Source organism: Pomacea canaliculata, linkage group LG9 (assembly GCF_003073045.1).
Source record: "Pomacea canaliculata isolate SZHN2017 linkage group LG9, ASM307304v1, whole genome shotgun sequence".
NCBI lineage: Eukaryota > Metazoa > Mollusca > Gastropoda > Architaenioglossa > Ampullariidae > Pomacea > Pomacea canaliculata.
Window position 1 is genome coordinate 23461951 of NC_037598.1, and position 246109 is coordinate 23708059.

The 246109-nt window shown below is 41.9% G+C and overlaps 4 protein-coding genes and 1 long non-coding RNA gene across 9 annotated transcripts; 3 read left to right on the top strand and 2 right to left on the bottom strand.

The window, feature by feature from the left end:
• Positions 1–3178: 3178 nt before the first annotated feature.
• Positions 3179–88788, top strand: LOC112572468. Of its 4 annotated transcripts, XM_025252164.1 has the most exons (21): positions 3181–3503; positions 19307–19990; positions 20283–20482; positions 20647–21099; positions 21477–21751; positions 22087–22451; positions 25198–25881; positions 26174–26373; positions 26538–26990; positions 27368–27642; positions 27981–28348; positions 28694–29431; positions 56604–56803; positions 56968–57414; positions 57782–58350; positions 58695–59113; positions 59880–60620; positions 61726–61931; positions 62041–62514; positions 63026–63372; positions 84331–88788. In XM_025252164.1, exons 1-21 carry the CDS (start codon positions 3423–3425, stop codon positions 84840–84842), a joined length of 8691 nt encoding a protein of 2896 aa, XP_025107949.1. In that variant the 5' UTR covers positions 3181–3422; the 3' UTR covers positions 84843–88788. The 4 variants fall into 4 exon arrangements, with proteins under 4 accessions (XP_025107953.1, XP_025107952.1, XP_025107951.1 ...); XM_025252168.1 differs by lacking the exons at positions 56604–56803; positions 56968–57414; positions 57782–58350; ... (3 more) ...; positions 62041–62514; positions 63026–63372 and adding exons at positions 32507–32712; positions 32825–33298; positions 33816–34159 and having other exon boundaries at positions 3179–3503; XM_025252167.1 differs by lacking the exons at positions 56604–56803; positions 56968–57414; positions 57782–58350; ... (3 more) ...; positions 62041–62514; positions 84331–88788 and adding exons at positions 32507–32712; positions 32825–33298; positions 64433–66069 and having other exon boundaries at positions 3179–3503.
• LOC112572471 (pseudouridylate synthase 7 homolog) lies at positions 38348–48301 on the bottom strand. Of its 2 annotated transcripts, none has more exons than XM_025252171.1 (5): positions 48138–48301; positions 47293–47492; positions 46700–46892; positions 46505–46592; positions 38348–38447 (listed from the first exon to the last, which is right to left on the bottom strand). In XM_025252171.1, the coding sequence occupies exons 1-5, from the start codon at positions 48284–48286 to the stop codon at positions 38409–38411; spliced, it is 669 nt and encodes a 222-aa protein (XP_025107956.1). In that variant the 5' UTR covers positions 48287–48301; the 3' UTR covers positions 38348–38408. The 2 variants fall into 2 exon arrangements, with proteins under 2 accessions (XP_025107956.1, XP_025107957.1); XM_025252172.1 differs by having other exon boundaries at positions 38394–38441.
• LOC112572469 lies at positions 70724–78354 on the top strand. The gene is made up of 7 exons (XM_025252169.1): positions 70724–71262; positions 71488–71873; positions 74427–75119; positions 75406–75605; positions 75771–76223; positions 76608–76876; positions 77211–78354. Exons 2-7 carry the CDS (start codon positions 71793–71795, stop codon positions 77666–77668), a joined length of 2154 nt encoding a protein of 717 aa, XP_025107954.1. The 5' UTR covers positions 70724–71262; positions 71488–71792; the 3' UTR covers positions 77669–78354.
• On the bottom strand, positions 88637–167161 carry LOC112572470. Its single transcript, XM_025252170.1, has 6 exons — positions 166304–167161; positions 109890–110040; positions 101651–101799; positions 95760–95889; positions 94533–94677; positions 88637–94004 (listed from the first exon to the last, which is right to left on the bottom strand). Exons 1-6 carry the CDS (start codon positions 166392–166394, stop codon positions 93828–93830), a joined length of 843 nt encoding a protein of 280 aa, XP_025107955.1. The 5' UTR covers positions 166395–167161; the 3' UTR covers positions 88637–93827.
• Positions 167162–167343: 182 nt separating this feature from the next.
• Positions 167344–197137, top strand: LOC112572472. Its single transcript, XR_003101002.1, has 4 exons — positions 167344–167705; positions 175413–175661; positions 189443–189541; positions 190080–197137. It is a non-coding gene; the product is annotated as an uncharacterized LOC112572472 (long non-coding RNA).
• The last annotated feature ends 48972 nt before the right edge of the window (positions 197138–246109 follow it).

A 246109-nucleotide genomic window follows, 5' to 3' on the forward strand; every position in this document is an offset into this window, starting at 1 on the left:
TTTCACTCAACTTTATTAAGATTTACTTCAGAGATCGGCAGTTTCACTTGAAGATGGACGAATGAAGTCCGCGCAAGGTCAAAGCGAAGAACAGGTGTCACCTATACCTTGTACCTCTCACCCTGTACCTTGACTTGTTGCAGCTACACGCGGGGAGGGGGAACAGAGGGAGGGCGGGAAACAGAGATGGGGAGGGGTTCGACACGATCACCTGTCAACGTGCCCGCGCAGTCAAGCGCAGCTGAAGAGAACAAGCTAGATGTATGCAACCTTATCACCGCCCAGATTTCACGACCTCGTCAGTTTAGGATCACGTTACACGTCTCCCACCTGTTCACCTCACTTCCCTATAGGGGCCTATGAAATGCAAACCTCTCTTGCAGGCTGGGATGTTCTTGTTGTTGTGAATATTTTTACGATACTCTTGTTCATTGATGTATGTTATAATTCAAATTTCTGCTAGCTTACTTGTTTAATGATTAGCAGGTACTATTGTTGTTGATGATTTTAATTATTGCTGATTGTGTATGTGCTGATTGTGCATCAGTGCATGAGCACCTGTCCCGAAAAGACAAGACCTGCGAAGGCCCTGCGTGACGACAAACGATTAGGGTCAGGGCCCGAATTTACGCGATACGAATAGGGTTACATCAGCCATCAGGATGTGAAATGTCGCTTGATTCCCCCTATCCGCGCGCTCACCCAACCGGTTCTCTAGCGAGTCGCAACGATGGCAGGGACTCATTGCGAAGCTTTGTTGCTCGCTAGACATGGGTATTTCCGACGCTTTCACATCTCAGCATTATCTACCCTGTCATTATCTCGTGCATTATAAAACAGCCTTTACCGTGTTCCCCCGAAAATAAGACGGGGTTTTATAATACTTTTTGCTCCAAAAAAGGTACAAGGGCTTATTTTTCAAAGATTTCTTATTTTTTTTCATGTACAAATATCTACATTTATTTAAGGACAAAAGTCTATAATATCTGTCGACATTTTCCGTTGTCACGATTTCCTTGTCCGTGTCTGCGTCCTGTCCAGATGCACGTCACAACTGGTGATCGCCACTCACTCTCCGTCTTCTCAAATGTCACGTGTTGATTAAAGTAAAACTCCTGTCCTGAATTCCCTTACCAGTAAATAAATGAGGTGGCTTAGAGATGGTTCATGTGCAGACGGAAAGATCATGAAGTAATATCCCTGGACTGCTTGCAGATGATTTTTTTCAGTCAACTACTATAACGAGGCTACTTAGTCTACAACGCTTCCGGTTAAGCCTACCGTGGTTTAGCGAAAGACTTCGATGGGTAAGTCAGCAAAGTCTGCAAGAGTAACAACAATAAAGAAACTCACAAAAGGTGGTTTGTAATACTGCTTGGTAGAATGCAAATGTGCTTTTTTTTCGGTTCCGTGGGCAGGTGTATCGACAGAGCAGGACAAATGGCGAGCGGCTCTCATTCATGCTAGAGGCCTTCAGAAAAAAGTTTCAATCCATTGAGAGCCAAAATTTCTTTAAGGCACTTCAAAGAAAAGTGCATAGAAGCATTTGCTTACATTTCACTAGAATAATACTTGCTTTGGTGTTTTTCCACCAAAGCAGGAAATGATGAAGTTTATATTTTCTGCAGACTTAAGACCTCATATTTGCTTGTTGTGATATGCTTGTATGCATGATAACTGAAGAGACAAATGTTGCGATAATTGTATATTGTATACTAATAGTGTTGTGACATGTATAAATATGTATACTGGGCATAGAAAGAATGCTTAGGTACTTTAAATAATGGGTTTATTGTTTTGTAAACTTCTGCACTTTAAAATATTAATTAATTAACTCTTCTTAGTATTTTTGTGTGTCTGCTGACAGAACAAAACTAAACTCAATTGACAGAGAGGTGTTATAAGTGACCGATGAGCTGTGATGTTGCCAGGGAGTTGTCAATGTCCAGCTGTGATCAGTGGCCAGACACCTATGATCAGTCTCAAGCAGCTGTGGTCAGGAGACCATGATCTATGACCAGTCGCCAGAGAGCTGTGCTCAGTCTGTGGGAGCTGTAGTCACTCGCCAGAAATGTGTGAGAAGTGGGGAGAGAGCTACGGTCAGTCGCAGACAGCTGTGTCGGTTATCTGCAGGGAGCTGTGATTATCAGTCACCAGGAAGCTAAAGTTGGCCACCAGGGAGCTGTAGTGAGTCGTTTGGGAGATGTTGCTAGGCTTCTTCTTCTCAACAGGAAATGTATTTTATGTTCTTCTGTCCGAAGTAAAGCGTCTTGAGAATGACGAAGATTTCTTAAAAAAAAAAAGTTTAATGTAGTCAGTTGTTTGTTTGTCCTTGTTGTTAGCTATGGTAGTAAGGCATCTGTTAGTAAAGCAAATTACAGTTGTCAGGTACTCAAAGTTTGAAATTTAAATTAGAGGTAATTATTCAATGCAGTATGCAGTGTGCCTGTGCATATGTAACATGGGATGCATAACTTGATTCCACTGTAATGTTTTTACTCTTGAAATGAGCCAAAGTCCTGCTCAATAAACATTTTAAATTTACACTTTCCCATTCATTCTTTTTAACACACACATACACACACGCGCACGTGCTGAAATAAATACACACATTACGTATCCGCTCAAGCACACACAAGTAAGACCAAAAATACCAGCTGTAATGTAAATGTTATCTAAGCTAGAAACGTGATTTACAATTCCTAAATACGTGGTCTGCACAGCTGACAGGAAATTTAAAAAATGAGAAAGTAATAACTCAGAAAAGTATTTTTATCAATTTTAATACAAAATAAAACGATTACTGAATAAAATCTTTTCATTAATCGCAAGAGTTTCTGTGTAATATTTGTTTTCAGTGTGTCAGTTGGCGTTGTAGAGGAGACATCTGATACCGTGACACGTGAGTCATTGCGTGAAAACCCAATGGTAAAGAAGAGCATCAAATAACCAAAGGGTGAACACGGTCGCCATTTTGAAGACTCATTTAACTTGTTGAGACACTAAAGTCCCTGAGTGAGGAAGACATATGGCTTAAACCAGACCTGGGCAAACGCCAGCCCCCGGGCCGGATCCGGCCCGCCTCCTGTCTCTGACCGGCCCGCCCACTGGTCCGGCCGCCAGTATATATACTATATACAGTATTGGGTAAAACTGAGTTAACTATATTAGTCCGGCCCTCTAGAACCATCCCAGTTTCTCATGCGGCCCCTTGGTAAAATTAATTGCCCACCCCTGGCTTAAACTCATATGGTTTCAAGCTCTACGAGAGTTAGTGTTGTGTGATGGAAGCAAAGCTACAAACAAAATAAGAACAGTGGGTAGAAAAAAGCACCAAGTGTACGGACACCACCAGGACAAAAACGTCAAAGGGGTCGTAGCTCCTCAGTTTGTAGAACCTCGTCCATTGTCAGTTCATCGCCATGTCCGATGATCTTCAGACAGCAGGGACCTGTGGTCAGTCGCCAGAGAGTAGTGGGCAGTCGGCGTCTTCTTCACAGCAGGTGAGACGCTGATGACAGTCATCATCGTGACTACAGAATCTTCACTATGTGATTTTAATTAGTGCTGTGACTGTGCAAGACATTAAGAGACTGTGACTGTGTAAGACATTAAGAGACTGTGACTGTGACTGTGACTGTGCAAGACATCAAGAGACTGTGACTGTGGCTGTGCAAGACAATAAGAGACTGTGGCTGTGACTGTGACTGTGCAAGACATCAAGAGACTGTGACTGTGGCTGTGCAAGACAATAAGAGACTGTGGCTGTGACTGTGCAAGACATTTATAATTTTATTCAGTTTTTAGGAGGCCATCTGGCCTACATCAACATCAAATGCTGTTGGTTACATATATATTAACATTGGGTAGCTGTATATAAACATTAATTCTTTGTATTAAGGGTTTATAGCCGCGGTTCTCAACCTGTGGGGCGCGCCCCCTTGGGGGGACGTTACGTGCTTACAAGGGGGGCGCGTAGGTGGTCATTTTTTACAAGTTTCTTATACCGGTATTACTGAAATTAGCTTACATTGCTGGCTAAGGGGGGCAAGTGGACGTACTTTTGGTCGTCAGGAAGGCGTCACAAGTAAAAGGTTGAGAACCGCTGGTTTATAGTCACATAATAATAAGACAAGATTCTGACAGTCATCCCTATGCCTCATGTGATGCACATGGTCATACAGATCTCATTTACAAACATTGTTTTTAAGTAAAGGACAACTCTAATGATTACTCTACTCTATAGGTTCTTACATAAGTAATTTTGAATTTTCAAGATTTCAAGATGCCATTTGGTCCAAATCAACCTCTTATATATCAACATTTCAGTTGTATTTGGGGTTTCAGCTAAACGATAAACAGTATAATGACATTCAATGCTAAGTAATTATGTTGACGCTGTCATGATGTCCTCATTTTCAGACATTCTGTTATATAGTGGGCAACATTAATAGCTACTTTACCCTTGAGGTTCTTACACAAAAATTGAACCTTAATGGGTGAGGGGAATTTATGGTAAAAGAGTGGGATATATCTCTTAAGTAGAATTGTATATTTAGGGCATATTAACAAAAAATGGTATCGGTCTTCCACACTTTGACTATCACACTGCTCGCACTCAGGTTTGTTGCTAGTTTGGTGACGGGTGTTTCCATTACGGGGTAAACAATTACTCCTCAGCAAACACAGGACCCGTCTGTGTTCCCATCATAATACCTGGTTTATATATGTTGCTCTAAGTAAATCTGGCTGGTAATCGCAGTAATCTGAAGAAGAAGAAGAAGATACTGAATCATGCCATTTTGGGGGAGAACAATCCTTGAATCTTTCTTTTATAGTGGTGATGAATAAAGGGAGACTACCAACTGTCTGCCATTCCCACACAAACCCCAAACCATAATTACATAATAACATTCTAACTTGGGAGGCTCAGTTGGATCTGTCTGCCTTATCTTGTAAATATAACATGTTGTAACATTGTTTTGGGTACCTGTGTTCTGGCAACGTTAGTATTCTGCACCAGTATTGGATAACTCTTATATATGAATCAGACACAAGAGGAAGCCTTCCACATTCACTCAAGGCTATATCATTTTTAACATCCCTACCTACATTTAAAATTAATTTACAAAGTTTTATTTGAACTTTCTATATATCATTGTATTGCTTCCATCCCCAAATCTCAGATCCATATAAAAGAATAGGTTTTATTTTTGTGTCAGATATTTTAAAGATTATGTCTGTTGGAAGGCTCTTTAGTCTAATATACCGTTTCTTGACTCCTGCAAAGACTTTTAATGTCTTTCCAGATAAATTAACAGTACATTTGATCCACTTTAGTGTAGATGTGAATGTAACGCCTAAATAATTATAGCTGGGTTCTACAATAATCTTCTTTCCAGCATAGTACCATTTTTCATAATCTTTAATAAATCCACCAGTTTTAAAAACTATTATGTTTGTTTTATCCATATTGACTGTAAGTCCCCATTTATTACAAAATGTTTCTAGATCAACAGGGGAATCAGCAACAATAGCAATGTCATCAGCATACATCAAAAGGGAGATCCCAAGTGGATCTGCCAGGACATCAATACCACGTGCACCACATAATGTTAGGTCTGACCAAAGCTCAGATAGAAATGTAGAAAACAACAAAGGGCTTAATACACATCCTTGTACATATACAATCAAAATAGTCAGTTATTTGAGATCCAACCTTAACAGCAGCTTTCACACTTTTGTACATACTATGTCGTGTTTGAAACATTCTTCTATGGACACCTTTTTTAACAGGATGTATAGCAATTTGGATCTTGCAATACTGTCGAATGCTCTCAAAAAATCTACAAAAAGAGTGTAAAAGCATCCACCTTGTTTCGTCAAATATTTGTGAATCAGTGACTGAAGGCAGAAAATATTATCTGTTGTAGTGTAACCTTTACGGAAACCTGCTTGAGCTTCTGGGATAAGTTAATTTTCTTCACAGAACTGGGTCAGCCTTTTGTTAATAATGCAGCTGTACAGTTTGCTAATAATATTTAAAAGTAAAATCCCTCTAAAGTTATTTACTTTACCTTTATCACCTTTCTTGTGTAGAGGAAAGATTACTGCCTTGGACCAACTTTCAAGATATGTACCACTTGAGAACACTTTATTAATGAGGGGGTGTAGAAATTTTAAGAGGATGGTATCTGCAATCTTAAAGAGGTCAGAAGGTAATCCATCAGGTCCAGGTGCTTTTGCTTTTTTTTGGGCAACGGATAGCTTCAAGTGTTTCCGAGTGAGAAATTTCTTCTTCTAAGTTTGATTAGATTAGATTATTGCCCGTTATGCCGGTCGGCACGTAGGGCAGCGACAAAGGTCCTCCACATTTGCCTGTCCTGGGCTAGAATCCCCACAGTACCCCAGCTGAGGTTTAGGGTCTTCATGTCTGCCTCCACAGTTCGGCGCCAGGTGATCTTGGGCCGGCCTCGCTTGCGTTTTCCTTCTGGAGTTCAATGTAAGGCAGTTTTTGTGATGGAGTTGCTCCCGCCTCGGAGGACGTGACCAATCCAGCGCCATCGCTTCTTCATCAGGGTGGTGGCCATGCTCTCCTGCCCACACTGGGCAAGTAGTTCTTCGTTGGAGATTGTCCTTGGCCAGAAGATGCCCAGGATTCTTTGCAGGCTTTTGGTGTGGAAGACTGACAGTTTGTTGAGGTCGCTGTCAGTCATTCGCCAGCACTCCGAGCCATACAGTAGAGTGGACAGGACCAGACTCTGGTAAAGTCTCAGCTTGGTATTGATGCTGTACTGTGTCGACTTCCAGATGTTGCTTAGGCTACAGAAGATGCCCCTGCCTTTGCTCAGTCTGCTCTGGATGTCACGGCCTGCTCCTCCATCTTGCGTGACCACGCTGCCCAAGTAGGTGAAGCTTTCAACCATCGGCAAGCCTTCTCCCTCTATGCTGATCGGTGTTGTATTGGTGGTGTTCAGGGTCATCACTTCTGTCTTTGTCCGGCTGATGTGCAGTCCGACCTGCTGCGCAAAAGTGTGCAGGCGAGTCGTCTTCTCCTGCATGTGCCGGTGGGTGTGTGACAGCAGGGCCAGGTCGTCGGCAAAGTCTAGGTCTTCTAAGTTCGTGGAGAGTGTCCATCGTATGCCCCTTGGTTCATCTTCCGTTGTATGGCGCGATACCCAGTCAATGACAAGGTTAAAGAGCAGGGAAGACATCACGCAGCCTTGCCTCACTCCGGTCCCGACCTCAAAGTAGATGTCACTGTTTCCAACACAGCATGAAAAGTTCGTATAGAAGCTTTTGATCAATAGTACAATTTCCATTGGTATTCCGTATGCTCTCAGTATGCGCCAAAGGCTCTCTCTATGGATGCTGTCAAAAGCCTTCTGGAAATCTACGAAGTTAATATAGAGCTGCCTCTGCCACTCTGTGCACTGTTCTATGATGTTGCGTAGTGCGAATATCTGGTCGGTGCATCCTCTTCCTCTACGAAAACCAGCCTGTTCTTCTCTAAGTTGTGTGTCCACTGCCTCTGAGATTCGTTGGATGATGATCTTTGTCATGATCTTGCTCGGGATGGACAGGAGAGTTATTCCTCGCCAGTTGTTGCAGTGGCTAAGGGATCCTTTCTTTGGGATTTTGACGATCACTCCTCTGGTCCAGTCATCTGGGACTTGCGTCCCTTCCTATACTGCGGTAAATAGGGGTTGCAGGATATTGGCTGCCAGTTCTGGGTCTGCCTTGAATAATTCAGCATTCAGATTGTCCTGGCCTGGTGACTTTCTGTTCTTCAAGGACTTAATTGCTGTGATGATTTCCTGCTTCTCTGGTGGGGCGATGTTAACGTCTAGGTCCTCAATGGCTTGTATGTCGGCTTCTTCGGAAGGCGGTGGTCTGTTCAGGATCTCTCTGAAATGTTCAGCCCAGCGTGTTTCTTGTTCTCTCTCTGTCGTTAGCAGCTTCCCTCCCTTGTCCTTGACTGGGGCATTGTTGATGCTGTGGAATTTGCCGCTAATCGTCTTGGTGATCTTGTACAGCTTTCCTTGTTCTCCTTTTCTTGCTGCTTCTTCTGCCTCACTTGCTAGGTTGTTCAAGTAGGCACGCTTGTCTGATCTCGCCGAGCACTTCACTTTCCGGTTCATCTCTCTGTACTGTCGTTTGAACTTCTCTTGCAGTCTTTCAGATCTGGTGCTAGCCACCTTCTTTTTAAGGTCTCTTCTTTCCTCTATCGCCTTCCACGTCTCTGGTGTTATCCACTCCTTCTTCTTAGTTCCTCTCAGTCCAAGACTAGTCTCGCTGCTTTTCTGGTACACTGTTCTCACAAGGTCCCATCTCTGGTTTATTCTTTCTGCATCTGCCTCGCAATTGTCTGTCATGTCTGCAAGTGCCTGAAACCTGTTTTTCACATTTCTCACAGTTCCCCTTATTATGATCATGTAATGAACTTTCAACCTGTATTTCAAAATCAGTATCACATGATGTTTGTGTTAAATTTAGGTTTCTAAAGTAGTCATACCATGCCTGAGGGGCTATTTTATTGCGATCATTATAAGCATTTGTTGTAAGAGCTTTCACTTTCTGCCAGAATGTTCTAGTATTAGGGTCATTACATGCAGTGTTCAGATCACTGATTATAGGCTCGTCATATTTTTCTTCTTTTGTTTTACATACGCTTTTGAATGTTTTGTTGAGGTTTAAATATTTTTGTAAGTCAAATTGTGTATTGCTCTTCCTAAATGTTCTTAACTGCTTGAGTTTCACTTTTTTTGGAAGTGCACATTCTGCACCATTGTGGCTGGGTCCAATATTTATGTGCAGTGCGCTTTGATTTCATGTGGGAAGCTTCTTTCTGAAGAAAATCTACAAAACAGGAGGACCTATCTTCAATGCTGTTATCAAGAGCGGCTAAACACGTTGAAAGTTCTATCTCTGCTTTTGTTTTCAGATATTCAGTAAATTGTGCTTCATGTTGGTCTTGCCAATTCTTCGCAGAGCTTTATAAGTTCCTGACCAAATTTATTTACGCTAGGATCTTTGGACGAGCGTGGAGGGGGTGTTACAGATGTTTCAAACAGAATTTCAAAGTCTTGAAATGAAGATTGGGAAAAAACCATTTCTGTATAGAAGTTGGGTAGGCAAAGGGATATATTTAATTAAACACTCACTGGATGAAAGAGGAAATTTCCAATCATGTCAAGATGTTAAAAGGATATATGATGTAAACATTAATTTTGTCTCTTTGAATGGTTACATAAATACCATAAAGGAATACATACATGCAAACAGAGAGAATATAACTAAACCACTATCATGCACTTACCTATGATACAGATAAAACTCTTACTGTAAATCAATCTATACAAAAAGGTGGAAGACTGTATTGTGATAGAATGGTAACCAATATACATGCACCTAACTGCTGTCCAAAATGGGATAAGAGACTAACTAGAAAGGTTGATTGGTACATTATCTTCAGAAAAGTAGCCAATGTTAAAGATATTAGATTGGAATGGCTTCAGAGTCCTGCATAGAATACTGGGACAAAAAGAACTTTATTTAATATCAATCAATCAATCAATCAATCAATCAATCAATTAATTTAACTTTATTATCTCCATGAGGAGAAATTAACAGACGTGGTAAAACAACTGGCTTATAATAAGAACTTATAATAAAAACTTAATTCCACTCAAACTATCATCTCACACAAACACCTACAATCCATGTAAATAATCCAACTAAATAAGACAGAAACATCACTAAAACTATATTCACAAAAACACACACCCACACCCACACACTCACAAATCCTTATAACACTTGTTCAGTAAGACAACAGACTTGCTTATAAAACTATTCCTAGAACGGGCAGTGGAAGCTCTGGGAACAATAAAACGTCTCTTGGACGGAAGAAGGTTATAATATTGAGCTAAAACATGTGTACTATCTTTCACAATCGCTCTCGCTTTCCGTACTACTCGCCTCTCATACAACTCACTCAGACACTCCTGCTTCTCCCCAATCACCTTCCCACTCACACGCACAACTCTATCTAACACATTCCTATTACTAGCTCTCAATCCTCCATACCAACATAAAAATCCAAATGTCAACACAGACTCAAGAAAACATCTATAAAAAGCACTTAAAACCTTTTTGTTGACATTCAGGGAACGGAGTTTTTGTAAACAGTACAATCTAGATTGACATTTCTTGTGAATAACCTCTGTGTTGGTGTTAAAAGTGAGTTTGTCGTCGATCACAGTTCCTAGATATTTGTACTGATCAACACGTTCAACCTTGGCACCATCAATGTATAGGTCAGGGATAACAGTGCTCTTGCGTCTGAAATCAATCACCAGCTCTTTTGTTTTCTTTACATTTAGATCAAGATAGTTTTCTTTGCACCATTTATGAAATTTATCTACTGCATCAACATAGGCAGAGTGTGAGTTGGAGAGGTCTAGGAGAGCAGTATCATCAGAGTATTTTATCAAGAGAGACGAATCAGTGCCACGACAGTCATTGGTATAGAGGGTGAAGATTACAGGCGAGAGACATGTACCCTGAGGGCTCCCAACAGATGTATTTCTGGAAGAGGAGAGTGCATGCTGGAAACAGACTGTCTGGGAACGTTTTACCAGAAAGTTAACAATCCATAGGATGAGTTTGGGGCTTACATCAAGTTTAAGAAGTTTCAGAGCTAACAGATGAGGCTGTATAGTATTAAATGCAGAAGAAAAATCACTAAAAAGAATGTGTACAAAGGAGCCAGACCTGTCTACGTGAGAGTATGCATTGTGCAGAAGAGTGAGTGTGGCATCGTCAGTGGATCTGTGCTGTTTGTATGCAAATTGAAAGGGATCGAGGTGTTGTTGTGTCTGTGAGAGGAGTGTGCGAAGGATGATGCGTTCGAAGCATTTCATAACAATGGAAGTCAATGCCACGGGCCTGTAATCATTTAGTTCAATCGGGTTTCTGGTTTAGGAACAGGACAAATGATGGATTTTTTCCAGATATTTGGTACAGTACTCACTTTTACCGACCAAGAGAACAACTGAGTAAAAAGATCAGACAGCTGAGACGCACAGTTTTTCAACACTCTTCCACAAATACCATCAGGGCCACATGCTTTCCTATCATTCACCCGTCTAAAAAGGGATAAAACAGCGTTTTCCTTAATCACAAAGTCATCCAATTCGCTCCCATGCTGCTCCTTCCCTACTCTCTCCTCCAGTTCAGAAATCACATTAAATAACTCCTCCCCAACATCATCCCTCTCAAAGCGACAATAACATTCATTCAGTTTGTTTGCATAATCTACTCTTTCTTCCAGTGACATGGAGAGGACACTGGTCAGCGGTTGGTTTTGACCCGTCAATATTTTCAGGCCTTTCCATGCATCCCTCATGTTCCCACCCTCAAACTGCTTCTCTACCTTTCCTTTATATTCCAACTTGGCTTTTCTAATATCTTCCCTCAGCTTTTTCTGTACCCGCTTTCTATCTATTCTATCGCCTGTCTGAAATGCAACCTTCTTAGCGTTTATAGTGTTTTTCAGTTGCCTAGTAATCCAGGGTTTGTTGTTTGGGTAAATTTTCACTTCTTTCATTGGGATAATCATGTCTTTACAAAAACCAATATAATCAGAAATAACATCGGTGGCAGTATGGACATCATCAGCAGAATCCAGAAAAACATTCCAGTCGGTGCATTCAAAGCAACCTTGCAACTGCTCAACAGAATCGTGAGACCAGATTTGAACAGTACGCGTAACAATGGGGTTAGTTTGAGCTATCGGTTTGTAGGCAGGAATAAGATGTACAGCGTTGTGATCGGACTGACCGATTTTAGGGAGCTGGATGGATTTGAATGCATTGGGTATGTTGCCGTAGCAACGATCGGGTTTACAATCAAGACGGGTATTCCAAGTTACATATTGTTTGAAAGCAGGCAGAGCAGAACGTAAATCACAGTTATTAAAATCACCAAGTACATAGTTAGGAGCATCTGGACTAAGTGTCTGTAGCGATCGGACAACTTCGGCGATCTCCGTGGCGGCGCGTGACAAGTTCGCTTTCGGGTGCGCATACACAACAGTGATACACACCTGGCCAAACTCACGTGGCAGATACTTGGGCCTAAGTGACAGAGAGATCAATTCCACATCGGGCGAGCAATGTCTCTTTCGTACAGTCACATTAGCCCTGCTACAGTAACGCTCACTGACGAACACAAACACACCGCCGCCATGATGTTTGCCCGTGGCTACAGGGTCTCTGTCGCAGCGATACGGCACACCAAAACCATCAATAAAAACACTATCATCACTGATCTTGTCATCAAACCAGGTCTCAGAAATACACAGCAGACAAGCATCTCTAAACTCTCGCATAAATGAAACATTAGCAGCAAACTCATCAAAGTTGTAGTTAGGTGGCTTAGGCCTGATGGAGCGCGTGTTGGCGAGGACGATGCTCGGGATGGGGAGATTGGTGATGTTACGCCGCAACCTCCGTCGTAGGCCTCCTCTCTGACCACGCTTGCGTCTGATGTGTGCAGATGCTTGAAAGTTGGTAGAAGAATCGGGGATCATTTCCGCAGGGAAGGAGTCGAATCGAGGGGGCGGAAGGTCAACAGAAGGCGAGCGAAGAAGAAGTATGATCTCACGTGAGAAGTATGTCGATTGAGCGTCTTGATACCGGTCGCCATGTTGACCCGGTTTGCCAGCAACAACACCAACTTTGAATGCACAGAAAACAACTGCCACCACCACCAAACCGTCCAGCAGCAACACAGCACGCATCCTAAATCTTTCATAAAACTTCCAAAACGAAAAATAGTCCCTCCAACAAGACTGAAACAGGTGAACAAACGTAAAACTATGCCAGCTGAACACACACGTCTGAGTCGCCCCGTGTGAAGCGCCCCCAAGTCTATGGGTCTAGAGAAGGAATGATGTGTGTGACTACTGTAGTTTTGAAAAAGAAAACATTCAACACATTGTTTGGAAATGTAAATATTCCATGATTTCTGGCAAAACTTGAAAAATTATGTGTCAAACAGCTGTAGAATTATGTCTAGGATGTTTTTAAGTGAACATCTTGTTTTATTTGGGTGCAGTGTTAACTTTAAGACAGATGTTGTGCAGGATTTAATATTACTGCTTGCCAAATCATACACATACTCTGGCAGATTAAAAAAAAACACACCCGAGTTGCAACCATTCATTCTGATACTATATACAGCATAGATATAAAACTGAAATTTCAAATGCACGCTTGGAAATGAAAGAAGACAAAATTATGAAACAGTGGCTACCTTATATGCAATTTGTCGACTAAAATTTCAAGAATGACTAAGACTTGAAATGGGTATGAACTGTCTAAGCATATAAAGTGTTAAGCCTGTAATCTGTTTAAATGTGTTCATGGAAAATAGGTGTTATATTAAAAAATGAATCGCTTTGATTACGGACAGAAATATTTTTACAAGTGCTTTGCACTTTAGTGACTTTACCAACACAACCGACCAGACTGAAAGCTGAAGTTCAAATATCCTGAACTTGTTGACATTAATTGCTATAGAGCTATAAACACACAGCTCTACCTCCAAACAAAACTCTATTCCCTTCAAAAAACCCAAAGAAGTTCAAAACGAACTAGAAATTACTTAAATGTATTATGATAATCCTAATTTGTTTGGTAGACTACTTAGATAAGATAACAATTTATTTCTCCCAGACTGCAATTAGTAAAAGATGTATGAAACACACACAGTATCATCAACACCATCATGACACATTAAGACAGACCGCATTCCAACTATAATTCATTCAAACTACAAAAGACAGCTCCCGTCTGTTGGTCCTGCATGCAAACACAGAGAACTGACCTCCCCATGTGAACTAACTGAAGTATTATTAGTATTAAAAAAAACTTTTGGAAATATCTTCCTGTTACTTTATGCAAATCAATAGTTGCACATAAAAGTAGATATAAACATTGATTATTGCTGTCTAACCATTTTTTAGCTCATTTCCAGGCCATAGGGTAGTTGAATGCCTTTGATAAGCTCAGCAGACTTTGAAGGAACACACATAATCACCTCAAGACTGACAGTCGCACTGGCACACATGCACATTCACACATATCCACAAGCATACATTTACATACACACCATAAACACATAATTACACTCAAACATGCACATTTATGTTTACAGGGACAATGGAGAATATATACTGTAGACTAGTTGCTTTCAATTCAGTTGTAAGCATCACTTTATTATCGCTTGGGGTTTCTTTAAACCAGTGATGCCCAACCTTTTTCGGCCAGCAGGCCATACACATTTCCGACAATCGTGTCACGGGCCGCTTCACCGCAAAAATACAAAAAAAGAAAAAAAAAAGAGCAAATACCATTTTATTAGGAACAAGTTGTACTTACCATTAATTATGTAGTAATTAGTGGGATATTTGAAGTTGTTTTCCCGAAACCAACTTCTGAATGTCCGGCTGCATCGTAGAGACACCAAGTCTGAGCACTGAATCGAAATGTTCGTCCGCAAGGCGATGACGTAAGAAAACGTTTGTTCACACACATAAGTACTTGTAAACATCGTGATCATCCTTAACGCTTGTTTTCGGAGATTTGGAAAAGTTTCTGCAGGCAACACTGCGTAGAAAGCAATTGTCTGCATCGCTCGAAATTTGTCAAGTAGGGATGTCTGGCTTTGCAAGTCAATCAGTTGCTGTTGCAGGTCTGTCGGGGCACTTGACACATCTGCCGCAAATGGATTTTCGAAGAGACTTATTTCATCCTTCAAATCATGAAAATCCTTAAATCTTTCATTGAAATTATCCTTCAAGAGCCCCAGAAGCTGTATCATTCTTGCTTTGGGGAAAGACCGATGTAGCTGCTGATCCTGACGTAGAGATGTACACGTTGGGAAGTGGACAAGCTCCATCCTTCCCGCCTGCTGAATGAAGAGTAGTAATTTCGCTTGGAATGCTATTATGTCCGCATACACATGCGAAATCAACTTGTCTTTCCCTTGTAGTTTGGTGTTGAGTTCATTCAGATGTGACGTGATGTGGCATAAAATCGCCAAATCTCACAACCACGAGGGGTCGTTCAGCTGAGGCACTTGCTTTGATTTCTCCGTCATAAAAATGTCAATCTCATGTCTCAAATAAAAAAAAACCGTTTAAGTACCTTTCTTCGGCTTAACCAGCGGACTTCACTGTGAAAGAGAACTTCTTCATATTCGCATTCTATTTCTGTCAAAAATTCCTTGAAAGTTCTGTGGTTCAACGCCTGTGATCTGATGAAGTTTACAGTGCTGACCACAATCTTCATCACATGGTCCAGATTCAACACCTTGCCACAGAGATTTTGTTGGTGAATAATGCAATGAAGCCGCAGAGGCTCGGTTCCATTAGACTCGACGACTTTTCTAATAACCCTTGATGCCAGTCCTCTGTGGCATCCAACCACACTTCTGGCACCATCGGTAGTCACTCCCACTAATTTTTCCCAAGGAAGAGCAAGACCCTCTATTACGGCTGAAACTTCTTTGAACAGGTCTTCGCCAATGGTGTTCCCGTGCATGCCCCTCATGGCCGCTAACTCTTCTGTAAGTTCAAAATCGCTGTTTGTACCGCGAATAAATACCAAGAGTTGAGCGGTGTCGGATGAGTCGGTTGACTCGTCAGCGGCAATAGAAAACATTTCGAAACGTGCTGCTTTGTCCCTTAGTTTTGACTGGAGATGTTTCCCCATATCTTCCACTCGCCGTGCAATTGTCGTGCGAGAAAGGCTGACGGCTTCAAATGCATTCTTCTTTTCAGGACACAGTTCCTCCACCACTGCTAGCAAGCACTTGTTTACGCATTCGCCGTCGGAAAATGGCTTCACTTCTCTGCTCAAAATGTGAGCAACTCGGTAGCTTGCAATTACTACCGCCTCATTTTCTTGTCTTTTCTTACTAAATATTCTCGTCATGCCTCCAGTTTCTTGACGTAAGTTACCAATCTTTTCTGTGCGGCTCGAACCAAGGATGCCATCATACTTGTTCTTGTGCTTTGTTTCCTAGTGCCGTTTAATGTTGTGTTCCTTAAAAACAGCCACACTTTCTTTGCAAATCAAACACGTTGGCTTGTTATCATGTTGGATAAAAAAGTACAGATCTGTCCACTTTTCTTGGAAGTTTCTGCACTCAGAGTCAACTCTTCGTTTCTTCGGCTCTCCCATTTCACCGGCGCACAACTGTCACCCGACATTTTCGTACTAAAAGCCCCGAAAGGTGTTGACGGTCAATTTGGTGCAGTTTGACTTTTCTTAAAAAATGGATTCCTTGGTTATTGAACTAACAGGAAAATAAACTTCTATGTTAAAATAAAAGTTAGAAATTGTCTTAAAATACATTTTCATCGAGGTACCCCAAGGCGATCCGTCCTGATTTCCACAGGAAAAGGACGAAATTCAAACGCTGTTTAGGTATTGCTTCCCTGTCAGAACCCCATTGTCTTATACCAGGGGTGGGCAATTGTTTTGGCTCGGGGGCCACATTGTGTCGGCAGAAGTCAGCGGAGGGCTGCACCTTTTTAAAACTGCTCAATTTATTAAATATTGGCATTTTTTTCCATTATAGAAATATTAAATAACAATAAACAACAAAGACAGTTCATATCAATTTATTAATCTTATTGTTTAATCAGTTTAATGGGACAAATGCACCCTGTCAAAATTTTTCACAATCCATTTAAAGTCTGGATTGAGGTTGCTAGTAGATATCCTCAGCACTGCCTCCAAGTTTGTGTCAGTCAGTGAGCCTCTGTATTTGTTCTTGTTAATTTTCATACACGAAAAGCTTTGCTGGCATATGTACGTGGACCCAAACAGTGAAAACATCTTCACTGCAAATTTCCTCAGGTGAGGAAATTTGTCAGCAGACAAAGATTTGTAAAAATCCACTAGTTTCGCAGAACTGAACGCTTCCTTCATGGCGGGATCTGACTGCAAGTCGATCAGCTCCAACTGCAGCTCCTCAGGTGCTGCACTCGGATCAGCAGTGAATGGATAAGCCAGAATATTAAATTCTGGCTCAGTGTTACTAAAATCTTGAAATCGTCTTTCCATTTCTTCCTCCAAGCTCTTCAAATAGCCCTTAACTTTGGTTGCTATATTCCCAGGCACTTTTTGTTTTTCTAGCAAAGGGAAATGGCTGAACTTGCCTTCACCTGCTTGCTGAGCAAAGAGTCTCAGTTTTAACTTGAAAGCCTTCACATGTGTCCACATTTCATGAGCAAACAAACCCTTTCCCTGAAACGGCACATTCAGATCATTTAATTTCTCGAAGATATCAACAGCAAACATGAAGTCGAACCTCCACTCTTCACACCCCATTTTGGTTTTGAATTCACAAGAAATTTCTTTCATGTCCAGGAAAAAAATGATTTCCTCCCTCAATGCCCAGACTCTTTTTAGCACTTTGCCCAGACTCAACCACCTAACATTGTTGTGGTAAAGAACGTCTTCATATTCCGCCTCCAAATCCTCCAGCAGAGACTTAAACTGCCGGTGGTTGAGCGCTTTTGATTTAATAATATTCACAACACTTATCACAAGTTCAATCACGTGCTTAATATCCAATGCTGATTTGCACAAACGTTCTTGATGCAAAATACAGTGGAATGATAAAATATCACTCCCTGGATTTTCAGTTGGTAATTTGTCTTTCAAAAGTTTCACCATTCCTATGTTTTTGCCAGTGAATGATTTGGCTCCATGTGTGGTGATACTGGCCATCCTATGATCCTATCCCATGACAATCCTCTTTTTTTCCACACAGTCCACTGCACACTCAAACAAGTCCAGACCAGTTGTTGTATTTTTCATTGATTTCAAGCTTAACAGTTCTTCTGTGATGGTAAAAGTATTGTCAATTCCACGGATAAAGATGAGCAGTTGTGCGGTGTCTTCATTATCCGTGTTGTCATCTAATGCCAGTGAATACCACACACAATCACGGCTTGCAGTGTCCAGTTGCTGTGTGAGTTCATCGTTGATTACCTGTATGCGCCACACGACAGTCCGCCTTGATAATGAAATGTTTTCAAATGTATTTCTGATTTCTGGACACACGACACTTGCGCAATCGACCATGCACTTTTTTATGAACTCCCCGTCTGAAAAGGGCTTGTTGCATTTTGCAATATTATATGCTACCATGAAACTAGCCTCTGTTGCACTATCCTGGATGGTTGATGGTTTGGAAAATATAGTCTGTTGTTTCTTGAGCTTTGCAACATACTCCGCGGCTTTTTTCTTGCGTTCTTCTTCAAAAAAAATTTGCTGCCAAATTCGCGATGTTTCGTTTGATGGTGTCGCTTCAAATTAAACTCCTTGAAAACAGCAATCATTTCTCAACACAGTAAGCACACTGCCTTATCGTCCGTTTTACAGAAGAAATATGTGTGTGTCCATTCTTCATTTAACACTCGACATTCCATATCAACTTTACGTTTTTTGGAAGGATTCATGCTTCCACTCATGTCGGCAACGGGTACTGATATGGGGGTTTCCGCGCACTGACTTTTCTATTCCATTTACGAACTCCTCGTGCTTCAGGTGGGGATTTCCGCACTGAGTACGCATGCGCGTTGCCGGCTCTCATGGTAAAACGCATAAAAGTGGGATATTAATTCGCGCCGGCACGAAACAATAAACAACCGAGTTTCGGTTGAAAACTGTCAAATTTTGTGAATATTAAAAAAAATCTTATATGTTTTTGCGTGCCGTATGAAATGGTGAGGCGGGCCGGTTCTGGCCCGCGAGCCGTATTTTGCCCACCCCTGTCTTATACCTTGCTAGAAAGCCCGGAGTCTGTATTTTCAATCTGTTTAACGACTGATTAAAATATTAAGCAATCAAAAGATCACTAAACCCCTGTGGAATGCGGCGTCCCTCGTTCTCAAGCACTGGTTTCCTCCCAAGACGAAAATCACGAATGAAATCCATCGAAAGATTGAGAGACGCCCCTACGTAGGGATAAATACTTCTTCCCTTTTTTTTTTCGTTTTTTTAAAAGTTTTTTTTCATTACTAACATGCCGATTTCCTGTACTGTGGGCAGAAGCTTCGCGGGCCGGACGGCAACGCGTCGCGGGCCGGATATGGCCCGCGGGCGTAGGTTGGGCATCCATGCTTTAAAGCAAGGTGGAAATAAATCTTGTAAGAATGTTTTTATAGACATTTTTCAGGATGTTTGTACAGGATGTTTATACTTAAATGATGTTACAACAGGGAGTCGTTTACTCAGAATCTGAGGATTTGTGGATCACATGGGCTGATAGACTTATTCCTAATGATAAAAAGCACGCTTACTTCATTCCACCTTTCTGCGAGAGCTGGACCATAGAAACAAAAGGAAAGGCTGACAAACCCACTCATCCTGCTTTGACTCCTGCTACAACTGCAAAATTACCACCTACCAACGGTTGGGAAAGTGAGGTCAGAGATGACCCAGTCGTCCACAGGGTGATGGCTGTCCTCAAACAGTTGTCCACCAGGGAGACGTTTGTTGCACTGCGTCAGTTCAAGTTCGGAGACTACGTGGGTGAACCTTGCTACGCAGCAGCATCACGGCGACCCTTACCTGAAGACTTGCGAGCTCGTCACAAAAAGAACTGGAAAGAGGGAGACTTTGATATCTTACTTATTCACCGACACTACGGTCTTATTTTCTGTGAAGTGAAAGTGTTTAGAGACAATGTGAAAGATCGGAATACGTCACAGCAAGATGTTAATGATAATATTAGAAAGAAGCTTCGAGAAGCTGTGGGTGAGCTGGACAAGGCGGAAGTCATGTTGTCTCACCTCGTGCACGATGTGGCCCCCGGTCTGCGCGTGTGTAAGACGATGGCTCTCCCGAACCTCACAGCTCGTCAGGTGCAACAGGCCATCGAGGGAGACCCTCACCTCACCCAGGTAAGGACACTGAGAACGTGTCTCAAATTTTTTTTGATGTTTGTTATGGAGAAGTAAGTTTGAAGTTGTCCAGACATACGCATCAAGAAATATCGACATGAAAGACATCCAACGGACCTCGTCAACCTAAATATCTTACAATTAGACAAAAAGCAACACACACAACCAGCCGGGAAAACAGACATTTAAGTGAGTTGTTTGGGTTTTGACGCACAGTCACACACACACTTAAGTACAGCATTGTTACTAAGATGTTTGTACTTATGCATGTATGTATAACTATGTATTACAGGATTTGTGTCGGTGTCTGGGAGCAACAGATGCTGCTGATATCACTGGACTTTGTCTGTGCTCTGACCAGTTACCTAGCATAACTTATTGGTTTGTGAAAAGCATCGACACCAGAGTATGCCAATGGTGGCACAAGCGAGTTGCTGTGTCTGATCCAGATCCTCAGATGACCTTTGACCTGTATAAACGACTGGTGGCAAGGTGAGGAGATAAAGCGACACGTACACATTTCTTTTTTATTCCACCGGATACACAATAAATAGAAAAGGCATTTGGAGAACATTGTTGGTATTTCAAACATTTAAATAATTAATTCATCGTTTTCATTGGCATCGTGTTGAGCACGTGATCTATTCAATGACTAGGTTATGTGGTCCGGCAAGAGAAGTGACAGTGTCCTGCGTGGTCGCCTCTCGCAAGTTCTCGGGTATGAAGGAGAGTTTTAGACGAATAACTCTGTTACCGGGGGAGATGACTTTGCTGAACCAAGGTCTTCCCAGAGTCCTCTTGGAGGGATATAGCGTCACGCGCCAAACCATGCTGCTGCACCTGATGGTGACAGAATGGTGTCGGAGGGAGAACGCCGTTTACGTCGTTAGTACGTCGGATGAAAGCCACGAGGCATGCAGCACGCTGTACTTGCAGCTGCAGCAAATTACCCCTATGCAGCAAGGTTCTGGGACAGGTCGCCAACTTCATCATCTGAAATATAACTTTCTTAAAGACAGCGATGTGGAGAAGGCAGCGAACTACCTGTCGCAAACTGCCAACAACAAACCCTTGTACGTCATTGCCGACAACGCGGGATCCTCTGATGGGTAAGATGTACAGCTGTTTACAGACTGACATACAAGACTTACTGAGACTAGGTTTATACAAATCCACTAGGGAAGTCAAAGTTTAACAAATCTTTGTTACGGCGCAGTAGGCACACAATGAATTGAAGGAGCATGACTATTATATGAGAGTTGATGTTGCACTTTGCATGTCTAAATCTTCTGTAGACCAAATAAACTTATGATTATGTTTTTTGCACAGAAAGGAGAAAGTAAAGGTTTATACAGACTATATAGTATACGTGTTTAATAAAGTCACACACACAACAAACATACATACGAGTACGAAACAGATGTATATAAATAAATCGTTGGGAAAGTTTTTAAATTGTGTATACTAAGTATTTACTATATTGCAGGGCAACGAATTTTACCACTTTCTGTGAGATGCTGCTTGAACAAGTTCCTGACCTCCATCTTTGGGCAGCAAACATTCATGATAGCGTTTCACCCTCTGGCTGGATACGCCATAGATCAGACGAGAATTTTCGATACTCTAATGCCGATCTCAAGTTTTCATCCACTCACTCAAGCTTTCAGTTTATCGGTGAAGATCACTCAGAGGAAGTACCTCAAGATTGTGAAAGGTGTGGCCAGGAGATGGGCAGAGTATTACGCAGGTGTAGAGACACAGGTAGGTTTTATCAGCTGAAGTAAATTTATGTTTTTATTTTGTCCCTGGCTTAGTTTGAATGACTCTTCGTGTATGCCATCATTTTACTTTTATTGTAATTCAAATTTGGGCTTATCTGAGTCTGATGAAAGTTTCTTTTAGTCGACAATAAGGTGACATGAAGTCGTCTGTAAGTTATTTTATCATCAACCCACGTACATGTTAACACACAATATATCGATTAGCTTGAACTTAAAGACAACCAATGTGATAACTGAGAAATCAACGTGTTGAGTAAATCCTGTCCTTTTTCGAATATTTAATGTTTAACGTTCAAAGTTGGACTTTTAAAACAGATGTTTCAGGAGCAATGACCACCATGTCTCCTACAACAGGCAGCACAACAACACCTGATGTTCTTCTCCAGTGGGGAGATGTGGTGGTGGTGGTGCACCCAGATAGTATGAACGAGCATTTGGGCTTTGTGTCTGGACTGCGATCTGAGGGTGTTCCTGTTAGTGTGGGTGAAGACAAAGCTGACGCTGTTTTGGTGACATTTGACATCTCGTATATTGAGAACAAAAAAATTCTCGTCATTGTAGATTGCATTGTAGATTGCAATTTGATTCATTTCCTCAGTGATTACACATCATGGGTTGTGACAGTTACTCACTCCAAGTCGCCAGAAGGATGTGGTCAGTCAACATCGTCTTCACAGCAGGTGAGACTTTCACTTCCACTGGCCAATGAACACCCGACGTGTAACTTTGATGACATCTACAGTGACTAGAGACACTTGAATGATCTTTTCCATTATAGAAACATTAAATAACAATAAACAACAAAGACAGTTCATATCAATTTATTAATCTTATTGTTTAATCAGTTTAATGGGACAAATGCACCCTGTCACAATTTTTCACAATCCATTTAAAGTCTGGATTGAAGTTGCTGGTAGATATACTCAGCACTGCCTCCAAGTTTGTATCAGTCAGTGAGCCTCTGTATTTGTTCTTGTTAATTTTCATACACGAAAAGCTTTGCTGGCATATGTACGTGGACCCAAACAGTGAAAACATCTTCACTGCAAATTTCCTCAGGTGAGGAAATTTGTCAGCAGACAAAGATTTGTAAAAATCCACTAGTTTCGCAGAACTGAACGCTTCCTTCATGGCGGGATCTGACTGCAAGTCGATCAGCTCCAACTGCAGCTCCTCAGGTGCTGCACTCGGATCAGCAGTGAATGGATAAGCCAGAATATTAAATTCTGGCTCAGTGTTACTAAAATCTTGAAATCGTCTTTCCATTTCTTCCTCCAAGCTCTTCAAATAGCCCTTAACTTTGGTTGCTATATTCCCAGGCACTTTTTGTTTTTCTAGCAAAGGGAAATGGCTGAACTTGCCTTCACCTGCTTACTGAGCAAAGAGTCTCAGTTTTAACTTGAAAGCCTTCACATGTGTCCACATTTCATGAGCAAACAAACCCTTTCCCTGAAACGGCACATTTAGATCATTTAATTTCTCGAACATATCAACAGCAAACATGAAGTCGAACCTCCACTCTTCACACCCCATTTTGGTTTTGAACTCACAAGAAATTTCCTTCATGTCCAGGAAAAAAATGATTTCCTCCCTCAATGCCCAGACTTTTTTTAGCACTTTGCCCAGACTCAACCACCTAACATTGTTGTGGTAAAGAACGTCTTCATATTCCGCCTCCAAATCCTCCAGCAGAGACTTAAACTGCCGGTGGTTGAGCGCTTTTGATTTAATAATATTCACAACACTTTTCACAAGTTCAATCACGTGCTTAATATCCAATGCTGATTTGCACAAACGTTCTTGATGCAAAATACAGTGGAATGATAAAATATCACTCCCTGGATTTTCAGTTGGTAATTTGTCTTTCAAAAGTTTCACCATTCCTATGTTTTTGCCAGTGAATGATTTGGCTCCATGTGTGGTGATACTGGCCATCCTATCCAATGACAATCCTCTTTTTTTCCACACAGTCCACTGCACACTCAAACAAGTCCAGACCAGTTGTTGTATTTTTCATTGATTTCAAGCTTAACAGTTCTTCTGTGATGGTAAAAGTATTGTCAATTCCACGGATAAAGATGAGCAGTTGTGCGGTGTCTTCATTATCCGTGTTGTCATCTAATGCCAGTGAATACCACACACAATCACGGCTTGCAGTGTCCAGCTGTTGTGTGAGTTCATCGTTGATGACCTCTATGCGCCACACGACAGTCCGCCTTGATAATGAAATGTTTTCAAATGTATTTCTGATTTCTGGACACACGACACTTGCGCAATCGACCATGCACTTTTTTTATGAACTCCCCGTCTGAAAAGGGCTTGTTGCATTTTGCAATATTATATTCTACCATGAAACTAGCCTCTGTTGCACTATCCTGGATGGTTGATGGTTTGGAAAATATAGTCTGTTGTTTCTTGAGCTTTGCAACATACTCCGCGGCTTTTTCTTGCGTTCTTCTTCAAAAAAAATTTGCTGCCAAATTCGCGATGTTTCGTTTGATGGTGTCGCTTCAAATTGAACTCCTTGAAAACAGCAATCATTTCTCAACACAGTAAGCACACTGCCTTATCGTCCGTTTTACAGAAGAAATATTTGTGTGTCCATTCTTCATTTAACACTCGACATTCCATATCAACTTTACGTTTTTTGGAAGGATTCATGCTTCCACTCATGTCGGCAACGGGTACTGATATGGGGGTTTCCGCGCACTGACTTTTCTATTCCATTTACGAACTCCTCGTGCTTCAGGTGGGGATTTCCGCACTGAGTACGCATGCGCGTTGCCGGCTCTCATGGTAAAACGCATAAAAGTGGGATATTAATTCGCGCCGGCACGAAACAATAAACAACCGAGTTTCGGTTGAAAACTGTCAAATTTTGTGAATATTAAAAAAAATCTTATATGTTTTGGCGTGCCGTATGATATGGTGAGGCGGGCCGGTTCTGGCCCGCGAGCCGTATTTTGCCCACCCCTGTCTTATACCTTGCTAGAAAGCCCGGAGTCTGTATTTTCAATCTGTTTAACGACTGATTAAAATATTAAGCAGTCAAAAGATCACTAAACCCCTGTGGAATGCGGCGTCCCTCGTTCTCAAGCACTGGTTTCCTCCCAAGACGAAAATCACGAATGAAATCCATCGAAAGATTGAGAGACGCCCCTACGTAGGGATAAATACTTCTTCTTCCCTTTTTTTTTTCGTTTTTTTAAAAGTTTTTTTTCATTACTAACATGCCGATTTCCTGTACTGTGGGCAGAAGCTTCGCGGGCCGGACGGCAACGCGTCGCGGGCCGGATATGGCCCGCGGGCGTAGGTTGGGCATCCATGCTTTAAAGCAAGGTGGAAATAAATCTTGTAAGAATGTTTTTATACACATTTTTCAGGATGTTTGTACAGGATGTTTATACTTAAATGATGTTACAACAGGGAGTCGTTTACTCAGAATCTGAGGATTTGTGGATCACATGGGCTGATAGACTTATTCCTAATGATAAAAAGCACGCTTACTTCATTCCACCTTTCTGCGAGAGCTGGACCATAGAAACAAAAGGAAAGGCTGACAAACCCACTCATCCTGCTTTGACTCCTGCTACAACTGCGAAATTACCACCTACCAACGGTTGGGAAAGTGAGGTCAGAGATGACCCAGTCGTCCACAGGGTGATGGCTGTCCTCAAACAGTTGTCCACCAGGGAGACGTTTGTTGCACTGCGTCAGTTCAAGTTCGGAGACTACGTGGGTGAACCTTGCTACGCAGCAGCATCACGGCGACCCTTACCTGAAGACTTGCGAGCTCGTCACAAAAAGAACTGGAAAGAGGGAGACTTTGATATCTTACTTATTCACCGACACTACGGTCTTATTTTCTGTGAAGTGAAAGTGTTTAGAGACAATGTGAAAGATCGGAATACGTCACAGCAAGATGTTAATGTTAATATTAGAAAGAAGCTTCGAGAAGCTGTGGGTGAGCTGGACAAGGCGGAAGTCATGTTGTCTCACCTCGTGCACGATGTGGCCCCCGGTCTGCGCGTGTGTAAGACGATGGCTCTCCCGAACCTCACAGCTCGTCAGGTGCAACAGGCCATCGAGGGAGACCCTCACCTCACCCAGGTAAGGACGCTGAGAACGTGTATCAAATTTTTTTTGATGTTTGTTATGGAGAAGTAAGTTTGAAGTTGTCCAGACATACGCATCAAGAAATATCGACATGAAAGACATCCAACGGACCTCGTCAACCTAAATATCTTACAATTAGACAAAAAGCAACACACACAACCAGCCGGGAAAACAGACATTTAAGTGAGTTGTTTGGGTTTTGACGCACAGTCACACACACACTTAAGTACAGCATTGTTACTAAGATGTTTGTACTTATGCATGTATGTATAACTATGTATTACAGGATTTGTGTCGGTGTCTGGAAGCAACAGATGCTGCTGATATCACTGGACTTTGTCTGTGCTCTGACCAGTTACCTAGCATAACTTATTGGTTTGTGAAAAGCATCGACACCAGAGTATGCCAATGGTGGCACAAGCGAGTTGCTGTGTCTGATCCAGATCCTCAGATGACCTTTGACCTGTATAAACGACTGGTGGCAAGGTGAGGAGATAAAGCGACACGTACACATTTCTTTTTTATTCCACCGGATACACAATAAATAGAAAAGGCATTTGGAGAACATTGTTGATATTTCAAACATTTAAATAATTAATTCATCGTTTTCATTGGCATCGTGTTGACCACGTGATCTATTCAATGACTAGGTTATGTGGTCCGGCAAGAGAAGTGACAGTGTCCTGCGTGGTCGCCTCTCTCAAGTTCTCGGGTATGAAGGAGAGTTTTAGACGAATAACTCTGTTACCGGGGGAGATGACTTTGCTGAACCAAGATCTTCCCAGAGTCCTCTTGGAGGGATATAGCGTCACGCGCCAAACCATGCTGCTGCACCTGATGGTGACAGAATGGTGTCGGAGGGAGAACGTCGTTTACGTCGTTAGTACGTCGGATGAAAGCCACGAGGCATGCAGCACGCTGTACTTGCAGCTGCAGCAAATTACCCGTACGCAGCAAGGTTCTGGGACAGGTCGCCAACTTCATCATCTGAAATATAACTTTCGTGAAGACAGTGATGTGGAGAAGGCAGTGAACTACTTGTCGCAAACTGCCAACAACAAACCCTTGTACGTCATTGCCTACAACGGGGGATCCTTTGATGGGTAAGATGTACAGCTGCTTACAGACTGTCATACAAGCCTCACTGAGACTAGGTTTATACAAATCCACTAGGGAAGTCAAAGTTTAACAAATCTTTGTTACGGCTCAGTAGGCACACAATGAATTGAAGGAGCATGACTATTATATGAGAGTTGATGTTGCACTTTGCATGTCTAAATCTTCTGTAGACCAAATAAACTTATGATTATGTTTTGTGCACAGAAAGGAGAAAGTAAAGGTTTATACAGATTATGTAGTACACGTGTTTAATAAAGTCACACACACAACAAACATACATACGAGTACGAAACAGATGTATATAAATAAATCGTTGGGAAAGTATTTAAATTGTGTATACTAGGTATTTACTATTTTGCAGGGCAACGAATTTTACCACTTTCTGTGAGATGCTGCTTGAACAAGTTCCTGACCTCCATCTTTGGGCAGCAAACATTCATGATAGCGTTTCACCCTCTGGCTGGATACGCCATAGATCAGACAAATGTTTTCGATCCTCTAATTCCGATCTCAAGTTTTCATCCACTCACTCAAGCTTTCAGTTTATCGGTGAAGATCACTCAGAGGAAGTACCTCAAGATTGTGAAAGGTGTGGCCAGGAGATGGGCAGAGTATTACGCAGGTGTAGAGACGCAGGTAGGTTTTATCAGCTGAAGTAAATTTATGTTTTTATTTTGTCCCTGGCTTAGTTTGAATGACTCTTCGTGTATGCCATCATTTTACTTTTATTGTAATTCAAATTTGGGCTTATCTGAGTCTGATGAAAGTTTCTTTTAGTCGACAATAAGGTGACATGGAGTCGTCTGTAAGTTATTTTATCATCAACCTACGTACATGTTAACACACAATACATCGATAAGCTTGAACTTAAAGACAACCAATGTGATAACTGAGAAATCAAGGTGTTGAGAAAATCCTGTCTTTTTTTTTCGAATATTTAATTTTTAACGTTCAAAGTTGGACTTTTAAAACAGATGTTTCAGGAGCAATGACCACCATGTCTCCTACAACAGGCAGCACGGCAACAACACCTGATGTTCTTCTCCAGTGGGGAGATGTGGTGGTGGTGGTGCACCCAGATAGTATGAACGACCATTTGGGCTTTGTGTCTGGACTGCGATCTGAGGGTGTTCCTGTTAGTGTGGGTGAAGACAAAGCTGACACTGTTTTGGTGACAGCTAACATCTCGTATATTGAGAACAAAAAAATTCTCGTCATTGTAGATTGCATTGTAGATTGCAATTTGATTCATTTCCTCAGTGATTACACATCATGGGTTGTGACAGTTACTCACTCCAAGTCGCCAGAAGGATGTGGTCAGTCAACATCGTCTTCACAGCAGGTGAGACTTTCACTTCCACTAGACAATGAACAGCTGAGGTGTAACTTTGATGGCATCTACAGTGACTAGAGACACTTGAATAATGACTGACTGGTAAACACTGAATGTATGGAGACGGTGTCATTCACTAGGCAACATTGTTGACTTGTGTATAGTGAAGGACTATGAGATCATGACCACTGGCTGAGTGAGGATATCGTAATGTTGCTCTAGTAATGTCAAAACAACGACTGTCGACTAATTTCAACGATACGTTTTAGTAGTGTACTTTATCTATTTTAGTAAATAACAGCAAAGCTCACTGTTTTCCTTTTGGTTTTACGTATTATTTTAATTTAATAATAGGGAATCATCTGCAGACCAGTCGAGAAAATCTTGATGAGCTGGGTAGAAAACGCTTTTCCTGATCTTGAAACAAAAGCTCACTTTCTTCCTCCTGTCTTCATGAACCGCGTGCCCATGACCAGGGTGCTATTGGAGGGTGGGGAAGTTCTTGTTCCTCAAGAAGCAAAAGGAAAGGCCGGGATGTCTGTCCATCCTGTATTGAGTGCTGGTATAATTACGAAATCACAACCTACGACAGTGCAGGACAGTGACATTAGAGATGATGCTGCTATGCAGAGAGTGAACCTTTGTTTACAAAAACTGTCAGAAAATAACAGGGAGGTGTTTGTTGCACTGAGTGAGTTAAAGTTCGGACAGTACCTGGGTGAACCTTGCTACGCTGCTGCAGCAGCACAGTTACCCTCAGCTAAGAACCTGCCTCCTCACCACCCAAAACGTTGGAAAGATGGCGACTTTGATGTTTTACTCATTCACCGACACTACGGCCTCGTTATCTGCGAAGTGAAGTCTGTGGGAGCCAACGTACAAGCTCTGAATATGTCACAGCAAGATATAGACCAAAGTATTAGAAAGAAGCTTGGACAAGCTGTGAGTCAGCTGGACAAGGCGGAAGTCATGTTGTCTCACCTCGTGCACGATGTGGCCCCCGGTCTGCGCGTGTGTAAGACGATGGCTCTCCCGAACCTCACAGCTCGTCAGGTGCAACAGGCCATCGAGGGCGACCCCAAGCTGTCACAGGTAAGGACGCGGAGAGCGCAGTTCACCTTGTGTACTATGCTTTCAATAACTATTTTAATTCTACTTTAAAATCCTAAATATTCAAATGGAGATGTTCGATGTCAGTAAACTATTGTAAACAAGACTTTCCATCTTTTCATTGTATTAAAAGTAAGTCATACGATGCCATATTTATAGACATGGTAAGGAATGAAAAAGTTAAAAATATGTTTTTTTTATACAAGATGTTGTAAGTATAATTTCTGTCAATCATCAATGAAAACATATCCCTAATTATTTTTATAATAATCAGATTGGACTTGTAAAATCTTTGACAGGTTATCACATGTATCACTCCTCCTCCTCCTCCTCCTACTTTAGTATTGGAACGAATGCTCGTTCATGACCTCTATTTAATGATCTGAATGTATGAATGAGGTCACAAAGATTTTGGAGGTGAGAGAGAAAAGTGTTAGACCGTTAATGGAAGTTGGGAAGAAAAGAACATATTTTTGTCTACGAAGTGGAAAGATAAGAAGTTAATTCAGTGATAGTGTCGCCGTGTCGATGCCATCAAAAGTCGAAAGAAAGAAAGTGTCACTTTCACTGAGAGGGAGTGTAGACTTCTACTTATTCGTTAGAAGAAATATATTCCCCAACTTTGCTATGGTCGCGTTACCGCGCCGGCATATTCAGCCCAGATGTTGAGAGGTATGGCGCCAGCTGTGATGAGGCGACTTATTCAGTCATTTATCCTTTGACCCTTGACCGGCACCTGTGTAGGGGGAATCATATGACAGGACACGGCAGATGACATGTCCGCCACACTTGCCTACTGTGGCCGATAGTCAGCAGGTCCTGTACAGGACGACCTCCAGTCTTTCGTCCTCCGTCCTCCGTAAGTCAGTTCTTCCTCTGACCACCGCGGCGTCTGCTAACTTCCAAGATGCCTTGAAGGACAGTCTTCTACAGGATGTCACGCCGGGTCACGTGACCAAAGACCAGCTTACGTCACTTGACTGTTGAAAGTAGAGGTTCCTGGTGCCAAACAAGTGTGGATATCTTGTTTCGTACAAAGTCGCTGGTTTTATGTTCTTAACATGAGATCTATATCCACCTCGTCAGGAATATATTCTCAAATGCCTAGATTCTCCTTTCCATCTGGGCGAGCAGAGTCCACGTGTCACATCCGTAGAGCAGGATGGGCACTACCAGCTTGTACTTGGTACTGGACCTTATCTTATAGCTATGCCAGACCTTATCTAGCCATTGTCGCTGTTGCCGTCACGATCCTGATGTGGATATTTGGAGTGGAGCTGCCGTCCTTGGAGAGGGTGACCCTGTTACGACTGTAGCGGTAACTTGGCTCGTTTAAAGATCTGAAAATCTGTGGTGTCACACTTTCCTGTACAAAGTCACTTCAGTCATCCGTTGAACAAAAGATAGAACATGTATACAGCGGCTCAAACTGTAATATTTCTCAGTATTATTTCAATGTTCAACAACTCAACGTTATAACCACATAATCAGCGGACTGCCACACAGGCTACTTACATTCTCTTACTTCCAACTCACACAGAGTACTATTAAAACTCACACAGAGTACTACTAAACTCAGAAAATCGAATAACGACCACCTAGGTCTACCCCAGCTTTTTATAGATCCCTTCTAAAATGCTAAAAATGCAAAATAAAAAAAAAAAAATAAATAAAAAAATATATAAAAAATTAAGACGCAGTACGCCCTGACCTTGACATCGCCACTTCCGCCAAGGCCCCGTCAAACTAAGAATACTCAATTTCGTAACAGACCCCAAGTATTTGAAGCTGCTGACCTTTTCACGTTGTACACTGTTCATGTAGATCTCTGTTTTGCCGTTGTCAATGACTATACCTTTTTTTCTCTTTTCAGTGATGGTCTCCATTTAAACTGCGTTCAAACTGTCTGTCTGTTGGTGATGTCTTAGGTCTTTGGTAATGCCTGATCAATGTCATCTACAAAAGGTTGCAGATCGGCCTTCCACGCATGATGTTCTCCAACATCTTGAACAGTACAGATGATAGGGGGCGCCCTTGACGTGCGCCTGTTGTGGTGCAAACATTCGCTTTTATTTGGTTATAAGTTAGTACTGCGTTCATTGAGCTCTGACTTCGATGAACGGGACCTCATTTTATTTTGAATATTGGCATTTCATGCCATAGCTCCTCGTGTCAGACTTTACCAAATGACTTCTTAACGTCTATAACGTTGTGGTCGAGGTCCCTCTGAAGATGCTTCTCTATAATGGAGCGAGTACAGAGTTTTATACTTGTGTAAAACTGATCTTTCGTTTGATTTTACATGTGACTTGAATAATTGTACTTCTTTATTGGTAACACAGTACATAGAGGAATCCAGCTGCATCTTACAAGCTTTTATTTTTATGGAACTAACAACATTGTAAGTGAAAGGGAAACGATTGCCGTGTTCCCGAGAGGGATAGTTCGAAACTGGATGGATGCTTGAGTTTTGTATTCGAAGGGAATTATTTTAATGAGAGTGATGGTCTCCACTGGTAGGCATCCTTAGGATTGGGTTTGTAAATGTACTTTAATATTTATTTGTTGTAATAATAGCTGAAAGAACCCACTGACAGATAGTTTGTTGTGTATTGAAAGAAAGAATACGTAACTGTTAAACCTGAAAGGTGAAGTTGTGAGAGAAGGGAATGTACTAACGCACTAGTGTTAAACAGATTAAAAGCTTGTAAGAAAATAATAGAAGTATCAAGTTGTCACGTGTTTTCAATATTGTCGATTTTGTAACTATACAAGATATTTTTAGTTCCCTGTTGATAAGATAAACACACACACACACACTCTTATGAGTTCGGTGTAAGTTGATGGCAACTGTTATTCTGCTCTGTATAGAATCCAGTGGCCATTGTGTTCAATATTCAGTTCTTCATCCTCATCCATACACTTCGTTCATGTCTGTCTCGGTGTCATCTATTTAGTGACGTGTCTGTTTCTATGTTGTACGGTTAACTTTTTTTTTTTTTGTAGACTTGTGTGAACTCCACACCTTTGCTGTATATATATAATTATTTATTACAGGAACTGTGTCGGTGCCTGGGCGCAGCATATCCCGCCGACATTACAGGTCTGTGTGTGTGCTGTGACCAGTTGTCTGACCTCAGGACGCCTTGGGATGTCGATGACCACGTGCTGGGGGAGCTCAAGGAATGGTGGCAGCGGCGAGTTGCTGTGTCTGGACCGGACAGTCACATGACCTCTGAACTGTACAAGAGACTTGTGGCAAGGTAAACATAAAATATTAGTTGCAAACACATCAACATAATTTTACAGGTACGCTAGAAACTAAAGTGTAACACGAGTGGCATTGTGTTGACTACAGCATTACACTTATTTCAGGTTCTGTGGTCCAGCTACAACAGTCACAGTGTCCTGTGTAATCTCCCCACGACTGAGTGTCAAGACCTTGGCACAGGCTGTGTCTGCGACTGGAATGTGTTTTGCTGAAATAACTTTGTTCCCAGAGCAGGTGAGTCTGCTGCAGAGAGGTCGTCCTAGAGTCCTTCTGCACGGCCCTCCTGGCACGGGCAAAACCGTGATGCTGCAGCTGATGGCGACAGACTGGCTGCGCAATAAACAACTCGTCCACGTCGTGAGTACGTGGGACAAAAGCCTTCCTTCGTGCACCATGCTGTATAATCTGCTGCAAAATACTTTGGATGAAGAAGGTGCAGGCACACCCAGCCAACTTATGTTTTTAAAATACGAGTTTCGTGAGGAAACAGACGTAGAGAAAGCTGTGAATGACTTGGTGCAAGCTGCTAATAAAAATCCCTTGCATGTCATCGTCGATGAGGAGGATCCCAGCTACGGGTAAGTAATGACGCAGATGTCATACCTATATCAACAGCTAATTAAGATGGAGGACAGGCGTGAAAATATTTTCACTTGCCGAATGCTTTGACCTGTATATCAAGAATGTCTACGCAGACACCAGACAGAAAACTTTATTGTCATTAAAAAAAAATGTATTTGAGAAGATCTCAAGTTAAAGCCGTATTGACCTGTGTATAATTATTATCGTCAAGTTTTGTGTCCTTTTGCTCGTTGTTTATATGTGTTTCTTCAGATCCACTGAACTTTTGTATCTAGTTTATATATTCTTGCGACTCTTTCAACTTATTAAGTGCGGTTTTGTGATTCATATAATTCTACACTCACTCAGAGTCAAACAAACAAACAAACAAACAAACAAACAAACAAACAAACAAACAAACAAACAAACAAACAAACAAATATAAGTATTCCAAAAGCAGAGACACACACACATTCACAAACACTCTTATGTGACTATGAAACCTCAGTAAAGTGTTTGTATTTTGACACTCAGACAAGACATCTTCAAGACTTTCTGCGAGAAGCTGTTGGAACAAGTTCCTGATCTCCGTCTGTGGGCCGCATCCTGCCTACATGGTCTCTCACCCAATGGCTGGGAACAGGAATACTTAACCCTACCCCTCCGCTCTCCTCCGACGGTGGTAAGAGAAGTTGCAAAAGCAGAAGAAATCAGATTCAACAAAGACGTTAGAGACTACAGCGCCACCGGAATACCCAGCCACACAGATGGCCCGAGGTTAAAGTTCATTGGTCGAGGTCACTCGCGATTCAGCCCAAAAGACTGTGAAGAATGCGGGAGAGAGCTGGGACGATTCTTGTGGAGTCTGAGGGACCCAGGTAAGTGAACTGTAGTTCGGAGAATGTTTATTTTCTTCTTTTTCTCCCATCGTAGGTTACTTTCATTTTCGTGTCCACGTAGACTTGTTTCAGTCTAAAGCAGGTTTATTTCTACAGAAAACAATTCCCGTATGCGTCTGTTTTGGTTGCAAAATGTCAACTTTAGTTGGTTTATTTGAGATAGTTTTAGTTTTTGTCCACTGAGCAATGCACGACCATGATTTCCCTATGTAATATGTGGAAAAATCATGAATATAACGATAGCTCCTGAGTCAACTTTACACAGAGTTCCTACATAACACAGCGCCATTGTGTATTCCATTTTAAATGACTTTAAAAAATTCAATTAAAATATATTGTAAAATCGGCATCTTTCTCATTAAGTTGATTTATGTTTACCAATTATTGTTTTGAACTGTAATTCATTCAAAATAGACTTTAATGCAATCTGTATAAAACAGCTTGAATTTTAAATTCTTTAAAAATTAATGTTTAATGCATTGAGAAGGTTTTTATTGTCTACAAACCCAATTCTGCCAATGTTATACAAGAGGAAAAAACTACTTTGGAGTACTTAGTAGTATGTGTGTGAGTTTACACCACGATCAACACAAACGTCATCAGCGAAGCAATAAAGTTGTTGAGAAGTCTGTAGCTTTTCACAGTAAGACTCTTCGTTTTTCCTTGTCCATCTTTATATTTTCTTAAATAGTATTTGCAAAAAGACTTTAAAGTTTTTAGTTTTAATATTGTCAGCTTCAGAATCATCCAACTCTACCAGTCCTGCATGTGGCAACACAGCTCCATCGTCCCCCGATCGTCTGCAGTGGAGAGACATGTTCGTGCTGTGGTGGAGTGACATCGCAGTTGATGAGCCTGGACTGGAGGAAATAAAATACCTCAGTGTGTTGTCCGGACGGCGATTAGAGAGCGATGAAGACACGAGCGATGAAGACACGAGCGATGTCTTGGATTCCGAGAGTGGACTTAGCGTTCGGAATATATGGTCTGGACTGACGTCAGAGTGCGTTCCAGTACAGGCGATGGCACAAGAGAACATCGATGACGTGGCCACGGCTGCCAGTGACGTAGTGTGGGTGGCTGACTATGACGCCGTCCGAGGCCTGGAGCGGAAAGTCGTCGTTTGTGTGGATCTTCACGGCCTTGAGAACAACCCTGTCCGCCTGCACGCCATGTCGAGATGCACTTCACAGTTGGTGATTGTCTCTCACTCTCCTCATGTTCATCGAGACGGTAGCCCGCCCTTCAAAAAGTTGCGTTGGTGATAAACAGATGATAACAGTCATTTTTATAATGCTTTTTCCCAGCACCAAAGGGAGATTTCAACGAAAAAGCAAGACGAACACGATAGATACTAGTGGAGAATTTAAAGTTAGGGTAAGTTTCAGAAAAAAAAAACAGAAAACAGAACGAGCTATAAGGTCTGAAATGTACCTAAGGGCGAAGACTGTAACCCTTAAAATGTTTGTTGAAACAAGATGTTCTGCTCCTGTCACCTAATCAAAGCTGATAATCAGAGGGTCTAGAAGTTTGACAGGTGGTGTTTTTTGGGGACGATGGAAGAAAGAAAACTTATCAGCGCTACATATAAGATGTCTGCCATGACTACGTCATATATAAGTCATAGAAAAGACAGAAAAAGAGGAACTGAGAAAGAAATAATGAAGACATAGTACAGAATGTGTTAGATTAAGTAAGTGTAACATAATTTTACATGATGTTTTGATAGTTATAACTTCTTCGATATGTAAAAAAAATACCTCAGCAATCTTACAATGTAAACAAGGTAAATACAACAGAGACATATAAATCACCTGCTTATCATAGTTAAGCAAAATAATAAAAGAAATAGTGAATTTCAGATAGGGTAGAGATCTGTAAGCATGTGGCACAGCTCTGTAGAAGAGGTCAAGTGTGAAACATGAACATACTGGTCGTAGGCCTCAGTGTTAGGTCACAATGATTGAAATCTCTCAAGATAAATATAGGAACATAAGGACAAATCGAGTCGAGGTTATGAGTTACATTTGTAATGCACTGGAAACATTTGCTGTGGGATATCATTCATATGAATGTAAACAAGGGGGAAAAACAACTGGGGGAATTTAAAATATTATTTCTCTCACTCTCTCTTGATCAAATCCTCACTTTGCTTTTACTTTGTGAAGAATCACACCTCAAACATTGGGTAGGGGAGTGTGGGCCCAAAAGATATTCCTGTCCCATCAGTATCTTTTTTTCTTTAAAGAGAGCGAATCTCCCACTTGCCCCTCTAGTTCCTATGCTACTTATATGAGGAGTCTCCCTTTTGTGCCCAAGGAGGCACATAGTTCTGTTGGGACACAACAATTAAAACTTACACTATTCCAAGTTGAACATTTAAACGTCTCTGGCAAGCAGGTTATTAGTTTATTATGCAACAAAAAACTAGTGAAATGTACAGGGATCTCCCTGTGCAATGCTGTTAATCTAGGTTTTGGATTAAGAGTATTTACAGTTTATATAAAAGAGATTACTTGACTAGAGCTTTCCCTGAATTCCCTCACCAGTAAATAAAAAGGGGCTTAGTATAAATATATATCCTATTAAAATGCTTTTATATTAAATAATGTAAGAACGTGTGTGTGTACGCGCGCATATATTATGATAGAAACGTAATCTTGGCATAATCACTACTATATCATTGTATATGAGCTTCTCAAATGAGAAAATGACTATAATCTAACTTCAAACTCATATAAGTGTGTGTCTACTTGGTAACATTTGGATCGGAGTGCTAACGAAAATGAGAAAATTTAAAAGAAATGTAATTACTAACCTCACAACAACAAAACAAAACAAAAAAACAAAACAAACAAACAAACAAAGAGAATGATTAAGGCTGATACTGCTTTTGCTGACTAACAGCACAGTTAATTATTTGTCGGCATTTACTTATTTTAAATCTATTTTTAGAAGGTACATTTCTATATTATATATTGCATTGTTTTGTAAACTGCAATTAAAAATTTTTTAGGGTTATGAATAATTAGACATTTGGACTTAAACCTGGGTTGACCGTTGTGTAACAACGACTCAGCAGCAGAAGCTGTTTTACCGAGGGCTACACCAGTCCTGCGCCAAGACTTTGAGAATCGTGGGTCGAGACTCGATGCCGCCTCGGCTATACTGTACACATTTTTCACTGCACCCGCTGACTCGGCGTAAAAACCAACAAACATGCACGTGCTGTTGATGAAACATACATGCATGTTGTTCTATTCTTTTACCGAAACTGTGGTATCAACCGTAGTACACTCAGCAGCAGCAAAACAAGAATCAATTCTGTCGAAAGCTGATCTAAATATAGCCATGTTTGTTTATTTTTGTGTTGATGCCAAGTTTTCATCTTGCCGATGTTGGTTTTGTCTGACTGTTACAAAGTCAGATCACATGCCCTTGACTGCCATTGTTACCTGAACACGTGACGCATCGTACTATCGCCCAGGTATGCTACCTTTGTTGACTTAATAGGTCTGTTGTGCAGGACAGGTGTAGCTGAATGGTGGAAATATAATATTATAGGAATATCTGTGAGGCCGCTACTGACTTACAGGAATAACTCTTGTCTAGCGGGCGGCCAGCACAACAGGACAGGAAATGAGTGTCTGATAGCATTGTGTTCAACGGTTTTATCATGTTTGAAAATTATAACTGATGTTGTATACATTGTAACAGTTTATATAGTAACATATATTCCAGGTTAGATTTGCGCCTATGGTATTAGCTGCATGTATTTTTAAAGAGATAAAAATTTTAATACCTTATATGTACCTAATGTAACCAAGAAAAGGAAACCATTGAACACATTTTTGAAATGTAACTATGTTCAAGAATTTTACAAAGTCTTAGAAAAGAGAATGATAATAAATGGAAACATGTAAATGATTTTCAATTTAAAGCAACACACTTCTTATTTGGATAGAGTGAAAATACCCAACCCTGCTATGATTATTATTATTATTTACACTAACCCACAAATTATCAAAGTTTTATATAATTATATAAATCCAGACTTTGTTCAAAAACTATATGTATACAGGTTTATGTACAAGAATTTTAAGTGGAAAGGTGTACCCAGAACAATTTACTGACCTGTACAGGCTGTGCTTAGCCCTTTCCCTTCTACCATGCTCCCTATCTCTAGAATCAGCCAACCAAGTCGATATATGCACCCGCATGTCAGCATCTATATCTTCAGGATAATGCTTTCTTGCAGCATCTGAAACTAGAACAAATATAAGAGTAAGGGGTCTGCATAACAAATAATCATTTAGTTGTAGGTCACTACATAAAATCTAGAATATATTGTGAAATAAAGGAAAGTAGAAGCAAATTATACAGATATTAAAAATGACATAACATTCCAAAGCTTTATAAACAAAAGGCAACTTCAAGAGAAACTGTATTCAAATTTAAGTTAAAATTTCTGTAGGCAGGAAAACGCTGCAAATACTGATTTGAAAAGCAATCCCAAGACATGGGAATGGTGAAGATGTCTTTAAACTATGTCATGTTAATTCTTTTCTACACAGTGTTAACATGTTGATTAAAGGAGTAGACATCACATAAACTGTGTAGATATTTCAATCTTTTTTTCAATGTAATTGGATCACAATGTAATGAGGTAGGGAAACTTCTCCAGTCTTGACTTATCTTCCTGTAATGTTATTTTCTTTTTTAATGACTTTATGAAAATTATTGTCTGCATCTAGTATCAGAGTCAAAGGTTAAGGCTCAAATTAAGAAACAATCCAAACAGTCTTATTGTATCATGGACATGTATTCATGTGTTGTGCCCCCCCCCCCAACACACACACAGAATCAAATATCAAAATTCTTACTCTATTTTAAAAGGGGTGGTTTTTGATTACACTCTTCCCCTTCAAACCAGTTATGAGTTGTAAGTTGTAAGTCCGGGCTAACTCAGTTGAAAATAGCACAGACAGTATGACCCTAACTACATGCTTTAATGTAAACACCCCACATATTGACAAATAGTATTCCTGGAAACAAATAAAAATGAGCATGCAACTTTTTTTTGCCTTACTGTGGACAGTATCATAATACATGCTTTCTTAATCAAACTGGAATCATAAGACACAAATGGATGAAAAATCCTTAAGGATGCTTCATATTTTTCTTTGTAACCATGCTAAATTGGTTACAGAAAATTTATTATCAGCTGCAATGAATGCTACCATAACAATGCCTTTATTATTTTTTAGTACTGCAGACATGTCATTTGTTCTGTACAATGAAATGTTATGGAAACCTTTACATGGAATAGCAAACATAGATTTGACTACTCCTACTAACAAATCAGAATAAAGCACATACATTGCTGTGTAACCATATGGTCATCACATAGTGAAGCCTTGATATCCTTCTCTCCTTTGCTGTTACCTATTCATCTCTGTGTAAAAGGAATACATTTGCACCAACTTGTTCAGCTCAGTAAATTTAAAACTATTTAAAGCTGTTGATATGTTATTTAAAAACTTTTTTGAAAGGATAATTTTGTCTTTAATGGATAACATTTATCATCTGTAAGCTGCCATTTTACTAGAAAGATGACACAGCTTTTTGTACTTACATGGTGTACGCAAAGAAATTCCTAAAATGAAGTAGAGAAAATAAAAACAGACGAAAATCTAATGAGAGTTATTGGTATTCTCTTTGGTTGAGTGGAAGTATTTTTGTCATCACTCTCTACCTTGGACATTTCTGTCTCTTACAGATTCAGCTAGATTCTTGGTAGTTACCTGTATGGAAAACAATATTTAAAAAAAATTAGCTAAACTAGATTTCACAAATCATGAGCAAAAGCACAGCATAAATTTCACTTCAATAATAATGCACTTTTATAGTGCAGCATCACAATGCCATCTCAGTTACTTTGACTACTTTGCTCACATTCTTCATAAAGTTTCTTTCTGCACAAGAATTAATTATGAATATTATGAATCAAAAAATAATTGCACTTACCCTAGCAGCATAGAAAAAAGTGACCATATGGGTCCCATAAATTTTGTCCCAGATGACCTCGAAGGTCCGGTTCTAACTGGATCTCTTAAAGGGTTACTCAAGTGTCATGAACCAGCCTGGTTCAAGGCCAGAAAACAGGGCCGAACTAGTAATGTAAACTTTAAAGAGGGGCAGTTGGTACCCTGAGGCGATACTGAGTGGACAATGGGGGTAAATCTCCCTTTGTGGTAGCTGAGCCTGGGAATCGAGGCCGCTTACGAAATGGGGGCCGCAGTCGCCACTTCACAGGTACGTTAATTCACGGGTGCTAATGGGAAGGCCGGTACACTCGGCCATGAGATCCGAGTTTGTTTTCTTTATCACCGACTGGACACCGGTGTGGAATAGGAGAGCTAGACTGAGTGTCGCGACAGGCGGAGGTCGATGTGGCCGACCGTGGGAAGAGGAGCGGTGGATAGATCATGGGGACAGATATTTTTCTGACTGTAAATTATCTTTAAATGATAAGAACCATTCATATTTTGTATCTTTGTCCATGTTTGCGTGTCTGTTTTGCTTAAAGGAACATATACATATTATACGGTCTTTGAATTCTGAAAGAAACATGTCTTCATCCCCCACCCCCTGGTTGACAAACACCATCCCAAACCCATTTTCTGAAAGCACTTTCTCTATGTTAGATATCCAGTTGAGCTTTCCAGACTCATGCTGCTGGTGAAGCATTTCATAAGCTTGTTTACAAAGTCTTGTTATGGGTAGCTTGAGGATGTGTAGCCAGAATTTATGCATTTCATGTAAGTATCTATGTACAGGGGGTATCTACCAGCTTCACCATATACAACCAAATTTTAAGAGTGCAGGAGAACATTTAAAAAAATGTTTAATTGCAAATGTATGTATTTTTTCTATAGGGTTATTTATATATAAGCCCCAAATTTCTGCAGCATATGTCAACACTGGTTTTACCTGGGAGTCAAAGAGTTTCCAAAAGATGGATGGATTATTTGAGCTCAGCTTTCATGAGTACCCTAAGAATTTCTAACACCCCTTTCTTTCCTTTCATACATAATTCATTCCATGCTGCAGTAAAGCTCATCCTAGTAGAAAAACATACTCCCAGATATTTGTAGGTATTTGTTACTTTAGCTTCTAGATTACCATACATCCATTTCTCACTGGAGGAGAGGTAACCACCTTTCTTAAAAACTATAATATTAGTTTTATCCAAATTGACGGGCAACTTCAATCTATCTGCTTCTTGTTTTAGTAAACTTAGTTGATTCTGTAAACCAATAACTGTATTCGAAACAAGAACCACATCATCTGCAAACAATAGTAAAAAAAATTCTACAGCCTCAAGTATTAACTGGATCCCATGTTTACCTCCCTTGCTTATTTCAATTGCTAAACTCATTAATGAAGAAGGAGAACATTAAAGGACTGAGTAAACAGCCTTGCTTGACTCCTTGAGGGCATTCAAACATATCTGTCGTTACAGACTTATCTCTGACCCTTGCGGAAACTGATCTATATATTGCCCGCAAAGCCATATACATTCTACTATTCACACCATTCTTTCTCAAAATACTCCAGAGCAAATTTCTATTAACTGAATCAATGGCTCGCTTAAAGTCCACATAGGCAACATACATCTCCTTATTTCTTAACAAGTGCTTCTGAACTATAGCAAACAAAGTGAAGATATGGTCAATTGTACTATAGCCTTTTCTAAAGCTTCCTGCTCCTCTATAAGCTTTTCTTCTGTTTCTGCCCATCTTGATAATGTCCTATTCAATATATCTGTGTAAATTTTACTAATAACACTAGTTAGCGCCACTCCTCTATAATTTTCTGGTTCGTTTATGTTTCCTTTTTTATGTATTGGTACTATGATACTATGATAGATTTGTGCCATTCGCATGGGAAAGTGCCTTTCTGAAATAAAATGTTGAACAGTTTTAGCAAAGAGTCAAGAGTAGCTTCGTTTGTTTTTTTTAACATTTCACTAATAATTTTGTCTGTACCTGCATTTTTTCCATTTTTTAAATGTTTAATGCCGTTTTTGACTTCTTCAAGGGTTATTGGGTCATTGAATAAACATTCTTCTTCGGTCGATCTAACACTTCATCTGTATCTTCATCGGTAGAGAAGTCAGGAGTATTAAAGACTTTGTAAAAGTGGGTATACCACTGCTTTTGGTCTATCTCGTTGTAAATATTTGTCTTTCTGTTTATTCCCTTGATTGTTGTCCAGAATAGTTTGGGGTAATTTATAGAGGTTTTTATTTTATCTAACTGAGCTTCATTACATTTTCTCTTTTTTTCCCTGATTAACACAATATATTCTTTCCTTTCTCTAACATAGGTATCTTTATACACAGTTTTAAATTCCATAGTTTTTGCTCTTCGAAAACGTTTAAGAGATCGCCTGACTCTTTTCCTCCTTTGTTGACATTCAATATCAAACCATTTATTATATCTAGGTCTTTTCCCTCCTACTTCTCTCAACATGGTAGTAGCAGCTCTCTGTAGACCCTTTACTAAAGTGTCCAATGCATAGTCTATATCTGAAGCAAGTGACTGATTAGCCTGAGTGAGACACTCTTTGAATTCATCAGAATCTTATTCATCTTTGTACTTAGTGGCATTATCCTCGCACCATCTAATTTGTTTGTCGTAGTTTTTACCCAAAGGGGCCTACTCTGCCTTAATAAATGAGCCATCCCGTACTAGTTCAACTGGAAGATGCCAGGAGTGTAGCGCATTACTGACATGAAGATTACAACAGTCTATAAGATTCTCTGAGACAATAAAATAGTCTATAACACTATTACCTTGTGAAGATACAAATGTAAATTCTCCTTCTATATCATCTTTACAAGTTCCATTCACTATAAATAAGTCATAAGTAAAAAATAAGTTTAGCAGTGACCTGCCAAAGCTGTTAATGGTGAGGTCTTTAGAGTTCCTTTTGCATATTTTGTTTTGCCTCATCCATGTCAAAAGGAAAATAATTTACAATATCGTCTGTAATAACTTTTCGGACCTTGTCCTTGCATTGAGGTCTCCGCATAAAATTAAGTAGAATTCATCTTTATCTATATACTGCGATACACTTTCCTCTAGTAGATGAATGCCATCTTTTATATCTAACAAATTGTAAAAAGGGCTGCCTTCTGGCACTACATGTCTACATAGCATGATATCAAGATAACATCTTTGTCAGAGTTCATTAATTCTTTATCAATTTTCAATGTAACTATGTTGGCTGATTCAAATCTTGCTTCCTTTATATATTGTTTCCCAGTTTGCTGAATAAGCCCTCTACATTATAGTTAACTAAAGTCAAACGCCTTGCCTGACGGCCAGTTTTTTCCTATTTCCCCTTGGGTTGTGTGATCTTGTTGCACTATCTGAGGTGTTCTTGTCACTTATATAACTGTCTAGAGAGCCTTCTTTCTTCCCCTTTTCGCTTGCTCCTCCGTTCTTGTTCTTGCGCCGTTTAGGTGTCCATGTACTGTCATCTCGCATCGGCTGTTGTGTCCCTTTGACCTTTTCAGCATATTCAGCCTGTAATCTGTTTGTATCTTCTTCCTCATCTTCTGAAGCGGTCCGGTGACGCAACGGTTAGCGCCTGTCACAAATACAGTGAAGGTTGGCTGCCCAGAGTTCATTTCTCGTCTCGGGTACGCTGTTCTTTCTCTGCACGTGGCATCTGTTTACAGGGCTGGCTGCCTTGCCGTAATATAGCCTCAGTTGCTGGCACGGCGTAAAAAACCAATTCCCCCCCCCCCCCCCACCTCATCTTCTGATTGCAGAGGTTCCGCAGAGGTAGAGGTAAGTAAGACTGCTCCTGTGCTGTCGGACTCCGTTGTTCCGCTGCGCTGTTACTAGTGTGTATTCATCAGTCTGTTGCTGTAGGGCTGTCTGGTGCTGCGAGTGGGAGCTGTCCGCGTTGGTTCGGGGATTCTCCCTCTCTTCCTGTTGTCTGTTCATATTTTGGTGGAAGGATCCTCCAACAACGAGCCGGTCTCCTCTGTAGAACGCACGCACCCCGCTATCTCTGTAACACTTTATGATCGACTGTTGTCTTTCTGTGAGATCACTAGCCACAGATACACCTTTTGCTCTCAGTTTCTCTCTTGCTTTGGTAAGTATATCCAACTTGTCAGACCATCGAGTGAACTTAGCGATTATGGGGCGTGGTTTGTTTTCCCTGTTTCGGGTATGTCCTGCTGGCACAATTTTCTTACCGACTCTGTGCGCTCGCACGATGTCAGTAGTTTGCCACACTTTCCCTGGAATTGTTTCTTGCAGGAGGTTTATTATCGTAGCAGCACAGGTTTCGTGTGAATCATCTCCAGTTTCTGATATCCCGAAAAACTTCAGGTTGTCTCTGCGTGAGAAAACTTCGAGCTTGTCGAGCTTGTCGTCAAAGACCTGGAGAGACTGGTCTACATGATCTTTTAGTCTCTCAGTGTTTTGCTCGAGTGACTCTTGCCTTTGTTTAACTTGCTGTAACTCCATACACAGTTTATCAATGGCCGATTTGAAAAGTCTCAGTTCGTCTCTAACATCGTCTATGTGGTGTTTAATGTTTTCCTCTTGTTTGTTAAGTAATGTCTGGATATCAGTTAAGACTTTACTCTCGTTGGAGCGGGCCATAGAGTCCAGTGGAGGTGTCACACACTCACGAATCACACAAGGCTACTGCCGTGCTGTTCACGCTCCGCTGAACACTGCGGTCACCGGGCTTCTTTCGAAAATTTTTTAAAATTCAACTATTTTGACTGAATATTCGCATAAAATTTACCTTAATATGCAGCCTGTAATTGAGAGATCAGTATATTTGCACAATACACCACAACGATGAGGAACTTTCGTAAAACTAGGCAAAATACACCTTGTATTGAAGAGCGTGGCAAAAAGCGTCCGCACAGCTCGTGAACACAGTTCACCCCCCCCCCCCCCCACCATAAATAACAGTAAAAAGCAGAGAGACTTTAGCCCACATGAATTTAAAAAAAAAGAGCAGGAAAAGCAGAGATATCTTTTTGAGAATGATGTTCCTTATCATTTACCATGTGCATGTTACAAGCAACATATTGTGTTGCTATAATACTGTGGCTTGAAAAGTTAAATTAAAAGTATAATTATCAAGATAACTTCAAGTGTTTGTGCAGCTACTCTGTGTTGTTGGATGAGAAAAAGCATGCTTCTTTATAATAGGCATGGCCCTGGAAGATGAGGCTTTTGCAGTTTCTCACAACTCTCTTATTTGCTTAGCATGTATGCATGCTACTGGCTAACATTCAAGAGCAAAGTGGTGTTTGCAAATGAGAGAAGTCAGAACTACACACACAAACGAAGTTGATCCATTGTCTTTTCAGTGATGAGTCTGGGAATGTATGAACTCTTATTCCATCACTATGCTTTCCTGTATGTTCAACAACACAATAGGGTTTCAAGATTGAATATTTTCTGTGTAACTTGTATCACCCATGCTGCGGTCAGCCATTATGCCACCAGTACTGGTGTCACACAAAGCTTCATGCCCAAATGGAGATCTGAACAGGTGAGGAAATCATTTTTATTTGATTTCTCGAGATTTGTGTTTCTCCTTGTGATTTTATGTTCAAGGAATTAATAAGTGATATTAATGGATTTTTTGGCGCATGATTTGTGTCACCAATCAGGTAAGTCTCTAAAATGTTCTTAACTTAAAAAATTGCATGTTAACTCTGAACATTCTAATGTAAATAGTAGAGTTGTGAAGCTGAAATAGTGAGAGCTTGCTACATGTAAGTGTATGAGAAACAGCAAGTTATAGCCCTTTATCCAATCTTGTTTCAACATATGGTTTATTTTGCAACCACTAAGAAGAAGGCTGTAGTATATTACACAGCATCAAACATCATTTTTAAAATCCTATGATTCAAAAACTACAAAACTGCTTTAAACAAATATTCCAAACAATACATGACCAAACTGTGTGGTGCATGCATGTGTATGTGAAAGTGTGTGAGATAGAGTGTGTGTGTGTGTGTGTGTGCATGTGTTTTTCTTTCATTTACATACAAAGTAAAAGGCATATAAATTTTTTTCATGAGATAATAAGGTTGACTGGTATTGTAAGATTGAGGTGTCTATGTGCAAGGGTCTGGAGTACTTATGCCAAAAACTGTATCGAATTATGTAACCCCTGCATGTTTACTGTAATAAATGCCATGTTTTCATCAGTGTATGAATATCAATTTAAAAATTAAAAATATAAAAATATTTTTCACTGCAAACACACCTCAGGTTCTTCAGAAGGAAGTTCTGTCGAGGTAAGATGAATGGTCTTTCCTGTCAAGGAGACCTCATGGACTGTAAAATCAGAGTACCTGGACACAAAAGATGAAAATAAATTGTCACTACTTACCCATGTGCTACCTAAAAAAAAATATAAAATCAGTAGGCTACGAAAATGCTTCTGATTTCGTAAGCTCACCTTTGTTTGATGATGGCAGAGATTCCTGGATGATTGCATAGGAACTCTGTAATTCCAACATCCAATTCTGACACATTGGTACCCAAGTGTATCTTATTAGACTGGTCTTGTATATCATCTGTCCTGAGCTGTAGGCCATCATTTTGCTTCTCTTTGCACGTCAAAGTTGAGTTTTGGGTAGTATTTTCGTGTTCTGCCATTTGGATAGTAGAAATATAAGTTTAGATAGTAATATCTGGTCAAGGACATGTATCAACTACAATATACTCTGCTTTGCACTGCATGTTTTAGTAACAATAAAATACATGTATGAGCACAAGAGTGTTGCATATCTTTATATTTAGGTATACATAAGTTATACATTATGTTCCTAATGAAGTTAAGTTTAACCATAAAAAGAATAAAGCCAAACAAAACTGAAATTGCTAAAAAAACAAACAAAAAAAAAAAAAACAACTTTTATGCCACATGGTATATTGATACAAGTTTTTAGTCCCACAAACACTTAGCTGGCCATCACATGAGGGAAATTAAATATTTTCAGCCTGAAACTAGCATTGGCTATACTACCATTTTTATATTCCTAGTCATACCTGCTACAGTACTAATTAATTCCACAGTACTTTCAGTGCTGATAACTGGCTGCTTTACACAATGTTCACTTTCAGTAGGAAATCCATTTCCAGTTGAAAGGATGACTTCATGTGCATCTCCATCAACACCGATTGCACCATCATTTGTTGTCAGTTTCTGTTTTTTAGCTGGTGGGAAGTTGTTAGGTGAGTCTGACATGCTAAGAAATAAGTGAATGTAGAAAGTAATAAGCAAGGGTAAAATCTGGACAATTTCACATTTTGTGTCGTGTCCAAGTGCTTACAATTACACTGATGTTTACGATATTAAAAAAGTAAGTACAAGATTCTTATCTTTATAAAATTATTTTCAGTTCCTTCTGGCTGTTCATAATCAGTGAAATGGTTACACGCGAATAATCAAGTCACTAGTATGATTGGTTATTTGATTTGTGAAGAACTAGAAATGTTGTCAATTAGTAGAACTCAGTAGTTTTATAATAAAAATAATGTAAACTTATAACGCGCAACGTCACGACTAAATTAGATCGCACTCTCTGATACAGCAGTAATGATAAATGAATGATAACAGCCAGTGGACAATGAGGTACGTATAGGCATACTGAATAACATAAAGATGAGGTACAAGAGCAGAACCTGAAGCAATGGATGGAGGTATGAAGAGACATAGGTACTGTAAAGAGTGTAAGATGGAGTTTACATGATGTTTAGCATGTCAGACAGTATTGCAAGGGTTTCCACTTTGTGCCATTGATGAGCAAAATTCTTGAGATTTCTAAGGGTTAGTACTCTTACTCTCTGACATAAAAACACACCATCGACTGTTAACAGAGAACATATCTTACTCGGTATGAGTAAAACAAAGATCTGCAGGTAGAACTAGAAGATGAAACAAATTGGACGAAAGGGAAGTAACTACGGAGAAGTAGCTAAGAGTGACTTCTCTTGAAAGGTAGTCACGTGCACTTTCTCGCCTGGAAATGGAAGATCTCATTCAACAATGACAGAACGCTCACTTCGATCGGCGCTGCCGTTGCTGTCATAATCATGACTTTTGTTTGGTGTTCGGACTTGTTCGCTGAAACAACAAAGACCTTGAAACCAGCTGAATACGGTCCGAGAAATCATTTGGACTGGCCCGGCCAAGGCGGCGGATCGCAGGCAGGACTGGAAATATTCAATCTACGGGTTTTTTATACAGCAAAATACAATTATATTACGTGAATCATAATGACAACATAAGGAAGAAAGGTTCCAGATCCCCGATGTTGTATAGCCAATCTAACTTTTTTTTTATGGTTACAGTAACTTACAGACGGTGGCAGTAGGGGACACAACATGCTCACGTGACGTTTGGGGAATTTTATTTTGTACAGATTCCGCAACACTGCCTGCGTGATTCTCTATAATTTCTCCATTCTTTGGTTTTTCCTTGTCTTCTTCACTGTGTGAAGCGAAGGTGTGATTGACACTGTATTGTAATGATGAATTCTGGTGGCGTTTAATTTATGCAAGGATGAATACACTATTGCCATTGTTATGTTGTGTTCAAAGATTTGTTTAAGCTGCTGTTACTGCCATCAGAATGAACCACTCGCGTATCACAGACTGTTTTCTGATTATTATTGATTATTCCAATATATATAGAACCTTCCACACATAAATAAAATCTTACAGCTCTCATAAATCTACTAATTACTACTGAGATTACAAAAAGTTGAACAAAAGTAGAATAAAAAGATGTTAAATTGTAATGTCTTGATGACCATTTGAGTATATACGGAGTTTTAAATTCTATCTGAAAGTAGCCAATTTATCCTTAGTACAAATGGTAAGGTAAATACACCTACTGAATAAATCCATAAAGAATAAAACGATACTCACATTAATAATTAAACTTGACAAACTCATTGTTGTAATTCCACCCACTATGAGATAGCATCGCCCTTCGAATCCTTCATCCATGTCTCTTGCATCCCCAAACCATTTAGTCAATGCCATCCACTTCTGCTTCCCATGTAACGGTGAACGTTTTAAGGACTGCGGCTGTGCACAAAAGGAAATTGTAAGATAGACTTAAATACTATTGTACACAATAAAAAAATTGTAAATGTATAGAAAATAATACTTAGATTCACTATTTTAAAAAATTTGTTCGGAAACCTTGTCCTTTTAAGCACTTCACTCTGCTCATCAATTTTGCTGAGAACTCTGTTCAATAATGCATCTGAAATCGAAATTTAGTCCTTAAAGAAATGACAAATCTTAACTATATGGATGTAAGTCTAGTGACAATTTTTTTATAAATTAACAGAAAATGTTTAGATGGATATAATTATGATGTGCATGTAGAACATTAAGAACACAAAACGTGTGCTTGTATAGTGATCATCTTGAAATCATAGAGGAAGACAGAAAATAAACTTACTGGTAAAATTTATTGAGCCAGAACTGAAGTCAGTGTGACCTTCAATTAAAGATTGCTATAATTAGTTCTTTCTGTAAATTATGTAAAATCAAATGAAAAATGGCATGCAGCATTTTAAGAGAATAGAACATGTAATTTGCATTAATTTTCCAAAATTTTAATTGTTCGAAAAAGCAGTGTGGTTGTCTTGTTGCTTTCGCCAGAATGTACGAAGACGGACACAAACGTTTGGTAATCGCCGCGCCACTGTTTTTGACAAAGCAGACGACAACTTTCGAGCATGGCTCAATAAGTTCATTTCATAGATTTCAACTTCGAAGTTAATTAGTAATAGTTCACAAATATGAGAGAGAGAGTGCTTTGCCCTTAAGTTTTAAACTTCTTGACTAGTTCATTTAAATCCATCATGCCCGTGGTTGTCATGTTAATTGCTTCCGCCAATCGTAAGCGTTCTCATTTGATTTTGGTAAATATGTACAATTAGTAGGCAAGATATACGATTACAGAATTCGATTATTTACAGGAAAAAGTAAAGGTTAAACAGTTTAAACTATTTTTAACACATGTAGAAGACAGCGTCATGTACAAGCGAGCTATGTTGCTAGCGGAAGTGCTATGTGCGAGGGTATAAGACCTGCCGGTTACAACAATTAGTTAAACATTTTACAAAAATCACTGCAATAGCTATATTTGATCGTAAATTATTCATGACTATCCACTGTTATAAAGTACAGTTGTTTTAATGGCATCTTTCACTCAACTTTATTAAGACGTACTTCAGAGATCGGCGGTGTTTCACTTGGAGATGGACGTGTAATTATCTCTATGTCTGTGCGCAGGTCAAAGTGAAGACTTGTGTCTGCTGACAGAACAAACCTCAATTGACAGAGAGGAGTTATAAGTGACCAAGGAGCTGTAATGTAGTCAGGGAGTTGTCAATCTCCAGCTGTGATCAGTCACCAGACACCTATGATCAGTCCCAAGCAGCTGTGGTCAGGAGCCAGAGAGCTGTGCTCAGTCTTTGTGGTCACTCACCAGAAATGTGTGAGAAGTGTGGAGAGAGCCAGGGTCAGTCGCAGACAGCTGTGTCGGTCATCTGCAGGGAGCTGCGATCATCAGTCGCCAGGAAGTTGAAGTCGGCCACCAGGAAGGTGTAGTTGGTCGTTAGGGAGATGTTGCTAGGCAGCTTATTCTCAACAGGAAATATTTCTTATGTTCTTCTGTCCAAAGTTAAGCGTCTTGAGGAAGATTTCTAAAAAAGAAATGTCTAATGTGGTCAGTTGTTTGTTTGTGCTTGTTGTTAGCTATGTTAGTAAGGCGTCTGTTAATGTAGCAAATTACAGCTGTGAGGCAGTCGAGGTTCGAAATTTAAATTAGATGTTGATTATTCAATTCAATATGCAGTGTTCCTGTCCATAGGTAACATGTGATGCGTAAATTTTTTTCCTCTGTAATGTTTTTACTCTTGAAATGAGTCCTGCTCAATAAACATTTAGATTTTCCCATTCATTCTTTTTAACACACACACACGCGCGAGCAAATAAATACACACATTACGCATGCGCTCAAGCACACACACGTATGACCAAAAGTACCTGCTGTAATGTGAATGTTCTATAAGCTAGAAACGCGATTTACAATTCCTAAACAAAGCACTTGATCTGCTTAGCTGACAGGAATTTTTAAAAAACGAGAAAGTAAGAAAGCAGAAAAATATTTATCAATTTTAATACGAAGTAAAACGAGAAATGAGTAAAATCTTTGCATTAATCGCAAGAGTTTCTATGTAATATTTGTTTTCAGCGTATTCGTTGTCAACGTAGAGGAGACAACTCAGACCTTGACACTTGAGTCATTGCATGAAAACCCGATTGTATAGAATGGCATCAAATAACCAAAGGCTCAACACGGTCGCCATTTTGATGACTCATTTAACTTGTTCTGGAGACACTAAAGTCCCTGGTTGATGAAGACATAGGCTCACATGCTTCCACCCTCTACGAGGGTCAGTGTTGTTCGATGGAAAGAAAGCTAAAAACAACATAAGAAAAGTGTGTAGATGAAAGCACCAAGTGTACGGACACCACCAGGACACAAATGTCAAAGGTGTCGTAGCTCCTCAGTTTGTAGAACCTCGTCCATTATCAGTCCATAGCCATGTCCGATGATCTTCAGACAGCAGGGACCAGTGGTCAGTCGCCAGACAGTAGTGGTCAGCCGTTGTCTTCTTCACAGCAGGTGAGACACTGATGACAGTCATCATCGTGACTACAGAATCTTGACTATGTGACCTTAACTAGGGGTGACTGTGCAAGACATTAAGAGACTGTGACTGTGAGGCTGTGTATATCACTCACTCTCACTTTAAGCAATCAGGGTGGTGTGAGGTGAGATGACAGCCACTGACAGAAAACATACTTTGTACATGTAGCTCTGTTAATGTTAATACATTTGGTGAGTGACTATATGTCGCAGCTTGTAACTGATGCCGGAACTGAAATTACTTTCTGAACTTCCACATGCTAGGATCATCATCATTATGATGTTAGGGAAAAAAACCGACTCACTCATGTATCTCTATATGTACATGTATACATATATTTTTAATAAATAGATATAGTATTATTACATTAATGCTTAAATTAAATGGTACCATAAATCATAAATAAATGTGTAAGTGCCCATGCAGCCATCTTTAGACGAGAGACATGCGCCTCTGTATAAAAGAAGTAACAAGAAATTCAAGGTTTGGAGAGTTATGACGATGTCCCAGAAGATGACTGTATTAGAATAAATGTAGATTTTTGTAGTTGAAAAAAAGAAATCTCCTAAAAAATAAGTTTTAATACCCTTTTGGAACAAAAATTAATACAACCCGGTTTCGGCGAAACTATATTAGGTTATGTCGACAGGTTTTAAAGTAGTTTTAAAGGTAAAAGGATGTAACACAAAATTATTTTCTCGATAAAAATACATTTACTCATCGCTATGTCTATATCTATGTATGTAGAAATACCTTCACATTTAGGAAAACATTGACATGTATTTCGATTTTATTTCTTTATCTGAATGCTTTTACCAAAGGAAAAGATTAACAAAACTAAGAAATTTGTATATGTACGTTTGATCATTATATATATATGACCCTCCACGACGAAATGAGTCTTTAGTCGGAAAATTGAGCTTTGTCCAATTACATATTTTTAAAAAGTACATATTCTGAAAGTTCTTTCGATGCAAAAGTTGTTGTTCTAGTTCTAAAATTCAGTGAGCTATGAACGTTTGAAGTTTGACAGTACGGTTGCCGCCATTTTGAGAAAAGCGGGTTCAAAGATTAACGTCAAGATGGCCGACCGGGTCTGCTTACTCCTAAACTTTTGCAGACAAATCTTTTGATCGGTTAATATTTGAATCGTTCTTTAAAGAAGTTTAACATACAGACTGCGGGCTTTCTGTCAAGGTATAACACGATGGGGTTATGACTAAGAAACAGTATCGAAACAGCGTTTGAATTTCGTCTGAAATCTGTACGGATCGCAGCAGGGTACTTCGATTAGAACATATTTTAAGTCGACTTTCAACTTTTATATTAACATACCAGTGTATTTTTTTTGATGGTTTAATAAGCAAGGAATCCATTTTTAAAGAAAAGTCAAACTGCACAAAACTATCACCATTCGGGGCCTCTAGCACAAAACTGGTCCGCGCGACTTAAGACATTTCGTCGTGGAGGGTCACATATATGCTACTCTGTAGATAAATCAGCCTTAATAGATTTGTCTTGTGTATGTTTAAACCCGAAATTCTGCTGGGAAAATACGTGACGAGTACAGAAGGACACAGGAAGTCATCAAGTATTAAAGAGTAGAAACTTTGGATTATGTCAGGGTATTTTATTTACTCCTATTCCCCAGGGGTAGGTAAATGTCGGTGCACTGACGACAGTACAACCAACAACAATTATACAAAATTAAAAGACAACAATTATGTTGGTCGTGCACCCTGAACAACCGATTCAGACTTAAAATGGTTTCAAGCTTTTATTAGACTTCTTCCTAGACTAGATGACAGCTAGTCCGACTCAAATAATCATATTATCAACTCTTTATTTAAATATTGATGCTGGTGGTGGAGTTTGCGCACAATAATTTGAGCCAATCCATAGCATGCAAGAATTTCAAGTTAGAGAACAACGGTGGTTTAACTTGCATTACAGAAAATAACGGGAAAATCCAGTAATGTAGACCCGCGAGAACAAGATAATTAGCATGATGTCACATGAACACCATTTCATTCCATTCATGCGACAGATGGCATATGGTGCTTGCAGCGTGTTTCGTGTTCTACAGGTCAATGGTTGTGTAACTAAGAAAAAAAAAGAAGAATAAAAACCACCATGTGTTTTGTCACCAACACCATGAGAAAAAGAACAACGTGGCCTCTACACAGCTGGTTCTTGTACAGTTTGCATAAGATGGGGGCGCGGGTAGTGTAGTGGTTATAACACTCGCTTGTCACCACTGTAGTGAGCGACTCAGGTTTCAGATCTCATCTTGGGACACTGTCTGTATGTGACACCTGTCCACAGGGATGAGGCATCGGGTTTTTTCGCCCGGGCACTCCGGTTTCCTCCCCTCCTTCCTCCCCCTACCCCATAGTGCGAAATCACCTCAAGGTGGAAGCATTTTCCTACGAAATAAACCAACCAACGATGTTGCCGGTCAGTTCTGATCCCGAATCAATGTTCGGACAACAGCTGCTGCAGGAAAGGATCAGTTGCCGTCCGGTTGACAGATGAGGTCCTGATGTCACTGCCTGTAGTACATCAAGTGTGAAAGAAAGTGAGGATCGTCACCCACTGAGTAGCTTCATTGGCTCGAGAACTGGTGAATGTGGCTGCTGTAGAGACGATTGCTGACTAGACAACTATGAATCGCTGTGATGTCGGACAGAAACATTCTTACAATAGTGCTTGGCACTACAGTGACTATACAATGCTTTGAGTCCCAATACAACCGACCAGGCTGAAGCTGAAGTTCAAACATCCTGAACTTGTCCACATTACTGTAGACCTATAAACACACAGGTCTACCTCCATACAAAACTCTACTCCCTTCAAAAATCCTAAAGAAGTTCTAAACGAACTAATAATTACTTAAATATATTATGATAATCCTAATTTTTTTAGTAGAATACTTAGATAAGATACACATTTATTTGTCCCAGACGGCAATTAGTAAAAGATGCTTGAACCACACACAACATCAACAATCAACAACATCATGACACATTAAGACAGACCGCCATCCAACCACAATTCATTCAAAAGACAAAGGACAGCTTCCATCTGTTGGTCCTGCATGCAAAGACACAGAACTGACCTCCACATGTGAACTAACGGAAATCTCACGGTAAGACATCGGCCCTTTCATCCCGTAGAATTATAAACACTTTTGAAAATATCTTCCTGTTACTTTATGCTAATCAATAGTTTTATATGAAAGTTGATATAAACATTGATTATTGTTGTATAGTTGGTTTTTTAGCTCATCTCCAGGCCATAGGGTAGTTGAGTGCATTTGATAAGCTCGACAGGCTTTGAATGAACACACACACGTCAAGACTGACAGTCGCACAAGCACACATACACATTCACACATACACACACTAATCCACAAGCATACATTTTCACAGACACACACACTCATCATAAACACACGATTAAACTAAAAAATGCACATTTAGGTTTACAGGGACAGTTGATAATATAGACTGTAGACTAGTTGCTTTTATTCCAGTTGTATGTATCACTTTATTATCGCTTGGGGGTTCTTCCAAGCAAGGTAGAAATAAATCTTGTAAGAATGGTTTTATAGACTTTTCTTGAAGGCTCTCTCTGGACCTTTACATGTAAATGATATATCAACAGGAAGGCCTTTACAAAAAATACGAGGAATTGCGGATCACATGGGCTAATAGACTGATTCGTAATGATAAAAACATCGCTTACTTCATTCCACCTGTCTGCGAGAGCTGGACCATAGAAACAGAAGGAAAGGCTGAGAAACCCACTCATCCTGCTTTGACTTCTGCTACAACTGCGGAAATACAACGGACCATCCGGCAGGAAGGTGACATCAGAGATGACCTAGTCGTCCACAGGGTGATGGCTGCCCTCAGACAGTTGTCCACCAGGGAGCAGTTCGTTGCACTGCGTCAGTCAAAGTTTGGACAGTACGTGGGTGAACCTTGCTACGCAGCAGCAGCAGCAGCAGCAACAGCAGCACGACGAACCTTACCTGAAGACTTGCGAGCTCTTCACAAAAAGAACTGGAAAGAGGGAGACTTTGATATCTTACTTATTCACCGACACTACGGTCTTATTTTCTGTGAAGTGAAAGCGGTTAGCGACAATGTGAAAGATCTGAATACGTCACAGAACGATATGGACCAATATATTAGAAAGAAGCTTCGAGAAACTGTGACTCAGCTGGACAAGGCGGAAGTCGTGTTGTCTCACCTCGTGCACGATGTGGCCCCCGGTGTGCGCTTGTGTAAGACGATGGCTCTACCGAACCTCACAGCTCGTCAGGTGCAACAGGCCATCGAGGGCGACCCCCAGTTGTCACAGGTAAGGACGCGGAGAAAGTGTCTCAGATTTTTTTTGGATGTTTGTTTATGGAGAAGTAAGTTTGAAGTTATCTAGACATGCACATCAGCAAATGTTGACACGAAAGACATCCAAAAGACCTTGTCAACCTAGCTACCTTACAGTTTAACAGAGTGTAACCAACACACACTACTAGCCGGAAAGACAGACATTTAAGTGAGTTGTTTGGTGTTTGTATATATCTATGTGTAAATATATATGCGTGTATTACAGGATTTGTGTCGGTGTCTGGAAGCAGCAGATCCTGCTGATATCACTGGGCTTTGTCTGTGTTCTGACCAGTTACCTAACATAACTTATTGGTTTGTGAAAAGCGTCGACACAAAACTATGTCAGTGGTGGCACAAGCGAGTTGCTGTGTCTGGTCCAGATCCTCAGATGACCTTTGACCTGTATAAAAGACTGGTGGCAAGGTGAGGAGATAAAGCGGCACGTACACATTTCATCTATATTCCACCGACACCCAATAAATAGAAAAGGCATTTGTAGAACATTGCTGATATTTCCAAAATTTAAATAATGAATTAATCGTTTTCATTGGCATCGTGCTGACCACGTGATACACTCAATGCTCTAGGTTATGTGGTCCGGCAAGAGAAGTGTCTTGGGTGGATCCCCCTCACAAGATCTGGGCTGTTTACAAAGGTTTTACACGAATAGGCTTGTTACCTGAAGAGATGCTTTTACTGAACCAAGGTCTTCCCAGAGTCATCCTGGCCGGAGATAAAGTCACGCGCCAATCCAGGCTGCTGCAGGTGACAGCGACAGAATGGTTGCGGAGGGAGAACGTCGTTTACGTCGTTAGTACGTCGCATGAAAGCCACGAGGCATGCAGCACGCTGTACATGCAGCTGCAGCAAGTTACCCGCACGCAGCCAGGTTCTGGGACAGGTCGCCACCTGCATCTTCTGAAATATAACTTTCGTGAAGACAGTGATGTGGAGAAGGCAGTGAACTACCTGTCGCAAACTGCCAACAACAAACCGCTGTACGTCGTTGCAGACAACGTGGGATCCTTTTATTGGTAAGATGTACAGCTGTTTACAGACTGTCATACAAGACTTACTGAGACTAGGTTTATCCAAAGCCACGAGCGAAGTCAAAGTATAACAAATCTTTGGTACGGCTCAGTAGGCACACTGTGAATTTAAAGAACATGAATATCACATGAGAATTGATGTTGGCCTTTATATGTCTAAATCTTCTGTGGACCAAATAAACTTTCTTGTTTTTCGCACAGAAAGGAGACAGTAAAGGCTTATGCAGACTATACAGTATACTTGTTTCTTACACACACACCATACATACGAGTACGAAACAGATGTATATAAATAAACCTTTGGGACAGAAAGTGTTTTAATTGTGTATACTAAGTATTTAATATATTGCAGGTCAGAGAATTTTATCACTTTTTGTGAGATGCTGCTTAAACAAGTTCCTGACCTCCATCTTTGGGCAGCGAACTTCTATCTTACAGTTTCACCCTCTGGCTGGATACGCCAGTTATTGAAAAGGATTTGTGAAGCCATTTATGTCGATTTTCCAATGAATGATGGCGATTGTCAACACTCTGATGGCGATTGTCAACACTCTGATGGCGATTGTCAACACACTGATGGCGATTGTCAACACTCTGATGGCGATTGTCAACACTCTGATGGCGATTGTCAACACTCTGATGGCGATTGTCAACACTCTGATGGCGATTGTCAACACTCTGATGGCGATTGTCAACACTCTGATGGCGATTGTCAACACTCTGATGGCGATTGTCAACACTCTGATGGCGATTGTCAACACTCTGATGGCGATTACCAACACTCTGATGCCGGTTTAAAGTTTTTAGCCTCTCGCTCAAGCTTTAAGTTTATCGGTGAAGATCATTCAGAGAAAGGACCAGGTGACTGTGAAAAATGTGGCCAGGAGGTGGGCAGATTATTACGCACATATATAGACCCAGGTAGGTTTTTTCAGCTGAGGTAAATTTATGTCTTTGTTTTAGTCCCTGGCTCAGTTTGATTGAGTCTTCGTGTATGCTGTGGTTTTAATTTTATTGTAATCCAAATTTGGGCTTATCTGAGTCTAAGGGAAGTTTCTTTTAGTCGACACCAAGGTGACATGAAGTCGTCTGTAAGTTATTTTAGTATTAACACACGTACATGTTAACACACAATACATTCATTAGCTTGAACCTAATGACAACAAATGTGATAACTGAGAAATCAAGGTGTTGAGAGAATCCTGTCTTTTCTTCTTCACACGAATATTTAATGTTTAAAGTTAAAAGTTGGACTTTACAAACAGATGTTTCAGGAACAACGACCACCATGCTTACTACAACAGGCAGCGCGACAACACCTGCGGTTCTTCTCCAGTGGAGAGATGTGTTGGTGGTGTTGGAGTCAGATAGTATAAGCGACCATTCTGGCTTTGTGTCTGGGCTACGATCTGAGGGTGTTCCTGTTAATGTGAGTGTGAATGAGAGAGCGCGTACGAGTGAAGACAAAGCTGACACTGTTTTGGTGACATCTGACACGTGGCATATGAAATATAAAAAAATGATCTTCTTTGTGGATTGGAACTTTATTGATATGTTCGGTACGTGCACATCATGGGTGGTAACAGTGACTCACTCCAAGTCGCCAGAAGGATGTGGTCAGTCACCAAGTAAGTGTAACCAGCCGCCAGGAAGATGCAGTCAGTCGACATCGTCTTCGCAGCAGGTGAGACTTTCACTTTCACTGGCCAATGAACACTCGAGGTGTAACTTTGACTAGACAGTGACTAGAGACACTTGAATAATGACTGACAAGTAAACACTGAATGTATGGAGACCGTGTCACTCATTAGGCAACATTGTTGGCTTTAGTATAGAGAAGGACTATGAGATTATGACAACTGGCTGAGTGAGGATATCGTAATGTTGCTCTGGTAACCTCAACAAAAAGGCTATAGAGGGAGAAATATTTTAGTTTCTACTTCTACCCGACATGTCAGCTACATTGGCGAGGTCAATCATTTTCTTATTCTTCATTTAAACATACAAATGGGAAGCGAGGCGCTCGGCATGTAGTCGTTACAACACTCGCCTGTCATCACTGTCGTGAGGCTCAGGGGTCAGATCTCGTCTCAGGACTCTTTATGAGACACATGTTAAGGTGTTGGGGGTTTTCTCCAGGTATTTCAGTTTTTTTCGCCCTTCCACCTCTTCGCCCAGTGCTAAATCACCTCTAGATGAAAGCACTTTCCCGTCAAACCAATCAAAGAATCAGAAACTGGATGTTTCTAGTGTTATCCTATAATGCACACACACACACACACACATATTGTCCCAGGCGATTTGTCCCAAAACAGCTACTGTCTACTAACTTCCACGATTCATTTTAATAGTACATGATTTTAAGTACTTTCGTGTGAGCTAAGTTGATCTATTTTAGTAGATAACAATTTGTTTTCTTCGTGTTTGCACGTATTATTTTTATTTCATAGCAGGGAATCATCTGCAAACCAGTCGAGAAAATCTGGATGAGCTGGGTTGAAAACGCTTTTCCTGATCTTGAAACAAAAGCTCACTTTCTTCCTCCTGTCTTCATGAACCGCGTGCCCATGACCAGGAGGCTATTGGTGGGTGGGGAAGTTCTTGTTCCTCAAGAAGCAACAGGAAAGACCGGGATGTCTGTCCATCCTGTATTAGGTGGTGATATAACTACAGTATCACAACCTACGGCAGTGCAGGACAGTGACATCAGAGATGCTGCAGCCATGCAACGGGTGATCTTTTGTTTACAAAAACTATCAGAAAATAACAGGGAGGTGTTTGTTGCACTGAGTCAGTTACAGTTCGGACAGTACCTGGGTGAACCTTGCTACGCTGCTGCAGCATCACAGTTACCCTCAGCTAAGAACCTGCCTCCTCACCACCCGAAAAGTTGTAAAGATGGCGACTTCGATGTTTTACTCATTCACCGACACCATGGCCTCGTTATCTGTGAAGTGAAATCTGTGGGAGCCAATGTACAAGCTCTGAATATGTCACAGCAAGATATAGACCAAAGTATTAGAAAGAAGCTTCGAGAAGCTGTGGGTCAGCTGGACAAGGCGGAAGTCATGTTGTCTCACCTCGTGCACGATGTGGCCCCCGGTGTGCGCGTGTGTAAGACGATGGCTCTCCCGAACCTCACAGCTCGTCAGGTGCAACAGGCCATCGAGGGCGACCCCAAGCTGTCACAGGTAAGGTTGCTGAGAGCGCAATTCTCCTTGTGTACGATGCTTTAAATAACTATTTTAATTCTACTTTAAAATCTTAAATATTCAAATGGAGAGGGTCGATGTACATTGATCTATTGTCAACAAGACTTTCCAACTTTTCATTGTTTCAAAAGTCAGTCGTAAGATGTCTTATTTATAGACAAGGTAACATGCGAAAAAGCAATAAAAAATATGGACTTTTATACATACGTTTGCTAGATAGTCTCTGTAAATCAGCGATGAAAAGATACTCATAATTATTTTTATAACAATCTGATTGGACTTTTGATGTAAAATCTTTGACAGGTTATTAAATGTACCACTCCTCCTCCTACTTTATTATTGGAACGAATTCCCGTCCATGACCTCTATTTAATGGTCTGAATGTAGGAATGAGGTGACAAAGATGTTTGACCTCAAACAGAAAGGTGTTAGAACGTTAATGGAAGCTAGGAAAAAAAGAACATTTTGTTTACAAAGTGTAAAGTTAATTCAAGGATAGTGTAGCCGTATCGATGCCACGATACGTCGAAAGCAAAAGAAAGTGTCACAGTCACTGTGAGGCCGAGGCCACAGTGAGGGAGTGTAGACTTCTACTTATTCGTTAGAAGGAAGATATTCCCCAACATTGCTATAGTCGTGTTGCCGAGCCGGCATATTCAGCCCACATGTTGAGAGATATTGCGCCAGCTGTGATGAGTAGACTCATTTAGTCATTAATTATTTTACCTTTGACCGCCACCTGTCGTTGGGGGGTACATCATGGGTAGACGTGGTAGCTGAGAGGGCCATCACTCTTGTTCGGTGTTTATAAGATTAACTTCAGTCTCTCTAGACCACTATTTTTTTATAAGAAAATAGTTGAACATTATACTCTGAAACGTATTTAACAGTTTATAATTAAAATGAACACGTGATCACTAAAATATTCACCAACGATTAGAATAATACACACACACTACACAAAGACACACACACTTACACACACTATTTACTGAGGTGTCTGTTTCTATGTTGTGCGGTTAATTGTTTATTTGTATTCTTGTGAGAACTCCACACCATTGTTGTATATATATATTAATTACAGGAACTGTGTCGGTGCCTGGGAGCAGCAGATCCCGCCGACATTACAGGTCTGTGTGTGTGCTGTGACCAGTTGTCTGACCTCAGGACGCCTTGGGATGTCGATGACCACGTGCTGGGGGAGCTCGCGACATGGTGGCAGCGGCGAGTTGCTGTGTCTGGACCGTACCGTCAGATGACTTCTGAACTGTACAAGACACTAGTGGCAAGGTAAACAGAAAACAGTTGCAAACACATCAACACAATTTTACAGATACGCTAGAAACTAAAGTGTAACATGAGTGGCATTGTGTTGACTACAGCATTACACTTATTTCAGGTTCTGTGGTCCAGCTACAACAGTCACAGTGTCCTGTGTAATCTCCCCACGACTGAGTGTCAAGACCATGGCACAGGCTGTGTCTGCGACTGGAATGTGTTTTGCTGAAATAACTTTGTTTCCAGAGCAGGTGAATCTACTGCAGAGAGGTCGTCCTAGAGTCCTTCTGCACGGCCCTCCTGGCACGGGCAAAACCGTGATGCTGCAGCTGATGGCGACAGACTGGCTGCGCAATAAACAACTCGTCCACGTCGTGAGTACGTGGGACAAAAGCCTTCCTTCGTGCACCATGCTGTATAATCTGCTGCAAACAACTTTGGATGAAGAAGGTGCAGGCACACCCAGCCAACTTATGTTTTTAAAATACGAGTTTCGTGATAAAGCAGACGTAGAGAAAGCTGTTAATGACTTGGTGCAAGCTGCTCATAAAAATCCCTTGCATGTCATCGTCGATGAGGTGGATCACAGCTTCGGGTAAGTTGCAAAATTCTGACGCAGATGCCATACACATATCAATAGCTAATTAAGATGGAGGACAGCCATGAAAATATTTTCCCTTTCTGACTGCATTGACTGCGTGTCTCCTGCCTACATAAAAGTACCTGTATATCAAGAATGTCTACAAAATCAGACATCAGAAAGAGAACTTTATTGTGTCATTTAAAAAAATGTATTTGGGTCTCTCAAGTTAAAGCCGTATTGACCTGTGTATAACTATTATCTTATTTCAAAGGGAAAGTTGAGTTTCCTTTTGCTCTTTGTTTATGTGTGTTTCTTCAGACCAACTAAACTTTTGTATCTAGTTCATATATTCTTGCGACTTATTATGTGCGGTGATGGGATTCATGTAATTCTACACTCACTCAGAGTCAAACAAACAAACAAACAAGTAAACAAACAAACATTCCAAAAGCAGGCACACACTCATTCACACTCTTATGTGACTATGAAACCTCAGTAAAGTGTTTGTATTTTTGACACTCAGACAAGATACCTTCAAGACTTTCTGCGAGAAGCTGTTGGAACAAGTTGCTGATCTCCGTCTGTGGGCCGCATCCTGCCTCCATGGTCTCTCACTCAATGGCTGGGAACAGGAATACTTAACCCTACCCCTCCGCTCTCCTCCCACGGTGGTAAGAGAAGTCGCAAAAGCAGAAGAAATCAGATTCAGTCAAGATGTTAGAGCCTACAGCGCCACCGGAATACCCAGCCACACAGATGGCCCGAGGTTAAAGTTCATTGGTCAAGGTCACTCGTTGCAAAGAAGCCCAAATGACTGTGAAGAATGCGGGAGAGAGCTGGGACGATTCTTGTGGAGTCTGAGGGACCCAGGTAGGTGAACTGTAGTTCCGTGAATGTTTATTTTCGTCTTTTTCTCCCATCGCAGGTTACTTTCATTTTCGTGTCCACGTAGACTTTTTTTAGTCTAAAGCAGGATTATTTCTACAGAAAACCATTCCCGTGTGCGTCTGTTTTGGTCCAAAATGTCAACTTTAGTTGGTTTCCCAGATAGCATGAAAACATTTTAAAAACGTTTCAAAAACGTTTACATACGAATATTTATTAAATGTTTTTAAAATGTTTTACAGAAAAATGTTTATAAAACGTTTTAAAAACATTTGAAAAACGTTATAAAAATGTTTGCAGAAAACGTTTTAAAAACATTACTTTGATGGGCATGATAAACGTTTTAAAAACATTTTCTGCAAACATTTTTCAAACGTTTTATGTAAACATTTTAAAACGTTTTTAAAACGTTTTTAAAACGTTTGCATGCTATCTGGGTTATTTGAGATAGTTTTAGTTTTTGTCTGCTGAGCACTGCACAACCATAATTTCCCTATGTTATATTTGGAAAAATCATAAATATAACATAGCTCCTGACGCAACTTCACACCGAGTTCATACAGTGCCAATCTGTATCCCACTTAAAATTACTGTTAATTATTGAATTGAAATACATGTTAAAGTCCGCATCTTTGTCATTACTCTGATTTCTATTTACCAGTTATTGTTTTGAACTGTCATTCGTTCAAAATGGAATTTAATTCAATCTGTGGATAAAACTGCTTCTAAATTAAATTCTGTAAAATTTAATGTTTGTTGCATTGAAATGATTGTGATTAGCATGATAGCAATACTCTAAGGTTTTCAGTGTCTACAAACCAAATTCTGCCAGTGTTATAGAAGAGGAAAAACTGCTTTGGAGTACTTAGTATTATGGGTGTGAGTCTACACCACGATCAACACGAACGTCATCAGCGAAGCAATAAAGGTGTTAAGAAGTCTATAGCTTTTCTCCTTTTCGTATTTCCTTGTCCATCTTTATATTTTCTTAAATAGTATTTAAAAAAGACTTTATAATTTATAGTTTTAATATTTTAATCTTCAGAATCATCCAACTCTACCAATCCTGCATGTGGCAACACAGCTACATCGTCCCCCGATCCACTGCAGTGGAGAGACATGCTCGTGTTGTGGTGGAGTGGTGAGAGTGACGTCACAGTTGCTGAGCCTGGACTGGAGGAAAGAAACAACTCCAATGTGTTGTCTGGATGGTCATTCGAAAGCTATGAAGACATATATAGCGAGGAAGACATGTGGTTCGATGACTTTGATTACGAGAACCCTACCCCTAACCCTAACAAGCCGAATATATGGTCTGGACTGATGTCACAGTGCGTTCCAGTTCAGGCGATGGAGAAAGAGAACATCGATGACGTGGCCACGGCTGCCAGTGACGTAGTGTGGGTGGCTGACTATGACGCCGTCCGAGGCCTGGAGCGGAAAGTCGTCGTTTGTGTGGATCTTCACGGCCTTGAGAACAACCCTGTCCGCCTGCACGCCATGTCGAGATGCACTTCACAGTTGGTGATTGTCACTCACTCTCCTCATGTTCTTGGACCACGGTAGACCGCCCTTCAAAACGTTGCGTCGGTGATAAACAGATGATAACAGTAATTTTTATAACGCTTTCTCCCAGCACCAAAGCCGAACTCAAAGGGCCTTAGATACACGGGTACGTTCACACACCTTTACATGGTAAACTTACAATGTACTTTTAATACATGAACACGCACATAGTAAGCACACACACACAACACAACACGATGTACAGCACACACACAAACACACACACACACAAAACATAGCGTACAACACACGCATACACACACACACTTTCTTTGAAACATAACGAACCTGGCTGACGACTTGACTTTATAACCTATGGCTCTTTTGGTAAAATATTTTTCTATCGGTGATCGATTTGTCCTTTGGGCTCAGGATGATTTGACTTTTTGGTTTTGGGACAAAGTGGACCTACGTGAGATGAAATGGACCTAGCTGGAACAAGCGACTTTTGCTGTGAGGCTAAATGGTCTTGGTGTGAAATGACCTATGACCTCACATTAACAGAATCCTAGTAAAGGGAAAGGTTCCTGAAAGTGTCAGCTAAACAGCCTGGAAGTTTAAGAGTAGCAAGGTGATTCAATGCTGACTGAGATGTCGTGTAGTTATGATTCAACAGTTGTACACCAAAGTGTCGGTGAAATGAGATTTGGATTATTTTAAAACTGAGAACTATTTAAAAAAATATGCAGGGAGATTTTAAAGAAAAAATAAGACAAACAAGATAATAGATATTAGAGAAGTTAAAGTCAGGGTAAGTTTCAGAAAACATAGAAAACAGCACGAGCAAAAAGGTCTAAAATGTACCTATGGGCCAAGACTGTAACCCTTGCAATGTTTGTCTGAAACAAGATGTTCTGTTCCTGACCCCGAAGGTGACATCAAAGCTGATAATCAGAGAGTCTAGAAGTTTGACAAGTGGTGTTTTTAGGGGAAGCTAGAAGAAATAAGAAATATCAGGGCTACATATTTTATTTTTTATTTTATTTTCTTTGTGTGGGGTAGTCCCCGTTTCTTTTGCGAGTACTCGTAAGGTTATTTTCTCCGTTTTTATTAGGTGTATTCGTGTTTTGTTGTGTTTGTTTTTACTTTTGGATTAAACTTCTTATTTGCATCGTTCATATCGTCTTTGTTGTGGTCTTCGGTTGGACAGGTAAGTCGTGTCCCAACTCTGGCTGAGCGACTGGGTGCGTGTTCGTGCGGCTGTGCGAGTGGTCGCGAGGGTGCTACTGGGGACGCTGGGGGTGGTACGCGACTGTTACAATTACTGTTTCGTCATTTCGCGTGGTCTCGCAGCTTCAAGTCGAGGCTCGGGAGTACTTGTGGGACGCTTCGCCTTCACCTTTATTTTCAGACTTTTAAAAGCAAGGTCATGGTCGTTGTTTTTGTTAGTACCCGGATATGATCTCATTTTAGCATTGTTGATGTTGGATTTGAAGCGTCTGCGGCAGTATACTGTAGTGGAACTAGTTGACCAAACCGGTTAGGGAATTCCAAGTTACTGTCCTTGACTCCTTGTGGGGATATGGAGTACTAGTTAGGGTGATTCAGTAGTTTTATGAGAACTCGGGGAGCCTTAGGCTCTTGTTGGTTTCTCTCAGACCGAATTTACCTACCGTTCCTTCGTATTGTGGGCCGATCTTTGCATTTCAGACACCAAGTACTACTAACTCTTCTTTCTCGGCACTGACTTTCTTAGCTGTTTATAATACTACTTCCCTTCATTGTCTATGAAATTCTGAAAGTAAACTTGAACAATTGGGACATTGTTTAGTCTGGCATCTATGAACGGAGAGCAGCTGCCGCTAATGTGATTCAAGCTGACTGTTCCAAATACTTCCCGATGGACGAGAAAGCCAACTCTATACTCGTGGCTGGTTTCCTCCCGCTGTACCAGACCCTGTCTTCTTCATCAGTTGTTGTTTCTCAAAAATCTTGTCCATCTTAACCCAAGCCAGTCCCCCGATATTCAGGGAGTATCATTTCAGCTCAATGGGAAGCTGTTTTTCAACCTTGTAACTTTGGGATAATATGCGGACATTCCACATACCGATGGAAGTTCTTTATCTAGCTTGATTGCAGCACGATTATATTTGATTCTGTCCTTGACTGATACAACATGATGTTTTAAGTTGTTCAGCCAGTGTTGTTTATCTACTTGTACACTTGGAAGTGCCCATCTTCTCTCCAAGCAAGACCATAAGCAATACTCTTCGACCGCTTGTAAGTCTGGGTAGGTGGACACTGTGCCTAGTCTGTACTAAGGGGTTGACTCCATTAACCTTAATCTTTCCCAAGATTGCACATGACATGTGGACCACTTACCCTTGGTTGTGTGTGTAGGAGGGAGAAGGGGGGTAAGGGGCTTTCGATGAAAAACACGGGGTACTAGTGCTTCTCTGTTCTCGGGGCTGCTGTGGGAGATGGAATGGCCCTGGTCACCGTTGTCTTGCACACCGAGACATCACTTACTTACTGTTGTCCTGCGAGAGAGCAAAAAGCGTTCGAGCTGGCAACTAGTCTCCTACATCTCTCAAAAAGTACCTACATACACACATACACACATACAAACCACGTATGCTCTCCAGTATTTTAATACAATGAAAATATCTTCAATACCACCTTCTCTAATCAGATTCAAAATCGGTATTTAAACACTCACTGAAAACATATCTGTTTCAAAATGTGACTAAAAATTTTTTTATCACAATTTAATTCTTGATTTCGTTGTTATTATTTGTGTTTAACTTTTACTTACTCAATGACAGTCTTGTTACCTTGTATTTTGTCAGCTGTGGCTCAGCGACTGGTAGCATGTTATTGTTTTCTGTGTCATTTCACTTATCTCGTGTAAGCGCAGAGAGGCGACCTGCTTTGGTTGTAATACTGCGCGATATAAGCACTCAATTATTATTGTTAGAGTTATTATTATTATTTTTTCTTTAAAGTGGTCACTGTCAGGAGGGCTAACATCTTTTTAAGTGGCAAAGGAGCATCACAACATTGTTAGAATGTTCATTTGTTTGTCGTAAAGACGTTTATTTTCAGCATTACTTACTGTTACTAATCTCCTAATAATTTATCCCATAAAAAATTAAAATATACTTAATAACTGTGTAACAATGTAAAAAAATACTGATGTAAAGAACGACTCAGTCCATGCTTTACTGTGTAAATATTTGGGATACATTAGGACAAGGGCTTTCACGCTGGATAAAATATATTTTTGTAAATTTTTTTATCAGTTTATTTTCCCAGCTTTTAATATGCAAAAATTATACATGTTCACGGGGGACGCAATAAAGTACTTATATTCGTATTCATGCTCTGGTTCACACTGGAAGCAAAGAGGACTTGTTTGTGAGGATGAGAGACGACTTCTTCATGCAACCAAATGTAAGCTCAGATGCCAGCACAACATGGACAACAATCCCTGATTCTACCTGGTTGTTGCCGACTGACATTCTATGGTTTGCTGGTGCAGAGTTAATTATTCATTTAGGATGTTTAGGGAGAAAGCAGGTGGCTGAAGTATGTTGGTGCACAGATGGGATACCTGGGGTATAACATGCGTTTCTCAGGTAAAGTTGTGAGCGTTGCTAAGGAGCAAGAAGGTTCCCACAATGGAGGTGTTCAAACACTGATGTTATACATTTCACACATTAATTTTATTCATTTACCCTTCAATGGTATAACTTTCTATAAAGAGCTTAAATAAATGTACATAGAGCTTGACTAAAAGTAAATGTGAATATTTGATTAAAGTACAAGAAACTATTAAATTTAATTGCATTTTGGTTTTGAAATAAAATTTATGAAGTCATCTTTTTCTTTCTTTGTTAAAGTAATCACAAACTAGAATGTAGTGAAATTTGCCGCCAATATCACAGGCTTTTACATTTAGTACAGTGATGCTATAATCTAGGTACATAGCAAAAACTTTCAGTCTGGATTAGGTGATTATTATTTAATGTTTTAAACTTAAAATAGGCTACACAGTCCCAGTAAGGTAATCAAATAATGTATTTTACATAGGAAAAAGAAGAGTCATACATTCATTACTGCCAATAATATCCTTCTCGTACAATTCAGAAAACACTTTTGTGTATACTTATCAAACATCTTTTAAACTTACATTTAAACCAGTTAGGTGAGATTTTTATTCTTTTGTTGGTCCCAAATCCCTGACAGCCCTAAACTATTCAATAAATCTTTAATTGCAATTTCATAATCTAAATGGATCCTGTTGTTCACATGCACTCACAGCCAATAAGCAATACAAGAATATATCTGCACATTAACAGGGTTGACTAATTTGTATCAAAAACATAGTATCCTAATTTTTGCAACAACATCTTGTAGAAATCTACCCAACTCACCAAGTACCATTAAGCTAGGTGTGTTTGTTCTTAAAGAAAACACTACTTCAGCATTTGCATTATTAAACTTGAAAAAAAAGCAATGATTGTAGTTTTCTTTACATTAAGAGACAAATGCTGATTGGTACAATATGGCAACAAAATATTGTAAAAATTGTAAAAATAAAAAATTAGATTCAGAACACATTACAGTATTATCAGAAAACAAAAGTAGAAATATCTGAAATAGCCTTTGTACATCATCATTAACTGTTTAGATAGAAGTAGCCTAGCTCAATACAGGTTGCAGACCATGGATGTTCAAATAAGACATTGGATCATTTAAAAACAAAGCAAAGAGAGAGGGACAAGATTTTCCCTTTGTCATCTTTTGTAATGTACCCTGAACAACATTTGCTTACTCTGACACAAGATTTTGCCTACTTTTCAGTGGTTTAAAAAATATCCATTAATATTTACTTTGAAGACTTCTTTCCAAAATGAAAGATCTACATTTTATCAAATTCTGTTTGGTAGTCAATAAATTGACACTTTTTTGCTTCTGACAAAGTTTACTGTAGTTGTCTAAACACAATGATAACTCTGTATTTAGACAAGATGTAAGCAGTTTATCAAAGCAAGTAAGAATACTTTTTGTTATTTAGTTAGGTGGGTCACTGGGAGGGCTTAAGTTTAGGAACTATTTTACTAATGAACAATTCTGGAACCTGTCTAGTTTGCAGTATGACATTAAATAGAGTAACAAGAATATTAAGTTGCCTCAGCTTCCAGAAATTCATTTGTAATGTTAACAAGGCCTTGCGATTTACTACAATTTTTCCTTTAATAATTAGTTTCACGCCTGTAAATAGTGAATGGAGAATTGAATCAACCATGCTTAAGTTAGTATCCTGCATGTTATTCTCAAACTTCAGCTGTGATCACATTTCTGTATCTATTGAAGTGGTCATTAAAATCTGACTAAGATGGCATGTTAGTCATCGAGTACAAGTATATGTAATATATTCACAAACATTGATCACTCTTAAATGCATTTCATTCATAAATAGGCACTCTGCAGTAAAGTAAAGCTATGCTGTAACAATTCCCATAATAATCGAACATCTAAATCCTGCCTTTAACTCGAATTTTTTTTTGGGGGGTCCCTTTGAGATCAACTTATTGAGGTCCGACTGTAGCTGGACACATTCATAGCAACATTAGTTAGAAAAGAATTTTAAGAGAAATCAAAGTCTTCCCAACTCCCCATCCCCCCCCACAACGTCGGTGCACCATTCACAACACTGTCAGCCGTCAGCACCAATCACAGTTCACGTTATTCGGACTTTGAAAGTCTGCAGTTCTCGTGTTAAAGTAAAAAAGAAATGCAGACTGTCGGCGTGTGAATGATCCCAACTGTCGCTCATTGTCACGAAAGAGTGGGGACAGGGCTGTAGTGTGGGTTTACATATCTGTCCTTGTCGAAAAGCTACGTCATGTGTAGAAATTATGTAATATACGCAGGAGCAGACGATAACTTAAGCTCGTGATGAATGTGAAGCGTGATTGGTTGTGGTGTGTCATGTGGCATTGACTGGCCAATGGAACGCATGATGCCACGAAAAGATCTAGAGTTCTAGACGATTCGTGTGAGGAAGCGTCCGAACCTTGTTCGTACTTCTCTCGTCGTTTCTTGGGAGATGTGGGCAGGAGACAATGATATGTGCGTCCTGGGGGAACTCGCACCGAGGCGGGGACACAGGCTCAGGTAACGGCATCCCCCGTGTCCTGCTTGAAGCTGCTCCATACGATCTGTGTGCTGAGTGTTCGACTGCAGGTCCTGTCGGCTCACAGGCTGGCCAACGAAAGTGAACTTCATTCAAAGAGCAGGAATTAAAGTCCCACGAACGACAGACACGTTAACTGAGGTTGTCATAACAACAACAAGCACCAGGTAATTACATTTCAGACTTCCAACAATTGGGGTTAGTATGAGGCTGAAGCGGGAAATAATGAGTCAGCATCACGTCAATTACCAATGATAACTTTTTTAAATGAAAAAGTTTAGTGAATAGACCTGAATACACATGGTTTCTTATTTTGATTTGAAATTGAATTCATATCAGTATAGGTTTATGTCTTAAAGTTTTAAATAAATGCCATTTTGCTGTAAAAGCAGGATTGTCAGTCATTGCGGGAAAACCCGATTCTAAAGAATGGCATCAAACAACCAAAGACAGAACACGGTCGCCATTTTGAAGACTCATTTAACTTGTTCTGGAGACACTAAAGTCCCTGGTTGATGAAGACACAGGCTTTTGATTCTTCAAGGGTCAGTGTTGTGTGATGGAAGCAAAGCTACAAACAAAATAAGAACAGTGGGTAGACGAAAGCACCAAGTGTACGGACACCACCAGGACACAAATGTCAAAGGGGTCGTAGCTCCTCAGTTTGTAGAACCTCGTCCATTATCAGTCCATAGCCATGTCCGATGATCTTCAGACAGCAGGGACCAGTGGTCAGTCGCCAGACAGTAGTGGTCAGCCGGCGTCTTCTTCACAGCAGGTGAGACACTGATGACAGTCATCATCGTGACTACAGAATCTTGACTATGTGACTTTAACTAGGGGTGACTGTGTAAGATATTAAAAGACTGTGACTGTGACTGTGCAAGACATTGAGAGACTGTGGCTGTGCAAGACATTGAGAGACTGTGGCTGTGCAAGACATTAAGAGACTGTGACTGTGACTGTGACTGTGCAAGACATTAAGAGACTGTATTAGAATAAATGTAGATATTTTGGTAGCTAAAATTAGATATCTTCTAAATATAAGTTTTAATACCCTTTAGGTCGTTTTAGAACAAAAATTAATGTGACCCAGTTTCGGCGAAACTATATTAGGTTATGTCGACAGGTCATGTAGTTTTAAAGGTATAAAGATTTAACACAAATTATTTTATCGATAAATATACATTCACTCACGTCTGTATCTATGTATGTAGAAATACGTACACATTTAGCAAAACATTGACAGATATTTCGATTTTATTTCTTTCTCTGAACGATTTTATCACAGGAAACTGAGAAACTTGCATCTGTACCTTTTATCCTCATATATATATATTACTCTGTATATTTTATTGACTCCTATTCCCCAGGGGTAGGTAAATGTCAGTGTATTGACAAGAAACAACAATCAAACGAAAGTTAAAGTCTGCAATTATGTTGGTTTACACCCTAAACAACCGATTCAACACCCTAAACAACCGATTCAGAATTTAAATGGTTTCAAGCTTTTATTAGACATCTTGTGAGACTAGATGGCAGCCATATTATTATCAACTCTTTATTTAAATATTGATGATTGTTGTGGGTTTGCGTACAATAATTAACAAGGAAACCAAATCCATAGCAGGCGTCAAAAACAAGTTTGAGAACAACGGTACGTGGTCTAACTTGCATTACAGAAATAACGGGAAAATCCAGTAATGTAGACCCGCGAGAACAAGCTAAGTAGCATGATGTCGCATGAACACCATTTCATTCCATTCCATTCATTCGAGAGATGGCATATGGTGCTTCCAGCATGTTTCATGTTCTACAGGTCAATGGTTGTGTAACTTGAAAAAAAAATCCAAACAAACAGAAGAATAAAACACCACCATGTGTTTTGTCACCAACACCAGCAGAAAAAGAACAACGTGGCCTCTACGAAGCTGGTTCTTGTGGTTATAACACTCGCTTGTCACCACTGTAGTGACTCAGGGTTCAGATCTCGTCTTTGGACATTCTCTGTATGTGACATCTGTCCACAAGGATGAGGCCTCGGGTTTTTCTTTCCCGGACACTCCTGTTTCCTCCTCCTCCTTCTACCCTCCCCCTCCCCCATAGGTGGAAGCACTATCCTACTAAATAAACCAACCAACAATTTGCATAAGATCTTGGCGGTCAGTTCTGATCACGACAACACCTGCCGCAGGAAAGGGTCAGTCAGTCGCCGTCCGGTTTACAGGCTCTGATGTCTGTCACTGCCTGTAGAACATCAAGTGTGAAACAAAGCGAGGATTGTCACACACTGAGTAGCATCATTGGCTCGAGAACTGATGAATGTGGCTGTTGTAGAGACGATTCCTAACTAGAGAACTATGAATCGCTGTGATGTCGGACAGAAACATTCTTACAATAGTGCTTGGCACTACAGTGACTATACAATGCTTTGAGTCCCAATACAACCACCAGACTGAAGATGAAGTTCAAATATCCTGAACTTGTCCACATTACTAGAGACCTATATATAAACACACAGCTCTACCTTCAAACAAATCTCTACTCTCTTCAAAAACCCAAAGAATTTCTGAACGAACTAGAAATTACTTAAATATATTATGATAATCTTACTTTTTTGGTAGAATACTTAGATAAGATACACATTTATTTGTCCCAGACGGCCATTAGTAAAAGATGAATAAACCACTCACAACATCAACAATCAACATCATGACACACTAAGACAGACCGCCATCCAACCACAATTCATTCAAAAGACAAAGGACATCTTCCATCTGTTGGTCCTGCATGCAAACACATAGAACTGACCTCCCCATGTGAACTAACGGAAATCTCCCGGTAAGACATCGGTCCTTTCATCCCATAGAATTACAAACACTTTTGAAAATATCTTCCTGTTACTTTATGCAAATGAATAATTTTACATGAAAGTAGATATAAACATTAGTTGTTGTTGTATAGCTAGTTATTTAGCTCATCTCCAGGACATTGGATAGTTGAGTACATTTGATAAGCTCGACAGACTTTGAATGAACACACATACTCATGTCAAGACTGACAGTCGCACAGGCACACATACACACACACAGATATCTACAAACATACATTTACACACACACACAAACACATGATTCCATTCAAAAATGCACATTCCGGTTTATAGGAACAATTGAGAATATAGAGTAGTTGCTTTCATTCCAGTTGTATCCATTTATCATCGCTTGGGGTTTCTTTCAAGCAAGGTGGAAATAAATTTTGGAAGAATGGTTTTATAGACTTTTCTTTAAGAATGTTTCTGGAACTTTACATGTAAATGATGTTCCAACAGGGAGTCATTTGCACAGAATCTGAGGATTTATGGATCACATGGGCTGATGGTCTTATTTTTGATGATAAAAAAATCGCTTACTTCATTCCACCTTTCTGCGAGAACTGGACCATAGAAACAGAAGGAAAGGCTGAGAAACCCACTCATCCTGCTTTGACTCCTGCTACAACTGTGAAAATACAACGGACCATCCAGCAGGAAGGTGACTTAAGAGATGACCCAGTCGTCTTCAGGGTGATGGCTGGCTTCAGTCAGTTGTCCATCAGGGAGACGTTTGTTGCACTGCGCCAGTTAAAGTTCGGAGACTACGTGGGTGAACCTTGCTACACAGCAGCAGCAGCAGCAGCACGGCGACACTTACCTGAAGACTTGCGAGCTCGTCACAAAAAGAACTGGAAAGAGGGAGACTTTGATATCTTACTTATTCACCGACACTACGGTCTTATTTTCTGTGAAGTGAAAGCGGTTAGCGACAATGTGAAAGATCTGAATACGTCACAGCAAGATGTTAATGATAATATTAGAAAGAAACTTCGAGAAGCTGTGGGTGAGCTGGACAAGGCGCAAGTCATGTTGTCTCACCTCGTGCACGATGTGGCCCCCGGTCTGCGCGTGTGTAAGACGATGGCTCTCCCGAACCTCACAGCTCGTCAGGTGCAACAGGCCATCGAGGGCGACCCCAAGCTGTCACAGGTAAGGACGCGGAGAACGTGTCTGTGATATTTTTGGATGTTTGTTTATGGAGAAGTAAGTTTGAAGCTGTCTAGACATGCGCATCAGCAAATATTTACACGAAACACATCCAACGGACCTCGTCAACCTAAATATCTTAGAATTTGACAAAAACCAACACACACAACCAGCAGGAAAGACAGACATTTAAGTGACTTGTTTGGCTTTTCACGCACACACACATTTAAATACAGCATTGTTACAAAGATGTTTTACTTATTGTGTAACCATGATGCGTGTATTACAGGATTTGTGTCGGTGTCTGGAAGCAGCAGATCCTGCTGATATCACTGGACTTTGTCTGTGCTCTGACCAGTTACCTGACATAACTGATTGGATATTGAAAAGCATCGACACAAAACTATGTCAGTGGTGGCAGAAGCGAGTTGCTGTGTCTGATCCAGATCCTCAGATGACCTTTGACCTGTATAAAATACTTGTGGCAAGGTGAGGAGATAAAGTGACACGTACACATTTAATCTACATTCCACAGGATACCCAATAAATAGAAAAGGCATTTGTCGATTATTGTTAATATTTCCAAAATTTAAATAATTAATTAATCGTTTTCATTTACATTATGTTGACCACGTGATACACTCAATGCTCTAGGTTTTGTGGTCCGACAATAGAAGTGACAGTGTCCTGCGTGGATCCCCCTCACAAGATCTCGGATGTGAAGAAGAGTTTTACACGAATAGCTCTGTTACCGGAGGAGATGATTTTGCTGAACCAAGGTCTTCCCAGAGTCCTCCTGACGGGAGATGACATCACGCGCCAATCCATGCTGCTGCATGTAACGGCGACAGAATGGTTGCGGAGGGAGAACGTCGTTTACGTCGTTAGTACGTCGCATGAAAGCCACCAGGCATGCAGCACGCTGTACATACAGCTGCAGCAAACTACCCGCACGCAGCAAGGTTCTGGGACAGGTCGCCAACTCCATCTTCTGAAATATAACTTTTATGAAGACAGTGATGTGCAGAAGGCAGTGAACTACTTGTCCCAAACAGCCAACAAGAAACCCCTCTACGTCGTTGCCTTCAGCGGGGGATCCTTTGATGGGTAAGATGTACAGCTGTTTACAGACTGACATACAAGACTTACTGAGACTAGGTTTATACAAAGCCACGAGTGAAGTCAAAGTTTAACAAATCTTTGTTGCGGCTCAATAGGCACACAATGAATTCAAGGGAACATGAATATTATATGAGAATTGATGTTGTCCTTTGTATGTCTAAATCTTCTGTAGACCAAATAAACTTATGATCATGTTTGTCGCACAGAAAGGAGACAGTAAAGACTTATGCAGACTATGTAGTACACGTGTTTCATAAAGTTACAGACACACACACAACATACACACGAGTACGAAAAAGATGTATATAAATAAACCTTTTGGACAAAAAGTTTTTAAGTTGTGTATACTAACTATTTAATATATTGCAGGTCAAACAATTTTAACACTTTCTGTGAGATGCTGCTTAAACAAGTTCCTGACTTACATCTGTGGGCAGCAAACTTCTTTCTCAGAGTTTCACTCTCTGGCTGGAAACTCCATAGATCAGAAATGTGTTATACAAACTTTAATTGCAAGTTTTCAACCCTTCACCGAGGCATAAATTACATCGGCGAAGATCATTCAGAGAAAGGAGCGCATGATTGTGAAAAATGTGGCCAGGAGTTGGGCAGATTATTAGACTGGTATAGAGTCCCAGGTAGGTTTTTTCAGCTGAGGTAAATTTATGTCTTTGTTTTAGTCCCTGGTTATGTTTGATTGAGTCTTCGTGTATGCTGTGGTTTTACTTCATTGTAATCCTAATGTGGGCTTATCTGAGTCTGAGGGAAGTTTCTTTTAGTCGACAATAAGGTGACATGAAGTCGCCTGTAAGTTATTTTAGTATTAACACACGTACACGTTAACACAATACATCGATTAACTTAAAGACAACAAATGTGATAACTGAAAAATCAACGTGTTGAGAGAATCCTGTCTTTTTTCTTGACATGAATATTTAATGTTTAAAGTTCAAAGTTGGACTTTTAAAACAGAAGCTTCAGGAGCAATGACCACCATGTCTCCTACAACAGGCAGCACGACAACAACACCTGAGGATCTTCTCCAGTGGAAAGATGTGGTGGTGGTGTTGAAGTTAGATAGTATGGGCGACTTTGTGTCTGGGCTGCGATGTGAGGGTGTTCCTGTTAGTGTGAGGGAAGACACAGCCGACACTGTTTTGGTGACATATGACATCTCGTATATTAAGAACAAAAAAGTTATTGTCATTGTGGATTGGAATTTTATTGATGTCTTCGGTCCGTGCAATTTATGGTTGTTAACATTTACTCACTCCAAGTCGCCAGAAGGATGTGGTCAGTCACCAAGAAAGTGTAAGCAGCCGCCAGGAAGATGCAGTCAGTCGACATCGTCTTCACAGCAGGTGAGACTTTCATTTCCACTGACCAATGAACACCCGAGGTGTAACTTTGATAGCATCTACAGTGACTAGAGACACTTGAATAATGACTGACTGGTAAACACTGAATGTCAGCTACATTAGCTAGGTTTTCTTACTCTTCATTTAAACATACAAACATACAAACATACAAATGGGAAACGAGGCTTCCGGCATGTTGAGGTTACAACACTCGCCTGTCATCACTGCCGTGAGGCTCCGGGGTCAAATCTCGTCTCAGGACTCTTTATGAGACACCTGTTCGCAGGGTCTGCCGTTGGAGGTTTTCTTCAGGAATTGCCGTTTTCTCTTTCCCTCCGAATCTCCACCCAGTGCTAAATCACTTCTAGGTGGAAGCACTTTCCTGTCAAACCAATAAAAGAATCAGAAACTGGAAGTTTCTAGTGTTATCCTATAACACACACACACACCTCGCATCCATGAGTCATCACAGGCGTTTACGATGGTAACTGGATTTTTTTTTTAATTCACGGGAGGTGAATAAATATCACAGAGAATGACACTGAGTCAAGTTTAGTTCCTGATTTTAGTAAATTCCTAATGCGTGGTACAGCATATACTCCAGAGAAGAAATGTTGTAAAATGACTTATTTACTTTCGAGCTTGTCACACACACACATTGTCCCAAAACAACGGCTGTCGACTAATTTCAAAGATGCCTTTTAGTAGTACATGATCTTAAGTACTTTCGTGTGTGCTATGTTAATCTATTTTAGTAAACAACAGTAAAACGCATTGTTTTCTTTTTGATTTCACTTATTATTTTTCTTTAATAACAGGTAATCATTTGCAAACCAGTCGAGAAAGTCTGGATGAGCTGGGTAGAAAACGCTTTTCCTGATCTTGAAACAAAAGCTCACTTTCTTCCTCCTGTCTTCATGAACCGCGTGCCCATGACCAGGAAGCTATTGGAGGGTGGGGAAGTTCTTGTCCCTCAAGAAGCAAAAGGAAAGACCGGGATGTCTGTCCATCCTGTATTAGGTGGTGATATAACTACAGTATCACAACCTACGACAGTGCAGGACAGTGACATCAGAGATGATGCAGCCATGCAACGGGTGATCTTTTGTTTACAAAAACTGTCAGAAAATAACAGGGAGGTGTTTGTTGCACTGAGTCAGTTAAAGTTCGGACAGTACCTGGGTGAACCTTGCTACGCTGCTGCTGCAGCACAGTTACCCTCAGCTAAGAACCTGCCTCCTCACCACCCGAAACAATGGAAAGATGGCGACTTTGATGTTTTACTGATTCACCGACACTACGGCCTCGTTATCTGCGAAGTGAAGTCTGTGGGAGCCAACGTACAAGCTCTGAATCTGTCACAACAAGATATAGACCAAAGTATTAGAAAGAAGCTTAGACAAGCTGTGAGTCAGCTGGACAAGGCGGAAGTCATGTTGTCTCACCTCGTGCACGATGTGGCCCCCGGTCTGCGCGTGTGTAAGACGATGGCTCTACCGAACCTCACAGCTCGTCAGGTGCAACAGGCCATCAAGGGTGACCCCAAGCTGTCACAGGTAAGGTTGCAGATAGCGCAATTCACCTTGTGTATGATGCTTTAAATAATTATTTTAATTCTACTTTAAAATCTTAGATATTCAAATAGAGAGGTTCGATGTACATCGACCTATTGTCAACAGGACTCTCTCGATCTTTTCATTGTTTCAAAAGTCAGTCGTAAGATGTCATATTTATAGACATGTTAACGTACGAAAAAGTTTTAAAACTATAGACTATTATACAAGCCATCGTTCGTGAGTTTCTGTAAATCAGCGATGAAAACATATCTATAATTATTTTTATAACAATCAGATTGGACTTCGATGTAAAATCTTTGACAGGTTATCACATGTTCCACTCTAATAGAGTCCATGACCTCTATTTAATGGTCTGAATGTAGGAATGAGGTCACAAAGATGTTTGACGTGAGAGAGAAAAGTTTGAGACCGTTAATGGAAGTTGAGAAGAAAAGAACATTTCGTTTACGAAGTGGAAAGATAAGAAGTTAATTCAGTGATTGTGTCGCCGTGTCGATGCCACCAAAAGTCGAAAGAAAGAAAGTGTCGCATTTACTGAGAGGAAGTGTAGACTTCTACTTATTCGTTAGAAGGAAGATATTCCCCAACTTTGCTATAGCCGTGTTGCCGAGCCGGCATATTCAGCCCACATGTTGAGAGACTGTGCCAGCTGTGATGAGTAGACTCATTCAGTCATTAACCTTTAACCCTTGACCTGCACCTGTGGTTGGTGGAATCACATGATAGGACACGGCAGCTGACATGTCAGCCACACTTGTCTATTGTAGGCGATAGTCAGCAGGTCCCGTACAGGACGACCTCCAGTCTTTGACATTCGTAATCCAGTTCTTCCTCTGACCACCCAGGCGTCTGCTAACTTCCAGGATGCTTTGAAGGACAGTCTTCGACAGGATGTCATGCCGGGTCACGTGACCAAAGACCAGCTTACGTCGCTTGACTGTTGAAAGTAGAGGTTCCTGGTGCCCAACAAGTGTGGATATCTTGCTTTGTACAAAGTCGCTGTTTTTATGTTCTTTATATGAGATCTAGATGAGCCTCGTTAGGAATATATTCTCGTATACCTGGATTCTTCTTTCAGTCACGGCGAGCAGCGTCCACATCCGTAGATCATGACTGGCACTACCAGGGATTTGTACAGCTTGTACTTGGTACTGAGCCTTTTCTTATGGCTATGCCTTATCTAGTCTAGGAATTGCCGCTGTTATTGTCACGATCCCTATGTGGATATCTGGTGTGGAGCTGCCGTCCTTGGAGAGGGTGACCCCAAGTGTTTGAAGCCGCTGACCTCTTCACGTTGTACCCCGTTCATGTAGATCTCTGCTTTGCCGTTGTCAATGATTATACTTTTTTTTTCTCTTTTCATTGATGGTCTCCATTTAAACTGCGTTAAAACTATCTGTCTGTTGGTGATGTCTTAGTTCTTTGGTAATGCTGGCTCACAGTCATCTACAAAAGGTTGCAGATCGGCCTTCCACGCATGATGTTCTCCAAGATGTTGAACAGCACAGATGATAGGGGGCGCCATTGATGTACGCCTGCTGTGGTGCAAAAGTTAGCTTCTGTTTGGTTATACGGTTATACAAGCTCTGACTTCGATGAACGGAGCCTCATTCGATTTTGAATGTTTGTATCACATGCAATAGCTCCTCGTGCCAGACTCTTCCGAATGACTTCTTACCTTCTATAAAGTTGTTGTCGAGGTCCCTCTGATGGTAAAGATGCTTCTCTATAATGGAGCGACTACAGAGTTTTATATTTGTGTAAAACTGATCTTTTGTTTGATTTTATATGTGACTCGAGTAATTGTACTTCTTTACTTGTAACACAGTACATAAAAGATATACAACCGAATTATACAAGCGTTTACTTATGGAACTAAAAACATTGTAAGTGAAAGGAAACGATTGCCGTGTTCCCAAGAGTGATAGTTCGAAAGTGGATGGATGCTTGAGTTTTGTATTGCAAGGGAATTATTTTAATGACAGTGATTGTTTCCAATGGTAGGCATCCCTAGGATTGGGATTGTAAATGTACTTTAATATTTATTTGTTGTAATAATAGCTAAAAGAACCCACTGACAGATAGTTTGTTGTGTGTTGACAGAAAGAACACGAAACTGTTAAACCTGAAAGGTGGAGTTGTGAGAGAAGGGAATGTACTAACGCACTAATGTTAAACAGATTAACAGCTTGTAAGAAAATAATATAAGTGTCTAGTTGTCACATGTTTTCAATATTGTCAATTTTGTAAATATACACGATATTTGTAGTTCGCTGTTGATAAACACACACACACACACACGTACACACACTTTCTCTTATGAGTTCGGTGTAAATTGATGGCAACTTTTATTCTGTTGTGTATAGAATCCAGTGGCCATTGTGCTCAATATTCAATTCTTCAACCTCATCCATACACTTCGTTCCTCTCTGTCTCGGTGTCATCTATTTAGTGACGTGTCTGTTTCTATGTTGTACGTTTAACTGTTTATTTGTAGACTTGCATGAACTGCACACCATTGCTGTATATATTTATTAATTACAGGAACTGTGTCGGTGCCTGGGCACAGCAGATCCCGCCGACATTACAGGTCTGTGTGTGTGCTGTGACCAGTTGTCTGACCTCAGGACGCCTTGGGATGTCGATGACCACGTGCTGGGGGAGCTCGCGACATGGTGGCAGCGGCGAGTTGCTGTGTCTGGACCGGACCGTCACATGACTTCTGAACTGTACAAGACACTAGTGCCAAGGTAAACAGAAAACATTAGTTGCAAACACATCAACATAATTTTAGAGGTACATAATAAACTAAAGTGTAACATGAGTGGCATTGTGTTGACTACAGCATTATACTTATTTCAGGTTCTGTGGTCCAGCTACAACAGTCACAGTGTCCTGTGTAATCGCCCCACGACTGAGTGTCAAGACCATGGCACAGGCTGTGTCTGCGACTGGAATGTGTTTTGCTGAAATAACTTTGTTCCCAGAGCAGGTGAGTCTACTACAGAGAGGTCGTCCTAGAGTCCTTCTCCACGGCCCTCCTGGCACGGGCAAAACCGTGATGCTGCAGCTGATGGCGACAGACTGGCTGCGCAATAAACAACTCGTCCACGTCGTGAGTACGTGGGACAAAAGCCTTCCTTCGTGCACCATGCTGTATAATCTGCTGCAAACAACTTTGGATGAAGAAGGTGCAGACACACCCAGCCAACTTATGTTTTTAAAATACGAGTTTCTTGAGGAAACAGACGTAGAGAAAGCTGTGAATGACTTGGTGCAAGCTGCTCATAAAAATCCCTTGCATGTCATCGTCGATGAGGTGGATCCCAGCTACGGGTAAGTTGCAAAATTCTGACACAGATGCCATACCTTTATCAACAGCTAATTTAGATGGAAGACAGCTGTGAAAATATTTTCACTTGCCGACTGCTTTGACTCCGTGACTCTTGCCCACATAAAAGTACCTGTTTATCAAGAATGTCTACACAATCAGAACCCAGACAGAAAACTTTATTGTGTCATTTCAAAAATGTATTTGGGTCTCTCAAGTTAAAGCCGTATTGACTTGTGTATAACTATTCTCTTATTTCAAAGGGAAAGTTTTGAGCTCTTTTACTTTTTATTTACATGTTTCTTCAGATCCACTGAATTTTTGTATCTAGTTCATATATTCTTGCGACCCTTGTGACTTATTAAGTGAAGTGATGGGAATTATATAATTCTACACTCAAAGTCAAACAAACAAACAAACAAACAAACAAACAAACAAACAAACAAACAAACAAAATGTATTCCAAAAGCACACTCATTCACAAACACTCTAATGTGACTATGAAACCTCAGTAAAGTGTTTGTATTTTCACACTCAGACAAGACATCTTCAAGACTTTCTGTGAGAAGCTGCTGGAACAAGTTGCTGATCTCCGTCTGTGGGCCGCATCCTGCCTCCATGGTCTCTCACCCAATGGCTGGCAACAGGAATACTTAACCCTACCCCTCCGCTCTCCTCCCACGGTGGTAAGAGAAGTCGCAAAAGCAGAAGAAATCAGATTCAGTCAAGACGTTAGAGACTACAGCGCCACCGGAATACCCAGCCACACAGATGGCCCGAGGTTAAAGTTCATTGGTCGAGGTCACTCGCGATTCAGCCCAAAAGACTGTGAAGAATGCGGGAGAGAGCTGGGCCGATTCTTGTGGAGTCTGAGGAACCCAGGTAGGTGAACTGTAGTTCCTCCAATGTTTATTTTCGTCATTTTCTCCCATCGTAGGTTACTTTCATTTTTGTGTCCACGTAGACTTATTTATGTCTGAAGCAGGATTATTTCTATAGAAAACAATTCCCCTATGCGTCTGTTTTGGTCCCAAAATGTCAACTTTAGTTGGTTTATTTGAGATAGTTTTAGTTTTTGTCAGCTGAGCAATGCGCAACCATGATTTCCCTATGTAATATTTGGAAAAATCATGAATATATCGATAGCCGCTGAAGCAACATTAAACAGAGTTTTTACATGACACAGCGCCAATCTGTATAAAAATTACTTTTAAAAATTGAACTGAAATACATTTTCATGTCTGCTTCTTTCTCATTGGTTTGATTTATAAAGAGTGTGTGTTGTTTTGGAACAAAGTCTTGAATTTTTCAATATACTAAATTTTCCGGCAGGGTCTTTAAGCGATGTTTAGAGCTTAAGAAGAAAGACTGTTATCAAGTTTCTTTAAAGAAAATTGAGCAGCATAATGTTTGATGACAAACTCATTACAAACACAATATAACAATTATTGCTTTGAAGTGTTATTTGTTCAAAATGAAATTTAGTTCAATCTGTGAATAAAACTGTTTTAAATTTAACTTCTTTGAAAATTGTTTGTTGCATTGAGAAGATTGTTATTAATATGGTAGCAATATTCTAAGGGTTTTATTGTCTACAAACCAAATTCTATAGATGGTTTATAAGAGGAAAAAATTACTTAGGAGTAATAGTAGTATGGGTGTGAGTTTACACAACGATCAACATAAACGTCATCAGCGAAGCAATAAAGGTGTTGAGAAGTCTGTAGCTTTCCACAGCAATACTCTTCTTTTCGTTTTTCCTTTTCCATCTTTATATTTTCTCAAATAGTATTTGACTTTAAAGATTTTAGTTTTAATATTGTCAGCTTCAGAATCATCCAACTGTACCATTCCTGCGTGTGGCAACACAGCTCCATCGTCCCCCGATCCTCTGCAGTGGAGAGACATGCTCGTGCTGTGGTGGAGTGACATCGCAGTTGATGAGCCTGGACTGGAGGAAAGAAACAACTCCAACCCCGGACTGCGATTACAGAGCGATAGAGACACGAAGAGATATGACTCGGCTTTCGAGAGTGGATTTAAGAATCGGAATATATGGTCTGGACTGATGTCAGAGTGCGTTCCAGTACAGGCGATGGCACAAGAGAATATTGATGACGTGGCCACGGCTGCCAGTGACGTGGTGTGGGTGGCTGACTATGACGCCGTGCGAGGCCTGGAGCGGAAAGTCGTCGTTATTCTGGATCTTCACGGCCTTGAGAACAACCCTGTCCGCCTGCACGCCATGTCGAGATGCACTTCACAGTTGGTGATTGTCACTCACTCTCCTCATGTTCGTCGAGACGGTAGCCCGCCCTTCAAAAAGCTGCGTCGGTGATAAACAGATGATAACACTCATTTTTGTAACGCTTTTTCCCAGCACCAAAGCCGAACTCAAAGGGGCCTTACATACACGGGTACGTTCAGAGCTTTTCATGGTAAGGTTATTAATGTACCTTTCATACACGAACACGCACACAGCAAGCACAACACAACGTACAACACACACACACCTTCGTTGAAACAAAATGAACCTAGCTGACGACTTGACTTTATAACGTATAGCTCTTTTGGTAAAATATTGTTTTATCGGTGATCGATTCGTCTTTTGGGCTTAGGACGATTTTACTTTCCGGTTTTGGTACAAAGTGGACCTACGTGAGATGAAATGGACCTAGCTGGAACAAATTGACTTTTGCTGTAGGGCAAAATGGTCTTGGCGCTAAATGACCCATGACCCAACATTAATAGACTCATAATAAGGAAGGAAAAGTTCATTTAAAGTGTCAACTAAACAGGCTGGAAGTTTAAGAGTTGCAAGGGGATTCAATGTGAGAGGAGATTAGGGTTATTTTAAAATTGAGAACTATTACAAAAATAAAATGCAGGGAGATTTAAATATATACATATAAAGCAAGACGAACACGATAATACATACCAGAGTAGAATTGAAAGTCAGGGTAAGTTTTATAAAAAATAGAAAACAGGATGTTCTGCTCCCGTAACCTAGTGACATCAATGCTGATAATCAGAGAGTGCAGAAGTTTGACAAACAGACGGTAGTGGTGCTTTGTGAGGGAGATAGAAAAAAAAGAACAAATATCAGGGCTACATATGAGGTCTGCCATGACTCAAAGTGAACCAACAAAGTCATATTTATAAGTCATAGAAAGCACAGAAAAAGATGTTTAAAAAGTGCTAAATACAACAGAGACATATAAATCTCTTGCCTATCAAAGATAAATAAAAGTTTAAAAAAAATAAATTGTGAATTTCAGATAGGGTAGAGATCTGTAACTATATGACACAGTTCAGTAGAAGAGGTCAAGTGTGGGACATACAGGTCGTAGGTCTTAATGTCAGCTCACAATGATTGTAATCTCCTGAGATAAATTTCGGAGCATCAGGACAAATCGAGTCGAGGTTACGAGTTACATTTGCATTGCATTTGCCGTGGGATGAATGTACACAAGGGTGAAAAGCAACTGGGGGAATTTTCTTCGAGATAAAACATTATTTGTCTCACTGTCTTTTGATTGGCTCCTCTATTATTTTTTTTTTTTTTACTTTGTGAAGAATCACATCTCAAATAATGGAATGGGGAATTTGAGTCAAAGAGATTTTCCTGTCCCCTCATCATCTTTTTGAGCGGGCGGCTCCTCCACTTGCCTCTCTTGTTTCTATGCCACTGATACCAGGAGTCTCCCTTTTGTCCCCAAAGCACATAGTTCTGTTGGGACACAATAAATAAAACCTACAATATTCAAAGTTGGACACTTAAACTTCTCTGGCAAGTATTATTAGTTTATTGTGCAACGAAAAGCCAGTGGAATGTACAGGGATCTCCCTTTGCAATGCTGTTAATCTGGGTTTTGCATGAAGAGTGTAGTATTTACAGTTTGTATAAAAGAGATTACATGCGTAGAGTTCTCCCTGAATTCCCTCACCAGTAAATAAATGAGGAGCTTAGAGACAGTTCGTTGACAGAAGAAATTAACGACCCAAAAGGAAGAGAAAGTCAGAAGTGAGCGAGACAACTCTATAGGGCAGTCAAAAAACTAAGAAGGGGAGTTAACTCTATATTATGCCCGAGAGATTCCGAGGATAGAGATCAGAGTTGTCTAACTTCCATCATAGCGCGAGTAGTTTTACTGGGACACGACATAAAAATGGGATCGCTAAAGGTTGAATGAGTAAACTTACATGGTTAACAGGTCAAGGTTCGAAACAAACATTTTTTTAAAAAAGTTTATATAATATATATTATGCAAATGCTTTTATATTAAATGACATAAGAACGTGTTGTGTGAGCGCATATATGTTAAACACATAATCTGGACATAATCATACCTATATCATTGTATATGAGTTTCTGAAATGAGAAAAAATAGATTACCACATTCTACCGGGAAACTCCAAACTCATACAAGTGTGAGTCTACTTGGTAGCGTTGGGACTGACGTGCGAACGAACGTGAGAAAATGTATAAGAAATGTAATCACTAACCTCACAACAAAAAGAAAGAGAATGTTGATGTTGATGTTGCTATTGCTGACGTACAGCACATTTAATTATTTATAGGCATTTACTTATTTTAAACCTATTTTTAGAATGAACATGTCTTTACTATGTATTGCGTTATTGTGTATACTGCGATTGAAATTTTTTGCGGGTTATGAATAATTAGACATTTGGACTTAAAGCTGGGTTGACCGTTGTGTTACAACGACTCAGCAGCAGAAGCTGTTTCACCGAGGGCTACACCAGTCCTGCGCCAGAGAATCGTGGGTCGAGAATCGATGTCACCTCGGCTACACACACTTTCTCACTGCATCCGCTGACGGCGTAAAAACCAACAAACATGCACGTGCTGTTGATTTGCTTGGGAAACATACATGCATGTTGTTCTATTCTTTTACCGAAACTGTGGTATCAACCGTAGTACCACCAGCAGCAGCAAAACAAGAATCAATTCTGTCGAAAGCTAATCTAAATATAGCCATGTTTGTTTATTTTTGTGTTGACGCCAGACTAAGTTTTCTTCTTGCCGATGTTGGTTTTGTCTGGCTGTTACAAAGTCCGATCACATGCCCTTGACTGCCATTGTTACCTGAACACGTGACGAATCACACTATCGCCCACGGATGCTACCTTTGTTGACTTAATAGGTCTGTTGTGCAGAACAGGTGTAGCTGAATGGTGGGAATATAATATTATAGGAATATCTGTGAGGCCGCTACTGACTTACAGGAATAACTCTTGTCTAGCGGGCGGCCAGCACAACAGGACAGGAAATGAGTGTCTGATAGCATTGTGTTCAACGGTTTTATCATGTTTGAAATTATAACTGCTGTTCTATATATTGTTACAGTTTATTCAGTCAAATCGGAGCTGAAGCTGGGGCTTCAGAGAATAAATTCTTATCTCTAAATGCCTAGTTTCATAGTTTGCAGAAAATGTTGGAACCTGTTATACTGCATTGTAATTGTAATGACTTTTTTATATATTGAAAACAAAGCACACCTCCCATTTAAATTGGCCATTGAGACAAATAAAGTTGGTTATTGTTGTTATTGCTATTGTTACGTCATGATTTCGAATGTATATTTTGACAATCACGTTCTCTACACATCGTAGACTTATTAAGTGTAAAGACAAGAACGATAAAACAATTGACTCCTGGGTCTTAACGAGTTCAAGCTAGAACGAACGACAAAGGCCTTTCAATCATTTACGGGTCCAGAGGTTGAAATTCTTACTCAAATAGAATAAATGTAGTGACATCACTTTCGTAATACATAGTATAATGGTGCTAACTGTTGATAGAAAACAAATGTTATTGGAGTAGACAGTTATAAACACGCATTTTAGAATAGCACAATATTTATTCATTATATACTTGAACTGTTAGTACTTTTATTTCCTAAGACGTTGAAACTGAGAAAAGATTTCTTAGAAACATTTCTACCTTCATCTTCAAATTCTGTCTTCACTCACATTTTGTAAGTCTATCATTCACTCATGCTCTGTGCGTTTATTTGCCAGTCTAACATTTCAGATAAACCACAAGTAAACTTCTCGCTATTCCACTTTCCTTCTTTCCGCTCTGGTGATACAAGGAAGACGAAGAAGTCAAAAAACGTCCGTTTATTGTGTTCCAGTGTCTCAACCCAGCCCACAACAATCAATCGTACACAGTCCCATTAAACGTAACAACGAGAAAATCGTGAGCTTTCTGTACAGTCAGCATCGTTCACACACACACATGCACCAACACACACACACACATACACACATACACACACACTCATACACATCTGAGAGAAGTTACGGTAACAAGGAACAAGGTGATATCAGCATCTGTCATGGCACTCATGTTATACAATGCTGACGAGTATAAAGAAAAAAATGGCAGCTAAGAAAGATTTTAACGACTTTTTAAACAACGAGTAAGCATAAATTAGTTTTTACACAGTCTTCTACATGGGATATACCAACAAAATAAAAAACACTCGTCAAGAACAGAGAGAAGAAGTGAGCCAAGTGTCACAGATCACAAGAAACGAAAATCACTTTTTATGTTGACGTTGTGTTCATTTGTTTGTCCATTGAGAAAACAGTTGTGTGTGCAAAGGTAGACAGTATGTGTAGCACATCTGTACACAAGTTAAACTCCTTCTGCTGATATTTTCAGTTCCATTATATTTACTACAGAGATGATAAACGAAAGCAGGGGCGCCATGTCGGCTGAAGAGTGATACAACGTCACTTCCGACGATAGGTTATAAGGCTAGGGGAGAGGGTTAGAGTGGCTCATCGCTGCAAGAATCTAAACAAAATTTAACTTCAGAAGGCATTGCTACCCAACAAAATTGATGACATATGAACGACAAATATATAATTATTCATATATACAAATATTCCAATAACACTACAGGCTACAAAATGAATCACTGGATCACAAGTTAGAACTACAGATGACAGTCTCATTTACCAGCTTTCAGTAGCCGCCATTTCCTTAGTATGTAATTGTGTGTTTAAAAAAATTAAAAATTTAATATCAACCATCTCCATAGCAACAACCATACAGGAAACTGCGAGGTGTTAATATCAGTAATAACTATTCAAGGATTCCTATAGGTTACAACATTTTAAGATTTATCTTAATATCAATCAAATCCAGTCAGTTGTTTATAGTAGTTTTGTGAGTCTGTAATAATTACTGTCTGTATAGCAAGCTACGGAAGACCTAGACTGTCCCGAAATACACGTGTGATGATAATAATAATAATAATAATAATAATAATAATAATAATAATAATAATAATAATAATAATAATAAATGCGTGATTTGTGTAGCGTATAGTCACGCTCATAATGGTGAAAAGATAAAGAATTTTCTCTATAGCAGATAGTAAAAAGTGAGCGTAGATAAAAATAAAGATTGATAACACATAGCTTTAAGCCTCTTTAATAAATAAATTGTTTAAAAATCTTTACGTCAGTAACAGACCTATTACCTACTTCTGTAATTTGATAGAAAAACGGGGAGGACATATTGCCAGATTCTTGGTGAAATCCTTGTCGTACAAACCTCAGTCCATATGAAGCAGATATCAAAACGAACCATGAAGTCGGCAGCAGAGTGTGAAAAAGAAATCCTTCTAGTCAACGTCCGGAAAGACTACAAAGGAAGCACCAAGACATTCAGACAGATGGTAAGAAAAAGTTCTCTTGGACAGATTATATTTTGATATAAATATTTTCGCCAACATTGCTATCGTATTGGTGCACAGATAGGCAAAGATTAAAACCCAAATTTCACACGGCAGAAAAATGAACCGGCAGTTGCTACTGATATCTCCTTGACAACCGTTTCTGATGTCAGACTCAACGGAGTGAAGATGAAGTGGTGAAGGGAGGATAAGTAGGGGAGAGAATCAGAGGAAAAAGGAGAAGAGAATGTGTATAAGAGAGAGGGAGAGAATTGTAAAGAACACGACCATATCTGTAACAACCTGTGCTTAACCTTAACATCTACGATCACGAAGTAGAAGGTCTGACCACATTACGGACAACACACAGAAAACACAAATGCAAAGTCAAAACATTTGCAGAAGGCACTGGAAGAATGGTAAAAAAAATCCATAACTTGTGAATGTTTGATAACGCTGTGGGTGTGAAATAACTTGTGAATGTTTGATCACACTGTTGACGTGAAATCGTCTTGGCACGGGTGCGCTCGCCGTGCACACATCGCCTCTCATGAATAGTTAAAGACCGATGACTGCGGGTGTGTCGCCGGCTGATGACTCCTACCCTACAACAACAACAACTCTGTCGCAGACACGATGGTTGAGCACGCAGCACCCAGCAGGGGGCGACTCGCCACCTTGGCACCTCGACGCTGGACTACTTTGACGACTGCATCCAGGTGGTGGTAATGAAAATGAGAAGAAATAGCAACGTGGCGATAACTGATGGTGTGAGACGATACAGGCAGCAGGATGGGAGGAGAGAGAGATGGGGGAGTGGTGGTGGTGGGGTGCGATGTGGTTATCAGGGACTGGAAAGGTTTGGAGGAAAAAGGAAGAGGTAGAGAAATAAAAGAGAAAAAAAATTAGAGGGGAAGAATTTTGAAAAAACCCAACTAATTAGTTAAGAAGTGTCGGTGGTGTGTCGCTAGTCAACAGACTGATTGTAGACATGATATAGCTCAAGCCTGCCTTGCGCCCGCATGCACGAAGGTATCGCACTCAGGGGTCAGCACGCGCGTGCATTTGATTTCGTACACGTGTGCATTCATCGCCTCAGTATGCTCGCAGCCGCACTTTCTCTCTCTTACACACACACACGTAGGTCCCTCCCAAGACCAGATTAAGCCTTGTTGTTGTTGTTGTTGTTGTTGTTGTTGTTGTTGAGGCACCGACCATTCAACCCTAGGGACAGTTTCAGTTACGGTGTTACTTTGTTCTATCTTGTGAAATACCTAAGCAGCAAAAAATCACGGAGTTAATGCTCTTTCACAATATAACCGAAAGCCTCAGAAAAATTAATTGCTTATCAGCGATTTTTTTTCTGACATCGTATTACATCAGACTTTAATTTAAAAAGCGCTAATAATAAAAATTGAGTGCAATGATAATGCAAATTTATCTTACCCGAGATAGAATAAGAATTTATCGGTTTTGGGTTTATGGTGGGATTAGTAAAAGGTTTTGAGAATAAACTTATTTATTTATGCCTGGGTGTGTAAATATATACTGTCGATATTTTCCTGTGGCTGCTTGTATGTGTACAGTTCCTGTGCGTGAGTGTGTAAGAGAACACGAAAGAGCGACTGGTGCTCACTGTACTTGTAGAAGCTCGCACATATAAAACACATGTATACACAAACATATCTATGTATACACATGGCCGAATAAATTGCATATATAGGTACACACAAACATGCCCACACACAGACTTGCACATGCATAGTGTTTCTCGGAGGGGTGGAGTGGGGATGGGGTGTCATCAGGAGAAAGGAAGAAAAGATGTAAAGCAACATTCCCCGATGTTCAGGAAACAACGGCGTGTTATTCATGTTAATGTTGCTCTTAATGCAACGACCATTGCTGTCAATAACAACAATCAACAATATTCCAATCCCTTCTTATTCGCACATCACAGAGATCTGTGTCACGTGACACCGTCATGTAAAGATAATCAGGAGAAGAAATAAGGATACTTGCGTGACATCGTGTCCGTCACCTCAGTAGTCAAAGCAGAAAGCGCTGCAGGCACCTTTAATCTCCGATTAACACAACAGACAAGGGAGAAGTCATTTCATAATTCTTGCTTCTTAAAGAGGCACACAGTCGACTAATCAGTGTAAAAAGCCACAGAGAGGTTTTTAGTGGTGTCAGGTAGGACAAGCCACCTTGACCTTATTCAACTCAGATTCGACAACTAACCCTAACCTGATCGAGAAGGTGATCAAGAATCTTTTGCCAAATGTACTATTGGATGCTAGTCCATGATCCTATCTTTTCGCAACTGACCTCAAGTTACACAATTAACCACTACAAATTCCAACAAGGAGAAGAACCATTGTTAATCCCGTTGCCTTAAAAGTAAAAACAAATGTGTGCTTGCCGCCAAGAAAGGCACAAAAACTCGCGCTGGCAAAACCTGCTGAGTCTTTCATGCGTGTCCGTGTGTATGGGTGCGTGCGTTTAAGTATGTATGAATGTGTTGACAGCATTGACACTAACTATAAACAGTGTTCACAATTTTTTGGCACACAAAGTCTCTTTGCTAAAAACAGAGGACGGACCTGTGTGTCAAGCAGTGACTCACACATACCAGCATCTGTGTTCTGCGCCTTCTACCCGAACGTATCCGGAGACACCAGGCCGTAGGTACGGGGCAGGGGATAAGGAGGGTAGGATGGTTAGCCTCTTATCTGGTGAGCATACCTCTTTCTTGTAACTACAATCTCTGACTTGAAGGCAAACGCCACTGTCACTACTGGCATGTACAATGCGTCTTTGTAACGAACGCCACGCCCCCTACTTCCTGCTGGTGTTGGCACAATAGAGCATGACCAGCCTTCAAATGTGTTTATCACGGGACACTTTACAAGCCAGTTACAAGGGTGTGATACCTGACAATTGCTTGATGAATTCAGAAAACAAGTAATTTAAATAAATTATTCCCCTTTGTAATCTTGAGAAGACAAGCAGAAAGAAGAATGTATAAAAGCAAAGAAAACATTGTTTGTGTGTATATGAATAAGATAATAGAAAAAGCCTCTTTGTTTTAACCAAACCACAGATTAACAACTCGCGTCAACAAGCCAGTTCTCTCACTCACATGCTGAAGAATGTTCAGATCGTTGTGTTTCCCTGGTAACCAAACAAAGCTCGAGTGGAGAACTTTTTTCTCTGAAAGCAGAGCAATTCACAACAGAAAATTGAGCACTTTGACCTGTAGCTTATCTCCAGCCGGAAGCATCAGATATACCGATCACTTGTTAACTGTCAGCACATGTGACAGGAGCGGAGGGCTGTAACGGTCTGTTGACAGCTGTGTGTGTATGTGTGTGTTTGCCCCTGTGTGAAAGTTCTTACGGGTGTCTTTGTTAAATACATAACCCTCGCTGAAGAAACGTGACCCAGGACAGCAGAGGTGTCCTCCCGTGAGCAGCAAGCGTGACGTCCGCCGCATCCACGCCCCACCCATCCCCAACCCCCTGCTGGTCAATTCTTGTCTCATTTTCTTGTCTTTCACGTCCTGTCCAATATCACAAAAGACGACGAGGGCACAGCCGGGGGCAAGGTCACGACATGGTCACCATAGTCCGAATCACCAACAGCACCAGCAGCAGCAAGAGAGGCTGACGACAGGGCGTGCGAGGTGTCATGGCCGCCCCGGAAGTAGTTCTGCCCTTGTACTGACTTCCGTCATGCGCTGAATGCGTGTCGACGCTTGGACGATCGTTCTGTCCGGCGTCAGGCTGCAGAAAGAATGAGAACACCATCACGTGATCGCTTCTAACAACGGACGCGGAGATACTAATAGCAAGTCCAGGAGAGAAGAGTAAGCAGCGAGAGGAGGAGGGGGAAGGCAAAGAAGGTGGAGGACGTAACAGAGAAAGTAAAGATAAGAAGAGGACGAGTTGGAAATAAGAGGTGAAAGTAACAATCAGAAAAGATAGGAGGAGGTAAGAAAAAATATAAAGGAGGAAGTAATAGAAAATAAAATAAAAAGGATGACGTAACGGAAAAATAAAAGAATCAGATAAGTGAAGAAAATATTAGCAAATAAGATGAATAAGTACGAGAAGTTCGAGGAGGAAGCAATAACAACTAAGAGAGGAACTAGATAAGAAAGAAAGCAGAGAAAAAACAGTAAAAAGATAAAGTAATAGTAACAGACGGAAGTAGGAGGCGGAAGTAAAACTAAGATGGGAGATGATACGATTGAGATACGACGAGGAAATAATTGAAGGAATTTAAAGAGGAGATAGAAGGAGAAAGCTGACCGGCTTAGTGACTGTACTGTAGACACAGTTGGTGCTGTCCCGGATCATGGGCTTGACAAGTATGGCCGCCAGCTCCACGGCTTCCTCGCTGCTGCACATTTGCTTCACCTTGTTCTGAACACAGGTGAGGGCGCTGCGCATGTCACTGTTAGACACACAGTCATCATCGTAAGTCGATATTCACATTCCTTACTGAGTGTAGCTAGCTAGCCCTCATCTTAGTAGAAAGCTTTAGTAGAAATCTCATGGTTTGTTTCACATTTTGTATCATCTTCAGAATGGAATATTTGCATCCACCTTTCGAAATATTTTAGGAGCTTCTCTGCACTTTGTAAACAAGCGCACCCATACCTGACCTTCCTCACACATACTACAGCAATTACACTCTGTACAACAGTTGTTGAGTCCCTCCCCTGTGCGCCAGGAACAACTATTGTACAGAGTGTAATTACTATAGTATGTGTGAGGAAGGTTAGGGTTGGAGAAGCAGGCAGTAGTGTAATGGATGTACCCTGCGACTAGCAGGTACGTGTGAGGTAAGACTGCAACTTGTTGGAGCCAACGAGGCCTTGGACACATCTTGTGCACAGGGAGAATCACAGCTCACTATAATCCGCCCTTTTGTAAAGTCACTAACGGAAATGGTCCCTCCAGTCCGGGAAGTGCGACATCTTACCGCACAATGCTGCTGACGTCCACTCAAATGTTACCAAGTTCTCGCCCTTTACTGTGATACACTTAGTGCCCTCTGTCTGTGAAAGTAGGCGTGTGTGTGAGAGAGAGAGAGTGAGATGAGTGTATGCTAAGTGAAGGTATTTGTGTCCACGTGTTTTATTTTTATCACAACACCGATATAATAGCGTGCTGTGTAAATACAATCTGTCAATACCGCTTTTACGGTCAGTTCAGGCCTCCGGCAAAAAAGAGAGTAATTGATTCTTTATTGCTTCAAGAACAATAATGTGAGCATCTGTCAAAGAAATAAAGCAGAGAAAGGGAGAGAGAGACAGAAAAACAAGAATTAGAAAAGCACGTAGCTGTTAGAAAGAAAAAGAGTTCTGCAGGTGAGAGAACAGTGTGTGTGTGAGAGAAAGAGAGTAAAGAGTTTCTTTATCTTCGAAAGAAAAGCCAACCCTTGCTTCTGGCAGGTATTCTGTACAATACCAGTGTTAAACCACGATAAACTACGATAGTCAGGTAGGCAGTAGCGACAAGCCGCCTACTCACCTGCAGAACTTGTCCTTAGGCTCGGTGTTGACGTTGGCCAGCAGCTTGATGCTGACGTTGAACTTGCGGGACAGACATCGCTCTGACGAGGGCCCGGCCTCCGTAAAGCAGCTTTGATGTCGGGCGTACACTGAGGAAGACAAGTTCCAGTAAGAACAGTGCAGTGAATGGCTCACATGATATTACTGTGATGCGGAGGATATAAGAAGGATGCAAACATTAATAATACCTGTACACAACTCTACTGACAATGACATGGTCAAGTCATGAGGTGTCTCAAACTCATTGTCACACGTGCTGTATCTTAATGTTGTAAAGTACAATGGGATGTTTTAGCAAGGTCAGCGAGTTTATTTGGTAAATAAATAAAAACAACCGATTGGCAGTCGTATTCTATCATAAACTCCTTCCATCACATGAAACTTTTCGCAAAACCTATCCCGAGTGACCAAACATCAGCAACGTACGATCTTAAACATCCCATAAATTTTCATTTATTTTTGAAGCGAAAATGTAATTCAGGTTATAAAGATTATCACACAGCCTCATAAAGTCTCCAACGATCGTGCTGCAAAAATGGAAATGAGAGCAAGCGGACGGAAATAGAATAGGAGATATAAAACTGTTGCTACAGATGACAAATGACAAATGGTAAATCTGTATTTACGAGAATAACAGAATAAGCAAATTTATGTTTGTTTGGGGTTTTTTTTACATCTAGCTGTCGAACTAAAGAAAGGAAAGCGGAACACTGTTTAAATATAAAACAAAGGCATTAAAGAGGGAAAATTAGAATATGTAGAAAGATCGGGTTGTTGTCTAGTTTGACAAGAGAGAGGGGGGCGGAGAAACAAAGAGAAGCAGAGAAAGAGGGACGGTCTTAGAGAAAAGAGAGAAAGAACAAAAATGGGGAAATGAAATAATGCTTTGTTGAGACCAATTTGACATAAATGGTTTTGACAGATGTATACCTACATGTCAACATCAGAAAGCCTACAGCCAGTGTTATCCACAGGCTCAGTTCCCTCTCCTAAACACGGAGTGCCCCGTGTAATGCAATGCGTGGCATGCTGCGCAGCTTACACCAGTTATTTCTCCTGCAGCAGCAGCAGCAGCAGCAAGCTCCGACTGTCAGCAGCAACACTAACAACTGGCAATTGGCGGCAGTTTCTAATGTTTGTCTTGTTCATCCTTTGAACAGTACGTCACCCCTCCCACTACCACCGCCTGAACTACTTGTGATTTGCTGAGCTTAGTGGTCCTTGCTTTCACCACAGAGAACTGCACTGGTATGAATGTTCAGTATGTATGCACATATTGCCATCTACAAGATCCTGCAACACTTCCGGTCCATCGCTAAAGCTAACGTTCCCTGGTTTATAGCTACTATTCCAGGTCCAATGTGAGCAATCTTATGAACACCTGCGCTAAATACCAACAGATAAATAAAACAGCAAGACACAAAGTCACGTATATTGCATCCTCTAACCATGCGGCCCTATTTTATCAAAGATGGTCCCAGGGTTGAAGCTAAAGTTTCGACATTAACAGTTTCTCGGATCTGGTGGCCTCCAGCATTTCGCCTTCACTGCCGGCAATAAACGGCGCATGTCGACACCAGCGAGGACCGTGTGACCTTTGAAACATTCTATTCACAGATGACTTGTTCTCCAGTTGCAGACCACACGGAATGAGGGATCGAACAGACGAGTTCACTTTGTGTGCGACACGCGCCGAGCGTGCGACTGCTGCACAGGCATCCCCGATAGCTCAGTGTGAAGCAAGTTTTCGCTGTTCCTTCCTTCTGTCGACTAATAAAAACTGTTATCACACGAGGCGAGTTGAAAGGTTTAGTGCTGCCGCGAAGTTAACATTCCAGACGAGACTTTCCATATGACAAGAGTTTTATTAAATATTAATATCAGTGTTTAGGAACGTTGAGGTCATTGCCGGAAGAATGCTTCTGAAGCTTGTGGCACATTCTGCTGTTAGTAGGAAGTTGTGTCAGGCTGCGAGATCTGCTGCACGCGGCTGATAACAAAACGGCAGAAGGGAAAATATCCTGCGGCGGCCTGATTCCCAGTTTGTTTTCCAACGCTCCAGGAAGAGTTCCAGAAGCGGCTGATTCCTCTCCATGGAACGAAGATCAGTGATCTCGTTTTACGACAGTCGGAGGAGGATCTCGGAAATCAAGATGGCTCCCAACCATGCAACCAGGGAGAGGAGTCGAGCACTGCGAGACATCTAGTGAGGGGGTCTGTAAAAGTCCCTTGGTACTCTCTGTGTGATACGAATAGCTTCCTGGGAAGTTTTAGTTTTGCTGTGAATGTGAAACCACTCAGTCTAGTCAGAAGAACAGCGTTAGAAGAACTTATTGTACCCAAGCAGTATTGTCGCCTTTAACATTAAAAATTCCGCTCTTGAATTTAGTTTTGTAGCTATTACAGCCAACAAGAGACAAGGATAGCAACCGTGATGATTAGAAGCCTGCTGACGACACACAATTGCTATCTCACTTCACCACTTTGCCAGACTTTGAAATTATGGGTTAAACACAAGCCTCGTCATGTGTAAGAACTCTCTGGAATCCAGACACATGATACGTAACAGGAGCTAGTTTGTTTTCTACAACTTTTATCTGTTAAGAGCAAATCAACCCTTTGGGACTGGCACTGGCGGAAAAAGAAAAGCAAAACTTTGTGATTGTGCGAGCTATTAGAGAGCTGGAGTTATCGCTACATACAATATTACAGAGCTAGAGTTATCGCTACATACAAGATTGCGATGAGTAATCAGCCAGCGCCTCCATTGAGAGTGAACTGGGTAGTTTACATGGCAGTCATAGGCCACCCGTCCTGTGCTGTGGAGCTGGAAGGTCGATCTAATCACAAGGAAAGCCAGTGTTTCCTGACAGAGGTCGGCGTCTCGGCGCTCCGCATGCGATGATGAAATAAAAGAAACGAAACAAAAAACGACGACAGAGCTCATGCGCGTGCAAACAACTCTGGGCGAGTCTTCAGTGCGAGCTGACCTGCTCACGGGATCGTCGTAGGCGGTGGATGAGTTCAACATGAAAAAAAGCTGGAAGAATGTTGAAAGACTGAATCCTGAAGGGGGTTTGGAGGGTGGACTAGCTCCCTTGCCAACACAACCGCAAAATTCCTCCTCTCAGGGATATAAAGAGAGAGAGATAATTAGAAAGAACACACATTCAGACATGCATATGCACATACAAAGAAAGAAAAAGGAATGAACAAAATTGAGTTTCTACAAAAAGTTTCATAGAACGTTGAGTAGGTAGGTCTCAGTTCTGCCTACCGTATCCTCTTTTTTCTGCACCTTTTTTCGGTAAGCATGCGACGCTTAAAAAATCAAAGCGATAATAAAAGGCCGGAAACCCTGAAAGTAATTCTACTGATGTACATACAAACAGCAAGTCAATCAAACAAGGATCAGCCCGACAGAGTCTCAGTTTAAAAAAAGGGGAAGGGGTGGGCAGTTATACGAAGCCATGTTTTACCTTCAACGAACACGTGACCCTAGAAGCCAAACAGATTAACTTTGCAAAAAGCAGGGTAACAGAAGAAAGATGTAAGGGTATTTTAAGAAGAATAAGATACACCGAGTATACTTATGTTTCAAGTTATGTTCATCTATGTGCTATTTATTTGTTTTAGTTTGTGGTCAAAATTAGTAGTTTTTAAATGTTTATTACTGGTAATAATTATTTTTAGACTCATTGGAACACGCCACGAAAAATTAGAAAGAACTCTTTGTCTACATTTGTTTTTTCACGATTTTGAGTTTAGAGATTTATCAATTTGCTGTGCACAGTTAATACATTATGATAATGTTACTAATGAAGTTAATACATTATAAGCACCACCAGGTCTGTATGAATGTGACCTCTGCAAACAGACGGATCAGATCGCCAAATGATTTACATCATAAATAATTCCATCTTTGATTAAAAGAAATACTTCTTTAATTCTATGACCTTTATTTACAACAACATTATTTCTTGCATGTTTATATATGCTATATGTTCCAATCGGTCTTTAAATATTTCAAGTCATCTGTCCTGAAGTTGGAAGTTGGAAGACTCGCATGATGTTCGCTCGTCCCCCTCGCGGCCAGCAGCTGTGACGTATGTACATTCAAGGGAGGACACTTCATCTTCCTGACCACCAAAGTGGTGCACAGGTCGTAAAAAAAGAATTTGATTATAGACTACTGTTCACCAGAAGCTGTTAAAGTATTTCGAGAATGTTTTTCTCCGTTTTCTCACGCTGTTTGTGCGGCATACCTCCCGTGCACGGTGTCTGTCATCGCGTGGAAGACGCTCTCAAAGACATGATAAACGACTCCTCACTCATCCGCTGAGGTGCCGCGCGCTGCTTTCAACCTCCAATAGCCCTTTGTTGTGACAGACCAGCTACTTGAAGTGCTGGCTTTTAAACTGAACACAATCTACGGCGGGCGGAACTTCCATTTCCTTTTTCACTCACGTGACACCACCATGAAACGGCGACTGATCTCCCTTGCAGAGGAACTCATTTCGCCGGAGGAATTAAGTTTGTGGCGCACAGTTCATCTGTTTTCCAGATGCCGAGCAGCTGATCGAGTGTGTCGTTTTAGTAGAGTCAAGCTAGACTGTTACACAAACAGCAGGTGAGTCGGTTACACGGGGTGCAAGGTACTGCAAGAACTGGGAGACATTTTCGGACACGGCGTGTTATCAATCCCATGTATACAAAGATCATCAGACAAGATATATATATACACATTATAAAATAGCATGAATAAATACACTCATATGATATCAATTAAATGCACATCGATCATGATCACAAATACTCTTCAAATTAATCTCACACACACACACAAATATATTAAACCTTGGGCAGAAACCGATAAACACAAAAGCAAACTTGTTTTCCGTGCGGGCACTTATTCTTTCTTACAAACACACACACGCACACACTGCAGTCTCATATCTAGTTCTTTCCATTCAGCTGTTTAAACTTGTTGGCTCATTCTTTGTTCATGTTCTAACACTTACAGCAATTGTGTCTGTAAACAGCCCGATAGACCCCATAACAGACTGGAGTAGAAAAGAACCTTGCCAAAGGGAAACCAATGGCCTCTGCTATCAGCTGCAGCAGTTCAGTCTCGCACCACCACCCGCAGACATCTGCTAACAGCCAGCAGTAACGGCCTCTTTCAAAGTCCAGATGCCCTACACCAACATTATCAATCCGTGCTGAGTGAAAGCAAGACCTTAGTCTCCTGCGCATCTTGTTTTCCCGGTGTTCACGCACCTGTTACCTACATCAGAGTTATCTCCCTCTCTCTCCCCCCCATTCTCTCACCAGTTCTCTCTCTCTCTGTCCCCTTCTCTCACAAACTCTCTCTCTCGTGGCCTTTGTACACAACTTTTCTTGTTTATTGTCACTCCACACAGCTCGCAACAACTTCACATGCGCATCCTTCACTTCCGGTTTCTGACAGCGCGGCGTGTTCGCCACCAGTGGGTAACCTTTTCTTTTTCTTCCTCTGCATCCGGTAAAGATGGTGTCTGCAATGCTTACACGCAGAGGTAATGTGAACAAGGCAAAAGCTACATGTGTGTGAGTGTGTGTTTTGCGGAGACCGCCTGCATTCAGGATTGCTCCCAGCTTCTGTAACAAGGTCGGGCACACAGAAGTCCGAACAGCCAAATATTCACTGAACATACGATGAATGTGATGACTGAAGAATACGGCACGTTTCACGAACATGTTAAAAGGAAGGCAGACAAACATTCAATCAAGCATACAGACAGACAAGGGACAGGCAGGCAGTAAGGTTATCACCAAGCTAGGAACACCTGGCGTCCTTGACATACTGACCTTCGATGATCCTGTCGTCGGTGCACAGGTCGTCGAGTGCGTCCCGCCCTCCGTGTAGGTTGGTCAGCGAGCGGTCAATCTGCGGATGCTTGGACTCCGGGCACTCCTCCTTCAGGCGGCTGATGCAGGTCATGGCGTCCATGTAGGAGCTGGACAGACAACAAGAGCGGATCGTGAGTATGACTTCACAGCGCATGTCAGCGCAACAGAGACAGCTCACTTCCGGTATTCCGTAAGGCACGACAGTGTGATGTGGTCAGCGAGGACGGACTGTAACATCACCATACTGACAAGCTAGTTAACAGGTAACACACAAACTACTCGACAGTAACACCACCATACCCCACAGAGGTGATCTTCAAAGCGGGAAAATATTTAGTTCATTGCCGCTGTCAACAGAGCGGAGATGACAGTAGGACAATCCATACATTCCTTGTAAACAGGCCTCACACGCACAAAAGCAATTACATATACCGCAGGAGCAATCCAAAATTATCATCCATAACAGCTGCAAACAAAAACGATTTGTTTTTGTAGACGTCGCTCTTGTGCCATGAAAACATTAAGTGCCCAGTGAGTTTACACCTCACGCACTTCTCAGGTGTGTTAATATGTCAGTTACCTCAGTCAGTCAGCAACCTAATGGAGTCTCTACTCGTTCGCAACTAAATAAGAGTATTGAATGAATTAAGGATCATTTGACAAGAACATTATTCCTAACGCGGAGTCAGAAGAGGATTGCTACATCTCAAGTTTGTCGTGAAAGTTTGGCAAGCAATCGTCATTGAAAGTGATTGTTACATACAAAGGACGTCAAAAAAAAAAAAAACCCCAACAAAACCCACTGATATAGCTAGAATACTTTTCGAGTTCGATTGCGCCCACAAATGGCTTAGAGACCAAGAGTCAAAAGAAGAATCAAGAAAATGCAAAGAAAAAGATGAAGTAAATAGAAGGTGATGAAGGGAATCGTTTGCTACACTCAGTACACAAACCAGGGGGACAATGCTGTCCCTTTAGTGTCTTTAAAGTTTTTCCCAAAGCTTTCTAGTTGTCCACAAGCTGTCAACAACGGCTGTCGTGTCTCCGACATGAGTCGTTCCCTGTCAGTAGTTGAAAGACAGAATGACAGCAACAGGAAAAACACAGCGCCTCCTAGTCTCGTCCGGCTCTTGCCTCCAAAGGGGACATCACTTGTTTCCGCCGTCGACCCACGACATGAGGTTATCAGCCCCTGGCAATGGAGGAACGTTCCTTAACGACAACATCGCTCACAAGCCGCCTTTGTAGTGACTGCGCTGTGTGGCGTGTTGACAGATTGCGACAGTAAACGATCTGATGTCGACATCAAGGCTTCCACAACACACACGCCGATGTCCTGCACTGGACTGGAGTCCTTGCACTCAGCCACGTGTTGGACGCTGCCCTGGGGGTAGGCAGCTATTACCTAGTCTAGTCTCATGATTACGATACGAGTGCTGTATAAGAATCTTGGGTAGAAGTTTAAAGTTCATCAGATGTCTCAGCTTCTTCGGCTTACTCTCAGCTTACTTTCAAATCGAGTGCATGCTGCTCTTCTGGGGACTACAGTTATTTATGTATTTATTCAAGTGTGCATGTGTCTATAAGAAGAAAAGAAGGATGACTAAGGTGAAGTGGACCTTCTCACGCGGGCGCAGGACTGACCTCGATGGCACGAGTTCACCTCTGCTACATCTCATCGCATCTCCCCAACGACTGGTACTTCCGCTTCTGATTGAAGAAGGTTAAGAAGTTTGTATTGTGGTATTAATTGTTGACGCAGCAACAGGTAAGGGAAATAAGTAGCAGCATGCATTGTGCACGTGCTGACAATAACAAAGAGTTCACCAAGTTCAGGAGGGCGTTGATGTGGAGGGTTTGAGGCGGCGTGTGGGAGGGACGCTTTCACCTGTCAATCACCCCAGGTGCTTAAAACGCAACTCACTTTAGGATGAGGGCAATTAATTTTCCGCTCTGCGCGGAGCCGGTTTATTTCATCACATGACCACTGTTAAGCCGTCAGCTCCGCCCCCTCAGGAGCAGGCTCACGGATGATTGCCATAGTAACTCGCTTCTGGGAGATTGCGCCCCCTAAAGAAAAACAAAATAGTAGTCAGGAGTGATGAGCACCTCCCCTAAACGTTCTCGGTTTATACTGTTTTCTGACCTTATACTGATAACTTCGTTAATTTACTTTGACCGGCTTACTAAATTTCAAAGCCGTGAAGGAATGTAACATGTTTGAAGTCATATTCTCCAGTCTTTTAATTATACGGAGAGTAAGGAAGAAGCAGGGAGTTGCTATGTGCGATGTATTTAGGACTAGCCCTAGGTCCCCCACTTTCTACCTCATCCCACTTGCATTAACCATCCCGCTGCTGCGCGTCATTCGCCTGCAAATGGTGAAGTCCTAACAGACCAACGGGAGTGCATGACTCTCTCCGTGTCACCCATTGGGAATAATTACCTGGCTTTCTAGCTGGAATCCCAACTCCCTGGGTACCCATCAATGCCACGCTGAAGTGGAAACTTGAGTCAAAGGGAGAGCAGGCAGGCTGCGGTATCGCAGGCAGTCACGTGCATTGACCAGAACATGATGCATATTAATGATCTGCCTTCCGGTGACGCTCGCGCCAGTCTGCGTCTCTAGGCTTTTACGCCCTATGCACGGGCCCTTAAATTATTCAGGCGACATTGGTTCACTGGGTTTCACTTAAGCCTGGAGGTGATAGGTCACTGGATGGTCTTTGAGCCGCAAAACCACGAAACCTTTCTTACTTTTGTCAGGAACATCACATTCACTTCGTGCAGCCTACTGCCAGACACGATGCGAACTGGGAACGACGGTAAAGATTGGGTGTCTTGCGACAGACACAGACAGACAAAGGTGTCTGTCCTCTCTGCAGTGTAACAAGCAACTCAAACTAAATGCAGCTTCTACAAATTGATCGAGTATTCCCTTGTGGATGAATCACCGTTTAATGGCATCTTCAGGCTTCATTAACACGATGGTTTGAAGACCTGCTGCAGTCAAACCCCGTCCCTGCAAACTTTATGCTGGACACAATCGTATACACAAGGCATATAATGACTTTCTGTGCACACGATGTCCACTACCTACAATGTCCACTACCTATATATTGTTCATCATATGCTGTGCGGCGTCTGCTGTGTACTACAAATGACGTGTGCAGTTTACAACGGTCAAGTGACCCCCGTTGTATACTAAAATATTATGTTATAAACGTTGCTGTCACAATACGTTCGTTGCATCCACGTCAGGTGGTATAATAAGAAAAGTAATGATCAAGATGCATTTGCTCCACATCCACATCGTTGTAACCAAAGAAGATTACCTGTCGCCAGTGAAAGGAAAAGTAATTCACCTCAAAGAAGATGTGTCCAGTTTGAAATCTATTTCAGGAAAAAGTTTCAACAGTATCAATAAAAAAATGTTACAATGTTGAGGAAGGTGTGTACTTAGAGAACGGTATTAGGTATTCTGATGGTTTCTATACCTTTACGCAGAATGCAACAGAGACATAGCAAAGGGGAGGAAGACAAGGGGAGAGGCCACAGTTGACTCTAGCTTTACTGCTCAAAGAACCAGCATCTGACGTTCTCCGGTTAGCAGCCAGCAGCGTCAGCATTGCCGGACAAGTTTACCGTTAATTACACGCAGCCACAGGGTCACAGAGTGCGACTTGGAGCAAGGAGACCAGACGATTTCTGACTGGGCTGTTCTAATACAAGAAAGACATCATCATCATCGTCGTCGTCGTCATCGTCATCATCATCGTCTCCTTTAAAGCGCCATTCTGTATGTTACAAGCCCATTTCATCTAAAGACCTCTGGAAGCCACTCTTTTAACAGTCTGCATGACCTAAGCAACATTGCCACTCCTTCCACATATGGATCAGTAGGTATTAACAAAATAACTAAAAGATAAAATAAATTAAAATGAGTGTTTTACTCCACTCTCATAACAGCCTCCCATTTAGTGTTTCTCTCCATCGTTATCAAACTAAGAAAGCCCACAAAACATAGCGAGTCAGTTTGTTTCTCCGCCATACCTGCAAGCTTCCGCAACAAAATAGATGATAAATGTCTGGATATAAACATCGGCTTTAAAGCGACAGATTAATTTTCTGCTCCACCAGGGTACTCGGACTAGACAGTAGTAGGCTCGGGTACGGGAGGCATGACACTGCGTCGTGAATTAAAGGAGCGGGTAATCTGTGATAAACGTGTAAGCAGACGTACACAGCCCAGCTCCTGTTTATGCATGCTTTGGAGGTTTGTGGACATAAACGTCCACAATAAACACCGGATAACAGCATCTGAAGGCAGGGCGCTCAGGGAGAGCACAATGAGCAAGTGTCTGACTCGGGGCCGAGCTCCACAGTCCTGGCGATAAAAGTTACTAACTACACAGACACAAGCAGACTTTTTCTTCGTTTATTTTGCTTTGAGTAATGGAGATGAGCTTTTCTTTTCTAGATATCTGTGCGTGAGGGATATCTATACGTACGTGTGTGTGAGAGCCCGAGGTGATTTATTCAGAAATGTTTGTAGAATGGAATGAGATACTGACAGATGCTGATGTGCACGCGCGTGGAAGACGGACTCACACCCACACACACATGCACGCACGAAACCTAAACACGCTCGCCCCTTTGTGCACGCACACAAAAAGGTAAGCATGTGGGAGTATTTTATTTTGAAAAGCTTAGGTAATATATATATAGATTATTCCTTGTTACTCCTCGAGGAGAGGAGCAAAGGACCGCGAAGATATATATACTGTAGGAGCTGTAAAACCATATTGGACTTAATATAATTATTGTTCCATTTTCCCATAACCTCACTAACCATTTAAACAGTACCAAAATTCCTTTGAAACTAAGTTGCAAGTAGCAAGGATCAATTACTACATCATTTTAGCATAGTTTACATTTTCTACTGCACAGGAAGTGTGTGTGTGAGAGAGAAATGATTGAGAGAGGGGTAAATATAGAGGAACAGAAACAAGTGTAGGAGAGAGAGAAAGAAACAATGAATGACAGAGAGAAAGACTATTGGCAAGAGGAAGAGAGACAGAGATAGTAAACTATTTATGTCATACTGGCATACACGTGTACACACCCACACACAAAGGGGGGAATGGAAACACCAGCAGGAAGAGAAGAGTGGAGCGATAAAGCAATAAGAGAAACATCCGCTAAATCATCAAGCAAGATTATCTTTCCCTATCTAAACAGCGCACAGAACTTTACAAAGCCATATAAACACTGAAGGAAAAGCACAAATATTCACCCAGGAGGCAGAAAAACATACAATAGTGTAAACAGAAAAAGTCAACGAAAAGAAAAAAAAAAAAAACTATTCCACAAATAGCTACAGGCGAAATGGGATTCGAAACCAATACACCCCAGGAAAAAAAATAAGCTGGGTGTCAACGCGGTAAGGTGGAAAGAGTCAGGGTGGGGGAGAGAAGGGAGGCGGGGGTGTTAAGGGCGAGTCCCTGCCGATGTTTGAAAAGTCAACGCTGCAACAAAGACTCGTTGTGTAGGACAAGAGAAGAATCTGGTGAATTCTCACCAACGTTTGGGAAGCCTGGGTCACGTGAGACAGTTCCTGGGGGCCGACATTGACCTAGCACTTGACCCTTTTTTTTGTATTCCAGAGACTGGAAATAAGGGGACACGCAACAGGAACAGAACAATCTGTTTTTTCTAGTCAATGCACGTGTTTTTACTAACCTTGCTAGAGACTGCGGCTTACAAAAGAACATCTCCTCCTTGTCGTTTAGTTCTGCGGCGACGTTGAAAACGATCTCGGGAGAAGACGTTGGATACCTGTCGTAACGACATGGCTAACCGAATGCACACGCCACAGGATGTCTGTGAGAAGGCAGGAGGGTATAATCAGCATAGCTGGATGTGAATAGCAAGGTGCTGCCTGGTGTTGGTCTTTGAACGTCAATGTGTGGGCGGGAGGTAGGGACATGGTGGACACCCTAAGCGTCTGTGTCAAGCACGAAAATCAACTTCAGCAAGTGAAATATAGAGATTCCACGTTTTATCACGTTGCAAATGACGATCTCACCCACACGCGGACAATCACGCGAGACCAAGAGTTGACTCTACTTTGACCTTACCCTCTGGACCGCCCAGCTTTGGTCCTAATGTTTAGTACCCACGATAGACGACATTGCTCGTCGTTATCATCGTACCCAGGGTGGTCTGCTGGGTTTCAATCACACACAGTCGGTTCTCGACATAATTGTGGGTCCACGCTAGTGTGTGTGGGAAAGAGAAATGAAATAGTCAACTTTATGGTATGCTTTATGGTTGTGTGTGCGTGCATAGGAGTGGTATACTGTGGAAAGTGGGGATAGCCCACTTGAATTTGCCCTCCTCTGAATGACTACCATTGAAATTACACCTGATCATTTTCACAGCAGAAGCCCTAGCACACTAAAATCGCAACAGATAGTTTCTTAAAACCCCGCATTTTCAGTCAGCAATCGTAAATATGCAAACCGCTCTCTCTGAAAATAAAGCAGCTTCTTCATTTAGGCAGACAACAGAAATCGTCGCAAAATGTTTCGCTTCTGCGCTAGCAGAAATAAAGCTTTAACTTAATGAGTTTGACGGCGAAACGCTACAGAGCACGCGCAAGGACAGACGATCTCTGTGAACGGTTTTCGATACCGGATGTCCTGAGGCTGGCGGACAGAGGGCGCCCGCCGCATCTTGACAACGATCCCGGCGAACGTCCGCCACGCACGCTCGTTCCTTATCGTTGCTACCTCAAAGGGCCGTCACCGCTGGTTGTCGCAGACACGCTTATCGGTTACCGTTCCTGATACAAGGGCCGTCACCGCCGCCTGTCGCACACAGTGGGATGGTTGGGATGGTTGGGGTGGTGGATGCAATCTCGTTACCGAGTGGTTATGGAACGCTTATGCCAGCGAGTCACGCATCAGTGGCCAGGGTTTTGGAGTTGCCTCTGTCAGGCGTGTCGGTGCTCGATTAGAACCGCTAACCGTGTAGTATGATAAACGGGGAAGGCAGGAGGGGGCATGGAAAATGGGAGATCACTCATTTATTTCGCGCGCGGGATGACGCAAAACTAACCTCACGCGTCCATATTTCACCCACTTCACGAATTAAAACTAAACTCAAGACCGCGCAGACAGCAAGAAAAGTGACATTTTGCTGAAATATGAAGTCCGTGTGTTGCTCTCGTTCCGCGTCTCGAGACAGAACGTAACTCATTTTTAACGGTAAATTATCAAAAAATAGAAATGTTAATATTATTTAAAAAATATACAAGTTCTGAAATAACGTAATAACTCTCTCACGCACACACACAGCTTGGGAGGGAAACCGACTAAATGCTATTTTGAAAAGGCGATCACAGCACAAGACCTGTTTAAGTTTCTTTGGACGGTGCCTTTGCTTGTGGATGGGGGCTTGGCGGGAAAGGAGACCAGTGAAATGCTTACCTTAGGATAACGAAGCTGGAATGACTTCATTACAGCACAGACGGCATGAAAGGCGGAAAACTTGCTTGTACAATGAAGGGCTTCTGTCTGCTAATAATGGCTGTTATTGTAGGAGGGCACGTGCACCATCTCAAGACTGAGCTTATTTAGAGACGATACTGTGGGGAAGTGCCGAGCCCTTTGGCGAGGTCTTTATGTTTTATTTGCGTACGTGCAGAAAACATGATCTCCCATCGAATGTGTGATTACCGCCTTCGGCCACGATCTTCTACTTGACATTCGGTTGGATCCGTAGACACTCGGTCGGTTCCGTAACCTCTCGGTTGGTTTCGTAACGTCTCGGCGAGAGATGATCAAATGTTGGCGTTTCCTGCAGCTTGCAAGCAAAAGTGCGGCTGAGCCCGCGGGCCGGAACTGGCGCCATGCCTGACGATGACTAATGAACTTATCCGGTCTTTCATTTTCTGCGGCTTCCGCTCAGAACCCACGCGCCCATAGAAAACCAAAATTCTACCATTAGTTGCGAGGACATCGTAGCTTGGTGAGTGGTGTGTTCGTCCGAAGCTAAAGGGCCGTCATCCTCGTAGCTTTCATTAGACACAGTGAACCACTCTTAGCTCTATGGTTACACGCAGAATAGGGTGAGGGAAAACACACACACACATGTACGCATGCGCACACAGTAATCCTGTTTGAAGTCTTACCGGCAAAAGGCTCGCAGGTGCTCGACGTCCAGTCCGCAACACAGACTTTGGGGGCTGGACAGCAGGTTCTGGTGCTCGCGACTGTAGCCTGTGAAGCACGCATTGGAGTCGGCGACGAGGTTACGGGAACACGTTCTGGCAGCCAAGACAGCTGCACAAGAGAGGAAAAAACACTTTTCACACTCTTTCTCTCATTTTGATCAAGTGCCGGCTGGCTTAGATTCAATCAATAGAAGCCACGTGACATTTAGCAGAAATAAACACTTCAACATTTGGCGGCAGATGATGATAATAATAACACTAATAATAATATCACCATTACATCGGAGTGATGCATGCATAACACTAAAGTATTCCTTATTTCCTTAAATTCAAGTGGGTTGTTTTTTTGTTGTTTTTTTTTTTTTTGTGTCGCAAGTCGTGATTTCATTTCCCACACATAAAATCCGTTATTTCACAGCCTCGTCCTTCTCTCCCTCCCACTTGTCAATCCTCAGCAGCCTTCTGACTGGAATCACGTAATCTTTACCAGTGTGAACTCGTGACAAATGAAATGTGACTGGCGGTGAAGCCACGAGCAAAGCTCTTTAACCCACGGAGAGTTTAAGTTTCACATCTTCGGTCAAAAAAGCCTGCTGGGACATCCGCCTTGACGGGGCGATTAATTTTGTTGTTAACTCCATGGTGATGGGAGCTGGGGCATAGAGTGCAGGAAGCACCGAGTGTCGTGCACCTTGGTGGTGACAGCGTGACACCAGCACCATGGCGACACAGAGGGCAGCACAGTAGTGGCAAGGCGCGCTGGTACCGGTCCCAGTGCAACATGCGACCATCAAAATCTTTCTCCCGTTTTCAGCAGTCTTGCGCTCTGACGGAAAGCCGCAAAGAAGGATGGACAACAAATAAAAGCAATCGAAAGAGAAGCAGATAGGGGATGGGCGACAGTAAAAGAGGGAGATAAAAGCACACACGCACGTGGGTGGATTATTAATAAAAACGCACATAAAAACATAAAAACCGAGCCTGAATAAAAGCACGCGACCCGACCCCACCACCAAAACATAAATATATTTACATCTTGACCAGGTTCATGGCGCATCTTACTACTGAACAGAATCTTTATTTTATTGAGTAGAATGTGAGCCCACTTCAAGGGGCTAATAAATACGAAACATGCATCAGCCTGTACAATTTTTAATAATGTATGGATGTACACTCATAAATATACATAATACTACTATCACGTGACTTTAGGAACATCAGTAGTACTGAACAGAGATAGGAATAGTAAGAGACTGGCAAACCGACCTTCACGTACAACTTTGACAATCTTGGTCGACCGTACAACAACATTTGGTCTTAGTGTAAAATTCTCAGACAGACACCTAATGGAGGACGTTTACCACACACACCCTCCTAAAACATAATACCACAACACATCTTCAAAACAAAACAAAACAAGCAGACAAAGAGTTGGTGTTTGCGGCCTTTCTTGAGCACCGCCCCCTACTAGACTCCATGGAGAGTGTATGGTTCTGATTCCCTCTCATCTTGACCCTACCTGCCACTGAGTCACTGTACAGAACAACAAGTCTACCGCGGAGTACACAGGTGTGACGTGGCACAGTACAAAAAGTGTGCAGGGAAACTTTCTCGGTCGGTGGGGAGGGATGCGTTGGAGAAGACATTTTTCTCAGGATCTGATGGCGGTGCTCTAATTTCTCGACCACCTGCTTAGCGAGACATGTACTACCAGTTAAATCATCATCATCATCATCATCTATTCTGTTGGGAAAGCTCAAAGCATCTTTTTTAAAAATTGAAAATCCTAATAAGACCCATGCACATCTCTGGTTACTGCCACCCGATAGTCGTCACAATGGACATATCGCTACACAGGCATGGTTTGTATTAAGGAAGAGGTCGGCCCGAGGAGCTTTTAAACAGCGAGACGACATAACCGCGTTGAAACTAAATTATTGCAACTCCTTGCTAGTAGATAAGGAACAGCCAACTCTACACGAGAGCTAGGGCAAGAAGAGTGGGGATGGATGGCTGCTTCAAGTGAACAGGGTTAGTAAACTCATCTCATGCAGCGAGACATTTTAAATATATGCGTTCTGTAATGCAATCAGCATGAACACCGAGAAAAGAATTCTGGAATGCTGGAAAGAAGAAAAGTGGATTAGAACAATAAAACAGAAGACAGGCAAAACAGAGAAAGAGAGATAGAGAGTAGAAAAGCACACAGGAAAAAGAAATCAAGTAAACTAAGATTAGAATAGAAAATAAGAAAAACCAGACAAAAATAGCAAAAAGCAAGAAAAGGGGGTCCTAAAAAATTAAAATGGGAGAAATAAAACAGAGGCGCGCAGACGGAAAGGCGGATGCATACTAAGAAGGTAGGGAGGAGAGAGAAGAAAGGCTGAGAGATGAAGAAAAGTGGCTTAAAAATGTGTTTTTTCTCAAGCCTTGCAGCTTCCCTGATGTTTCAGGCCCCTCCTCAAAAGGCATTGAGACAACGCCTAATGACCGCACGACCGCCATCTTTCTCCCCGCATTTAAGGACACTTTGCTCTTTCCAGCGCGATCTTCGCCAATAACTGAAAACATTTTGATCGATACAGCTTCTAGGAGACTGCCCCTCTTCTCAAAAACGAAATGTCTGAAATGGAAATGATGGGGAGGGGGACAATGTTAACGAGTCTTTGTTTGCCAAAACGTTTGGAGAGTTCAAAGGTTGTAAGGTCATACATTATGATGCCCCTTTGTTTCTACGCAGCCTTTCTAGAGGTGTTATTCCGTGCAGAAAGGAGGGACGGTCAAACATTATGACCATGGTTTGTGGGTACGTAAAGCTTGTTGTTAGGCGATAGCCATCACCATCATCATCATCGTCGTCGTCGTCGTCGTCGTCGTCAGCGGCTTCATCAACACCAAACATAACAGCAGATAGCGACGACAAGAACTGTAAGCCCTACGAGCTTTTGTGGCTAAAGGACGCCAGTGTTTTCAACTGTTTTCTTGAATCGAACTTCTCACAAACAGCGAGGATCGACAAAGACAAACAAGAGAGAAACAAAGCTTGTAATGTTAATGAATAAATGATTGTAAGAAAAAAAAAATAAACAGACAGAAAGAAATCGGTTTAGTGCAGGCCTGGTGTTGATTTGACTACCAGTCAATCAAACCATGAAGTTGTCGGTGGTACAGTGAGGAGATGGATTGCTGTAGTCACATTCAGCGAAGACATAAACTCGGTAACAGGAACAGAAATGCACAGACAGGACGACAGAAAAAAGTAAAAGAAAAAAAAATCGGAAAATAAATAGAAAAGGACAGACCATTAGTCAAGCGTTTTACATTGATGAAAGTTTTTGAATGCATCACGCATGAGGTTAATGCAGTAATAAGGCCTGCATGCTTTTTGTCCGAGTTTGTCGACAAAAAAGTTTCAACATAATACCAGCTTTTCCTTGCTACAAGGATTTTTTTGTAAGCATAAGTAGCTGCTGGGCGCCACCAAGGCTGCGCTGCTGGGTGGATGTAAAAGTTGTGCGCACGAGTTGCACAGTTGTGGCTGCTGCTCGCCTGCTCAGCGCCCCCTATGTCAGCGTCACCTTTGGTTAGTTCACTGTTAAAGTGAGACGCACCATGTGTGCCCATATCAGACCAGAGTACAAACAATGTCCACAAGCTCAATTACACAATCCTGTACTACAGGGAAACAGTGTCACCTTCAATTTACCCCTTTCATCTGCTATGTAAACTGTAACATTTGTTGGCTTTTTTATCATTCTCAGATTTCCTGGCAACAGAGGTTTTATCAGCTCTTGACAAAGAACGCGCTACAGAGATACACAACTGTCTAATGCACATCTTATCCGACAACTTTCAGTTGAGGTCTATCGGTCAATAGTTTTAATTGCCCTTCCGCCAGGTAATATTTTGCACATGCATAAAATTCCTAAGAGCCTTTGATGTCTGCACTTTCTCCTCTGAAGTTCGAGCACGCAACAACAGCTTCTTTAACCTGCCCACCGAGCCGAGGTAGCTTATCACGCAATCATCAGGTTCAGATAATTCAGGTAATTAGAAAGAACGTTTTATGGCTTGTCCATACATGTTGTGACAAACAGCGCATGATTACCTCTCTGTATGAAACCAGATGCTTTACGGTTGGGGTGGCACTTATTCGTTGTTGTTGCTGTTTCCATTATTGTATTATTTTTACAAAAGGTTATGCAAAAACGCACTGCGTGGCAAAATTAATGAGAAAAACTTGCCAGGTTTTACAAAAGGATGCATGATTACCGCTCTTAAGGCAAGGGAAGCAAATCCTTGAGAGTGCAAGGTACCGCAGAAAGAATTCGTGATAGGTGGTATAAAGGAAGTGTTAATATGGCTTCATGCTGAAATAATTTAGCGTGCGTAAAAAGTAACTTAATAATGGGTTTCTATTTTGTGCAGTTGTTTTATATATTAAAATATAAGCGCTTGCTGGTTTCCAAACAGTGCATAACCACAACATATCGAAAGCGAGTACATGCCCTTGAAGATCGCTTGAAGGATCGTCACTTTGCATCGAACGCCATTTTAATACATGTGCTTGCACCGAGAATCCCGCTTCTACACTTGCGACCTTTAACAGAAATAGATGCGATGTACGAAAGAGAGAGAAAGAAAGAAAACCCACAAGACACGAAGAAGCAGAAGCTATAAAAGTGCAGCAGACGTGAGACTCACTGTGTGGAGTGCAACAAGATGGCTCGCGTCTGACAAGCTGTGAAGTGAGAGACTCGTGATGTCATTGTCAGAAATTTGACGCAAGAGCTACCGCGTCACTTCTGTTCTTTTGACGAAACACTGCGTGGAATGACGCCACGCGAAATTGTCGTCACAAAGACAGGGCTGCTCGCGCAAAGGGGGAACACGTGACTATGATAAGCCGGCGGCGGCGTGTTAAGTGCGGGTAGACAAGGACCCGGCTTCTCGAGTGGCCACATCGGAGCAGTGTCTGTCTGACATTTTCAAACAAAGAACAGTCGGGAACTTTATCTCCAACTGGCACTTACTGTATTACGAACCTTTCTCGTATGTAGATGCCACAAGAGGCGCCTGCGTGATATCCTGTTTTTTACCTAGTAGGTAAGACCACTTTTCTGCCCTACCCACCTTCTGAAGAGTGTAACCTATACCAGCTCTGTATTGATAATTATGTGGAGTCTGAGGTATGCCCATCTCCTGTATCAACTAGTTTTCACATTTTCTCTCTCTCTCTCACGCACAAACACGCTGTCCCTCTATTCATTCTCTTACTTGAAAATTACTTTGTAACTTCATCTTCTTTTCCAAGGATCAATGTCACTTGGATTGATGTCAGAGATTGAAATATTTTTAGACAACAGCAATAATAATAAAAAAAAATCTGCATTCTAATTGCATTTGTCAAGATCGTCCTCAACAGCTTCCGTCAGAGGACACTTTGCCACAGTCTCCACATTCGGTGGTCTTAATGTGTGTCACACAAGTTTGTAGTGTTATTCCACAGCTTGTGTCCAGTAAAATAAACTTTTTAACTGGTCGAAATTCATTTGACTGAAGACCAGGAATCGGATCAGGAAACTGGCGACAAACACGTTTCTTAACCATACACACCTTTAGTGAAAATCCGGTTTGTCAGCCAAAGTAGTTACGGCGAGGAAAGATGGCGTGGCACAATTTGTTTCGAAAGATCAACTACAAAGCGTGTGTGGTTTTCAGACACAGTTTTCCTGAACTTGTTTGCTTGTCTGAGCGAAAAAGTGGCCAAGTTTCGGGATGTAATTATTATCCGCAAGAATGCTGATGAGAATACTCAAGATTCTTCTCACCGCAACGAGTGTACCCGCTGCGATTTCCTCCCTATCATCTACACAGCTACACAAACATACAAGCATTAATAATAATATATTCCGCCATTGCGAACTGAATGACAGACAAGCACCTACTAACCTCACCTTCTCTGCATGCTTAATGGACAAGTTGCTGGGTACAAATAGCCCACACCCACACCCTTCTACCCACTCTCCCACCCTGAGATACAACAGCGTGTAACTACCGTAGTGACGGGGGACTGGGGGGCACGGTTATGTCGAAAGTCGAGACTTCACTCTGGGCCCAAGTAGGTTTGGCTACTCGTTGGCTAATCTAGCTTTCCCTGTCCACTATCTTGACACACGAAACACACCAGATCTCCTTTACCGGCCATGTCTTCCATCTCAGTCCATCTCTGACCTTTTCCCGCTACCCTCAACCCCCTCCTGAACGTTTTTTGGGAGGTATCGCACGATGAACTGCGGTTAGGTATTAATCTTGGTAGGGGACTAACCCCTTCAGTGTCAGAATCCTGACAGGATAGTCAGTTTCGCAGATTCCTGTAGTAAAGTTAGGAAGAAGTAGGAGAAAGCTCTGTAAGTCTTTTCATTCAGTGCTTATAGGCTCTGTCCCTCCTTTCATTTTTCTCTGTCTTTGTCGCTGTCCCACTCAGCTTGTGTACAACGAAATCGCTATGACAGTTTTCGACCCTCCAGCTTCCTTACTTTGCCAGAAGTTTTTCCCTTTGGTAATTTCCCTTCCATTGTGTGTTCGCTAGCAGCTCCTCGTGTCATCATCTTTCTTCACTTACATCTGTTCAGTATAGAACAGTGCAGGGCGCAGTTTAACCTTATTATCAGTGATAACCTCGGTAGCTCCTGTTTATCATCATCCCTTTGTTTTGAACTCTTCCACAAAAACAAACTCATTCCAGACAAAATATTGTAAACAAGGGACGGTTTCGGTTTCGTGGTGCTATAGTCACATAAATTCTGTAATGTTCTAAACGTCCGGCGTTTGGAGGTTTATTTTGTACTTCGGTGACAAACATTCAAGGCTACGCTCGTTTTTAGAAACAAGAGGAAAAAAGAAACCGAGTTCCCTCCCCTCTGGCAACCCAGCCATCGGCGCCCGGAGGCGGAGCTCACTTCACCTGTAATCAAAGGCTCTCAAAGGCAGGCTGTCGGCAGTTAACAGGGCTCGAGCGCGACCGTTGCCATTCCAGACGTGACAGAGCAGTCTTCAAAAGTCTCGGATAGTATCGGCCGAAAATTAACTGTCAAGGTAGGCCATTCGGCACATGTCCAGAGCTGCACGTGCGCACTCGCCGGCGATTCTATCGCGCTGAGGGCGCGCAGTGTGTGTGTGCTTGTGTGTATGTGCGCTTGCTTGCTTGCTCCTTGCTTTCTACAGGCCCTCCCTCCCCATCCCCCGGGCTCGTCTCGTGCGCAGGCAGCCAGAACGAGGCGGCGGCCCGCGCAGCTGATTGGCGACCGAGAGGTTTATCTGCAGGTACATCAGTGACGCACCGACAGGATCGCGAGCGGGAGGTTGGAAGAAAAAAAGATTGTCCTGACGTCGGCGACAGGACCAGCTCAAGAATGCAACCATCTTACATATCCTGTGAGTTACCAACAAACCAAGCTACCAACAAAAAGCATATTTCTGTCCCTCTATGATGACTGGGCGGGTAGGCTCCCACGATCACGTGACCTGTATGTCAGCAGTGTTCATGGTGGCAGAACACATGCATCCTCGACTTATATATATATGTATGTTTTTCTGTTGTTAAAAATGTAATCTGCTGAGAGTTTTTAACTATAGTATGTGTGTATGCAGTATAAAGAAACAAAAGTAAAGCTTAATCTTTCTTTCGCGCATGTACATACAACAGGATGCACAAACATTTTCCTTCACACACACGCGCGCGCGCACACACACACATACATAATTAAACACATAGGAATGAGCCCAGGCGAAAGAGAATAAAGTATGTGAGAGGGATGGTTGGTTGCTCTGGTTTTATGAGTCCTGAGAGGCCGGGGATGTGTGTAAGTGTTTCAGGGATTGAGAAAGTGTACCAAAAAAGAAAAAAAAAAAAAGTTTAAGCCTACAACTTTACATCTCTGTTTCCACTCCCCCGTCTCTCTCTCTCTGTCTCTCATGCCTGATCATCTTCTGTACGTTAGCACGCTTGTCATGAAACGCTCAATATTTGCAGGCCGGCTGCCAACAACCGCTGGTGACCTTTCAACCCTTTTTTGCTCCCCTTCATCCTCACTCACCCAGAGAACTTAGTACAGTACACAGCGACTGCTGAAATTAACACCCAACAAAACAAAGCAAAAATAAAACAAAGCAAACTCAAAACTTCAGAGTGTTAAAGGTCAACTAGAGTCTGTATGTATGTACTGGGACATGGGATTGCAGGACATTAAATGTACATCAACTACTGTTATCACTGTCACTACCTCTTTCAGGAATTCTATTGTTTTAACTGTTATTATACGTTTACTACGACCACCATGACTTCTACTCATTCTTCAACTTTAAATACGTCGACGACAACAATGATGGCAACGACGATGGCACGGAGTTTTCTCACTCATGACTAATGAGCTTACATAGACATTTTTTCCTTTCCAAGAAGCCCTCTCACCCCATAAAAATTTCTCCTGAAAGAAAAAATTTAAAAAAGAAAACGTGAGACGTGCAACTTCTATTCAAAGGAATGCTTTCCTTCGTTTTATTGCCGCTGCAAGGAAACCTAGGCTCAGACTCTCCCACCGCCATCCACTTTCCTGTCCAATCCAGCTTATTAAAGGCGCGTATTTTTTCCCCTCGTCTCGATTTATGTGGAAAGTGCGAGATTCGCAGTCGACATGGCTGGCGTAAGGGAGGCAACTTTCCTGGGTTTGTAGGTACACTTCCTGTCTTCTGCGCAAACCTGACGACATCTATGTCCCTCTCCGTGCAGCGTTTCCGCCTTGGCATTTCATCACCCGATCCTAAAGCGAGATGCCAGAGATCGGCAGACTCTCAAAAAAGTTTATCAAAGAGAGAAAGGGGGAGAGAGAGAAGAAAAAGGAGTTCTGAGAGATGCGCAGAACTCACGTATAAACAACACTTCAAAGACATAAACAAATATTGAAAATAAGCTTGTATTAAAAGGGTACAAGAAGTCGCATGGCTTCTAAAAAAATAAATAAATAAAATGAATAAAACACAAAATTTAAGGTCGTGGGAAAAATAGTTCACCTTTAACAAAATATGCGGTTGCTAGTCTGACCTCTAGAGCCACCACCACCCAGTTGCACTGTGCTTGACCATTTTGGACTGAAATAATTGCGATGCCTGATTCTTTATTTCTCACCAAGAATGCTTTTAACAGATTGGCTGCAGTCCTCTCCACATGTTGAGGCGCAAGACGACAGCAGTGTCGAACGATCGATGACTGGGGAAGCTATCTGAGGGAATATCATGTGACATTCTGGCACATATAATCAGCAAGAAGTTTTTGTAACAGGAGACATGTTTCAGTACAGAAATAACAGACTGCCGAGGGGGATATAGCCATCGGTAAACAAACCTAGAACTCTATTTCACTTGCAAAAATTGCACAAAGTTGGAGAGAGAGAAGACTTGCTGAAAGTGCACTTTTTTTCAGAAAGAAATCAGTGAAAGATGCTGTTGGACTGTGTGATAAGAGTTGTGTTCTCGTGCCTCTCAGTAACTGATTCATCTTGTGTTCTGCTCTGTGGTTTGGAAAATATCCTATATAATCCTATTAAGTTCGTAGATGTGAAAAAAATGCCATGGAGTTATGAAATATAGGAATATTTAGGGGAAAAAAACTAGAAAAAGCTTTGAATTCTTTGTGTGATGTTTTCAGTTTACTGTGCACTACTTTATCCAAAAAAATTTAGCTGACTGGCATGCTCAAAAAAGTGCACGTGCTTATACCATGTCCCCCGGATATGTACTAATGATCATGTGAAAACAACGGCTGTTTGGGGAGTAGTCGGGGGTAGTAGCGAAAACCTCGCCGAGGCTTTTTACAGACCTGGGGAGCACTTGGGGGATGGATAGGGAAAGATAGGGACCTCTGGATTATCTGCCGACTTCCAATATGTATTCATGCTTGAAATGTGTTCTGTACCTCCAAGGTAGCTTGTTCTTTGGCTCCTAGCTGTGACCTTTGTGGTTAGCAGCAGAAGATGTATACTTAGCCGCTGAATACAGACTCCAGCAACATCCCCCAAACACCCCGAGTTGAGCTGAGTAAACACTAAGATAAAAGCTCACAGGCTCTTCTGTTGCAATACTGACATGAAGGGGTGGGGAATCCTATACGATTTACTGCCTTGAATTATCCAAGTACTGAGAAGTAGGCAAGAAAATCACTCGGTCACACAAGTACAAGGACTACAGAGACTGAGTTTTACACAACTAGGTGTACACAGACAAGGCTGCCATCGTTCACTCAGAAATCGTGTTCAATTGCTGAAGAGCGAACAAGCATTTTTCATTTAAAAAACAAAAAGTCAGATTGACATTTGTTGTTATGTTTCTGGTAGCCTTCATGACACAAAAAATCCAAATCATTGATTTTAAGTTTTTATTTATCTTGAGGAAAGTGAAAACTTGAAGACCCAGATGTTGACATGGTTTACTGCTAGGTTAAGGATGATTAAGCGAAAAAATTAATTGATTAGAGGAAGAGGAGAAAAGTCTGCTAATGTTCTGATGTTTATCTATCACAAAGTTGAAAATATAGAAATCGCAGAAAGATTATACAAAGTAAAACGAGGATGGAGACGGACAAAAGAAAGCGGAGACAGTGGAGAAAATAAAAACAACGCAGTGATAATAGTTCATCATATTGACAAAAAACTAATATCAATACTCATAACATTTTTGTCAGCAAAACTGCGGTTCCATCCAAAACAAAGATAAAGATTGTGCCCACATTGCTTTGAGTTATGGCCCTGTAGGGCAGACAACCAATTTTTATACTCCGTCTACACGCATAAAGGGGGCAGCAAAGGGGCAGACAACCTAATTGTCCAGTTCAGCATGCAGAAGGCAGCACAAAGTGAAGATAATCATGGTGTCTTGAACTAAAGGCACCAGAAGGCGAGGCATGAGGACTACAGTCAGAAGGCAGCTACAGGCCAGAACCTCGATAAATGCTGGAGGCAGACGCTTGCTGCCATAAAAACGAAGTCGTCGTGGCATGCCGGGAAGAGACATGCGTGGAGAGCCACAGCAATATGATCCGACATGCTTTGTGTAGAGGAACTCTTCTTCCCTGGAGTCACTGAGTGTAAAATATGGATGTTTGCACGTGCGGCAGTGAGCGTGTGCTATTGCACTATACTATATATATATACACTACATAATATACACTGCATTACACTTAACCACGCTACACAAAATATTGCAGGAAAAAAGTTTTCTATGTAGATATCCTCTTTACTTCAACAGTCCCAGTTATTTATGTGTAAATTTCAATGCTATTAAAACTTCTAACAGTAGTGTTTATTTATGCAGTGCCTGACCCCTCCATTCATACTGAGCTCCAAGCACTTTACAAACATACACATACACGAACACACACACAAAAGTATAACAACACACTGCTGTCAGTAGACATCACACAGTCGGTCACACACACACACACAGAGTAAAAGCAAAATACAAAAGCGGGGATCAACAACTCAGAGGATAAGTTCCGCGAGCGAAGAGACTTGAAAGTCAGTGAACTGACTTTTATTCTTCCTTACGCTCGAGCTGGCACGGACAAAAGTGAGGGAGGGAGACAGTAAATTTTTTTTAAAGAGAGAAGGGATAAATATCAGCGACATGAGAATATCAGTTGTGGCATACACAGCACATCGACTGTGACTTAGTGGTGGCGGCACAGCGCTAAGAGCATTAGTGTAATCGAGCGAAATTGCTGTCCCAAATCTTATCACCACCAGCAGATCGAAGTCATAAAACCAACAAAACCAAAGCCATGTGTAGGCTGGACTGCGATGTATTACACATCCGCACGCATACATACACCACCCCAGCCCCTACCCATACACTCATCGCCCTCCCACCCACATCAAGAGAGTTGCCGGCGTACTTTCCATGCCATGCCCCGACCTATTCATGAGAAGGTGTTGACATGCCAACCTACTGCAGGAGGAGGTCGGTCGTTCCACATTGCTGACTTTAGTGCTCACAGAACAAACAAACCTCTGAAATCGTTAAGCCCCTTTATTGAGACAGCTCACGCTGGGCCGCGAGAGAAAGAACAATTGTGTACAGCGACATCTACAGCAGGTGTTCGTCACACGTAGCCGACGACAGTTCCTTAGGGGTCTGCGGGTGGGCCCCACTTTTGCCTCTGGACTAGCCCCTTCCTAGAGGGCTTGGTCTGCGAAAAAAAGCTAACCCTTTGTGGTGATATATGCAAACTGCCTTTGTTTGGTAGTAACTCGGCTAAGAATGTTTATGAGGAAATATATTGGATGGAGTGAAGATCTGAATGTCTTTGTGGACGACAGCCAGCTTCGATATCAAGAGTGGTGCAGGCCAGGGAAATGAGAAAAAGAACGGCAAGAATCATAGAGAGAGAGAATGTGCATCTTTGCTCTTTGGGCATTCGAAACTTCTGGCATTAATCACCGCTTAATGCCGGCTTGCCAGGTTGTCATAGCAACGTCAGGCGGATGGTATATTATTACGATTGATATAGGCGAGGACTCAGAGTTATGGGTACCGTAGTCGTAGCAACACTTTGTTACATTATCCATTCCCCACGACAAGAGCTGACGGGTCTGAAAGGCGGAATGGATGAGTGCTTACCAGAGAAAGCGGGGATGGAACTTTAAAAATAGCGATAACTGTACACTTTCTTCTCTCTCTCTCACACACATGCAGAGACACAAACACACATCCTCGCCTTCAGCCATTTTATAGGACTATATATTGTATCAATTTTAGAACCATTCGTCCACCCACAAAGCATTTTTCCGAGAACCTGGACTGCAAAGACATGGGTGTGAGGAAACAGACAATGGGTCGGTTGCTATAGAGACCATCCTGACTGAGCGCACTTGGTGGCTGGACGTTTAAAAAGACCTACGACGCATGCGTAGATAAAAAGATGGCGCCGGGTAGTCATAAATCAAGACTACACGACACGTTTATTCTTCACCAAGTTTCCCGCTGACTCGAGAAAGCGTCGCGCCACCATTTGCACCAAAGTACGAAAAGGCGCGCCTCGTTTTGGACTTTAAAACCCTCGTTCGCTACAAGCTCCTTCTCGCCTTCTAGAAATCCCTAGCACCATCACAAGCACAGCTTTGTCCCCGTCTACATTAACTACTTCATACTTCAGCGTGCGCCAAAGAAACGACAGTCGTGGGTATGAAAACCCGTTTAAGTCCACTTTGTGGAGGAAGCAAGTGATGTACTGCTCTATCAAGGGGATTTGCCGCACTTAAAAGGACTTTCTGTTGTCATTCCAAAAGTTGGCTTTTCTGTAGCTAAGCATATATACACCATAAAGAATGCTTCGCTTTGAAAAGGGGCTTGTTGCTTTAAGTTCATTATTCTCTGCTGCCATCCAAGTTCAAAGCGGTTTCCTCTCTCTGGACAAGGACAGGCAACAGAGCTATTTTGTTCTGCATGGTTTGCTGTTCAAGGGGAAAGATTTATGAAACAGCGTCGTCGCGTATGACACTGCACAAAGAGGGAAAGAGTGAAGAAGAGGGCAGGAGGTAGGAAGGCGGGGGTAACGAATGGCACGTGTGCGATGGGAGTAGGAGAGACACGAGAGGAAGAGAGAGACTCGCCTAATCATGCCTCACAGGTCTATGCAATACTAGCATTTCATCTGTTCTTGCTTTTCTGCAGTCGGATGGCATCATATTTCCTCATTTTCTTCATTCCACTCTTGTTCACTCGATTTTCCTCCCTTTTTTTTTTTTCTTAGGTGGATTCTACTCTACCGGAAGCGGCGCCCTATGCCAACTGCAGTGGCAGATGAGGATGACCGTGTTCTGCAGGCCAAGGAAGCGGTGAGGTCTTCCAGACGACAAAGAGCTTCAGAGTAAAAAGATCTCAGACAGAAAGCCAAACGAACATGGTGGAGGAAGAAGATGATACAGAGGCTGCTATCATACTCTACACACCCAGCCTCAGCTCGCCGTCTCATTGTTTAAAATAAAAACCGTTGACCTTTGAACCCAAGCAGTTCCTGGTGTTTTCTCGCACATGATATTATTACCCTTCTCGACAGCAGGGTTGTTTTGCTTTGTTTTGTTTTCCATCCATGGCTTCTATGATTTGGGAGTTTTGGGATCTCCTATCTTTATTTATTTAATTTTATAACAGAAAGAAGCGATCCTTGCTTTCTGCCGACTGCCGTTTGGATATTTATAAATCATTCGCATACAAAATTATCAACTTACAAATTAGCCTGCTATATTTTGACAAACATTTATGTATCTCACCCTACAATGATGGCTAGAACTGTTTTTCCAACACCAAGTTGGCTTATTTCATTGTTTCAAAATATTCGTTATTATTATGATTGACTCATCACAAATTTATGTCGATGTTCGTCTGCTTTGGCAGGACCAAGACAAATGATCTCAAAGGCCTTATACGGCCCGCTGACAGGAAGTTTCCCAACCCTCTTCTATCGAAAGAACCCGAAACATTAATCCATATATCAAGAAAATTATCTTTCTTTTTTTTTTTTCTTCCTTTCTTCTTTCTTACTCCGCACTCCGCAATGCAGTCACCAAATTCTTCCGCCTTTCTGTGTAAAGCCCATTTTACTGCCATTCCCCACGATGTCACTTTTAAGAAGACAGTAAACTTTGTGAGCAGAATGCCTTTCTGGCACTGAGCTGGGTAGTATTTCTTCTTTCATGTCATTGGATGACAGGAAGTGAATGGTGATACGGAGAGTCCGCCCCCTGAAGTACACTAGTTAGTCTCGGCCCGCCGGCGCCTGCCTTGTGACGAGCCGTTAATATTGTCGTCTGGACAGGTAGAACTGTTAACGGTTCGCGAGCGCGAAGATGAGAAAAGCTGTTGTTTGGTTAAAAGATACATCGACTTCGACTTCACCCCGACAAGAACACTCGAGCAAGCCGAGTAAGCGAACGCCTGAACTCTTTATTTCACGAGAGCTTGTCGTGAAGAACTGGCTGAGAGAATGAAAACACATTTTATTTATTCAGATATTTATTTTAGGGGAAGCTAGTTGTTAGAACAGTGGTGTTCCAACCTGCAGGGGCACCCACGCTTCACCTCGACACCCGTTTGACGCAACGTGCTGACCCCTGCTGACCCTTCTTTGGGACGGACACCCGACTCCACAGCGGGTTGGATAAGGCAATGCAGTGAGTCAGAGGAGATGGGGACCGACCACACACACAGACAAATCTGGTAACGAGATAAGTGGGGTCTGTAACACCTCACTACAACCCCCGGTACAGTCACTAGCCTACCTTTCTTTTTATTTGAAAAAGTAAAAATGGCTGCCATGTTGGATAATGATCCAGACGTCTGCCCTCCGTACCAAGGGAGCTTATTGACAAACTAATAATTGGGGGAAAAATCGTTTGATGTGTAAAATGGTTCCAGTTTCATCGGATGAAGTCCCTGTGGCCCGTCGAAAGCCATGGAGAGCGTCAGTAATCGGAAATGAACCTGACGCTATCAGCGGGTGGCTGAGATAACGGTTCGCCAGCAGGGCGTCATATCGTGTTCAATTCGCTTTTGCACTGTCTGACTGGTCCACTAGTCCTCCCCAGGGCACGATAGTCGTTTTAATTAGGAGGCATCGGATGAAACATTTTCACACTCTAGCACGAGAGAGGAATAACAAATTACCGAACAAGAAGTCCGCGAAGCATATTATCTTCGTTGCTGTTCTTTCACTGTCATCGCTGACGGTTGTAAAATGGGGCAATTGAGGGGAAAGGGGTGCAAGTCGCTTGGGATGCAAGTCGAACTCAGTTGAAGGAACATCGTTCCCGAAAAATGGTTGAGGAATAGAGTAAAGCTAATTTGTATTATTGTGTTTGAAATAATTCTTACATCGTTCCCATATAGTCAAAGCATCCTCCCTTGACAAGGCATCTACACTTTACAACACCTATATAGGTAGCAATCAATGATAGCATATAATGTAAAATAAAGCCAGGAACAATTTCCTTCTGGGCCTAGTGTTTTAAATAGGATGTTTTTTTTAAAAATACGATATTTAAATGGGTAAGATATTTAAAAATACGAGTTATAACTGGATATTGGACATCGGAAGTTGGGTTGGCGAGGTTGCGAATGTACATTTGTTACACAAATTTATGAACAACCTGCCACATCAACTCGGCAACTATCTCCATCTTTCAGGTCAGATTTCGGTTTGCAGAGGAAACTGGGGGACAGGGGTGTATTTAAAAATATTATAGTGGAGAATCAAATACCACAAGTTCGGAGGGCAAGGGTCATAGCAATCAGCCAAGCAATCAAGCAACTATCTCTCACACTGAATGACAAAATGATATTTCTTTGACCAATGGAATCGTCAGCATATACCGACCACGAGTGAACTACAGATTTAAAGCGCTAGGGCTAGTTCAATCATTTACACATAACTTAGGTAGGCGGGCGAGGTTGGGTAGGAAACGCCGAAAGGCATAACATTTGTTGATATTAATTATTCCCTCGTTATTGACCTAAAAAAAGGTTATACCTCCCCCAGAGGATTTTTTTCCTAGAGTTATTGGGCCTTTCCCTATCTTTTCGTTTTGTTCTCTCTTTCTCTCTTTTATGACCAGACAATAGCTGGTTGGTGTGCTCCTCGGGTCCAGGAAAGAGGCGCGGATGAGGTTAGCGCCGCCACGTCCCTGACCTCCCATGTGACGCCGGGGTCAGCATCGAGCGCGGACGGAAGTGGTAGCAGACGTCGATAAAACTGTCTGCCTGGCTGGCTAACCTGTAGATGATACGCTCCTTGGACCCTCCGTCTGATGCAGCTTCTGACAAACATCGATCTGCTTGTCTTTGTGAGCTTGTTGCGGGCACCAGAGCGTGCCCCAGGCCACTTCTTCGCCATATGGTCACCTCGGGTACTTGCATTATTTGGTGCATTTTCAATACACACCAATAAACACTTTTTATTAATTGATGCGTCTTCAATACACACATTTTTAAAATCGGTGTGCAGAAAATAAATTCACTGCGTTCAGTGTTTTTTATCCATAAAATGGTTTTTTTTCCAAACCCCAAGTTTTTGGGGATTTTTATTATCTCTTTCCCTCAGACCAAGCAAAAAATATTTATAGGAAAAAACCACTACATAAATAGACATTATTACTATAATCGCGATTTTAATTCATGATATGAAGAAACTGCCTAACCATGATGGCTACTCGACTTTGATAACAAGTAGCCATAAAGTTTTCGCTTTCATGTGTTAGTTTATTGCAAAATGACTTCTGCCATAGCCCTTCGATCTAAACTTTTACTTTTCTAAACTTCAGACGATAAATAGTTTTTATTTTCAGGTTCCTTTGCCAAAATGTGTTTACTTAATTTAGATATCTGGTCCAAGAATTTTAAATGAGGGGAAACATAACAAAATAATGAACCAAAGCCATTCGCAACATCTTAAACACCCTGACCAAAGTTAAGAAATCAAAGATTGAGAGAGAAGAGAAAACAAGTTGAGATTTGTTTCACGAAAAATGTGGTGTGAAAACGCACCCTTGTAAAAAGTGAGGAAGGATATGAACGTGCTGTATCTTAATAGCTCGCGCCGGAATGTAGGTAGCGCCCTCGCGCTCGAGCAAAAAAGCTGTACAAGTGTTTGGTGCCACAGGCTCCTGAACTCTGCTTTTTCGCCTCATTCTTTTTTTTTCTCTTGGCACGAAGATGCCGGAATGAGATTTTGTTGTGCATATTCCTCAAACTGCTGAGATCGATTCCCTGATTAGTCGATCAATCAACGGTAAGGAAGGTTAACTGTTTGGACGATTTTGTGGGTGAGAGGAGGGGTTGCCTGTTTTTTTTTTTTTTTAAGATAGTTACAGGAATAAACCAAGACAGTGTGATCTCTTTTTTTTTTTGTTTTAGCTGTAAGATTGAGGAGTGAAGAAGAGAACCAGTCTTCGTGTAAGAAAGACTTACAACTACCTAATATTAATAATAATAAATATATTAACATTACCCCGTTTTCAAAACACTTTGTGAAGCGAAATATCTCTTTACTCCACATACCCGAGGTTATAGCCAAGAAGTCTTATTATATTACTGAAAAATAAAGTTAGTATCATCTTTTAAAAAAAAAGACGAATTGAGGTGAACAAAATGAGAGATAAATAAAAAAAGGAAAAGGAGACGATAAGGTGAAAAAGGGGAAAAGAAAATTAATTCCACCCTGAAACCGTCCGTACATCAGAGCTAAGAGAGTAATTATATCCTTCCTTTTCAGATAGAGACGTTAAAAATGGCGGCTTATTCATCTGTTGCCGAGCGTATAGATCGAGTGAATTACAGTCGCTGGAAAAAGGGCACGGTTAAACCGGCCTCGTGTTCCAGCCCTCTCTTTCATGTAAAATTGACTTCGTTTGTTGGATAATTTATTGCCCAATTTCTCCTTTTTATTGCCGTGATCTCCTTTTCAAACGCTGACGATCTTTGAAGAAGCTGTGGCTGAAGGGAGGACACAGATCACAGGCCAAGGGGACTCGCTGCCAAGTCGAGGAAGACACCAGGCTGGGAGGTCGGACAATACACGTTGGAGGAATAGAAACGAATCTTTTATGTCCTTCGTTTGAGCTCGCAGTTATTGGATTTTCCTGGAGATGCGACTGGAACACGGTGAGAGAGAGAGAGAAAGGGGGAAGAGAAAGAGAGAAAGCATGTAAGTAGGCGTCTCTCGGGTTACAAGATGAACTGTGGAAGTCACGACTGAGGGTTTGGTGCTTGAATGCTCAGCCTTGTATCACAGGACTCCAGCAATTCCTGGTACTACGGTTCCCAGAGGTAATTGATGGCGCACCGGCGATGCAGGACAGAAAGTCCACGTTTTCCAGAAGGTTCTGAAGAGTAGGAAAGAACCTGGGAGAAAGCGAAGACGAAGTACATAAAACCCGATGTTTTACACACTCCTGTTTAAAAAAAGCAGTCATAAGGCCTCTCGGAGACTCGAGTACAGCAGTCCATCACATAGCGTTCCGGTCCGCTGCACCGATGTTTAGCAGGCGGCTTCCTCCGGTAGTCTTGCAGGTACACGAGAAAAAACGGGGGGATTGATGGGTAGGAGGTGTCGGATGGAGGTGGGTAGGTGTTTACAGGTTTGTGGTTAGACTTGCACCTGCAAACAGCATCAGACTTCGTGTTCTGACCACAGTGCAACGAATATGACCTTATATGTGTTTGTTTGTCTGTTCTTGTTTATTTTCTTTTATTTAAGGCAGGGCTTCTGCTTACGCAAAAAATTGCTTACAGTACGCATTAAAAGTTCGGAGGACCCCTTCAAATTTCGTCAATGGGGTCCCCTTCAAATTTGGGCGAAGAACAGGGACCCCTTAAAAATCTGAAGAAGGGGTCCCTGGGACCCAAAAGAATTTAGCCTTAGCAGAAGCCCTGTTTAAGGTGCTAATCAATTTGAGAAGTAAATTACTTTTTATTGTGTGCTCTTGAAAATATCAAAATAAACCGTTCATTCTTATAGATAAACGTTGTTTGAAAGTTTGAAAGTTTGAAAGAGAACAACAGGCAAAGAGACCTGGACAGGAGGGAGAGGTAGAGAGCGTACGAGTGGCGGCTGACATCACCGCAATTTTTATTAGAGATTTCTGTAAAAGTTATGGATAATACACCCTTTTCATTAAAAGAAGAAGGAAGCTGAAAAAATAAATGATAAATACGACAAGCCTAAGCCGGAAATAAATGAAGTTGGGGATCAGTGTTAATCACCTCTCGGCGCGATCAACCGGCGCGCGACTTTCTGGGAAACACTTCAAACCACACCGAGTCTGAATGGGAGACAAATCTGGAGAAACCGAGCACGTGAGTTGGCATAGGAACAAAAGAGTTCCTGCAAGTGAACAGCTCTGCAAGTTGGATTAGGTGCTGGTAAAAACTGTCAACATGAAAGACAGCGCAGGGTCTGACGGGAGTCGTGCATTAGAGAAACGAACGTTGAGCCCGCGACACACCAGACGTGAGCGGAGGACGAGCAAGCATAACGGCCGGGCACGGAGGAGCTGCAGCCGGAAGGAAAAGAAAATATACGACCAACAACTGAACACAAAAGAGTTGCCTCCTTGTTGTGGTGTGTGGACGGGTCGATTGTAGGGAAAAAAGCGAACTGTCTTGAATCAAGGTGGCAGGGAAGGAAGAAACAGAGCCAGCCTGAGAAAAAATAAAAAAGATTAAAAAAAAGAATAAAAAACAAAAACAAAAAAGAACAAGAAGAAGGAGGAAAGGAAGGCAAAATAGACTTGAGAACACTTTGAAACTGAGGGGAAATTTTTTTAGGTAGAAGGCAGTGGAGAATAGGAGTAGAAAGACATCGTCTCCAACAACTTGTCTGGATTTTCGAATTTTGCAAGTCTGATGTGAAACACTCAGGAGTCTTGGCGACATTTGTAGAAGAAGGCATTCTGGGGTCTAACTACCCCGAAGAGTCTTGTAGCAATGAAGTACTTATCTTCACTGAGATGCTAAAAATAGTTTGTCAGTTAATGATGTGAGGTTTTAGAAGTCTGAGTGTCAACTTCCTGACAAGATTTACACGAGGGGGCTAACACACACACACAGGCACGTGCGCATACCTTCTGAACAGATTGGTCAACTTTAAAACACAGATCCACACCAATATTTCCAAAAATTATTTTGTGACACCACCAAGAGTTAGAAAACACGAAAAGTAGCTTTATCTCTCTATTTGTATCTCACCGGGAAGATATGCTCATTGTCTATAACTCTCTCTATGCCTATATCAGCCTCTCTATGACTGTATCAGCCTCTCTGTGCCTATATCAGCCTCTCTATGACTGTATCAGCCTCTCTGTGCCTATATCAGGTGCCTATATCAGCCTCTCTATGACTGTATCAGCCTCTCTGTGCCTATATCAGCCTCTCTATGCAGTGTTTCTCCGTGTGTTAAAGAAGCACCAAACCGCTCCTGCCTGGAGACAGGACTGAGACCACACTATACAGGCACAGACGAGGGTAAGCAGTCTGATTTCTTCACTTTTGAAATCACATCGCTCACCATATGGTTAGTGCAGCAGATGGTGACCTTATATAATCATCCTTTGCAAAATTTCCAAAGCAACACGGGTAACAGCTTTACCAAGCAGCTTATACATTTTCCCTTTTTTTAAATTTTCTTGTAGTCATCCCATGAAATATTTATTAAAAGGACCAATTGAGCGCCATTCAGGTCTTTAACTGTCTACCTCAATGGAGTAGTCTTTCCATGGTCGTTTTACGAGATGACGATGATCGTGATAGTAGGTAAACTGTTTACACTAGTTTTAGAGGGATGAATGCCCGCACATCTTTGCGACAGTATGTGTGTATATATACGAAGATATCATGGGAATGCGGGTGTTTATGACAATCCAGCTCTGGAGGTTTTCCAGTCTATGTCACTGCACATTCTCTTCTTTTGTGTTGTCGAGTGAGGCGAAATGCCTTCAAGTGGACTAAGTTCAAGGGCGAGAAACTCGAACCTTCCAGTGTAGACGTGCTTGAGAGAAGGAGAGACAGAATGAGAAATGAAGAAATAGGCGCACTATGTCACACATGCGCGCGCAAACACACAGAATCTAGCTTTCCTGCTGTTGTTAAAAAAGGAAGAAAGCAGATAAAACCTTTTCTCATTAGAAGGGGAGAGAAGCCAGTCGCTGCTACAGTCTGGCGCTGGCGACCGTCTTTGTCTTGCCGCTCAAATTTATGTCCACAGGCGGTGCACTAAAGCTTTCGTGACATCTTTTCCAGCGGTGAAAAATCCTCAGATTAGGCAAACAAGTGTTGTCTTTTGTTGGAGAAATAGCACAGTGCATGGGCTGTATGGAGTCGCTCTGTAAGCACCGGGCTTTCACGCATGGAATTCGAAAAAAAAAAAATTAAAGAAAAATAAAAACTACACCGATCCTTCATACTGAGCCCAGGAAGGTGGTCACATAATCTGAACACCTGTACACATAATAAGGCAAGAGATTAAGGCTGTGCTTCTCCATGTCCTGCAGATTATTCCCAAGAAGATACAGGTCACCGCCATTGTGCACGCTGGAACAATAAAAGACAAGATAGCTTTCTAGATATTTACTAGAAGGATGATTGAAGCCAGGGGCTACCTTCCACTGCTGCCTCAGTCATGTAAGAACTTTTATTACAGCACCTGTTAAAATATTAAACTTAAGACCTAGCAATCTTGTCTCTGATCTCTCCCTCTCTTATTTCATTATATTTCTGTAGAGGGATTATCTATTTCCTTAAGAAAGGAATTTTATACCGCTGACAAATGCAAAACGGAAGTCGACAGGACGGACAGAGAAGACAAAGAATGTTTCGCCGTGACCATCACGTGATGTATACGTTTCAGAAAAAAGTATCAAATGACATCCGTTAATTTGCAGTCCTTCTCTTGCAAGTGATCCATCCAGCTTAATGAGAAGGCGGTCAGGAACGGAAGAAGCAGAATTGTGCGATGCAACTGGACCCATAATTACTAATGGCCGGTCACTGACTGGTGGTCAACTGCTGACCATAAACCATGAATTCAAGGGTGAGGCGGGGAGGGACAAAGAAGTAGGCGGCGGTCTTCAATCTTGGCGAGTCGACCTGGCTAGTCAATCATGGCTGCCTACAGTAGGAATATCCGGTCACTGCGATTCGGTTTCTTTTGTGATAAATGTACCCTGATTAGTCCTGGGTAGTTAACCGGCACTGGACATTAATCGACGGGGAAAAGAAATTATTTTTGCTACAATACCCAGGAACCTTGTTTACTTCTGATTTCAAAATTTGTTAAAATGCACATTGATTTAAAAGCACTTAAAACTGAACAAAACTGTTGTGATAATTTAAATAATCGTTTTATTGCTGTAACAAAAGGAAGAGAAAGGTCATACTGTGACACGAAATTACATAATATGCCATTAATGGTATCTTAAAAATGTGAATGGGACTTTATGCCCACAATATATGTAAGAAAGAAAAGAATAAGAAAGATAAAAGAATGACAGAATGACAGAACAAAGGATGAGTGCTAGCCTCGTCTGTAGGCGGTACCGCGGTGAGGATTAAGGATTTCCTGCTTCAGTTTGTTCTCGAGTTCTAAGCTATGTACCTGTGCTTTGGCTACAGAGGTTCACACACATCCCAAGCTTGGTGTGTATTATCTGGAATGCTTTATTTATTTTGGGGTAAAAATTCTTTCCTTGCGTCTTTTTTTTTCAAAGATGCTGCACCACCATTAAAGGGCACAAAAAAGGAGACCAACCTACAGCCACTTTATTTATTTAAAAACCACAGGTAACAGGTATACATTAGCAGTTTTAATTATTTCATGCGCCTTCTCTTTCAAATTTGTTCAAGAATTTTATCATGCACAATCGTCTGCTAGGAGGAATGAACAGAAAATTAGACTCGTCTTCCTTTTTATCTATTCTTAATCATCGGTTTACTTTTTGCAGGCAGACAGACAGGGCAGGTGATTCTTGGGCTGACCTCATACACGCCTGTCATCTTCAGATGAAAAGTTCCCCGTAAAATCAAAACAGAAAAAAAAAACAGTGAATTCGCTTTTGGCAGGTTTGAAGTGTTTTGTTTTTAATATTTTTTATGATCTTCCAAATCTGAGACATAATTTTAACATAATCGCTTTCTCTGCTTGCTGTTTCTTTTTGAACAATTCAAAGAAAAGCAAATCGCGGACATCTTGAGTCACCTTTACATGTGAGGATAATAAAATTTGTCTGCAGCTGTTTTGTGTTCTCGCTAGGAAAATTATCAGACTGTCAAGTTTGGAAATCTTCTCAAGAACAAAATTGTTAACAATTCCTCCTTTTTCTTGACCGGAGAGATCGAAACACCGATTTTGAGCCGCAAACACATTCGCCATTTTGCCCTTCACAGGTAGTTTTCAGATCTTTGGGGAAAGGGTGGGGATAAAATAAAAAGAAGAAATGGATTTGTCGCGAAAACTCCTTCCCTCGACCACTAGTTTGGGAAAGAGGCTCAAACTGAGCTCGGATTCATAGATGAACAGTAACTATTACATAATGTTCATGGATGAATATCAATAGTGCAGTATGGGAATGGTTAAATAGAAAATGTGTAGAAACATGGCTGAATATATTAAATATATTAACTCTTTGAAGTATGAAAATGACAAGTTTTGAATGTCTGCAATTCTCCTGTACTTTGTTCAAGATGTTTAATAATCACATCCATTTCATATACCAAGTCCGTTTGTCTTTAGAAAGCATCGAGTAGATTATTAATTCACAGATATTCCCGGCTCGTGGTCAAATTTTGTGTAAAATGTGTCAAATATCACTGTGGCACGATTTGTGTCAAATTCTGTCACGTGTGGTGTCAGGAAATGTTCCTATTCTGTTTGACATACAACCCATTATACAGATCTTAGACGAAGCTCGCGAAAGCGCATGAGAATCAGGGTCAGAGGTCAGACACTGTCAGATGCTGTGGCTGGGGTGGGACGCGTGGCTGTGCCATGTGTCTAATGGCAATCATTTGGGAGTCTGGCAGACGATCGAAAGTACCGCGGACACGCCTACAGGCCATTGTGTGCTCGGTGTTGTTCTCTTCCCCGCACGTGCGGACATGCTGGTGTAGAGTGTCGCTGCACGTGCAATTGTTCTCGCGGGTGTATCGGTCCCAATCCAAGGCGACCTCGCATCCGACATCAACGGTCTGCGGAGTTTTAGGGGTAGGTGGGGGTGGGGTGAAGGTCAGAGAGGCGGCGCTGGAAGTTTCACAGCTTATGACAGCGCAATAGGTCAGCAGCGCCTCCTGTCTTTGCAATCCCCTCCTTCAAGAGAAGACCACTCTCATCAGCCATCCACTTCAAGCCCACGTTCTCATCTCCACGGAGCTCCCTCCCCGCAGTCCCACGCCAGGTTTTATTCCACACTCTTTCCGTTTTTGTTTCTTATCCGTACAAACGAAGTCGGGCAAATACCCTTGATCAGATGCGAGCAAACAAGGAGCAAATAGAACGGATAATTAGCAAGTCCATCGCAATTTACAAATAATCCTGGACTTTCTGAAGTGATGACTCAAGTCATAGCCGAAGTGTTTGAAGCCATCAGGAACCCAAGTGCGCACACAAGCGAATTGACACGCGAGAACGCACACATACGCGCGCGCACACACACCACAGCCCAAAGCACACACGCACGGACATGGAGAGAGTGAGAAGGACTGTAATAAATGGAATTGCCTGGTAACGGTTCTGTGTTACCTGGCAGTCTAAAGACTACAAAGCTCCGAGCCCCTCACCTCACCCCGTCCAGCAGCCCCCACAACCCACAACCGTTCCGTTCACGATAAAACCATCATCACAGTGAAGAGAAGACAAGCCAAAGAGGACGATAACAGTCCGTTAACAGATAGAAAAACGCCTACAAGAAAGTAGAAGTGGAAAACAATAAAATAGTCCTGTCAGCGAGACATTCTGTAGGATGAAGATCTTCAGACCAACAAGGTGTTTGCCTACAGGACAACGCAGGTAGTCGGGTACTTTACGAGGCTGTCACCATCATCGGTTCCACGGAATGCTGGTTATGGAAGACCATAAAAGAAAGGTGGGGAGGGTACGTAGACTGAAAAAATTGGAATCGGAGTTGGTATCAAATACAGCTCTGTCACAAATCCACAGCATCAAAAATGTTGCTAGGTGTTACGATATTTAAATCTCCTTCCGTTCGTCCACATCGTGACTTCCGCTCTTGCCCCTCAAGAAGCTCACTTCCGGACATCAGCTTCTGTGTACGTGTGCGGCAAGACTACGAGCTTCTCGTGCTGCACGCGGAAATGACCAGCGACAGCTGTGCTCTTGAAGTAGAATTTACCGGCAACCATCTGCTACTTCAAAGGCGAATAACTCACAGCACCCGTTGGCCTGGAGACAGGCAGTGAGTTGGTTTTTTTTTTTTTTAAATCGTGGGGGATGGACAACGGAAGTAATCTTCCTCGCCGTACTCCTTGACGACCTAGTGCTGCTAGTCCCACATTTATATTTTAGGACGGAGCAAATTTTGGACAACCTAACCCTTTTGGACAAGTTCTGATTCAGTCTGCAGTGAGGTCTAGGCCAGAAAAATCTTTGCAGACGAGAGGAAAGGGACATGGTGGTGAGTGGGGGTTTACCTGGCAACCACATATACCGCCTGAAAAGACAGAAATAGGTGCAAAGCTATTGAACCTAGGGTCTGAGCGTCGCCAGCCTTGAAGACCTTTTCTCTCCTAGGGTGAGTGCTAGAGGAATGGCACCTGAAGAGCGAGCTGCAGACTGTCCAAAGTCTCGGCGCCTTCCTCACGCTCTCGGTCAAAGAACCGTAACGACCGCACTTCTGAGATATCGGCCACGGAAACGAGGCTATGTCGAGGGTCAGAAATTCCAAGAGTCTAAAAGAATTTCCTTCCCTCTCGAGAACGGCGCCGTCTGTGGGTTTTGACTCGTTTCCCGCACTGACATCCCTCTCTGTCCCTCGTTGAACATTCAAAATAACCTCATGAACATGTTCAGAATGATGACAAAGCAACTTCACCATATAATCATTTTAACTTGTTTAATCTTGCAATTACAATTTTATTAATTTATCGTCGTGTTCGAACCATTCTGGTAAAAAACAAATCATAGCCAAATCACCGTGTAGCAAACTTACAGACGTTTGTTTTCAAGACATTTACAGATTATGTCCGGAGGGAAGAGGCACATAAATCTCTAAGTTTACGTTGCAGGTTAATGACAAAGAGGACGTAGACGACGGGTAAAGTCCCCTGGGATTACCCAGTGACGCATTTGTCACGTGCCTCTATTTGTCTCCCTCATCTGCAGGACTAAGCGATGCTGTGACACAGTCATGAGTAGACGCCCTCTAGGACTTCCCAATATTTCATGCTTTCCGTGGCTATTACTATAGAAAACAAACACGAAGCAATAAAATAACAAACAAGCATAGCAGACAAAGAAATAAAATATTTATAAACGATTTCTGCTGGAGAACGTGTCGAGGGTACGAAATCCACTTTTCGTCAACTCTCCAAAAATAAACATCCATTGTTAAATGTCTAGCGGGGTACTGTTGTTTCTCTTATGTTTGGATAAAACTCAGCTCTAGATGTTATCTCCCCAAGTCTTGCTAAATCTCAAACTGTCAGCGAGTCGAACCTACTAGAAAAACTTTGTTATTTTACTTGAAAGAACTTTACATTTAACCACTCAAGTCTTGTTTTTTATTTGTGTCCGCTATTCAGGCAGAATTTTATGACAGAAACATCTCACAGCTTAGATAAGCAGATGTCCAAGCAAGGAGAGAGAGAACAAAAAATTAAAATAAATAAATAAAAGAAAGAGAGGAACATGCAGACGGCCACATGCAAGCTGTTAGCCTGTCAGAGCCACGGATGAGCAGGCACCGTACAGACAGGTCATGCTGAAAAAAGCGAACGGTTTTCATGAGAGTGTGAATAATGAATGTGATTTGACATCGGTGTTCAATCGATTCCTGGAGCCACAAGACTTCTTAACAGGTTTTCTTTTATTAACAGGGAGAGGGTCAAGCTGCGTAGCCACTATCGTATTTCATGCTAGCCTGTACATTTTTGATGTGCATGTACAACCCATGGAAAAAATCTTTAAAGGTATCTTACACACTACACTGGCAAGTCAATACTTTATAGACATATCAATACTTCACGACAGTAAAGAAACCATCAAGAAACAATACTTTTTCTTTGTTATATTGTATATTTATACAATTCAAAGAAAGTTCTAGTAATGTGTCCAATCAAGTGCGAGTGCACGAGAAACATATTTCTCCTGAGACAAATTGAAGACCTGCAAAGTCTGAAAAAAAGGCTAAAATATCTGTCATGTATTCCTCTACCCCCGACGGCATAACTGACGAGGAAAACATTGTCTGATCATAACTATGTAAAGTGCCCCGAAAAAAATTGCCTGGGCCATGATATGCTTGCAGTAACAACGCGACCTTTGACCTCTGATGCAGTTTAGTCTGTGATTGCGCATGGTTAGGTCTCAGTTGCCTCTTTGCTGCGCTTTGGGCTGGTCGACGACGACGATGAAGAAGAAGACCCTGATAATAATCATGAGGACGACATCGAAGAAGTGGGTTTATGGTCGTGATTTTTTTCCTGGCCTTTTTCTCTTGCAGAAGATATCGGCACAAATATCATTATGCTGAAACACTCTGTGGCTACAAAATTATCAACCGCAGTTATAGTTTGTTTTCATTTCGTTAATGCACTCGGCGCCTTTGTGGGCAAAATCCTTTTACGCAGCTGCTATAAATCAATGGGGACGCAACTCAGTTTGACAAACGCCATGCAGGCAGCAGAGGTCGTGGACATGTCCATGTCGTGGGTATGACTTTCTTTGGCAGTTTACTACAGCCTTTGTGGTAGGTCAAATGCAATTTTTGAGATTAAGGCAGGTATTGAGGGCCAGCACCGGGTTCACAGCCCAAAGAGACATTACATCGAACACATATTCCTGAGGCAGTCACGTAGAAGGTTGAAAGAAAATGTAGACAGCGTTACGTCGCACGTAAATCATCGACATGTGTCTCGTGCAAAACGAGGCTTCGTCGAGACGTGGTGTGGGCAAAAACTACATTTTATGGCAGGCTTAAGAGATTAGGTCGATGAGAGAAGAAGAAGAAGAAAAGAAAAACAACAAAAACAAACAAATCCTTTAAACGCTATGCCCAACAGCTTTTAAAACGCAATTCATGATTTACCGAACGTCTGCACCAATCAGATTGAGAGATGGAACATTTTTTTTTTTTTTTTGAACATTTTTATTTAATGGCTATAAGCCCAGGGGCATTTTTAGCCATAACCTCACAATCACAAAAAACACAATGACAACTCCATCGCAGCAACAAACTGGTGTCGTGCTGCTGTCGCTTTCACGCGCTAACTGGCATCCTCTTGGAATCACACTATTTTGTAATTCATAATATTTTTTTTAAGACATAATGAACATCAACTGAAAATTTCCAAGGAACAATAGTCAAAGTGAACATTTCGCAAGGAATGACAAGAAGTCTCGTGGAGACTTCAAGAAAACGTTGTGATCATGTGGGAAGCTACGAGACTTCACCGGGAAGTCACGAGAGAGAATAAAAAAAGTTGGGAAGGAGAAGTAACCCACATGCAGGCACTGCGCCGAGCGGCTGCTGCGTCTAGAAGTCGGCTGCGGCTCGTTCTTGCAGCGCGTGCGGGACGCAAGCGACAACAGGGGTCGAAGGAGAAAGTGGTGAGTGGAGGTGGTGGGACAGAGAGGGGGGCTGCCATCTGGCGCATGTAAAATACCTCGGAAAAACAAACACCGCCCTGCGTCAACGAGCTGCCTCCTGTGCGGACGACAAGCTAACATGGCTTCGGGATCGGCTGCGCATACAAACATGGCTGCCAGTGTAGAGAGAAGGGGAGCTTACATCGTCTGTGCTACCTAACGGAGACAACAAGTCGTAGTTCGCAGTCGAGAAGCGACCACGTGCTCGGAATCGTCCGGCAAAGCTCACGTGCGCATGCGGAGAGCGCGCGTGCACACACGCATACACACCCTATAATGTATGATTTGTTTTTAGTATGATAAACAGTTCTGGATGAAATTTGGAGTAAAATAATTTGAGTGTGTGTGAGAGAGAGAGTGAAATATGAGACATAGCCGAAGTAATAGCTACTAGTACTAATCTTCATTCAGCGGCACGAAATCAAAACATGTCCACGTGACCTCACAGGGATGATGGGACATGTTAGTGTGATGGTTGAGGGGGATGGTGGATATTGTGTGTGTGAGAGAGAGAAAAAAGTATTAGTGTGTAATGATTTTAGGTTGTGTATGTGTATGCAAGTGCGAGGGCGTATGCCTGCGTGGTGTGTGTGTGTAAGAGAGTGTGTTGTTGTGTAAGACTGTGTGTGTAAAACTACTCGAAGAGACAAAGAGAATGAAAGTGAGAGAGGTATCTGTGCCAGGAGAAAGAAGGCCTCTGAAGTGAGAACCTGTTATCTGATTTGTTGATTGCTAAATGCACGAGAGTTAATTATAGTCGGACACGCAATAGGAGAAAGGAAACAGCCAAAATATGATTACAAGACGTGCACTTAGTCAACTCTCGGCAGCTGGCCATCACAGCAGTGCCCAAGATGCGAAGTCCACGCTGACAAAACGACGGGTAACAGCTGTCGTGGTGGTGGAGGTGGATGTTGTGGTGGTGGTGGGAGTTGGTATTGGTGTTTTACGCCGTCAGCAACTAAGGCAGCCCTGTTAACATATAGCACATGCAGAAAAAGAATATCGTGCCCGAGACGAGATATGAACCCAGGACATCCAGCCTCACAGTATTGGTGACAGGAGCTCACCGGTGCACCACTGGACCGTGGGACCTCGGGTAGCAGACCGCACATCCTACTGCGCAGCAGGGTGCACCTCGTAATCGTGAAGGAATTCGACTACAGGGAAGTCCCATCCCGCTAGGTCCTCTCCAGCGGAAGAAATGAAAGAGGCTCTTGGCCATGAACTTGACACGTAAGTGACCTGTTGCCACATTGTCTCATCAAAATGGCGGCCCCATCAGAGGCGAGCATGGATGTCGAGCAGCAGACCGGGAAGCTGTGGAGGTGCAGCTAAACAAAACAGGCAGAGGTCACTGAGTGCTTGCGAGAGTGAGAGAGAGAGAGTGCACGCGCGAGGGTTTCAGAAATAACATCTTAGAATTAATAATAAAACAGAAACGTGGCGGATGGAACCAGTTCTAAGAAACACACACACACAGGGAAGGAGACAACCACTAGCGAAAGACGAGATTGCAGATACTTTTGAGATAAAAATGAAAAATCAATCTAGCACAGATTCTTCAATTGCACAAGCATTAAAGATTCATCCTTTCTTCCATTCTTTACAAGATAATGTAATACAATACTCATGCCCGCAGTCAGTCATCGTCAGATTATCATCGTCGAGTTATCAACATTCTCTTTCTTATTTTTCCTTTCTTCGCTTCTATCTCTTTTTATAATTCCATGTTCACAAAAATCCGCATCCCACACATTATCACAAACCATCCATCACCGAGTCTTGGGTCTCAGAATAATCAGCCAACGCAGCCAACGACTTTTTTCTTCTTGAAAAAGGAAAACTGAACGACATCCTGTATGCCAGAGATTAAAAGTGCTTCAAGTTTATTTTAGTCGAGCTTTGAATAGCAAAGTTTAGAAAATAAAACAAAGATTGAATTCAGTAGTGACTCAAAAGGCTCGCCATTATTTCAGCAGGGTCTGTGGAACATCTGGCCTTGCCGTCTGACAGCTTTCTTCTTCCAAGGAGTCTCAGTCAGTCCACTCATTTCACACACGAGGCTCACTGCGCATGCGTGGCGCGCCATCAATCATGCGGGAAATGAGTGCGTGGCTGCCATCACACAAATCGGGCAACAGGAGGAGATACAGTATTCTCACCAACAGGAGAAGATACAGTATTCTCGCCAACAGGAGAAGATACAGTATTCTCGCCAACAGGAGAAGATACAGTATGAACCCGATATCATTCTTAAGGTCAACAATAGATTTAAAATAAATTTGTTATTTAGTTACTATTTTTTCTCTTTCTCTCTCATTCGACAATAGTCCTCGACCTCCACTTCCCACGACCTCGAGCCCATGAATTGAAAACATAACAGACCACAAACCGAGAGTTCGATCGTCTGATCTTCTTGTTGTTAATAAAATACCGGAAGCAAATTTACGTTTTGGCTTCGTTCTAGAAGTTAACAAAAATCGTCTTGGAGAAGTTCAACATAGATTTGCATGTCCTTCCTTCATCGCTTACATTTTCCACCTTAGCCTTCCAAACAAGGAGACAACTGTTTCGCTAAATTCATTACAGACTTCTAATCATCTGAAGAGTTGCAAATGGCGGCTCGCGCGCGGGTTCAGGTGACAGCTGCAACAAAGGCGTCCTCGTCGCTGCCAGGTGAAATATGCAAATGAGGAAACGAGAGTCGGAACAAGTGCGAGAGCTGGGCCGTTCGCACCTCTTCATGGCTCGGGCGTGACCATCGCGCTGCACTGTGGGGCAGATAAAACATCTCACTTTCCACAATCTACTTTTGTCTACCTGTCAGAGGTGCTGTCTGAAGCTATTGGTGAGACAGAGCTTCCGCGCGCGCGCGCTGTAACAGAACTTGCTGAGGTCGTCACGCATGCATCTCACCATCAGTACTGTCCTAGAAACCAGCGAGTGCCAATTTTCTCCTCAGTTTTGAAATCAAAACATGACAAGAACTAGATTAGTTCAAGAAAATAAAAATCATGCAACGTAGAAAATTTCCCAGAGGTAAAACACTTCGTACAGTCTGGGTAACAAAGCTAAGAGGTCAAAGGTCCCCGGTGCGATGCTCGTTCTGATTAGACGGCAGACGGACGAGTCAAGGACACCATCACATCGGGACTTGAAGACCCTCGTGATGGACGCCTCCGCCACTAAACTACGAGTCCATCAGACGACACAATGACGGGGAAGACAAGGACGCAAGAAGAATAAATCGCTTAGCACTTGAAAACGGGCCACAACTCACTTAACCACAGGATCTGTGTTTGGCAGTGATCAGCCCCTGATTTAGTTAACAACCCGGTAGTCGCGCTGCTGCAAAGTGATGGAACTTCTGGATGAAGTCACGTTCATTGAATTAGCTGAGAATGAGTTACCTGCCTGCGACTAGCACGCCCCCTGCTGTCTCTGGTCACTGGAGACAAGTCATTAACCCCATATGTGCTCACGCCTGACGAGGCTCAATAAATGCCCGATGTTTCTGGTCAGTGAGTCATGGGACAGACAAGATAATAGCAGCTGCCTTGACGAAGGTTTTATTTTATGTGAAAGAGTGACTAAGTCTAAAAATAAATCACCTTCTGCAGCCTCAATTTCCTGTTCCAGGTCAGGGGGCAGATTGGATTCTCCGCTCGCTTGCTAGCTACTTGGGGTCTATGTATACATATAATTTTAAGATTAGAACCTCGGATCGGTTTAGAAATCCGTGACACTGCAGATTTCACACTTCTGAAAGCCATAAATCTTTAATTTCCTACGCTGTCATTCACCTTAGCCCGATGCGCCGCCCACCTTCAGGAACGAGGTTTCACTTCCGGTTGTTTCCGCGAGACACGAAGACACGATGCTGCTCCTCGGTGATCGTTTCTCAGTCGTGCCGGATCCCCCGTTTACCCCTGCCAGGTGGAGCAGGAGGTACATCTATCCTTCATTGGGTGCTTTCAGCAATCTCAGCAGACCTTTTAAAGACTTGTGGGTCCTGGTCAACGAACCTCCTTTTTTTCTTTTCCCCAATTCTCTCAACCTCCTCCCTCTGTGTGTAACACTTCAACCTTCCTCCTTAACTATATAAAGTTTTAAAACTCACTTCAGGATTTATTAACCCCTTTCTGTGCTAGCTCCTACCAGCTGCTTTGTGACTTTAATTGTAGGAGAGCGTCTAGGGGAGATAAAAGGGAGTGATTAACCAAGCAATGTATAAGGACACCAGGAAGTCTGGTGATCAAATGATGTTATTTCAGCTTTGCCGAGGCACATAATTACTGTTATAAAAGAAGCACGAGCAGCAAGCGATATGAAGTTGTCGTCCAACTTCAGAGAAGCAAGCACCTGCTAACAAAGACTTGGCATAAAAGCTGTACACACACAATGTTAACAAATATTAATTAAAAATTATTTCCTTAAAACATGATTACATTCTGCAGCGACAACGGTCACAGAGAGTCACACGTGGCCACAAGGCACAGACCTTGAGTGAAAACGAGGCGCTCAACTTTCTCTAGTTTTCCAAACGGTAAAAGCCCAAACAAATTATCGTATCGATTTTATCGATTATGGATTATCGCAGCAAAGCACACGAGCTACTTCGAGGCACGTGCTGAGCAAAGATGATTACATCAGCAGACAACAGCGACCAGTTCGGGAGAAAAAAAAACGGTAACCTTTTTTTTTTCCAGAATTATTTTCTTGTAGAGAAAATAGGAACTAGGGCCGGAAGGTCGGGTGCACACTGTTGATTCGGATGTTACCGCGTTTAAATTTGTCTACTCGCCTTCGCTGCGCTATTCTTACAGGAAAAGAAAGAAGAAAAAGCTAGCGCGCGATGGGCGCGAGACTTTAATGAAACGTGATGTGTGGCTCTTCCAGGCTGCAAACTCACACACCCGTTCCGGCACGCTCTTCTACCCCGAGAGTCGTCCCAGTAAATCACCGAGACAAGCAATTCTGCAGAAAACTTTTTTTTTTTTTTCGTCTGCTGATCGCCACGTTGCAGATCGCTTCACTCCTTCCAGCTCTTCCTGTTTCTTTTGACTATTAATAACGAGTGTCACCTTTTATCCCCCTTCCCATGTGTCATGGATGCCATTCGTTAGGTGGCAATGACGGAGAGAAGGACTTAGCCGTTTGAAGAAGGTGGGTGGAGGGGTTGAAATAAGTTCAGTAGACTTTGTTTATGAGTTGCAAACGTGGATGAAAGTGGGCACATGCTAGGTGTTGTGATCTGAGGTGGAAAATGGGAGGGACTAGGTGAGGCAGGACTGATGTGGGTGGTCGCGTGGAAGATGTCTGTAAATATTTTATTACCTGAACTTATCATCTTCAGGTAGGAAAATATCACGTGCACGCCAGTGGTCTCGCGAGAAATAGTCATGAACATTTTAGTGTTTGGTTTCTTGCTGCGGATAAGGATCATCGAAACTTTTGAGACTAACAGACGAGTTCCATTAGTGGTTTGGGCTTCTCTTTGAAGTGAATTCTATTTGCTGTGAAGCTGTGTGTGTGTTTCACACAAGCACGCACGTTCAACAGTATGGTTGCTAGCTCTTTCACTTCGCAACCTGATAATCTGCATAGAGCACCATGAGCGACAACATTTACTGCTTTTGCTGCACCAGGCAGTTTGTCCTCATAACGGAAGCACAGCTGAGGACTGGGGAGCAGTTCGATACTGCCGTCAACGCTTGTGTCGTTAAGATCAAAGAGATGGTGTACGCCCTCGTCAGACAAACCCACCCTCGACACACGGCACAGGCGTGCAATGAAAACCGAACCGCTACCTCCAGCTCTGTGCCTTTAGCTCTGTGGACACCTTGGTGCTAGGCGACCGACGACACTGTGGCATCAGTCAGGCAGAGGAGGTCGTTACAGCCGTCCGTGGTGTGCTCTGCGATGTCGGACCCAGCGTTATGGCGCTCTCGGGACTCGGGGCAGACAACCGAGCCGTTGTTCCTGCCAAGGGTTACTGGACGCACAGTTGAGCAGACGACAGGTACCTGTCTCCCTTCAGACCATCAGACACCTTGCTGCAGCTTTGAGAGGAAGACTGGTGACTGAGGTTGGCTGACAACCATATGGTGTGTTTGTAGGTATATACACACACAAATAAATATAAACATACATAATTTCATAACAGCGACAAAGATTGTTGCCAAGTAGTGTGGAGATGAAGTCGAGGCTAAAATATCCTCAGATGACATTAGATACCCCTTCTTGTGGCCACGTGTTGTTGCTACATCCATTGCAGAGGTCACAACATCTACACCTTCTCATTTGTTATTTGTCACGAATAAAACTCAAGGTAATATATTCATCAGAATTTCCCCCTCCCCCAAAATCCTCCTACTGAATATATTTTGTGCCAACTGTGGAGTCTGCTTAAACGAGACTTAAAGCTGTCTCTCGTCCCGGCCCCCATCTTAAAAAAAAAAATTCTGAGTACATTTTTAACTTTTAAACACTTCGGATAGGTTAAAAAATATGTTTGCGTCTGATCACGTGATTGTTTTCATCTCTCAGCCAGTTAAAACCACGGCCTACCGAACATCCGGGCTGTTATGGCCTGGCAATCATACGGTAAACCGCTTTTTTTTCATGTGGCTTTTTTTTTCTTTTCCGCTCTTGAAAACGTTTAACATTTATGGCCGCATGCATAATTTATGAGATGTGAACTCTCAGGTCACTCGCCAGATTTTAGGGGGTAAAAACTGGCTTAATGGCTCAGGATGATGGCGGGAGCAGAAGATGGAGTGTGAGAATCTTAGCGATGTGTTGGACGTGCATAACAAAGTAAGCATCTTCACCTGGACAACCTCACACAGCACGGCTTCTCCTCCTCTTTCCCTAGTCTGTCCCCTTCTTTCTTTTTTTCCGTGGTCGTCTACTCAGCATCGAAAGTTTTAATGATCAGTTAATTTATTTCCAAACTGAACAGGAATATTTTAAAGGGCTTTCTTCAAAATATTTAGAGAAAAACAATAACGATGAAATTAATTGTATTTGATTATTTTATATCCCCACCTCTAGAAGATAGTTGGGGCAGTTTGCTGATCTCCTCCACTGCATAGTGGGCCCGTAAGTCCGAGTCAACCAAGGTGTTGGTGGAGGGCTCAGAGGCTGCTCCAGGGTTTTACGACTTTCCGAAGATGGGTCTGCGTCTACGAGGACTGTCTCCGCGCGTGTAATGATGTTTGGCCGGTCTTTCAGCCTCCGTCCCCGGACGGTCGTTACTCCCAGCATGGTAAAATTGGGGCCGTGAAATATATTCATTGAAAAATGTCTATTAGACATTATTATTTGAGAACTCTGGCTGAAATATTGTGTGACTGTCAGCTTGTAGTGGGGAAAGTGGGGAGAAAAAGAAAAGAAAAGTAGAAATATTTTTTAAAAAGACCAAAATACAAAATAAAACATACAGAGGCAAACAGACTGACTAAACATGAAGGGAAAGGTTTAATTCTTGGCAATTTGACAACACGTCAGGTTGACAGAAAAAAGTTTTCAAAAAAATTTAAATTTAAATGTCGAGTCTGTGAAATCCTTTTAGACTACAACAAGGTTATATTGCCGAGGGAGGTCATGAATGCCTGACATGTGCGTGCGTGAGAGAGGGAGAGAAAAAAGAAGTGAATGGAAGAAGAAAGAGATGGCAAGGGCTTTGAGAAGATTTAACTCCCTGCTCACCCGCATAGCTACAGCCAGAGTTGCCCAGCCTCACCCTGTGTGGTGATTCAATACATTTAGTATTCTAGTCGAGTCTGCTGCCTCGGCTTCACTCGGTTACGTAGTCTCGGTCTCGGCCAGCCCTCGCCGGGGTGGCAGGGAAGGGTGCAGGGTAGAGTGCGGAGATAGAGGACTAAGGGTATTTGGTAGCATCTGTCTGTGTACATATGCTAAGGAGCTGTGACGATTAGGACCTTCGTCTCGCTGGCTGTGTTTACACTCAGTTCTTTGATTACACTCCGACTCCATAAGCACTCTATCCTGCGCCAGTTCTCAAAGGATGGCGCGAGGGTTCGAAACGACTGGGTGTGTGAGTGGAGGTATGGAACAAATTTCAAAAGAATAAAAAGCTGGAAGAGGAGAAGGAGTTCGTGGGGTTCTACCTACTTATCTGTCTGCTGATCTATTTTTATTTGTTTTATTCGTTCTTTTTATATTTCAGTGTGTGTGTATAAGCACCTTTCGGTCTCTTTAACTGTGAACGAAAGACAAAGCAAGAGATACACATAGAGCAGACAAGAGATGGAAAAAGACTTATAATGATACAGGAGTCAGAGACAATGGCGACAAAACAGAGAGACGGACATGCGTTCTCCGCGAGTGTTTTCTAGGAAGTTCTATGCCCCCAGACGAAAAGGATGAGTCAGGAAAGAAAAAGATAAACATATTCCAGCTACGGGTTGTAGAGTGAGATAGCACAGAATGTACACACCCAGTTCTTCAGCTTTTATCATCATCTTTATAGCTGATGTGGCGCTGTGCGCACTGCTTCACTCCAACCCCCAGACCTTCCTCCATGGCCACTTAAACCCTCGGACACAGTTCAGACGAATAGTTTGGTATGTGTGTATGTGTGCGACAGTGTGTGTGTGTGTAACAGTGTGTGTGTGTTGCTGTTGTTTGATTGACAGGCCTTTCGTGCCAATGTTCGTGCCTGTGTGCACGCGCTTGCCTATTGTGTGCACATGCGGTGCGCGAGCGTGCTGATGTGAGAGGAGCAGTTAATCACAGGGTTTCGTGCTCCCTCAGCTTTACAGGGAGAGAGTGGCCTGGCCATGGTCACACACGACTCGCTCACAACAAATTAGCCAAAAATTAACTTGATTAGCTAAACTCGTGGCACGCTGCCTTGCAACAGACGAAACATGGTCTGACAAGATGAGCAGAAGCGAGGGATGTAAGCTGGGAATGCTGACATCACAAAAACAGAAACATTGGCCATAAGTAAGTCTGACATACGGAGAACAGCAACAGTTTAAGGACAGAAAGGAGTTTAGGAACTGAAACAGTATTGAAGCAGAAACAATTTAGGAAACATGTGCAATAAGCAACTTTGAAATAAGATAATAAGTTAACATATATAATTATAATGCGAACAGAAATAGTTTGGAAAAAATTTAAGAACAGCTTAGGAACACAGTTTTTAGAACCTGAAACAGTCAGAAAAGAAAAAGTCTTAGAAAGATGAGTTTAGGGATAATAAGTATTACAGGGAAAACTGGTTGAAAAAAAAAGGAAAAACAAAAAGCAAATTTATGGTAGCGGTCTCATCCGTTTTTCTTCAAAGAACTAAGAACATATCCAGACTATTTATTTATTATCAGGAATATTCTAAATTTATGTTTCATGCTAACCTTACTGAAAAGTCTAGAGGTTTTTATAGTTGAGTAAACCTATTTAAAAAATGTAGACGACGAAGAAAAAATGCATAAAAATAAAGTAATTGATGAGGGTATAGAATAAAAAGTAGATATGTATGGAGAATACAAAAAAGAATAAATAAATGAGATGAGCACGAAGGCAGGACGGGAACAGCAATAACTGATGTGAAGATGCACAAAAAAGCAGATAACCAGGGAAGGGAGGAAGCGCAGAAGTTTACAGCAATCTTTGCTGTGTACACCGGGAGGCGATACTGTAGCCGCGGGATATATAATTATATATGTGTGAACAACTGCGGTGGTGATCAAGATAAACTGTGCACCACTCTTCTTTCAGGTCCTTTTTTCAATTCGAGTATGATACCAGGGTCGGACATAAATTAAACTTGTACAGTGTAAAAAAGTGCGATCTATTTTTTTTATTAATATTAATATCTTTACTGTATAGAGGACAAGAAAAAAACTATGTGCGCATTTGCGAGTGTGTCTGTCTGGGAGTGAGAGAGGGTTGAGAGGGAGAGAGAGAGAGAAAGGATTGAGAGTGAGAGACAATCGTATAAGCGAGAGAGGAGGGATTTATTTTTCCCACCGAGGCAACAACCGAGGCAATATCACAGCAAGGCAGCCAGCCCTGTAAACAGATGCCACAAGCAGAGAAAGAACAGTGTGCCCGAGAAAGAAATCGTGTAAGCGAAATCCAACAGAAAGAATAAGACAGAGAGGACAGAAGTTGAGCTATTTTTAGACGGGGATTGTTTTCAAAAGACTATGTCATCCATGATTGCATAGATTGTACCTCTTCTTCCTTACGAACAGTTTATGATCCGACAAGGCAAATGGAAAGCTAAAGGTTGGTAATCTCTTCTTTATGATGAGACCGCAGGAAAGAAAAGGGCAGGTTATCTACACACCCTGTAGAAGCCATCCTGACTACGTGTACTAAACTGTGTGTGTGTGGGAGGGGAGGATGGGTCTGTCTCCTTTCCATGTGAACATTTTTAATCTCGAAAATGTTTCTGGCGGAAGCTTTGCGTGCTGGAAGGAGGTAGACAAAATAAATGAGATTTCGGAGCGTTATGGTCTAATACCACGGACGCCCAGCAGAGAACTCTCGAGAACCTTCCAGGATTCCACATGCCACGTGTCATGGCTAAAAACTGAGCATAATTAATGTCCCGACGAGACTGTGAGTCTCTAAACTTCACAATGCAAACTCGATGTGAAACTTGAGGCTATTCCATCGCTTACCACGGGAATAAAAGTGAGTTCATTGTAAATTTTTGTTTTACAGAATCAAAACAAATCAACAAATAAAAACAAAACACTTCCTAGAGTGCAACATTTATCTCTGAAGCTCATAAGCACTAGTTCTTTTTCATAGTAGCATGATTATAAGGCTCAACACAGAACAGAAATACAAAAGGTAGGAAACCACAATAATTGTTGTCAGACCGACATGTAAAGATATTGTTATGATGATATTGAACAGAAAAATGTACGGAATGCCTCACTAGGCCCATTGTATCTTGTTCAAAGGTCGAATATTTTGTCCATTGATTGGTAAAGATCAGTACTAAATTTTATCCCCTCAAATCTGGGTGAATAACCCCGCTATCGTTCACAAGAAACAATTTTATGAGCATCGCCATGCACTGAAAATGGTCAGACACATTTGTACAGAGATGGTCATAATTAATATTTGGTTCCAGCCTTCCCATTGGCTGAAACCTTTAGAACGTTAATGCACCCGTGTATCTGAGGTCTGTGCTAAAATAGAACGAAAAAGGAAAACTAAAAACAACAACAACCACAACAACAACAGTTGAAATTTAAAAAAAACTTATTTATCCAGTACGAGCGTGGCATTCACCCAGCATTTAGCAAAATGCACCCCCCACTATCCTGTAAGTGAAAATAGAAAGGCCAAGATAGCCATGGCAAGACCTATTTAACAGCGTATGTAAAACTTATTGAACAGAGTCTACAAACACCTCGACCTTTTAAAATCTGACTCCAGATGCATTTGCTAGAACCACGTGGACCGAGTCAGACAAATGAAGACCTGCAGACACCAAATCTTTCTCACAAGGATGGCTAGATACTGCTGCACCCACTCGCCCCACCCTTTTCCCTTCGCACACCCGTTCGGGACTTTCAGGGTGACCGTGATGGATGCGTAACGGCTGATAACTGCTCAGCTCCTCCACAAGTGCAGCGTCCATTGACGGCGTAAGAGCACTTAGCAAGATAAACACGGCTGCTCCGTCAGTCGCGCACACAGGACGGAGAGAAAGAAAGAAGAAAGGAGAACAGAAAGAATTATCTTATTTTTATATGAGCTCGGTGATTGTGGGACTAAGTGGTAAAACTCCGCACACAGACATATACAACATAGGGGCGGACGATTCTCTAGTTGAATGGGAGGATATTATTATAGCACACGCATGGGAGCTTTGGGGGTAGGTGGCAGGGTGGTGTGGTGTGGCAGGGACAATGACTGTTCTCGCTGCTTGTCTTGAATTTTGTTTTTTGTTGCTAGCTGGAAGGGTGTGTGTGGAGGGGAAGCCTTGGAAAGAAAGTCTTCCTGGGCAACTGGAAGCCACCCCAGATGCCGTCCCTGCAAAATACCCGACTGACAGACGAGCAGAGAAAGGCGGCAACACACACACACAGAGCTACACACACCCCGAAAGCAAAATAGAATAACACTACAGACAAACGAGTCCAATAAGACTCAAAATATTCACCCCCACCACACACACAGAGACTCCACCAGCGAAAAAGTCCACAAGAATAAACCTAAAGAAATGTATGATAACATATAGAAGCGAGAGTATAAAGTGTTATCCCCCATGGATGGCTATTTAAAGAAAGAGATAGAAAGTAGTGCCTACCTCACATCGCTCATTATCGGAAAAAGTCTCGCGAAACTTTTTTTTAGTCCGCATCGACTGTAGGGTGAGCCGGTCTGAATAAGCTAATCTACTCTGTGAGTAACGAACGATGGAGTCAAAATGGCCAGAAATGAAGGTATAGGCGTGAGAAATCGTTGCAGCATTTACAGACATTGGCAGCAAAATCTGTATGCTGCAGGGCGATTGACAGGACACGTAAAAGAAAGAGTTTTACCGTTGTTACAACAATGATGACCTAACGAGCCACAGTGATGAGTGTCACCGAGGGCCCGATGAGGAGGCCAGGCACAGACAGGGAGGTCATGAAGGGGTCTCTGAGGCCAGACACAAGCCATGGCTGTGAAATGTCTTTTATTGCACTGTTTCGCGCTGACTTGCACATCTCAATCCAGATTTTTAATGTCCCCATGGACCAGGTGCTATTCTTGTCAACAGACATCTCTTCAAGTCTGGAGTTAATGGAGCTGGAACTTTGCACGGTTTTTTGAAAGAAGAAGCAGGAACTGACCTTCTCGCCTTCGTCCTACAGTTATGGTGAGGGCTTGCTAACTCTGTAGATACAGAGTAGGGTAAAACAAACCCTGGGGATACGAATGTACCTGTGGCTCATGCCTGCGGCCCCAGACCACCTTCCTGAGGCAACTAATCGTATCGCAGTTACGCCAGAGAGCGGCTCTCCCAGCCTCGGCACCACACAAGCTGCGATGCACGCTCATCAGCCACAATTCCTCTAAAGATCGAAGGCAGAGTGCATGATGGTAGCAGCCGGCAGTTCGTCAGGCGTCCATACTAGTCACGTGCTCGCCGGTGGCAGTGTGCGCCGACAGCCTGGCGCCCTCGCAATGATTCACAAGTGGCCTCCTTCACTCGCTCCGTCTGCTTTATTCTCCCCACCCGTTCATTCAGATTCTTTTTGTGCAGCTTTCATCCTTCGGTTAGAATTATTGTTATGATTGAGGTCATTTTTTAACATTTTTATTCAACAACACATAGAATCCTACATAGAATAATTCAAGATTTAAGCAATGTCATATTTATTATTGTTCGAGTTGACAAGCTTTGAAGGGGACCCAGTAAATATATTATTATTTTTGTTGCTAAGAAGCAACAACTAGGATTGAAATAGCAAATGGAGCACTCCAGTTTCTTCCGACTGTCAACAGCTTCTCGTGTCCAGGTGACTTCCAAAGAAAGGGACAAGTGACCACTCTGTGATTGCTTCATTCACTCGTGTGCGTATATTAGTGATTGTTGGAGACAGTGTGAGATTTTTAAGTAACCGATGCAGACTTTGAGAACGCCGGCAGTGATGTACCCTTAAAAAATTTCCCAACTCTAGAGGCTGGCTGGACGGGGGCGCAGAAAGGAAGGAGGGAGGGGTCTTCACATGGGCACAGCAAGGAACACAACCCGCCTCTGTTGACCTCCCGGAAATCGACGAGGATTTCGCGCATGCTCGCTAAAGAGGAGAAGCCAACAAACATTCCGCGGTTGGTTGGATAGAGACAGACATTTGTGTGTGTGTGGAGGCGAGCTCGGCAGCTAACAACAGTATGCAGCGGCCGTTAGACGGTCAAGAGAACTTAACGACATTTATTCAGTTAGAACTCCACGTCGGCAAACATCGTTCTGTTGACGACGAGACATTCCCTCGTGTGCACAAAGACAGTCAAATACCCTGCATAGTGGATAGTGTAACAGCATAGTGGACAGTGTAACAGCATAGTGGACAGTGTAACAGAGAAGAGGAAACAGTCAGATGTCCACAATATGGAACAAATACAACTATTTCGCAATCAGACCAAAAAAGGAATTTTTGCCATCAAACCAGGGCTTTCATGCCTTAGTCAGGAATGACAGATGACATTCACAGCTCATCGATTTTCTTGACAAAATAAGTTTTCATCTCAGCGAAATACTTAGCCAAACCTTAAAGACCATCATCAATGGTTCGCGGATTATCAACGCATACTGATCAATATCTGCAAAATATACTTACTAAGTAAAATGTCTATCTCCACTAACTGGTGGTCTCCTCCTTTTCCTACCATCTCTTCCCCCACACTCATCCCTTTGTTTTATATTGCTTTTGTTGTTTGTGTAGTTTGTAACTTTTTGTGTTGCTGTTTTGGTTTTATTAAAAAAAAAACTGACCTCACTACAAAGCGGAAAATCCAATAACAATATCTTACCATTTGTAAAGCTCCGACCTATTTTAGCTGGCTATAAAATTAATAAAATATACAAGAAGGGAAAGGACAAAGGAACTGTAATATTCTTTAAGAATGGAGACAACGACAGATAAAGAGATTTTAATGTCCTCTCCTCTTAACTAATGACAGATGATTATCGATAACAATGATTGAGGATACTTAGTGATTGAGGACAATTAATGAGTCAATACCACATGTGACAAGTGACCATTAAGCTCGGTTTAGAAGCTGAGGGCTGAGGAGTGCTTATGGCCAACCGGGCCACCAATGGGCGCCGAGCAAACATCGTGATAGATTTGCAGTTTGTCATTGCTGCTTTTCTGTTTGCACTCGTGCGCACGTACACACACGCACACACGCGCGCGCGCACACACACACAGAGCAGAAAGAAAAAAAAAGGATGGCAGTTAGGAGTGCAAACTACTCTGGTTGTAGTCTGACAGACTGGAGGTGTTCTCGTGTTTTCCAAGCGCTCGCCATGTGATGCTTTGACCCACACGTCTGCTGCACATGCTTGCCCTCCTCCACACGCCCGCCGGTAGCCACACGCCAGGCCAGCAGCCCACACAGCCCACACGGCCCTCAGCACCGTTGACACGTCGTGACAGCTCCTGGGAAAAGGTCTGTCAACCGCTAGAACCCACTAACTGTCTGAAAACAAGAATTTGTGCTATTCCTTTTGTTTAAAATGATTGCTGCTAGGGAGCCCCTCCCTTCAGAAGTACATACAAGGTAAAAAATGACTGTCTGAGTGTCAGCCTATACGATGAAAACTAATGAACAAAGGACTGGTCTCTCTTTCCTGTCCCAAACGACTGTCAACCTTTCTAACCTCATCGCTGACATCATTGCCGACATTGTTGCTGTTAGTTATGAACACACAAACTTTCGTTTACAAATACCACACAGACGTGTTTAAACTATTTTTTAACAGAAACGATGCATGTTAAAGAAAATATTTACATTGTCAAGTGCAGTTTGATATACCTCGCGAACATCACCCACAGAGCATGCGCCAACGAAATAGCCTTGGCCAGTCTTTCACACCATTCCCGGGGACTTTCTAGATCACGTGACCAGAGTCGACACAAGGAATGTCAGTTTGTGGTGCGGAGACAACTTTACTGCTGTGTATGTTGCTGTACAGTCGTGTGTGGACTATGGACACAATTCTGTTGTATGGTTAAATCCCGGGCGAGCAAAAGCCAGAAGAAGCTCGCGTTGTGTTCAACTGATTTTTTTTTTCAGAGCTGCCCTGGAATTCAACAACAGCAACATTATTTTTTTGATAACATGGCTCCCTATGATGGATGTACATTTAATTAAGCTGCTGAAGCTGAAAGACAACAGATGCAAAAATCAAGTCTTCTTCCAACTGCCATCAAAATTCAACAATAACAGCAAAAAGGTGGAACCGGCAAACAAAAGAGAGAGACAACAGTCGATTGTTGATTAGGAATCGATGAGGAAGGCAGAAATAAAAGCAGAACAAAAGGAATTTCTTGGCGGGGAAGTAGCGGGGCTAGTGGGAGAGAGGTGAAGTGAAAAAGACGTGGATGCCAAAGACTGAGAAGGAAGGAGAGAATTATTTTATACAGTCATAGAAGCACGTTAGCAACTGGCGTGCGGCCATGACAGTTGGCTTCTGCTTGCTGATGGAGGGCAGAGGGAGCAGCCATCAAAAGCTGTGATCATTGGATGTAGTCTGTTACTGTAATACGTGACGTCAAATACAACATGACACAGTGGTGACGTCAAATACACCATCCTGCTGTGATGACGTCAAATAGAAAATCCTACAGAGGGACGTCAAACGGACCACCCGTCACCAGGATTGACGTCAAAGGCAGTACAAGAATTTCTATGGCAGTAAAGAGAAAATAAGAGAGCAGGCAAGAGCAGGCAAGAGCTGGCAAGCTACAAAAGAGATAACGGCAATGTTCTAATTATAGATACATCAACTAAAACGAGACCAATGGATGCATGAAATTTTGTTGAGCTGGTTCTTTCATCGCAATGACTATTTCATTATCCTGAGAGCAGCATATTGTATGAAGATGATCAATAAGAATTATGTTAACCGAAATTTCTGTTTAAAAAAATTATCCGGTAACACGAGTTAAAAGACAAAAATTAAGGTTGCTGGTAGAACATTTCCAGTCACGCGGAATCAAACATGCTGAGCAAGCAAAAGGCTGTTTTGAAGTGCGTACCTCAAGTCTCGGAATCACCTGATGTTTCCCGACAAACGTGCGTCTGTAAGTGTAAAGCGAGCATAGGATGTTTTTGTCTTTGATATCCTTTTTCTTTCAGTCGCAACAGTCTGGACGTATCCGAAGTAGTCTGCTTCGTCTAACTGTCGACAGCACCTGACTTGTGTTTCGTCCAATCATCTTTCGCATCTTTGTCGACAAACTGTTAATTAACTCCCTTCCTTACAGTGTCTCGCTGACACGACTTCTGTTGATGGCTGAGTTCACATTTCAACGGCATAGCACAGGCCTGCCTTTCTACTTTTTAATTTTTTTTACTTTTTTTAGTAAAAAAGTTACTCAAGTATGCGTTATGTCAGGAATGTGCAATAAATCTTCATTACAAGCATTGGACTCATCTTTGCTGTCACCTGACCAAATGCTCAATTTTTTTTTTTTTATCTTTAAACTTTGCGAGCATGTGGCAAACTTAGTGAACTCCCTCCCTCCCTCCCTATTTTTTACGGTTTACTTGAATTTCCTTCTTGAAAGCAGAACAGGATGAGCAACTACCTAATGCATTTACAAAGTTATTGTATTACAGTATTCGCCTTTCTCCCAACGTGTGGAGATTGTTCTTTAGCCAGGTATTAAAAAAATGCAGTGCATAGATAAAAATATTTTTCGTGTCTTCTTCAGCAAGCCACACGTGTGTGATGCACGATTTTAAGAGTTTTTCCTGCGCTGTTTTTATCCGAAAATTTAGGTTGCTCCACGATTCATATCTCCCAATTCTCAGCAATTGCTTTTTCTGGTGTCAAGTCATTGGCCATTTTCGCCTAGTATGCCGGCTGGCACAAGTTGTTTGTGTCGGTATTAAAGGAAATAAAAAGGTTAAATGTTTGGCAGTACTCCGAGTTTCTCAACTACTCCCTCACCTCACACATCCCAGCTTAAACTTTGCTTATGTTCTCACCCAGCGTTTAAAGTCCTCTAAACAATTTCCATTAGCCAGTTCGCCGGCCTTTATACAGATTTTATCTCTTGTCTTCATATTCCTGACAACTAGCCACAGAAAACCGAAGAGTTTGGTTTTTTTTTTTTTTGAGCTTTAGAGGCTGGTTGTCCCTCTTTCTCTCTCTCGTTCTCTCACACACACTGTCAACCCCTCGCTAAAACCCGTTGTCAGCTTGTCAGTGTGTTCGACATCACCTGTGAAAATTGACACATTCATTCAAAATTTCAAAGAAAATGCAACCACTCACTCCTGTCTCTTCTTCACACGAGCCTGTGTTTTGGTTTTATGTTGCATTGTGATTAAATCTCGCGATCAGCTGATTACCACCGATACAACATAGACGACAATAAACGGGTATCTAGTTTACAGTCGTCTGCTTACCAATGTTGGAAATGTCACGTGACATCGTCTTCCCATCCGTGACTTCATATCTAACAACTTCACAGACCCTCCTGATACTCACCCGAACAATCCCTCCACAGTCGTTTATCAGGAGTGGCTGTATGTTTGACAGACAGGCGACTATCGTTGTATCGGATACCCGGGTCATACCAACCGATGCCCAGTTGATTCCTCGGTTACCTAGCAGCACTCAAGCAGGTCTCAAGGAGAACAACGATTCGCTAATTGTTCGTCAGTCTATTGAGTGACCCGAACTTAGGCCTTGGCCCGTTTATGCCTGACCTTCGGCAAAGATTACAAATAGTTTTTACGGAGCCGGGATAGCGACCTCGCCACGTAAGACAGGTGGCAACTTATCGTCTGTCTGGCCGGCCATTTAAAGTCAAGTCGGAGTTTAGATAACTCCAGAAAGAAAACAGTGAGTGATTGCACTTTGTTCGTCGCAGAGCCTGTGTCTGCCGATAAAACAGTCTACAGTTGCTCCATGATACATGTCATGTGTCAGGCTACAAGGACGAGATATTCATAACAGACTGATAAACTGTACGACTGGACAGGCGAGCTGACAAACAGGGAGTCGAACCCCGAGACGCATGCACGCGCGCAGACTTACACACCTGTCACTCGTCCACCAAGAAGCATTTCAGGGACGAGAGAGAGAGTGCTGTTGTTGTTGCTGCTGCTGTTGTTGTTATTATTGTTGTTGTTGGAAGGGTGGAAGGTAGTCGTGGGTTACAAGAATAAAACTGAGGAAAAATAAAACTAATCCACAGGAAACTCGACCGTAGTGTTTTCTTACCTGCATCTAAACAGAAATAAAGAAAGTGTTAAGCGTTCACCTGTATATTGTTCTTCCATAATAACTTCTATAATGTATTTCACTTGACACTTGATTGCTTTACCTGTTGGCCAGTGGCTCAACTATATCACGTGTACCTACGTAACAGCCGGTACATACCGTTGCCGAGTAACGCCATAACGCTACACTCCGATACACTGCCGAAAAGTTCGTCGATACCCAGTCTCATGTACCCGGGTCTGATCTGCACGCACGTGGAATTTCACGGGGCTGTTCGCATGCACGCGCGTGTTTTATTGATTTTATTACGGTATCAACTTCCCGTAATAAACATCCCCTTATCGTTGAGATCCGAAGCAGAAATAAACGGTTTTCCACGCAGTGCGTACGATACCAGCCTCGTTATGACAAATGACGCATGCTGTTACCCAGTCGACTCCAGCAACTGTTCTGCCGGCCGCCAAGGCGACACGACCCTGACAATTTATGTCGGGTGAGCAGCAAAGCACGAGCAGCCATGGGAGGTAGGATGGGGGTCGGGTGGCGGGGCGGAAAACGGGAAGTGTGGGGTGTGGGGTTGTGGGGGGGCTAGACTACGGGGATGTGGTCGGGGGTGAGAGGAGACAAGTATGGCAGGGAGCAGAAGTGGGTAGGCTGGGAGGGAGGGGGCGGTAGGGGAAAAAACCCGCATTTCACTCACGGAAGAGTAACTCGGAAACAGATCCTCCTATGTAAGCGGATTTTTATCTTTCTCTTGTCGGATGGTTTCACCTATCTTGGTTGATAGCAATAATATGCGCGCACGTTCTCTGTGTGTGAGTGCCCGCGCAAGCATGCGCTTGTATGTGTGAGTGTGTATATATGTGTGTGTTGTAAAAAAAAAAATAATAATAAAAAATAGCGTTTTTCTCGTCACTACAATCACCAAGTGAACCTGTTTGTACAAAAAGATGTAAGAATAGAGCATCTATCCACCTTTACCATCCCTTCTTTCACTCATTCCTTAACTCAAGTGATATGACTTTGCTAGTATCTGCTTACTACCAGCCCTCCCAACATAAAAAAGGAAAAACTATGTGTGGTCACAATTTTCAAGAAAACTCCGAGTTTTAACAGCTCGCTACATAGATAAAATCAGACTAGACGCGCTTTGGCTATTAATGAAATGAGAGCAAGATTAGTTAATTAGCTTTTATTCCATTTCAATCATTTCACACTCCATCCTCCACGCAACCCTATCAACTGTTTATAATATATTTATAATCGCTATGATTATTATTATTGTCTTATTTTTATCGTTGATTTTCATTTTTGACAGCATTTAATGACTTTTTTTTATTTCTTCACTTCGAATATTTTAATAAAATTTGAAATGCAATGACATTTATTAGTGCACCTGCATTACTGTGAAATGAGTAGACTGCGAATATTCTTTGCAGGAAAGCAAAAAAAAATAATAATAATAATTAAAATTGCATACGTGAAAGAGGAGGCAGAGATAAAGAAAGAGAAGAAGAAAAAGACCTTAAGTCTGAGACAGAGAACTATCAACCAGTCAAACAATCAACACTTCTAGATTTCTGAGACTCTCCGATTCCCTCAGTTTCCTAGAAGCATTCTCTCTGCGTGCTCGCCCTATTGCGGGGGCCCACACCAAGACCGAGCGCTGATGAGGGCCAAACGTTGGTCGGCCCCGGCTGCCGAGCGCAGTAGGAACGTTCAGTCTGCGACCATCTGTTACGTCTTGAACAGCCACTCAACGGCGCCTACTGGCATCTCGAGACTGCCCTTCTTTCACCACTTTCGCAGTTGTCCGCATGCCTGCATAATAGTTCTGATGGGTATATTTCTACTCTGCTCTCTTTCCAAATAATTTCTTCCTCCTTTTTGTCTTCCTTCTACTTCTGCATTTTTTCTGTTTTTCTACTAGGCACTCGATGGAAAACGGCGTAAAAGCAGAGATTTAGAGATTTTTTTTTTACTGCATTTTATAAAACGTAAGACTTTTGCACACTGATCAATGAAATGTGGAAATGAAAACGAGTGAACTGTAGTTTGTGTGCCTTCATTTATCATGATTCAAGGTTCGAACTAATTTTTCTTTCGCCTTTTATAGGAGACGAGGGATTTCGTGTGTGTATATATATATAATCAATCAATAAAACCTAACAGATCTTCTGAGAGAGGCTTACAGAGAGTGAGAGAGAAAGAGGCTGGGAGATAAAGAGAAGGAAACAAGGAGAAAGATGTGCGTATCTGTGTGTTTGCGTGCGTGCATGCGCACTCGTCTGTGTGCCTGCATGAGATGCAGCTCGCACAGGCAAACCAACGTTTCTGGAGGCAACAGAGAGCAGAGCCCTCGACATGGCTCGTGAGAAAGGCTCTTCTCCGGCCTGGCGTCCCGCCTAACGTGTGTGTGTGTGGCACGAATGATGAACGTCTTTCCAACGCCTCAAGTCGGAGCCCTCTGGGCAACAACAGCAGCACGGACACCGACTGCTAGACTTGGCGCTGTTGCAGCGCTGGATGTCCACATATACTTGTGAAGTAAATCAATGCCTCTACAGGTTGGCTCTTACCCCCTAACCCCTTCACCCCATCGCCATGACATTGCCTTAGTTGCTGGCATGGCTTGAAACTCAAATAACCAACATTCCCACCACCACCACCACCACCATCACTACAAACACCCTCTATATCTATCTTTCTCTCTCGTCGAGAAGAGACTGATTATGTCATCCATTTATCATTTGTTTGTGCATTTTCATTCACCGCCGTATCTATTCAAAAGCACTTTACACATCCCACATGAACACACGCGCTCACACCACACGTAACACACGTCTCACACACATTTACACGCACGCACGCACACAAACAGGGAGAGAAGAAATCTGATGGAGACAGACGCATCCCAAGAGAGAGAGAGAGAAAAAGTGAGTGACCGATTGACTGACAAGACTGACAAGAAGATTCTTCAAACGCCACCAACGGCACCTTTTTTTCGCCCGATCGCTGGCTTTGAGGTTAGCTCCCCACCGATAAACAGCCTCCTCTTTCAGCTGTTAGCGGTTAGGTTATCCAACTGTTTTCATGGCAACGGCATCAGTTGGCAAGACGTGCAACTCCAGAGCTCCAGTAAATGTCCGCTTTTTTGAGAATCGAGCAAGACGAGACACTTTAATGCGGTCACCCCCCTTCCCCTTCTCCTCCAGATTTTTTTTGTATCCCAAATCCCCTCCTCTCATCCACTATCTCCTCCTTTTTAACCCCCTCTCACTCGCTGCTTCTCACTCACACTGTCAACAGTAATTGTCCTTGTCGTTCTTTCCCCCATTGTGCGGCTATGCCCTCTGTAACCAACACCCCGCACCCGAAACCTTAATAAGCGGGTGCCGAGAGTCGACGACTCATCGCAGACATTTTTCGTGTCACGTGCTAGGAGCGAGACAATGGCTGCGCTGCAGCCGAACCGTGACGGACTGGTTAGCAGGCACCTGCTCCGGTCTCCCGAATTATGATCTGCTCCACCCTCACTCAACCCCTATCTCCACAAAAAAAGTTCGATCTGAGAGTGCTGCGTGTACAGGTAGTTGTTCTTGCATCCTGACAGGGAGAGACAACCCTCTGTCTTCCGGCCCACCCCTTTCCTGGCCTCGCGACCCCTCATCAGTCAGGAAGTTTTAAACGTTATTGCAGGTGCTGACTTTCTTCTCTTGGTTGTTTAAAAATATTTATCTTTTATAAAGTTTACAAACAGGCAAGTTTTCCTCCAAATATAGCAACAAAAACAACAACAACAAAATAAATAAATAATCGAAACTGTGTCCGGAAACTGTTTAGTTTAATTCCAGAATCGTGGACAGATTTACCAAAGTTGTACTTTAACTATTGATGCGATATCAATGCCTGGTTCCTCCCTACCCCACCCCTCCAAGTTGTACTCTAGGATGGGTCGCTATATTCATCAGGCTTTGACGTGGAGTATCAACTAACCTCGCCTGCTGAAAGAACTGCTTCTACTCGGCGTGCCGAGCGTTTGTTGTCATTGCCGCCACTACATGCGAGGCATGCCCTCGACAGCTCGAGAAGATGGAGGGACAAGAGGTATGCGCGGTGGCCGAGCGTCACTGTACGGTGGGGTAAAATGATTTTTGTTTTCGTTGGGGAAGAGTGTCGGGTCAAGTTTTAGCGCGCCTGTTTTTCTTCTTGCCGGGGTATTTTTTCTCGGCGCGGTTATTGATATATTTATCTTGACGTCGCGGGGACAAAACGCAGCGCCACCACGTGAATTTCAAGGGAAACAATAGCCGCGTGCACAGTGAACTTATCAGCAACGTCAGCAGGTCTTCGATACCGACATTCTTGTAAGAATTGTCTTCTTCTCTTCTTCTTCCTCCTCAGCGGGAGAACAAGCACGCACAAAAGATATCTTCCCATCCCTCTCCTCTTCCTACAATTTATTTTATTATTAGGAGTAAAATCGACAAACTAAAACAAGAAAAAATAACTAGAAATCCCCAAACAGCGAGAAATCTTGAGAGAAGTGAGTGCGAGAGGGACTGTGCGGCATGGCGAGTTCCTGGCTCCCAGAAACACGTGCCAGAACAACTGATCGCCGAGACTTTAGACAGATAAGTAGTCCACCTACCCTGGGCGCCGCGCCTCTATCTACCCACCTCTGCTACCCTTGCCGGCTCGACAGCGAAGGAGGGTAGACCCTCGGTCTGATGGCAGAGATAAGCGCGCGACGATGATGAAGGGAGATCAGTCGTCGAGAACAGGAGCGCGTATGCCAGAATGCAATAAGTCCTGGTGCGAGTTAAGCCCTCGTCGCTACCACCGGCCGAGCACTCGCCTACCCGCAGCGGCACCGCTCCGCTGGGCTCCTTTTATGTCGGCCAGTCTAATTTATTGTTTGAACCTGTACCCATCCATCCTAAAAGCCATTTAACTTTTGTTATATAGTTATTTATATAAATTCGTATATGAATCGACATTAAACATTTTAAAGTAAAAAGTTCTGTCCCCCTTACGCCTCTTGACTTCTATTATTTCAGCATCGCCAATGACAAGACTTACAAGGCTACGATGCCTGTTGAGATGAGTTTCTTACCGCGCGTGAAGAAGTTTGCTCACTCGTTCACATCAACAAGACAACCTGCGACAGCTAGTTTGCTTACATGATTCTTTTTTCTCCAGGGGCGGGCAGACATACACGAGTCTCATGGGAAATTTGCGAGTGACAAGAGACCAGTAATAAATTGAGAATCAGCGAAACGTTGACTGCATATTTTCGATCCATATAAATGCTCGTAAATTTTTAATCAGGATGACGGATGACAGAATTTTTATTTCTCAGTATCTGACATTTGTGTTGAATCAGAGAAAATTCTCTTACTCGCAGAACGACCTTAAGCACCGCAGGAACAAGTGAACAAGTTAACTGTATCCCTAAACCCGAAAAAAGCAATTGATGAGAAGTAGACAAACTGTTGTCCGTGTGTTTGTCTTTTAGTCCTCTGTCTTCCTGTTTGTTGTCTGACCTGTTCTCTCACCCACTTTTGGACGCGCGCGAGTGCCTAACAGGCTCGAGAAGAAATACAACAGATAAGCTAACAATACAAGTAACAACTGCAAAGAAAAAGATGCACAGGAAAGCAGAGGGAGGGAGAGAGAGAAAGAGAGAAAGCGAATCTTGAGCTACAGCAAGTGCCAAGCTGCTACCCGACAGACTGAAAGACGAAGCTGATCATGTGGGCGTTACTAGGCAACCTCCTTTGTCACAGCAATTTGCTCAGTGGTGTCCCTGACTGAAAACAGATCACACAACCCAAACAGAAGAAAGAAAGAAAAATACATTAATGAACAAAAGAAAGAATCAACCGCCCAAACATAAAAAAGGCAAAAGCCATAAGGAGGAAAAAAAAAATATTTGATCAGCAGAAGTATCCATTTCCAATGTCGGATTATGACTCCTGGTGACATTTCAATTTTGTCGATTGCAGAAAATTCTTGTTCTCCGTTCTTGACAGGAGTTGCTGTCCTCAAAACAATGTTGATAAGTGCTTGAATGTACGCGTGTATGTTTTGAGTCAGTGTGTGTGTTTTCGTGTGCGTATGTGTGTGTGTTCGCGCGCGCACAGCGAGAGGGAAGATGAAGGGAACGATAGAGTCGCAGAGAGAGAGAAAGGAAAGGTGTGTAGCGGCTGGCACACTCCGTGCAGACAAAGGACGAAAAGTAGAAAAGTAGTTGAATTATTGGGACGGGGGAAAGGTGGTTTTGAAATCTCCCCCCTCTCTCCTCCTGTGCAGTCTCATCTGATGTAATCTGAAAGGCGGAATGATTGAGGCGAGAATGCACCCATCAAAGCTTCTCAGAAAGGTACTTAGTGGCAGGAGGGATGTAGTTATTCGCATGAACAACCCTCCTCTATAAACACTGAGAACAGAATATTTTAATAAAATGAACCCGCCATGACTGAACATAGCCTTTAAGGCTAGCTTGGATATAAGGCGATCTTTGACATGGTCTTCTCTGTTATTTATTTATTTCTCTAAGGTTATTGACTTGACATGAACATTCTCTGCGCCAGGTAAAATATCACATATACAGTGAAGAATATTAAATTGTTCAAGACGAGCTGTCACATCGAACTATCAAGCGACAGCTCAGATAATATTGAAAACAGGTTTTATCAACTGGGAATTAGATACAGTCTTTAAAGTTTTTTTTTAAAGAAATGCAGTCCAGTCAGCATTTTTTGTAAAATTGATTTTTTGTTTTTACCTATTTTATTTACAATGCTTTCTTCGCTTACAACACAGCCGAAAGTCAAACCAATTTCTTGTACACAAGGGCAACAACGGAGTGTTTGCTAGTAAACTTCATGAGAAAACCAGTTATACACTTCAGGATTCACTGATTATTTTTACAAGGTCAAAGGATAAAATATTATATCCAAGGAATGAGCATCCATTGTGGAAAGAGAAATAATAATAGTGTAATATTGTTTTTTTGTAATATACCATAAAACCTGACATATAAACAAAACAGAGGGCGGTGTCAAGTGTGTTTCCAGGTACTCATAACAAATCTTTCAAAAAAAAATACAAATAATAAAAACACTTCTTTCGTGAGAAAAGGCTACAACAGCAGATTTACTCCGAGAATAGAGACACATGTCACAGACAGAATGCAGTATTAACGGTCAAAGAAACTACAACTACCAGAAAAATATGAACAAGAAGATCTCCATGGCAACTATCCGCATGTTGGCTTTCTTTTCTTGATAAAAGGCTAAGCATCGTATTTTTCACTGAAAATTTTATCCCCTCTCCAGCTGTTAGCTGCCTGAAGTTTGTCACTGATGCGTTTGTCATTTCTTTTTGCTGATTTGCTAAAAATGTTTGGTAAAAGGTCTACCGCGTGGGGAGGGGAAGGGAGGTTTCAAGACAGCAGTCATACATACACACGTGATTTACTAAAAGAGAAGCTATTCCATAAGAAGGAGATCGAATAAGAGCTAACATTTTGTTCTTCTGTCTTTTTGAACTCGGATTCAGCGAGTGTGTCAGTCAGGAAGCATATAATTGCTTTATCAACTATCCACATTATTTAGTTATCAACACCTGTCACCACCTTCTGCTTCGAGATATACTATTCGTCTTTAAATATCGCTGTGTGCGAATAAATTTTGTTTATATTTGTAAAAAAAAAAATTCAAAATGTTTATTTATTTATGAGATCGCGGGACTTTAAATAAAATAAGGTCTAATTTTCTTTCATCTTCAGCTAATGAAAAAAAAGAGTTAAAAGTAACGGCCGACTGTTTGTCTTTCATCATATATTTGTTTCGGATTGTTTTCGTATATTCTGGTTGTTGTTTACTTTAGCCTCTTTAGTACTGCTTGAGTAAACATCTAAGACAAAAGAAAGAAAGCTATCAGGAGTTTCAGAGGTTGAAAGTTATGAAACTGCTGATGTGACTCACTCACCTGGCGACATGACTGTCAGAAGAAGAAGAAAAAGTCGTAAAAGAAAGGAACACGAGGGCACAGAACGTTGTGCAGCGGTCACTTCCGACATCCTGCAAAGTGCACCTCAAACATCATACGACCCCCAGCAACGACCAGCAACGACCAGCAACGCTGTCCGTAGACCTCAGGCAACGAGGAGACAACTTGCGTCGTAATCCACGAACTAATCCATACGAATCCGGAACTCACAGAAAAAGTCCAATCCAGAATATCTTGTACGATTCGGATGATTGTTATTTATCGATGACTTTAGCCTCGTTTTGCAGAAGGAAAAATTTAATTACTCCTGTTTTTAAATGACTTGTTTGGTTATCTTAAGGCACACCGAGCCACGAAACTGCTGAAGTAAACAAACAAACTCTTTCAGAGAAAAAAACACAAAAATCAGTGCTCAGTCTCCTTCGCGGTCAAGTCGTGGCTGGAGCAGACGACACCGATTCAGTCAGTCAAGTGTCTCCCAAACTTTTGCACCAAACCGTGAAAATGTCGACGGAAGCAGACGATAGAAAAGTCGACTTGGTTCACAGACTGTCATCCGAAGCGACCATCGCAAGTAGCTGTAAGCTCCCAACAATAGCTTCGCTTTTTTCGCTGTGGTGACTTCTGTCCCTGCAGCCAGCGAGAAGATCACTTGTTTGTTGATGTTTCTGCATGGATGGCCGCTTCATTCACTGCCTTCGCTCCAGGGCTGTCTACCGTTAAAACCTCTCTCCTCCCACTTCGCAGCGTGGGGGCACCTTTTTTTTTTTTTCCTACTGTCAGCGGTTGTGGCTGTATGGTGGTAACCCCTGCCCACTCGCCTGTACACAAACACGCGCAGACTGCCGGCGAACTGCACGGCGAACTCCAGGCCGAGCGGCGCGCCAGCGGGAAAACAGCCACAGAAGCAGACGATACTTTTGGAAGAGCCCGGCGTCAGCCAATCAGAACGCGCCTTGCATGAACCCGCGCCAAGTGTGAGTGAAGCTCTGACTGCAGGAACACGTTGACGGTATTTATGAACCCACCTTCTTCCTGTGCCACTTCATTGCCTCCTTCCCCACCTAAACAACGTGGAGATCTTCTTCTTCTTCTTTTTCTTCCTCCATCATATCATGCTTTCTCTGTTTCAGCTCGCGCATTACGCCGCGCGCACGTTACCGTTGCGCTGATATTTGGCCTGCAAGGGGAGACGACTCAGGAATGCCGCGCGGCGAGCAGGATGGCGGAAAAAAACTCGATTTGACAAGGATGCTAGTCGCTGTAGCAAGTTTAATCTCGGACCAGCCCCCTCTCGCATGTCCTGGCTGGGCCTGGTACTTGTCGGAGACTTGGGAGCTGGCTTAGCGGCGCTGGGGTGTGGGGGATGTGTGATAGTCGGGTAAGTGCTTCAGAAAGGCTATTAATGTTTCCTCCTGACGGAGTTCTGTGCTCCTGAGAGATTAATATTTAACCTGTGTACCTTTGAAAATATATTTTGGAAGTGCGCCTCCCCTCACTCCATGCACCAAATTATGTTCTAACAACACGATTAGTTAAGCTTATCTGGAGTATTTATAGACTATGAAATTTCTCATAAATCTAAGCTCTTAAAAAAACGCTTGCATCTGAATTATATTTCATGAAAAAGATTGTGGGAGTTGACAGATTGAAAGTATCCAGAAAGTATTATAATGATTATTATTTTATTACATTTTACCAAGATTAAATATATCACTATTTTAGAAAGGGATTAATTTCGGCAGAATACAGATCGTTTCCTGTTTGTATATGTGTTCATGCATATGAATAAACAAACACGGAGGTGTTCGTGAGTAAATATCTAGTGGCCTATAGTGGTCGACAATCCTACACCGTGGTCTAAGGCTTAGTTAAAGAAAATGTTTGCTAAGCCAGGTGTCGTATTTGGTGGTCCATGATTGTACGAGTTAAAAAGGATGAGAAGAATAAAATCCTACTTTATTATCTAAGGTCCTTGACATAATTTAGTTCCAGAAAAATACACGTGAAACCAAACATGTTGACATACTCTCACGGATGTTTGGAAGTCATTTATCTTAGCTTTTACCTCCCTGAAACTTAAGAGAACATTTATTTATTGAAAAAGAAAAGAACTTTTCTATGTAATCCAGACCCTGAGGCATAACCTACAGTTGTATTCTTCATACCTGAACATGGATCTTAAAATGAAAGAATATTTTCTACAGAAAATCCCAAAGCTTTTCCGGGATTAAAGTTTGGGGATGGGATTTGTTTATGGATTCCATTACAAGCGGAGGTACGATTAGGGATGGCATTTGTGGGTAGGGCAGGGTAGGGTGAGGCATGAGTATTTTATGCAGTAACCATGGGTTACTATCGGCGAGGTAAGAGATAGGTGAGGTAAATAGTTGTAATAAAGTTGTAGTATAGGACTAGATTAGAAGAGGAAATGAGCTACTTCGAGGTAAGGTTATGATTAGCACTAAGAGTGTGGCGGGAAAGAAAGCTAACTTCGTAGCTATGTAGCTATACTGAAAGTCAGAAGTCCTCATCAAGGTACGCACATACATGTATCATGAGCTCGTCCACACACTCATACGCAAGCACGCACTCCCACACACAGTCACACACATGCCAGAATGTGTGCTTGCACATCATCATGGGCGCACACGAGGGAAGGAGGGAGAGGGGAGAGATGCACATGCGCTGGTTTTAACATACAGTGTTCCAGCAAACTTGCTGTTGTCTGGAAGCCATTTTTGTTGTCTGTAAACATGTAGGCCAAGAGAACTTATCTGAAACTGCTGAAAAAGGCTTGTAAATGAGCTTGCTGATGTGTTTTTAACACAAAGACAATAATAACACCGGTTACTGCTCAAGCCCTGACGAAAAGCAAGCACCGTGCCCCCCGCGACCCAACCCCACCCGGCCGCGGTTTTTGATTCTTAAAGCACAACTTAAGCTGAAAATTATTTTGCAAAAGTAGAATTCATTCACTCCGCTGGTCGTTCAATCTGCATTTTTCTTTGCTGTTCTTAAGAAAATGTCTTATTTGAATTACTTCTTAGTTTCATGGGGTTTTTTTCTTTTTCTTTGTTATTTCTAATTATCTTCGTTTTTATTTTATTTTTTTAACCTTTATGTTCATGTTTCGTATTTTTTCTTCCATAGCTATTTTTCCTCTTCGTTAGTTTTAGCTTTTCAGGTATCTACATTTGACAACCTTTCAATTCTACTTTATTAAACGTGGCGTATTAAAACGAGAACTGCCGTGATTTGATTTATGTATTTTTCGTGATTTCATTTTGACTATCTTCGTCTCAAGGAGGCCTTTAACTCCTCGTCGCGGTCGCGATACATTAAGAAGCCGCGCGGCATCGCCCACGTGGATAAGATAGAGCCCTCTCGCCGCATCGCGCCGCCCGCCCATCGAACCGGACACAATTCTCGAATCGTTGATTGCTGCCGTTTGATGTGAGAAGGCAGCCTCTGAAAGGTAAAAGCAGGTTCTTTGCTGCTATCATCCTGGCCTTTTGTCTCAGTCTCAGCCTTCAGAAGTCGGATAAGTAGTGGCGTCTGCCGGTAAGGAAACGCTTTGCAGAAAGCGAGCAAAGTGGAGGAAAAGTACGAGGGCTGTCCTCTGCATCCACATACACCCCTTGTGCGTATGTTTATCCTTATCCACGTGTGAATTGCAACAACCCATGCCTACCATCCAGGTACTTGCTTTCTTTTTAATCTGTCTTTCTCTTTATACTTTCATTCCTTTTGTTTTCCTCATCATTCTCGAAGTATATATTCTATTTTTATCTTTTCTCGTTTTTCCTCTTTCTCTTTTTTTACAGTTCTCTTTCTCCATCGTTCTTTCTCTCTCTTTCTATCCTCGTTCTCTTTTTCTCCATGCCATTCTCTCCATCTGTTTCTCTTTGTTTGTATGTCTCTCTCTCTTTCTCCATTTATTTCTTTCAACATCTTCTTTCCTTCATCTCTCTATTTCCTCCATTTGTTTCTCTTCCACTCTTTTTTTCATTTGTCTCTTTCTCTATTGTTCTCTCTCCTTTAACCTCTCTCTCTCTCTCCTTTAACCTCTCTCTCTCTTTCTTTTGTGTGTGCCTGCCTGCTGGGAATTCCAGACGTTTGTCTGGCAGCATGTCGATGTGTCAAGGCGTGTCACCAATTCACTTTGTATACTATTCGGGGAATGAGATGAGAGAAACTGATTTATGTAACACTGCAGTTAAAGATGCAGATGGGGGCGTCTTGCTAATATTTACGTGAAATTTTGGCGCTGGGTTCTTTCTTGTGGGGACTGCAGCCTGGCTCGTCACCCGCTGACAACCATTTCAGACCAGTCGACTGGGAGCGGCAACTGAGCAATGCAAAAACAGCCCCGGGTGGAATATGTTTCAAATATACGGATGGAAATCCCCGGGTGGATTTTGTTTCTGATAAAGAGACCTACACCATTCTCTGTTTGGGAAACAAAGAGAGTGTGCGTGAGTGTGTGCTTGCGTGTGTGTGTGTGCGTGATACGTACGAGCGTCGGTCTGCCAGTTGTCCATTTATTTCTGCTCAGAGTGGGGGCATTTGAATGTGCTCTTGTGGGAATAATTTAATTACTTTTCAGAGGATCAGCGAAAATAATTAAATTACTTTTTGGGACATCGGTGATTTAAACAGCTGTAAAACTGCTTTTCTGAACGGGCTGCCGCAGAGAAGAGATGCAATGGGTTAAAAACGGACAGTTCAGGTGGTGAGGCTCCAGGATTTTTTTGCCATTATCTTTTTTTATTTTTGTTAAACGCCAGTTCATTAAATCAACATAAGGATTGCAGTTAACTGTTTCCCGCTTTTATGACGCGTCGTTATGGGAGGGTACTTAGAGAGGGAGGAACAGCAGGTTGAGGGTGTTGGAATGAAGGGTGATAGATAGAGTGATAGAGTTCTCTCCCTCTCTTTCTCTTTCTCTCACTGTGTGTGTTCGTACTTGTGTATGTTTCTGTGTGTTTACGCGCATACGTGGGTGTGCATGTGTGTGAATGTGTGTCCTCTAGTGTTTTCGTGTGTTTGTGCGCGCGCTCGCTTGCATACATGTGCATCGATGCTTGTATGCTTATGCCAATTTGGATGCGTCTTTGTGTGACGTAGAGTGTTTTCTTTGCTGTTTATAAGCGACAAAAGTTGGGATAAAACAAAACCACAATAAAAAAAATTATTAATAAAAGAATTCGATCTGGAGGAGAAGGCAGAAAAATATCGTAGCATGAAAAATATTCTGTCCTGGTAGTCTACTCTTCAGAAGCTGACAAAGCAGAAAATGAGTGAAGTGGACCAAGAAAAATACATGACGCATTCTTTTAATGTCCAGGAAAATAATGACGTTTTCTCTTACATTAAAAAGTACGTCATGGCGCTTCCTCTTACGTCAAACAAAAAAAAAAAAAAAGACATAATAATTCCTATTACGTCATGACCAAAATATTTTCTGATGCTCCATCTCACACCACTTGAAAAATTTTGCTTTGAACTGAGACAATAAGTGAGTCAATCGTCTTCTAATCCAGTCTTAACTCACGGGTAAGTTTTGACATCTCGGAGGTAAAATACTGCTGAGGGGCATAAATAAAATATTTTGCTGTAAGCTACAAGGTATTCAGGGACATCTACCTTATCTTGCAAACAGAAGAATGAAGCAGGCAATACCTCTGTGTGAGGAACGGGGGAGGGAGGGGAGATATTGTTTTTTGGGGAAGGCGGGATTAAGCGGAGATGGAAGGAAGAGGAAGAAGATGCATTTGAAATAGGCGAAGACGTAAAAAAAGTCATCCTAAAATGAATGCTTATGCTAGAGAACCTGAGCATACAGGTTTCAAAAAAAAAGGAACGATAAATTAGAAATATAACGATGATGAATGCAAAAATTAAGGACGGAAAACAAGAACATGAAGATGGTAAACGAGAAACAGGGTGACATTAAGGCAGTAATTATAGAAAGGCAATTCACTTAAGGAGTGCAAAGAGGAAACCAGAGTGGGTAAAAAATAAGACCTCCGACCCCCAAATCGTTCTATTTGCGATGTTGTTCGAGGCGAACCCCTCTCTCTGTCTCTCTCTCAAAATAAAAAAATCCAGATCAGTGACTTCTAGCCGTGGATATCTCTGATGTTGGAGACAACCCCTCTTCACCACTTATACTAGGATTGTCTTATTACCGAAACACGAGGACGTAAATAAAGCAGGACCTTTAGTGACATGGCGGAGAAAGGTTCTGCTGGCGGAGCGTTGTCTGTCGCCTGTCGGCTGGACAAGGTTGGACTGTGCTTCGCCCCGCTAGACTCTTCGCTACAATTTTAAATATTAACGGAAAGCACTTCCTGCCTGGCGACACGCGTCTGCCTGCCGAGCCATAAAGACCGTTCATAATACTGCACACCAATGCTGCTTCCCGCTGCACCGCACCAGGGTGGGAGGCTGGGTGGGCGGCGGAGGGATGGAGTTGCTGGCTGAATATTGTTTTCCTCCACTCGGTAGCAGGAGCGCCACAATGAGGCAATGGGGGGAACGATTAGGCTGTTATGCCTGAATAGGGCGGTGCTGATGGTGTCAGTAGAGGTCAGTCTTGGGAAGATGATAGTGTAGACTAGTCCTGGGAGGTTGTGAGTGTAGACCAACCTTGAGATGTTGGCAGCAGAGATCAGTCATGGGATCTTTTCAGCATAACCTAGTCTTGCAATATTGGTTGTACAGATCATTCCTTTTAGCGTGAGTTTGGACTAGTGTTGGCATTTTATTTTTTAATTTTTGTGTGGAGGCCATTCTCGAGAGGTTAGTTTAGACTAGTATTATGAGGCTGTTTAGATGCGTTGTAAGAGTTTGTTAGTGTAAAACAGTCTTCGTATTTTTGTTGTTGTTATTAGTTTAGACCAGTCTTTGGAGGATGCTAGAAGTGATCAGTTCTTGGACATTCCTTTCTTAGGATAATCATCGGAACACTTCCTAGTCTTGAAAAAAATTATTAGACTAGACAAACAACCTGTTTGTAGAGTTGTAGTCACTGCAGAAATGAAGATGTTTGTCTGTTTGTCAGTGTGTTTATTCATTCGTTCGCTGAATCCTATCTCTACCTAATATTGTATTCGCATGCATGTAACTATTCGTATAGATGTCAGTGTTCATGCGTGCGTGTCCGTGCGCGCGCGCTGGTCGTGTGTGAAGTGTTTCCTGTAGATGGGTGGGCTTATGTACTTCATCGCTGCAGCAACAGAAACCATTTTTTTCCTTTTTTTTTTTTACTAAAATTGGGGCCGACACATTTCCTGTGAGGTGAGAAGATAGAGTAATCTTACCTTTATAAGGGCGCGCCTTTAATTTTCTTTACTGATGGAACAGTTTAAAGGAAAGCATTAAACAGCAACTATTTCTCTCTTAACGGACTTGTAGCCTTTCTACCACCTCACCATCTGCACAACATAAAACCGTTGATGACGTCACTGAAAGTTCATGACGTCAGCAGAATTAGTGTGGATCAAGTTTCTTGGTTGATATTGAAACTTACTCATACAACGTATCCAACACAAAAACAAACATTTTTGCTTCGTGTGGGGCAAAGGCAAAAATTGAAAAGAAAATTCATCGGGAGACCGATAAAGTGCTAGCATCTAATGAACATTTGATGTAAAACGAATAACTGGCAAAACAAACGACTAATTGAAAGTTTTCATGACTTTCTCTTTACCTCCTTCTTTTCCCTCCATCCGGTCTTATCAGTCACTAGCTAGCCCGTCTGTACTCTCTTCCTCTTTCTCTCCTCCTCTTGCTCTATTTAGAAATATCGGTTTTCTGTGTTAATAGTGGCATATCTAGCTCAAATCATGTTCTCAGCTTATTGAAAATCAATCTGATCTTTCTACTTCACAAAGTTAAATCGTATTTCACTGTCGAATTAATAGTATCGTTTCTTTTAAACTCATTTCCTAACTTTGAGTTTAATTTGTATCTTTTATTCATTCATTTTCATTTTTTAAAAGTATTTTTTGTTTCATATATATATATTTTGTTTACCACGACTTTTCTGTGTCGTGTTTATAGGGAAAATACTTTGGTGTCCTTAAGAACAAAATAAGAGCTGCATAGGAATTATTTTAATCACAGCAAAGTAAATATTAAAAAGTAGATATTGAAAATTTATTATTGTTGTTTACAAGTATGTTAGCATAGTTATAAATTATTTTTAGAAAAACCTACTGGCACTTACATTATATACACAAAATATAAATAGTGAGAGAAATATTTGGGAGAAGAACTTACCTAAATAAATAACTATAAAAATTATAAAAATCAGTCCTTTTCCGAAGTATTCCTCTTAATGTTTATATTTTGTGCTGCATAAGCTGTAAAGTGTATGCATATCCGTTTGAATTTTTGAAGCTATTTTTCGTAAATATTATTAATCCGTGACAACAACAACAGTTACATGTTTAATGTAAAAATAAATGTGGCTGCACAGAAATTCACTTGCAAGACATAATGAATATGACTTTACACAACCACGATGACTATGAATATTACGTCATCAAAATGTTACACTATCTCAATGAATATTGAAAATATAAAATTATATAGACTACACTATCTTAATTAATATTAATTAGTATATGTATTTTCTCTGATATACTGGTATAAAGGCGACAATATCTTAATGAATATTAATATTATGTCATTATATACATACTATGCTTTTTCGAAGTATATTAATGTTATTATATGCTTTATCTCATTAAAAATCAATATTATGGTATTATATATAAGATGCTTTTTAAAATAATATTAATATTATTATATACGCTATGCTATCTCAATAAATCTTTGTAGTATTATATTATTATATATTTTTATCTTAATGTATATAAATGTTATGTTATTATATACTCGTTTATTGCAAGGAATATTAGTATTATATTATTATGTGCTCTTTTATCTTAATGAATATTAATATTATATCGCTGTATATTCTGTTATCTCAACAAATATTAATATGATAATACGGACATGCACGCGCGCACTGCAGCACACCTCGTCCATCTGCATGTCTATGGTTGCATGGCAGGATTAAAACCAGTCATGCAAATGAATGTGCGAGACGAAATTCCTTCCTTCCATCACTGCCTTCTCCTGTTCTTCTTTATACGACTGCTTGCTGACACTGGCGCCGTCTGGAGTTGTCGGCGCTTGCTGGCGCTGCTGTGTCTTGCACCAGACTTGTGCACTTGGCGCCGTGACAGGGAGACCATATGGAGGAGGAGCCTTTTATTCTAATGTGATGCAAGGCATTGCCACTCTACCTGTGGTGCACATTGTAAGTATGTTTTTGTGTACATGTTACAGTCCACTAAACAGATTATTTGTGTGTAGGGGTGGGTGGGGTGGATTGGGGGAAGCGGTGTGTGTGTGCCAACACTACTCCTCGATTTCTTCTTTCCTCCAATTCATTTAAAACTCTTTCTTTACCTTTAATTCTATTTGATTATTGTGATTGAAGATATACAAAACCTCTTCTTGATCGCCTAATTTATATAATTTAATGATCAGAGATGTATACCAGATATAAACATTTTAAAAGACATCTAAAAAATTTAAACAATGAAACATTCGCTCCTTAACAACTTCTACCAAGTATCACACGATGAAAACAGCGAGATTATCGCAGAAGAAATTAGTCAACCCAGGCGCTTTTAAAAATGATGTGTGATATAACACTCAAATAGTCAAGAGAAATGTGATACTTGTTTAGCAATTAAATGACTGTAGTATTAGGTCGTTTATCTGAACCATTAAAGTCCTTTAAATCTGAAACCATTATAATGATTTTTTTTTATTTCTCCAGTTATTAGATAAAAAAAAGTTGCATCCCACGAGTCCTTTAAGATGAAAGTAAATATTGGGTCATTCAAACATCGATGTGTCATTGCATGAAGTGTTCACCCCAGGCCACCTGCTCTAACCTGCTTCTATCCCACGCCCCAGCACAATCTGGTGTGGAAGGAAGGAAGGAATGAAACTGGGCGAGCGGCTAACAAGCTGTAGATTGTGTATCGGGGGAGGGGCTGGGAGGAAAACACACGTAAGCTGATACGGGTCTGCTGGCTGTCTTGTGCTCTCCAGTGGCGGGTGTTGCTAGACCCACCGGAGACGACAGCAGACAGGGTCGGGTAGAGAAGCGGTTCGGTGCTAATCTCAATCTCAAACAACTCGACACGATTACTTCAATTGATTCCCTCCGAGACCCGCCCGTCGTTGTGCAAGCTGACAGGCCCTTGTGTTCTGGTCTGCTCCATCTTTTTACCTCCGTGTTTGTCGAGTGGCTTCCGCCAGGGCAAAAATATCCCCGACAAGCATGGTCATAGCTGTTTAAAACCGTTTACATATTTCAGGATTTTGTTTAAACCTTTTAATGGAATAACAGGGAAAAAATATTTCGTGGGTTGAGAAAGAATTTAACGGGAAATAAGAAAATCTTTGGTTTTCACTCCTGAAGCCTTGCAATGTGTAAACCACTCGTCCTCTATCGTGCTCTTCCCTTCTTCAACTGAAAGAAGATGAGACGGTTTGTGCATAACAGTTTGAAATCTTTTATCTCATGGGAAAAGATTGTAAATTTGATCAAGACTCCATCCATCTCTTTCTGCCTTACATGCCTGATCGATGAGAGATATACAGGCTAGGCATGCTAACAAAGACCAAAAGGGTATTAACCCTCTTGAGGCGGCATTAAAATACGGGAGGGGCAACGCCCTTCGGAGAGCGCTCACCGGGTTGTCTGCCATGATAATTTCATTAACTGTCGGCTCAGATGCAGAGATATACATCAACAATATTCATTAGCCACCGGAAGATAAAAACGTGAGGATGATTCATCTATCATCTATCATTTGACAGCACAAATTTTCCTCGAAAGGGAATGAGGATTTTGTAATTCAGAAGGTGTAGTGCGTGATATTTCACACGGAGAAAAAAGTTTAGCTGCACATTTTTCTGATAAAACTCTTATCCACTTCTTTGGTAATCAAACTAGTCTCACAGTCAGTTTATAGCATCGTTAATAAGGATTGTAGGGACTTTGCGAATGAACATCACAATTTGAATGATTATTAACACCGATGAAGGGGAAAACCCTAATACCTGTACAGTAATGTCATCTTCCGAAATTATTAGGTTGCGTGTAACAAAGTACGAAAGAGATGAATAAATAATTTAGGAAGCAGTTCAAATGTCAAGTTGTCTGTTTAAAATGGGATTAGTCTAAACCTAGAACAGGCAGAACCTCAGAACCTGCAGAAATCTCAGCCTCGTTTTCGTGTTGCTGGGATTGATCGCCGGAAAGGTCGTCTGCTGTCTGTGTAATGCAAATGTCGTGAACAGACTGGAGCATCTGGCATGGGGATCATGTGTCATGTCATCCCAGCCACAAGGATACCCGACTCCAGTCAGTTACTTCAGCAGCATTGCTAGAGGATTTCTGCACAGGTGCTAAAGCAGGTAACATCCATAACATCAGGTAACATCAGCTGCCACACAACTCCTCCTTGTCGCAACCCACAAGTGTATCAACTGCCTGCTAATTATAGCAACACGACCTTTACTTACGGACATACATCAAGGTGGCTCTCACTACAATGGAAACTAGCAGAATGAGTCTGTCTATGCTGTTTCAGTTGCTAAGCAACAATGCGTCACACTCTGAATCGATCATGTGCATAGAAAGTGCGCAAAATACATTTTCTTTCTTTTTATTTTCAAACTAAAAAAATCTTTGTTAAGATGGACATGTTGTGGTGGATGGAACAGAAGTGTACAAGATTTATGAGACTGGTCTATGACTGGTTCAGGGAAAACTCGAACCTTTATTTTAATTTTATTACTAATTTTTTTTTCCTCGCAGGCAATCTGACACTCAACAGTCCAGATAATGATTATGCATGGTCAACACTGCTTTTTACACTTTCTGTCCACAGGCAATTATTTCAAACATCACGAAATTTCACCTCGACCGCTACTAACCCGTTATTTCCGTTACAGCTCTGGCGGTTTCCAGACAGACTTATCGCATCCTTGCGCTCCCGTGACTCCTGAAGGCACTCCCCATCAGCTTCTCAGTCAATCTGTCGATCAAGATACTACTTCTTGATGGACGGCAACTCATGTTATGCCTGAGGGTAATGTTTTCTAATGGAGTTCCGCGTGCAGCGCGCGCATAGCGGAAGCTGGCTGCAAGTTATTTCAGTTTGTCCATTCAGTGGAGCCAGCAGTCCATAGACCAGGTCTGGACCTGGCTGGTCATTCTGTGAGGAGTTAGAGAAGTTGGCAAACCTGTCTGGCGACTGTCTGGAGAATAAGATAATCTGATAGTATGTACTCGCCGTTTCGTATTAAAGGTTCACTAGACTACAATCCTCGCCCTCCTCCTGCCACAAAAATTGGCGGGACTCAGCTTAATACAAGATAGTGTTTCCATTAATCTTGTTCAAAAAGAGTCTTCTCCATTTTCGTGATTCGACTTACAAACATGGGCATTCACCGAGAGAGGAGCAATAAAACCCCGGACAACTGGTTTACACGGGTTTACTCTTACATGTCAAAGCCATTCAACCAATGGGAGGGATTGGACCATATGTTAATTAGGCCTGGCTACACAACTTCGTAGCAACATGCTTTTGATTTATTTCTGTTCAAGGTGTGTTTCAGCTTTGTGTTTGTGTGTGTTAACGAGTGTATGTTCGTCTTTAATTCTGAGCTGATAAGCCGCATCACCTGTTTAATCAAAAAATTACCCGCGGACAAGGTAGACAGCCAAGTTGGATGGGGACCTTCTTGATCAAAGCTCAATCTGGGAATAAATCGCAGCCTCTGAGCTTCCTGATGTGTCCTTTTATTGTGTGTTTCTTTGTTTGTTTCTGTCTTTTCTAAATTTTTCTCCTTGGAGTTATGTAATGATCCGCTCTTTACTTGCGCCTGACTTACCTCTTGTAATGTATCTCAGGTAACAAAGTGATGATGTTGTCATCATCGACCTTTGACCACTGTGTCCAAATAGCCTGCTTGTAAAACTTACACCTGGTTTACTCACACCTGAGATAGAAGACATATCAAAGCATTAATCGCATTTGAACTAACTGGGTTTAGCATGAACACTGAGTGAACGCTTTCGCAGTGATCACTGAACAGTAACAGATACAAGAATGTGTCGCAGGTCAAAAGACAAGATAGAAGGGATAGAAAGAGCAGAACAGACGGAATGTGAGAATGACAGACGAAATAGCAAACAAAAGAGGAAAGAAGCAGAAAGATAAAACGAAAAATGCAATCAAAAGAAAAAAGTCTAAAACTTAAGTGGACGGACAACTGGATGACGGAGGGGAACGGCTCATCTTCTCCTCTCTGTAACCACCTTCCACCCCTTTCCCGTCATGCGAATCTGCGCCACGCCCACCTGCAGGAATGGAGGAGGGGCAGGCAGTGGTGCTGGTGCTGGGTGTGGCTGGCCGAGTCTATCTCGTCTTGACTCCGGCCACCCGTTGACTCGACAAACTGACGGATAATACCCGACATCAAGCTGCGCCACATTCACGAGCACCACACTCTACAATGGCTTTATATTTTGGAGCTATATATGTCTTTATGTTACTATCTATATTTTTTGAGAGAGATATGGTTCTACATATAACTATGGCTACGTATTAGATAAAACTATTATATATTTGTAGAGATAGCTATGGCTGTACATTTATATTTGATATATCTGAGCTATGGCTATGTATTTGAGTGTTTATATATATATGTATGAGATATCTATGGTTATTCATTGTTTTATATCTGTGGCTATGTATTTACAAGAATATTAGCTATATTATATTAAAGTGCTATGGCGATATATTTAAAAGAGTTATGGCTATATAACCAAGAGAAGACTGAGAGATATTCAGTCCGTTCTTACGCTCACGAGCCTGGAACACACGTGGTCCTGACCTTCATGTAACACTGATTCCACACAGGTGTACCTGTCAGGATCAAAGGCGACAATTACCTGCGGTAACTACGGCGCCATGTTACATTCCTTCCTGTGTGACCAAGTTTGCCCACATCATTCGAGCAAAGATCAAACGAAGGCCATCTCCGGATCGATGGGGCCCGGGTATAATAACTTTCATAAATAAGTGGTGTGGAAGTAAATAACTCTTTGTGTGAGGAGCCACAAAGTGACACCTGTTTTATTTTAAACGGAGGTTTGATGTCTTGGAGTATGAGTTGTATTCAGTCCTCCAAGTTTGACCACTCATTAATGTAGCAAACTAAAAACATTCAATTTTAAGTGATACATATCTCCATAGAAATTAAACGTGAGTTAATTAAAACAATCTGCATGTAGCATCTGTTTACATAAAACACCAAAACTACCCCTCCACCCCTCAGTTTCCGGTGATTTACCATATTCCCGACCCTGATAAATAAAAAAGGAAAAATTACAGAACTGGTTTCGGGGATAACCTTCCTTGTAAGAAGCAGGTAATATGTTTTAATAATGAGACTTGCAACAGCAGCTTCATGGGACTTGTTAAAAATAATGTTTTCGACAGGTTTTGGAAAACGTTTAGTAACAGCAGTAACTTCCAATTAATATTTAAATCCTCTACGAGCAGCACTTTCTAAGCTTGATGCATCTTAAATGAAAAAAAAATTGTTTAAAGTAATTAATTGCCTTTCCACCGTAATTAAACACATGGACAAGGGCGCGCAAGAACAGAAATAACTTTAAAATAAATGAAGACTGTAATAGTTAGACACAATTTATTTACCTCGACAATAAATTACTCTTTGTTAAGACTCTAACCAGAGACTGCGACTTGAAGTGATCATTAAGAAATAATTCCACTCGAAGCTTCAGTCTTTGTATATTAAACTATTATTTTCACAATAAATGTTAATGCCCTTACGATTTTGTTACACACCGAACACAGAATTACTCACTTTTATTTTATTTAATATCAGCAGTTGATTCTTCATGACCGGTAGTGTGACGCATTTTAGTCGAGGGTTTTTCTTCTTCTTTTTTGGCAACCACCGCAGGCTCGAAATCCACCCTGGGCTTAACCACGACTTCTGGTGTCCGACCTCATCAGTTTCAAAACACGACCCCGACAGACACCCGGGAACAACACCCCTTACAAAAAAGTTCTTTGCTTGTACTCTGTGACCATCTCTTTCCCCAAGTCTTCCCCTGTCCCTCCGTCTATCCCCCTGCATTCCCTCCTTGTCTGCTTCCTATCCTAGTCTCTGCCGCCTGAGATCGTTAAGCCTCCGCGACGTTGAAGAAGCGCCTCAACCAGTTGAAACATCGCAAACCAGACTCTTAATTTCATTTTCTTATTCCTACGAGAAGAGCTCCATCCTTTTCTGTCCGTGTGCCAATGAGAAAGTCGGTCCGCCGGGACCGAGCTACGACCCAACAGGCGTTCGACTTCTTCTCACATTTTTTCTCTGTGTTGTCCTAGTCTTGCATGGTGGACTGCAAACAATGGGATCTGCTATCAGGTGGTTGGCACTGCCAAGAACTATTGAATTTCAAGACTGACTGTAGCGAGGGACCTTTGCTGAATATACCTAAAATGTGAATTCAGTTGTTGTGTCCTGGTTTTGTCTTGCTTTGTTTTTGAGTCTTGTTTTGAGTGTATTTTTCTTACCCATCCCACATTAACAATTATAAATATTTATTTTACTCTATTAAGGTTATTGGGATGAGTAAAATAAATATTTATAATTGATTTTGTGGTGTGTATGTGCGGTATGAAGTTACTACTTCCTGCTGTAACTCTTCGTCGCATGTTTATAGCCGGAAGTAGTAACTTCGTACCGCACCTTACAGTCACCCAAACAATTTTCATTCCTTTCGCAGTTTCTTACCTGACGGCGTTGCGGTACTGTAGTCACTATCTCATTCTAGCTCATTCGACAGTTTCAAGAGACTACAGGCAGTCACCCCCAAAACACACACACACAGACAAACACACATGCACACAGACAAACACACATGCACACAGACACACACACACCCACGCGCTTTACGAGAAGAGGGCACATCCGTTTACCAGAAATAAAAGCTTGTTTATCCGAAGTAAACGCCGAGTTTCATACAGTGACAGCAGAAGCAGGCGCAGGTTATGGCTGAAGGAGTTTTGCGAAGCTCTCCTTGTCCTGTAAACATCGCAGTTACCGGAGCGTAAAACAAGAACAGACGCCATGTTGCGCAGCCGCCCAGCGCACCAACCAACATCTTTCATTCCGCTTTCATTCTGTGCTTTCGTCAGCGTGCTTCGGTCCTTACAACGAGTTGTTAGCTTATGTACATTCTTTTGTTGTTCCTTTTTGCTTTTTGTAAAGCATGTGTGGGTAGAGAAAGAGTTTATTCGTTGTTCTTCTTTTCCTTGCTCTCCCGTTCATCTTGTTTATTTTTCCTCCTTTTTTCTGTGATCCCGACCTCCTCCCCCCCCCCCAAAAAAAAAAGGGACCGTTCAAAAAAGTAAAAATTAATTATTCTGAAATGATTACGTAATACCATTTCATATTTTCTTAACAGTAATATTTATTGACTCAGCCAGTTTAGTGATATACGTCAAATACTAACTTTTCTCCCATTACGAGGGAACTTTTTTCGTCCAATGAATCGGCAAGCGTCTTCTCTCGTGAGTCATTCATTACTTGAGGTCCTATTTGAAATCATCTGTAAGGAGATACCTAGGGAACTTGTCAGGGGCCATTCACAATGGTGTCTCCTAAATGGTTGCCTTCAATGCGCTGTGCAAACACAAGCAAAACCTAACAGTCAAGAAGTAGTCCTCAAAACATCGTTGGGAAACGAACGAAAGCTTGTTTTCCCGTCGATGACTATCATAGACTGACAGAAGCAGACTATGTTCAAAAATTGAACGCTACGCTAGTAAGCAGGCTTCCTTATAGTCTAATAAGTTCTCCCAAAGCTGTCCTCTAATTTTTAAATAAAAATAAATAGCCATTCTCAGATGGCGAAATTAAACTTTCCTTACAAGACTTTCTCTGTTCTTGCACGAGACGGAATGAAAAGAAGGTGAAGACTTATATAAATATATCAAATAATTTCATTTAACTCGCTAGACATTTTCTAGGATCTCATTGGTCTGTAAGGTGTGTTCCATGAACTCATTGGTAAAAATTTTAGAACTAAAATATTTTCTGAAAAACAAACAAACAAACAAACAAACAAACAAACAAAAATTGCAAACCGAAGAGAAGAAATTTGGGCCAAATAACATGCAGTCCTTGTTGGTTGTATCAAGGCACCGGCAGAAATATATGCGGCTAAGTACCCATTGATTGATTGGTTGGTTGACTGATTGATTGATTAAGATTATCAGAATATTTTAAAGTGTTGTTTCCTTCTCCACCCCTAAGAGCTTGAGAAGGTTGTTTGCAGCCGACCACGGACGATGCCTTATTTAGGGGCCATAGAAGACTTGTATTGATCTCACTCGGCTGCCACCATTTCTTGAGAAGGTAAACGAATTAAAGTAACTGCCCCACTGTTGTCACAGGCGCGCCCGGTCAGCAAATGTATGTCGCCGTATATTAAAGGCCATGTGAAGGCGCGCACACACACAGGGGGGAGCATCGACCGACTGGGGTCAGAGGTCACACCATCCTGTATGTGGGGCTGGAGCTGAGCGCATGCATGTGTGAACCTGTCTGCGTAGACATGCACGTGTGGTGTGCGTAGATGTACGGTAGACTATTCCTCCGCGCGCGTGCGTGCGTGCGTGTCTGTGAATTTCTGTGATTCATGAAAACAGAATAAAAGAATATGCATGCGTGTATCATGTTTATAACATCTGTGTGTGCATGAATTGCATGTCTCTGCTCTATATCTCAAAGCACCCTGTCTTCTTTGAAATTTTATGTATGCTTATACTGCCTTTATTTATATTTGTCTTATGGAGTACTCGATGGATGGATCTGTCATCCACATCACTTCCGGTTCGTTTTCTATAATCTGCATTTGTTTTTTGTATTTCTTCTTTTTGAAATATCTACATCAGCTTCAGTAATTCTATTGAAAACTCTCGTTTATATAAAAATATCTAAATATATTCTTCTTTCGCCGTACAACAGTCGTCATAGAAGCAATGACTTGTGCACCCGAGTATTTACACAACTTGGGGGGCTTACCAGCTGTGTATCCACACATTCCTCTCTCAAGCTTAGACGGGTGTATATCTACTTAAGAGCTATGTATAGGGGCAAATGTTTGGATAGGAGCTGAGGCTAGTAAACACTTGTTTCAGCGTCAGACTCCGTGTTTATACTCCCATAAATGTGAACAATTTTTACAGCCATTGCGGTTAGTCAGTCAACGGTGAGTTTGCAGGACTGAGTGTTTATACACTTTTGGTAGTCTACCTACCCTAAAAAATAGTAAAATGTGTATAGGGAGAAAGAGAGAGAGATTTGAGTGCGGAAGGAGAAACGGATTTAGAGATGGGAAAAGATGGGATGGAGGAAGTCCTCGGGGAATGGATGAGCTGTGTCTGGGAGGGTCTTGCTCTTAATTTAACGCTAGCATAGCTGCACACTGTTGCACCCTGTGTCCCTGGTCTCTCGTCCACATCTGCTTTACTTAGTCTTCCGTGAAGGTGATTAGCAACATATCCACTGACGATAATAAGGCCACGCCCTCTTTCAAAGATTAAAGCGATAACCCTTCCTTCCTGCGCGTGAACTCATATGAACGTGCATGCAAGCGCTTACTGAGTGAATGAATGACAGTCACTGACACTATTTATTTGCATACTTCTGTCGAAATGCTTTATTTGCAAGTATTTTAAAAGTATTTAGCGTTAAATATATTCTACTTTGCTGAAGGTCTAAGTAGAAAGTAAAGTATCTCAGGGTCTTTTTTATTGTTATTGTAATAGCATTCGCCAAACTCGACCAACTCCTCCAACCCGACCAACTCATTTTTGCCCATCTGCACACCTCTGATCTTTGATCCCATATCCGACAGAAACTCCTACACGCCTGCAATCACTTGCTCGTAAAATTTCTCAGTTTAGCTAACACTCAGAGAAATAAATGATGTGTTTATATACATACATTCACTCTGGTTTTTTGTCTTACGAAACAATGTAGGGTTGTCTTGGCTCACGAGAACTCTCCAGAAGCGAAGGTGCTCGCAGTACGTAGTACATTGGGGCCGTGTGCACAACGGGTTGCTATTTTCAGCAGAGGTAGACACTTGGCTCTCAACTTGTCTAATGTAGGTGGACGTGTCTACAAATTGCAAAATGGATGTTCTTTCGTTTCTCTCTCTCTCTTTCTCTCTCTCACTCACATACACACAGGTACGTTCGTTTTAAAACGATTTTTGAAGTTGTCCACCTATAATTATAGGGGTTTGTATAAGTAGGTATTTTATCCCTATAGGGTCTGTAGTAAAACTAAACTCGGATGAAGTAGGGGCCAATAAAGGAACACCAGACGCCGTCTGTGGATGGCACACCAAGAGGAGGTGGGTTGGCGGGTGCTCAAGCACCGAGCCCCCATGAACACTGAGAGTTCGGGTTACAGGAGGTCAGTGAGGCGTATCAAGAATTTGGCTCAGCTAACGCAATTAGTGTATGCACGGGTCAAGGGTCACTCGCACAAGTACCTCGCAAGAAGGCGTGAGAGAGAGAGAGAAGAGAAAGGACACAACGGTCAAACATTTTTCGAATTTTTTTTAACATTCCTCTTTGTCGCCAGCGACTTGACAAAGATTTTTTTCCCTCCTTAGCCTGAAAATCACGATACCATCATTTGGTCTGACTGGCATGGATTGAGGCAAGATCAGGTGACCAGATGTCAGGTCTAGGGACACTCACACTACCTGCAAGGAAACCGAGTAACCGACAACACCTGTTGGAACAGATAGAAAAGAAAAAAAAAATAGAAATGATATGCAGGCCAGACGGCTTGATATAAAGCTACACCACATCATGTCTCCTATCATACCTGTCCAGTATAGAGACCGACTGACCGTTATCACCTATCAGGTATGGAGATCAAATTACCGCTATCACATGTTAGGTGTAAGCCATGTTAACTCTGTATCATTTCTAACATTTCAGACCCTGATTTTCTCTCCCACAACGCATGCATAGACAGAAGGGAGAGAGGGTCGCACATCCATATACACCTAGACAAAACAAAACAAACCGTCATCGCTATGGCAAGAGAATAAGATACCACTTTTCGACAGGTTTTGACAGAACTTTTTCAGTAGCCAATGGCCTTAATTCCTCAAGAACTAAGGTGTACACGGATACATAAGACATCTGGGATCAAGTGTGAATTGGGTGTTTCTACATCTTTGGCGTCAGTCTGTAATCTCTGTCTCTGGGTTGCATGGCTACGACTATGAGTCTCGCAGTATTTTTGCACTGACTGTAGCCTTGTCAACCCTTGTATCGCCTGTAACTTTTCAGTGCAAGTGTATCCATTACTGCAGGCTCGTGTGCAAATACACGCCTCCATGTATGATCCGTGGTGCGTAACGGCGGTGATTAATGATTGGACCAGTCGTGCACGACAGACAGGTGTGCACGCAGCAGGTATGCAACAGCCTGGAACGAACTTCGAAAAGTGTCGTGGATTTTACCGACTGACTCCCGTGAGAAAAAGTTCGTCCAGCACTCCTCCGTTTGGAGGAAAAGCTAGGGACAGAGGGGTTTTTTTTTTCCTTCATTCAGAGCATTCTTCGAAAGAAAGAAGCGCATCTGCCATTCGATAGGCCATACTGCTGGAAATGACGGGGGAGGTTACTCCCCGTTGACGAGAGGGCGCTCCTGGCGACAAGGCGACTGACGTAATCCTCTTCAAACTTAAGACTGCGGCATGAGTGGCGACCACGCCGATGAAATGATGAATTACCCGATAATGCGGTTTAGGCTCGCAAGCTTTTTTGCCGGCGCCGAGTCGTGCGAAGTCCAGGTATTATTTGTTTTCACAGCGAGACTGTCGCTGCCTTTGTCACTGATCGCCTGCCGCCATCTTGACTGCGATCTGCAAGGGTCCGTAACTCTGTAAAGATCGTACTTTTTATTGTCTTTTAAGGGGAGAGCAGTCTAGACGAATATTTGGGAGGCCCGGGTCTAGCCGTTTGGTGACGTCTGTGAGAGTGTTGAGTTTCGGTTTCAGGCACTTGTCTTTCTTTCTCTCTTTTCATTCTTTTTCGTTCGTTTTTTATTCTTTGTTTTCTTCTTTTATTCCTTCTTCTCACTTTTATACTTTTCTTGATTGTTTTTTCTTTCTTATTTTTGTCTTTTCATTCGTTCGGCTTTCTCTCTTTTTCTCTCAGCCCACCTGCCTCTTTGTTCTCTTTACACACCTGTCATACCTCTTCCTTTTTTTCTACATTTTGTGTGCACGTGTGTGTTTAATGTCTAGTTCATCTGCCTCCTTTCGTCCCATTTATTCAGTGTGGCTGTGTGTGTGTGTGAGAGAGAGAGATGCTTTATTCAGTGTAGGTCATGTCCTATAGTGAACATAGACACATATAGTCTACCCACAAGTGCTTACAAGCTAAGCATTTTAAGCTAGAGAGAGAATAACAGCATAACATCAGTAAAAACATAATATACTCCTCGAGGAGTAACAAGAAATAAACTAAAAAAAAAAAATAGTGTAACATCAGTTTAAAATGAGGACCTAGTTTAGTGAGATAGAGTTCCTCAGTCACCTTTTCTCACGTACCTGAGGAATATATTTGCTCCTTATCCAGTCCCACCCAGACATCCACCTACCCGCACCCTCTCGCCTCCTAACTCACTCACTCACTTTCTCTTCTCCATCATAATCGTGTCCTGTCCACCATAAATGTTTCAGTCTAATTCTTTACCAAATATTTCAATTTGATGAATTGGTATTTCAATTACATGTTCTTTACATCTTCCTAGTGCTGATGCCTGTTTCCGTTTGTGAGCGCCAGGCTGGCGTGTGATTTAGCCTCGCGCTTGCGCAGTATCGGCGGAAATAAATGTGTGCACGTGTGCGTTTTCCTTCAGAAAAAAAGGAAGTAACGTCAGACGGCAGATGCTCTGCGCCTAATCTTTGCGCAAGATTCGAGTGTATACTCATCTATCTTCCATTTCATTTCCTCTTTTCCCCTCTCTCTCACTCACACTTAATTAATGTGTACATATCCATACACCATGCATGCACACACAAGCGTCTCAATTATGATCTCGGTATTTAGTGCAAGTTGGAGTATTCAGCTTATTTTTTCCAGAAACTGAAATAGTAATCATTTGAAACACGTCTAACCCTCACAAGAGAAACTTGAGTGTAACACAGAAGTGTAGTGTCGATAATTTCAACAGTTTTTACAGCGGAGGTGCCAGTGGAACCATGCTGGCTTACAGAAATTCTCAAGAAAAGATAATAGCAATCTCGTTTTTTAGTTGAACAACGTGGTGCCCACAGGAATCAGAATGGACAAGAAGAGAAGTCAGGACGAGGCTGCGTGAAACGTCATCGAAAGACGTGGAGACTGTGGACTTCCTGTCAGACTGCTGGCAGTATGTTTATGTGTACACGTGGCAGATATGGCATCACTCGGCATACTTAGCTATGTTTTAAAGTTCAGGGTTGAACCACGCGGCCGCTGGCCATCCCGTAAAAAATTGCGATGATTGTGTGTGGTGTTTGTCTTGTCGAGCCGGCCATGTTTGCTGGCGGGAGTCGGGTTGATATGAGAGGCAGTTAGTGAGCGAGGTCTTCAGCAATGTCGTGTGTCACTCTGTCACATTTATACAGGATGGGGGAGCTATTGCAGTGCTAACATGTCAGCTCTCCAGGACACAGAGGATTGTAAAAAAATAACTGAGGATATTCAGTGGGAATCCTTCTGATTATATTTCACACTAACCTTTCTCCACCTGGCCCTGACTGCACGATCTTCATCCTACAGTATGATACTATGTTGCTTCGTCTATGTGTAGCTACATGACATTATTTTTGGGTCTACCCTATGCTTTTATTTTAGCATTTATTTATGTCTTTGCGCCTCCTTTATTGCAGGGAAATGCAACAACAATGTATTTCTCCACGAACTTCTTGAAGTTAAAAGTAACTGCAAAAGAAGGGAGACCATAAAGCACGACGAAGAACTACTTAATGGTATTTTATATTTAATTTTGTTACTCGTATTTTATTTCCTGAGTATGTGAGTGCTTTGTGCTTCAAAATATGTCGTTAGTTAACGGGTTTTGTTTAGACTTAACTTTCGTGTGTATTTATATTATTTGTTGGTCAGTGGAGAGATTACAACCTGTCTTGGCTGTGACACTGCAATACATACATTTTAAATTAAATTAAAATAAATAAATCGTTAGCGATAATGCTCACACATATATTTAAAGATGGCATTCTCTGAAATTGTATCATCTGAATGTGAAAGAGCCGCAGAGAGAAATGACAGTAATGGGTTATCATAACCTTCTTCCTCACAGATGCTAAAGGTATGGTGCACATTTTAGTCAAAACTCTTCTACCTATTGCATTACCAGCTTACTAAAAATAATGTTTGTCTAGTGTGAATAAAAACATCAACAAATACACAGACATAGGTCAATAGTATAGGTAGATGAACTTTCGTTAACTGATGAATTGTGAGCAGCCTGGCTTGTCCTTTACTGACGATGTGGCTCCGTTGCAGTCATCACCAAGCCAAACCTCGCCATGGAGCAATACAATGGAGTAGGGCAGGCTGGAGGGATGGAGGAAGGACAACCGAGGAAAGTAGAGGGGGAGGGTGAGAATGGGCTCTCGACAATCGCGGCTCCAGGGAGAGAACAAGAAAGTGCAATTTGGCGCGTGCGCACTGGTCGGAGGGAAGTTGATGGCACCCGGCTCTCCTCCGGCACTCGGAGCACCATTAGCGGCCTTGGGACCTCGTGATGCTCGCTGGTTCCTCAGATAGAAATCTGGCCGAGGTCAAAGAAGTGCTGGGTGACAACTCTTCCTCATACAGTTTGCTCCCCTTTGCATTCCTTTCATTCCACTCCCTCCCACTGGCTTTCTTTTCTTTTAATCCCTTCCTGTCACATTCTTTATCCTTCTGTCTCACTGTTTTATTCTTCCTTGGTTTTAGGGTCTTTTTTTATATTCAACGCCTCTTACATTCTGATCTTTCTTGCGTTCTGCTTTCTTCAAAAATTAACAGATCGATACCATTCCTTTCTTTATTCTTAAAAGATTTAAGAAACGTGGAGATTCAGAACCACCTGCTAGCGCTCGACAAAAAAAAGTACAATCTGTTGATTACAATTTTTCCATGGCAACATTCCAAAACATTCCATGGAAATCTTTGTTGACGTCAGACCTGTTCCGCTCACGTCTGCGAAACATGGTTTGTTTCTTGAGTGAGTGGTCACAAAAGTGCCATCTAAATAAAGTCTTTTTTCTGTCTTTTATTTCTTTCTTCTGTCTTCCAGTCTCTCTGTATTTTTTTCCATTTTTGTTGTTTTTGTCTTTCTTTCTTATTCTTACTTTAATTTCCTTTATTTATCTTTCTTTACGTGTTTTTCCATTTCTCTGTTCTTTCTTTTTTATATTATTCAAAATTCTTCAAAATGTCGGGAAATAGGAAAAGGTATTAAAGGAAAACTGCGACCATCCGGGTACCGAAGTGACGCGCGTTGCACTCACCCCTGCACGTGACAAGGGCACGTGACAAGATCTGCTCGTGGGTGAGAGGAGTCAGCGAGGGGCAGTGATGATGTGTGTAAATATTTCATGCTGCGGCGCGAGAAATTTTCACTTGTTTCATGTCTTGATCCCATTTAGCTTCTTCAAATTCTCTTTGTACCTCACTTCTTGTGTTTCTCTGTCCGCTTGTCTGCTTGTCTGTCTCTCCCTCTTCTGCCGCTACCTCTAGCTCTCCCCCTCCAATTATGCATGTTTATTATTTTTAACTTAAAGGCACTTAATAAATTAGTCAAGCAGTCAAGAAGAAGGCACTTCAATCGTCCGTGCTCATTCCCTACATCAAAGCAGACGACGGGAGGAGAGGCGCTAAGGACAAGTTAAGAGGAATGAGAAGAAATAAGACAATGCTGACAGAAAAACTGAGAAATGAGGGAATAGGAACAAGGTTAAAAATAATTATGTGTCAAAAGCGCAGGCTGGAGTCATGTAACCGCAAATATTTCCAATATTATTTGTTATTTTTCTTTTTCCATCACAAGATACAACGTTTAAAGCTCAGTTCGAGAAGAAGTGTAATTTAATATGTGAATCTTGTCTTTATTTATCCGGAAGAATGCAATATGTTAGAGTGGAGTGGGATACCCAAATACGTTTGAATAGTTGTTTTTACATTGTGTGTGTGCGTGTGTGTGCTTCACTGAATTTTTTTTTTTTTTTTTTTTTTTTTTTTTTTTTTGTTATTTACTTTATTTCACAAGTTTATTTCCAATTTTACTTTCGACATTTTACAAAACTCTACATTTCCGTCCTATGTAGCTACAGCGCCATCAAACGCATAAACAGGGTGTGCTTATTTATTTTTTTATTATTATTATTATTTTTTTTTTTTTGGTAACCACTCGTAGTTATCGCACCCAGTCCTTCTTATGTCATCTGCTCTCGGACAATGGCCCTAAAAACACTTCCTGTGGTAGAGTCTGCCCTCTTTTATCGTTTCGTCACCTCCTCTCACTCCATCCAGACTTCTGTTGAGGCACGTGAGGTCACTGTGGCCATGACCCTGGGCGGCAGCTGTGAGAGGCTGGGAGGACACCAGTAGCTGCAGAAACATGGCACATGGCCCCGTCTTCTTCCAATTAATTCTGCTTTTGAAGGGCATGCCTCCCGCGGGAGGAGGGCTACACGATTTCGCTACAAATCCAATCATGGAAAACAGAGGGTGGAGGCAGGGACCTCCAGGAGATAGCATGGAACCCACGGGCCCAGACTCTAAGCAGGTCACTTCTGGAATTTCTCAGAGCAACACCTAGGGACTTCAATCAACAAAATTGCAAATATTATGTGAAAATTACAGATAATTGTGGATTCTTTGGACTTTCTTGCGCCCACTTCGACATCCATCTTCTCATCAGCGTACATCTGTGAAGCAGTGAAACGAAGTTTATTTTGCTTGGAATGAGTGACAGATGCTACTTTATTGATATTAATTTCTCAATTTTCTTGAAAAATCTTTGTAGCTCATATATTATCCTACAGTTTATTTGCAAAAAATAGCATTGTCATGTTATGGTGGACCTGTCTGTCTGTCACCTGCTCACAAGGCTCTGAGCATCCAACAGTTCCTGACCGAGAAGATCATCGCCGACAACCTCCCTGTTCACCTAACCATGCTCCGTGTGAATTTTTTGTTTTCTCCAAGCTGAAGGGGATCATCAAGGGAACCTGTTTTGAAAGAGTGGAGGCCATCAACCGTACCGACGGAGCTGAGGGGCATCCCAGAAGAATCCTTCCAGCAGTGCATGGCAGAAGAGAATGGGAAAGTGCACAAGACTGTGTGGATTACATTCAAGGGAAACTATGTGGTTTTTGTTTGAAATTTAAATAAATTGTTTGTGACATCAGTCCCGTTACTTCAAACCCTCCAGGTACAGAGTCTTTCTCCTGTATCAACTGGATTCGAAGCTTTTTACTTATATATACTTTTGTAGGGCAGGCATGAAATGCACCTTCATGAACACGCATACATGCAGACACAATGAACAGCAAAATATAAATAAAGTTGATTGAGGGAGTGTTTTACCCAACATCAAAGATAGGCTCAAAGCGATTCACAAAAAACAACAAAAAGACAGACACACAATGATCATGGATGATAGTTTCTGAACAAAGAGACCCTGGTGTGCCCCTGTAGTGCATCCTCTCATGTGAAGAAGATGAAGACCATCAGCACAGAGGCCTCCATTGCATGGAATATTCGATAAAATGTTTTGCTTCGAAAAGTAGCTGAAAAGTTATTGTGTAGCCTGCATGGAAGCCCCAATCATAATTTTCATGCCTCGGCAGTCATCTCAAAGTGATAGCAAATACTGAAATAAAATTTTACCCCCGAATCTCGAGAGAAAGAGAGATGGCATGAGACAAGAAAAGTGGTGTTTAGTGAGATGTGTAATTGCATGAGATAACAGTAATGGGTGAAAGGACACAAATAAGACAGTCTCAACAAGGTGCAAAGACAGAGATCAATATTTGAGAGACAGGCAACAGTTTTAACGGAAACTGCAGAGAGAAACTTTCCACCTTTCACTAAAGAAGAAAAATCTTAAGTCCTTTGCACCTTGAACAAACAGGTCTTATAAAGGTTATTTCTGAAGAGACCTTCTTCAGTCTTTTGGCTAACTCTCTTTGCTGGATGATTCAACCCTGTATTGTCATCAGGGATATCTATGTATAAAGAGAGTTAGTTTCCAATAACAACAGACAAAATTGATGTAATAAGGAACCTATCTAACGATTGATTCATTGGCCATTAAAAAGATTTCTCGAGGCAAGTTTGTTATTTAATTACATTTTGCTTGCGAGATTAATTTTTTTTATTAAACTTTTCCTCATCACAGAATCGGTCTGGCACTGGGCAAAGCTATTGAGAGATGATGAGAGCTCTTTCGAGAGGCGGCCATTCCGTCATCATTTTTTCCCCAATTCTAGACCTCCTCCTGAGATAAAAGTGTCCTAACGGTTTCCATTTCAGGTAAATGGATTTCTAGTTCGTCTGGGACTTAAGTTTATTCAGTTTATACTGCTCTAACTGCAGTCTACCTCGTTTCCTTGATGCTTGCGAGTCTCCGCTGTCTACAGTTTGTATTGACATCCGGGTATTTGCCAGACACCTAACTTCTATACCTCCGTGACTTGAAAACTTTGTTTTCCTTTTCTCCTATTTTTATTCAAGATAATCGATTAGACGTTAGTTGGAAGGAGAAGGTTAAATGATAAAACATTGTGATGATTGTTCACGGAACTACTTTTTAGCGATTTGAACAAGGTAAAGTAGTACCACGAGTAGCAATAGCTATGTGTACGTTGGCCGCAATTTAGCTACAAGCAGGTCTAGCTACATAGCTACATCTTAGCTACTGTCGTCAGTGCAGGCAGACGCACACTCACAATGACTACAAGTATGTCTATGTAAGTAGCCCTGTGATGACAGCGTCACCTGGGGAAAACCTCTGGCAAAAACACAACGTGGTTTCCAGCAGCCGTTGCTATGACAACCAGACAGTCAGACAAACAAAGGGGTCTGCGACCAAACGGCAGCAACGGCCGTTAAACTTTAATGGCCCAGTGGTCCAGTGTGATGAGGGGCGCGGGCCCCCAGGTGGGGAATATTGGGCTAGTAACTTATCAGCTACCCCGATCGAAACTCGATTCCGGGTACTTGATAAAATGAGCGCAAATGAATGTTTCACCGGCCGCAGACGATCTCTTACCACTTGGTGGTGTCCAGAAGATTGGGTTCGGACATTAGCGCTTGAGTAGGAGAAACGGGTGGCAGGGTGGGTCTGTGGACGGGTGGAGGTGGTCGTAAGAAGTTGTAGAGAACGATGATCACAATCCGCCGCAGTGACGACAGTGGGTCACGCCCATTGTTACTGTCGTAAGGTCAGACCCACCCCTGGGGTCAGAACAGTCTTGTGTACAGAGTTCAAGTTAGAGAAGGGCTTTTCTTTCTTGCCGCTAGCTCAGGTACCCGAAAGAGTCAATAATCTGAGGTTTGACTTGTACCCCACTGTACAACATCACCACCTACTCTCATCCTAAAATCTACTCACTTTATGTGTGTTTTATCAACAAAGAGCTCAGAAGATTGTCCTCTCACCTTTGGAGGAAATTTGATGAAGCACCTCCGTGATGTTGCTCGTGTCCCTGACACAATCAGCAATGCGCCATCATCTGAAGATTTTGCAAGATAACTTTTTAACCGGTTCTTCTACAGCTGTTGGTAGACATGATATACAGCAAAAGTTACACACAGCAGTTCTGTGGAAATCCAGTACTTGTAATGACAATTGGAAAGTAGCGACTGTTCACAGAGATTCAATAGCCACTGAGTAATATTTGTGTGGGATACGGCAGTGGTATGGCTGCGGAATGCTTTTGCGTGGCAAATACTCTTCTTTTCTTTTCTCTTCTCTCTTAATGTATTTTCTACATTATTATTTGTTTGTATCGGTTATTTTAATTGGAAGCAATCTCTGCATTTCTCAACAGCAGATGTTAAGTTAGCAAAGGGACCATCCAACGCCATAGTTCTTATGTTTAAATATAGAGGGAGATACAGGATATGGATATCTGGCAAGTACCAGAACCTTCTGACCACAGTGAAAACAGAGATGACGTGTCATCGGTACACCTCAAACATGACTTGCAGGGAGGACTCTACATGGAACAGCAAAGGGAGAGGAAGTAGAATATGAGGCAGACAACCGCTCAAGACTAGACTGGTCAAACCTCAGGGAAAGGTGGAGAGCGAGAATGATGGTGGACGTTGGTGGCAACGTCGCTAGGGGGCGCCTACGGTCAATCGATCTGGCCTTGGAGTAGGGATGATGATGATGATGATGATGATGATGATGATGATGATGATGATGATGATGCACCGATTAAAAAATAAAGAAGAAGGGAGATAAACGATCAAAAAGATACAAATCGAAACGTAATGGAAACAAAGAAGCAAACTCCAAACCTAGTCCCTCTCTTTGACTCATCTTACCGACTAGTCTTACTTTCTCGAAACAAAACAAAAACAAAAAAAACCCGAAAAAGAACAAAAACAAAAAAACAAAAAAAACCCAAAAAAACAAAACAAAAAAACAAAAACAAAAACAAAAAAAACAAAAAACAAAAACGAATAGCTAGTAGGAGTAGAGGGAGGGGTTGATGAGGTACCCACAAGGCGTGCCCTCGTTTTGTAGTCGTCAGCACCCTTTTTGTTCCCACCCTTCTTTCTTCTCGTCTCCAAAGCATTGCCCGCATGCAAGCCTCAAAGCGCGAGGCGGCGAGGTGGAGGAGCGGGTCGGGGTCCGCCATGCTGGCTGCAGCGGTGAGTATTTGTGTAAGGCTCACCGACAGGCAGTGACATTATCGCCCATTCACGCCATATTCTACAGGGACCGCAAATCTGTGCTGATCAAGGCGACTGCGGGGTACGCACCCAACTTACTCCATTTCTCATTACCCGAACCGCAGTGCCGCGACCCACTGCAAGATGGTATCGGGGGGGCAGGCACGCGGTTGCCGATGCAATGGAATTATTTGTGTTTCCTGCGAGGCTGTGATAAAAGTTCATAGCTGGCGACTGCTGCTGCTGTTTTCTGTTGGTGTCTGTTGCGTGGGCTTCACGAGAGGGAGGAGAGGGAGGAGAGAAAGAAAGTGAGAGCGGTAAGGAATGGCGAGGAAGGAGTGAGGGGGTTGAGAGGGGTTCGTAAAGCTGTGAGTTGAGTGAAGGTGTTGAGAGCAGGGCGTCCTAATGGAGCGAAGATGAGCGAGGAGAGGAACCTGCTTCGGGACAAGCTCATCGAAAATGAATAAATGGATGTTATATATGTATGTATGCGCGCGCACACACACAAACACAGAACATACAGTACGATCACATACTCGTGTCCCATTTGCTCACAGATTCGTGCCACACTCATGCACACACACATACAAACATGCAGTAGGCACACACATATAATTATAATCACACAGCAGGCACACACACATAATTAGACACATATACGTCATACTCACGGAAAACACACATACATATATACAAATAAACACCCAGTCGGCATACACATATACACACGGACAACACACACACACACAGATATATATATAATCACACAGTAGGCGGTCGTATGTATGCTCGCACGTGCAGGTTGTCTCACGTGCACGTAAATATTCTCACTCACTCACGCACACACGTTAGCACGCGGACAGAACTACAGGCGCGCGCACACACACACACACACGTGCCATTCACGCACAGGCGACGTGCACGCGACATGACATCAAACGTCAGGAAATCGATTCACGACACGCATCGTCACGCATGACGCGCCCTGAGAGCGACACCATCGCGGTTACGTCCCTTGCTTGCAGTCATGTCCCCTTGTGAGGACCATTAGGGGCGTTGCTGCCTACCTCCGAGTCGGCCTGCTTGCTGCTGCTGCTCGAAGCGAACAGGTTTTGAACTCCCTGACCGACATTAATGGTCAGACGACGAGTGACAGAATAATGCGTGTGTGTGTGTGGTGTGTATGGTGTGTGTGTGATCTGTGCGTGTGTAAGCAGGTGCGTACACACACACTGTTTCTGTTCTGAGAAATATTGTCGTTGTCGTCACCGCCTAATAAGAATAATCTTTCACGTTAGTTTTTTTATTATTGTAAAATAATCCCAGCAGTAGAGAAAGTTCATGTTCATCGATTTGAGTAATTTTAATAAAACTTCACCACCGACTGGTTTGTTTGCTCAGTCCATTGATGAATGAGTCACATGCTTTAAATAGTTTGTCCCCACGCAATTCACTTTGTTTCAGGAGGACATTTGTTGACACAGCTTGTGTGCATGTGAAATGAGTCGTAAAGACATGAATTCTCCACAGGACAATTTAGGAACTGCAAAGTTTGAACAACTTGATACATGGGTTTTGATATTATAGTCTGGAAAATACATTAAAAAATTGTGAAGTGTTAAATGCTTTAGAAAAATATAACTTCTCCCTTATTTGTTTAAAACAGTTCTTTTATTATTGTGACATGTAGACCACAGTTCCATGAACCAGAGTAGATCATACATAAATTTTATTCCAATGGACTCTGGGAACTGAAGAAAGTTATTTTCTCCTTCACCTAAAAACTTGTTTTCTATTTTTTTTTCCAGTGTACAACTTTGTAGTTATTTGCTTAATTGGAAGCAAAGACTGAGATCCCGAATATTCATCAATGGTTGCAGAGAAAAAATTCTATTTCTCCATACAGCCTCAGGTCCCGGCATGCAAGTCACCAAGCAGGTCCGCCTTAACATTTGCCTGTGTTGTGATTTCCCGCCCAAAAGGAAGTGAATACGTTTATCCATGAAAAATAAGGAGAGCTAAATGTTAAAGAACGAATTCAAAAGTCAGCGAAATTCCTGCACGTGGTTCTGGCAACGGTTCCTCCCAACGTCTGTCGCCTCCTCCTCCCTGCAGCCTCCGGACGTTGCAGAAGTTAAAACAGATTTTCACGACCTCAGGAGCTGGGCGCAGCTGCCGTGTGGTCTGTTTCCAGTCGTTTGTTGGTTATTTGTAAACAGGCTGCAAAATAAAACTCGCTCCTGCAAGGTATTTGCGCTTTTCGGGACCGCCTGCGCATGTCAAGCTTAATGACAAGAACACGCGCTCTGTGAAGTGGCGGCTGCTAATTGGTTGCTTTGATCTTTGCCGCCAATCCAACTGGTGCGGAGAGTATGAAAGAAACGTGGCTTCATTGAGTCTGACTTCAAGAACAGCAATGGCCGGCATCTTGGTGACGTCAGATCAGATAAGATTAGTAACAGATAAGAAGAATATGTTTTGAAGTATCGCGGTCTGTTTTTTGTTTTTTTTTTTCTTTTTTAGAGGTAGAAAGCTATTATTCTTGTTTTATTGTTTCTTTTCTTCGTAAGCTTAAGCTCTCCATGGCAACATCGGGATGAGACAGCATTTAGAATTCTGTTTCTTCGTTTTCGTCGTCATCCAGGGGCGCAGGAACTCGAAGGGCAAGGAGGGCAGCCGTCCCCTCAAAAACCAGACTGAGGAGGCAAGAATGTGAATGTCGTTCACTGTCAGCATGGTTTGCCTACCATAAGCTGAGCATCTTCCTACATCAGTGCCATCATCAACGTTATCATTATCAGTAGAAACAGTAGCAACAGTAGGAGCATCGTCGTCTTCATAGTTGTCATCATCGTCCATCTTATTTCTCGCACGGCGAAGACCTACTATCAGGTGACCAAGAGTCCTTTGCCTTAGATAATACTCATGGAAGCAGAAATATTGTTTACTATACTCTCCTAGATTTTCTATGTTTATTTGTATGAAAGGATGAAAAGTGGGAGATGTCAAATAAATAAATAAATAATTTCTTTTAGGTTTCAGACATTCTGGAGTTTGCTCGTATGTAAGCTGAAGTGCTAAACACACACTCACACATGTATTCACACTTTCATCGTCACTTCACCCTCGCCGACAGCAGCAACAACAGCGGTGGCGGTGTAAGCCGGAGGTGGTGGTAGTGGTTGGTGGTGGTAGGCTGACCCTCAGAATCATCTCTTCAGCCCATGGTCATGCTTCATCCCTTCACCACCAGTGAGAAAAATGTCTCGGCAAGTCTTCGACTGATGAAAATCTTCTCAAAGCATTGAAGATTTACCGCCGGTACAACTGAGCACGCTCACTCATCATCGTCCACATCACCGGGTTTATTTTTACTTTGATTTTATTTTTTATTGTTGGGTGGGTGGCGAGGATGGGAGGATGGGAGGACGGGAGGAAAACGCTTTTCATTATTCGTCCGCAGCTGCGGTGCTTAATTCCCACTCGGACGGCGGACTGCAATAAACACACCCCATAGACACTCGGGTGTGCGAGGGGCGATACCCCAGCTCTGTTTGCTTGTTTGTTCTCCTCTCTTTCATCACTGGCTTAATAAGTATGTCTTTTAGCGATTATTTACACGCAGATCACTCAAGATATGGCGTAACAGCCGAGCGAGGGCGCTTTGATCGCCTGCCTCCCTCTCTCTCGCGGGCAGACAATCTGTTAGAAGCTGCTGACGGAGAGGAGTGAGCAGTAATCAGTTGCTTGTTTGCTTGTGAACTGACAGCCAGCGTCGTGAGGAGATGTAGGTAATACTGCAAATCAACAAGACAGCAGCAAAGCATATTTGTTAACTTCACAACTGCACTGTTCGAACTCAAACTCATTTTAAACTTAATCAGCTTTCACTTTTTTTATCGAATATATCATTTAAATTTGGCTTCTTTTTAAAAGTCACAGCAGGTCCATCAAAATTTCTCTTAAGCTGGAAAGACCTCCTAAGGTGCAAACCACTGTTTTGACTCTCCATCATGTCCTTGTAAAATTGGAAAGAACTGAATTGAAGAAATTTTCTTTACTTAGCTACTTCACAAAACCTTGACATTACATGTGACAAAATATTCAACCATATGAGAAAAAAGTAAATTATTTTACATTAAACAGAATAACAATTTATAAATTGAAGAGACCGTTCAGTCAAATCTTTCTATCCATTCTCTGTAGAAAGACAAGTAAGCTTTTATCAGTGTTTAAATAATTTCTGACAGTTAAATGATCTGTTTGGCATAGAGTGGCATTGTCAGTTTAAAACTGTTTACCTTTACCTTTGTAGTTTTCTGGTCTTGTATACCTTTAATCTTAATTTAAAAGACAAGTGAACGTGTTGACTTTTCAACATCGGTCAGTCTGCTTTCCTGCACCAGCGCGTGCACATGACAAAAAGAAAGTTGATTATTGTAATTATTCATAGTTTTCATTTGCAATCTGCTACCAGAAGAACAGAAATTAAATCATAAGTTAAAGAAAAAAATATTTGGATGACTGCCGCGTTGTTAAAGGTTAAGTTACACATCCACAAATGTCGATGCTGCCTCAAATGGAGGTCCAGGGAGGATGCTACAGGTCAACATGATTCAAACTTGAAACTAACCTTCAAGTTGCTAATAACATGACTTTTTATTACTTTCTTATTAAAATACATATTTTGTGTTTAGTCTTATAGATATAAAAGTACATGTGAACATCGGAGCCAATGCAAGCGCCCATAGAAGAGACTGAGAGGTCAGATGTCACAGCAAATGAGGTTGTGACCTTTTCAGACCCAGGCGAGTGTCCGGTACTTTTTTGTGAAAGTCATTATCAAACAGATTGTGGGAAATGAGACTTGATCGTTGTGACTTACTTGTTTGAAAAACAAATTGCGGTAGGGCTGGCCTTTAAATCCTCACGTTCGAGTAGTTCACATTTGGACTTGGTCGAGCAAAATGACCTCCGCAGCATGACATGAATGGTGGTGGTCGTCGTTGTCGTTGGGACAAGTGCGTTTGTGTGCGTGTGAGCGTGCGTGTGTGTGTGTGTGTGCCTGTGTGTGTGCGTGTGTGTGTAGGCGTGTTTAACTGGAGAGGGGTTGATGGTGGGTGTGCAGGATGTCGGCAAACACTCGCAGGCCACAAAGTAGCGCAGGCCGCTGGTGGGTTGAGAGGTGGGTTGAGAGGTTGGCGCTACACTCAGCAAACAGCGGGACTGTTAAAACATCAAAGTGAGCACCCGCGTCTGATTGGAGGAAGATTTTCCGCAGCCGTCAAACACTGTGGGAAACGCTCACACACCCCAACAGCTCGCGCACCACAGCAATTCATTGTGCTATTAATATCACATTCCACCCGGAACACAATTTGTGTGCTTTTTGTTTTTGTTTTTGTTTTTAATGTCCACGTTAAGATGATACGTGGATGGCTGGAGGAGAATGGCGGGCTTCTTGTTTTCCTCGGCTCCATCCGTTTGCTGAAGATTAAATTCCTTCGCTATATGGTAGTGTAGGGTAGTGTATGGTAGTGTTTGAAAGTGTAGAGTAGTGTGTGGAAGTGTATGATTGTCTAAGGTAGTGTATGGTAGTGTGTGGAAGTATATGGCAGTATGGTATGATAGTGGAGGTTACTTTTCAGTCTCTCGTGCTCAGGGTACTAAGCTGTCTGCTCATTCATTTATTATTAAAAGCCCAAGCTCGACCAAATTCATTAGAGTGAAAAACAAGCAGCCGGTACCGGTACTAAAACATCACTCAGTACAATAGGATTCACATAAAATATTCAGAACTATCCATTACTCAGTAAAATCGAGCCATCGTGAAATCTTGTGTTAAGGATCATCCATCGCTTGTTCCTTACATCACTTCTTTCTTCACTTCGTCTTTCTTTTCTTTTAAAACCTTCACTGGGTGCCACCTTCTGTGTGTGTGTGTGTGTGTATAATATAAATATAGATATGTGCCTGTTACTCTGCCTTCTAAATTTTCATTAATTTTTTTTCAATAATTTTCTTGTTTTAATTTTTTTAACAGTTCCTTTAAGGAAAGAACTACATTATTTTATTTGCTTCTGCTATCATCATTATTTTATTAAATTGTCCTTTTTTCACTGTTATTGTCCTAGCCATTCTGTCTTCTCTCTAGGCTGCTTTCTTTATTTGTGTTTCAGTCTCACTGTATCGTGTGGTACATGCGTGGGTTTCGCTCGTGAGCACAGCAACCTCTCGTCTCCTATGATCATGCTAATCCTCGCCTAGTCCTCCACTTGGACTTAAAAGCAGACGATGATGATATCAGGATAATAGTAGAGGAGTTAGAAGGAGCGGAGGGGGCGAGGGGAGGAAATGTGTTTGCCGGGCGGCCAGGCCCGTTGGCTCCTCAAACACGACAAGGGAATATTAAAGAGGCCCGCCGTCAGCAGCGTGACAGATGGACATCGCTCTTGTCCTCAACCTCACTCAATCACAGACCATGACTAGTCCTTGCATGCGGGCGCCTGCCGGCCAGTGGCCTGCCCTTTGATATCCGAGGGGGGCTGAGCCACTCACTTGTTGGGCCAGGATCCTCATTTCCATAAATGAAGTTTCTGTTGGTGGTGGTGCAGTTGTGATGTTGCTGCTGGTACTAGAGTCGCAATCTTTAGAGAAGTAACAACTGTTCTACAACTATTACAATATTACTACAGCACTTCTACCTCAACAACACAACAACACAACAACAACAACACAACAACAAATTATCGTCATCAACATCGGCAACATTGAGAAAGAGTCAGCGATAGGAAGAAGAGAAGGTCAAAGAAAAAATTCTTTTATACGGGATTAACGGAAGGAAAGAAATAAAATTCAACAGACTGTAACAATAGCTTTCCTTTGTACCCGTCATACTCGTCATTTCTTACAGTCAGGGTATTGGCAAACTGTACAAGGAGCTAAAATGGACAATTCCACACCCATGTCCATAACTTCAGCCAGAGCAGACAGTACAATCGGGATTAAAGATAAACTTTGGTAGCGGTAATGGGCTTCCCTTGTTCTTGTCAGTTTTGTTTTGGGCAGTTGAGATAAGATGGTACCAATGGCCGGCCCCTGAGAGTATATCAGCTCTAACGAGTGTCTGTAGATTGATCATGACTGCCAGTTCTAAGAGACAGCAGATCGATAACAGAAGATATTTTTTCACAAATTTTTACAAATACAGTCATCTCTTAGAACTGGCTATCGCTTCCCTAGGGCTTGGCGAGAAGGGGGAATGGCAGGATGGGAAGAAAGTGAGGAGAAAGTGGTACAAGGGGTGGAAGATGTTCAGGATAATAAACACGAGAAACACACCAATGCGACGCCACATAACTCCTGGAGCTTGTTTCTTCAACTTCTTGTCTTAATTAAATAATGATTTCATTAGCATCCATAAAAATTATTTAATGGTTTCCTTCCTTAAACATGTCAGCTCATTATTTTTTTTAATAAATGAGGTCTACTTTAAAAAGTTCAAGTAATTTCTTTTTATACAAAAATTCTTTTATAAAAAAATTATGACCACTCAATTTTATTTTAATCAAATCGAAATAATAACCTTTCATCCTTAACATGAAGTCTTACCACTGTGATCAGTGATAACAGAATTTTTTCTTCTTTTATCATGCATGTGAAAGACTATGCTTATTCCTAGCCATTTAAATAACAGACTCACTTCATCATTACTTTCCAGCGGCCTAACATAAATAGTTTCTAGTTGATAGTTAATTTGCTCATGAAAATAGGTTCTTGAAAAATGTTTCTCTTTCTTTTTCATCTTGGCGTGTGGACCGAGGGTGTCCCACAGCTTCGCTACTTAAAAGAAGGTTCGCCAGCATTCGTCTTATCTCGGCTGAGATACTCTATCAAAAGTTTGGGTCTCGGCGCCCCACGACCGTTTGACTGACGGTGAGTCCGCTCGCTGAGGGCGAGACAGAGATAACAGAGGCTCCATCTGCCATCAGCCAGAGATGCTGGAGTCAGGGCGAGGCTTGCCAGGAGCCTGATGTGGACCTGTAGTTACATGGTGGTGTGAGGGGAGTGGGAAAGTTGTGAGAGATGATGTGTGTACTACTGTCATTATGTGAGGTGACCAAGACTTGTCACCAGCAAGCATCCGACTCCAATAAAAACATTAATTTGTCCTTTTATAGTCACTAACTTCAAGCTTTCTTAATTAAATCTGTATTTTTTCTCTTTTCCCATTTTTCTCTCTTCAAATATCTCTCTCTTTCTCACAAGTATGATTGTTCACAAGATAGTTATAAACTATTTTGATTCCCTAAACTCTTTTTAACAAAAGATTTAGTGTTCCCAATGCTATACCTTTCTTGAAATTATATTTTTACAATAATGTTTGAAATACCCTGACAAAAATCCTGTGAAATATATTCAGCAACAGAACTTTGGTCTACGTGTCTGTAAAACAGACTGGAAACCTGGGACTATGGGACTACATCTCTTTTGCCTTATCACCAAGACCCACAAATATTATTACACTAAAATTATATCAGGGATGTAGGTACATCAAATAATTCAATAAACACCAATAGTATTGTTACTGTTTTTCATTTGAATTCTCTTCTTTTTTATACATGCTGTTATTATATTATTTTGTTGTTTCCCAATTTTCTCCTCCTTCTGTCAAGGGTTATGTTTTGCTTATTGTTTAGTGCTAGCTCATCACAATTGTTAATTAAAATTGTCGTTGTCATTTTCTTATTCTCTGTTCCCTATGTACGAGTGTATAAGACATGCCCTCTGTACCATATCAATGGCGAGGACTTACCTCATCCTATCATGCTACCCATGTAGACATACCAACCCATCTGATAAAAATCCACATGTTAAAATAAACCTACTACCTATAGAATTCTGATGCCTATGTCTGTTCAAAAGAAGAACATTTACTTAATCTAAATAATTTTAAAAATCCGAATATTATAACAAGCTGTAGCACAATGAACAAATATGTTCTTTCCCTCCATTATAAATGTTTCGTGAAGTTACACGGCCACTGCTGGAATTCAATGGCCTCCAGTAAATTGTCTCAAATAAATACTGTAAATATAGTCAATTAACTAGTAAAATTCCTTCCCCACCATTCCAGCTCTTCTCTTTATCTTTTCACTATTTCTTTCTCTTTTTTCACTTCATGCCTTCACTTGGTCCTTTTCTCTAAATCACTGTTGTTTAACTTGTTTCGTTTTCAGGGTGTTTACACCCTTCTTAACTGAAATCTTGCAGCAGTTTGATTGCAAATTTCCTGTCTCCATTTTTCTTCCTATCTGTATCTCTCTTTCTTTCTCTTCTGTATATATTTAAAGAGAGAAGAAATTCCAAATAGGAACCATCTGTGTGAGTCAGCTACCGAGCATTAAATAAAAGTTTAATTACCTTCGAGTGCACAACAGTTGATTCCTGGAGTCGGCTTGGGTTACTGTAAAGAGGTTTTTTTCAGACTTTTTTCAAATACCTGGATTTGCTCCTTGCAAAATTCCTATTCCGAAACGATTAAGCAAAAAAAGTGTCTGGCAGTGGGCTTTTCTCTTGGCTCGCTTCATTTCGTTCTGTTTAAGTCGTTTGAAAAGCAATGAGCATCTTGGTTTTGTTTTGTTTTGTTTTGTTTTGTTTTTTGGAGTTTTAGCTCTCTCAAACTTTAACAAACTTTAACAACAAAAAACCCTACAGGAGAGAATTGTAGATTTCTCCAGAGTTCCGTTGGCTGGAATGGTTAGAAGCCATGTTTCTTAAAGAGTCAAGAAAGAGAATGAGTTGTAGGGTTGAGGTGATGGGTTGGTGGGGTCGTGGAGAAGGGGGGTGGGGTCAGGGGAGACAAACGCCCTGCCTCTACAAGAATTATCTTACGAGTATGTCTTACCATTTTTTAATATATTTAACTGACTCTAATTTATTTAGTCTACTTTAACTCACATTTTCTCCTGGAACTTAAAAATTCGACAAAAGTAATGAGCATCAATTTGATTTAAGCGAGAATACAATTCCACTTCTTTTTTTAGTATTCTTTTTGTTGACATTCGACTAAACTAGAAAACTTTGTCATTGTTAAAAAGTGCTCACCCTTCTTGTCAGAATAAACATGTGTTTGTGCATGTGAAGTGTGGTAGGCTAGACATTATATATTTAATATGAGCATTTGATTTGACAGTATTTTCAACCCCTAACTATTTATTGTTCATCATTGTAATGCAGCGACAATGGCAATGATTAGCATTATCAATGACAATGATGATGACAACAAAATTGACAATGATAATTTTTCAGAAATTGTAGAACTTGTCGACAGGTGTCTTAACGGTGATTTTTTTTTTTCAGTGAGCATTTCTTGCTTCTCTTTGGAAATCACTCACAGTTCCATCACTATTGAAGATGAGTTGCATAATAATATCTTTGATTGATTTATTGATTTATTGATTGATTGACAGGACATAACAGACTAGAGAGGACAAACAGGACAGACAGACAGACAGACAGACAAACAGGACAGACAGGACAGACAAAACAGACTGGACGGACGGACGGACGGACAGAGAGACAGACAGACAGACATACAACAACTCCTGTAGTTTCAGCCATTTCAGCTGTTGCTGGCCCCATGATGCATGGCCAGTCAGACCAGCCCACACGAGATATACAAAGTCGTCCATTATAAGCTGCTAAATGATGAATGTTTAGCTGCATAGATGGCTAATACTATTAGCTGTACTTAAGAGCTTAAGGGAAAGATGAAGCTAGGCGCCTGCCAGCACCGACAAGCCCATCAGTCGCTCATTCATTGTCTATACACACAGCCCCGTGAAACAAGGCACCGGGTGCAGGGGCAGGCGTCCAAGGGTATTCTCAATTTGTTTTCAGACACACGGGGGCATCGGGAGGGGCACCCCGTGGAGGCGCATTGTCAAGGACCTCGACCTGTTGGCTGCAATAATAAATAGCAGGGAAGGTGAATGGGAGGGAATGATGATTGCAGTGCACCGTATGACAGTCTAAACATGCAATAATTAATGAGGTGAGCGGAAGTGCAGACACATCAGATAGACGGTATTGAAAAACCGACTAGGGGCCTTGATCTGATAAATACAACTGTAAGTATACACAAGTGCAAGTGTATACGCCTTTCAAAGGATGAGTTGTCCCGTTCTGTCTTTCTTTATTCTCCTGCTGTATTTCTTCTTTATTGCACTTTTTTTGGTTGCGTGTGTTTTTTTTTTCTTTATTTACTTTTTCTCGTTTATTTTCTATTTTATTTTTATCATTCTGTTTCCTCCTTTTTTTCTTTGTTCTTCTCATTTATTGCACATTTTTTTTTTTGTGAGTTCTTTTTTTTTTCTTTATTTACGATGTTATTTCTATTTTTTCTTCGTCCTATCTAGATACTTTTTTTTTCTCTTTACTTTCAAGTTTTGAATAATATTCACAATCAAAAAAGTTTTCCATTACTTAATGACCCTGTAATATGACCTTTCATGAGGTCGAAGATCTAATATTGCCGGAACCCCACTTCCTGCACGCCAGCACAAGAAGAAGCACCCTGAATGGTAATATCCCAGAGGGGAATAGAGACGTATTATCTTCAGATCTCTTGGATCGGGTGTCCCAGGAGCCCCTGCAGGGTGTCTCGCAACCCACCGCCACCCAACTGCCATAATGGCGACAGGTCTGCTCACCTCCCCAATCCCAGTCGGCGTGCGCAATCTCGCGCGATATGCAGATCACGTGATACGGACTTCCGGTGGCAGACAGGACGTCTCCAGCATGCTGTTTGCAGAACCAGAGAAATGGTGAGAATAATTGCCTCCACGGAGTCGTATTCACAGGAAGACCGTTAAAACTGTCCTCTCCGACGACTTCACACCGCGGTCTACAGCAGACAGACAGGTTTAGTTGTACATTTCGGTTTATTATAATTCCTTCTATAATTAATCAGTGGTTGTGTTATTGTTAATATTATTATTTACTACTCTCTATATATTTCATTATTTACTCCTACTATTACTATCCACTATTATTATTGTTATTAATATTATTACTAATACATTACTATCAACTAATATTACTCACATTATTGTTCACTAAGATTATCATTTATTCAACTACTATTATTGCCATTCACTTCTTTTATTATCCCAACTACTGCTGCGCTGTTATTCACAATTATTATAGTTATCAACTATTGCAATAATTATCAATATTATTTACTACTATTATTATTTTTATTTACTGCTACATTTATTATTATTTATTAATACATTTACTGTTGTGTACTACTACATTATTACTATTATTCCCTAATTATATTAATATTATTATCTACTACTCATTATTATTATTGAATTTTTATTTTTAATTATTCAGTAGTATGAATGTTATTAACTAATAGAATTATCAATATTATTTACTACTACTATTACATCATCATCATCATCATCCATTCCTTGACTGATACTAGCTGATCACCAGATAAGCTGACCTGCTGGCTCGCAGGTGTCGTCGTCTTGGAGACGTGGCTGGAAGCAGCAGCTAATAAGGTTTGTGATGTGGGACGACCGTGGTCGGTGTTAAGCAAGTCCTACATGGGAGATCAGTCTTCTCCTTCCTCACATTTGCCATCCACTTCGTTCTCTATCAACCTCGGCTGCGATCTCCTCCTACGGTACCCTGGAGAACAGTTTCAGACAGGGTGTCGTGCAGGGCGACATGGCTGTACCACACCAGCCTCGCCATCTCACTGTCGCAAGGTTTGCTGGCGTCCCACGAGGGTGGCGACAGCGCCCCCTACACAATCGATGGCCTTGTCTTGTAGGAGATTCACGGTTTTCTCAAAGCTCTTGGTTTCGAAAGTTTTTCGGTGTCAATGAGCAGAGTTCGTGTCTCACAACCGTACAGCAGTACGAGGACTATGAGGGACGTGCAGCACATATACTTGTTGGATGATGAGGTCTGTGATGTGAATGAAGATCAGCCTGCCGGAGATAAGTGTACAGCATCCCTTTCTGCATAATTATGGTCAACTGGCAAAAAACAAAAACAACATAAAAAATACAGAAACAGAACACATTCCACACACACACACATTCTGTCATGTGGTAACCAAGTGGAACATAAAAATCTCACCCAACTAAAGTGTAGACAATTAAATTGTCCGCGCGTCCACAGACTAGAGATCACTTAAATAATTGAAATGGCCGTGCGCAAGCTTTTAGACAAGAACTGTGTAAAGCAGATGGCCTCAAATGGCCAGAGAGAGGCAAGCGAGGACAACGACGAGGCTGTAGTCAGTGCAGGTGTGAACACGTCGTCTAGGGAGAGGAGGGGATCCTGGTGCGACCGGTTGCTTCTGGACAGAAAATTTCCAAAGGCTTGTCCCACCTGGTCGTCACGACATGTCGAGGTGAGAGAAAGTCATTCTTCTCCACCCCGCCACTCCTCCCCACAGCTAGAGATAGTCACTGGTCAGTAAGGGGCGTGGTCTCCTCTCTATTAGCGCTGGCTAATTGACGATTGGTTTAAGAATGCTCGTTATGTGTTAGTCTAATGGAATCCTGTGCTGTAGTTCATGTTTGTGAATGTATTAATCTTAAGTAAGGAATCAAAAACTTCTAAGGTCGATTCCCGGCTTGTCGTCAATGCGAGAGGAGCGCTTGGTCGGACTTCTTTGGCACGGAGGTCGACATGTCTTCAAGGAACGTTTCTTGAAGAACGAAGACCGTGATGCGCGACCGAAACTTCGGCTTCTTGTGAGGGACAGACCTTCCATGCCAAAGCCGGTGAAGAGAATGTGTGTGTGCTTCATGTGCAGCCTCATCGCGCTTTACACGAAAAAAGACATATATTTATGGATGCATGCAACATAACATTGCTGTTTATAAAATGTCAAATGAAATCAAAGGTATGTGGCCATAATTCATTTTAAAAAATGTTATCCAGGGTGAAAACTTTTTTTTTCACACCTCAGGTCCAGTCATAGGATGAATATTACAGGTAGAAGTCGTTTTTACGCTCATTGGGTTACCTTTGAATTCCTCTTTCAAAAACCAAAATTAGTTCAAAAGCCAACGAAAGAGAAAAAAGTGCAAATCCACAGAAATGATATTTTCAAGACTTTCAGCCAATTCGTAATATTGTATATATATATATATCTTTCACACACACACACACACATATCTCCACTCAACAGTTCACATACTCTCGACAATTTCGACTCCGTCGTTCATGAGTTATGCCATTTGTCTCTTTTCTATCTCGGGGTACAGCGAGCAAATTCTATGGCACGTGCAGTTGACAAGAGAGACGAAGTAGACAGTGTGTAGACATCACTTTATTCTCGCTGACAGAAGTCATTTCGCAGTAAACTCCACTCACGCTGGTCCTTTAGTGGTTTCCTACTGGTGATGATGTAGGGACCACACAGAACGTTTAGGACCAGTCATCAATCGTGTTCTGTCTCTGAGAACGATGATAGCTTGCAAACCTTATACCACGTGTTATCGATTTAGAAGTACCCGGCCTCTTCAGGTAAGATAAAGTGGGGTGCGAGACACGTGATTAGTTTGCTGGGCGGCCTGAGGGTTTGGAGGCTAAACTCGCCCTCCCTATCCTACAGACAGGTTTTTATAAGGACAGGCAGCAAGGTAGGTATAGAATTTATAAGGACAGGTAGCAGGTAGGTATAGAATTCATAAGGACGGGTAGTAAGTAGGTATAAAATTCATAAGGACGGGTAGTAGGTAGCAGACTCTGCTTCCCCTTTCCAAACTGTGGAAAAGGCGCCTCACCCTTTAAATCATGTCTCAAAAATAATAAAAGGATAAGATAAAAAAAATAGTCGATTTGTTGAATAAAAGAGAGTTTTGAGGGAAGTGAGATGTATTCAGTAAGAGAAGACAACCCATTTTCTCGTTTTATCGTCTTTATTTTTGTTGTTGACTTGAACAACCACATGAGGTCTCCTTTCTTCTTTGTCTTTTTTAAACAGATAAAAGTTGAAACGTTGAAAAATTAAAAAAGGATAGAAAAACTGTGCTTGCGTGAAACAAGTATTAATACGTATGTTTACCTTTTATCCTTTCATCTTGTGTTTATCATCTATCCAGCCAGCTATAGTCTACAGGAAAATTGTCTCCCCTTACCAGCTTACTGTCAGCTTTTCAAGGGGCTTAACTCTTTACACTTCACTGTCTTGCTCAGCCACAGTCTATAAATGGTGTACACACACACACACGCACACGCACACACAAACATGCACACACACACACACACAAAAACATGCATACACACATGCACGCATCTACGTGCACATATAAACACACGCGCACACATGGTCGCGCCGCACGAGGCAGAGCACTACAAGAAGGCATGACGGGAAAATAATACATTTACTGAAGGCAGAGCTCGCGATCTTATGCTTAATCAACCTGGCGGCGGGGATTGGTTGTGTGGCTCCGTCTTGCAGGAGAGAGAGAGACCTCCCGGCCAGACGTGCAGCCTCCCAGAGAAAGGACAGACACGGAGTCTGGAAACGAATAGGCACGCCGGCACTCGGGTGATTTCAGCAGGACCCTGCTTTCCGGTGTTTTGGAAGGTGGAGATTCCAGACCTTCTCTGCCAAATCAGTAAACTAAAGAACAAGCTTATGTTCCGCGTTTCTGTCTCGTCTGACATGGCGCAGGCCGCTTGAAGATGAAGTTTGTTGTAAACTGCCACTTAACTAGGGTTGGCCATCGTCTGGGGGAAAAGGGAGAAAAGTCAACTTGAAATTCCAAGATCATTGAAGGGGAGGGCTGAGAGTTTTGTCTGGTCTGCGGTACAAAGTGGAGTACGATAGTATATTCGCTCCCCTCCTCTCTCTCGTTCATTCTTACAGCAGAGAGTGAATGAAGAAGTCTTGGACGGTACTAAGCTCATGACATTAAATGCTCATCAACTCCAGTCATGCTGCCTTAAAGAACCACAAGTGTACAAACTTTCAGGAGTCTCTTTTGATGATAATTTGTCATAGTCCCATTATTTTTCAGCCACAGTAGGAATATGACAAGATTAGCTATCCAGAATTCTTTGTAATATCTTTGTAATATTTCTCCGTCTCTCTCTCTCTCATCAACAAACAGAGATAGAGAGATAGGTAGGAACGAAAAATATTGATGATTTTAATACACAGTCGACATGTTTACAAAGGATAAACTACAATAAAATTAATCACGACCGTGCGCAATTTGGAGCAATAGTCTGAAAAATATTTCTCAAATCCAATAACCGACCTCCTGAGAAGTAAATCAATATCTCCACTCCATCTTTCTAACGGTTGGAAAAAAGTAAAACAGTAAATTATCACAGATGTAAATGTTATATCTCCCTTTTCACCAAACACTTTTAATAATTATTTTAATAATTAATTTAATAATTATTTTAATAATCTTTAAAGATTCTGTCCGTGACTTGAATAGGGAAGGGTAGATAACTCCGCCATACCCATGTGGAACATGTCAGGTGACCAATGACCGTGTTGTGTTTGGTTGTTTACTAACATCATTTCATCACTCGTGTCATTTCTCTCTTCTGATTGGACGGGTTGCGTCTCTCCATCCCAAACACGTGCTTGCAACCTCCACTGATGCGCGCCACCTGTCTCCCTCCACGAAAGGTCTTGCTTGCGAAGATGTTGGGCAACAAGAGTTGTCTGTTCTTTTGGTTGCTGTTCCTACTTCCTGTAGAAAGCTGCGGTTACTTTTCGTCACCAGTCTCAAGTTTAAAAAAATAACTCTGTCGTCAGCGTCCGGGTGGTTATTTTAAATTATTGTGGTTTTTTTTCCTGACCACGTGATCTGTACATGCTAATTGCAGATTCAGGCCAGGCCAAGCAGGCTTATTCCGGTGTGAACCGCTTCTCTGCAGACTCCTCATGACGCCATCTTTGACAGCCATAAACATATCATTTATGACAGACTACCCTGTCTCTTTTCTTGTGTCGGTGCTCTTGTACCCGGCCCTGTAGGGGTATCTGCGGGGTGGACGTTGGGTAGTGTGGGGTGGGGGCTCTGAGCATCTGACTGACGATGCTGGCACGATGGTGAGCGAAAGTTCTGCTGAAAAAGACTTGTAACACGTTTCACCCTCACCAGCATTACTCAGATATCACATAGAGAGATGACCCCCAGAGTAGGGGGTAATGGAAGGGTGTATGTGACCGGTCTGAGCACTACTCACTCCTCTCAGTTTACTAACGTCCGGAAGGCACGTGTCGGGTCGCAATGACGTAGTAAAGATGATAGAGGAGTGGGTAAATAAAAAAATGTGAAGTGTTGCTGTGGGGATGATGAGGGGAGCGATGAATAACTCGCCATAAGCAGCTTACCGCCCCTGACGTAACGCCCACGACATCTTGACCCCGTGTTCTCTGATAGCTTCGCGGAGCTATCTCCTGGCGCTGCCCCGCTGCCCTCTGACCCCAGCAAGTCGGCAGGGAAGATGTCAGACGTTTAGCCCGGCGCCGTGCGCAAACTACTTGATGGCTCCTCCATCTGCTGCTCCTGCGCCTGCGCGCGCCTCCTGCGAACGTCACTGGCACATGCGCACTGGGCACCTACCACTACCATCCAACCTACCAAAGTAGTTCCAGAGCTTTTTGGTATGAGTGAGGGGAATGAGGAACTGTGAGTGAGTGAGGGAAGAAGTGGAGTGAGGGAGAGAGTGAGTGAAACAGGAAGAAGAGAGACGGACTAGAATGGAAGTAGTGGTAGGAGACGAGTGGATGTAGATGTTGGTGTGGGTGTGTTGAGACTCACAGTGCTGATGTGGCCGGGACTGGAGGGGTAGGTATGAAGAGCATTCCAGCCGAGACCCCGGGTGCGCAGCTTTATTATACCCGTGATGTGACTCGCTGAGCAGTGTGTACGGGCGGCCTGCAAATATTTACAAGCAGACAGTCGGCAGACAGGCGTTTTCTGCAAACAGCCTCGCTGGTCGGCGACAGTCTGGCAAGTAAAAGTCTTGTCCTCGCGACACACGGGGGTGAGTTTCGGCTAACAAACGCCGTCTGGTCTCGGCCTCCGTCTCTCCAATTATCTGTCTGTCTCTTCGATTATCCGCCCATTCGTCTGCCTTTCTGCCTGTCTGCCTGTCATTCACCTGTTTGTGTGATCATACACTTGTGTACGGTAGCCACAATCCTCTCCTCCTCCTCCCTTCTCCCTTAGCAACACACACATCGCTCCGTTTCCCAATTTCTTGTTTCCAGCCTGCATCACACGTCTCTCTCCATCCCTTCCCCATCAGCTGCCGGCAGTTTGCCTGTTGCTAGTAACGGGTGCGCTGGATGGACTAGCTCCATCTGTCAACATAAATAACGACAGATTACACGCCGAGGCTCCGGTCACGACCAGCCTCCTTCTGAAACAAAGGTTTGTGACGTCACCAGCTGCCTGTTGTGGATCCTGTTCCTAACGGAATCCGCGCGAGGCTAAGCCTGGCTACCTGAGAGTCTGTGATCACCCGGAAATGACGTCAGAATAGCTGTGTTCCGCTTGCCCCCAGTGCCCTCAATCAGAGTTCAAACCAGCAAGAAGCTTAAAAATGAAGAAAATGGAGACGAGCTTTGACAAGTCTTCGCAAAAATGATCTCAAGGGGCGCAACTTCCTGTCTTGTGCAAGGAGGCCAGGAATAATACAGTTTGACTGCCTGGAACTAAAACTTCCATTCTAAGGACGACAAAAGCTTTGAAAGTGATTTACAAAAATGTTGTGGGGTCTCACTCTGCACAGAAAACATAATTTAGCTTGATAAATAAATTCGAAGTAAGAAAACCAAGGAAAGTAATTGTGCAAAGTGGGTCAGTCGACAGTTTCTTTAGTCAACAAACATATTTCAACAGAAAAAAACTAATCACCATTTAATAGTCAAATTGGCTTCGCATCTATCCCTCAGCAAAAAAACTAATTCGTAGTTTGTCTTGAGATTCTGGACCAGAGATGAACCGAACACACTGAATTAAATACACAAAAAAATTATTATTATTTATTAAGTGCAGCTGGTCATATTTGTCCATCAAACCAAAAGAAGAAACCCAACAAAAAGCAAAAACACAGTGGAATGCCTGTGCAATATTAAAAGATGGCAGAGATAATTTTATTTTCTTTGGGTTTTTTTTTCCTTTCCTTTATTCTTTCATTCATTTTTTCCTGCTATTTCTTTTAATCCGCCATCTTTTCTTTCAGTTATTTTCCCCACTTGTATTCGACACTGTTTCCTAGTGGCACAATCTGTTATTATATTATACTGTGTTGTTGGCTTCGGCCTTCTTTGTCACAGAGGAGTTTGATGGACTGTCCTTACAGACCTTCAGGTGATTTCCATAAATTACTTCTGGGAAACAGCTTGGTGCCAAGTGATGTGAGTTTTGTAGACGCTTGACAAAAGCTTTGGCTCTTCCTTCCTTAACATTGTTGCATGCATCTTCTTTGACATCTGTATTATATTATTCGGGATCATTATGAACTTATTGGTCTGAAGTTGAAGTGCCTTCTGCATTTTTAATATTCTGCTTCTTTATTCAAGAGCTGTCAAGAGACTACAGTCTAATTTTTTTGAAAAAAGTTAGCTTTGGGTTTGTTTTGTGCTTTGTTTTGTTTTTTTTTGTTTTATTATTTTTGCTTAAACTGTCATTAGATGGGGGTTAGTGGCGGTGTACATGATGTGCAATGTGAGCATTTGTCATGCACACAGAGAGAAAGAGGAGGAGGAGGAAAACGAAGAGACAACTTGAGGGATGTAGTGAGGAGGAAGAAGAGACAGGTAAGACAGAATAGACAGAAGAGATGTGGAGATAGGAGTAGTCATTGAAACACAACATTCAAGCACAAAACTAGATTTTAAATGAAACAAACTTATAGTCTCTTCCACCTTTCTCCCTCTCATCGCCACCCATGGTCATCATTACCAACAACCTTTACCAATATCGTCTTTTTCTATCTTCCCTCGCTTTGTGTTTCCCGGTGGCTCACTTTGTCCTCCACCCTACCATGAAAACTGCTTGTTGCTTGATGGAGGTCGCAACGACCGATGACACCAGAAGCAGCAACATGCAGTTTACCCCATCCCCCACCACCACCACCACCATCACAACCACCACCATCCCCCCAACTTCAAGAAAGCTCCGGTCCTGCCCCATCAACCCTTAAGCCCATAGTAGAAATAAGCTGGGTTCAGGGGACACTAAAATCTCTGACATGCTGAGCCGTGCTCACTATTTATGAAGATAATATCTTTATTTCGCGGGGGCCAGCAGGGGCCGGCCTGGGAAATAACACCTCCAGAGAGATGAAGTGTATCACAAATCACAGCGGCAGAAGAGCGATTCATGTAGCAGCGAGGCAAACATCCTGCCCCGAATCAAACTCCGAGTGGAAATCGATGAGTGTGTTATTGCCGGCAAGCTTTAGTTGTGTATTAACCTCCAGGGCCAGTCTCGGCCCATGTCGAGGCAGCAAAACTGTGGACACTCGCCAAGGAACCGACTGTAGCCTCGGTGTATCACCTTAAGACGATGTTAGGGTGTTGTGACTGAGTTACACCAGCCTGGCCTTCTGGAGACCCCAGCTTCCAGAATAAAGGCTGTTTTCTCATTCTTTTTATTTCTTTCTTCCTTCTCTCTCTCTCTCTCTCTCACACACACGAACTGTAAACCCTGTGAAATGCTCTCCCCTGAGATAAGGCTGTAGTAAGCCACAAAACGTGGGTGCAGAGATAAGACAAAGCTGAAAACTACTCAGCTCGGCTATAAACGCGGGCCCTGAGGCCTGCATGTAATGACACAAACCTGAACATCCATCACAAAGACCCATCCACCCCATTGTCACCAACCACGACCACACAAACACCAGGGTGGATCCCACAGATGATGATGGCGATCTCCGCGCCACCTATACTTCCTTCTTTAGTCTCGCAATGGGCAAAGGTATCCTCGGTGTTTCATATCAAATATTTTAAACTTGAAGATCATTTTTTGTGTTTTATCTCTTTTATGGTGGCATTTCAAAGCTTTTTCTTTCATATTTGCTTCTTTCTTTTTTTCTTTTTTTATACTTTTATTTATTCATTAATTCTCCTTTTTTGTCATTACTTTTTTCCTTCCTTTTGCATGTCCTTTCATTTCTTCTTTTTTGTTTTATTTTCCTGTTCTTAATTTTTCCTACCTGTCATTCAGTCCTTTATTCTTTATGTTTTCTTTATTTTCTTTCCTTATTTCATTCACTCATTCATTCCATCATTTTTACTTATTTCTATTCCATTGTTTTTTCTCGGTTTCTATTCGGCTTTTACTCTCATTCATTTTGTATTGCTTTCTTTGGTTTGTTTGTTTGTTTTTAACTTTCTTTCATTCTTATTATTTCTGTTGTTTTTACAATATCTTTTCTTCATATCATTCTCTATTTCTTTCCTCCGTAGTTTTTATTTCCACCACCACAGCTATCTTACAAGCCCGAGCTAAATTAACTGATGGGAGATAACTTTAAGAAGGGTGCATTCTCTCCCCTTCATGAGAAGTAATGCTGTTTATCGTCCTCGTCGTCAGTGTAAGCCTTTCAGCTTCCAGTATTTGTAACAACACTCTACACCTAGAAAATGTCGACATTAATTAAATCTTCAACGACGGTCACAAGAAGCGATGTTCATTAAAGGATTTTATGGACACAAGATTGAAATACCTCTCACAGCAACCAAATAAAGTTACAGTCGTTAACATCTTTTTTTTTTTTTTTAATCAACTGTACGAACATACACAAATGGGTAGACTACATGTCGAAAATCATTAAAAAAAAATTAAAAAAACACACATTTTAGGATTCTGGAGTGGTTGGCATCGCAGTGGCTAAGGTGCCTGACAGTGAGAATCGGGTATCATGGATCGTATCTCGGTTCCGACATGTTTATATAACTAAATGCGACACATGTTTCCAGGTTTTCTCCTGGTACTCAGGTTTCCTCTATGTGTGTGTGTGAGAGAGAAAGAGAGAGAGTGAGAGAAGGTATGATGAATAAATCTGTAAGAAGCATTGGATGACTACTGATAAGTGTGTTAGTTTGACTTTATTCATGTAACCGTCTTTTGTGTGCCTTTGCTGGTGCGATAAGCAGTCTATAAATAAACATTTATAAATAAACATTCTCTTTATTGCTTTTTCATACAGAAACATAAAATTCGCTATCTAATATTACATTTCCTATCCGTCTCATCTAACACCTAATGTACAATCATGGAAGTGTACAGTTTCGGAGGGTCGCCACATGAAACTCTGGAATCGTCTTCCAGAACTATGAACTTTCTACCGAATGTAATGGCACTGCTTTATCTCGTATTGAAACATCGTATGTGGAGTGAGGGGGGATCCATAAAACAACTTTAACTCGTTTTTACGCGTGTTACAGCAGGGAGGATACACAGAAAGTTCACTTGGAATGCATCGTGCACAACCACACTTAACATCCTTTCCTTACTCCAATGAAGTACCTAGCAGACCCATGTCTGTCACAACTTGTGTGGTAGACACTTATCACCCCTCCCTCGTGTCTGACAGTAGACATCAAATGTATTAGCCATACTTTTATATTTTCATGGAACAATAACTGCATTTCTATAAATATGTATATTTTATGCTCCTAATATTTTAGTTTAAATATGTATACGTTTCTAAGATCACAACATTTATTTTCAAAATCACTCCAAGAAGTGAATGAACATTGAAACTTGGCTTACTTTGAGATCTGTCATGTCAAAATATCCTGCATGTATTGTGAAGTATCATCTAAGGAGCAGAAGAAATGTTGTATAGTAGCATCTCCTCCCATTAAGTCCTGAGGGGAGCTGGGGAACAGTAACCAGGATTTACAGGCCGGCCGACTGGAAGGACGAGTCCCAACGGAGCGGTCCTTTGCTTGTAAAGACTATTCTCTTGTACAAGAACACAGAAACCCGCGAGGACTCAATATTAGAAGGAAACGAAAACTGCGGACAACGAGTCAGTGAAAAAATAAGTTCATTGCACCACATTCCGACAGCAAATTCATAAAAATAGGATTCTAGGGGGAAGGGGAGTATTCTTGCCTCCACAAAGCGTTTCATGAAAAAGATGCGGAAACGCTCGTCTGTCACATTAACCGAAGGAGGCTGGGAGTTCAGTGAAGCGTGACGAGAGACAGGTACTAAAAATCTTTGGTGCGTCTCGGAATTTCAAACTGGATTTTCTGCTGCCTTCAATTTGCGCTGGCTCCCCGGTCCTGCTGCTGGTGGGTGATGGGAAAATTTACGTTGACACGTGACCAGTGCGCGAGAAGCCACGCCTGACGTGAGCACAGCGGGATCCGCGCACACAGGCTGTAACATTAATGAAGCACTGAGTGCCCCCGGGTAGTCCTCCTCATCAACCTTGCCATGGTGATGCACAGCCATCTGGTCTTCTGAAGTCCAATGCTGTCGTCAACAGGTTCTGTTTATATTTTGTATACAAAGCTGTCCACCTGTCTTTACTTCTATTGATACAAAAAATATTTGTTGTGTTTTTAATAATCTACCATAAAATGTTGTTTTTCCATGTTAATTTATCTTTCATATACAAAAATTAAACAAAGTACAAGTCCTTCAATAATATACATCGCCTTTCGCAAGCAACAGCAGGACTCAAAGAGCTCTAGAGTAGTAAGAGCAGACTAGTATACAATATACAATATACAATATACAATACACACTATACAATATACAGTGTACAGTGTACAGTGTACAACACTCAGGACACGCTCACGTGCACTGCACGAGAAGATCTATGAACTGTTCGATGTAGAAACAAAACACGAAGATGAAGCGATCAGTACTGTCTCCATAAAATATAATCATACAGTATTTTCTGTTCTCTCTGTGCATTGTCTGTCTATAAACGTAACATAAACATTATATATATAAAATGAAAAAGATTTATATGTAATGGAATCGGGTATTTTATTGTTTTGCTAGTTTCAGTGATGTTACCAGCATTTGTTTACTTTCATAAAAACGGAAGTTGAAAGAAAATGCAGAAGAGAACAAAAATAAAGGTCGAGAAAGATATTAAAAGAATCAGAAAAGTAACGAAACCAAAAGAAACGTTAAAAAACGCAAACACTTCCCCTACCCCGCCCACCGCCACCCCCGAAAAAAATGTCGATTTACTTTTACTTCAATGCTCGGATTTCTTTTTTCGTTTTCCTTCTCATCTACTTTTTATTCAGAAGTAATTCCGTCTTTGAAAGGAGATATGACGGTGCATTCTTTTTGACACATTTATGTATGTATACTCCCTCCCCCCACTCTCTTTCTTCCCTGATGCGCGCGTGCACACACACAAACACACACGCACACAATCACACACACATACACAAATGATACACACACACACACACAATCACACACACACACATACCAGCCCCCACCTCCGTATGCAGACGTACGCTGCTGACAGTCGGCGGGACACGTAGGGGGCGGCGCCTGCTTTTCATTATTTCAATTACTCTCAGCCGCGCGCGCGTCCCGGACTGCCGACGTCATCAATCACGTGGGACGGGCACGCGCTCTTTTGCATGGAAACGTGAATAATACAGAAGCGGGTACATTCCTGGCTCCCCTTGCGGTCTCCCGCGTCTGTGATGTTGGTGTTAATCCTGTCAGCGCACCGCCACCTCCCTCTGCTCGGTGATTAGATGATAATTACATCATGCCACTGACCTTTCTTAAATTAAACTTCAGACGAGCTTCAAAGAGGTTTAAATGAAACCGTTATAAGTAAATTGCTGCTTATCTTTAAAAAAAATGTATATGTAAATATTTACATTTGTGGGAGGTTATTACCTATGTTTTATCACTCCTTGCGTTTCGTATTTCTTACATTTTTCTTTCGTTTTCTTCACATTATTATTTTAATTTATATATATATAGTTTTGTATTTTATTTTGTGGTAGAAAATTTGTGTTTTATAATGATAAACACTAGAGGTAGAGTGGATGGTGAGTATGTAGCCTATGACGAAGTTCTCCGCTGTTATTATGAATGTGACTAAACCGGAAGCTTTGTACACACCTCCCTCGTTCTGGTCGTTAACTGAAAAAAAATCGTCTGCATGTTCGTGGTTGGAAGCAGTATCGGCCCAGCACTGGACGATTATCAGAAGAGGGTCTCAACGATAAGCAGTGCTCCTTACAATGGGATGATTATTTACAAGTTGAAAGTTCGAAGAAAACGTTGAGGACAATTGTGCAGAGGCACTGTACTGTTGCTAGACAACGCCCATCCACAGACTGCTGCCCACACTGTTGAAGCTTTCCAGAAACTCAAGATAAAAGTATTGGCTCAACCTTTGTATACTCCCGACCTCGGCCCTTCAGATTATCACCTGCTTGAGCCACTCATGGAGGCAGTAAACGATCGTCAGCTCACCTGGAACGGAGAACTAAAGGAAGAGGTGCACATGTGGGTCACTGAAAAGGTAAAATCTTTTTTCCGGGAGGGATAAAAAAGCCAGTGGAATGATGAAAAAGTGCGTTGAAAAACAAGTGGACTATGCTGAAGATTTGTTATAAATTTTACATTTTCACAAAAAAAAGGCTTATAAGTGTATTGAGGATGATTAATAAATTTACCCTCGTATGTTTCTCTCTATTCCAACATCCTCAAGTTTCATGATTTGCTCAATACAAGCAATTAAAAGTTGCTGACACATCTGGCACATTTCATGCACAAAATGTCAAAAAACCACAAAATGAAGATATCCAAGATGCGTGATTGGATTTATTTTCTAGCAATCTCTATAAGTTTGCTCAGTGTGAGAAACCTCCGACAATCGTTAATGATGAAAATAACCCCATTGATGTGCCCTATTAGGCGGTTTTTGAAATACAGATTCGTTCTTGTTGTTGACTAAGGAATGCAACAGGACGCGAACCTGTCGCTAGTCTGTTTGTATCTTGGTATTGACAGAACAAGAGACTGATGGGCAGGTTGGACCACAATGAGCCCCCCTCGTCCTCCCCTGACCCTGTACTACAGAGACCAAAGTGAATTAACTTCTTCGACCACTCCGAGCTGATAGCGCATCTGTGACAAGTCCGTGTCGAGCTCTGAGGGTCTCTGCATCTGTTGATAAAAGGCTGTTGTCCGCGGAAACAGGTCCTCCTCCAGACAACCATGGAGCCAACGATCAGACCATCGCCTCCCAAATCTTCTCGCACTCAGCCTCAATGATGGCCGTCTTGCTGCTGCTGCTGGGATAAGGGGATCGCACCCTGTTTACACAAAGGGCAATCGCCGGGAGTGAATGCTTGCACCACATGGACTCAAGTTTCGGCTAGCCCGTGGTAAAAAAAAAAAAAAGAAGACCTTAGAGTCTCGGGCAAATCAAACGTGATTGCACACGCCATCCTAAAAGGCAAGAAGAAATGGAAGCCGCGCTGGTAAACGTTGTTAGCCGATTCCAGCAATCTGCCAGAAATTAGGCGAAGAGTAGGACTATTTACTTATCTTTTGACTCCGATGACACCAGTGATTTTAAGGCTATTTCCTTTCGCCACGCCATCTAGGAAACACGCCCGGTGCATCATTACTACAATCCAAACAGGTCGTGTGCAGAGTGCGGGTCTGGGAGCATTCTGACAATTTATCAAGAATATCTGTGTTTTTTCCCCACCACAGCATCACAAAGGTATCTCGTCACCATCTTTCATCGCATCCCTCAGGTCCAATCACAAGGGTTGGTCTAATGGCGATGCCCACAGTAACTGTACACGGCGAATTACACGTGCATTTGGTCCAAGCATCGAGAAAATCCTCTTATCTATTTTTTTTCTTATCTTACACACCATTTTTTAATTTCAAAAAAAAATAAATAAATAAAAGGTCTCTCTAAAAATATTGCATTAGATGGTGTGACAATTTTCGTGACACAATTGTTACCGGAACTGATTTAATGGCTGAATTAATTCCTTTTTTTTTAGTGACAGTGAGTTTTTCTCACAGCAGTCCTCTTACAGAAAGTGTAAATTTATGCAAATAAGAGGGCGCCGAGTCATTATTACAGTATTATTCATGACTCACAGGTGCTTCCTCTTTTGCCTAACCTCATTTTTATAGGTAGTCATTTTTAAAATATTTTTTGCTGCTCCCGTCGCTGGAGTGTGACAGAGACGATAAGTGTTTGTAAATCTCATGTTGTATTTGGCAACAAAATAAACAAAGACACATTCATGGCATTTTATTAGTTGCGATATAAGACCTTAACTTCTAGTTATGAAGTTGAAAATAGCGGAAAACTGAAGATATAAGATAAAAATAACTATACTGGATGAACAAGGAAGAAAGGTTGGGAGAGAGAAGACAATCCAAGCTTATGCCCCACAATCGATTGTCTTCCATCTTTGTATTTGCTTGGGACCTCCTTCGTGCTCGATAGATATTGCCAGAAAAAGATGCAAAAATTTTCTAATTTACTAAGTAAAAAAATACAAGATATAAAAGTACACACCAGGGAGTCTGGACTATTTAAAAGACAGAAAAAAAGAAAAGGAAAAAGCTTCGTTAAGCAATTTTTGAAATTCATTTTTGTAAGAACTAAGCAATAGAAAAAAATGAACATAATGTCTGTGCTTCAGACTAGAGGTCATTTCCCATAATCGGCACGTGACGAGAGATGTATGACAGATGTCTGTCTACCCGTAGTGGCTGGAAGAACATGAAGTAGTAAAGAATTTATGAATAAGGTGGAAAATCAAACAAAACAAAGACCAAAAGAACTGTTTGTAAGTCAAGTGACAAATTACAGGCATTTTTACCTGGTTGAGCTTTATGTAATCAATTAATGTTATCTTCTAATGTTAGAGAGCTTTCCCGCGCAAACACAACTCTCTGGTGATTTCACATATTTCACATAAAGATGTATATCTTATCCCTATTTCCCTCGCCTCAATTTACTCTCCTTATTGACTTTTGATCTTTGTTTCCACATCACTTCTCTTACCCCTAACTATTCGCACTCTCATTTCCTAATTTCACTCCTTTTTTTTCTGAAATAGCGCCGCTTGGAAGTGACCCCGACCGCTTGCTATTTCAAAAAATATTTACAATCATAAATGTTGTGTTATTGGTTTGTGGGTATTAGAGGTGGCACTCATTAAACTGTCCAGTTAGAAAACACACAAGAGACAGCTTCATGTCGGCTCCCGCCCAAGTATATTTGAATCTCTTAACCGGAACTAAACCTTTTACGGATTGTTCATTTTGGGAATAAGGCCAACACTTGCCTTATGTCACATCTCCCTTTCTTTAAAATGGACATTGTTTCAATATAACTTAATTAACATTAATTTTAATATTCTTGAATTTCCTATTCAAGTCTATGTGCGTTTGATTCGAGTCAATCATTTACAAGTCAAGTCTCTGTGGGATCTTGATGATGCGACCACTCTTGGTAGTCTTGACAGGCTGGTCTGGAGGAGCGATGACTTTGGACGCTGGCGCCTTCCTGGCTGCGGCTCCTGGACATGGCTCTGGATTGTCAACAGGAACGTCTGGATCGTCTGAGTGTACACCAGACAAGGGGTCGGGATCCTCTTCGGACTTTGGGTTTGTTGGAATAAGGGACGACAGAGTCTTTGGGATAGGTCTGGGAGTCTCTGGATTGGGATCTCTGGGAATCAGGAGACGGCGGTTGCGTCGTTGGCGACCGTAGGGAGTCTCTACCTCATATGACCTGTTGGGCAGAGACTTGATGATTGTCCCTGGTGTCTGGGTTGGCTTCACCCAAACTGGCTGACCTGGTTCCAACTCAGCGGCTGGTCTGGCACGGTGTGCTCTGTCGAAGTTCTGTTTATATTTCAACTTCTGCATCTCGTCTTTCTTCTGAAAGTCCTTCCTTTCTTTTTCCTTTTTCTCGGAAAACTGAGATGGTATGGTGGGGACCATGGTGCGTAGTCTTCTCCCGAACAACAGTTCTGCTGGACTGAGACCTTGCTGAAGTGGCGTAGCGCGATATGTGAGAATCGCTAAATAAGGATCATCTGCCTTCTTCAGGATTGATTTCACAGTTTGAACGGCGCGTTCGGCTTCGCCATTCGCTTGTGGATAGTACGGGCTGCTTGTTGTGTGAGTGAACTCGTACTGTTGAGCGAACGTTTGGAACTGCTTGCTGGAGAACTGCGGGCCGTTGTCTGAGATGACAATTTGTGGAATTCCATGGCGGGAAAAAATGCTCTTAACATGGTTGATGACTGTTTCCGCCGAAGTATTCTTCAAGTGTGCCAACTCAATATAACGTGAATAATAGTCCACCACTAGTAAGTACTGTTCTTTTTTCAGTTCAAAGATGTCCATGCCAACTTTCTGCCAAGGGAATGCTGGTGTGACAGAGGGAATGAGTGGCTCAGGAGGAATTGGCCTCTCCTTGATGCAAATTGTGCACCTCTGTACCATGGACTCTATCTGCTGAGAAAGCTTTGGCCACCAAACGCTCTCTCTGGCCAAGGCACGACATTTTACGATGCCTTGATGTCCAATGTGAAGTCTGTGGAGAATGTCTGTTCTCAGTACTTCAGGGATGATCAGTCTTGATCTGTAGAGAAGAAGTCCATCATGTTCTGTGACTTCTGAACGTACTGTCCAAAACGCTTTCAGTTCTTCATGTTCTGGACTAGAACGTGGCCATCCATTGTGGAGATAATACAGCACTGTCTTACAAACAGTATCTCTTGCAGTCTCGTTCTTGATTTCTTCGATGCGTTTTTCACTGGCTGGCAAGCTCTGAATCACTTGCTTGATGAAGATCTCTTCTTCTTCACTTCTCTCATCTGTCGGAGTGTTTCTTGCTGGGGCTCGTGAGAGTGTGTCAGCAGTCACGAGATTCTTGCCTTTTGTGTAGACAATGTTGTACTTGAACCTCATCAGGCGCATCCGGAATCTCTGAATTCTCGGAGGTAGATCTTCAAGGTTCTTTGTTTTCAGTAGAGCCAATAATGGCTTGTGGTCAGTTTCGATTGTCAGATCACGAAGTCCTGTGATGTAGTCACAGAACTTTTCACACGCCCAAGTCACTGCGAGTGCTTCACGCTCAACTTGTGCGTACCTGCGCTCAGTTTCCGTCATACTTCTTGATGCGTAGAAAACTGGCTTGAGGTGACCATCTGACTGTTTCTGAAGTAATACTGCACCGAGACCGAAAGATGAAGCATCTGTTGAGACGACGGTCGTTTTGTCAGTACCATAGTGTGCCAACACTGGAGCTTCAGTCAGCTGTTTCTTAATCTTCTCAAACGAGGTTTCTTGAGCAGTGTCCCAACACCACTCTATGTTTTTCTTGAGCAGGTCACGTAGCGGTTTGCTGTCGTTTGCGAGGTTAGGGCCTGCAAACTTCGCAACGTGGTTAACCATTCCTAACAATCTTCTGAGATCAGAAATGTTCTCTGGCTTGGGAAAATTCTTCACAGCAGACAGTTTCTCTGGGTCGATGGCGATCCCATCTTTCGAGATGATGTGCCCGAGAAAGGATATCTTCTCTTTGGCAAACTGGCACTTCTCGTCGTTCAGGGTAATGCCCGCTTCTTGAAGCGTCAACATCACTTTCTTCAAGTAACGATCATGTTCTTGCTTGTTCTTACCGAAAATGAGCAAGTCGTCAATGTCACAAATCACATTTTCATGGTTCGCCAGAAGTTGAGACATTCGTCGTTGAAATACTTCTGGCCCTGAACTTATCCCGAAGGGTAAGCGTGTATAACAGTACCTTCCAAAAGGTGTAATGAAGGTTGTTAACTCCTGACTTCCTTCATCCAGTGGAAGTTGATGGAAACCCTTTTTGCAATCAAGCTTTGTGAACATTTTTGCTCCTGACAGCTGGGCTAACAGTTCATCTGTTGACGGTAACGGGTAGTTCTCTCTGCGAACTGCTTCATTTAGTTTGCTCAGATCGACGCAGATTCTGACTCTCTCGTCGCTCTTGGGCACCACTACTATTGGGGCGCACCAATCACTGGGCTTGGTGACTGTGCGAATCACTCCCTGTTCTTCAAGTTGATCCAATTCTGCCTTGACTTTCTGTTTCAAGGGCAAAGGTAAGCGTCTTGGAGCTGCTACTGCATATGGAACAGCTTGTTCTTTCAGACGAATCTTGTAAGGATCTTGTAGACTTCCTAGTCCTCTGAAGAGTTTTGGGAATTCTTCCTTGTATTGCTTTTCGTGGTCTTCTATAACTGTGTTGATTCTCTCAATCAACTTCAACGCTGTAATGGCTGGTCGACCTAGCAATGGTTCTTCAAGTGTTTTTACGACATACACATCTTGCAGTGTAGAGACATTCTTGTATGTCAGTTTTGCCTTGAACATGCCTTCCACAGCTATCTCAACACGACCTGGACCATACAGTTTCTTGCGCACTTTCTGCAATGGTCGCTTGGCTGCTGGAACTGCGGTCTGAGGTACGACGGTAACATCAGCTCCGGTGTCAAGCTTAAATACATTCTCTGTATCTTCCATCAGGAGACTGACTTTCCAAGGATCTGTTATCACACTGCCCACAATCATACCCATGTAAGCTTCTTCGTCTTCTTCTTCCTCTTCCACTGTGTGAATCGTAGAAGAACCTGAAGAGCGACAGACTGCAGCGTAGTGACCAATCTTGGAACATTTTCTGCATTTAGCGTTCTTTGCAGGACAACCATCTCTGTTGTGGGAACCTTTTCCGCATCTAGAGCATGGCTTAGTCTCTGGTTTTCCCCGAAGGCCTGGCTTCGTACCGCAACGAACTTTTCGCTGACCTTTCTGAATCTTGTTGATGGTTTTCTCAACTGTACTCTCGCTGTTGCTTACCAACATCGAGTGTGCTTGAGTCTTGGACGTCTCATGAGCTCTGCAAATTTCTATTGCTTCTGGAAGCTTGAGTGTTTTCTTCTGCAACAATTTTTCACGCATAGTGTCATCTTGAACACCGATCACAAGTCTGTCACGAATCATGCGGTCAACATCCTTGAAATCGCATGATTTTGCTAACTTGCGTAAAACTGTGACGTAAGTATCAACTGACTCATCCTTGTTTTGGTTTCGGCTATGAAACTTGTAGCTCTCATACACTTCATGTGTGCTACCCAAACAAAAGTCGTTGAACTTGTCGATGACAGTCTCAATATCTTTGTCGTTCTCCCCTTCTGCAAAGGATAATCCTTCATAGATTTCTTGTGCGTCCTCACCAATGCAAGCTAATAGAACTGCACAACGATAAGCTGAATCTTCTTTATCAAGGCGCGTAGCTACCTCATAGTTCTGCCACTGACGAATAAATTTTTTCCAATTTACTTCAATGTTAGAAGACAAATCCAGCTTTGAGGGAATCGGAACGTTTGCAGTGAAGTGTTGTCTCTGATGTGTCTCCGCCATCTTGCGCGAAATGTCACTTTGCGAACGTACGACGCAATATTTCAAAATGAGAAAAACGTGCCCACCTGAAAGTTTCTGGAGAAATCACACAGCTAGCACTTTGCTGCTCACTTCTGACACCATGTTGTGTTATTGGTTTGTGGGTATTAGAGGTGGCACTCATTAAACTGTCCAGTTAGAAAACACACAAGAGACAGCTTCATGTCGGCTCCCGCCCAAGTATATTTGAATCTCTTAACCGGAACTAAACCTTTTACGGATTGTTCATTTTGGGAATAAGGCCAACACTTGCCTTATGTCACAATAAACACACAGGATGGTCAGGACACTTCTCTGGCTATTAAAGATATTTTTGTTACACTCTCTACTCCTCACTTCTACGCCCCGCCCACGAAAAAAAAAAAAGATTATGAGTTTGGAGTGCGGATATAGCGGCAACTCTCACCCTGCCCCTGTTCAGGGGCATTAACTGCCGGAGACTCTCGGTGCCACATCGCGATAATTAACGCGGCATAAAACGCGAAACCTGAAGCAGACCCGAGTACACGACCCCCTCCATCGCCGTACCAACAAATGCTTTAAATTCCCTCAAAACTAGGTAACGACAAGATGGCGGAATACCTGCCGCATCATAACTCAAAAAACAAAAAGGGGAAAAAAAATTCCACTCACAAAACCAAAATAACCCTCGTCAGACTGCAAGCTGCTCTAAGCTTCGTAATTTGTGGCAGAGGAGCCAGCAGAAGGAGCGGGCGTTATCGGAGCTCGCAATCTGCCGTCTGTCGTGTTGTATCGACATGGTGCCGCACTGCGCATGCGCGCCAGTCGACATCACTTCCGGTGCAGCTAATTAACATGGCGTACTGTGCACCGAGTTCCTTCGTCTCTTCTATTACACGCGACAAGACCCGAGGGTCTGAACCTTTCTCAGTCGGCTTCACCTACCCTGGAGCTCAATGGCGGCATGAAATTGTCGCTTGTCTCGCCGCGCGCTCCGAATGCCGGCAGCTTGGCCCTGCGCGCTACCCGAACGTCATCGGTCTCGGGTGGCTGATTCGAGTCTCAGGAAAATTTCCGGATATAATCATTAATGTCCTTTTAACAGACATTTTTCTTCTTTTAGTTCCCCATTATCTATGTAATGTGTAATTTTTAGTTCTCTTTCTCTCTTACACACACACACACGCATGCACGCAGAATCACATAATCACGTGAACACACATAGGTGGACAGGCCTATAACGGAAGCGATCAGTCCTTTTTCTTTTTTTTTTCTTTTTTTCTTTTTCTTTTTTTCTTTTTTTTTTTTAAACGCTGAATAACAATAATAACAACACATTTCCATCTTTGTAACGCCTAAACAAAAGAGCATGTCGAGAGACAAATAGAATTTGTGTAAACTACATAAGCTAATAGTCGCAATATTGTTGTAAACTATGTCAGCAAAGGGAGTAGAGGAGGGTGAGAAAAAAAACTTGTCTAACTTGTTTATCTTTGTTTGAATAAAGATGGAGCAGGTGACAAAGAGATGGACTCGGCGAAGTTGCTCGCCTCTCATTCCCTTACTATCTCTTGGCCTTGTTATTCTTCTCTTCACTCTATCTCTCCCTCCTTCACCTTTTATGGTCAAATCACTTCTCTACCTGCCTTCCTCTGTGTGTGTGTACTAAATGTCAAGCTGCTTAATGGAAAGAATGTGACCAAAGGAGTGAGTTCACACTGATTTTTATGAATACAAGTCACGAACGAACGGAACCGCACTGGAATACCTGAACGGACAAAAAACCCAACAAACCACGAAATATCGTGCGAGCTATTTGCACTCGGTAACAAATGGGACAGGCTTGATGTTCGTTCTCTGACAAGTTCTTTATCACGCCTCGCTAAGTTTGCTCTGTCTTCGTCTGCTCGCCGACACGACCAACAATACCCTCGTGGTTCCTCCCGCTTTGTAACCACAACATTATCTGAATGATGCTCACAAACATGTTTGCCCCCGAAGTCCAAGTGCTTGTTGATGGTAGCGTGTTGAGTCCTGAGTGGCTGTCAAGCAAAACCAAGTGGAGCAGACTACCTGACACGACTGCGAGCAAAGGTGGCAAGAGGGTAAGACGGCGATGCTTAACTTGCTTATCGCCCCTTGACAGCCATCCGTATCCTCCCCTGGTTGTACCACCGCACCCTTATCCGGCATTAATCCTCTCATCCAATGAAATCAGTCATCTGCCTTTTGTTGAACTTGCTTTGTTGCCTCCTTTATCAGTCTTGTTGTGCTGATTCTTCTTCCATGTGGGCAAATATTAGGTTCTCTCCCTTTTGATACCGGGTATCTTAGAAAATGAAATCAGGTTCTTTTGTCTTCTCTTTTTTTTACTTAATTTGTTTATGTCTTGAAATATTCTTGTGTATAATTATATATATGAGGTTATTTATAGCTGCTCACTTACCAAGCAGGTGAGTGTCAGCTAAACTGTGCAACACGTCAGCGAGAAATCTGATGGTTGGCGGAATTTCCTAAAGCTAGATGGTAAAGAGATGATAGCAGCTTTTTTTTTTTACTTGTACAACTTTCTGAAACTGTTATTCCTCCTTGGGAAGCGGCTGACATCTTGTCGCCATCTCTAGATGTTGCGTGTTGTATATTCCCATGCTTATTCTACATCTTCCTTGGAAACGGTTGCAAACGAGCGCCTTTGGAAATGCCTAGAGCTACATCGTGCACAACCGATTTGTTTTTTTAAATTCAAAGATTCTCTTTCTGTTTTCTATTCTCAGTACTTTGCAGACCCACAGAATATCTCAACACTAAACACTTTCAATGATCTGATGGCCTCATATGAAAGTTTAACTTCATCGTGTTTCCACTATGAGCTTAAAATACAGAAAAAATGAAATAATTGCACGAATCTCTTGGTAAATGATGTCATATTGAATGAATGCTTTTTGTTATCACCGATGACACTGCAGCCTCTCGTCAACCTCTCGCGATACCCACCTGGTCCTCCCGCTGGCTGTCTGAATGTCAGGAGGTCAGGCAAGCATCACAAGTCCTCGGTGGCTTTTAGTTAATTGGATACTGTGTGCTTTATGCAGATGCACTCAATGCCAACTCCACTTGCAGGGTTAAATTAGTATTGCTGTTTCTGAAGGCAAAAATAGCAAAAAAAGAGAGGGAGAATAAAGGAACAAGAAACGAAGAGAAAGAAGAAAAGAAAACATGGAAAAAGATAAAAAGAAAGTAAGACATCAAAAAAAAAAAAAATGAAGAAAGAAAGTAAAGTAGAAACAAAACAAAAAAATTTCTCAAAAATGAACAGTTCGTATATTCGATCATTTATTCATCCATATTACTTTAAGCCATCTGCTCCCCACTCACTAGTTCTCTGTATTTCTGTATTTATTTTTTTTTTCCTTTATTAATTCTTTGTTTTTTCCATTCATCCATCTCTCTTGCTTTCCTACCTTCTTCCCTTTTGGTTGTTTGAACGAAGAAAACCTTTTTTTCAGGACTGGCTTTTTTTTCTTTTCTTTTTTTTTTTTGTGTATAACAGTCTTCCAACATGGAAAGATGACAATTTTGTTTACGAAGGAAATGTATGATTAAAGGTCTTCCAACAGAAAAAGAAACCAAAACTGACACGTTCAACAGCACAAACACTTACATGTTCTGTGCAACTGGAGTCTGACCTCCTGCCCTGTCTTATCATCTTGTGTATTTGTGTTTTTTCCTCACTTTGCTCAGCTTCAGAACAGTTTGGAGAGGATGTCGTCAGAAAGTCTCAAACCGGCCCCGAGCTTGATGAGTGTTTGTAAAATCCTTTTCTATACATAAAATGAATGCTGTGAAACTTAAGGGCTCGTTTATGTCTGGAAAGAAGACAGGAAAGCTCTTGCAGCCCAGCCCGGGCTCATAAAATCTTCGTCTTAATCTGCAGGCCGAGGGCAGGTTCCGCTCGGGTTTCCAAACGTTCGCAGCGAACGTCAGCGGCAGCGGAACTCTCCTCTCCTCTCCTCCTCGCCTTCGATGGCAAATAAAATCATCCGCAAAACAATCTGCTGCAGTTCTGTCAGCAGACGATGAAGGGCTGGTGTACGAGTCTGTGCTTGAGGAAGGGTGTATAGGGTGCAGAACTGGGAGCAACGAGTGTTTTTTTTAATTTTTGTCTTGTATTTCTGTCCTGAAGACTAAATAATTATTTATATTTTCAATCGGTTTCTATTCATGATCCGCTGCTGATCCCGTAACGGTTCGATTCCATAAGAGGTTTAATTTTTTGAATATAAGAATCAATTGATTGTGGTATACCAAACCTCATTTTAAACATTAAATAAAAGCATGTCTTTAATTTCGTTATCGCCAATCATCGACAATTTCATCAAGTATGATTTCAATTTTACATCCCAGAATTTGGCATCCTAATATTTGATCCTAAAAACGTTTAATTTAGAGTAATGAAGGGTAATGTATTTCACATTTTTCCTCCTTGACTGGATCACGTTGTCGTTCGTTCTCGCTGGGTTCTCGGCCCCCTATTTCCGGTTCCTCCATCCTCCTCTCACACACTCCGCTGATACCTGCACCAGTCCCCGCACCCGGCCGACCATATCAGATGTCGACACATAACTGTACCGTTTCTGGAAGTTGAAAGACGGTTTCATGACCAAGAAGCGCATGAAGATTGACCTGAGCCTCGTAACTCAAACACAGTGGAGAAAAATTGTGGGCAGGCAAGTTCCTCGCTGCCATGGGCGCTGCTGACATCACTGACGAGGGCCTCGTAAAACCTCGCGTCAGAGGCAAATCAAAGGGGAGCGCACTCCCTGTGAACGCTGCGCCATTTTTTTTCTTTTTGGATAAATGGTAGCAAAATGTCAACAAGCAGACGTGCTGAAGAAATAAAATGTGTGCGATGAAAAATATATATAACACACACACTCACGAATACACATTTGTACTCACATGCACTCTTTCTCTCTCTCTTTCTATCTCTTTCTATCTCTCTCAAGTGCACACTTCTCTCACTCTAGCACTCCCTTTTCCTTATCAGGACTTGGGTAAATTTTTGTCCCTCATTCTCTCCTCATTTTTTTTTCACCTTTCCTTCATCTCTTCTAAGCCTGTGTTTGTGTGAGTGCGTGTGTGCGTCTGTTGTCTCTCGCTAATCTTTGACTGAAATACTAAAATACTTTTTTCAGATGGCTCAGAAGCGAACTGGGAATATGTAAATAAAAGCAGAATGAGTAAAAACTGTAAAAACACAGATGGCTAAACACATGAGAGTGGGCGGTGAAGCGAAGACGAAGAAGTGAGAGATGGAGGACACCATTGACTGGGGATCTTATTCACACAAGTGAGCCCTATAACCAGCCTTGAGGGTGTCCATGGCGGACTAGTGCAATGAGATAGGACTAGAGCATTCCGGCGAGAAGGTACGTGAAGGAGAGAAAGAGAGAGAAAGGGAGGTAGAGAGAGGTGTTTGTATGGAACAGTAACAGTAATTATTTATATAACCGTATATCTCGTTAACAAGGTTTAAAACGATTTAAATACTCTAAATATCTGTTCTACGTTGGCTTCTCTGTGTGTGTTCGCGCGTGCGTGGTACATCTAATCCCTAGAAGTCATTATCTCCCCCTGTCATCAAGACCTCACAATCTTTCATAGATCAGCGTCAAAAGGGGAGTTAACCCTCACAGCAGCAGCAGCAGCAGCAGCAGCAGCAGCAGCAGCAGCAGCAAAGAAGTCAGTAGCACAGCAATCGAGCTTTTCGTCATTGTTGTCATGATTCTCATCATTAACATCGCCGTCTCCAACTAGGCGCCAGGTCTCTTCCGCTGCCCCACCCTTCACGAAACCGGGTACCCATCATGCACGAGCGGTTCTTTTATCATCTCCCAGCTTTCATTATTGTCCTGGCCAGCCGCGACTGACTGTCTCCTGCTCGTCGGCACGTGACCCTCCCTGTTGTTACGGACCCTGTATTATTCGTTTATTTAATTGTTTGGTTATTTGTTTTCTGGGATTTTTGTACGCAGTTGGTGCCACTCGGTCGGCATCAAGCGAAGCGTGACCGAACCTTTTCATGTCATAAATATCCTAAAAAATATATCTCACCATCAGGTGATTAATTAATTTCTGGTCATAAGTTCTCAATATCTCATCATCGTTTTTGTTCAGGAATCTTTAAAAGATTTTAGACGAGGTGTCCAGCGATTCTGTTATCTGTGTGTGAACCCGCCTGCCTGTGCAAGCGTGTTAATTCGTTACCTGTTGGCTGCATTTACCATCTTACCACTCCCCATTGCAGACAGAGAGAGAGACAAAAGTGTGAATAAAATCGACGAGACCAAAAAAAAAAAAATGAAGACAAAAGCTTTGAGAAAAAATATATGAGTTGGAAGGGATGACAATTAAAGAAATGGCAGCCAAATTTCAATACTTTTTTTTCTCGCCGGCAAGAGAAGACTACCCTTCCCTCTCTCTCTCTCTTGCTTCCCTCCCTGTCCTGAGATGGGGAGTGGATGGGAGGAGTCACTCTACGTGCACACCGGCAAACAGGACGATGCCTGCGCGGCAATTATGAAAGCTCGTGGTCATAAAACAGCAGCAACACGGCCGAGAACTGCGCGCTTCCTCCCTCACTTCAAGCCAGGCCGACAGCGCAAAATGCAAGGGAGCTAATTTTTCATGCTCCGTTGCCCACGCGACGGAGGCAAGGGAGACAATAACGCGCTAACATTGCTTTATGTTTCAAAGGGCATGGGAAGAGCTTGGGTGAGGGTGATGGTGATGGTCGGGGGAGTTTGGACCTTTTGGTGGGTTTTATTTTTTGTGTTTCTGGCTTGTGGTCGGCTGTTATTGCACATCTCCCAGACACCAACCCCAACTTCACCTCCCCGCTTTTATTTTTTATTTATTTATTTTTTAATAAAACCTCTAACTGTTCGAATGATGTTTTAACTTTCAGGCTGTATATTTTCTTTGTTTCTCGAAGTTTTCAAATTTCCGGTTGACAAGAATGTAGAAAGGGTTTGGGGTGTGTGCGATTCTGACATTAGACCCCCGGGGTTTAGAGGAAAGTTTCGATGCAATTTTTCTGTTTTCCAGTGGTGTCATTCGTCTGCCTGTGGGCGTATGTTTGCAGAGACATTGTCATCAAAGGACTGTCGTCAGAGAAAAACATGGCTTGAGAAAAATGTCATTGGAAAAGTGAGCTCACGGGGGTTCCGTCGTCAGAGCAACACTTGAACTAAGTCACTCGGTGACCTGACCTCGTTGCAGGTTCAGGTTTTCCTGACTAGATGGTTACAAATATCAGGTCATACTGGGCGATTGTGTGTTGTTGCTAGAGGGAGTGGCTGTCAAACTGAAAGGAGACTTGGATATCACATTCAAGCACGCACACATGCAAACACACATTTGGTGACTGCAAGCATAGACACTGTTTGTTTACTCTCGCCTTTCTCTCCGAGAGTCGCAATGGTCGAGTAAGTCAACTACATGTACTTCCTATGATTGTGTTTGTTTGTTTGTTTGTTTGTTTGTTTGTTTGTTTGTTTGTTTGTTTGTTTGTTTGTTTGTTTGTTTGTTTGTTTGAGGATGGGGAGGAGATTGCATAGGCGAAGACGAATCTGTCCAAAGTAAACGTTAACATAAAATTCCTCTGATGGCGATTAACTTGCATCGTACTGTATTCTCTCATTCTTTCTCTCTTTTTCTCTCACACGCATGCCCACACAAACAGAAAATGTGCTTTGTTCATCTGCGAATCCCTCGTCGACATCCTCGTAGTTTAACACAACAGACAGGCGCCAGCCTCCTTGCCACGCATGAATGAAGCCAACAGAGCGGAAGGGCGCGCCGCCTCACCTGCAAGTCACTACGCGCGAGGTTACCGTGAAATGAGGGTCGCGACTACACTTCACCTTTGACCTGGCCGTCGGAGGCAGTTCAGCGTTGACTGTACCTGTTGGCCCCTCGTGACACAGGAGACGATGCCAGCATCTTGTCATTTGTCACGCCGGATGTCCCACGTGCTTTGTCTTGTCACGGGGCTTGGCTCCTCGTGACAAGTTACCCTGGAGGCGTGGGCGGACCTCCGAGCGGCCTCATTCAGGGAAACAAAGGGAGAAAAATCGTTCTTGACTCGCTTGCCTCCGCGGTCTGCTCTCTTCAGGAGGCTGGCAGAGGGAGGTCTCGGTTGCTGAGACTTGTAGTCAATTTTTTTTTCACTTAATTTGACTGTATTGATGCCAGTCTGTATCTGCCAACTCAATAAATAAATTAATTGTTCCTGAAATTTAATATGTCGGCGTGTGTTACAATGATGGTAAAATGGATGCTGCGTTGCGAATAGCCACTGAGTTGTCTTGAATAATTAAATTGTATGTGGTGTTTAATACGAAGAAACATGCAAATTTCTTGACAACAATAGTCCTCACAGTCTTATGGTCATCTATGAGCCTCTTCGACGACTTATTAAAAGTCTAGTCGTCAGTGTCCACTGTGCCTACAGTAGACCTAACCTGCTGGAGCAGCAAGGAAGCTGGTTTTTCTTGTGAGTGTGGAAATGATCGTCTAATGACCGACCATGAGTAATTTCAACAGCAGCTGAAGACGGGACAAGAAAAAGCTCGTGTCACGCGCATGTCATCACACGTGTAAAGACCACAGCAATTTCCAGCCAGGACCTTAATTATGAAGGCAAGACTTCTCCTACTTTTTATGAGAGGTGGGAACTGTGGAAAAAATAATTGGGGAGGGGGAAACTGATACTGATTTACTGTTTTCCTTTTTGTTGATGTTTTTTTTCTGTCAGATATTGCCCCCTTTCCCTCTGTGTGTGTGTGTGTTAGTCACGTGGGAACAAATATAACTACAGCGAATGTTCCTGCAAAACAAACTGCATGAATCTTTGGAACCTTTGCGAAAGACAATCAACCTCTTGTCCCAAAGAATAAACAACGGATTAATTTCATATCATTCAATCACAGGTTTGTTCAATAGTATAATTAGTAAACACTTTCAAATGTTATGTGCGATCAAATGGAAGTTCTCCACCTCCGGTCGCACTCAGTCAGTTGTTATCAATAACTATTCATCTGTTCTTTCATCCGAAGTTCCATAGAAATCTGTCGTTAGACCGATCATTTTCCTCCTGTACACCAAACCAAACCATTATTCTACACTCTTCCCTTATCCACTGTATTCCATATTCATGGCCTGGTAATGTAAATGTAATGAGCGGAGAGCCTGGCCACACTCGGGTAGCCCTCGCCTCACGAGCATCCTTGTTAGTTGAAGTACCCGTAGCTTTTATACTCAATTAGTCATGCATCCCACTTTTACTCATTCTCTGTAGTGACTGAAAGTTCAACGGCACAGTTTTCTGTATTTATTTTTAACAAAAGGACAGGAATTATAAGACTTTGGATCAGCAAAGTATTATTCCTTTCGGACCACGAAGAAAAGAAAACAAAAAGGGGGAGAAAAAAAAAAGCAGACTAATATCCCAGTATGATTGCCGCCTTGTAGTTTGCAGGGACTTACTCATTCCTTGGTTTCTTCCCAAGAAAAAAAAATGTGTCCTTGGCCTTCAAAGTACTGATTGGGTCGGAGAAGGATGGAGAAGGATGGAGGAGGATGGGGTCGCTTCTGAAGGCGCCTGACGGTGAGACGAGATTAGTTGGGGCTCAATGGGAGTTTCATGTGAAGGTCGCAATCGGAGCCCGGACTTGCCGAGGGTGTGATCCTTCAGTCATTATCCACGTGCTCACGGGAGGTGCTGGTGTTCCGGTAGTCGGCGCCGAGGATCTTGAGCTCGCAGTTCTGACTCTGAATGGCGCGAGCGGCGAGACACAATTAGGCAAAGTGTCAGACACATTAGACACACTTCGTGAGACAGGTGACATTGCCACCTATCACCTCTCAGCTTTCTTGTGGGGTGATTTTGGTTACTAATTTTAAGGTTCTTTTTTTCTTTTTAATGGAGGTATTTTGTGTACATTGTAAGTTTTATTTCTTTTTTTTTTTTCTTGTTTGTTTGTTGGATTACTTATTACTTCTGAGGTCAGTCCTGCAAAACCAGTAAACCCTGGAATGTTTCCTGGAGACATTGGTTCCTTAAATCCTTTCATGTCTAATTAAGGTTTTTTGAAAAACAAGTGTTCAAAGAAGTTGGCGAGGGTATGAGACAAAGCCGTAAAGTTAACGGATATCATTTACGGCGATGAGAGGGCAATGAACAACATACAAGACTTAACATCTAACATTAGAAGACAGAGATGCTCATAACTCGTAATTGATACTCGTAAATTATTTTGATTAATACCTAATAAAAAATAGTTTAAAATGTTCAGACAACGTTTATTGTAAATCTAATGAATGTCAGTATTTCTTATTCTTGACATGATGCCGGAGGTTCAGAAATACCAGAGGAGCAGTTCTCATTATCTACGACTGATTCTCTGTCTCTCTCCCTCTCCCCCCATTCTCTCTCTCTCTCCCTACCTCCTATTTGTCGATAGGTCAGATCGTAAACTGTCTGCTCATTCTATTCCCCGGTCGTAGAAATGTCTCGGGAAAAGATATTGTTTTTGTCAGATCATCAAGACCATGGAAAACTGCGATCCTGTAACCCACAGAACATTGGAGATAATTATGAAAAACACAAACTTTGACCAAACAGCTGAGGTTATCGTTTTATTTTAAATTTCTCTTCCTTTCTTCTGGCTGGAATATTCAGGAACTGGTTGTCCTGACGATGAAGTTTACTGGCTTGCAGCCGTTGCAGGTGCTTAGTGGTAACTTTAGTGTTGACCCCTGACCCTCCCACCCCAGTCTTCGTCACTACCCGGAGGCCGAAGGTCCTTTCGGTACTCGTGATGAGAGCCGCAAACAATACATCTGTGTGTTTGTGTGTGTGTGTGTGTTTGTGTTTGTGTGTGTGTTTGTGTGTGTGTGCGCGCGCGTGTCTTCCCAGCGTCTTTTTCTCCTCTCGTTATTTTATTTCTTGTCCTGTGGATTAGTTGCTTGTTCCCTCGACAGATGCGTCGAGTGGGTTTCCGGTCCTGTTAATTTATCACCTTTCAACATTACGCATGCCCTTTACGTGTGCAGTTTATTTTATTTGTCTTTCTTTTCTCTCTCTCTCTTTCTTGGAGTCGCTGCCTTTTCTTAAGAAGCCTCCAACCTGCATTCCTCATAAATTACCTTGTTGTTTTTCTCTTTTGTTCATAATTGGCGGCTTCTCTTCTTTATTTTTTTTCTTTTCTTTATTTCCTATGGTCATTCTTTGTTTTTCTTTCTTTTCATTCTTCTTTCCTCTTTTTTGTGTATGTTAGGATACTTTTATTGCTATTATTGTTTGCTGCTTTGAATATTTGCATCATCAATATGTTCTGTTTTCGTTATATGTGTTGTTTCGACTCTCCATTATGACGGACATATATTAAAAAAATAAAGTATTATCTTCTGTGAACAAATTTGCTTTTTCTCCTCCTCTTCCTCCGGTTGTTTTCCTCGTGAATTCCCTTGTCTTTAAGTGCTAATGACATCAGAATTAACCCTCTACAGTCTAAATGCAGGTGTGTAGAACTGTCACAAGGTATAACAGTTATTGCTTGTCTTGCTGCTGGCTGTTACAACAGAAGGTAACTCTGTAACCTGGTGGTAAGTAATATCCTCCCTTGGTTTGTCTTTCCTTTAGCGACATAAACCCTCTCTGTCGTCGCTGCCGCCATTGCCTCCGTCATCAAAGAAATATTTACTTTAGGGTTTTGTTTCCTCCAGATGTTTCTCTCACACACTTGCCAACTAAATGAAAAAAAAACTTTTGAAACCCTACAATGAGTCCAGGACACCCGAGATGGCAGCCGCACGATGCAAGCACCACGCATGTGCACGCACATATGCATACACATGCACACACACATGCACACACACATGCACACACACACACACACTTGCGCGCGCTGAATGTTTTTTGCTATCTGGAGAAGGTTCCATCCATCACTGACGACCCAGCTTAAGGTTCAGCGTTTGCAGACTCGGAAAGCAAACTTCAAAGGCCTTAATAAGCGAGGGTTATCTTTTCTTAGCATCGTGAGGAGTGTCAGTGACAAACTGCTGAACCACATCGATTGTCCACGTCACACTGAAGCCTGGGGATCATCCGGGGCTGTGGTCGATAGGTCTTGTCTCAGTCCTAATGATGCATCGCTAGCCTAGATATGTGTGTGTGTAGGGGGGTGTGTGTCTGTGTGTCTCTCTCTGTGTCTGTGTGTCTGTGTGTGTGTGTCTGTCTGTCTGTCTGTGTCTGTGTGTGTGTGTGTCTGTCTGTGTCTCTCTGTGTGTGTGTGTGTGTTTTAGAAGCTTATTGCTGCTTTTGGCTGTTGGTCTGTTGGTCTGTGCGGTTTATGACTTCAGGCTACAGAACTAGCAGGTCAGCAGATCTTTCGCGATATTTTTCTATTTTTTTCATCATTTTATTCATATTTTTTCCCACAACTCCGTGTCGTTCTTGAACAAATTGGTATCGAGCTATCAAAAAAGTAAATAAATAAAGATTTGACAGAAAGAATTATCACTTTCCCGGAGCTGTAGACGTTATATATAAACATTTTCATGCATATATATATATAAAGAGGCATAAACATATATGACCTCTTACCCTGTCTCATAAGCAAAATGTAGGTCAGGATAAAGACGTGGACCTTGATGACCTTCCACTGAGTGTTCGTAGATCATAGTTGGAAAAGCTTCGCGCCAGTTATGGAGAACCTCGTGTGTTTTGCTTGTTTTTCTCGGGAGAGCTATTTGATTAAAAGGTCGCCAGCAGCAATTAATGAGTAATAAGCCATAATGGTCTAAAAAGCCGCCGCCTTTCAAGCCGTTGCTGCGTTTAAAAGGCAGCGAGTGCGCATGCGCACGTCTGGGTCGATCAATGGGCTTCAACTGCCCTTCACTCCATTTTTTTACAACTCTTTACCTCCAACCGTCTGTTTTCGTGCAAAGCTTAAAGCAACATCTGGCAGACCGCAGCATCCTTCACCAGGCGCCTTTCATTCTGAGACACGATGCAGTGTTTTGATGAGAAGGTATTGTCGCTAACCTAAAGGTTTGGGTAACGGCTATTGGCGGATGGCGATGATAATTGATGAAATTGTTGATGCGCGTGCACGGAGGTGTGTGCGACTGGGTCAAAGCATGGAGGGAGTGCATGGTCGTGTCAGTGAACGCTTGCCTGCAGATGACCTTACTGCTCACAGGATGATGATCATTTGGTGGCCTTACATCATGATGATTAAAGAAAACTGATGACAGTGATTGCTTGTAAGAAAGGGTTTCCTTTTTGTCGCCTTAGCTCTGTTTCAGACACTCTTGAATACAGTAAAAACAAAAATAAAAATCGGCAAAGATTGTTTACGACATAATGAGGCCAGTGATGTTTTTAATCCATTTTAAAATGAATTTGTTTTAATCATATGAACGCTAAAAAATTGTCACCTGTCCAGTCCACAGATTAATTACCTTTATTTTCCAATAGCAAGTGAAGACTGTAAGAAGAACAGAGGTAGACATGTCTAAACCAGTCTAAGAATGCTGCTGACACAGGCATGTTCACGCACACACATGTAAACATTTTTATTTACAGAGTTAATTAACATTTTTAAGGCTAATTATTTGTAGGATAAGAGAGTTAACTCGGGTAGACCAGGCGCCAGAAAGTGTAACCCAGGGTGCCAGGAATTCCACTGCCTTTCAATTTACGACCTCTGAGATCCATATCACCTAATCAGGTATCAGTGGAATGTGTTTGTCTGTGTTTAAGTTTCCAGAAACGAGCAAAGATTAAACAAGATTTTTTATCGTCACCATCTACATCCTCAAAGCCCATTTACTACATTGAACCCGGGGTCAGAAAGTTTGCTCTGGGGATACAGATAGCAATCTCATGTGGTTAGGAAGTATTCTTATAAGGTCGGAAATTTTATTCAGTTGGGTTTATCTTCAAAGCAAATGCTCGCCCTCCCTAGCGATCTCTCCTTTTTCTTGGAAAGAAATTCGCTCAACAAGTTTCCCTTCTCGATGCTTAACCCTTGGACCAGTGATACAGACGGCGTCTGACTGACTAGCAAAGGTTAATCGGAAAGATATTTGGAAGAGCCAGTAGTAATTGCAGGCGAATACTGGTCCAAGCAAATTGTAGAAAGATAACGTTTGATGGTCTCCTAAGAAAGAAGCAAGAAAAGGCGGAGGAAGAGAGTAAGGTTTGAAGCTTAGTCTTGAATAAATTGCTATGAGTCCAGTTCAGCTCATCTATCCTCCCCTAGGGAGTCATTGCAGACGTCAACAATTATTTATTGTTTCTGTGTCCTGCTTTGAAGACCTGGGCGGGATTTAGGGGGTAATGAAGCTTCCTGGGGATGTAATCAAAAGACAGAAAGGCACAGGATAGCAAGAAAAAACAGCAAAAAATTCACGGAAATTGATGGACTGTATTGTGAAACGGTGTAGGAGAAGGGAGGAAAAAGACAAGCAAGAAAAATAAAGAGAGAAGGTAAAAAAATTGAATCGTTAAATGGAAATTATGACATTTTTGAATAATTTTATTATTTTTTTAGGGTAGAAAATCAGATTTTCAGAGACATATAGCTTGGAATCATTAATTTTTATATAATTATTATTGTTATTATAATAATAATAATCATCCTGAAACACATACCACTCACATACACATGTTTCTGCAAACAGACTATCTAGACTATTATTCACTAGTGTGTCTTTATTAAACAGTCATCTGTAAAATGTCAAACTGTTCACACCGTTGTGTTTTTTTCCTTTTTTTCATCCTCCATCTCAAATTAAAAATCTTTTGCTGTTCTGCTACTCAGTCTTCCCTCATCATACTTCTTTTCCTTCGTTTGCCTTTAACTGATGGCACTGTGAAACAAATGTTAGGACTCAGCTTGCATGTATTACTAAACTATTTTTATCCATCCAAAGATGTTTGGGAGTCCTCTTCACAGAACATGCCTCCTTAATATTTTTGTCTTTGCTCGTACCTGACTTTGAAGGATCTTTTAGGGATTTGGAGGTCCAAAATAGTTTGCTGTTTGCCATTTTTCAAGTACATTTTTCTTTCAGATACCGAGTAGAATGAGGCTCTTCTGTCACAACTTAAAGTGAAAGGAATTTTTCTCTAGGACACTGTGTGCAAGAGCATGGCTGAAATAAATCGAATATTTAAAAAATTGTTAAAGAAAATGTTTTACTATCTAAACATTACAGAAATTAAACCTTCACACGTCACGTGACCAAAAGGCGATTGATATTAAGGATCGGATGAGTATAAGGTATATTAGTTGCCAAACTTCTTGGCCAGATACCTTGCTGGTATACTTTCCAATCAAGTGAGACTTTGCGACACTCCGAAGTCTCGACGATTCTGCACTTTGTCCAGTTAAGGACGGCGCGCGTGCATGATGACGTCAGAGATGATGATAAAATAGTCCGCCGTCTGTTATAAACGTTGTCGTCGGGACTGTCATCAGAGGAGGTCAGAAGGTTTCAGCATTTCGCTCAGGATGCTACAAGCAAGCTTTGAAACAGGGCAACCATGTCGCCGTGTCCTTCTTCATCTCCTCGTATCCCGAATAAACAGCACGTGACGGGCGCTCATTAGTCAGCAATAGTTTTAATGTGTCTTTGCCACAGCAAGATATGCTTATCAAGATTAGCCACGTAAGATGAATCACGATGTCTGGATGGCTGGGTGGGTGAGTGGATTGGAATGGCAGGGGGCTGCCAAAGGGGGAAATGAGGAGCTAGGAGGGACAGAAATGAGGGAAGAAAGGAGACCAGCAGATTAATGAGAGATTTCGCTGTGAAGACTATGGTTGCCACAAACCTGTTATTCTTGTAATGTTTTCTGCTAAAAACTGTAAGTCAGATAGTGGGTGAGCAATCCAAACCTTGGCAAATTGATGTACTTGAAAATGACAAGAAGAGTTAACACCGAAAGATTAAAAGCAAGTTCACTGAGACATGTTGGCAAATAGACAGACGGAGCGCAAACTAAGAAAACAGACTCACAAACGAATGGACGGGGACTGTCTGCTTGCCTGTCTGCCTGAGAAAAGCAGCTCACAAGTATAACACTCTATTTAATTAATTAATATACATACACACATTGTCATTATTAAATATCCCGTTATATCACGTCCGCCCACACGCAAATGTCTTCTCTACTACTTCATTATTATAATCATCATAGAAACAGATAAATAAGAGAATACTTTACCTACCCACCTCGTCAAGCTGTTTAAAAAAAAAAAAGATGAAATTTTGTTGATCCAAACGTATACAGCAACTGATAAAATAAAAATAAAATACTTTACCGAGTCACACTCAAAGCCTCTGTTGCCAACCAAAAGTTTTTAAAAATGTTAACAGATTTGGTTCCCTCCTCCCATAAAAAATGAGAGGAAACTGTTTTGTCAACGTTGGCTCCCTCATCCACCGGCAGATAGCCCTGTCGGCCTTTTGAAGGGCTGCTATCGGTTGGCGGCTGGATAAGGGTGCGCCCTATCGCGGGTACGAGCACCCGATAGCGCACCCCATCGCTCCTGTGCCAGCGAGGGTCACATGCGACAGAAAACCTTTTCTGCCAAACTGAAAACTGTGCTGACATCGGCATTAACAGTCCTCGCAATCAGAGAAACAAGAAGTGTACATTGTCGTCATCATCATCGCGATTATCTATTTTTCTTCTTCCTCAAAATTATTGTCTTCATCGTCATCATCCTTCTCTTAACAAGCAGCAGTGAAAATTCATGTTCATCATCATTTTATTGTCTAGTCAGTCTGTTGTAGGATTTTTTTTTCTTTTACCACCAGCAGGAGCATAAATTGAAGGATCATTGCCTCTCAATAAAATTTGTCTAGTGGGGACTTTTTTTCTTCCTCCGCCGACCAAAGGCAGCTGTAGGAACTCTTGAGGGCACTCAGCTCCTGCAACACCTGCAAACATTCATGTCGAGATCTCTCTCCTTCTCGCTCGCTCCTTCCTTCTTCCCGCTGCTTAAACATTTTTTAAAAAGGAGAAAGAGGAAAACATGTTCTAATTTCGGCTAAATTTGCTTTTAAGAGGGTGTTGGA

Bases quoted from the DNA above. Each gene is read 5' to 3' on its own strand.
- LOC112572470 (XM_025252170.1), bottom strand. From the start codon at position 166,394: ATGTCGGAAGTGACCGCTGCACAACGTTCTGTGCCCTCGTGTTCCTTT. The intron at 110,041-166,303 runs GTGAGTGAGTCA...TCTCTTGTGCAG, and splicing joins TCTGACAGTCATGTCGCCAG to CTGTCTTGGCTGCCAGAACG. The intron at 94,678-95,759 runs GTGAGTAGGCGG...TGTGTCTAACAG, and splicing joins CCTAAGGACAAGTTCTGCAG to TGACATGCGCAGCGCCCTCA.
- LOC112572468 (XM_025252164.1), top strand. From the start codon at position 3,423: ATGTCCGATGATCTTCAGACAGCAGGGACCTGTGGTCAGTCGCCAGAG. The intron at 58,351-58,694 runs GTAGGTTTTTTC...CTTTACAAACAG, and splicing joins ACGCACATATATAGACCCAG to ATGTTTCAGGAACAACGACC. The intron at 59,114-59,879 runs GTGAGACTTTCA...TTTATTTCATAG, and splicing joins CGACATCGTCTTCGCAGCAG to CAGGGAATCATCTGCAAACC.
- LOC112572471 (XM_025252171.1), bottom strand. From the start codon at position 48,286: ATGAGATCTTCCATTTCCAGGCGAGAAAGTGCACGTGACTACCTTTCA. The intron at 47,493-48,137 runs GTAAGATATGTT...CTTATTTCTTAG, and splicing joins CTTTGTTTTACTCATACCGA to CATGTCAGACTCACCTAACA. The intron at 46,893-47,292 runs GTATGACTAGGA...TCCAAATGGCAG, and splicing joins ATTAATTAGTACTGTAGCAG to AACACGAAAATACTACCCAA.
- LOC112572469 (XM_025252169.1), top strand. From the start codon at position 71,793: ATGTCCGATGATCTTCAGACAGCAGGGACCAGTGGTCAGTCGCCAGAC. The intron at 76,224-76,607 runs GTAAGATGTACA...AATATATTGCAG, and splicing joins AGCGGGGGATCCTTTGATGG to GTCAAACAATTTTAACACTT. The intron at 76,877-77,210 runs GTAGGTTTTTTC...CTTTTAAAACAG, and splicing joins AGACTGGTATAGAGTCCCAG to AAGCTTCAGGAGCAATGACC.